The sequence below is a fragment of the Pomacea canaliculata genome, linkage group LG3 (genome assembly GCF_003073045.1).
Source record: "Pomacea canaliculata isolate SZHN2017 linkage group LG3, ASM307304v1, whole genome shotgun sequence".
Lineage (NCBI taxonomy): Eukaryota > Metazoa > Mollusca > Gastropoda > Architaenioglossa > Ampullariidae > Pomacea > Pomacea canaliculata.
In genome coordinates this window covers 6,453,083-6,719,679 of record NC_037592.1, presented here as the reverse complement: position 1 = coordinate 6,719,679, position 266,597 = coordinate 6,453,083, and the positions used below count along the sequence as shown (strand labels likewise).

Genomic DNA, 266,597 nt, shown 5'->3' with positions numbered 1-266,597 from the left:
GGAATCATGTATTTTATCACTGCATTTTCTGTGGGTTAGATTTTAGATCTGCGAGTGTAAGCAACGTCGACTGAGCTCGATGTTTGTGGCATCCGGTGACCTGTTCCGTGAGTTTTCGAAACGGCTATGATACTTTCTGATGTTTCCTTAGTGCCTGGAACTGATAACCTTTGCACCCAGGTCTTCACCGTGCTGTGCAACCCAGAATTTATTCAAAACACAACTTCGAACCAAGTACTCAAATTTACTTCTCTTCGTCTTCACCGCAAGATCTCGCAAAATCTCGCATCTGTACGTTATGCTGTGTTGTTGAATGCGTCTGTTGTTTGTTTAATTCTTTGGTCTGTGTATTCCTCCTGTGTTTATATTTCTTCCTTTTTGTGCATCTAAATCACTTTTGTCCTCTGCAGAGAATTGTGGTTACTTCGGAGTGTGGAAATGTGTCGTAAATTTTTTTTTTTTCATATTTGAGTGTCCGTACTGCGCGCGCACACCTACCCACACATTTAAACGCACAAAGAGGAAAGATAATAAACTCAGATCGAGATATTTTAATGATGTGATCTTCATGTTTTGCGTCAATTGCTTCCCTTAATGGAGTCTCCCGCCGTGCACTATGTCACTGGTCTCATCTGTAGAAGGTGTTTCTTTTTCTGTACGTCACAGGGAGGCGGAGATGAGTGCTCCCCATGGCCTTGGCATCCCATTCTGCAGACCAGTAGTTTTCTAGCAGAATATACAGCCGGATACATAGGAACTATAATTTTCACAGTCAATGGCCTTGATGGTCTGATCAAGCCCCTTTAGAGTAGTCCAATAACAAGGCTAAATTGCTCACCCATGCGTGAAGCTGACCTTGACAGGTGTCATCGATTGACTATAGCAACTGGATGTCATGTCGTCTGCCTGTAGAGGTGTGCCTTTTATTGCTGATGTGTCCACAATGCAATGTCAGCCCCCTCTCCTCCTTCTCCCATCTCGCGTTACAAACCTGATGATCGACACAAGGTGCGATGATAAGGACAGCGCGTGCGCCCAGGGTGATAAAAGCTAGCTCTTCTGCCTGGTTAACCCTCCTTCCCTCGTGCTTAAATTTCTCCCTCACCCCATTCCCCCGCTCCCTCTCTCACAGAAACCACATCCGCAACATCCTTGTAGAGCAGAAACACGATCCCGATCAGCCACAGGGCCGTCCAGACAGCACGGTGCCAGGCTTCGATTTGATTATAGCCGACAGAAGCTGATTGCTTCAGTCCATTGACTTGGATGATTTGTGAGGTACTGTCCACACCTTGTAGTGCACTTATGGGTGTCACGTGGTATGCAAATCTGTTGGTCAGTTTTGGTTAATTTTTTTTTTAATTTGCAACTGCCCTGCAGTCTCCACGCACCTGTTGCCGACAGCCCGCAATTAATATACAGCTGCTGCTTCAGGTAATAGAATTCGTAAGTGGAAATTATCCACATGATGATTGTACAGATCTCTCATCCTAGAATTACAAAAATACAACAGTCATGAATGTTTGATAAAATCCTCATTTTTACAGTTTTGCATCGATTACAAGAATGCTGATTGTTATTCACGGGCCAGGCTACCTGCCTGCTCTTGTTTTGAAACTACAAGTCTTCCACGTACAGAATGCTTAGAAGCGACTGTCTCCTCTGGGATTTGTATACTTTACAAAAAATGGATTGTCAAGAATTAAAAAAAAAAACTTTTGTTTTTGATGTTAATGATGGCGTTGCTTTTAAATTCCCGGTCTACCATCAATTTATTTTCTTTCTTTTCAGAGCGCACATATCTAATATTTCCATTTAACTTTCTGGCAAATGGTAGACTAGCTTTATACACTCCAGATGCACTTTACAGAGACCAACTTCACCAAAACTTTTAATGTATGCGTTACAGCAAAACACCAACTGATAAAAAAATAATACTTTAAGCTTTATTGGTGCATTGCTTTTTTTGGAAAAAAACAACAAACAAAAACTTTTTGTCACGCTTGGCGTCAAAGCCTCGCCATTACGCACCAGGTAGGGGCGATGTCCCTAAACATGTTTACCTGGCGGGACGTTTCAACTGCGCAGGTGTCGCCGTCGCAAGAACGTAGACTGAGGTGCAGTCGTGACCTCACTGGTCAAGAGGGGCTTGTGCTGACCGACTGAAGAAGCTCTAGCTGATTGGCTGAGATCGCATCCCGGTTCTCTCACCTGAGTGCCTAGGTCGTTGTGTGTGATGATCATAAAATATTTTTTTATTATTATTTTAAACGCATCACTTTAAAAAAAAAAAAAAAAAAAGAGGTTACTTGGGTCTGTTTTAAATTTTTTATTTGCTTTTTTTTTTGAATTATTTTAACATATGAAAACATGAACACAAAACATTGATATATTCGAAAAATGATTGTAGAACACAAGTTGTAATTGTATTGAGTTATTTGTTTTGAAGAAATAAGATTTTTTCTTAGTAGCTTTCTTACAGTACTGGCAATTGTTGTGTGTTGTCGTTGTTATGAGAGTCAAGTCTCTGTGTTATTGCCATTATTTAAGTGCACTAGTGTGTTATTGACTCTCAGCCTCGTTTACAAGCTTGCTGTCAGAATTATCGTCGGCGTTATCGGTCTGTCGGGTACACGAGTGTCCTCAGTTACCTGGTCCAAACATATTTTGGTGAGAACTGCCGGGTAAATAAATTGATGTTAGTGACGTTGACAGAGACATTAGAGTAATCTCCCCGCGGGCATGAGGAGGTGATGGTTGAGGTGGTGGCTGGGGGAGTACATGGGAGGTAGAGGTATGGGTGGAGCCACATTAAAAAAAAAAAAAACCAAGAAAATACTCCTCACGAATGAAATACCTGAACACTGCTCGCATCAGATGTCAGTCCATCCTTCTGGATTATATTTCTGCTTTTAAGTTCAAATTATTATCGTTTCTTCGCAAAGTAAGGAGTTAGTAAGGTGTTAGCCGTGACCGATAAACAGACTCAACCTTGTCCTTGTTGAGAGTCTTCGAACACAGACATACCTACAATTATACCCCCCCATTCTCTCCCACTAACACGCCCTCTCCCCCTGTCCCTGCTACTGTCACTCATGCGTAGCGCTGTTGACGGGCGACGCCTAGCAACGAACCGTGACCACAAGGGCAACGTGTCAGCCGCTAGGTGAAGTGCTTCACACCCAATGCGCACAGCTTTCATCCCGAAGTGTTTTCGAGCCCCCTTCCTCATATTGAGTAAATATTAGTATTCCATTCTCTGCCTGTCCTTCACTCACTTTCCCTTTCTCTCATCCGTCTCTGTGTTGTTTGTGTGTTTGATTATTTGCTTGCTCTGGGGGTGTGAGGCGTTTTGTGATGAGAATATGTGCTGACAGCTTTGTAATCTACACAGGTAACTCTACTGTTGTCTAGTCGGTCGGGTGGCGCAACGGTTAGAGGCCTGTCACCAGTACAGTGGGGGTTGGGTTGTTCGGGGTTCAGATCTCGTCTCAGGCACACTCTTCTTTCTCTACATGTGGCTTGTCATGATATAGCCTTAGTTGCTGGCTCCGTGGAAAACACCTTTTTTCCCATTTATCTTGAACAGCAGAAATCACATCGACATTTTTTTTAACCTGTAAGGGCCTAGTGGAATGAACAGGTCTTATAAGTTACCATAGAATCGCTCAGGTAGCCGACGAAAGAAAGAAAGCGGGTTAGGACTAAGAGGCATTATTCAAACACGCACACAATTGTTTGCTCACTGATTCCTCTGTATGCCTTCTATTATTATTTATTTATTATTATTATTATTATTATTATTATTATTATTATTATTATTATTATTATTATTTTGCATGGTTGTTTCTCCTTCCGTCTTTCGTAGTCTGTCCATGTCTGCAACTTGTCTTAAACGCTGAAGCATCCTTCTTCTTAAGAGAGATATAAATCACTTTTATTATTATTTAGTATATAGACAAACAGGAAACGAACGGACAAACAACAGACAGGCAGACAGACATGAGGTTTTCGGTTTTGTTTTTTTTTTTTCACTGTGCAACCTCAGACACTGTCAATGGCGACACCCGCCCTCTCGCTGTTGACATGGCGTCGATGTTTTTACATTTATTGCCCATTAACCTCGTGGCGAGAGGTGCACGCCAGGCGAAGACTTTGCCCAAGTCATGGGTCTCGAAGAAAACAGATTCAAGATTCTCACCAGTCACTTGCTTCAAGTCTCTCATGCATCGCATTTTCCGCTTCACGGCGCCTGAGGACCCGGTGCATGTGTACATGGGGGTGGGGTGGGAGAAGGAGGGTCGGGTGTAAGGAGGAGTATGTGCGATTGAAGAGACACTGGACTGAAACATCCCCTGTTTGTGTGCAGCAAACAAAATACTGTGTTGATAACCCAAAGTGGTGTTTTGGACGAAATACTACTATGACTGTTCTGCATTAATTTTTCTCCTCTCTCTCGTTTTGCTCTCTCAGAATGGTAAACGAAGGTGTGAATATTACAGTGATTATAAATTTTTTTAAAAAAAATTACATTCTTATGAGGGAATGATTAGTGTATGAAGACGTCAGTAAACAGCAGCTTAATGTTTGTTTATGTAAGTTTACTATAACTGGAAGAAGTGGATATTTACTAGAAAACATGGTGCTTTCGCCTTTTCTTAACACACAGCTATATCTTTTAGAAAACAGACTGCTGATTATTTTCTCATTGATGATGGCATAATGGGGGCATTTGATAAACGAAATTATACTCAGTACTTTCCAAAAGGTCGATAAAAGAAACAAAAAATAAAACAAAAAAAAAACAAACAAACAATTTGCCTTATCTTCTGTCCCTGGCTATCACTCACAAATGTGAGAGGAGGGTAGGTGTGTGTGTGGGTGGAGTGATCAGTTTCCTGTAACGAGATAGCTGTTACAATAGAATAATACAAATAATAAGAGGAAAGTATTGAGCTACGTGTGTTTGCGTGTGGGTGCGAGTACATGTTGTCCTGTATTTGGCTGCTGAGCCATTTGTCCACATGCATATATACAACATATTCGTGATGTTATTATCGATATATAAACACATGCTGCACATCTATATGGATTAGCTCTTCGTATGACAACTTCATTGTGTGTACTTTCATAGACCACAGTCACGAAAACTGTTGTGTTGGAGTGACTGTAATAAATGTATTCATACTGTTTGAGTATTCTTAGTTGCAACGGTGCCCGTGGGCGAGGAATCATCCATGCCTGCCTGCTCGCACTTGTGTTTTGGTAACTATGGTAACTGCACTGTGTGGGTCCTGTCCAGTCAACATGGACAGTGTCTGTGTATGTGCTAGAAAGGGAGAGTGGAAGAGAAAGCATGCTAGAAAGCGGGGTAGTGTGTATGCATGTGCATATGTAGGTGGGGGAGATTTGCGGGGGATGTATAACAAACTGTATTTGTCGAATACATGGCGACCATCATCACGTCAAATTCCTCGTGTACTATCACTTGGTCAATAAACAAATTATTATCATATTTTATTTTCTGCGATAGAAATATAAAAGTCTACGTTCACCAATAACTTGTAGCCCATGTTGACAGTTTATAAGGTAATTGAAACCCCCTGTCAAAAATTTTCAGGCATTTCAGTGATGCAACGGTTAGCGCCTGTCACCAATATAGTGAAAATCGACTGCCCTGGGTTCAGATCTCGTCTCGGGCAAACTTTTTTTCTCTGCATGTATCTGTTTACAGGGCTTGCAGCTTTGTCATGAAATAACCTCAGTTGCTGGCTTGGCGTAAAAAGATATTCTTCCCTTTCATTATCCTGTCAAAAATTATCGGCGAAACTGTCGCTTATCGTATTTCTATCCGAATATATCCCAGTAGGGGAGGACAGTTTTCGCTGTAGAATCCGCCATCTGCAAGTTTTTCGGACGGTAAGATGTCTCCCCCCGTTTTCTTTGATGCAAAGCTCGTTCTCTAGCCCTCGTGAATCTCTCACAAACTTGCAGTACACTGTAGGCAAGAAATGGGCTCCAACCTCTCCTCCTTGGAAGTATTTCTACACCACAAACAAGCATGCAGATCAACAAAGCCATTAAATTCACTCGCGCCTCTTAAAGCGGGTATACGTGTGTTTGAGAATTGTATTTACGGTTGTAAATATTACTGAACCCAGCTCTGTCACTTCAACACTTCACTTCAACCTGACATTGTTGTTGTTATTACTTCGCCTGCGGTCATATCAAGCACCACTTCTCCGGCACGAGACACTTGATCCCGAGGCAAATGTTTTGAAACGGTGAAAAGCAGCCACTTAGCAAGGCGAGAAAGCATTTAGGAAAAAATAAACTGTGAACTTTGCATTCCACCCTCCCGGCACCCGTGCAGCCAGTCAACATAACAACAAACACCCTGAGTAATCGCGTTAGGGAAGGCAAGGGCAAGTACCCAAAGCCCGACCCACGTGACAGGGGGTCGACAACACGTGATTATCTGAGGCTGCAGATACCGATATCATGTTCATCGAAAAGTAACAATTGTATAAGTGTTAATACCCGTAACGTTCTTGGCCATGTCGGATCACACAATAGAAAAAAAAAAGGTCGTCGACATTTTGTGCACCTTACAAGTTCAGGCCTACAAGTCCCCACATCATCCTTTCATGGATTTACAAAGGATGAACGATGAAATAGTGGATAGTTTGGGTTCATGAGTTTATTTGTACATATACAAACCTGTCTTTGTCTTTAGAAAGTGTATAGACACTTTGTAAATACCTCGAACTCCTCCATCAGGAGGAGGTGTGTGTGTACTAAATAGTCATGATTATGATTGTTGTTATTATTATTTTAATGTACTTTCACTTCACAACTACAAACAAGAAATTTGTGCATTAGGAAAAAAGGTATAAACATATTTTTACAGGCTCAAACAGTTGTTTTTCTATGCTTTTCACAGAATAAAGTTTTCATGCACCTAATTACTAAAAGGCGGATGGCGGTGACTCTGAGGACAGCAGTGCCAGGCATGCTGGGAGTGTACACCTGGCAAAAGGTGCTAACGGTCCGCCAATGATGTTATAAATATCAAAACAACCTTTGAAGGAAAAAAAGGTTCCCCACCTATGTTCTACACCCCAAAATCCCCCATTTCTGGTCCCTGGAGATGGGTGTGCTATCTCTTCAAAGCAAATTCTTATAACATGTCATGCAACAACATGTTAATAAACGTTCACATGGCAGAATATTGACATGGATGCTGATAGTGATATTAATCACCATGGTGAAGGTTAGGTTACCCAGTAAATATTCTGTAGTCAAAATGCACAAAAAGAGAGTTTATTACGTAGAATAGGTTGATGGAAGAGGATCAGGAAGGTGTCGACGATTTGAAGTCCGTCAAATTCTCTACCAGGTCCTGTCATCACATCCGAGTCTCAATCATGGTTGTATGCTGGTCTGTTTGGTGGAGTGGGTACAACTGTGTTATTATTGATTGCTGTTGTGCTTCTAATTAACAATGCCCTCTGGGATAAATAAAGTCATAACTTATTTTACAGTCCTTCGATTGGATTGAGCAAGCTGGGTGTAAATACGAACTTCATATCTATATGCATGTTCTGTTGTGTTATTATTATTTTGTCTGTGTGTTTGGACTTTTTTCGTCAAGGTTTCTGAGCTAATTTGGTAGGATTAAGTGCATATAAATTAGCAATAATTATTTATTCTGATGAATACTGGAGCAAAAGATGCACAACACATACCATGGTGACATCTATATATCATTGCGTAGTTACAGGGGAATGTGGTCAGCGAATAATATTTTTGAAGGAAAACAGGATCACTGAAAAGGTTAAAAAAGAAAGAGACACAGTAAAGAAAAATTTATTGAGAACTCGTAAGTAAAATACTCAAAAAACAAAAAAAAAATGTGCTAAGAAAACATGATTCAGTTTGTTCTTTGGGGTAGTTAACCGTATTTCTGTTTGGACGTCAAACTATTAAAAGAATAATAAACTCGGCATTAGCCGGAGGTGAAAACGGATGATTTTGTATGGTCCTTCTCTCACTCTCTCTCTCTGTCTGTTACTACCCCCAACCCCCTTCAACTCACCACTGACATCAAACACCCAAATGTGCGCACGCATACACACAGACGTACGCATAGACTACTCCCTCCCCTCCCAACACACACACATACAGACGTACGCATACCCTCACAGGTAGTCTCCTCCCTCCCCTCCCAACACACACCACCTTTTGCACCTCACACAGGAGAGCGTGACAGCCACAGCAACCACCTCCATGCCCATGGTTGACAGAAGTCATTGGTCTCTTGTCAACCTGTCTCCAACCACCAAGTAGCATCGTTTGTCTCCTCTCTCCAACGATTGCGTTTACACCCTTTGTTAATGTTTCTCGGAAAAAGCTGTTCCTGTTCTATTTTGTGAATCATCCTGACGCATTTAAATTTCATCAGCTGATGAACATTAATCTAAAAGTTTACTTCTTATTTTAAGAAAACATTCACATTGCATTATCACTGTTAAAGAAATGTCTAGGTATATATATGCTAGTATCATGTAATAGTTCTATATCTTTTACCATATTGTCACCATTTGTTGTGCTTCTCTCGTCCTTCGCTTGGTGACACAATGAACCACTCTAACCTACGCACTGACTGAAGTTCGTGGACAGGACAACAACCCTGTAGGCGACGACAGCTTTCGCAATGTCACCTGGGCTTGTCCTCTTTTTCGTCACTATTCTTTCACTCTCGTCTGAGGATTTAACCGATAAAATCATTGCCGTTTATAAAGTTAAGGACAGTCACACAATGAAACCTTTCTGTGACTAATTAATACTATGGACTATTTTAATTATAGTGTTTGTTTATTTTACTATGTAAAGTCAGTCTTTAGAGCGAGTGTTGTATATATGTCGTCTTTGATGTCAGCTTTTATTTATAATTACATACTTTACTCACCTTGGGGGACAGCCACATCTGCGGTTATTATTCTGGGTAATCAAAGGTGCGTGTGTAGCACACAATAATTTGCGATGGGTCATTAACCGCAGCTGCAAAAACATTAAAAGTTCCTTTGAAGTATTTTAGTTGTGATGATTGGTAGCTAATTGTAATGCTGACTGTGAGCAACAACAATATTTATACTGTAGCTGCGGTTATGTATTGTTCAGTACACCAACTGTAGTTACTACCTTCTCCTTTAGTTCAAAAATAATAGAACAGCAATCTGTTGTTACAGCAAATACAAACACTGCTGTACACTTATTAACATTAAATATTCATCTCATTGATGGTGACTGGGGTTGGGGTTACCTCGCCGCTGTGTGTGAGGGAAGGAACCAGGAAGATATGAAGGGCGGGGAACCCCAGATATCCGGAGAAAACCCCGACAGGTCAGTGGGACAACAGGCATCCCGAGTGTGTGCCCCGGGGGCGTCATGGCGACAAGCTTGTGGTCTACCTCTGCGCTAGCGGGCACCCCTGGCCGCCTGCGGATGCTTACTGCGCCATAGAGGGTGACCTGTTGACCCCCAGTGACGTCAGCCGACGCGACAAGAAAGAGAACACAAGACGGGAGCAATGAGCTGTTGTGATGAGGTGAGATGTCACCACAACGCCCCAAACTGCTACGTCAAGTCCGTTGTCGTTACCGCGGTAACCAATCGAAATGAGAAGAAACAGTTGTAAAAATGTGTGGATGATGACGATGGCGACAATGACAGCGACGATGATGATTGCAATGAGGATATGAGTCTATATTGTGTATGTCTGTCGGGGAGACAGGTGTGAGTAAAAGTTAGTATATAAGAAGGTTTTGTTAAGCCCTGTGAGTCTGATTTGGGATGGGGAATAGCGCTGTGTGTTCGACGACGACGACGATGATGACGATGATGATTGAACATGTGTGTGTCCGCTCGCACATACCCACGCACAAACATTCTTGAGGAGAGACCATTTTAACCGAGAAATTTCACAAATTGAGGAAGGCGCGTTCTATTGAGGTATGTAATAAAAAATGCACTATCGGACACCACCATCTTTCTCTCCTTTTATCTCTCGTCATGCAGCGCAATCGCCTCCAACTGTGCGTTTCCTTCACTCCGCCAATCAGCGCACGTCAAGGAAGTGGTGACGTTCAGCGTGACGTGCGAACTCACGTGACTGATTCGCATGATTTTCTTCTCCATCCCAACAAATCCGTCCACCGACTTGTCTTTTAAAGTCTTGTTTACCTTCTCACCCGGTGTCCGCAGGCCTTTCTGCGATGTCAGGTAGACACGTAAGACATTGGGGTGGCGGTGGGAGTTGGGGTGGGAAGAAGGTGCGTACAAAACGATGTACAAGCTCTTGTCTTTTTTTTTTTTTCTGTATGGAGGGTGAGGTGATGACGTCAATATTTAGCATAATATGTGTCAGGTGTCACAGGACACAACCGTCGCGGCGTCAGCCGAGCGTGAAGAGCGGGAGGCTAATGCCAAAGACCACCCACACGTTCCGGTTCAGGGATGTAAGCTGGGCCCATCGCGTTTAATATATTTCATCTGCTTTGATCGCAGGTACATCACACAGACCGCCAATACGATTGCCTCGGAAAAACAAGTAAACAGTAAACCCCTCGCCGCGAGTACGCCATGCGAGGAGCGCGAAAGCCTTGTCGCACGCACATCAATCACACACGTGCGTCACACGTGAGCACACGGGAGCTCGTGCACGTGTTTATGCACACGTATAAATTTATGATGGATTCTTCCGAGTCGCATTCTATTGAAGAGAGATGAAGGAGAGAGAGAAAAGCAGATGCAATAAAACGCTGCGTTCTAATCTCAGGTGTTCACGCGATTTACTTTTGTTAGTTTATTTTGCTTCTGAAATAAACATCAATCAAAAGTCTTGTCATCTAAGAATGATGCAGGCTCCAGTTCATCATCAGCAACATCATCGATGCAAACCTATAATACGTTCAAATACGAGCCCTGTACGAGGGATGCCCGATAGTGTAGTACCTTGTAACAGAGAGGCCATGGGTTCAGATCTTGCCTCAGGACATGTACGTAACATCTGTTCGCAATGCCGACCGTCGAATTTTTTTTTCTCTGGAGCGCGGGTGAGATACACATCTCATCTACACGTGGCACCCTGTCACAGGCCTACCCTGAATATCTAAATATTTTTTTCCTTGCTTTGCTTCGCTGCTGCTCATTAGGTATAGTCACACGCATGATTTATTTGGCATGGCGATGACATTGCGGAAAATTTAATGCTTTAATGCTTTTGTGTGCTTTAACAGAGGTAAAGGGTACGGACCACTGAACAGAGGATCTGGGTAGATTATAAAGGGGTGATGTGAGGGGTGGAACTGTGTGTTGTTAATGAACTGCTTTAATGAACCAGGTGATATGTTTTTGGTGTTGTTGTTGTTTTGCATCGGTTAAAAATAACCCTCAAATTATAAATACTCCAGGTACCCGGAAAAAACCACCGTTAGTTATTTTCAAGCTCCATTCCGGGTTGGTCCGTCACGTTCGAATGAAGAAAATTATAAACTGAAAACTGAGAGTAACAGACTCAACGATGCAAAACCTCAGATAAAACTAAACCAGCAGGCCTGAACGTTTTCAAGCCTTATCGACACTATCATCGAGGACGTTATCAGCAGCAACTAAATTACACCTGCAGGTTGGCATGCCGCCGTGTCTCATCGTGGAGACAAGAAAACAGGTTTGTAAAACCAATAACAACAACATATAAGTTGTTATCTCACATGCAGATTAGACTTCCCGCCAACCTACACCACTCCATCGTGTTCCCCCGCAGGGAAGATGAACGTTTGTGAAGATATTTGGATGAACTTGACTGTGATGACCTCTTTCTTTGTTTTCGCTGCAGGCAACTGTTGTCCGCATTTCATTGGTTCACCCGAGCGAGTCGGAAAATCAAGCTTGAAAGGTGCTGGGAGGTGGACGACAGTTTGGTGTAGAAATGCGCTGCGAGTTAAAGTTTTAAGTTCTAAAGACTTGTAGAGCACTGTTCCCATAAAAATAATTCCAGGCTCTGGGGGAGATTGTGAAAGTCGTTTGAAAGATTCGAGTCTTGATTAACCCCTTAGAGGCAGCGGCAGAACAACAATGATGATGTCTTCTTCCCTGGAGACGATTGACGGTTTCGTACCTCGCTATCTAAAGTCAGTTTGAAAAACTGTATGATGGGAATATCAGCAAGGAAATATAAAAAATAACAACCTGGACGATAAGACTGGAATCCCCCCTTTCCTCCCTCACGTCTGTCAGCAATGAACTAGACAGATGCAGGTGGAACAGGTCATTCCATAGACTAATGTGGTTCACTGGCTCTAGGGCAAAGTATGGACAGTGATGCTCTCTTTTCTCTTTCTTTGAAGGCATTTTTTTTTTTTTTTCGGTGGGGTGGTGGTAAGCGTGCACGTTTTTGTTTTTAAATCACAGACATATACGAGACTCCAACGGGTAACCAGGAAGTCCCTCGAATTCGAACGATATAATCACAAAGTTATTCAGCATCCCCTATCTGTCCCTCTTTATCACGAACTGTGATTTTTTTTAATAGCAATATCCTCCACCCACCTCCCTGACTCAAGTGATTGGCTACAGAAACAGCAACACCCAGCTGACCTTTGAGCCAGACCAGCGGGAATTTTGAAAATGCGGACAATCTATGTTCCGTAGAGGATGTGAAGCATGGAAACCCAGAAATGGTTCCACGTCCTTGGTGGTAAATTACACGAGCATCCCTAACAAAGCATGGTGCTCGTTAACTTCCATCAGAATTGTAGGGGAGGGAAGGGGAGGGGAAAATTCAGTTTGATGCGTGGCCTAGTATTCATCACATCGTATTCAAGGGCGCGTTTACGGTCCGCTGGCAGGGTGATGCACTGAGGGAGCAATAAAACGATGCAACGCGCCTCTTAAAGAGCGAATCAGAGCATGTCTGCTGAGTTACTTTCAAATTCTGAGGTTTCCGGGCATCCAGCTCTTTGATACTCAGATTTCCGTTCACGAAGGCTGTCAGGTGGCGCAACGGCTAGCGTCTGTGATGGTTGACTGACAGACGCCAGTGCATAAAGTTCGTGATGTTTAGAAGTATGACCCCGTTATATATATATTCATTAAAAACTGTTTCGATTCTCTTATTTGTTTGCTGGATTTTTTTTCACGAATAATGAAATATATTTAACTATTACATATTTGTGAAATGGTAGGTAAACGAAACGATGACGGAGAAAAAAGTAGTGGGGAAGAGATCGGAAACTTTCCTGTCGTCAAGGGAGACAATGCAGCTGGCAATGCCAGGTAGTCTCCCCTTTTCCTTATATATTGGGTATATTGCCAGGTTTGAGCAGGTTCTCACCTTTGCTGTAGCCAATGTGCTTAAAGAAATAAGAAGCTCTCTTATGTTTTCTCCTTTATGATGTAATGATTCTCCATATATGGTGTGGATATTTAGGATAATGGCGTCTGAGCAGTGTATGAGAGAGATATTCACAAATGTCGCATTTTGAAGTGCATATATATATATGTGTGTGTGTATAGAATTTCAGAATAACTAGTCTTGACATTGCTTATTAATGGATTGTATTACAGCAGTTTTAAGATGTGTAGTCATTTTCTTCAATGCTCCAACCCTTGCTGAAGCTATGTTCTTAAAGTAATAAAGAATCAAATACATACTGAAATACTTACATTGTAGATTTTCATTTGTTGAATTCTCCATTTTTTCATTTAATGTGGCCATGTGTACATAATCTCAATTACTATCCATGTGCAGATGTAAAGTAATGATGTTTCTGAATATCTTACAAAGCTGTAGTATCGAAAGTTAATTGCATATTTATTTTCCACACTACAGTTAATGAAAATGTTAATGGTGATGGCTGTTGTTGTTTCTCTTGAAATGGGCTCAGAACAACACAATAAAAATTGAAATCTTGGAATCTCTCTTTCTTACACACCCACACAGAGCGTGGAAAAAAACAAAGCAGCCTGAGAACACGAAAGACGACCAGCCTCACGAGCAGGTGTCAAATCAAGAAAGAGGTGTGTCGGACTTGAGATCCGAATGCACCACACCCGATTCTCACTGTGGTGGCAGGCGTTTTACCTAATATATAAGCCACCCACCTCATTGCCACCCTTACAAGGTTGACGTCATCACCTGTGAGTAATGTCCCTTGTAATGTCAGTTTCGTGAGAATTGAAAAAAATGAAAAAAAAAAAAAACTTTCACACAAACTATGCCGGGTAGCTCAGGACTGGAAGACAGTGAACGCAGAAGAAGGTGAGTTTGAGGCTGAGACCGTGGAATCAGCACAAAATACTAACTAGTGGTTCGCATGAGCCATGCAAGTGTGTGTTTGTCCTTTCCCCTCCTTCCTTCAGTCCATCTCGCTGTGTCGCAGCCCCAAGCTTCCTGTCCCAACATGTTAACTGTTTATGACTACTAGAGTTCTTCTCTCTCTTTTCATGCCCGCACAGTACTACTGCTATTGGAGTTGCTTCACTCTTTTGTTCCTCAGATAAAGCTCGGGTCTTTGTCACATCACGATCTCTTTTTGTCGATTTAATTCGCAGGAAAAAGAGAGCCAGTCAGGCCACAATAACGATTGTTTGCGAACTTTATGTGTGTGATGTGAGATTATTTATAGCGCGTAGAGAATTTCAGTCGGAGGGTGTCGGGTGGAGGTCGCTGGGTGGACACCGCTTGTTGAACCTTTCGTCTACCATGGCGGCAAAACTTTTATTTCGGTTTTAAGACTCTTCGCGTTGTTCCACGATAACCGTCAATTATTGTGAGATTATCGTTCAGTCATTGATGTGTTTTACAGGCTTTGTGTCTGCTGGAGTTAGCGAGTTGCCGAGCTTGATACCCCCGCTTTTGAACATTCTGTACTCTTTTTTTGGATTGAGATTTAAATGGCAAGCAAAAAGACTAATAAACAGACTGAGAGAATCAGACATGCAACGAAAGAGCGAACGAAAGAGATAGCGTGGGAGAGAAGGACAGACAATGTCCACATGGTGTGCACACCTGTTTACTGCTCTTCCCATATATAACAATGTCGATGACAGCTATCAAGTTATTCGGAGGATGGGCATGCAGAATTCAACTGGGCAACAAGGTGATACAATACTACGGCCTTGGAATATGGTAACGGAGACGAGGCTTAATGGACGTGGTGTGTTTACTTCATATAAAAATTATACAATAAATTATAGCCAGCATATTTTTCAACAACATATTTTTCTGTCTTTCACAGAGAATGTGTAGGTCTGCGCGGCTACTCACACTTACACTTACACTTACACCACCTCTCCAATGACTAGCAGTATGTGAGGTTGTTGTTGTGGTCTTGCCGGCTGCCGACACAAACACAAGCGATATACATTTCAGAGGAATGTCGACTCTCAAAACATTCTCGACTTTGTGAAGCAATCCCCATCCCTTGAAGTGACATGTTAATAAATATCTGTTACAGTGGAATACCCGAGGTAGTGTTGAACAGTGCGCCAATCGGACCTGACCAAAGAGGCGCCTTATCAAAAGTCTCTATCTCTGATCTGATCACATCTTTGTCTAATTATTGGCAATGTCCAAAATTTACATTCTCTACTTGGGAATCAGAAAAGGTAAAGGTAAGCTCCTATTGTCATTTGGGGGTGAGGTGGAAGAGACCCTCCCGCCCTTAGACTAATCCCGCGGCCAGAATTTTCGTGAGGATAGTAGCAATATTTTCTCCCTTGCTGCCTTGCCACCCGTAATCTTCGAGGACTAATAACTATGGTAAAAAACTAATTGAATTATGCAGAAACCTAAACCTTGCAATTGTCAATGGAAGAGCAGGTCCCGACAAAAACACAGGAAAGCTTACCTGTAAAAACTCAAGCATAGTAGATTACTTCATACTGTCTAGAGAACTCTTTAATATAATTGAAGACTTTAATGTCCTAGAATTTAATGAGTTATATTCTGATATTCACTGTCCACTAGAACTCCACCTCAAACTACCCTCCAAACAAAACCTTCAACCAAAGTACTCCCATTACTAAATGATGATAAAGTAAAGAAGACACAACACTAAAGAAACCCAAATGGAAAAGCAGAATGAAAGATGACTTTATTAGTTCCCTAGATTCTAACAAGATTAGCCACTTAACAAATGAAGTCAACGAGCTGTTACAAAGAAATCATGAAGTAGACTTACACACGATTGATGCAATAACCCAAGAGGTATGTAATATTATGCTGGATAGTGCTAGTAGATGTGGCCTACTCCCTTATGCCAGCAACCCAAAGAAACAGCAAGTCCCTAGTCAAAAACCTAAAACCAAACCATGGTTTAACCCCAGCTGTCGCAGGAAAAGACGCGAATTCTTTAAAGCACGGCGCCAAGCGAAAACGTGTAACAGCCCAGAATCCCAATCACGCATGAATAGAGCTGGACATGATTACAAGAGAGAAATAAGAAAGCAGTTTAAACTCTACCAGCAAAAAATGGTTTAGGAAAATCAGACACTTAAGAAGTAAGGACCCAAAGGTTTTCTGGAACATTCTGAACAAGAATAACAGTGATAAAATAAAGAAGGAAACCCCAACCTGTAATGAATTTTTACAGCACTTCATGGAGATAAACAATCCTGGCAATTACACACCTGAAACTGACCTACTTGTGAATACCACTGAAACTAGCAATAACTATCTCAACAGTGAAGTAACAGAGAGTGAGGTTGCTAATTGCCTAAAAAAGCTAAAAGGAAATAAAGCTTGTGGAAATGACAATATAATAAATGAATTCTTAAAATTTTCTCAACCAAAGACTCTGACCCTATTCACAGCCCTCTTTAACCTCATATTAGCAACAGGTCATGCCCCCACAGAATGGGCAACATTTTTAAAAACAAAGGAAAACAAAGTGATCCAAATAACTACCGTGGCATTACAATCCTTAGCTGTTTTGGTAAGCTATTCACAAGTGTCCTTAATGTACGCTTAAAACATTACCTAGAGGAAAATGATCTCATAGGGCAGGAACAAGCAGGCTTTCGGCAGGGGTTATCCACCCTTGACCACCTATTCACCATGCAAAGCATCCTTGAAATTTTACTAAGTAGAAAAAAACGAGTTTTCTGCGCGTTTATAGATTACCAGAAAGCATTCGACAAGATAGATAGAACTTACTTGTGGGAAAAATTGCTAGATCTTGGAGCCAAGGGAAGATTCATGAATATAATCAAGGATATATACAAAAAGGCAAAATCCTGTGTTAAGATTAATGGAAACCAGTCAGAGTTCTTTAAAAGTAGTCATGGTGTCAGACAAGGGGAGAACCTATCTCCTCTACTATTTGCAATTTTATCTTAATGATCTGAAAACTCATCTCTTAGCAGACTCTGTTAGTGGTCTCCCAGAACTAGCCAAACTGACACCAAATAACCTCACCCCCCAAGAAACTGATGTGCTTCTTAAATTATTCATACTCCTATATGCAGATGATACTGTCATTTTATCCGAAACACCAGAAAATCTACAGAATGCCTTAGACAGCATGAAAAAATACTGTGACAAGTGGAACCTGACAATTAACTCAGACAAAACAAAAATAGTTATTTTCTCTAGAGCAGGGGTCTCAAACTCATATTAGCATGTGGGCCGCAGTGGAAAGTAACAGCCAGTCAGCGGGCCGCACCACGAAAAGAAAATGTTTTTTCATTAAATTTTACGAACACTACTGTCACTGCAGTTAAATGCTAAAATAAAGTGTTTATAATTATTAATTACATTTAGTGTAGTTTATTACATGCACAGGCAGTTTAGTTTATTAAAATAAGTTGACGTTGTCTCTGTCACTAATAACGGGGGTAATTTTCACTGCGGGAGTTAATCACCAAGCACAACATACATATACACCGCGGACGTGGCCGAGGGCCGCACAAAAATGTTTCGCGGGCCGCATTCGGCCCGCGGGCCGCGTGTTTGAGACCCCTGCTCTAGAGGTAAAATAAGAAAGAAACCAACATTTGTTTATAACGGTGAGAAACTTGAAATAGTAGATTATTACTCCTATCTTGGCCTGAAACTAAACTACAATAACAAATTTCTAGTAGCACAAAAAGACCTATATGACAGAGCCTCAAGAGCCATGTTTGCTTTACTGAAAAAATGTAAAAAGTCACAGCTACCACTAGATATTCAACTTGACATGTTTGACAGAATTGTTCTTCCAGTACTTACCTATGGTTGTGAAATATGGGCATCAGGAATTAGTGACATTTGTGGTAAACTACAGCTAAGATTTTATAAAATGGTCCTCAAAATAAGAAAGTCCACCCCATCTTGTATAGTGCTTGGAGAGTGTGGTCGCTTCCCTGTTAGTCTTCTTATTAAAAGTAGGATGCTTAGCTTTTGGTTTAAATTGATTAGCAACAGTAATAAACTATCAAGCACTACATATAGAATGCTCTTAAATCTACACGAAACAAACATTCTTAAGTCTAGCTATATCAGTACTATCCAGACAACGCTGCAAGACCTTGGCCTAAGTGGAATATGGATAAACCAGAAAAGCATAAACATAACAGGTGATTGGTTCAAGAAGAAAGTAGATTGTGTCCTACAGGACCAGTATATCCAGAATTGGTTAGGGGAACTAGACTCCAAACAAATATACTCAAATTATAGAATGTTTAAAAGCAGCTTCTTACTAGAACCCTACTTAAAAATCCTACCCCCACATGATTACCTCCCTTTAATAAAATTTAGGTCATTGAATAACCACTTTCCAGTGAATAAAGGTAGGCAAACAGATATCCCTAGAAATGAAAGGTTCTGTAGACTCTGCAACACCAAGGACATAGGGGATGAATTCCATTATCTTTTTAATTGTAACAAATTTGATACCCAGCGCAAAAAATACTTACCAAGCTACTATACTCGTAACCCAAATGCTTACAAATTCCAATCCTTATTAGCCTCAAAAAATAAAAAGACCCTCAGTAGACTATCTCAATTTGTAAAGATATTACTAAGAACAGTAAATTAGTTAAATTGATAAAACGTGTGTGTGTGTGTGTGGGATATATTGTACACAGGGATGGATGGGAGTGCATTACCTCTGTGATAAAGAAATTGTAAAGAATACAGAACACCTGTGAAAGAGAGTGAGGGAGAACAAGAGAGTGGTTATCCTATGTTCTGATATGTCCAGATGCTTTAACCTACTCGATTACAATATCCAAGTTCACACGAAGTGACTGGAAAAAGGAAAGAATGAGTGGATGATTTTGAATATATGTGAATGAGAGACACCCTATATTTAATGATAAGAATGTGAATGTATATGCATTGATACTTCCTAATTTCTCAATACCCCCTGGAGGGCGACAGAATAAAAGAATCTTGAATCTTGAATCTTGAATCTTGACAAGGGTGGGGAACATCTAACCTGTTTAAGTTTCGCGAAATCATTTTGTCTGGTCCTGCCAAGGAAACGACAGGCAAGACTCGCAATCAAACAAATCTAGAAGGTTTTATTTATATATTTCATATATTTATATGAAGTAAATTATAATAATAACTTAAATTTCGATATAATAAAATAAGCCAATGGGTACACTCCATCATATTAGGGATGAGTTATTTAAATATTGAACTAAATATAGAAAGCTGTTTTTCAGTGATAATTGTTATGATGGTATAAATATCCAAATGGCCCTTGACAGAAAAAAGCTTTGCCCACCTGTGCTCTCGGGAGTCAGGTCCCATTCTTCCATCTGGGTTGAGTTGGGGATGGTACCCTGCCCGACACAGATGTCGAACACAGGTATTAAACATGCTTATATCCGGGTTCAAAAGCCATTTGCTATCCTCAGTGTATCCAATCAATTTCTCAATCTGATTCCCCTCAAACCATGCACTTTGCGCGTTACCTGTTACTTGGTTAGCCTGATAGATACTTGCCAGTGTTGGTTATGCGACAGTTACCAGTCTCCTGCCTTCCCGACCCCTACCCCACTTCGCCCGAATCGCACTCTGGCAGCAAAATTAACGGCTTTAGGTAAATGCACCCAGCAGACATCCTTTTCTTATGTCAGTCAGCGGCAATCTCGCAACATAATTGCCGACAAGTCTTTGATCCGTTGTCGAATGACGGCTGCAACACCTGCACACCTCTTCAAATAGCTGACCTTAGAGTTCATCCCGGCCTGGGACAAGCACTTCTGCTGCTGTGTTTCTTGGTTTTGGTTTTGTTCTTGTCTTTCTTTCTTCTTCTTGGTTAAATTTAAGTCCTCGTCCCTGTCTGCAGTAAAACATCCGTTAATGACCAAGTTTTGGCCACCTGCATTGCTATAGTACATCGAGAAGAGGAATTGTAAAAGGGACAGACTGTAAGTACTCAAAAATAAACTTATTGTGTCTTTTCTAACCGATTGCAGATGGCAAAGGCCTCAGAAACCTCTTTGTCTAGATCCTCTTACTCCATGAAAGTGCTGAAGAGTAAAACTGTCACACCGCTATCTTTGGTGCTTGTTTCTTGGTTTTCTTTGGCTGCCAAACTGTTTCTCACCTGACATTCTTTACCTGTTGTTGTGACTGGCACTGGTGGCTGGGATGGGGTCACACTACTCCACTACCTGAACGACTATCGTCAAGCAGTAAAACTCCTTTCAAATGTTAGTTTAACTACCTACTAGGCGTTAGCCATCCAGCTAGCAGCTAACTGTGGTCTGTGTATCCTTGGTCCCTCATCTGTATTTTGTCTACAGCAGAATAAATTAAACTGTTTTTCTTACAACTTCTCGTTATATTTGTTTTTTGTCATCATGATTATCGTTTTTCCTTCTTCGATAAAATTTGTTTTGTTAGTCAGGCGGGTTATTGTTGGAAAGCATCTGCTTGCTAAAATCTTGATGATACTGCATTTTTATTTTGATTAAATTTCTAGTAAGCTGATTTAATTTTCTCTGCATTCAGAAATAAATAAAGGTGCGTTGTACTGTAGTATATTGTTCTCTATTGTACTGAATTGTATGAACCTTCATACCTTCATCCATTGCTTTACCTTCTACTCTTGTACCTCATCTTAATGTTGTTCAGTGTGTCTATACATGCCTCACTGTCTACTGGCTGTTATCTTTCATTTATCATTACTGGTCTGCGCAGAGAGTGCGATCTGTCTTGGTCGTGATGCTGCTCGTTATAAGAACCCATTATTGTTATTATAATTATTATTATTTCCATACAGGATGCAAACCTGCAGTAGACAAAATCGAAACGTTCATTATTATTGAAGTTTTAAGGATCAGTTTTGTGAATAAAAGGGGGATAATTTTTTTTTAAGGATATGATAACCACGAGGTCACTGAGCAGCAGCTGAAAAAATTAATTTTCACACCTGGTGGAGTTTCGTTTGTTGTCAATAACAATAACGCGGTCAATGTTTATGGGCCGTAACATTGATTTCTCCAGGTTCTATTTGAACTTTAGCCCTTGCCCTATTCTGAGCTTCGAGACTAACGGTGTACATTGCAGTACACTTGAAATACAGTACTGTTTTCAGTATTTTTTTTATTATTATTTTTTTTTTTTGAAGCCTGTTTTTTGTTGAAGACCGCGTTAGTCCCTTTGATGGCGGGGGATGGTGAGATTTTAATCCTGTGAAATACGACTGTTACCTCGGTCGATATTTAACGAGCGCCGTGACGGACCAATCAACGCACAGCAGTACGTCACGCTCCACTGAAGTGTGTCGGACAGTTCTGCTCTCAGCGTCGTTGGGCAAGGACACGAGGTGTGCGCAGTGTGCGATGGGAAGAAGAAGGGGGCGCATCCCTGCAACAGAGGGTTTTTTGGGTTTTATGTATGTACTTGTTCAGTAGGTTAAATTCAATGGAGAGAGAGAAAGGAGGAGGTAGGGGGAAGGAGGGAGTGATTTCCACCTGCTGCCAAAAATAACCTTTTGTCAAACCTGTGTAGTGTAAGTGCTGTTGGGTGACTTTTATGTGGTGGTAATGCACTTGGTGGACTGTGAAGTTTCTAGCGATTTGTTGTTGTAGTTGTTATTGTTGTTCCTTCACCTGCCATCTTCTCCTCGATCTGTCTGTAAGTCTGTCTGCTGATCAGCTGTTTGCCTACCCGACTGTCTGATTGTGCTGCTTGACTAACTCTCTGACTACCTCTTTGCCTGCTTGAGTGTTTGCCTGAATGTTTAACTGCCTGACATCTTGAACGTTTAACTGACTGCCTGACTGACTCATGATTGACTGTCTGCCTTGACTACCTGACGGTTTGAGTGCAGTCTGCTTACCTGACTGCCTGATTGACTGATTTACTGCTTGCACTTCCGTTCGTCCACCTCCCTTCTCGCTGATTGGTAACCTCCCACTTCCGGGTTATTCAGCTTCGCAGTTGGAGACGCTTCCACAAAGACTGTGAAGCTCATCGTTAGTGTATCAACATCCCGTCGTGACCGTTGTTCACCATCCTACATGACCGTCCAACCTTAACGCATTCAAACCATTCAGCGTGTGACTAAAGTGTTGTCTCAGCCGTCCACGCCATCTACAGCAACGGTCCCTTTGTTGCCAAGCGGAAGGCATGACCTGTTCATTGCCCAGGGACGAACAGGTACAACAAAACACAGAAACTACGTCAAAAGACGGAAATCCGATGACGACGACGATGATGAAGGACAGAAAACAATTTGCAAATGAAGGTAAACATAAAAATAGATTATCACCTCTTCGACACAACGGGAATGTATTAAAATCGTCTGCTTGATTCCATTAACCATTAATGAAGTGGCAGTTCGTGGACGGATTCATGTCCATTGGTCTGTGGGATAGCTAGTGTGACAGAGTTTCGGTCTAAAAGTGTCATCCCAAGCGTGTCCCTTTTGTCAGCTCTGGTCGTCGATCTTTGGTGTCGTTGTCCCAAGAGTTGAGCTTTGAATGTCCTAGACCGTTGAGGTGAAAAAGGTCAAACACCCTATATACCCTCGCTAGCTCCAAGCTTCTTGGTCAATCTGTCAACCTTAGTATGAACCACATCTTCCAGTGAGCTTTTCTGTTTTCTGGCCTCAGTCAATCATCAAACAGCATGCTGCAAATTGTGTTCTTTGATAGCCTCAGTCAGCCGCCATTGAGTGCGTCTTTCTCGCAAACTTCGAGGGGAGATTACTCTCACTTAAGCGTTGTTTGATTTTGTCCCTTGCTCTCTTTAAGACAATTAAAAAAAAACTCATATCCTTTTAACAAAATATTTATGAATTTGGTGCGGTTAATATAAAGAAAAAAAAATGATGCTGAGATCTTGTGAATAAAAAGAATTTGAGAGCAATCTGATTGGTTGTTTGTTAGTGATGATGTCAGCAAGTTCAGACTAAAAATACCTGACACAGGCGAGATGGAAACCGAAGAACCGTGGTCGGTCGGTCGGTCTGTCTGTCTGTCTGTCTGACTGACTAAATGAAACCCTTGATGCGCTTTCCTTATAACTTGACAGCAGAAAGACATTCTTGACAGTTCTCAACGATTGTTCTAGAGCGCCCAGGTTGACCTTTTACTTCACCTGCTTTAACTTCTACTTCGTAAACTTTCGCCCAATATATTCCTCATCCGCTGCAGTTACAAATGTATCTTTAAGTCATAAAGACCACAGACTGTAAAAGGAATGGAGGAGTGCTGGGAGGCATTCTCGTATAATTATCCCCATGACTAATCGATGCATGCTTATCGTCCTTGGAAGTGAGAGGCTTCATGAAATGCACCCGCCATCGTTATCAGCTTCAAAACGCCAGTAATTTAACGGCGTGTATGCGCAGTGTTTGCATTATCATGCTTCACGACAACAGCGGAGCAAATGTATTATACACGATGACTTTTTTTAGCTGCTGCACTTTAACGAGAAATCAAGAGTCCAAACAAGAAAATGCACAAAGAGAAAGAGGGATGTGTGTGCGTGTGTGTGTGTGTGTGTATGCGTGTGTATGCGTGTGTGTGTGTGTGTGCAAGTGTATGCGATTAACATACTTGAAATAAAGATATATTCTGTGTGCAGTGTTCTTTCATCACCTACAGGACGAGCAGCAAATCTTCATGACCACCCAAACCCTGACTGGATGTCAGACTAAATCATGGCAGTGAACAGAAAGCTGAATACAGAAGTCTGTCTCCGACAGAGGACAGACAAGGTATGGCAGACCCAGCAACTCATTTGATGGAGACAGAGATGGAATGATTTGGTAATAATGAAGAAAACCTTGAGAACAAAGAGACACAGACATTACAATGGAGTATATCAGCCTGGATGATATTGTCAATCCGTATACAACAGAAAATATTACTTTGAAAACGAAATTTGAAGAGAAAGATATCCATACAGAAAATTATTACCAACAGAAATCAGATTCTAGACAGGGTCTGCAAGTATGGCTGTGCTCTTACCTTTGATCAACATGATTGGAAAAACCTGTCACTGCAGGTTATTTCATCTTTAATGAGATTTCGTCTCCATTTTCCTTTGATGAACTGTCAGACTTTTTTTTCGTTTCTCTAGTAGCCAGACAATTTTACACTGCTCTTGATTTTTAATGTGGTGTTACAGACATTAATGTTTCGACCAGACATAGAGAGCATCACACACCCACACAAAGTTCGAATTTGTTTCCGATAAATTGTTCTAAGACAGGTGAGTGTGGTCATTCATTACTTTGAGGTTCGATCATAAAAAAAATCATCAACTATTCAAGCCCTCAGCAAACAGGGAACCACCCTGAATTTCTCAATGGCATTGCACCCGAGAGCCTGGTCCCCGGTCACTTTCATTTTCAAGGCACAGGGAGGGAGGACCTACGACAGATATATAACAAAGGAGGGAACTATTTTGGGGGACAGTTTGCAAGCTGGCGACCTTGTTGAGTCTAATAAGGGGTTTAATATTCATGAAAGTGCAGGGTGTAGGTGTGCCGGAGTAAAACCCAGCCTTTACACATGTCAAGAAACTGTGAGTGCATCAAGTAGAATCAACAAGGAAGTCAGACAATGTTGGTATTCATGTCGAGCCTGTGATTGCTACAGTGAGGTGGACAGACTAGCACAGTGCAGTAAGGTGTAGTAAGATCTCGTTAAGACCAAGATGGTTGAGAGTCAACTCACGCACGCTGGCTATGAACTTTGACCTGTTATAATGTGTGCTATTACTGTAGGGCCAGGTTTTTCACATTGAGGACTATATCTAGTTACATTCCTGTACCCATAAAAGTTATTAAAATAATAGTTTCCTTTCCATTGAAATCACTAGCCTTTTTAAAGATGTGTGGCACAAATATAATAAACATTCAACTCATGAACAGAGTCCCACTTGTTCGTTCACCAAAGTCATACCCCTTTAATTGTGTACCACGTGATACGCACAGTGCCTGAGCTGTATAACTTTTACATAATATAGAAAGGCCCTATCGTGTCCTGCATCTTTTGGATCCTCATACTAACTCGGAGGTCCAGGTCATACCCGTTCAGTTCTCCTCACAGTAACTCAAGATCTGAGGCTCTTTACGAACACCTGCAGCTGGCGTGTTCTGAAAGTATTCTTTTAATTTCCTCATAAAGAACTTGAGACTTTTTAGCTCAAGCCTTTTATTTCCCAGCACGCTCTCGCCACCTCGTTGACACAGCACACTTGTTTTGATTACATAGAAGAGTGTGTAAATATATTCTTTATTTCATTTATATATAAAGTGATAATGTAATGCATTAAACATCACATGACCGCACACGTGATATGACATTCTTCCACGAAAGGCATGTATTTTAAACTCAGAATACTTTTTTCAAAAATCGAACCCGCCTAGTTGACAAAAAAGTGTTATAAACTAATAACACTTTGTGTTTTCTATGTTAGTCTTCTATTTCTCGTCTGCATAGCTGTTTCTCCTTCCGTCCTTCGTGTTCTGTCCATGTCTTCAGCGCTGAGAGTATGCTCCTTGGTGAGCTTGATTATGCGTTAATAAATCACACGTTGTCGTCGTCGTCATCATCATCATCTTCATCCTCCTCATCATCATCATCACCTGCGACATTGATTTCAACCATGAAGACTGGTATCCTGAATTCAGTCTCTCTCTCTCTGGATGTCACACCTGTTTACAGTGCCGACCAGCGGTGGTCTTTTCAATACCATTGTTTACCCTGTTGTTGCTGGCTGCTCTTGTAACAACATCTACTGCAGTTTCTGGCTCAGCTGCTGCCATCACCGCTGTCACAACATCCTCCCAGCATCCTTTAACTCATCCGTTATTTATTCTGTTTATCCGATCCTCTCACACACACACCTTTTTTGTTTTTTAAGTTACAAAGGTTTATTGACCTAAACAGTGGAGGGCCACTAAAAACATAAGCACACACCTTCACCTGCACTTTCGTGCACCCTCACAGGGAGACAGGCAGAGAGCATGCGTGCACGCGCTCGAGCAGTGTACCTGTATCACACCTGCCAAGAACGAGGAAGAGGTGACAAAGTTTGTGCTGACCTGGGGCCGTGTCACTGTGAGCGTTGTGGTCACGGACAGTCACATCGCCATGGCCAGGTGTGTGCGCGGACACTTGCAGGTGAATAATGCAAGTGTGCTTGGCTGTGAGGGAGCAGTAGGGAGCAGTGGTGGTGGTACCGTGGTGGTGGTGTCGGTGGTGGTGGTGGTGGTGAGGGTGGTTGTTAAGTATGTGAACAAACAGAACTAACAAGCGTGTGACAAAACAAGGTGCGTCAGCCAGGGGAGTGGAGGACTTACATACCGCACCCCGCTCCTCCATTATCACGGCACAACCGTTACCCTGCTCCCAACTGCCAGCTGGAGGGAGTGAGAAGTGGGTGCAGGAGGGGTTGCTGGGTAGGGGGAGGTGGACGAGGTGGTGGTGCTGAGTAAAGAAACATTCACTGCGTTTAAAAAAAAATCTTCTTTTGAATCTTGTTCAAACGGAGTGCAGGGGTGGGCAGAAGGGGGACATGGGTCGTAACCCACAGGGGAAGCTTTAGCGTCTGTTTTTCTTTCTTTTTTTTTTTTTTGTTCTCTTTTTGTCCGCATTGTTTGACAGCTCAAACAATTCAAACCTGTAAGATGTGGCAGTACAGTTTGCGTGGTGTCAATCACAGTTTACACTTTCAGTTACAGTTTGCGTGTGGTCAGCTGCAGTTTACACGTCAGTTACAGCTTACACTGTCAATGACAGTTTGTATTGTGTCCGTTAACTGTTACATTGTATCCATTGCACTTTACACTGTGTCAGTTACCGTCGTTTACAATGCGTCATTTACAGCGTGCATTGTATGAATGGCATTTTACATTGTGTCAGTTGCAGCTGACACTGTGCCAGTTACACTTTACACTCCGCCAGTTACACTTTACTCTCTGTCAATTACAATTGACACTGATTCAGTTGCAGTTTACTCTTGTCTGTTACAGGCTACACTGTTACACTCTGCCAATCACAGTTCACGGTGTGTCAATGAAGCTCACATTGTGTCAGGTACAGCCATGGTCACCTGTTCACAACTGGTCTCCCTGTCCCATGCAGTGATGTTTCATTTCCAGCACAAAGCCCAGTGCTTCTGTAACAAAGCAGGTATTTAAATCCACGACAGGTAAACTTTATATAAGCGACACCTCAAAAGCCCTGTTTGAGGAGAGAGACTCAGATTACGACCTCTGGGCATATAAGCACATATATCATTCCAAACATCTCGCTATTCTTCTCTATTTTTTTTTTTTCTTTTCACCTTCGTTCATTTATTTGTGTTTCTATTATATTTTAAAAGGACATGTGACCTGATATTTCTTTAAAACGTAGGTAAACTCAGCTTTTCATCCACACTGCAAGATGATGCACGGTCTGCACGTTTGCGGTCGAATCTGAGTCTGCGCCTTGAGTCTGCTCTTGTTTTGACAACAGAATAGACAACTGTCCTCCTCTCCCTACTTTAAAAACTAAAGCAAAACAAATAAGTTCACAAATGTTTATCTATATGATACACGTGTTGAAGACTTTCAAATATGTACCTCTCGTTCGGACAATGGACAAAGATTGATGAGAAAGGAGAAGGTGTGTTAGTGCTGTAGACGGACAGTCTCGGTAACACCCGAGGGCGGTCGGGTGGTGCAACGGTTAGCGCCTGTCACGAGTACAATCAGGGTTGGTTCAACTCTCGTCTTGGGCAAGTTGTTCTTTCTCTGCTTGTGGCATCTGTTTACAGGGCTGTCTGCCTTCCCGTGATTTAACCCTAGCTGCTGGCATCAATTCCCACCTCGGTAACACCCGGAACGTGTGGTGGCACAATATGGAACGAGTAAACAGTGAACAGTGAACGGTGAGGGGTAAGATGCAACCCTTAAAAGTAACCCTTGTGTCACTGACGTAGCGCTCTTCCTTTCTCTGTCGTCTCTGATTTTTTTTCTTTATTTATTCTTCCATTCTCTCGCTGTGCCCTACTCCAAATCTGTTTTCTCCTTCTTTCTCTCTCTACCCCTTCCCATACCCACGTTTCTTTTCTCGGGTCTACCCCAACCTATCGCCTCCGTGTGTGTGTGTTGGTGGAGAAAAGGTAGGCAACACTGTCATGCCCTGTGCAGCATGTCGGGTACGGGTGCGAGTCCTGTTGACACTTGGCCTCCTTGCTTTCACTATTTGTTCACGTGCATAAAACTGCGTCGGAGGACAGCAGAAATTTTAGGTCACAAAGAGACTGTCCAGTAACTCTAGTAACAGGGATATGCGTGTTCCCTTTCATTAAAGAATTTATAATTCAAAAATATCGTTCAGCCGTTTAAAGAAAATACCAAATGCTGCATGGGTTTGTTTCATCGGTTATGTTTTATCGTCTTATCGTCGGAAGGGGGTGAGTGTAACTTTGTAGGTGCCTTTAGTTTATTGGTTATGGGGGATTCCAACAAAGGAAAATTTGTTATCTCTGTTGTGGACAGGAGTGGACAATAAAGATGTAGTATATTGCTTTCTTCCGTTCCTCAGTATACTGCTCAGCTATAATTCAGTAATGCGCCGTATACTGTTCCAATAAAATTGTGCGGTTGTTAGTATTTGTGAAGATATTGTAACCGAGCTGGGTTTAGTTGTTCTTATGAACGCATATATCATTCACACACAAGCTATTTGCATTCTTTGCTTGATCTCCTGTGTTTCTCGCATGTTTAGTCTCTAGGTTCTGACTAGCACACCCGGGGTACCGAGCGCTGAAAGGGGTGTGTGTCATAATATCGTCTTTCGTGTTCGCTATATAACTCGTGTACTTGAGCAACAACTTCTTGCTCCCACCTGCTCATATATTTTTCGTATAGGTCGCTCACTTTTTTATTAACCTTCTCAAAGCCATTACTACAGCAGCCAAAAATAACTAACTGCAAACGCCATGTGACCTTTCCAAGACATTGTATGCTTGCCAACTGTCTTATGTCGGTATACCCACCAACCCAGTGCCACTGTCTCGAAGTTGTTATGTAGAGCAAAGTAAAATCTTATTCAGATGCAGAAAAACAATGTTGCGCCCAATATCTACTCTCTCACCCCCAATATCCTCCACCTCCTACCTCACCTGCTGTGTAGCAACTGTGATCGTCATAGTCTGTACTTATGGTCTTTCATGGATGTGTACAGGTGGACTGCTGTCTGGCCAAGACCAACTATTCGCCTCTTGCGCAGTTCTCCGCTGCTAGTCTCGGCGAGCCCAAACAATGAATGTGAATAAACCGGAAGTTTTGTCGTCTTATGCCTCGTTTTAGCAGTTTACTGGAAAAAAAATCGTCTGCCAGCAGTCCGGTAATACAAGTTCGTGGGTCTTTCTTACCCGGTTAAACTTCGTTTAATTCTTGACCAAGATTGGCAAAAGGATGTGAAGGTCTTCGCAAACCAATGGTTTTGGGGAAAACATTCTGGACGCTGACACTTGGTCAACATGTTGAGCTGAATTCCAAACCTGTTTGCCAGCACGTTTGTCGACACCGTGAGACATCACAGTACTTTGTGTGTTCGTGTGTTCGTGTGTTCGCCACTTTGCCCATTTAAGAACGACCTCCAGGCTAACTTCTCATAATAACAAGTCATGGAGCCACTGACTCTAATGGTCGACTTCAGGTTGTCACGTGACCTTTGACCACTGCCCATAGAGGCAAATAAATGTTGAGCATTACTCAGCAAATACCCCGGATATGCTGTTTCGGAAGTAGTATGACCAGCTGTTTGTGGATTCGTGTTTTACAGGAAAACATGCTCTGAGTGTTTTGGCCTTGACTCCAGTTTGCCTGAGGGGAGGGAGGGTACTCTGTTGACAACATTGACTTACTGCTGGTTCTTGTTGTAAGAGGCTTAACAGTTTCATGATAAAAGGAAAAATTTGAGGCAGTTACTCTGGAGTAGCACCAGTGAGTTTTGGGTTTCATATTATTTTCTTTTGTTTTGCTTTTATTTCAGTTAAAGTGGTCTTTAATGGACAGAAAAATTGTTATTTGTATTTTTTTGTTTGTTGACTGTTAGTTTTTTTAATTACTGTTCATCCAGCGTTACAGGATTCGTTTAAAAGCGTCTAGACAGGGCTTCCTGCAAACAGAAAACCGATCCTGAAGAGTACAAAGCTTGTTTGCGTGTTGTGATACCGCTCCACCTTTCTTTCAAGCATTTTCAATTTAGGGTGTTCCTCGATCGTGTAGTGTTTCACGAACTCCGCCCACCCACCCGTCCATCATTCCCGTGGTCCTTTGCTTGTATGTGGTTGTAAAGTGTGGGTGGGCTTTAAAATTCTAAACAAACATGTTAGCAGCTCTTCACTTCAAATCAAAATATTTTGTTGCTGCCAGAAACCACATTGCACACTTACAATCGGACAAACACGAACTTTGATTTTGGACTGTTCATTTTTAATACAAAAATATAGAAAGATATGTGTCAACATCATCATTTACAACGTTGGAAAAACGGACAAGTCATTGTAAAACAACAATTTTAAAATGTAATTTATAATATATACACCTCGCTATAATCCATTGGATAGTTTTCTTTGACATCAGACCATTGGACACAAAAGTTTAAAAGACACAGGTCATTAGGTCACAAGTCCAACCTTCATTAGGCTATTGCAGTGATAATGAGATTCCTAGGTCCTTGTTTACAGACCATGTTAGAGTTTATTGCATTTGGTAGTTTTTATTCCGTATAGAATATATATTTCTCTTTTCTTTCTATTTTGTTGAATTTTTTAATTCACTCCCCACCCAAAGATGATTATTTGAAGAAAATGAAAGTCAAGATGGTTAGCAAGATTATAGTTCGTGGTGTATCCACTAAACATTATTAAGGACAGCAGGATTCCAACTGATACTTCAAATACCCGACTTATAGACGGGTGCAGCAGAGGGAAGTGCATAAAGGGGTGCACCAGCCACCCCTAAACTAATAGTTACCTCCAGCCTGTCGCTGGGTCATGGCGTACTTGGTGACTCGTGACCCAGCACGAGCAAGGTGTACGCTAAGACATGAACAGTTGTCACGTGACAACTCCCAAGTTTCGGGTAGAGATTTGGGACAAAACACGAAGAGGATCACGTAAAGCATCAATCAACAAGAATCTCGGCACGCGCTCACGCGGGTTTAAAACTCAAAATAATTAACATACTGATTATCAGTACGTTTTCACCTTCTCGACCTGCAATTCTCTTCAACGGTCTTTGTACACAGATACATACATAAAAAAAAAAAAGCAGTTTACTATTGCGTAATTTCTGAAACTCTTCCGGGTACATAACAGATGGAGAGTTGCAGACATTTGAATCTCAAAAAAGTTTGTATTCAAAGTTCTTATCACGTTCTACAGATTTATATCCCATTGTAAATGATATTATCATGTGCCTCGACGCACGAGGTGAAAAAAGTCACACAGTTATCAAATTGGAACCGAACGGTTTAGCGGATATCGAAACAATGGCTTTCTCGAGCGGGAGTGTTGGGTTCCAAATTAAAACTGGTCATTTATTATGCATGGCATGAGTTGGGATTTTTGAAAGGAAGTGGGTGAACTTTTGAGTACTTGAAGAGTTTTTGTTGTTATTTAGTTTTCTTTGGGATTTTTGTTTTGGTCCTTTTCAGTTTGGTTATTGTTTATTTTTTATTTATTTGCTACTGTTAATGACCAGGCTAACAGTTTGTTATTTGTAGCTAGAAGTTTGAGCCTTAAAGAAGAAGGCAGTTCACTCCCTCCAGCACACCGGACAAGAGATCACGTGAGCCGATTAGTTGGGAAGTGAAGATATTTACAAAACACTTGACTTTGAACTCTGCATGTTTCTTACAATATGACCCATTCATAAGCTACAGCTGCTGTTACAACAAGTGATGTGATCACTCAAGCTCTGGACATTTGCTATACATGGCGGGTTTTAAGTTAAAAATTCCACCAAAGAAACGCGATACGATAGGTCAAAGTAGTGTAAACATGTCTTTATGGACCTGCAGTTTGCTGCCATTTACATATTGCACCCGTGTATGCTGACGACACATTCTTACACAGAGAATCTCAGTGTGCACTCAGATAAACTCTGACGGGTGTCACAGAACCCTTGTCTAAATACAGATCGAGCACACGACACTGTCATCGCATCATCTGTACACGCCATCAGTCTCTGGACATCTTGGAACCAGGGAGGCGAGGATTTGCAATGTCTCGGTCGTCCGAGTAAAAATCTTGGAGCGGACTCAGCTTGGACTGACAAACAACTTGAAGGATTCCATTTCTCTAGAGACAAGTGTTTTCGCCCCCCAGCACTCAAGACGGGATAGCCCCCCTGAACATACTGGAATCTCCGACAAACAAGTTATCCAGCTCAGCTGGACAAATTACCCTTCGAACGCCTTCAGAGAGCAAGTCCGACCTTCACCGGATGTGCTATATCACCGAGTGGCTCAAGCGACTGAAAGGGGGAAACGTCCATCGTTGCCAGACGGTTTCGCCGACCATCTCTGGTCCCTCCTGAGCTTTGTCAAACTGGCATTCGACTCCCTCTTCAGAGGCCAACAAAATAAGTCTTGAATTGAGACAGCGCAGACAACCTCCTGGGCATCTCCTCGAGAGAAAGAGTCTATAAGTATGGTGGACAGAACTGGTACACAAGCCGCTTGGAGTGTTCCGTTTTCTTGATGATGCCTTTCTTGTAGTACTGCCTCACTGAGCGACTCAGTTTGTCGTAGTTCATCGCGGGTCGATTCTTGCGGCGGCCCCATAGCCTGGCGACTCTCGATGAGTCCTCGATCTTGAAGATGCCGCGGGACCGATCGGTCCATTTGATGCACCCGTGGTAGTTGTCAGGGTCCTCTAGCAACTCCTTCAAGAACTGCCACAAGTGGATCGTCTGCTTTGGCTGTCTCTGACCAGCTGGGTGAGAATGGGGTCTGTTTCCGGCGGATGGCTGAAACGGTATCTGTGGCGCCGACTGTCGTCTGATTCCATTTCCTGCTGGAAATTAAACAGAAAAAAAGAGTTTTGGTTAGAGAAAGGCTGAGTCAACGTAACTCTCCACACAGGAAACAAAACATTTCAAAGACATGGTTTCTGCGAAGGGATTGGTATTTAAAATAATACGGACACATTTTAATTCCTTGTTCAACCCTCGCTGGAGTACGGAAACTTGGAAAGGATTACCAGCTGATGAGTGCATGCGAACGGAACAACAGTGAGACATAACTGATTCAGCCAGCAAGTGGTTGGCACGACCCAGCCGGCCTGCCGCGGAAGTTTACGAATTTGCAACAATGCATGGCTGATTCCACGAGCTGTGCTTGATGCTGCGTGATTAGGACGCCTCCTCTATCTCGGAGTTTTGCATAAAATGCCAGGCATTCGTTCACGGGTCACCCCAGGGTTAGAGTTGGGATACCTGTACATAGCTCCCGCGCTCAGGAGGTAAGTGCGTGGTTTTCTGTTGCAATAAGTTTTTTTCTCTGCATGCTCAGTCTGGATATGAACGTTAAATGGGGGCAAGATGGCGACCTGTTTCTAAACATGGCTTACAAATTTTAAAATTTATCTCTGTTTCCTACCTGCAGTTTCAGTGTAAGGGTGGTATTGCTTCGAAATTCGACTCTTATTTCTTTTTTGCATTTTTAAAAAAATATTTCCTTTGAAGCCTTCATGCACGTCCGTGATTCACTGGGCTCATTTGCATGCAGTCGTCTGAGCTATACTTCTCGCCTAATGCTAAGTCACATCACCTGGCGAGTGTGTTTGGATGGAGGGTGTGTCTGGATGGATGCGAGTGGGGCCGGGAGGTATCTTTAGAGGATGCGTGTACTGCTGTACATACCTGCTTGAGTAAAGACGTCGTCGTCGTTGGTGTCGTTCTGGTGGAAGCTGTTGCTGCTGGAGGAGCAGGAAGCAGTACTGCACGTGCTGCTGACGGATGGGGAGGGAGAGACACTGGGGTCGGGCTGACCTTGGAAACGTGAAGCGGGTGGAAAAGGTGTGTTCACTCTCGCCGTAGGGGGGACTTGGGTAGGAGCTGACGGGAGGCTCTGGGAAGGATTTGCAAGCTGCAAGAAACAAAATTTCATTTTTAAAAACATAGCCTTGGCAGTTATTCAGCGAAAAATAATAAATATAAAAAGAACAAGAACATGCAACATCAGATTCCGAAAAGATCTTAAGGGTCAAGCACAGTTTTAACGAATGATAAACGGCTTCACTAAAAATGTGTAAATTTTTATCAGATGCTATGTTTGGTTTCTTGTGTTACTTTCATTTTGTTGTGGCGTATAAACGCCAGTTGGCTGCACTGGTCTCGCGCCACGCAGGTCAGCCAATCGCCGTTCTCGTACGTGCGACGGTCGGCGTGCACCATCGAGGGCAAGGGAAAGGAGATTGTGTTTTACACCGTGCCAGCAACTCCGACTATATCATGGCAAGTGGGAAAGAGAGAAATAAAAGAGAAAGCTAGTTCCATAAAACGACAGACACTCTTCCTTCAAACTGTAAATGGAACTGTAGAAGATAAGAATAGAAGGGTCAGGAGTGTGTGGGGTAGAATGCACTCTGGTCTGACCATCGATAAATGTCCAAGAATGGCGGAGCTCGCTGGCTGGAGCTGTCAACAAGCTTTACGTGTCCGGACTATGATCGGATGAACAAAAGCATGGAAAGGCTCTCGTGTATGGAAAGCAAAACAATAGAGAAGTGTTGTTGGTCGGGTCACAACCCGGGTGGCTCGGATTGCGATAGGCTGAGAGATGTGGTGCTGAGGTTAAAAGCAACTGCGCGAGGTCGTCCTGTGAACATGCCAGAGGGCGGGGAAAATCAAGCGATGGAGCTTGTGTCACGCAGGCAACAGAGCCTGAGACAGGTGTTGCAGGTGCTAAAGTGCGCCTCGTCCTGCGAGGTGCAGGTATCTGTCCTTGGCTGGTGACTTAATAGCCGCCAGAGGATCGTTTTATTCGTTTAGTTTTGGATGACAGCACTCTATGAGCATCGTGAAACAAAAGCTGTATAGAAATGAAAACGCATTCAAAGTTATGATTTAATTGTGTTGCCATAAACCAGAGATTGCTTTTTCGTCTCTAGGGTCCTGGCTGATCACGTGATTTTATGCACCTGTATGCATTACTGTTCGAGAACCTAATTGAAAGTTGATTTACAAAACATTAAAAAAAATCTGAGTCAAAGACGTGAGCCAGCAAAGCAACTAAGTTATCGCATATCTTTTATAACATTCATTTATGCAGAGCGAAAAACCCTAAACCAAGAAATGCGAGACCACTTTAAAAAATATATAAAATAAATAATCTGGCTGTCAGCCTAGACAAGGTCAACATGAGTCACCACGCATGTCAGTCACGGTGCAGAAGATGCAAAGTACACGTTACAGTCACGTGACGAGTGCAGTGATCGAACCCGACTCTTATCCGACAACAGCGCTGTTTGTCAACAAAAATATGCGCTCAGAAAAAAATATTTAATGAATTCCCCCTCCCAACCTTTCCAAGCACACATCTCGGCTGTGGCTGACCTCCTGCTGTGCAGAGACAGCAATGTAATGCAAAGCAACGAAGTAAACATGGGGCAGCAAGATGGAGGTACGGATGGACTTAGAATGGGAGTGTCTGGGTTGGGAGGGTGGGTAGTGGGTATCGGAGGAGAAAGAGGCTTCGGTTTGTTTCAGTCCATTACTCATCTCTCTCTACAAAGACTTCCCATCCTGTCACACTCATTTTTCTCTTTCGTCTTTAATGTGAATATTTTTTTAAAAAAAAATTTTAAACGAGGTTGGCGTTAAGGTAGCTCGGCAATAAAGTGCACTTTAAATGTAATGGTAGGGTAATGAAGCGACTTGCTGGGTTGGGTTGGGTTGAGGGGAAGTGTAAAACTTCGTACAGGCTATGATTTGACAAAAGCCACTCGCAGGAATGACAAAAGCGTGAGTGTTCCTTGCTTTAGTGAAGGACACAAACGCTTAAACGTTAGGACAGTCTATAGAAAAGACTTCGGCTTGTGTTACCGTTGATGAAAAATGGCTGCGGTCGTTGCGGTGGTGGTAGCGATGACGAATAATGACGGTGACTATTATGTTTTATGTTTCCGATAGTGCAGGCGGCAGTATTATTCCTGTTATTATTTTTAATTTTTCATTATCTTTCTCGCAGTCGCCATTAAAGCTAACTTGAGACGTACAATAGAGGAAAGTGCAGGTTAAGGGTTCAAAGGGCAGAATAAGGTCTCCGCTTACGGTGGAGCTGTTGGAAAGAATGGGCGAATGGCATTCAAAAGAAAGTTGATGGGATAGAGAGACGAGGGGAGTGTTCAGAGAGCCTGGCGTTCAGCGTCCTGAGGTCAAGCACGCGACATAGGGAACCGCCTTCCTCACGACTGTCGCGGTCAGTCGCCGAGACACCATCGGGAACGATCACGATGACACATACAGTCGAGCTAAGCATGGGTGTTAAGGTATCTTCTCTGTCTAGATCCACCCGACAGACTGCTGATGTTACACCCTGGCGCGACAAGCCTGCACAGCACGACACAATCGGGGAAGTTTTCTCCTCTCATTTACTTGCACCCCTCTACCCTCTCTCTCTCCACCTAACCGGCTGGGAGGGGAGAGCAAGGACAAAAGGGTGGTGGGGGAATGGACGTGAGCACGGAGAATGCTCTCCCTTACCTTACCTTCGGCGATGGTTAAAAATGCAAAGCAGTGCACGTTACAGCAGATAATGTCGCGTTCCGAGGGCGTGGTGGCGGGAGTTGTAGTGGTGGTGGTGGTGATGGTGGTGCTGGGGTCAGAGCTATGTCTAGAGGAGTGTGCTTGCATACCTTTTGTCTACTCTTGTCAGGCTGGCTGATCATAGTTTTCGAATTAGTCTCTCGGTGTCGCGCGCGCCCAAAAGGACAAGCCTTGCAGGTGTGCGTCGTTTATGATAGAGAGAAAGAAAAAAAAAAGGTCCTGCTGCCAACCGACCGAGTGCTTGAATTTATTATACCCTCGCCGACGAATTGTTTTAGCTCTGAAATACCACTGGGTAGTTAACGACAGATGTTTCAGTGCAAATCTACATTGGAGCGAAACGTCCCTCCCTCTCTCCTCCACACTCTCTAGTCACCTCCCCCAGTATTGTCACAGTGTGCGCGTGCGTGCGTGACCCTGTGCGTACTTTAAGCGCGCGAGCGTGACATCGTCATCAGGAACAGATAACACATGTTCTCTCCTTTTAACGTGATTTCGCGAGAGCTGCGTACTCACCGAGTTTCCAGGCTTCCAGCTGATGGTAGAGGCAATTCCCGGCCTCCGGCGCGCGCCACCGGAAGTCGTCCTCGCTCATGCGGCACAGGATTTCGCCAGTGACGTTAAAGAGACTCCAACAGTCGTCCCTGTAGTTGTACTTTCTACAGGTCCATCTAACCCATCTCTGAACGTCGTCGAGACTCCACATCATGGGATCTGTGAGAGAATATTTCAAGAATGAAGAGCTTGCGGTTCTTGCGTGAATAATAGATGGTATTGGAAGAAGAGAATCAAAGAAAAAAATTTTTCTCTCACACACACACCCAATAACTGCTACATTATTAAGCAAAATGCCATTTTTAGACCAACAGATATTCAGTATACACAACATTCGACAATATATTTAGCAAAGTCCACTTACCCGGTGAAATGGCGAGCATTTTGCAGTCGGACTGGACGTCGTTGCGAAATAGCTGGTCTAGGACAGTTTCCATGGTAGACTCGTAGTTGTTATGGAGACCTATTCCGCTCGTCGCCAGCGCCCCCATGTGGCACGTCTGCGGGAGCTGCAGGTCCTCCGATGGTTCGGTCTTGATATACTTCTTGATGCAGTCGTCTAGGATGCACGCGGCTTGTCCAGGTCACAGAGCTGCGGGTCAGCGCCACCTTGGATGACCGTGCACCCTGACCCCGCCACCCTGGCCACGTAGGTGCAAGGGGCTGCTTCGGTTGTGCTGCTACCGTTGCTGTGGTCGCTGCTGTTGAGGCTGCTGCTGCTGTTGAGACTGGTTAGCGTGGTGAGGCTGCCGCTGCCGCTGAATATCTGCTCGGGCATCTGCGCCGATAGGATAGGCGGGGTCGTTGAGGTCGAAGTGAAATGGTTGGTGGAGTACATGTACGGGCGTCCGAGGTCTTCGAAGTAGGCGTCGTAAAGACCTGCTGAACTGTCCTCCACTTTAATGGCGGATTTCGGAGGGAAGGATGCTGAATACTCAGTCTGGGGAACCTGTCGCGAAAACAACCGCATCCATCATCATCATGTCTTCAGATTATAATAACTAAATTTGTTTTAGTTTTTCTGTCTATTCTCCCAATCCTACTTGCTAACTGTAAAGGTCGCCTCTTAAAGCATCCTGAGTTTGAAGGACCATGGTGTGACCAATGTCAATATATTTTTTCCCGCTAGGCACTGATTTTTTTTTTTTAAACCTTTAACATAGGTTAGTCTATGAGACTCGACCGAGTAATAATAATGTGGTGCATTTAAAGTCTGTGAGAGGATCATTTAAAAAAATGAGATGATTATCAGAGGGGCTAACCTTTTGATCGAGGTCGACTAGATCATATGTTCCAGTAATCTCCATTTGTTCTTTCAGGTTCAGATACTGATCAATAAACCCGAAGTCTGCAAATGATAAACAGGTAAACATCAAACACCGTTGCTGCACATAAACATCCAACACATTTTTACCGTCTGACAAACATTTCTATGCAACTGCAAAGGCACTGCAGTCTGTTTTTCACTTAAAGCGGGTATCAAGAAGCAGACTTAAAAAAAGTAATTAAAACAATGGCAGAAAAAACTTGAATATCTAAAGCGATAAGAGAATCAGTAGTCAGTTATCTGCCCCAAATTCCATCCATGCGCGCGCCTGCAAGTTGTAAGCCTCTCTTATATAAAAGTCCAAGTATTTTGTTTTCACTTTTTCTAAAGTAACTTTCTCAGCAATAAGAGTCACACCAAAATAATTTTTTTCCAAGCTGTAGTCTTTGTGATTTTGTCTTGAAATATTAGTCCACAATTATTTTGTATAAACATAAGATCGAGGGTGTCAACAGTTCCTCACCACCACTTGTTAAAGTGCACAAAGTATAAAAGCCGACAGAAATTATAAGTAAACTCGTCAACACTTGCAAAACAACAAACAAACAAAACTTCACGTGTTCAGAACAATGGCATCCAATTGGTGGTTACAACTTGTTAAAATAATTTCAATGTCTTCCTTACCGGCACAAGTAGGCATTGGTGAAAGTTTGGTTTCGATGAGCATAAAGTCTAAAGTACAATCCAATCACAGAGCGGGAATTTCACCGCGAACGACTGAGGACTGACTGAGCAGAATCAAACTGCCATTCAACTTTATACGCATGGGGCTGTTTTCTTCCCAGAAACCTTCATGTCACTGAGGCCCTGCAAGGGTTCTCATTTATTTATTTACTGTCATCATGGGCGTTTCCTTTGAAAAGTCCGAGACTTTTATGAATAATATGGTAATTGATATTGGGTTTTATACACTGATGGCATGCTGGATGTATGAAGTTAAAGAAAAATTAAAGTTTAATTTCTGTCAAAATAAACACCGCCTCCGTATAGAGCCTCAGAATAGGCAAGAAGCGTGTTATTTTTAGTCCTTGGGAATGCCTTCGGCGGTCGTACGATTGGTTGAGGCTGGGCCAATGGGGTACGCGTAAACAAAGTTATTTATCTGTGCCTGCGCGAAGCAGGTCAAGTCACAATGTCAGGTAGTACAACGCACATTGTGCAATCGCACTAGCAGCATGGACGATTCATTTGCATTTGATGTTTTGGTGGCTGAGAGTGTGGCGAGCGAGCGGCTGGTCTCGCGAGGAAAGCTGAGAGAGCGAGGCGGCGGGGTCAGGGGTTGGGGAGACACAGCGTGTGTGCATGGTGGCTCTGTGGTACTGACCTCGGGTGTGAAATAAACTTGTGTTTGAGTTGCTCTGTGCCCATCCATCTCCTCATCCTCCGTTATCTCCTCTGTTTGCTCGTCATCGTTAAATGCTTTGCAATAATTTACATATTTCTACATCAGTCATTTACTCAGTTTTTCTTAACGTGTTTCTTTTTAATTTTTTTTTCACTGTTTTTTTTCTGGTTTGAATTTTTTCTTGTGTGCTTTTTTTAATTTGTTGTTTGTCAACGTATCCTTTTCTATGACCATATATGTCCTTTCTCGTTTCTGTCTTCCTTTTTTGTCTGTTTTTTTTTTTCTTTTCCTTCGAAAGATTTAGAACAAGAAAATAAATCGTTCGCTTTCATACACAAGTTTTAGCTTATTTTTCCTGGACAAAAGACGAATTTGATTAGCAATGTTATATTGTTTTAGCTAAAATAATTAAAATTGACATTGTTAGTAAAGTCTAGAGGGAAGTTAAACATGTCAGCATATATCAATAGTTAATAACATAATCACTACAGAACTTAAAGGGATTGTAAAGGCAAAATAAAACTGCTTAGAATCTCGCAAAGAGTAGGATCGATTTGAATCTCGTCTGTTTTCATATGGGAAAAAGTTGAAGGTTTTGTAGCAATGTTCTGTTTAATAAGAGAAATTACATAGGACTCTTTCGTTTGCTTATGCAAAGTCTCGTTCTCCGTCAAGTGACCTTATGACATATGACCAAGACTGCTTACCAAGTGAGACAGACTGTTTTCTATAATTTTTAAAACTTTGAAAAGTTCACTTTAAAACCTAAATTAACTAACGAGACACCACTGATCACGAGTTCAAATCCTAGCAATGATCACCGACACTTGGTGTCTGTCTTGTCCTACGTCACACGCAGGTTCGTCTGCTTGACCATCTCGAGAAGATATCGTGGTTACTCGCCGATTTCATTCAATATTTTCGATTTTTTGTAAACATCAGTAACCGAAATAGTGCTAATAAGTGGTAATTAAGTGAGAAACGAATCATTTATTTCATTGTTCTCGTGCACTGCAATCGTAACTAAATATAATTTTTTACCGTTTTGACCGTCATCACAGCCTTCAGTATACCTTTAGAAAAGAAAATGTAATTCTGTCAGGTAATCTGCATATGCAGGCAGCTTGGTGGACTGAGACTGCGAAGGGCGGTGGCGGCAGCGGCAGCGGCAGAACTGAACAATTAAAATGTTGCCGCATGGGAGTGCCGCGCAGCAATGGAGATCTTCATATTTCTTCGCAAGTGTTTGCTGTTATTTTGCCGATTATTGAGGCAAAGCACTAGTTACCTAGCGATACCACTCCAGTTAACGAAAGAACAATAGAACGTTTCGAAAAGAAAACCTAACATCAAAAAGATACGAGAGACTTTGGTTGGTCAAGAATTGCAGTATGGCGATCACAACAAAAGTAATCTATTTCTTTTTTATTAGCGGGGGCTGGGGTTAGAGAAAAGAATGCGTAATATCTGTGTGTGTTGTAGAAGTAAGGTGTGTGCGAGAGAGAGGAGAGAGATGAGTCTTGCTAATAAAGAGTACAGGGATCATGAAATATATTTTTCAAAGACACCTATTTACGATAATTATAAAAACACAAACTATTAATTTAAAAAATAAGATTTTTTATATCTCTTGAAGTATTCAGGTTTTTGTTCATTTCAAAAGTACTGCTGGTATACTACACGTAAATGGATTTTACAGAGTGCATTTTGCTTCTTGACAGAAAGCTTTACATAAGAAAGGCAAATAACATGACAACGCGTTCGGACGCAGACCACAACATGTTGACAAAGAATCGGATAGAAACATCAACAACCATAAACACAAAACAGAAAAACCTGGACAGGAAGAATGCCGGGGCAGCATAAAAAACGAATAGCACCGATAAACAGTTCGAGCATTAGTGTTGCAAAGTTTTTGATAAACTATTTTGACTAAGCTATCTGACCAGAGCAAACTAGACAGTTACAAAGACGTGCACTGACTAGCTGAGAATTTTCTATTTTTTAACAATTGTGGGCACATAGCTCATAAGTAAGTGTAAAGTGGCATGCTTTGTCTTGTCTTGATGTTGACTGAACTTATCACCTTTCATTTAGAAGGCAGGGTAGGGAAAGCATTCTGCTAGTTTAACTCATCTAAAACGGCTACAAAATGACAGCGTGAGCGAGTAAACTTTATTTTACATGTATTACAAACAAATAATAACACTTATGGTGACAACATGTAAACAAGACGGTGCTGCTCTGTCAACATTTGTATCAGCATGAAACAGATTTTGAGGTTTGGGACAGCAATGAAACCTTATCTTTAGTTTTTACCTGCCTGACCTGACCTGACTCTGTGTGCTGTCTTTTCCGCCATTATTGATGGCTAAAACATGGTTACATTATGTGTTTTGCACGGGTACAGTAAAGAGTTTAATAATGGACATTATGAGGTCTAAAATATGCAGACACTGAGCTCTATTACAGTTCTAGTATATAGCATTATGCGGTCTAAGAGGATGTTTTAAGTCCAATACAGGGGTCTATTTTATGAACTATAATACCTGGATACATTATAAGATCGAATGTGGAGATACACCATCAGCTCTAATACTTGGAGACATCATAAGGTCTAATGATAAGACACACCTAATACTTGGATACAGGCTCGTTCTTAGCCCCCGCGGGGCCCGAGGCAAAGGGCATGTGCGGGGCCCTTACGCCACGATCACACGGTTTTAGTTGGGATCTCAAGTCACTTTTTTCCTCAGGGATATCTCGTCTTTTATCATTGACAGCACGCTGCATACACATTACAACATAAGCCTACGATTAATTTATTTGTAACGTTCGTCAATAGGTTACAATCAAAAGCGCGGGGCCCCTTGAAGAGCGGGGCCCTAGGCAGATGCCTCGTCCGACTGCCCCTAAGCACGGCCCTGCTTGGATACATTTTTAAAAGGTCTAATGCAAGATAAATTACTGCATTATGCACGGAAAAATAACTTAATTTTATTTGTGAGCGTGTTGGACTTTGTTCTCTTACTTTTTATGAGGAAACGGGTAGCCGGGTGGTTAGAGCTATGACACCCGAACCCGAAAACGAGCAGTTCGATACCCATGGGACGTAAAGTTCTTCTCCGAGTTGACCTCGCTATGAAATGGGTACCTGACTCCAAGAACGGGTGGGGAAGGAAGGCAATAGGCAGTTCTGGCCTCAAACATCTTGTTTCCTGTAACCCTTCTGGATTAATAGAGTTGCAGTTTTTTAATCTCCTCTTCCTTCCTGCTGTGCGTGTTCTTCCTTCTTAGCCTCCCCATGGCACCGACCCAGTGTTTCCTGTTATGGACACTCTAGCTTCAGGACACTTCGACGAACCTGACAAACGATTCTTAGAAGAGAAAGATCGATGAAAATCAACACCCGTTCCTATTATCCCATAGTAGTTGTCAGGGCGTTGTCTCTCTGTCAAAGTCAACAGTTAATATGATCCTGTCGTTAAAACACACACACACAATATGTTGATGTAGTCGTTGTGATAGCTGTTCCTAGAAAGGAAGTGCAGATCACAGGCACGAGATGGCTGATCAAACTCATCGCAGTCACACCACCCTGAGCATCGTGCAGGAAGCTGTTTGATGCCAAGGGTCAAGGTGAAGGCCGTGACTAGGCAACGAGGGAATCGCGTGCTGGAAGTCGAGGTGCCAAGATGTCCTTCCACCCCGACGGTGGCTTTCTGAACCTTCCGCCTTCCTGCTCCAGAACCTCTTCTGACCCTCCTCATCCGGTGACACAAAAGTTATTTGTCGCCATCAGCACCCCTGTGCTCACTTCTCTCTCATGTTTATCTCTACCCTAGGACAGACAACTGTCAATGGAAACTATCCCTAATGTTCCCATTATGTACACGACTGTTCACAAAACCCATTATTAGTGGGAAAAACACATTAAAAATGATGAATGGACAGAGTTTTTAAATCGTTCAGAAAGCAAAACAATTTCCAGGCCCTATGAAAGTCGGGCAATGATGGAGTCCACAGTGGAGAGCAGCTGTGGCAATGGTTGGTAAAATCCAATGTTTGGGTGTTGCTGCAAGGATTTTATTCCACGTCACAGGTGTGTTACAACCTGACACGTTGGCGAGTTTTAAAAAACAAATCCGCTATTGGTCTGCCATGACAATCCTCCTCATTTTTGTTATCTTTATCTATCTGTCAGACGACCCTGACCATCACTAAAGTGCACGTGAGCCTCCCCTTCTATCCAACCCCCGCTATTGCATCCTCCTCCCTCCCCCTACACACAAATAATCATAATGAAGCTTGTACAGAGCGACATCCCAACCCGTGACCAGGTCCTCCACACTGTACATTACAGCGAGAAAGAGAGACGAACGAAGAATTTTAGTTTTACATGAACATCATACCGACGAAGTGGTAGGAAAATGTTTTATTTTAAAACTTTAGTTACTTTGGAAGGTATGCCAATGTATTTTCTTACTTCAGTTAAATTAACTGTTGGCTGTGCTTTCGATATAAAATATTTGTTTTCATCCATTTTGAGGGCTGTTTGTTTGTTTATTTTTTTCGTGTCCTACCTAGTGTAGATGCGTCTAAGTGTTTTCTAAACTATAATATATAACTGTTATATGATGTTTACAGGGAATTGTTGTGATAGTTACCAAACATCTAAACGAGTGCATTCTTCTTTCACTCACAGACACTTTATTGTCTTTCGTTGTTTGACAGCGTGTTGTTGTTTCTCTTTCTGGGTGAATGGTTTGTACGGTTGTTGGTTGGATATTCTGTTCTGTTTGCATCTGGTGCTGCATTTTGTAACTGTCTGGGTTACTTTAATTATTTATTGCTGCTTGTATTCTATTCTAGATATCGAAATATCTGCTTATGACACGACAGATAAAGGAGGGGAGAGGGAAGGGAAGATTAGGGTCAGAGGGTGCTAGGAACCTTCTCAGGCACGTGATGGGAAGGTGGTGGGTGGTGGGTGTGTGAAAACATGACCGGAACTGGCGAGAGGAAGAAGAGAGAAAGCTGCACTCGTGATGAAAAGGACGAGTACAAGATCTTGGAGTCTGGGGTCGCCACAGGGAGAAGGATGCAGTGTCCGGTGATTGTCTGCTCGAGTTGTCAGCCCTAGCAACGCCACAGACGATGAGGAAGAAAATGCAAGCACGTGACCCGAGGAGTGAGGATAATAAAGACAAAACCATGGAGAGGAAGATGTGTGTCAGTGGGTGGAGGGGGTGTAAGCAAGAGGGAGGGGAGCGAAGGAGGCAGGGAGGGAGCATAGCACGCGCTCACGCACGCACTAACACAAAAATGAATTTCACGCGCGTTCACTAACTTTGCACGAGCTGTGAGATGGTTTCGAGTGAGAAGAAGGATTGGGGGGGGAGCAGACAACTGGTGGTGTAGGGTTGGAGGGTGGGGTGGAGGTGAAAGAAAAGCCGAGCAGGGTTTCTTTTATTTACTGGTAGAAGTTACAGCCGACGGCCTTCTCAACTTCCCTTCTCAAGGAGGAAAATGAGAGAAAAGGAGGAAAAGAGCTTGATCCATCATCAGCTATTTGAAACTTCATCACAATGAACATGCAACGAGGACGATAATCTGCTTTTGCCGAGGTGGTGAAATGAAAAATATCACAGGGAATGAACACATTTTTCTTAACATTTGAGAAATCTTTACATTTTTTATCTTCGAAGCAGTGTAGAGATGAGAAAGTGTACTGATGCTTCGATTATAAACTATATGAAGAATTTCTTTTCAGGAATAATTACTCTGCTCCCCACTTCGAAAAAAAAAATGTTTTTATATTTCCATTTATGATAGGCGAAGGCATTTAGTCTTGCTGCTTACGTGTGGATTTTTCTGGACTGTCCTTATAGAATCTACATACAGCTGTGTGTTTGTTGTGTACGGGTTGTGTCTTGTGTCATTCGATTCCAACGGCCATGTCAGGTAATTTCAACGGACGCACATGACAAATGATTAACATCTAACTAATGTTATCCTCTCACTTAAAGAAGACGGTCAGGCCATGTAAATAGGATTGGGTGGTTGTAGGAGAGAGTAGAGACAGGGTGAGAACCTTTCGGTGTCATTACCACAAACATGGATGACATTACTAGTCATTCACACGTAGATCATAAAACTGCCGTCTGCTTTCAGATATGGTGAAATTAAAGCTCACAGATCATACTTCACTGTTCACAGATATCATGTAAAAGTCTTACAAAGACCAAGCCATCGTTTGACAATGTCCACAGACTGGTGTCCGAGCGTGAATCCTCTTTATTTATCAGACACCAGGTGTGTCCCGCGTAGCTGGCAAGGTTCTTCGTTTAAAAGTAATTTTAGCTTACCTCATAAACAACAACATTACAGCCATTTGTTTTCTTTCTGGCTTTCTGTCAACATTATTACAATCTATGATGAAATATAAGTCTGTTTCTATCAGTTAACGTGTGTAAAGACCTGAAGTTTCTCCTCCACACACACGCGCGCAACAAAAACAGATTAAACTGTCAAACTACCTGTTTGAAAGTAAACGAAGAACACGGTTGTTAAGGATACCTTCCCTACCCGTACCTCACGTTCTGATTTCCATGTAAACAACAACTAAAACTTGCTAACTGCTATGTGAGAGAGGAGAGCTTTACAGACTAATTAATTTCGCTCTGTCGTCAGCCGAATTAACGGTCAGTTAAAGACACCAACCGACGGGTGATTCTCGAAATTACATAATTTTGTTGTCGCATTTTCCAAAGAAGCGGGATGTTTAACGACCGGAAGTCCTTTTTAAGAAATTCATCCTGCACTTAGCACATTCCTTTGTGTGTTAAATTTGGAATTTAAAGTTTTATAAGTTCTTCAACCACTTACAAAAGTACTCGAAGACCAAGAGACATTGCTTAAAGCCAGCATCTAGATCTTGGATGGGCAAAGTACGGTCCCGTGGAGGTCTTTGGACCGGCACGTCTCCAAAATGTGAAGTGCTTGTGTTTTGATTCTTTGTAATTCAGCATAGATTATTAATTTGAGCAAAATTTAATTTATCAAGTACAACAGCATTAGAAATTAAAAGTCTGCAACATTTTAACATAGACAAATTACAAAAATAACAAAGAACAGGACTGATATGTCTGATGGAGTCATTAGAGAGCATCGGGGCGGCTGCCTTCAAAGGAAAGGCTGGTTTTACAGTTTTATTGTGAGCAAATTCAAACAGCTTCATTTTACAAAATAACTTCAGTAAGTGAACATCTTTATGTACTCATTTGTTGTCCATTTCATTATCATTAGGTTTGTTGTGTAGTCACCTGACCTGGGTTTATGTTTTTTTACTTGTTGATTTTTAAATGTTGATGAAATTTTAACCTGTATCACATTTTTTTAAAGTTAATATTTATTCTGTCTCACAGATACATAACACTTAAAATACAATGTTTTACAAAATAAAACAAACATGCACATAAGGTAACAGTCATTTAAGGAGCACATCCATTATCAAAGCAAGCCATCCAAAAACAAAGTAAAATCCTACACAACTAAACATTGTTATTCTATAAGGTTTGAATGGGAATTGTGTAGAAAGTGTCTTTGTCTATTTAAAAAAATTTCATTTGTTCCCCCACTTGTTCAAATGTTTTACTTGTGCATTTTCTTCTTCTTTATTTTTTTTTGCCATAATGTTTATAATTTCGAGTTTAATTTGACATAATTCCTTGCACTACTATTTGGAATACATTTTTAATATTATTTAATCTCCCTGAAATATATTGATAATGTATATATTTTAATGCTAAATTATATGACAAATTTAGTCACTAAACAGATACAGCATATCGATGGCCGAATTTTTTAAAAAGTATTTACTTATTTTTTTAAATTTTTATCCTTAATATTTATGCATTGGGGTTTTATCTTTAAGTAAGAAGTCAAATAAATTAAAATACTTTTTAAAACAAATTTCAAGTGTGATATTCGCTGGCTAAAAATCATGATGGTTGTCGTGTAATTTTTCATAGCGCGGGCACAAGTATAAGTTTTCGGATTGTTATAAAATAGTCCGCAGTTTAAATAACAAATGACCACAAAAAGTTTTAACTTGATTTTGTGAAATAAAAGAATAAGGGGGATTGTTTGTGCATATTGTGAGCGAGGCAAATAAAATAACTGTAAGTGACTGTATATTTGCTTGTGTCTAGTATGATTCACTGTCGGTTTACTTCTGTGTCTAGAATGATTCACCATTCGTTCACTTGTGTGTCTAGTATGATTGTAGTTTCGCTTACATCTAGTATGATTGACTGTCTGTTCGACTGTGTGTCTTGTATGATTGACTGTACGTTTGATTGCGTGTTTAGCATGATAGGTTTACTTGTGTCTAGTATAACGGTCGGTAAATACCCTCCATAAATTCAATTATTATTAATCATGAGTACAAAGGGAGGAAAAGAGAAGAGGGAGATCGGAGTGGCTTTAGACAAAAAAAATTGAATGGGGAGATGTTGGAACGTGGTTGTGCTCGTGAGAAATAAAAAGCTCGGTTAGTTAGATGAGGTTTGAAATAACTAACTGTAGATACCTGTGTCTTGATGCGCAGGTGTGCCTTTTCTTATGAATGGGTAAATTGAAAGACTGGCTTTGTATTCGGTTTCTTTTATTGTGAGTCCACAGCTTATTACAGTTGGGGGTTGTCAGGTTATCACAATAAAGACACGCTTACAGTGGCGAGAAGAAAAAAAAAACGACATACAAGACATGAATGGAGGGACTGAGAGATTAAGTAGAGAAGATGCGTTGGGTGTGAGTGAGTCAGTGAGTCAGTGAGTCAAAGAGCACATTACAAGGTTATAATAAACAACATATAAACCACTGACAGACGACTTCTCTTACGTCACCAAACGTCTTCGTCCTAAAGCGGAACGAATAGAAATCAAGAAGCAACTAAACGAATCAATTCTTATTAATTTGAATTAATTAATTTTGATTTTTTTTTTAACATAAAGTTCTTACCTTTGTCCGGATATGTGTATGGTAACCTCCGTGTTCACTACTCACAGGCAATTAAAGTTTTCATGTTCAGTAACTGCGAGTTCAGTCTGCTCAGTGTGTGAGGCACCGTTCCTCAAGTCTAATACAGACAAGAAGAGTAACATTTTATTTTCTAATAAAAACGGAATAAACGTTTTGCTTTTTCGGTGAAACGAGAATTCTATATCCGCTATTTGACCCTCATCGTAATCTGATAATTGAATGGCTGCGCCTGCGCCAATCCTTGATTTCACAGGACTTCCTGTTGTTGCGTCAGACAGGAGTTTGTTCGAGTTCAAGCCAAACGACCTCTCATTGCAATCTGTTACATATCAAAATTTATATTTGTATATGGGACTATTAGAAGTATGGATTGGGGAGGGGTTGTGTGTGTTGGGAGGGGGAGCTGCCATCGTAACCTGCGTTGTGAAAGGTTTATAGTCCTGAAGACTTCTTTCTCCAGGCAAAATTTATGATGTTTGTCCTCTACCTTACGATACTTTGACAGAATTAAAGATGCTGAACTTTGTTGTCTTCTGTAAGCTGGCGATTGAAGATCCGCTTGTCCTCGGTGACCTGCAAGAGTCGCATTCGCATGAATAAAGTCATTGTTGCTTGCTTTGCAAACATTTCCATGGCGCAGTCCAGTGTAGAATCACTGAAAAATAGCAAAATTCTTGTAGTAAGATCGTCATCATCAGGTTAGTTTTACAATCATTCATTAGTGTATAACAACTTGCTAATTACGGCGGTTGTCTATATTTAAAAATTCAAACACAAAAGGGAAAAAGTGTTTAAAATGTGTACAAAGTGATAAAAACGTGTAGTTTTGGGGAAATAATCAAATAACAAATATTTCAGAAAAGAGAAAGGAAAAGATTTGGAAGGGTTCGTTGTGGAGAAGAACTAACAGAAAAAACGACAGGAGGGATATATATATAATCTACTCCTGGGTCACACACTGGAATGCAGATGGCCATACTGCTTAACCACTTTCCAAAATGTCCACATGTGAACTGATATTATACTGTAACTGATGTTTTCAGTGAGTGGTAAAATAAAAATTATAGCCTGTGGTAATGTTTATGTAAAGTGATGTTCTCGTGATACCGTTAGCAGAAAAAACAATGTCCTGAAATGAAGGGATTGACAAAAAGATTGCTAAAACTATTTTGTATGGCGAGGTCTGGGTAGAACCCGGCGTTCAAGAAGAAATATAACCGTATACAGGTGACAGAAGCGGGTGGGCGTTGGGAGGACTTTCGTACTGTACATACCCTTTGCGTACTTGGTTGTACTGCATGAGTGTTAGGTCTGTTCTCGGGTGACGACCCCTCGCCAGTGGGTGGTTACGGGGTTGATGACGTCACGCCGTGGGTGGGAGGCAATCTCAAATGTCTGAGGGCACGACCGGTGGGGCAACTGTATGATTGCGGGTCACACACTTGCTTGTCACCCCACACTACCCCTGCTGCAGTGATCGCCTCTGTTCAGATGTGTTTCTCTCGGGATATGGGGTCATAACCCTTCATGACGGGGCTTGCCGGCAGTTTTCTGCGAGTACTCCAGTTCCTCCCCTCCACCTCTCTCGTTTATTATCTCCTCCCCCATCCCATTCCATCCTAAGCGTCGTGAGAAATTGTGTAGGTGGCAGCACGACCTGCCAAATAAATCAGCCAATTATGGTGGTAACCGTACCCTAGAGTGGAAAACTCAAATGCGTGGTAGGGGATAAGACGAGAAGAGAGAAAAACAAATTTTGTAAGTGCTTTACCTAGCAACATGACAAATGTGCCCACATACTTTGATCTGATTGAATATTCAACAAATCTAGCTACTTGAAAGAGAAAGAGAAGTGGGTGTTATGTGTGGGTGTGAAATAATCTGTGGATATAGGTATGCTATTGCAAGTATATGGAATCAAAGTCTTTATTTTTATTTATTAAATACTAGATAAAGACATACAACTTTGAACCGCTAGCTCTTCCAACTCCATACTTTCAATCTCTCGCTCTGTTAGGGCCAAGCGTATTTCTGCACTGTCTCACTGTGTTTTTTGTGTCCCTTTCCTAACTTGACAGGTTGACACCTCATCTTTAGCAACAGGTCCGCGAAGTTAAAGCCGTCAAACGACATGTCACTCTTGCTTTTTTCTCCCTCTTTCCGTTCATTTCATTCTGTCTTTCTCTCTCTTGTGATATTGTCCAACTAGATGCTGTCTAGCACACGCTTTTAAAAATTCTGTGTGAGTGGTATTGCGAGGTTTATGTAAAGCCCCCCAGTGACATCTTAGAACGTGGAAAATAAAAATGAAAAATAAATATGGTCCCGACCAAACACAGTCCGTGACCCAACCATTGAAGACAGAAAAATATTCTTGACAAATTTGGTGAGTATTGGACAGTGCATGGTTTTGCATAATTGCCAATTTTCGCCCGCCCTCTCCCTCTATTTGATTTATTTTTATTGGCTTATACAGGGTTCATATTTTACAGAGATAACTGATATCATTTATATACGAAAAACTCAATGCCAATGAAAGGTGCAAGAATAAAATTATCCTGAATATTAGTGTCGTTAGCAAGTGTGTGATGCCGAGACTGTGTCCGACTAGGGCAGTTGATACAGATATCTGGTAAGCCAGAAGTGGCTCATGGCAATCATCACTGTTTCATTATAAGCGATTTTGCCACCAACGTTTCTCTCGAGACTCCAGACATCCGCCAGCGTCACTGTTGAACCCGGAAGTATTCCCATTCGAGATGGCGTCAACCTCTCCAGGGGTCGTATGCCATCACCATCACAGTGGCGTAGGAATCAGGGTGGCAAGGGAAGTGGGGGGAGGCAGCCGCCCTCTCAAAAAAATACTGAGGAGGAGTGGAGTTCGTATCAGACTGTGGAAAGGAGGGGTGTAACCAGGGTCAGTTACCATAAAGCTAACTAGGCAAGGGCAGGGGGACGCAAGATAATGGCCAACTGCTTTTTTTTTTTAAAGTGATGAATAATGACACCTTGCAGGACACCTTTCCTCTGTTTGTAGGTTAACTTGACCCCCGAGTTTCTCAGTCCATGTATTACAGGAAAACCCTATTATCCGAGGTCGTCATTGATGAACGGTCGGAGGACCCCTAGGGTGGACGGGACCACATGCCAGCCTCACCTTTTTTCATCTTTCCAATGTCGGAATAAGTTATGTACTATGCAAAAGAAAAACTGCAGCTGAGTTTAGGAACAGCAACGCTGGCTTAATTTTGCTACGTATGACAACTTTTTTACGCTCACTATTTTTAACACTTATGAACTTTGAACCCGAGGCATCTCACCTAATGTCACGATCGCATTCTCAGTTAATAAGACTATAAAAGCCTTTAAGAAACAAAGAGTCAATTTAAGTTAAATAGTATATGTATATAACTTTAAATTTAAAACCCATAGGACTTTGTAAAAAATCTCACTTTTCTGAGCGGCTCGTGAAAAAGTTAAAGATTTCGGCGATGATGGTCTGATGGTCAGTGTCCTCGTTTTTCGAACAAGGTTGCCAGTTGTTCTGTGACAATTTAACTCCTTCCCCAAAAAACAAATTTTTGCCATCGGATATTCTTCCGTATTAGGGTTTGTTTTCAAATACAACACATCGCCATTGTTGGACGTGAAACCTTTTTTTGTCTTGTAGCATGTGTTTTGTGGCAAAGGTATGAGCATCTGATAGTCCTGCCATTGATGGTGGTCGTAAATAACACGGGAAAATAGCACATCCACAATGCTCCTCCTCTTCAGGACACGCGTCGACCATAAAAAAATACAAGTCACAAGTGTCCAAATAATCTCCGAGCGGTCTCTCATTTCAGTGACAGCCTTGGAACTACTGATACAAAAGTAATTAGATATACTCTAGTTTCGGTGCACCTGGAGTCACTATCATTTTACCTGACTGGGTTCTGCATCTTTGTGTAAGAGTGCGTGCAACCAACGTTGACATCTAGGTGTCTTTTGTGCTTCTTCACGGGTGGTGAAGATGAATAACGACATGTAGAGGCTATAATTTACTTCGAAATATTAGCTAAAGGTGTCGGATAGTAGGGCGAAACAAAAAAAAAAAAAATAAAAAAATAAAAAAAAAAATAAATTAAAAAAAAAATAAAAAAAACAACGAAAAAACCCACCGTATGCGGATGAAATCTTGAGTTTAAAATATTTATTTTAACTGAAGAAGACGGAGGGCGTAAAAAAAAAAAGTTAGTGACGTAGAGAGAAGAGAAATAAAAGTCAGACATATCTTGTCTTATCTGACGCATGCGCCGGTCGTCCCCAGTTTATTTCAGGCTCCTAACCGACATACTTGTGAGTCACAGCCTAGTGACGCAATTAACCGCCGCTGACGACAATGTGGACCACGGGGTAATTAATGAGGGAGCGAGACTGCAGAGAGACGAGGAAGAGAGGACGCCCATACCCCTCCGAGTATTTTTAGGGAGGGAGACGAGGAAAAATGAAAATGTCTCCCCCTGTGCATCTTGCTCCCACCTTCACGCTTTCCTCATCAGACGACTGCTGAGATTCGGTGTTGTGGTGGTTTATGTTTCGTGGTGCTGGGGGTGAGAGGGCGACACCTGTCGTGGCTGGCGGCGATGTCGCACAGCCTCCCAGTGACGTCACAGGCTCACCTCATTTATCAACAACCCACCGTCGCATGTAAACACGCAGCGAACTGAGTGACATGTTAACACAAGTCAACGGATGTGACCATCTTGCACCAAAACTTAATTGCTTAATTAAGAAAAATTACTTGTCTCGCCGTGCGTGGAACGATCCTTGCAAGAAAGATTGATTGCGAATATATTAACATATTTACGGTTGATTGTTTGTCGTGTGTCGTCAACTTAACAACTTATTTGAATCTCTTCATGAAAATTTTATTTCTTTTTGTGACACATATATTCTTTTCCACACACACACACTTGCGCACAGACAGGTAGAGAAAGAAATTATTTTCTCTTACCGAAAACTAGAAATGATAAAATCAGATCAGTGGCTGTGTGTGTGTATTATATAAGTTTATGTGTTTATGTAGATCAGTGGTTTGAGGTACGGAACCCACCAGTTCCATATGCACATTCACCGAACCTTCTTTAGTGTCATCACGAATTAACATAATCAGTCGGGTGTGTCTTGACCTCCGTGGCGGAGGCTATGACAGACTTACCGAACCCCTAGGGTGCGATAGAACCCGGTTAAGAACCCTGATCTAGATATATGACTATCTGTGTGTCTGTGGAGGTGTGTTCTCGTGTCCAATTGTCTGTACATAAATATGCAGGCGATTAACTTTGTGCATGGACGATTTTATATAATAACCAGTTTACAATATCACATCATGATACAAGAAACCTTTATAGTCCCCACACAGGGGAAGCTGTTTTCAATATTGGATATCCCCAGAAAACCAAGTTCGTTGACAGTTCATCCCTGTTCACCGCCCTCTAATCACCTCTGTCTCTCGAAGTGATGCGCATAAGATTACTGTCTATCTTGTGTTACCTGCGGGCGTCCTGCTTCACTCAGAGGCACACCTGATGCTGAGCTGTGGTACACACACCTGTCCACGTGAATTTTACACCTGCACCTGCCTGTTGTAAGGTGGATTTCTTACCTAGGCCCTCTTCTTTTTCTTTTGTCGTGAAACATGAAACGTATCTCGTCCTCAGTGCAGATAAGTGACACCAGATTGACATATAATCTTGTCCTTCTCTGTTCGCATTTTCGGTGTAACCTAGTTATGAAATCAGGTGTGTACTAATATATACACAGATGTGTATGTATGAATAGAGCTGTATATGAATAAATGCATATATATGCGATACCTAGATATGCACGCACATAAAATCTGTAGTAACATAATATACGGTTTAAGTTAAGTAAGAATCAACTGTTGGGATACGGGGATGGTTTTGATTGCATCATGGGATGGCTTTGGTGGGTTGGTCCAGTTCTGATGGGTCGCATGCTGATTTAGCGAAGCATCTACTCATATAACCGAGACATTTCTAGACCTTTCAAGAAGTTTTGACAACAGTTTCTTCCCCAGCTACAGGTGATGGAGGAGCTGCCGACAGGAGCATGGAATGGCGGTTACGGGACGAGCACGTAACACGAGCCGAGGATAAAGTTTGTGCACGAGGCATGACGTAGAGGAAGGATGCACCGGCGACAGCTCGCATCAAGGTCCAGGGTCGTGGTAGGACAGCCTTGCATCAGAATTCCTTATGAATTGTTCCTTACCTTTCTAACCTTTGGAATCCTCTAGTGCAGTGATGCCCAACCTTTTTCGGCCTGCGGGCCATATCCATTTCGGACAGCCGTGTCGCGGGCCATATCCATTTCGGACAGCCGTGTCGCGGCCATAGGACAGCCGTGTCGCGGGCCACTTCACCGCAAAAATACAAAAAGGAAAAAAAAAGAGCAGATGCCATTTTTTATTAGAAACAAGTTGTACTTACATTAATTATGTACTAATTAGTGGGATATTTGAAGTTGTTTTCCCGAAACCAACTTCTGAATGTCCGGCTGCATCGTAGAGATACCAAGTCAGAGCACTGAATCGAAATGTTCGTCCATCGAAAAAAAGATTGAGAGACGCCCCTACGTGGGGATAAATACTTCTTCTTTCTTTTTTTTTTTTTGGGTTTTTTTTTTTTTAAGATCTTCTTTTATTACTAACGTGCCAATTTCCTGCACTGTGGGCAGAAGTTTCGCGGGCCGGATATGGCCCGCGGGCCGTAGGTTGTGCATCCCTGCTCTAGTGCCTTGACAATACTCTTGTTACATGGGTAAACTGACTTGCCTTACTAACTCGGGTACTGTTCTGTGAGTAATAAACAAGTTTTACCTTATAGAACACATGAGGACGTTGCTAAGATGAGCCTTAAAAACACATTTCGTGTGGGTAAAGACTGATCTCATCTTGTAATAATAATCCAGGTAATGTTTGAGGGAAAAAGTAACCCTTGCCTTGAAATTTGTATAATGCCGACTGATAATATAGAAAGCTCGCCTTGACTTATTAATGATAAAGAATAAATCTTTCATTTTAATAAAATTTATTTATAAATTGATTGATAACAAATTTTATTATTAAAATTCTTTGATCTTTGCAACCTTTTCTCACATACTTCTAAGGTTTTACCCTCCACCTCACTTCTATTTGTGTGTATGTGTCAGTTTGGAGCATACTTGTATAATTTATTACTATTTTGCGCAATGTCATCTTCTTTTCTTCTCTTCTTTCAGCAGTTTCTCTTCAACCACATTATCTTTTTTTCCCTCACACTCTCCCCACCTTTTCTCTCTCTCCTTTACGCACACACATCGCACCACACACATCGCACCACACACACATACACACATATTCCATTCACACGCACTCACAGACACCAGACGGAGTACGTCACGCAGTAAGAATGGCTCAGCAGATCCAATTTACTTCCTCATTGGTGGCGACCTCTAACGGCGACGACCGAAACATTCCGAGAAAGGCTTTGTGTCGATGATGAGCCCCTCACCGTCACTGCACCTCCCGTCCTTTTGATCTGTGACCTCCATTCTCATTGGCTGACAGCTTCGGCCAATCGCCGCTTGCCATGGCGTAGTAAGCATCAAAAGAAGCAGAATAACCTTTACCCTTTCTCTGGGATCAGAGGGTAATCAGTCACTGAATGCCAACGAGCCGAAACATTGGAAGTGTGGAACACTTTACACAAACGCTGAGCATAATCAATACACTACTATTTATTTATTCGTTGTTTGTTTGTTCGTTCATTCGTTTGTTCGTTTGTTTGTTTGTTTGGATTGTTTGTTCGTTTGTTTGTTTGTTCGTTTGTTTTCTTGTTTTCTTGTTTGTTTGTTTGTTTGTTTGTTTGTTTGTTTGTTTTACGTAACTCGATGAAATATATTGTTAAGTGAGTTCTGGAACGGAGGGGTCACTCTTCATGGTCATGGCATGAAACTAAAGTGGGATCAGATTATTTTCTCCAAGTTCGTAGAATTTATTAAAGGTAAAATAACCTGAGTGCGTGCATATATGGGATGCTGGCTCTGACTTCCTAGTGGCTACCTGGAAAGGAAGCTAACATTTTTTTTTTATTTCTTTTTTTTTTTTTTTTTTTTTTTGAAAGCGTGGGTCGGCGTGTATCAAGAGAAGACAATAGGAGGACACCGGGGAGTTCGTGTGCTGCCATTAATATTTGTTCTTCTAAGGTTTCGTTTTCAGGTAGGCGGTAGGCCAGGTATCCAGTGACACAGCCGACACATTTGTCAGACAGGCGACAAGACTTTACTCTCATGTACATCTACCCTCCCTCTGTGTATGTGTGTGTGCGCGTGTGTGTACCGTGGAATATTCAAACTAGATAGCAAGGTTGTCGGTTGTAAGATTATACGCGTGAGTGCGTGCATGTCAGTGCGAGCTCACACACGTGTCTGCAAAGAGAGAGAGGCAGTTAATGAAATACTGCCACGGGCAAAAACCACTTATACATAGCCCTGCATTTAAAAAAAAAATCAGCAATAATTATATGCATTCATGTCACATGCAACAGAAGAACAAAAAGCAATTCTCTTGTTCTCACCTACCACCATCTCTTTTCGCGGAAGCTAAATAAATAAATAAAGTCTGTTGTTGGTCAGCGTGATGCGTCGGGGCATGCGTGTAACTTAATGACACAGGTATGACCCCTCGTGACCTGGCTTTGACAAGTTCCTGTTATGGGTCAGTCGTCAGCTGACATGAGGTTTGACAAGCTGTGTTCCGCAGGCATTCAGGTTGAGGCTGAAGGTGCGAAGATCTGCACGATGGTACCCACCCGTGATTAGTAGGGTGGGACACACCTGTGCCACGCATACCGAGGTGACACTCGCCTCGTCACTTTGCCCCCGTTGCCAGGGACTTTGTACTGTTGTACATGCTTTCATTACGTGTCCTGGCAGCCAACATTTTTTAATAGCTGAATCTTTTATTATTATTTGTAGGTCATCCCATCAGAAGTTTGGGTTTATTTTATATTAAAATGGTGCACATGTACCATATTTGAGCGAAAGATTGTGTTCTGTGTGCGGGACGCATGCACACAGGGAGGACGTCCGGTGTCCATATGTGACTGTCTGTGGGAGGGAAGGACAGAATGGGGGAGTCTCATGAGGAGCGAAAGTTTCGGACAGGAGTGCGTACAGACAAGATTTCAGTAAAGTAGTAGGAGGGGAGCAGCCTTCTGTTTTTCTAAAACGTTTTTCTAACCCTAATCCATAAAATAGAGTTGACATTTGTAGTCTATTCCAGTTATAACTGGCAGCCAATGGAGAGAGTGAAGAAGTGGTGTGACAGGTTCACATTTGGGAGTCCGGAAAACGAGAAGAGCAGCTGATTTCTGGACATTTTGAAGTTTATCAATGAAGTATTGGGGACAGCCAGCAAGAAGAGAATTGCAGTAGACTAGTTTAGACAGAAAAAAATGAGCAGATGAGAATTTTTGTGGCTGAGATGGACAGAGTATGACGAATGGAGCTGATCTTCCGGAACTCATGGTATGCAGAACGACAGATGCGAAAAACATGCTTTTCTGCAAATCAACAGACATTATGTAAATTAAGTCACGTGTTGAAGTAACAAAAGGAACATCAGCATCATCCTACCCGAACAGAGACAGGCAGTGATGGGTAAACTTTACCTCTCCTCTTTGAGAAAAAATCTTTAGTGTTTTTGTAAGTTTTCGTAAAAAGAAAAATAATGAAAATTCAGCAAAACGTTAAACTGAAATGTAAATTATTTTCGTAGTGCAATGTACTAAACTACAGACCTACATGATATACGTATTCAATGACACATTCCTCTGTTCGTCCTTCACATTTATGTGCGGATCCAATTCTGAATAAAAGTAGAAGAGTGACTGAAGGAGGATGTAGCGAGCGTTGGGTCGTTGGTGAAACAGGAGGTTCCCCTGAATAGTTGCAATTAACTGTAGTTATCCTTTTTTGATTGCAGTTCAAATGGCTTTAATTTAATGTCATTTGTCAGCAAGCTCCGCATTCCTCTCTGACTAAGCTAATGGTGGTTTAGGTTGGTTTTTGCATTGCACATCAGTTTACGAGGCATTCATCTGTTAATATACAGCTTAAAAAATTCTTGTTTTCCTTTTCTTATCTCATGTTCTGATTTACCTGCGTGTTTCCATTTGATACACTTCACTGATTTGCTTTATCGTTAAAATGTTGGCACCGCTTTACTTCAACGACAAACCTTTTTTTTTTCTTCTCAATTTCGAGAAGCTTCTAATTGGTTAGATAAACACCCTGGGGGTTAAAGTTCTTAATGGGAAGGACTGTTGCAGGTAACTGATGGTCGGTCTCTGTGAGGCAACTGTTGAACATCTTGCATTGGTATGAGTTTTCGTTTAGGATTGGTTTCTTAATGCCCGGCGGAATATATAAACCTTATGTTACCACAAGAAAAAAAAAATAAATTTTTTAAATTTAAAATAAAACTCAGATTCTATAGTGAATGATCTCACTGCCAGTTAATACAGTTGTTTTTAATTCATTCTTTATACATTTTTTTTTTAATAACATTTTTTAAAATTACGAATCTCCGCCATATTTACTGCACATGTGAGAAAATTACTGGGGTCCGTGAACATGAAGTTTTAGCTGTTATCTGTAATGATTCACTCAGCTCAGCCAGGTAATAAAATGCTGGATAAGCGTCCTTCATGAATAAGAGCATTGTAGCCATGGAAACAAAAATTTAAAAAAAAAAAATCCCAAAGGATATCGAACAGGTGGGTCCCCACGTCTCCGGTTTTGAACCCGTGGCCTTAGTAGGATAAGAAGAACAGGGATAAGTACACCCACGCATGGTCAGTCAGCAGTCACCTGATGACAAGGACAAGGACACAAGGACGAGACACCTGGCGACCTGTGGGATGATGATGTCACTGCTGCAATCTGTTTGCCTTCCATTGATGATATGCGGAAACATGAGCTTGATGGATGGTGCGCACACACAGGTAAACACAGGTGCCAGGTGCTCGAACTCTGCCACCTAAGGTGCACACGGTGTGCACAGTGCTATCGTTCATTTTTCCTTCCTTCAGGGCGCACAGAGAGGGGAATATTTAAAATGTTCCCTCTCTAGCTGTACAACGCATTCTGTGGTTATACAATTGAATGATATAGAATGCATTCTAGAAGTGTACAATTTATTCAAACCCTTTCAGCTTTAATGATTTTAAAATCGTATCACACGCTAAGTTTCTATAAAACTATTTAAATAGAGTGAAGGGCTTAAGGTGTTTAAAATTAGAAATGTTCTGTGCAACTGGCTCTAGGTATTTAACGGTCAGGGTCATCCAGTGGCACATCCTCACTAACACAGTGTGAATCCGCTACTCTGTGTTCGATTCTCACTTCGGGTACACCATTCTTTCTCTTTATTGTGGCATCTGTTTGCAGAGATATAGCCTTAGTTGCCGACCCCCTTTCTCAGGTACATTGTCAGACAACCTGGCTGAAACTGTACCTCTTCTTTCTAAACTACGCCTACTCAGCAGAGATTCGATCTTAGACATCATCTTCTCTCAACGCCAGGGTCACACCAGTCAGTAACGGACTAACGGCTCTGACCTTTTCTGACTTTCCCATCACGATGGGATAGAGTTCCTCAGTCCTAATCTAAGAACCATCTCTCGCTACCCCTTCTCCACCCCTAAATGAAGAAGGTTCACAGCGAATGACCTAACAGGAAGTTTGCAGTTCAAGGACGAGCATTCCACTGACGTCACGCGCACATATGATGGAAGCTCTACCCCAGCAGAGACCTGTGTCAAGAATAGTAATCGGGTGCGGGCGGGTAGCTTGATATCCGTTTCATTCAGGAGTAGGAAGGTCAAAGGACTCGTATCTCTTTAATACGCCTACACCTGATTATACATTCGAGCTATTTTTAGCGTGCTCTCCAACTGAAAAAAAAAAAGAAAAAAAAAAAAAGAAAGCCTGCGGGTTATTTAGTCCCGTCACGCTTCATTGTACTTCCATACACGATCTCAACATTTCCTGTTGATTCAGGTATTGCGATTCAGCGCGTCCCAGGACTGACGAGAAACCAGTGTTTGTTTGAGCAAGTGCTAGAACCGATTGTTGTCATAATTGATGGAATCTAAGCTGTAAATAAATTATTTTCCAATTAAAGGAAAGTAAAGGTTGTCCCGTGATCAATCATGGTCATCTGCAGAATACAAGGATGCCCAAGATTAAACGAACTGTTTCTGCAGATGTATCTTTCCATAAAAGTTCAAAACTGCTTTTAATAAGGAAGTGTGTGGGGGAGGGCAGTGTTACTTGTTGAAGGAAAACTGTGGAACATTGTAACATGAATGATGGAGTGGGTGGATAGTTTAACAGAATTAGACATTTGGGTCTCTCCAGTTCGAGCCTCGTTTTGGTCTGCCCACCCGGCATAAGCGGATATGTGAATTATTAGGGACGGTAAAATGTGGATGAATGAGTGTTTTCTCCGCCTTTCACGCCTTTTCTTTTTTCTTTCATTTTTTTTCTTTCATTTTTTTTCGTTCATTTTTTTCGTTCATTTTTTTTTCTTTAATTTTTTTCTTTCTACGAATTAGAAAAAATACGGAGAAGAAACTATACTATACCTGTACAACATGGACGACGGAGACAATACCGGAGAGAGAGAAGGATATTGTCGGATAGAGAGTTGGAGGGAGGGGATCAAGTTTGTCGTACATCTGTTGCCGAACATTAAAAAAATGTGTGAAGACCAGAGGTAACACGTGGTGCACACGTTGCTTTGCGATATCTCGCTTCACTGACGCTGCACCTCGACAAGGTTCGCTCCAACAGAAGGGTATATCGACATTCGACAATAAATCACAGATACAAGTGGGGTCTGACAGGTACCACGGCTAATATATACACATAGATAAATAATGTACCTCAGTGAACACAAGCGCCCATACACGCATATGTATATAAACAATTATTTAACATATGACGAACACGAACAAACATGTATACACACCAGACACTCTCAATGTAAGGAATGTGATCTCAAGATTGCTTCTGGTGTCACGTGGTGTCCAAGATGGCTTCACGGACTGATAAGATTAAATTGAAGCAGTCAAGCACAAAATGTGCGCGGCACGATGAAACAGGATACCCACAGCTCACTGACGCCGGCAGAGAATTTTGCACTCTCTGCCTTTTTTTTTTAAGGTTCGAGACTCGCCCGGACCTGCCACTGAAACCCCCTCTGTGCCCTTAACACCCTCCCAACAGAAACCCGGTGACTAAAATTAATTAAAGGTGAAACACAAATAAATGAGGGCGTTTGACTCCGCAATCCACATGCCGCACTGTAGTTACAGTTAACCACTTTCATTTTACTTCCGTCTGTGATCCATGGAGGGGACGGGTATCAGCTTGGCGAGGACAGGAGGCAAAGTCGGGATCATGATGAGACAAAGGAGAATTACTAACATCACACCTGGGATTGCCAACGATTGCTCAATCCTGTCTGGTACACTTCAGGAAGGGGAGAGTGAAGAGTGTGCCAATGGATCCATGAAGTCGTCAAGAACCTCCGTCAAGAACCTTCATCGGTACCTGGAATGTCCACACATTACATCAACGAGAAGACATTTTACACCGCAAATAAAACAAAAACTTCAACAAAAGCATCCACCACCAGGAAACGTTTCACGGCGTGCGTACTCTGGCAATAATGAGCAGTCATCGTACAAGTAAATAAAAAGTTTGATGGTCGACGAGGACAGAAACGACACGCCACTCCATCTCCGCCATGTTCAAAGCAAGGGAGGTAACCACAAACGACATTAGTGACGTTATTTCCGATACAGTTCCCGCAAAGGCACGTGCGTCCATCCGGTTTCCGGAGGCTGAAGCCTTGACCTCTTGACCTGTCCCCCAGTCTCACGAAGACCAAATTACATCGTTGATTGCTAAACGTGTTTTATGGTATATCTGCAAATAATAACATCATAATAAAACGTAATGTCACGTGGCTCCTGATTCGCCATTTTTTGTTCTATTTTTCATGTTTTACCCTGAGGCTTCTGGAGGAAAGTGGCGGTTGGGGGCATCCTTGCTGTCCTTGACACTCGGGTGGTTGTCGGCGTCTTTTCCTGCGTTGTCACAGATTTATGACTGAGGTCACAGAGGTTAAAAAGAGATGTCGGTTTTCTTCCGCGCATGATGCTTGGTGAAGGCTGTGGTGGTGTGTGTGAGGAGCGGGTCGCGACGATGAGAGCGATCGCTCACAGACCTGACGAGGGTGGACCAATCAGAATCGCGATTAGTTAGGAGAGCTCTTCGGCTCTGATGTAGAGAGGATGGACTGAGGCGGACGTGGGGTAGGGTGGCGAGTGTACGTACCCGCGGGCAAGCGATCGGATGGGTCTTCTGGCAGAGTTTTCTCGTGATGGACCCGGCAGAGGGCGTGGCGAGCGGGGAGGACATGGCCATTCACGTGGCTGTCCTTCTGGTAATGATTCGTCCTCCTATGATGCAGACTGGATGCCAGAACCCTCCCCCTTTCCATGACCTCTTCATGGCCACAGCATGCAGAAAAATCATTCCCCTCCACCTTGCCAAGGACAGAGTAATGGAATGGACACCAGCCGACTGAGACTTTTCAAATGAACTTTCGGTTTTACTATCAACACAAAGAGGAAGAACTTTTTGCAAAGGGAGATGCAAAATCGCAAAATTTCTGGATTGTTATGTTTTACTCTTTCTGGCTGTAAGCTGAAGGAACGGAGGAGAACTAGATGATGATAACATTTGTAGAATGCATTTCCATGCGTGAAGGCGAGCTCAATGCATTGTACATTATTAAAAAAATATATATATAATAATCAGTAAACTTGTGTTACATATGCCTTTGACATTAACAATTTCAGCACGAGTAATCCATAGCTGCATATACTTGCGGATGCTGTAAAGGTTAGACCTGACATTTGGCCATTTCTTTCTTTCTTTTTTCTTTTTATTTCCTCTTGCCAACGGTGCAGTTTATGTATAGGGCGTAATCATACATGCGCTGTAGTGTGTGTGAGAGAGAGACAGAGCGAAAGAGAAGTCAGAGAGAGGTAATAGATTCATAGTATGTTTTTCCTATTATATACGTTCGGCAATTTAAGGAAAGTAACAACAATTTAACAATGAAACCACAGAAATAAACTATATTTTATAGATTTTTGTTCTGGCTTTTTTTTCTGAAAAATATAGAGTGAGAAAAATGATGGAGAGAAAGTATCAGGGCTGTTGGAGGTGCGGAGGGTAACGTGTCTGACAACTGACAATCATGGGTTCCAATTTTGGCTTTGAAATGCTTCTTTCTGGGTGTGGTATGTGTGACATCTATGTATTGATGATATTGCTCTGTATAAATACACCGTATCATCATCTTTACATTCAAATGCACCGTCAGCAACCAGTCCTTCCTTTGGGAGTGGGAGAAGGCGGAGGGAGAGAAGAGCGTTGCTCTTCCCACAGTTTTCTGCCCCTGTCTACAAAGCGATTCATCTCCACCACCATCACCATCCGCCAGCACGAAATAATCGTCGAACTGCCATCCAATCCCACAGGGTTTTTACCCCATCCCCCTCCACTCCATGATCTTCTACAACCGTCCTTGGGTGTTGTGTCGATTGCTGCAAGGCCGCTGCAATGATGACGGTGGTGATGAGGTGGTGGTCGTGGTGGTGATGGTGGTGGAGAAGAGGAGGAAGTTGTTGCGCTGTAATTGTAATGGAATCGACAAGAGTGACTCACGGCAAAGCATCATGGGAGATGGTGAGGCTTTGATAAATGAACACAGCTCACATCGGTCTGCGAGCGAACACCAATCATTTATGTTTCATTTTTGCCGCGGGCCTCCTACCCTCTCTACACCATGGCTAGAGTCTAGTATTTGTCTCTTCGTCCTTCTACTATGACAGTTGTGTTGCATCCTTTTCCCGCCGTCTCTCTCTCTGCTAGAACATGGGAGGGAATGTGAGACTTTTTGGAGTCTGAGCTAAAAGGAGTGGTAGAAAGTGGAAACTACATTTTTGACATTTTAATTCTACACCAAAAGTGTGCCTCTCCTGAACACCTGTCTCCAAAGCAAAACATAATTTATCTTTGCATGACTAAATTTGTGTTAGAGCCTCCACATGGATCCTGTCCTACAGTGGTCCAAAGATTGAATTTTTGTTGTTCGACATGAAAATGTATTCTAAGAATGTACTTCGAGTACGTTGATTACATTTCAACACTTTACAACTCATTCAGGCAAGTTAAAGTCACCCGCCATTTTGGTCACAAAAATTAACGGTAATAGTAAAGGATGTAACGGCGGCGATAAGGCTGTGACGTGCTGTGTGACGTCAGCAAAGGACAGGAAGTGTTAGGGTTTGAACTTAAATGATCGGTGGTGTGTGGTTAGTAGGATTAGTGATAACAATCAAGATGGCTACGAGCAATGTCCAATCATATCATGTCATCAGTTGACACCGGGATCGAGTTGACATCATCGGAGGACGAAGAGTCCGGTGTGATTTCTCTTATTAAACACAACATCCTGTAAAACATTCAACTTTTTCCACATGAACAGACAAGAAAATAGACAAGAATCAAACTGACCCTACTCTTTACAAGATTATAAGCAGTTTTATTTTGCCATTACAATCCCTTTAAACATTTTGGTTTAGTGAGATCTGCAGCCCCTAGCCTCTCTCTGTCGTCTTACAAGATTGAAGGATGCAGTTCCCAGCATCGGAATTTCTATTAAACCTCTTCAGGACGTTCGTGAAGTAGATTGGACACGACGTGGAAAGGGGAAAGGGGTAATTGGTGTTTTAGGGTGAGCCAGCAACTAAGACTACATCACGGCAAGGCAGCCAGATGCAGAGAAAGAAGAGAAAGAAGAATGTCCCGAGACGAGAACTGAACCCGGAACTCTACGTGGAAAAGCCAGATGACAAACTTACAATGTTTCGACGGCTGCCATGAATGCCACATAAATTGTTTGCCAAATAATTCCATTGACAGTGGAGTAGGTGATCAACTATCAACATTAGTCGTCTACAGAGGAAATTGTTATGACATAGTTATACAGTTTCTTCTGTACAATGCGTTGTGTAGTTGTCTCTCTGAGACTTACATGGGGAAGCTCGTGCAACTTCTCGCGACTTAAATTCAGATATGTGTTGTGAGTTAAAGCAGAATTATTGGTATTACACTACATCTGCAGCCTCGGGAAAGTCATGTGACCATGTGACACATGATGACAATCACAGGAATTCAAACTCTCCGTGTCTTTGGAGGAAGTACAACCCACAGGTAAGTGGCAGTAGACACGAGAGTGCTTTCTGGTTCAAATCTCTACCCACGGAACACTTGTCATAGATCCCTTGGACCATCATCCCCATCTTCATCTATCAGTTCAGTAATTAGGTTCTTAATTCGTAATAAATGTTGAGGAACTAATTTTGTTGAAAAAGAACCGGGTGTTAATCGTCAGCTTTGTCAGGCATCAATGCCAGCGTGCGAACTGCAGACAAGTATTTGAACACCCACCTACCCCTTCTCTAAAACATTCCAGTTCATACTGTCAGACGATTGTGTACCGCGGTGTATCTCACTACAACATTAGGTTAAGGGAAAACAATTTTTTTAAATTTTTCTTTGAATTGTTGTTCAGGGTGTTGTCGCTATGTTTATGCAGGTTTACTTGGGGGGCAAAAACAAACTATTTTTCTCTCGTTGCCTTATCTCAAGATATCTCTGGTATCTCAGCCTGTGATCAAATTAACAAACAACCAACAAACAAACTCCCCCTCACCCTCTCATTGTTCAAAATACTTAATACGGACACCCACCTCTTCCTGTCTCCCTCTTGTTTATTATCAGACCCTCCATACCACGGTAGTCATTCTAACGAGAGCTTTTTAACTCCTCCTAATGTGTGCACACAGAGTCATAAACCCCTTTTTTTTCTCTCTGTCTTCCTGCCTATATTTTGTTGCTCTTGGTTCATTTCTCAGATGTACCGTTGGTCGTCTTCTATTCATACATCCCCCCTGCTTTTATTTTTATTTCTTTATTGTCTTCTTGTGTTTCGTTTCTCTTTTATCTGTCTTCCTTCTGTGATTTGATAGTCATTCTGGGTACATTTTTTTGCCTACGACGACGACGGCTTTTTTGTGATTCTCCCTGCTGTCTTTTTTTTTTTTCACTTGACACTGAAGGCCTGCTTCTTTCTTTTTCTTTTTTGTCCAATTTTCATGCCGCCTGTGAATAAGCCCGCAGGTCGTCTCGAGTGTGGCGGACTGTAATAGTAAATTAAATTTATCTGGATCCACTTCAGATTTTGTTCCTGTCCTTTTCAACTCTTTGTGGTTCGGCGCGTGTTCCGTGGGCAACCTTTCTTGCCCAGCCGCAGCTCCTTTCCCACAACAAAGACGACGCCATCCACCCGTGTTGAGCAAATACAAGAGAGAGGACTCCTCCTTTCGGGAGCAGGTGAGGTCAGGGTTGAGGTCGCCTTATGCCTAGTTTTTGTCTCTCTGCGAGGCATGCGCAGTCGACAGATAAAGCACGTGACATCGCTCGCTGAGCGGGTAGACGATGTCGGGTAAAGGGTGGGAAGATTATAGATATAAAAAAAAAACTATCAAAATGTTGTGTCTAAGGTCCCGACATACAAATTATTTCTTAATTGAGCCATCTCACAAGGTTGTCTGAACCTAGAAGTACTGTTCTGGGCAACGCCAAGCATTCCCTCCCTTTCTTGCAGGCGAGTGGCCTCCACCCCAACAACCACCCGCCTTGCAAAAGCCAAGACGATTTTTCGTGCTTTCTTCCACCTCGTAAACCACGCGCTTGGGTTGTAACAAAGGTCTGTAAATTAGTGAGTGGCCTGCGACTCCCCCACACACACATAACGACGGCGGGTGGCTGGCACACAACATCTGCCCGCCCACTCGCGACTGGCCACCCCGACATGCCGACGACAGCGACATCCGCTCTGTTGTCCGGGAATAGACCGCACAACGTTTGGGTCTCATTACAGACAGAGATCCTTGACCTCAGGGTCAGAAATATACATACTTGACGAAGAGACAATATTATCATGTCAGTCAAGACAGAATAATCGGAAGGAGTCCTAAAAAAATTGCCGGTTGATGATATAATAAAACAGAAGGGTGGGTCAAGATGGGGTAGGGAGAGAGGGGTTCAAGTGTCGCTCTCCCTCTCTCTCTCTTTTCCCGTTCTTACCTTTCTTCTTCTGCGAGGGTTGCTTGGCAGGTAAGAGACTGCATTGTGTTATCTCCTATCAAAAATACAACAACTCACTCCGAGTGTGGAAGTCAGGGTCGAGGTCGGGGTCACGGTCTGTCATTTCTCTCTTCAAACACTGTGGAGGATGCACCTGCGGTCCCTCAAGGCACGGCCCCTAGTGACTTCGTCTAGCCGCAAGACCAGCATAAATTCTTCAGATCTCTTATGTTTCATGCTCTTGTCTTCAAAAAGACAGGATTGTGTGCACGCGGGGACCCTACCCCTCCGACCTTGGCCTGTCTTCGCGGCTCCTCCCAGACACCCACGGGAGGGCGTCCTCCAAAGGCTTAGCGGTTGACGGATGAAGGGGAAAGAAAGAGAAAAAAAAAATGACGATCGTGAGATAAGAACCTGAACCTTATATCAGCTTGCGCACTGGAGCTTAGAGCATCTGGATCTCATTGAAGGTTAATGAATAAGTGGAAGGAAAAGAATCGAGGTGCGAACAGCAAACACACAGAACACAGACATTGCTCTTCTTTGTCGCCATCTTCTTCTTTAGTGCTGTTATCTGTGTCCTGTATTTTTTCTTTTTTGTCGTCTTGTTTGTCTTCTTTTTCATTATTCTTGTCGTTTTCGTGGTCGTCATACTATTTTTTTTTTTTTTTTTTGCCGTCATCATATTTTTTGGTATATTATCTTTTTCGCCGTCTTCATGATGATGATGATGATGAGGAGGAGCAGGAGGAGGATAAGCGACTGTCTTTATAAGAGAAATGGACAGAATGCCAGAGTCGAATGAAGAACAGAGGTTTCAAGGAGGAGTGCAGACAGACAAGAGACCAGGAGTGTAGATGGATACAAGAAAAATACACAAGGGAAAAACCATTAAGTAACAGACAGGTGAGGGGTTATAGTCAATTGTTGGTTTGGTTGGTAGGTAGCAAACAGGATGCATACGTGGTGTGGCAGTCAGATCCGCGAGCTTGTAGAGACAGGCACCCGCCTTCTAGACTTCTTAAGGATTGTTAATGAGGTACTGTGGACAAAGAAGAGAGCTTGAATATTCAGTCTTATTTGAATAGAACTAAAGAACAAACGAAAAATAGCAGTTTGGCTCGAATGACTATGGCTAATGGAGCTGATCTGACGGAGTTAGTAATGAGCAACCTTCAGAAGGTTTAAACATGTTTGTCCAGAGACTTATCTGATCTCATTATAAAATTCAAATTTCTTTCTGAAGATACAATAAAAATGTAAGCATTGCCATTCCAAAAACCTGCAGGCAGATCAGGGACGATATTGGCAAGGTTCACACTTTTCTTATTATGGGCAGAACACGAACACGCCTACGTCAGTTAGAAAAACCCGCGAGAAAGAATAAACTCTTTTGCTGCCAAGACTCCCGGATCTTCTAAGTCTGGCAAGTTTTATTTTCCCATTCCATTTTTAAAATCCTCGTCACCCTTCTAGCTGTCGTCTCTTTTACCATAATCACTATCATCATCGTCATTATCGCCACGCTGGCATCTAACGGTGGACCATTTCTCCCACACCTTCCTGTCTGACTAAAGGAACGTTTAGTTCCTCGGCTACACAACGCTCGATTTTACTCTCTCAGGCGTTAACGACCTTCAACCCGCCATGAAATCCGGTTTCGATATGAAAGAGAGAGAGAGCGAGAGGCAGAAGGAGGTGGTGAGAGAGAAAGAGATGCCACTTAAGGTTCAAGAAGACATATTAAAGGCATCGCGTGCCTAATACACAGAGGAAAAGATTGTCAAAGCAAAAGCACTCGAGTGGAGAAATCGACCTTGTAACCCATTTTGTCCAGGCAAAAATTATGATCGCAGAGGAAACCGCATCTTCCTGGGGTGCAAGGCCAGGGTCAAGAGCGTTTCAATCATGGCGAAAAACAAATTAACCCACCCCAGTCCTGAGGTTAGAGCAGGTTGTGTGTTTTTTTTTTGTTTTTTTTTTTTTTTTTTTTTTTGGCGAGCACGTTCACGAGTGTGAAAGAGGCGGACAAACGCTCATGCAACCAGGACAGGAAATTCTAATAAATTATGAAATTGTCTGAATGAATGGAGCGTTTTCAAGGAAAAAGTATGTGGAATTTGCAATATTAACATCTCTGAGGCAAAATTAGTGGAATTTCAATATTAGTGCGTCTGCATATTCCAAGGTAAAAATTACGTGAACTTTACGCTCTTACTACGTGGTGTACTTTCCGACGTGATATACCGAGGTGTTTGTAATACTCGTATTCTTGCTCACTAAACCTTAACTGTGTGTCAACTCCTCTTTTTCGAACGTTTGACCCTGCTTGCCAAGATTTTATCTGACAATGCTGTCACTGGCAAACCCGATCAAACGTTCCTCCATATTTACCCGGTTAACGAAGCTTGCAAATCTTGATGTCGAATCCGAGAAGGGGAAGGGGTGGATGAATCAATCATGCAAATTTTTGCAGGCAAATGGTGGTGTGTGTGGGTGGAAGGGATGGGAGAGACTCCCTGCAGAATTACAAGAATTTTTATTAATTTTATTCTGCCTGTACCTTGTCTTCCATTGTCGGCAGGATGTCGTCTGATGACAGGCGTGTTACATGAGCACCGAGGCTGGAGTGCATTGAAGGATGAAGTTGAAGCTGAGGCTGGTGATAGTAGAAGGATTAAGACGGCTCAGGTAGCCGCAGTCACATTGTATTTTAACAACTTTTTGTGTCTCGGTGTCCCGCTTTCGTTCGAGGTTCAGTCTTTGGAGGTCAGAGGGTCACGATCTCGACAAGCACTGACCCACTTTCCATCTCTAAATAGGTCAACATTACAAAATGCGAGGAGATTCTTGACGAAGTATATGCTTTATTCTCCAGAGTGGCTAACCTACTCGCTAAGATTGTCAAAGATCACTCACCTCTCCAAGTCAGTGAAAATCACAGTGTTCTGTCGAGCAGATGAGGTTTCTTTCTATCTGACCTGGATATATTCTGTCATGGGAACATTTTATGTCAGTATCCGAAGGTTCGAATGTTCTAGCGGGAGCTTATAAATACAGTTTTTGTACACTGAACAAGCAATCATAATGTCTGGTCCCTCTGTCGGTCGAGTCATCTGGTCCCTGCCCCACATGTAGCTAGTCACGTGGGCTTGCTGACACTCCTCCGCTTCTCCGTTATCACTGATGAATAGCAGATTCTTCTGTAACTATTCTCCACAAGCTAACTGGGGCCATTCTCCATAGACTAATAGACTATTCTCAATAGACTATTATCCATAGAAAAACTTTGACTATTCTTTGTTGACTAACTGTTCTCCATTGGCTAATCGTTTTGATTCTGCCCTCGTAGTCTGCATCTGTCCCATCACAAAGTGGTGAGAGGAATGGTGTACACACTCACCAAATATTTCTCTCAATAGTTCTCCCACCATGCCCCACTCATATCTCAGGTATATAGTAATAAAAGGGAAATTTGATCGTTCTGCCTGTAATGGTCAAGAAAACAAGAAATGATTATAGCTTTAAGGAAGGACAGAGATCTTTGATGACATGCTCATTAAAGATGAGGTCGTGAAAAGAAAAGGCAATTACAGATATTTAGGTATAACTATCGACGATAAACTCACCTGCAAAGCTCATGTTGATAAAGTTGGAAAGAAAATTCATAACCGCCTTTGCTGTTTGCGAAAACCCAGATCTATTTATGTCCTCCATGAACTCCTGCAACTATTCTACACTTTCGTAATATGCAGCACCGTGACCTTTGACCTAGCGGGTGGGAGCATAGCAACACAGGAGAGGGACAAGCGGAACAAAAATATTTTAAAAAAGCAGGAGGGGTGATTAGGAATGGACAGAATGAATTAGAGACACTATGTCACAACAAACTGACTACATTTTCAGCTAATGGCTCTCAGCCACTCCTACAGGAATGTGACAACAGACACATAGACAGAAGTAGGTTTTTTAGTTCCTCGAGCCAGAACCACACGATATCTGCATTCTTTCATTTTTGTGGCAATCCGGGTATGCAACCAAATCATGGTAGGACACGGCTTGAAGTGAAGGTTCTCACACCTCTGGCTCCCGTCCCCCCTTTTTTTTTATAAATGTTTTATTCACATGACAGATTTACTGAATTTCCTGAGAGGAATTAAGAAAGATTTTTTGTATTTGTACCTCACGTGTAGGTGTGTGTGTGCCCAGTGAGAAAGTTTTTTTCTGAAAGAACAAGCAAACAAACGAATGAACGAAAGACAGGAAGGAAGAAGAAAAGAACAGCTGATATAGTCAGACAATCTGGCGGACGAGGACGACGTCTGTATAACACTTAACCCTTTACTTGCTGACACGATGCGCATTCCACTGAAGCCCACTAGCTGTCGCCACCTCCCGGAGCACGCATGCGCACTGGCACGCTCAGGTCTCCCGCCATTGACCAGGTGCGCTGATGACGTCACACGCCGTTGGCTGCAGGAAGGCACCCTAGCGGAAAACAGACATTTGCACCAACGGCAGTGCTGAAAGGTTATGCCGAGAGAAAGATTAAAAAAAAAGTAATAATAAAAAGAAGAAGCATCATGATTCCGACAGAGATGAAAAAAACAGCATGCCGCTTTAGTCGTGACCAACTTCCACTCGTCTCCGATTACCTGTCGAGAGATGGAGCGGGGTTTGGTCGGAACCGCTGAGCAGATCCTCGTCTTTTGATCCCAGGTTAATGATCAGACTGCGGGGTAAGATGCTTTCTTTCAACGCCAACACCTGTATGCAAGACAACATCCTACCTAGCTGTCCCCTGGGTGCTGTAGAGTTACCGCAGACAATCTCGCAATCCTTTGACAATCTTGCACCCTTCAGACCCGTACAAAGGGAAGATGTGGGAGGATGGAGAAACTGAAAGAAGAAGACGCAGAGGTAGGAAGGCGCCAGGTAAATCACTTCTTCCCTTTTATCTCACACAACCTTGAGTCCGTTGGATCCGATTCCTTTGAAGACTGCGGCGGTGATGTATTTGCTGGTTGAGGTTGACTATAACCTTCCAGTGCCAGCATCCTTGAAATATTACCTCCTCACATTTCCTTTCTTCTGAGGAAACGTTACAGGGGACTGTGACGGGAGGGTTGCGAGCGACTGTCAGCTCGGGAAAATAGGAGCACACTTGATTTGTGAACTTGGTGTTCACTGGAGTAAAAACAGAAAAAATGGAAGCGATTCAATGAAGATGGATTGTTGTGGTGTTAGAATGTCGAAGTCTCGGCTTGCAAGAGGTCTGTCGGCAGATGGCCGGTTAACCGTTTCCTCCTGTCTACCACTCCTCCACTTTGACCTGGATAAATTTCAAAGGCTCTTGTACTTTTACAACCGATTATTCAAGACGTCAGTTGCAAAAAAAAAAAAAAAAAAAAAAAATGTGTAAATCCTTTCATGGTTTAACAAAGCTGTAACTCTAGAGAGTGTGCATGCGAGGTGTCCACGTATCCCCCACCCGACTCTTCTCCATTCAAAAGGGAGGCGGGGGAGGTGCAGGTAATTAGCGGCAATGAACTGTTGTCGGGTAGAAAATCGGAGGAGGGTGCTAGCGACCTTGCCACGTGCCAACTGCAGTAACATAAAGAGTGGTTATGTTGGGGCTGACTAGCGATAAGAATTTTTTAACATAAACACAATGAGGACACCGAGCAGGGGGATAAACACGTGAAGCTGTTTACTTGTTGTTTGAATGCACCGGCGTGTGGGAGTTCCCGTCACGGACACGTCAAAAACTCTCTTCAGTGTCTCGGAGTTGTTGTGTCCTTATCGCCACACTGACTGGGTTGATCGGGGTGTGTTACGGGTGGCTGGTGGCGGACCCTGGCAAGGTCCTTTGCCTCTTATGATCTTTATCTTAAAATTATAGTCCCGAGCAATCATCATCATCATCATCATCATCATTTTAGAGACGAAACCGGGTACAATGGCTAGTAAGAATAATTGTGACACATATGCACCCCGATTCCTTGCGTTTATACAGTATACTTCACATACGCACGCACGAACTCTCATTCTCTCACGCACGGAACACACAAACACATATACAAACTCATTACATATAAACTCCTCTGTCCAGCTGATCAACTAACCTAAAGCACATCTACAGTCCAACATAAACAGAACACAAAGTACACAAGAGTGTCGTCAAGAGATACCTGAACAGATTTTTAAAACCGGTTTTTCGTATGTGAAAGTCCCAGATACTTCATTTTACAACGATGATTTTTTTTTTTAAAAAAAAGATCCCAGAATCAAATGAAGACAGAAAATAACATGAACAGAATAAAAAGGCAGTCTGTAGCACCCGAAACACGACCCACATGAAAGCTGACGGAGAAGAAAAATCAAAGCATCTCGCATACTTGGGTCGAGCAGTCGTGGCGTGACCCTGACCTTATCTAGCGAGTGGCGCTGCGGCGGAAGCTGATGACAAACATCTTGTTGTCAGCCTCCCCCTCCCCTCCATCTCTGTCGGTACCAGCGCAAGCTCTCGGCCTGTCACCGCGTAGTACAGCCGCCAGCTTCCTGTGTGGTCAACGAGGTGATAACGATAAAGTCCCGCTTTGTTCGGTCGGCAAGTCGACTGCGAGGGCTGCACTCACTGGGAGATGCTGATGCTGGTACGGAAACCTCTGCCACATGCATGCACGATGCTTCTGCCCTCACCACCTTACAACAACAACAAACAAACAAAACAAACAAACACCACCACCACTTTGAATGTTCGATACAGTCTACCTCCGCAATTAACTTTGCTTGCAACACCGTGAAACGTTTTGTGGACGGTTTTTAAACTCTTGTCAACTGTACAAATATGGACGAACCAGGATGGCGAACTTTGTCAAGGTTTTGTAAAACTAGACGACTTGCTCAAACTTCCATCCATATTTGTTAAGAAAGGCTTTGTGAGAATAAATGACTAGTCTAAATTTTGCTGACAAAAATAGGAAATGGAGAAGTTTCGCTGGGAGTGTTCTCTGGTCCGAGGAAAAGAAAGAAGTATGAAAAAGTTAAGACGAGTGAGAAGAGGCTATGAGAGACAGGGAGGTGTGACAGTTTTGGAATAGAAATCCTTAACACATCCCGACGAAAGTATTCGGTAAAGATTAAAACCTTCCAAGGTTTCACATTTAGCAAATAAATGATGCTGCCACCTCAGTTTGGGAGGAAGGGGAAGATTTGTGTTTTACGCCGTACCAGCAACTAAGGCTACATCAGGGCAAGGTAGCCACCCCTGTAAACAGATGCGTAAACAGAGAACGAACAGCGTGCCCGAGACGAGAGCTGAACCCGGACATCAACTCTCACCATGGTGACAGCCGCTACCAGCTGAGCCACCGGGGCGCCCCGCTGACCGTGTTACGAAAGTTTATACACTCACGTACCCATCAGTTAAACAAACAAAAAAAAATAAAAAATAAAAATAAACACGAAATGTAAGTAAAAAATACTATGATAATTAGCAAGGTATACGCGGATATTTCTCGTTTTGTTTTCTTCATCTTTCCGTAGTTTTTCCCCACAGCTTTATCGTGATGACGCCCCCGTGTCGAGCCTGGGAGCGTCCCCCCAAAAAAAGACAGACTAGACAATGGAAGTAAACTGACAGAAAAACTTTATTGTTATGTTGACATTAAAGGCATTAGACTCTTTTCCTTTCCTGTGTAGTCTTTCTTTTCTTTTTCAAGGAAAACTTGATCAAGACAACAGAGTGAAGCTGTGTGCAGCTAATTTTCCTGATGTATAAACCCGACAGGATGTGTGGAGATAATTATAGACATTTTGTGGCAACGTGCTAAACATTTTCTCCTGTTATTGCTTTCCTTTCTTCACGTCTTTCTTTCTCAATTCTTTTGGCTTTCTTTTGTTGACTGATGCAAATTTCTTTTCACATTTTCTTTCTTTGAAATTTCTTACTCAGCATCAGAATAGTATTAAATTTATGAGGACTGAGTACTTACAATCTATGTCTTACTATTTTACATTTTTTTAAACAGATGATCAGAGCTAGGTCGAATAAGTTGTGAAGTTACAGGAAACAAGATGCGAAATAAAGATAAGCGAATAAAAAAATGAAGCAGGGATATATATTTAGTGGATGGGGAAAAACAGTGAGTGCTAATAACAAATCCATTCATCGTTCAAAATAAAATAAAATTCCAAAATCGCAAATTGAGAATGTCCGGTGTCAAGAAGTGAACCACAAGGTCTCATCAGTCATCACGCCTACAATTGCCTCCTGCGTGAAGTGGCTCAGCGGTCCCAGCCTGCCATAGGAAACAGGCGACCGCGGGAATTCCATCCATGCCCTCTCTCACGCAATGGTGTGCTGCATCCCTTCATCCAGCTACAGAGCCTTTTTGTTGTCTCTTTCTACCTCAAGTGATGCCTTGTCTTCTGATGAAACTGTGTCCGACCTTCTAACGTGTCACTTAGCACCTGGCGATACCTGAGAGCGCCGGGTGTTAAATTGCAAAGCATCCAATATCGCCACACCTTTAACCGTATCTCTTTTGTTCGAGGGTCCGTAATCTGTTTTCTGAAAAGTAAGAAGATATTAAGAATACACCGGCAACAAATTTGTCGAGACTTTTTATTGTTAGTAGCTTTGGCAGACGTCTGTCGTAGCCACACGCATGCGCAGTAGCTCGTGTTTCTCGAGCCACGTGGAAGCGGAAACACGATCACAAAGCGCGCGCGCAAATAAATAAATGAAAATAAAGGAATTTGTTATCGGCTTTGTTTTATATTTGGAATCTCGTATAAGACTGTTAAGTTAATGGACAAGGGTTTCCATGGTACCGATGGAATAATACAAATAATAATAATACATTGTGCATTACACATACAGCGCTCTACCACGTGACTAACAACACCTACATTATAAATTCCGCAAAATTTACTCAAAACTTATTGTAGGATTTGCAGTTGCAGTAGTCTTCGTACTATGGCAGTATGAATAGTCGTACCAGGGTCACGTGTTCTATGCACTGCTGCTATTTTTTATTTTATTTTATTATTATTTTTTTTATTTCTTTGCTCCAGTTCCCTCCCTATCCCTCGCCTTCGTCAACCTCGATTATTTTCCGCGAGAAGGTGGGTTGAGGGCCTTGTCCGGTCTTTGTCCTTGCTTCCTGTCCCTCCTTCCTTTTCTTCCCTTTCGAGTTTCCTTGTAGGACGCGAGGGCATGCACGTGTCTGGATGTGCATGCAGTTTTCGTCCGTATGCACGCGCACGTGTGTGTGAGAGAAGAAAAGTGAATTGGATGCACGTTAAGGACGGATCGGTGCTCGAGGTTGGAAGCTAGGTCAGGTCTGTGAACAGGTGAATGCTCACGCCAGTCCTGAGCGAATAGGTTCCTCATTTATCGGGGATGATGACCAGGTTACATAAAGATGCGGGGCTCTGCCTTCCTAGACATGGTGAGCCACTCACAGCTCATTGTATCTGGATCACCGTGTGGATCAGCATATATCCATATCATTGATCATCTAAAAAGTTATTTTTATTTGTTCGTATTTTTGTCAAGACAATACGATGCAATCCTCCTGTTCCCGAGGAACCGGTCTTACGCCACCCGCGCGAGAAGGTCCCCCAGTGGACAACTTGTCCACCCCTTCACGCTCACCCTTTTATAGATTCTCTCTTGTCTATCCAGACTCATTGATACATTGACACTAGGCTCATAGTTCGTTAACCTCACCCTGACCTTAGTCACACCAAACGAGGGTAGATCGCTGCCCCGGAACAACAGAAATGAAAGACAAGAGTCTTGTCTCCGTAATTGTAAAAGCGGTCGGTGTCCGGACCCACGGGGATGCTGCTTTACCCCTGGAGCTGTAGAAATGAAACAGTGGCAAAGATAATAAATGTAAAAAGATATCTGCGGGATCTGATAACCTCTTCCGTAACCACCGAGACAAAACGCTGGCCTTGTAACCGCGGGGTAACGTTTGACCCTCGCTTCAAAGCTACGGCTCCTAGAGGTGTGCGCACGCGCAAACTTAACGTTCTCATAATTGTCACTAAGCATGAACTTTGTCAAACTTACTGCTAAGTCAGCAATGTAAGTAAGAACTTTAACATCGATCACTGATGCTGAGGGTGGTGGTGAAGCAGGGGGACATACCCTCCCTTCCCAAGGAAAGTCAGAGGTACGACGACAGCAGGTGGCGGGAAGCAGCTGTTGTCGCAAGGTGACGAGGAGGAAGCGATGTACACCCGGCGTATCGCAGTTTTGGGCAGCTGCCAGGACCTGAATCGTGCGATACGTATCGCACAGCCGTTAGAGTTGGATCCCTGTCAAGAAGACAAACGTTGATGCATCATTACTGAGAACTCTTCTGGTACCGAGAAACGGAGGGCGTGAAGAAGCGGAGAATCACCAAGGGTGTTTCGATTCTCTCCTCCTTCTCCCGGACTTCCTACTTCTGATGCGTACAGACACACGCTCCATCTCCCTCCGCCTTTTCTTTCTCTCTCACACGTACACATATATGATTACATAAACAAGTACACACAAACACATGTCTTCACATATACACACAAATAAACACACACATATGATTACATAATAAGAAACACGTCTGCACACAGGTCTGGATTCATTCACACACACATATGAAGACACGATACACACGCATGCGAGCGCCTGAACACATACATATAGAAACCAAATAACAACAGACATACTCGTACACACTTGTAAGCATTTATAAAATGGGAGCAACACCTCAAGCAGGAAAGGTGAGAGCTGCTATAAACAGCTTCGTCATTCGTCACGGCTGAAAAAATAAAAATTAAAGCCACCCGCATTCAGATGACTGTACGATTCACCAGCCATCATCGTGATCAAGCTGTTTATTTCTGGGTTTTGAAAACAAGGAAGGGGGAGAGCGAGAGAGAGAGGTGTCGGTGGAGGTCACACGAAGTTTTATTGCGGGTGGAGTAATGAACCACCCGAAATTACTGTCACGTTCAGTCCACGCCCTTTGACCCCTCGATCACGGGCTCAGCTCCACCCGCGTTTGCAGGGTTTGACTGCTTTGAACCCAGGAGTTGCTCAAGGACGAGACGAATCTTTTAAATTGAGTCGACATCTGATCGCATGTTCATTGCATTCACTCATCCCATCTGTCTTTTCCTCCTTTCCTCCCTGAACATGACCTTCGCCCCCAGTCACGAATGTTCTTTACTGTGGACATCTTTCGGCACACGTTGCCTGAAGTGTTGTGACAAAACTATTTTTATAGTCATCTGTGTGTCGATGAGCATGTATTTCATTGCCAGAGAAAATAATGGCCAGTCTTCCTTGTTGACTTCATTTGTGTTTTTTCCTCTTCTTTATCATCCTTAGCGAAAATACTTTTAGTCATGCCACTTGATCGTACTCTGCTCATCATAAACATTTGTGTCCACTTGCAGTCTTGTTTGTTCACTCCTTTGTTCGTTCATTCATTTACTTGCTTGTTTGTTCATTTATTTATTTGATTATAAGTTCATTCGCTTATTTTGCTGTTTTTTTTATTTCTTCCTTGATTATTCTTTTTTTTTGTTCATTTTTTTTTTTGCTGGTTTGTTTGTTGGTTTATTTATTTGTTTACTCGTTTCATTTATTTATTTTTTGCTTGCTCGTTTGTTTCCTTGTTTGCTGTTCACTTATTTATTGAATTTTTCGTTTGTTTGTTCGTTTATTTTTTTTGGTCTTTTATTTATTTGTAGTTTTTACCATTTATTCACTTTTTTATTTGTTCTTCCACCAATTCTTTTGTTATTTATTTGCTTATTTGTTTATTTGCTTTCTTGTCGTTTGTTTATTGGATTGTTTGTTTATTCGTTTGCTTTTTCGCCTAATTATTAACTTGTTCGTTCTTTTGTTTGTTCATGTATTCGCCTGTTCGTTTATTCGTTCGCTCTTTACTTGTTCGTCCGTCGTTCGCTTCTGCACCCGTTGATAAATCGAACTATCTCATGACGAACACGTGTTTATTCAGACAGTACTGTGAGTGGACAGTATGACCAGGCTCGAACCTCTTACTAGAAGGTTATCTAGTGTGACAGGTGCTAATCTCTCCCACCGCTATTTTAAAGTGTGCTCAGACTCTAATCTCTGACTGGAGAGGGTTAAAATGAAGAGATGTACACCACTTCTTCAACAAAATGCACCCACTCACCTTCCTAAGTGTGGCCAAGTTGGCGAGTTTTGCTCAGCCTCTGAGCATTCTTATCAAAAACCGCCCTGTTTCAAGTTTTTCTTGATAAGCCTCGTGGTGTGGTGCAGCGGTTACTGGTGACACGACTGTCATCAGAGATCGTGACAGGACCCTCCCCACATTTAGTCACAGGCGTGAGGTCTTCAGGAACTGGTGCAACGCCAGCCCCACAGTGCCACGCGTTCTAGGGTCTCAGTCCCAGAAATCGGAGACAACCGGATAACAGCCGAGCCCTTAGGTGCTGCTTACTCACCCTCTTCGTGGCCTGAGAATAAACGAAGGATGTGACAGGCACTTAATCGTCTGATGTTTTTTGGTCTCTCTTTTTAAACTTCCATGTGCAGTGGTTAGAACACCGGAGTCGGAGTTCTGAACGCGGTTCGATACCCGTGTGGCGCAACTTTAATTTTTTTCCCCTCCCAACATACACATACACTCAGCTGACCCAATTGTCGAATGTCGGACCTCTTTTTAAAAAAAATGGTTAAAGGTTGAAAATGCAGGGAGGACATACAGTCTTAAAAACCTCATTAGCCAAAGACCGAAGGGTGTTATGACAGCATACAATTAAAAAATAATAATCAGGAATTATCTGAAGATTATCGCCAAAGAGGAAGGTGGGTCACCAATAACATTTTTGGTTAAGTGGGTTGAACTACATTAGTAGACCTTTAACCTTTCTTGAGCTTAAGAAAAAGAGAAATGTTAAGGAACAGGAACTTTATTTTCTTAAGGCTTCCATCCTTTATAAAAATAAATTAAAAAAAAACAATGTAGGAGTGGCGTCTGTCGTCATGTCTTTCTGGCCTAACCTTCAATGCACAAAAAAATGTACTCTCCACAGACATAAAAAAAAAAACAATTTTGCTGATTATTATTTCACTAAAGGAAACCATGACACTCGCCACAATTGTTCTAGAGGAAGCGAATGATGATAGCGATGGGGGAGGGCTGTTTCCATGACGACAGTCTACCATGCACTGTAGGCGGAACTGGGAGAAACCGAAATGTGAGTCTGTGAAGTTGAGATAATGCTAAAAGGTGTCGGGCGCGAACACACACACACACGGACACACACACACACACGCACGCACACACACACACGCACACACACGCACACACACACTCACACACACTCACAAATTACAGAACTACAGTGTGTGGAGCTCCAGAGGTGGAATGACTCAGCAGGAATGTACAAACAAGAAATGATATCCTTGACCTGGACAGAACCACCGCCTGTAGGAGTGCCCTCGGCTAAGTCGGTAGGTCACCCCACGAAGTGAATCAGTACACAAACGACTCTGAACACCGAAGTGAACAGTCACAAAAGGAAGTCCATCACAGCGCCAGGTTACTCGGTGCAACACGTTGGACAGTCCGTACGCCGAGTCATAAAACACGTTTGTCACCTCAGTGCACCAATCTATGTTGAGGTATGCAGCGTTCGTATCCTGTTGTAGGTATCTCGGTGTTTGCGATAAAGATTTATTTTTTTTTAAAAGGGTGTTATCGACAGAGATAGCGAGAATGACAGACATTAAGTAAAGCTTTTTCATGCTCGTTGTTCGTCGTCCAATCATCGCCAAGACAGAGACCCTCCAAAGCCTTCCTTGTTTGTTTGGGGAAGAGGAGAGGAGGTCGCCACCCCAACCACTTCTTTATCTTTTGAAACGGAGATGATGTGTACGATCAGGGTTGCTGTTGCTGTTGTTTGGGAGGAAGGGTCAGAGGGAAACAATTGTTTGCTAGGTGGGGTGGTCGCCGTGGTTGTGTCGGAGGAGGGTGCACCTTGGTGCAGTTGCGGCGGAGGTCAAAGTTGTGAGGTCGGGTGTGCGAAGGGTTGCTGAAGTTCTTTGGGGTGCTTGGCTGATAGTCTGCTGGCGTCAGCGATGTAACACTGATGTAGAAGGTTAAAGTTCGTCGACTGAGGAGATTGTAGTGGTGATGACAAAAGCCTTTTTGGGGCTACAAGGTTTTTCCCTTGCAGTTATCGCTTCTGTCATTCCGTAACTACTCCAACTGGACATACACACGAGAACTCTGTTAATTGTTATGCCCCTCAGCTATAATCTGTAGGTAGAACTATGTTAGCAATCTATCCTGGGAGTGGGTGAAGTCGGTCTTTGTCTTGCAAACAGGTGCAGACTTATTATGTAAGTCAGAAGATAACCTATAAGCTCAAGTTTTGAGATAAGTTCTCGGTTGCTGTTGCTATTTTCTGGGTCTGTGGTTGGAAACTCAAAATATCTACACACCACTGGCGCCGGCCCTAGAATATGAGACGCTGCACGCTACGAGAAAGAAAACAGGATCAGACCACGTGACCCACAGCTCTGTAGGGTTCCTGGACCCAATGACAATGTCCAGGATGCGCGTAGCTCGCTCCTTTTGACTACAAACGTCCGTAACGGTAGCTGTGGCTGCGGCGATAACGCCATCAGTGACGGTGACTATACTTCAACCTCGTCTGCTAGTGATGGTGATGATGATAGTGGTGGTGACAGTGATAGAAATAATGGCTAATGTGGTAGCTGAGGATGTTAGAAGCTGCGGTCTCTCTTGAAGATGGGCGTTACCAAGTGTAGAAGCTCAGAGAAAGGACTATGATAAGAGAAAACACCATACCAGGTTGGTTGACACCCGGCAAAACAACGACCGCGCACCCTATCGGTTCCCATCGCCCTTCAGGGTGAAAAAGTTTGCTGTTGGAGCCAAATTCCTAGTAAAGCTGAAAGAATAGACTCCATTGGAACGTGGAACGCCCGCATACGACACCAGTTCGAAGGTGAACGAGCTCACCCATGGGCGAGGAAGACTATTGTACGAGTGTCGGAGGTCAAAAGGCAGGTTTGTGGGGGGAAGAGGGACAGAAAGTGACAAAGGAAAGGAGGTCTGCTACTGGGGAGGAAAATAAACACAAACACAGCTTCCTCGTACGTAGGGAAGTGGTCGGAGCCGTCGTTTGCTGTACATCCATTTCCGTTAAACTGATCTTTGTTGGTATTTCGCGGTGTCACCATTGTCCATGCTGACGCTTCTCGAGTTTGAATAGAGCCATGCCCTTCATTCCAGCAAGAAATCTGGGACGGCAACAAACTTTAAATTGTTTGGTCCATAACTAAATTGACTTCATCTTACTGTCAACACAATGTTGTTTGTTGGTTACTTACAATGTTGTTTGTTGGTGTCCCCTGAGCAGGAAGACAACAGCGAGGGTGGTGGAGGTGACCGCGAGGTCGGGGAGAACACTCTACTGACTCATGTGCAAATGTTCCGTCCAGGTACGGCCGGGACTGGTTGCATAAATAAGTCTGAAAATGAGTCTTAAATCCTAAATCTTAAACTAAGTCCACACCGCTACTTCACTTGTTTCGGCAGCGACCTCGAGCTTCATTGAATAAAGTGACGATCACCCTTTCGTAGTTTCATAAGATAACATTTTTCATATTCTCAAGATTTCTCAATATCTTTTCAATATTCTGATGTCACAAACCATTCTTGGAGTCGTTACCGTTACATCTACAGTTATCGTCCTTTACTTCCGGAACGCAGCGAGTCCTCGCATTGTTCTTCGTTCTACATCTTCGTGACTATTTTGTGATTTTGTTCAGCGCAGTGTTCACGTCTTTAGCTGAGATGTTGGTGTATATAAATTCTCAATTGTTATTGTTATTAAATCGTACGTTTCAAGTTCAAGGCTACTTTGTGGGGATAGGTCTGAATAGTCGACTTGCCGGTGTAGACTGATAACAAGACATATTTTCAAACCTTACTTGTCTACCAACCAAAGACGATTTTCGGTAAAGCTATGTCGTAAACATTGGGCTTAACTCAAAAGTGACATAACCCTCACATCCAGCCTACCCCTGAAGCACTTTTGTACATTTGCATGGTTGTGTGTGTTTCTGGAGAACAGTTATTTGCGCCATTTTAAATAACTACATTGTTTCTCCACCACCCAAGTCTCCTCCTGGCAAGACTTCATCACTGCTTTCTCTCTCTCCCTCACTCTTCCCCATTACTCTCTCTCCCTCAGTGATGCAAGTATTTATCACCAAACTTATCTCCAACATCAGCCGACGTGCCAGGTGACCCTGATGACCCTTAAAAGCAACAGTCCCGAAGACACCTGTTGGGTTGGGAGTGGGAGGAAAGGTTGACTGTAAACCTCAATCAACTAGTTGGTCTAGGCGGGAGATTGTGACGTCACAGTGAGTACTCACGACTACAAACTACTCACACGCTGGCATCAGCAGCAGTAGCCTCATCACGAGGGTTTAATGACTCGTACTAACAGTCCCGGTTGCTTGCATCAGTCAGGTTGGTCTGGTTTGCCCATCTGACCCAGCATGACACATTGTCAAACACTGTCCTTCAAGGCACGTTGGAGGATGGTCGACACCGTGGCCAGACCTGAACTGGTCATCCTGTACACCACCTGCTGACTATGGCTCAAAACAGGCAAGTGTGGCGGGCCCTGTCAGCTGCCACGTCTATCCATGTCCTCCCCCATCCACTACTCAACGACAGGTATGAATGAATGACCGTAACCAAGGAGATTGAAAAAAGGGGAGCACGGCTCAACATCCTCGAACAATCGCCAGCCGAAGAAAAAAAAAAAACTTACTCAAATAATCCGTTAAATAAATAAATCCCTTGGAGCAGAGATAGCAGGTGGGTATTTCTGAAGGCTTGGCTCGGTCCAGAAGACTGCTGGCTCGACATTTAAACTCCCTTCACACACGTGTTTGTCTCAGAGGCCATACTTTAGTCTGCATGTTGTCCCCGGTACTTTTTAAGTTTTTCAAAATCGTTATCTCTGTCTATAAACTATATAGGTAGTTTACAGCTTACAGTTTTACAGCGGGATTGAGCAAGCTGGGAGCAACTAAGGGCTTCATATCTGTCATCATCCCATTTGTCATTCTATAAACATGAAGTCTGCATGTTATGTTGCGTGTGTCTGTGTGTGTGTTCTTATTATTCTGTCTGTATTTAGGTTTTTGTCAAGAGCTTTGAGTTAGCTTTTGATAGTTGGATACAGTTCTATATTAAATTAACTTCTTCTTCTTATTATTATTATTCTATATAGTATATACTAAATATACGTAGGACTGCCTACATTATAATCATGTCCATGACCCTTTCAAGACGGCCTTCGCTATCCTGATCATACAAGTCAGGGAGTGAGGTCAGGAAGTTCGTTTGCTGATAAGCGAAGTGTGTACCCGGCTGTAGTCGCGCACCCAAAGACCTTTCAACGGCAAGGGGATTGTAGAATGAAAAAAAAAAGGGAACAAAAGATATTTACGATTATTGTTTTTGAATTAGCCTTATCGATTGACCAACCGTAGAGTACGTTTGTGACGTAAACGGAATATCAAACCGCGTGTAAGATGTCATCAAGAATGTCCCCAACTTCCGGTTTAAACAGATGACGCAAGTGGTGTTGACACTTGTAAACAAGAGAGGGGAGGTGCTGATGTTATTATGTCACATGTTTTGATGGATAGAAAGCTTCTTGGAACGAATAAAATTTGTAGATAAGAAGCTTACCAGGGCTTATAAGGGCTTATTGGAATAGTAGTGAGCAGCGGGAAAGTTTCAATAAGTAGCAACAACAACAACCCCATAATAGTACACTCAGTCACCTTTCTCTTGCCATCAAGATAATCTTAAAAATCCGACTTAACCCACAGTGATGTAAGCTAGTGGAGGAGGAGACAGAGGAAGTCCCGTGTACTTGGTCAACTCGTGAAAACCGTAAATAGAAACAGAAATGTTTACACGAATGTTTCCAATTAATCTCGGTTATGTTTATTAAAGTAACCGGAATATTTGGAGGATCAGCAGAGAGAGATTTCGTGTTTTTTTCCAGTTTGAAACAAAACCTGCCGTTGTCTGTTGAAGTCTGGCGGCGAGTGATGCCAGATGGCGGCTGCAGATGAAGACTCGTGAGGAGGCGGGACAACACCAAAGGGCGTAGGATGTTGTAACGGTTATACCTCGTGTCTGGGGCCACGTTTGTATTGAAACATGTTTTGTATTAAATCCTCTCGCGTGGGTGTGTGTAAGCATGTACATGTTAGCGTGCATCTGGGAATATGTGAGAGAGAGAGGGAGGGAGATAGAAACAAGGCGAATACCAACAGAAGAGATGTAAAAGTACACGAGGTCCTTTCTCTTTCACACACACATACACACGTTCCTGAAATATAAGTTTTAATTGGATGTAAACATGGCAAACAAGCCGCCTTTGACCATACTCGTGGCGTGGGTGTATCAGGAGACCTTGGCCTCTCTATCATGACAAAGTGGTTTATAACTCCAACGGAAGGAAATTGCATGCGTCTTTTGAGGGGGCAGCATCACTAGATCTTTGAGTGACAACAGTTATTATTATTATTATCACAGGCACGTATGTATATTTGGACTTTTAACTAACCACATGACCTTCCAAACATGGCAGACAACGCTGCTGCTGCTGTGATCCTTTCAGAGTAACTCAGAGAGAGAAAGTCGCTACCAAGTGTTTGAGCCCAGAGACAGGCCTATGGATATTCTCCATAAAAGAAACTTGGTGGAAGATCGGTCGAAGCCCGGAAGAACAAGGACCGCACACCCATTTTTCCAGGCTCCAGGTCGGAGATACCAAGCATGAGCTACTGGAACCAAAAGACATCTCAAAGAGAGAAGTAACATTCATTGCTATTGAGTATGAAATCGCCTTGAGGTGGAAGCACAAAGGTCATGCACTCTGGTTCAGTGTGGAGGATGCCAGACACGAGCATAGCGTGGGTGTCCTCGTACTTAGGGAATGGGTGAGAGCCATCAGCTCTACTCTCCTGTCCAGCAGGCTGGTCTCCATCTGGGTCTCCCCCATCCCTCACAATGTCTCCATTGTCCGAGTATATGCTCCGACTTCTACTTTTATAACCTTTAATACTATTTTGGTAAAACTCCCCCACTTTGTCTTCGTGTGGAAGTCGGACCATATACTCGGACATGTGCACTTGTCAAATGTGCCTACAGATTTTGGTTGAAGGACACACTGATACTAGTAATTGAAAATTGAAAAAGAGGATGATGACAGACATCCGGTCCAAAAGTGGAATTTATTTTAGAAATAGGAAATGAGTAAATATACTTAACTTACAGTGTTTTCTTTCTCTTCTACACAAATCATCAAATGATTATATTGATAAACATTTGTCTGAAGCACAAAATATTTTAAAGCTATTTATGTCAGGAATAAATACTACACAAATATAAATAAATAATAAACTTTATCCTTAAACTTCCTTTCATTCCCACTGTAACTACACGTTTTATTTTGGGGTGGGGATGGAGCCTGTGGTACGAATAAAATAATGATGGCCGGAGCGCTGGAACGTACTGCACATGCGTAAAGAGAAACCGGAAAGGGTGACTGCCTGGTTTTATTCAGCGCGCATGCGCGCGGCATGTTATCTGTTCCCGTTCCTGTTTATTGTCTATGCGCAACCTTTCATTGTCCTTACAAAACGGGTTTTCCAAGTCGGACCTCGGGAGCTCGTCTTCACAAGCATGGTCTTCCTGTGAGCACACAATGAGGGTGACGTCCCTCTACTTGGGAGCTTCCGGTCTGCGCAAAAGCAGGAAACCGCACAACACTGTAAGGAAGGAAACCCTAAGAAATACTCACCTTGGGTGTCCTTGTAGCAGATTCAGATCTTTCCAAACCCCTTAAAAATGTTGTTGATGATGATGATGATGATGATGATGATGATGATGATGATGATGATGATGATGACGACGACGACGACGAGAAGAAGAAGAAATAGTAATAATGGCTGGATGACACAATAGCAACAATAATGAGAAAGGCTGGATGAATAGATGGCTTCGGATTTCTAGTCGATATAGGGGCTTCAGGTAGGACCTCAAGGGTAGAAGCTAGTGGGATGTATAATAATTTAAGGCTTTTATAAAATTATTATTGTTTGATTGGGTTTTCCTATTTCCAACCTCCTTTTTCTTTTCTTTTTTTCTCCTTGAAGAGTAAGAGGCTGCATTCCACGATTTTCTTTCAGTCCTTAATTTGCGAAATTTAGTTTTTCTTCCTGTCAGCTAGAGTACAGTGCACTGCTCTGACCGAAACTCCTTTTGTTCAGCGCCTGGAGTGTTAACTTTTATTATGGCTTGGATGAACGTGATTTTTTTTTAGGGGCATTTAGAGGCGTGACTGTCTTGTTCTCTAAATGCTGCATTCTCAACACCTGTAAATCTTGCGTTCGACATTTTTTTTCGAATTTAGTTTCATTTTCGCTCAGCACACGTGATCCATATCTGTCCTTGGCCCTTCGCTGCACACCTCTCCCCTTTGTCACCCTCGCTCTCCTTCTCACCTCTCTCTCTCACGTGTGCACACACACACACACTCACGCACACACGCACGCGTACACACATGCTCACGCACACACGTGTACACTCACGCTCTCTCTTTCTCACATAAGACATAAGGCTACACAAATCGATATATAATCAATATCGTTGGGGGGATCACATGGATAAACGTGGCAGCTGACAGGGCCCGCTATTGTCTATTGTGGGCGGTAGTCAGCAGGTCCTGTACAGGACGACCATCTGGTCTCTGACGTTCATAATCCAGTTCTTTCTGTGGCCACTGCGACATCGACTATCCTCCAAGGACAGTCTTCGACAGGGTGTCATGCCATGTCACGTGGCCAAAGAAGACCATCTTACATGTCCTGACTGTTGAAACTAAAGGTTTATAGTGTCCTACGAGTCTGGCAATCTTCTTTCGTACAAAAGTCGTTGGTTCTGTGTTCTTTGATCTGGAGCAGCTTCCTCGGGCACTTGTTTTCGATTGCCTGAATTCTCCTGGAGCATCCATAGAGCAGGATCGGCACTACCCAGGATTTGTACAGCTTGTACCTGGTAGTGAACATTATCTTATGGCTATACCAGATCATATTCACTCTAGACATTGCCGCTGTTGCTGTCGTGATTCCGCATCTGGTGTGGAGCTGCCGTTTTGGAGAGGGTGGCTCCCAAGTATTTGAAGCTGTACCCCGTTCATGTGGATCTCTGCTTTAAGATTGATCACAACTTTGTTCTTTTAAGTTCTTCTCTTCATTCCATATGTTTCCGAACTGTCTGTCAGTCTGTTAGTGAGGTCTTGCAGTTATTTTGCTAGTGCCTGCTAACAGATGTTGTCTGCAAAGCGTAGGCTGCAGGTCGGTCTTCCACCAATGAAAATGAAAGTCTGATTGTCGTGGAGAGCTTCGGTCGTGAAACGTAAACATATTTGTTTGTCAATCTCTCGTCACCAACCGTACTAGAAAAAAAATACTCAAAGCTTTCCATTGGCTTCAGTCTGTACTGACTTCACAATTATGACCGGATACTTTTCTTTAGAAAATAATTTACTTTTCTAAGAAACTAATGGGCGTTGTATGTATGTTTCTTTTAATCTGTGGGCAACGTTTGGGGTAATTTTATCTGACATTGGGTTCGAATTCAAGTTGTCGTTCCAGAACTGAAAGGCACAGGAAAGGGAATTCCTTTAGTCGTTATGTAATTTTTTTTTTCTTTTCCCCGCTCAAGACACGCGGAGATTAATTCTCATCCACTCTGGGTGCACAAAGAACAAGCTGTCACACGCCACCAAAGTCCTCCTTCATCATGCTTGGCCTCGACTCACCCGATTTCACCCTCTCCCTCACCCTTCCCCTGACGAGGCTTCTTTAGCCACTTTGTCCTCCTTCCCATCTCTGACTAGCAGGTGCCAAGCTGCTTAAATCACCGACATTGTCAAAGCTTTTGTGCCTTGCGCGCATGTCCAAGCGATGACGTAACAAATGTGTTGCGCTGTTGCTGCTGGCGTTAACCGTTGCTGACCTGAATACCGTTTTTTTTCCCCACATCTTTCTTCAAAGGGGATTCCCCGCGCTTTCCTTGCCTTTGTCAACACGAAGGAGAGATGCGAACTTTTGTACTGCATCTTAATTACCTGTGATTACCTGTGCTGTCAGAGTAGAGAGGAAGAGAAAGGGAGAGAGAGAAATAAATTGAAGTCGGAGAAACAAGCACCGAGTTTGTTTTTTTAAATCCTCTATATTAGTATATACACTAAGGTATGCACGCTTGTGGGAACGCACACACAGACGCACGAACCGCGAGGATGTGGGAAGAGGTCAAGTGTGATTGAAGTGTGTGGTTCGTATCCCGACAGTCACCTCACGCCGCTGCCTCCTCTTTACACGTTTGTGATGCAAGGACCGGTGAAACTGCTTGTTGTTGCCTTGCTCTTCAATCTCATTACCTTTCTCCCTCCAGTCCTGTCATCTATTCTCCCCATCTCCTCCTCCTCCCCCTCTACACACCCACACTTCCTCTTTGAGTGTGCATCTTCTTCCTGGTAACCTCTCACAGCTTGAAGCAGATCTGTCAACCTGTCTCCATCGCGTGTTTATGGCTCTCACCTGCAGCCGTTTGCAGCCAAACCCTCCATCCTCTGTTTGACTGTCAACCTTTGTTTATTTCCTTTTCTTCTTCTAGGAAAATGTGTTTAAAGAGGAGAGCCAAGAGTGGGTGAAGGGGTAGGAGGGTCAAGGGTAGCCTTTTCCATCAAGAGAGGACGGTCTTTGTCCTCCAAAAATTTTTATTTCATAATAACTGGACCTGACAGTGCAGAAATAAACCCGCAGAGTGAGATGTGTCTTTGTTTCTAAGGATATTATCTCTCTTGTTACCTGTCTCTTCCACCTTCCTCTCGATAAATTTCTCCAAAGACATTGTTATAAAGTAGTCTCTACTTTCTTTAGTTTTCACTTTTGACTGGAAATACTTTGACAATTGTTGTTTGTATGTTTTGTTGATTTATTTGTACTTGCTTAACAGAGATTTAGAAATGTCGCTTTTTCTTAGCAGTCGTCATCTTAAAGGTATAGTAACGGGTGTAACGGCGGTGATAAGGCTGTGACGTGCTGCGTGACGTCAGTGAGGGGTGGGAAGTGTCGGCCATTGTTAGGATTTGAACTCAGGTGATATGGTGTGTCGTTAGTTGGATTAGTGATATATTACTGATAACAGTCAAGATGTCCAATCATATCATTGCATCAGCTCACACTGGGGTCGAGCTGATGTCATCGGAGGACGAGACTTTGTTGAAGCAAACGAGAGTCCAATGTTCTGTTATTAAACACAACATCCTATAAAACATTTTCCCACATAAACAGACACGAAAACAGACGAGATTCAAACTGACCCTACCCTTAACGAGATTCTAAGCAGTTTTATTTTTGCCTTTACAATCCGTTTAAGAAAACGATCTCTTGAATAACTGATGTTCTCCCTTTTATCCGGGTATCTATCACATGATGAAATTAATTAATTATTGGAAAAGAAAGTGAAGAGGAAATACTTAGAGCTTTGATGTTCACGATTTTAATTCTAAAAAGTGAGCACAACAGTCTGAAAATGGGAGATGTTTTGGGAGCAGCACAAGTCTCATTCTCTCTCTCTCTCACCCACCCAGACACAACACAGTCTCACACCCACCCACAGCCTCACATTAATGGAAGAATGTCGTAAGTCTGATAAACAGACAACCTGTATGTTGAAAAATTTTATGCAGGGCTCTCACAGCTAGGATCTCATTCTCATGCACCCTGCCTTACCTTCCACAACATCGCGACTAGACTCTGAATAACACCCGGCTACCCGTGGCCAGAATGTGGACCTGGTCCCAGTACACCTGCACGTAAGTCAGGTGTGTTTGCCGTGAGGATTCTGTCAATGTTGACATGATGTTCCAATTGGCCGACTGGAATCTGCAATGAGCAGAGTGGAGCTTAACGATGGCAACTGAGTTGTGTGCGAACGTTGTTGTGGACAAAAGAACTGCGAACATAGATGAGTCCGTGTGTGCAGACCTTGAAGACATGGCATTGCCAACAACCTGTTTTGAAAGAGGACGAAAACGGACGTTTCTCGTGAGTATCAGTTTAAAAACAAATTTCGTTACAGCGTCCTTGCAACGGTTTGAAACAGCTTTCTATTCCTTCCTTCGCTGGATGATTGCGGGTGGGGCGGGTGTAGGGTGGGTGAGGGGAGGACGTGTTTGTGGTGTTGGTACAAGCGAACAAGAGAGCTCCGGGGCCGGGTGGTCTGTGTTCACACCTACACTATTAATACACTGTATTTCATAAGGATTCGAGTTGATTGCTAAGTATTATTAACCAACTAAAGCTACAGGCCACCCTCTTCCAGGTTATTTTTTTAATTAAACATTGATTAAAGGTGTAAAAGAAGCAAAAAGCAGATTAGGTTTGATTTAGGTATTTAGTAATTGTCAATTATCTAATTTCCAAGTCATTTCCTGTTTCTTGAGTGCAAAATTTTGCAACGGTCCATCTTGGGTGCAGGTTAAAAAAAAGTATGTCTTTGAAGTCAGGGTGTCTATTCAGGTAACTGTTATTTCTTTACAACAATGGGCTCTTGTGGGGTAAAGGAGGTTGTTACTGCTAATGTATGTTAGTTCATGCAAATCATTGTCGAGAAACGTGTTAGTTCATGCAAATCATTACATGTTGGTTCATGCAGATCATTGCAGAGAAAATGTTACTCGGTAATATTGTGAGGATTGAAAGCTTTGTGCATTTTCTGAATGAAGAAAGAAGGGAGGTGACTGCACGGACATACAGTACAAGACAAAGAACATCAGCCTCATGGTTTTGTTTAAACTGTGAACTTTTAGACGTCTCTACTTCTTAATTGTGTAAAAAACCACACACACCAAAGACAAATGAAATTTTTGATTTCAATATTCATTTTTATTTTAGAAGATATATTTACAAATATTTTTTTCAGCAGACAATTACTACTCATTACATGGATTATTACTGTTGTTGGGCTTGGATTAGTGTAAGACTGTCTTCAGAAGAACAAAAAGAAAAAGAACAGGAAGGAAACGTAAAGAGTTTTGTAAAGCATTCTGTCTGATGTGTCACAGACTATTCAATTCAAATATCCACATCACACAGGACTTTCCATTGTGTCTTTCGCGTGATAAAGAACGCGTGACAGTGATGTGACAGTGATGAAACGAGGTCTAATCACTAACGGGTTTCAGGGTAGCAGCTATGTGCACTCTTCTTCCTTTCCACCCCGTACTCTAACTGGTTCATCGCCACGCAAACACGTGGACGACATGAAGTGCAAACGTTATCTTCTCGATAAGAGAGTCTCTTCGGTAATTTCCGTTAAGGGTTATCGTAGGGTGGACGTTGGGGAAAATTAATTTTGTATTATTATCTGTAATCATTTTGGTGATTCGTAAAAGTTCATGCTATTGGGAGCGAACTAAAACTTCGACGGTTTATTTGAAAGGGAGTGTTATATGTGTGTGTGTGCGCGTGCACTCAATCTTGTTTGCCAGCATATGCAAGAGAGAGAGAGAGATGCATATACCTGTCTTTCGTCCGAGAGAGAGAAGGATAGATGGAAGAACCCTGTGTTTGATGCCTTCACTCCCATCTCCGTGTACACAGACTATCCAGTTTCTGTATTGTGTATCCGGAGTCACGGTCGAATGTTACAGGTGAATGCAGTTCACAAAAACGCATTTATCTCTTGGATTACAGGTGCTTTAAATTTTACCAAGTGCTCTTCCTTTGTCTCATGCTCTCTCTCTCACTCACGCACACACACAAGCGCATACGTAGAAGTGTCAACCGTAAGGTGATAGTACGAAGGAAATATTCGGGATGAGAGGAAGGAACACTGTCAAGGAAGTTGCTACGGTGCAGTGTGGACAGTCTGCGATAGCAAGCATCAAACGGAGTTGAGTGGACTTCTGGTGTCGACCCCTGGGACCTGAGGTTAGTCCCCTCGCCACAGTCGCCGCCATCTCGCGCATTTGGCGCCATTACGTAGTCAGTCAGCTTCCGCTACGTCACGTCACGTAGAAGCTGCTGTCCCAGAACGTGACAGACCTCTCATTCCACACCTCGTCTGTCATACAATCGTCAGGCACATCGCAATTTCATCTACGTCGTAATATTATTCTGTTTTCTTATTTATTAAATACATGGCAGATTTTTTCAAGTACAATTTTGTCTTTGTCAGATACAATATGGCTTCCCTGTTTAGAATATATTCTACTTTTTTTCTAGTGATACAATGCATTACAGCTTGAAATTTTCAAATAAATTACAACATTGTGTCAGATACATTTAAGTTTGCTTCTTTCAGATAATTACAGTTTATGTGTCCAATGCATTAAGTCAAATACTTCTGTCTTAATCAGACAGTTTAATTTTGCCTGTGTCAACTACATTGCAACTCATCAACACATCAGCACAAACAATTCCGCCCTCTTCCCTGTACCCTCGCCCTCTCGTGACGTAAGACAGCTCGTCCCTCTTAGCTTGTAGCCGGCACTTGACTTGTGAAGAGTGGCCTGTGAACCCTCTTCACTCTCTCTCCGCCCATACCTTCCGCACCATCTTCCATCTGACCGCATGTCAAGTCTGACATCCAGCGGCGGTATCGCGCGCCACACTGCCTCTCTCTTGACTTATTGGTGAAGTTTGAAACAAACCTACAATGCCACAAACACACGTTTTAGTCAGTTTGTCCTACGCTAATTATAGAGTTCCTCATTGTCAAATTAATTGATCATGGTCACTAATAGACCAGTGAACGGTTTTGTAAAAACACGAAAACTTATGGCATCTTGATTGGTCATCGCGATCTATGACGGGAAGAGGAAGATTTTTTTTTAATTTTTTATTTTATTTATTTATTTTTTTGTTAGGAGAGGTTTACCTTGATAATATTTACAAGAACTAACCGTAAGTTCTTTGCCTTGTTTTCGTGATAATTGATGTTTACCTCTTGTTGTTTCTTTGGATTTTTAACGGGCAGCACGAGCGCTCTGGAAACAGAGCCTAAAGTTTCACAAAAACATATTTCTGTGGGATTTTATGACAAAAGGACACGAGAAATATTATATTACTGTTTTTCTCTTAATCACACCTGGATTTGTCAAGAAAACAGGAAATGACGAAATAGTAGTGTTTCTAAAAATAGCGTGGTCTGCGTGAGTTGAATCAGAAAAGGAAAGATGCAATCCTCGGTGAAAGAAAACAAACAGGACACAATGTGTGGTTGCTGAAAGCTCTCTGTGACACACAGGTGGAGTTTGTTTGTAGTCATTGTCATTGCCTAAAGATAATGACAACAAACCATGAACTTTGTTCAGAGATCTGTTTTTACCTTTCAATAAAAGGAAGACATCTTACTGCAGGACCAACTGTGCAAAAGCACGAATGTTAAAACCAACTACGATTGATAGTTAAAAGCGTAAACAAAGATCAAACGCCAGATATCCAACATCTGGTCTACACGTCACGTCGTGTGACAGTGACAAACACATCGTCAGTCGTATCCTCATCCACCACAGTGCCACAAACAACTGACGGTGTCAGGGTATCATCGATGTGACGAACGTATGAGGAACGTAAACAGGAACACGTGCGAGAAATTTTGCGTGCAGCTAAATGAAGGAGAAATATAAGTTTTACGCGATGAATACATATCAAATTTTTATAATGTTTTGTTATATTTTAATGGTAAGACAATCATTATAAGCGGTCGGTTGTAACTATAAAATAAAAATGGATTGCTGGAAGTTAATTATCTATCCAATAAAAAATACAGCCGTTTATCTTAGACAAACGCATATTTGATATGTTTTATGTTTTATTTTATTAATAATACATGGAAAAATTACTCAAACACACTCACTTAGTAACAGAAAATGAATGATAGGACGCAGAAGGCAATGTCCGTGATTATTGTCAATTAAATCTGACGGGCTGTATTTTAAATCAGATGTTTTATTTTGAGCCCCAGAAAATAACTTCTTGAACACGACAACCTGAGCAATGTTTCTTCATCTGACACGAAGACGTGCATGCATTTGGTGCAGTGAGCCACACTCACTGTTGCAAATACGACTTGCGCAACTGACCTCTCTAGTATAAGAGAGTAATTGTCGTCTGCTTACCTAGTGGAATGTGAGAATCCCGATGTTTGAAGGCTTATATCTTAAAAATTAATAATAATTATGTATTCATATTTAGGGAATTATTATTTTAAAATGAACTTATTAGGACCATAAAAATAATGCTGCGCTCGTGTTGCCCTTTAAAAATGGGATTTCGACGTCACAGGCGTGCGTAATATTCCGTCAAGTGACGTTATTTTGTATAAAGATTTTCGTCAGGTGAGTCTTACGTAAGCTTGAACTACCTGGATGTCGTCATTCCTTTCATAGCTTCCGCAGCTCTCGTGCGAATATTAAAGATGGTGGACTTGTCTACAAGATATAGAACCATTCCCTCTCGCACTATACGAGCAGGTTAGGATACGAACAGACGTCCCAACATTTTAGTGCAAGCTTTTCCCCGATTTCGAGTTCGCACGAACGTTAATCTGCTCATCAGCTGATGTAGACATCGCAGACAGCGCGCACTAACTTCCCCTTCGGGAGACAGAGCCATTGACATGCTCATTGACTGTCGGAGGCGCTGAAGAGGAGGACGGCGCCGACAAGCACGATGATGGTGGCCAATCATCACCATACAGCGTTTTTGTTGTCGCCTGCTGGGGTGGTGACGCAGGACATATGTATGTTATGTGTCATCAGGGTGCAGTCATTGCAGTCAGAATAGCTCAGGGGAAAACATCCTGAGAAGTTTTCGATAAATGGAGAAATGTGGCCTTGGCAGACAGATTTTAGTTGCACTGTCCAGACAAGATGACAGACAAAAAATTTTGGGAGGGAGGGATGGGGAGAGCAGACAGATGCGGCAGAGGATGATAACGAGGACGAAACAAAACAAAACTGATGTCAACACAATCTGGGACACCATAGATAAGAATATATGTATGTGTATATTTTGAATATCTCAGTGAGGGTGACAGTTATTAAAGAATCTTGAATCTTGTCAGGGAAGCAAATGAAGCCTGCAACGGATGTCTTAAGTCAAGAGTCGCAGCGCACGAAGCAGAAGGCGAAGGTCAAGTGGGTGTGCGCATGACCGGGACAGCGGACAGCTTTGTCTGGCAGATTAGGAAGTCTGTGCTTCCCGTTTAGCGCCTGGCAGTGTCTGGCAGTGAGTTGGTCGTGCACACCCACTTGTTGTCAGCTCCCCGTCGTCGTCACACCGTGGCTTCAACGACGAAGTGTCCACCGGCCAATCAAAAACGTCCCGCGCGGCCAATCAGGATCGCCGACTTGGGAGGGAGGGGATCCTTCCTTTGTTATTGTTCCGAGTTTCCGAGTGGTTGTCCCGTTATCCCTGTTATCGAGAAACAGATCGACCTGGTTTCGTGGCTGCTGAGGAAAGGAAGGAAGGAAGGGAGGGAGGGGAACAGTGTAAGAAAGTGGGATGGGGGTTATAAGGTGAAGCAGCATCCGTGGAAACAGCGATTGGTCTGGTTATCGTCGACGTCACACGTCCATAGAGTGCGTTGATGTCGACCGTACTCAGCACTCGCTTGTCGCCACTGACGTCAGAGGCTCAGCGACGCTCTCGGTGCGTGACAGCGATACGCACGGCTGACAGTCGGGGGTTTTCTCCGGGTACTCTGATTTCCTCCCGCCTCCCCTCATAGTTCGAAATCACATCCAAGAAAAAGCACTTCCCCACCAAACCACCCAGCCAAGCTTTCGCAGGTGGTTTTGCAGGTAGGAAGATGACGACGACGGGGTTACAACCTCAAACAACGAGGCTGACATCATCAAGTTTGGCGTTACGTGGTTCCGACACGTGATGTCACTTTTGTCATTCTTTTAGAGTGCACATGCCTTGCCGTTATACTCTCCAACCCTTTTGCATCCACCCTGATATGCACCCGACCATCTGTACAAGCTTCTGTCGTGTTTAAATGCTAACTTGACATATGTTTGTATACTTGACAGGTTTTTTTCACCTTTTTGGGGGGGTAGGGGCTGTGGGGTCATGTTCGTGCTGTGCATGTGGTTATTGCACCCACTGTTCACTCTCTCGTGTTGCTGTCATGTTCACTGTGCAGATGTCTTCATGAGTTCATTATTCACTTTCCAGATTTCCTCATGCACTCCTTCTCTATGACTCGTGTGTCCTCTCACTCGATTGGCTGGCTTAATTCGGTCCCGACGAACAGAAACGTTCGTTTCATAAGGGCATGAGCATCTGTTGCTGAGTAGTTTTCTGCTCAAGAATAATCAACCTAGGAAACGAAATGATCAACAAGAATTCATTTCTGACCAAGTGATAGAACAAGAGGAATTTGTCGATGGTTTTTCGTTGATATACGTGCACGAAGATGACCTGACCCGTGACTGATTGCTGCTGATTGTTTCTTGCTGCCACACATCTCATGTAGTGTCCTCTTGTTCCCACACCCGACTGTTTCCTTTCTGCATCATCATCACTTTCAAGGTCGCTATTATCTAGCTTTGTCGTTTCTTATCCATCCTAGGTCACCTACTTCTGGAGCTCTCTGTCGCGTACCACTCACCCCATCAACACGTGCTGAGACTTTGTCCATGAACCGTTTGAATTGTTTTCATGTTATGACTAATCAGGCACGAGGACGCTCAACTGGTTCTACAAGATTTATGAATGGTGCTGGTTTTTAAAAAAATTAATTATTTGCTTGTTGATCCAGTTTCCGTCACAGCTAAACTGCTCATTCATCTAGCTGTTTATGACACAGTAGTAATACTGGGAACCCGAATTTCAAAGAAAAAAAAACTTAATGACATATTTATGTTATATGCACAAAATTAAAAAAAAAGTTTTTTCAGTATTGTATACGAGGAAGCTCCAATGATTTGGAGGAACATAAATGAAATAAATTTACAGGTGAAATAGACAGGTGTACAATGAGAGCGTATTTTTATACACATTTAAAACATTTTTAACTTGTAACAGCAACAACAAAAATAATAATAAAAGCCAGTCACCTGTTCCTCTCTTATGTTTATCCTCTTCCTGTCAACAAAGTAAATAGTATACTATAGTAAAGCACTTATCTAAAGTTTCCCCCTCTCAATGAGTCAGTCCATTTGAAGAAATGGTATTAGTCACGTTTGATAGTAGGACACGCATCGTAAACTATCTGTCGCCGCGATGCGCGATAATTACGGGTCAAATCCTGGTAACGGAAATAAATGACGTCAACTGACGCCAGCCAATGGGACGCCTTCAAACTCGGCCTCGCTGTGACCTGATTTCCCTTAAACGCCAGCACCGGACAGGACCGAGGCGGAAACGGCAGACGCTGTAACTGGGTCTAGTAGGGGAGTTGAAAGGGAAAGAGAGGGAAAGGGTGATGGGGGGAGCATTATCATGCCGAGAATATGTGTTTATTTTTATCTGAAAGCTTTTCGGTGCTTTCCCAGCATCGCTGTGACGTTGGGTGGATTTCCAACCTCCGTGGCTGAGCACGCTCTTCCCAGAACATTCAGTGGCGTGATCCGAGAGCTGATCTTGGATTATTCTGATTGTTGCAGTAGATAGCACAGGGATTGATTGAAGAGCTTAGTTCCAACATGTCTGTTAGACTCATTTTACAACAGAATCACTGTAAACAATACAAAAATAAATACACGCGCAAAAAATTAAATCTTGAAAGAAAAAATCAGGTAGAGAAAAAAATAAATGTCGTGTGGGCAGATAAACAGATATAATGGCTTCAAATGTCACATAACAACAACAACAGCAAAAACAACAACACACACACAGGTTAACCGCAGACTACACGAGTCACAGTCCGTGCGCCAGACCACAACACCAAGCATCCGCTTGCGCTTCTTCATAATCTCCCCTCACCATGCCTTTAAAACCGGAAAGACGTCACAGCTCACCAAGCCGGGCAGTGTGACGATTTCCGAGTTGTACACAGTCACGTGACCTGCACTGTAAGCCGTTCTTCCCAAGACGCTGTTAAACAAAATCGTTGTTTGTACCCGTGACTGTACATCTGTTCAATAACGTGACAAGATTATATTATAATTGTGAAGTTGATAATTTGGACTTTAATATATCTTATCTTGTATCTTGCATTGGTAAGAGTTGTGCAGTATTTGATATTCGTGATTATAGTTGAATAATTATGCTGGTTAGATCATAGTTGTACAGGGCTGCATGGTGTTGCGCAGTGTCTTATATTCGTAGTTGTAAGTATACAGTATGTTACGTTCGTTAATCTGATAGTATCTTATATCCGTGATTATAATTGTACAAATTCTTCATTTGGGTCTTATCTTAATATATATATAAATTGTGTATCGTATATATGTTTAGTATCTTGTATTGATAGTTGTAAGTGCGCAGATATATAGCTGTTCATCATCTTGCAAAAGATAGCGATAAATGTATTGTAATATATCATGACTATAACATATTCGTGACTGTATTTCTTCCATGACCTCTTGTGACTGTATACTTGTTGAATATCTTGAGTTCGATATTTGTGCATTATGTGATGTTTGAAATGTGTTCCTATTAAGCTAATTGTGTTGTATTCGTCTGTTGTTCAGTATTAGACAATTTGTGATGCAACAGGGAATCAACTTTTGGAGAATAAGTTCAGCTTTGTGAACTCACCCTTGTTTTGAAAATTCCGTCAAATTTGCACGGGGAATGTTTATGAAATTCCCCCAACTGTAATCTGACCATGTAGGATAGCTTTAATATGAAGTCAGGGTGATGACAGTATGGGAGAAAAATAAACAGTCTGAGATGTATTTGCTGCCTATATATATATACAGAGAGAGAGAGAAAAAAAAACGCTATCAACGAGGGAAATAAAGTATTTATATTCGCTTGAGTTTGTTTTCAATTATTCCTCACCCTGACAAGGTCGGACACAGCTAAAAATAAAGTCAGAGAGAGAGAGATGGGCAGAGGAGGAGGAGAATTCTGGGGGAAGGGGGATTAGGAGATGGGAGGAGTAATCGGTTCACATGCACCCAGCAAAACACGTTATCTTTCCTCCCTTCTTTTGCTCCGACGCCACTGCCAAGCACAAACACCTTTCCTTTATTGCCATGCACCCGTTGAACAACGTGCGACGTGGTCAACACATTGGCGCCTGCCTCAAGCCTGCCCTAGATACCCCTTATTTACACAGCTTTGTTTTCCACTCTCCGCGCGCTTAACATCGCTGTTTTGATCGTTAGAGGGCGACTCGGCAGGCCTGTCAACGCAGGGGAATTTTGCATACAAAGAAGAGAGCCCTTATTTACTTACACTTACTAAGAGGCCGAGTAGGGTTGTTAGCAGCGTCAGAGAAAGGATAGAAGTGGGGTGGAGGTGTTGCGAAAAGGGGTGGTGGAGGGAGATGTGAGTGTTGTGTTTATTTTCTTCTTTGTTGTTGTGTTGATAAACGCTGTCACCGAACGCGGCCGAGGATGGCAACGACGATAGTAAGAAAATAAAGGGTCCGGGTGGGATGCCTGAACCGTCCGACCAATCCAGTTGTGTTATTATTATTTACTTGCTACTTGCTGCCATCTGTGCATGATGCGAGCGGTCATGCCAACTCTCGTTCTCCTCCAACCCTCCTCCCTATCAATGATTTTTTTTTTCTCTCGTCAGTACCCGCTCTCTAGATGTCGCTTGCTGTCATCACGACCCCGGATCGCCGAACTTCGTGACCTCGCTACGCTTAGTTGATCGATTCCCGCCGCTGGCTTCCGCGAACCTTGCCGCGCGTCAACATCCTAGCGCCGTTAAAAAAAAAATAGTTTAAAAAAGTAAATAAATAAACGCCCACGAGCACTGCGCCCTGCACTCAAGGGAAGAGAAAAAGTTTCATGCGCGACCCTCGCGAGAGACTTATCTCCCCTCCCCGCGGCTGTCGAGAAGTGAGTGAAATGTCAACGTCACTTCCGCTTAGCAGTGCGGCGGTCACGTGACTCGACGTGACTGCACGTGCACATGGCCGATGGAGTAAGGAAGGCAGACCTTGAAAGAAACTTTTGAGTATAAAAGAGTAATTAGCGTGAGGCGGAGTGGGTTCAGAAGGTGCTAAGCTCTCTCTGACGTCATAGGCACGTGTAAGTTAGCAGGCGCAGGCACCTTTCATCCCAACCGCAAGCAGGTGGCATCCAGTACTTCGCCATGAGCAGTTACGGGGCAGGGGAACAAGCATGATAAATCAAGCTTGTAAACATGGTCTCAGCAAGCTATCCACGATTACGATCAGGTTTATCATCCACCATCATCTTCACGAGTGAATACTTTTCCCTCTTACTCTCACTCATTCATCTCACTTACTCTCTCTGCACTTTTTTTATTTTGGGGTTAATTATATCAAGGAGGTCACAACTTCTGACAGTCTAGTTCGTAATCGTCAATTTTTTTCTTTCTCTCAATCTCTCGTTTATCTGGATGTCTAAACAACCGGAAACTGCACACGTGAGCGTGGGCGTCAAAGATGCAGTGGACTGACGCCATTCATTCAACACGTGGCCTTCAGTCTGCGACATGCTGCGCGGTGACAGGTGCGTGCAGTGGAGAGGCTGGCAGGAGAGGTTTGATAACTTCACTCCAGCGCAACCCAGGGTAACAAGCGTCACCTACGCCATGGCATCACTCAAGAAGATACTCGAGGTCATGTGAGGGGAGTGGAGAGAGAGAGAAGGAGGGAGGAGAATAAATTGATTTTCTCACCACCACCACAACCACCACCACCACCTTGCACTCTTCTCTCCACCGCAAATGACCAGTGCGCATGATTAGTCACGAAACAGCCACGAGCAGTCGCGAACTCTTGCTCGCGCATTTGTTCATTTCGCCCTTCACCCCTGACCCTTGAAATAATAAATCACACGAACATGGAGTTAGGGGAAAGGGTTTCAAGGCCTCGCCAACTGTATGCCCAGGGACCTTGACTTTGGCCCCCTTGACGTAAGCTGCTGTCACAGGCTTTACCTCCAGCACCGGGCAGCAGTGGTCCGTGACATCCCGGGGGGGCTGGGATCGTGTCGGTGATGAAGCTAACTGCTTGGGGTGGGGTGGGTGTTTAGCCTGCGCCTCTGACGATCGACTCAATTTTCTTTTTTATTCTCTCTAACCTTGGACAGCTGCATGGAAATTTAAAAAAAACAAAAAACAAAAACCAAAAAAAAAAAAAAAAACCAAAAAAAAACACACACACAAATGAGTCGACGTTCTCCATGTTCTCCACTCCCCGAAGTCGCACCGAGCGCTTGTGACCGCCATCTAGAGCCTATCCTACCTGCACAGGTGTGCGTGGCGATGGTGGGGGTCAGACGACAACCGATATGCATCAACCGTTGCTGCTGCTGACTTGCACCTGTTGCTGTTGAGTACTTGAGGGTTCGAGTGTCACCATTTGTTGTTGTTGTTGCTTTTAGCTCGTTCGTTCGTCATATTTTTACTAACAAATATTTCAAAGCAGTTCGGTGCGTGGAAAGGGGGAAATTAGTGTTTTACGCCGAGCCAGCATTTGTCTATATCACTGCAAGGCAGCCAGCCCTGTAAACAGATGCCATATGCAGAGAAAAAAGCAGCGTGTGCCCGAAACGAGATCTGAACCCAGGACAGCCAATCCTGACTCACAGGTGACAGACGAGAGTTCTAGGGAGATGGGCGGTGGTGGTGTGGGATGGGGTCCAAAGCGTAGAGTGCAGTCTCGACATCTAGAGGTTAGTTTACTGATGAAACGACACGGGACAGGTGAGAATCCTAGTATGTTCTGTTGTGATTTGGTTTTCTGGGTGGGAAGGGAGTGTATGGACAGCTGCCGCTTTAATCAATTAGTGAAAAGTCGGATCAAATCACACCTGCTTCAACATCACATCCGCCCCCGCTTCCCACACATACACGCAATCACGTGCACTAACACACAAACACACACACACATAACACAAACAACACACACTGATTACCCCCACACACACACACAAAACACCCCAAATATACACACACTTAAATACACACACATATAAATAAATATACTCAAAGACAAACAACATATAACATACACACAACAGAGCATACAGAAAAACACCACAAACAAACACACATCCTCTCTCCCTCTCTCTCACACACACACGCACGCGCACCGTTCACGCTCATTTGCAAAGACTCTAAATAACGAGTGCTCCAAGCCCTCCTGTCAGCTCCAATTCATTCAGTAATTGGCAGACGACAAACCATACTCAGTATTGACGTCACTGCCTGGCGGTTTCTCAGAAGCCTGCCCCCACACAGCGAAGTGAGAATCCCTACTTCCGTCTGTCTATCACGCTCTGTAGAGAAAAACTGACACAGAACTGCCGGAAGGAGGGAGGTACAAGGATGGGAAGGGGGGATGCACACCATTAACATACCGCGCCGCCCACCTGCCACCGTTTGGGTCACGTGATGTTTCTACCTGAAAACTGGGAAGTAAGGAAGCGATGAGCAAAATTGCTGATAAGACTTGTGGTGCTGGTGCTGGCGACAGACAATTGTGAGGACAGATACATCGACAGCATATTGGTGCTGCAGGGCTAAAACGCCTCTCATCACGACATGAAGAATCGGGTGTCCGGGGGTCGGTTCTCGGCTCCGACACTCCTTTTTTTTTGGGGGGGGGGGATGTCATATCTGGTAGCAGGGCTGACTGTCAGTGTGGTTTTTATTCTAGTTTTTACCTCCTCCTCCTCCTCCTCTTCTTCTTCCTCCTCCGCCTCCTCCTCCTCCTCCCTAAGTGAATAGCTCAGTGATTGGAGCGCTGGCGTTCAAACCGAGTGGTGTCACGATTCAATCCCCGTGTGGCGCAGCAAACTTCCCCCAGTGAAATCAGCTGTCGAGAATAGGTACCCGACTCTATAGAGGGTTGGGGAAGGTAGGTAAGGTGACGAGAGAAACAATCAAAGTCAGCCCTACCCTCACATAAAGCTAACGCCGATAGAAGTACATTACACTTCACTCCCTTACGACCTGAAAAGGTTAGGGGATGACCTTTACTCTCTTTCTCTCTCTCACACACACACACATGCGTTTGTGCGTTCGTATACGCGTGCTTGCATCTTAACGTCCTGTGATGTGTTGAAGTGACAAGTGTCAAGTGTTCTGCAGTCTAAGAGCCTGGTGTGACATCAGTTAACGATAAGCGGCTTACGGTCCCTGACGATGACCGGTGAGTTTCGGCGGCTGACAGGAAAGTCGGTGCTGATATCATTCGTCAACAGTTGCTCACAGGAGTGCTGTTCCCCGTGCTTACATATCCATGCCCCTACTCTAAGCCCTCATCTTCCGCTACAGAGAAGCTGCCAGACTTAGGGATACTTTTCTCGGAAACTCGCGTGAATGCCACGAGATTAAACGACAGAGAGAAAGAGACTAGAGTCGAAAAAGAGATTTGACAAACAGCCAAAAAAATATTCCAGTAGAAATAGGCGACATAAGATAACAGTGTAACAATACCTTGCAGTAAGAAAAGAAATTATTTCTTTGGGAAGAAAAAAAATCAGGAATCACAAGATGAAGAACTGTTTATTTAAGATGCTTAGTCCAGATTTCCATTAATTTCTGTTTTATCAATAATTAAATTGATGTTTATACCTCGCTTATCCCTTGAATAACAGTCATAAATTGTTGTACCTTCCTCTGAAAAATCCCAGATAAAGTGCAAACAAATATTACAATCAGATTGGCTTGATGACAGAGCATCCTTTAAACATTGATGAAACATTTCCCAGCTGCCAACCTGGCGAGTGGGTGAGTGAGTGTGTGTCAAGGGGGATGAGGGGCAGAGAAGCGAAAAAAAAGGGGCTAAGGTTAGGTGATGGAGGATACAAGTGAAGTATTAACCATAAACGTGTAGGTGTTTTCGGGAAAGATGCGTTATAATTAAAAATGTCCACATCCTGATTTTAATGGTGTAGTAAACAGAGCACAGGCGCCGAGTTTGAAACATCTTTTATTTGACATGAAACTGTTTGTGTCAAGATCGTGAATCGAGTGCTCTAGATAAGGGCGGGTGAGAATGACAGACCGACGTACGCGTGGCCTGACGGGAGTTCACGCCAGGGAGTGCTGGCCCCGCGCGCCGACCAATACAGTTGAGCGGCTCGAACGGCGGGGAATCCCCTTCCGTAGAGGTGGGGCTCAAACTAGGTCAGGTCATGGCAAGGCCGCAGACATGCATACGTCACCGAAAGGTCAAAGCCCGCTGGCGGGTCGCCGACTGCGATAGCGGCTCTCTCTCTCACTTCCCTCCCCCCTTCTCTCTCTCTCACACACATGTACAGACACACGTACAAACACCCACGCACGCGTCTAACAGGTAAACTCATGCGTTCACAGTTTTCTCTCCTTTTCCTCCCTCTCTCTCTCTCACAGACACGTGCAAGTGTGCACACACACATACACATGGAGCTCGCGCAGCTGTACACAACGTGATTTTATTCGTCTGTGAGATTATTCTTTCTGTTTATCAAAACATGTGGTGCGGAGGCGGCTCGTAAATCACCAGCTCGTTGACACTGATATTAAGGCAATTAAATGTCCTGCACTTGGAAGTGGGGTGAAGAGAGTCGTCGGGCAATATATCATGATTATGTACGTGGTTGTTATCGTCTTCATTATCATTGTCGTATTCATCGTCGTCGTCAGTATTGTAATTCTTCCACCACCACCACCACACCACCACCAACACATCTAACTGTAGTAGTTACGTGTGCGTGTTTTAGATGGAGTTGCTGGTCAGTGTGTTTGTTGTTGGTCAGTGTGTTTGTACACAACAACATTTACTAAACTGTTCCTGTGCTTACTGTAGTATATCTACAACAACATCCACCCCTTACTGTTGGCTGACTCTATTTCTGGATTGCTATTGAAAAACGAGATGAACGAGGGGCTACAACCTCTGTCATCACTCTGTCTATTATAGTGCATGTTCGAATTTTTTTTTTTTTCTCTGCCGTGGCTGCTTTTCTTGCTTTGTAGCTACAATTGTTATTACTAATATATACTAACTCTAAGTACAATATAGTAGGACATAGCTTCCCTTTAAAGAAAATTTTAAAGAGGTTAAATAGTTCGTACTTCATACACTTTTATTTTAGACATTTTTTTTTTTCATCTTAGCTGCATAAGGACAGCATGAAGGACGCACGTGAAAAGAAAAACAAATGAATAAAAAAGGAATAAAAAGTTAGAGCAGACGTCAGACTTCCATGAGGTGACGCTCATCTTGTCATCATTCACAGGTGAAGTCTGTTGCACTTTTTGTTTTTAATAGGTTGGGGTTGGGGCCCTCCACCGCATTTTATGGCTGGCAAGATGCTCCGGGGAAGGGGAAAGAAAATTATGGGAGAATGGTACAGCGCTGGAATTTCCCCGCGCACCGCGTGCGTCACAGTGCTCGTGATGTCACGCGGTTCAAGGTCGTCGCAGAAATACGAGCAAGATGGATGTCTTTGGTTGTGGAATGTGTAGCGCGGGTCTTGGCGCCTGATCAAGAACATGTTCGCGCGTGACTCAGCAGCGAGACTGGATTTTATCCTGTGATCTCTTTTCCACGAACAATTTATCTCTAACCCGCTTTTGTCACGAAATAAAGCTGTGGGATGCTTGCAGCCTTCCCACCATCTTCTTGAGACGGCTTAGGGATGTCAAATGATGGCAGGTAAAATGATCTTCTGGAGGTATAACATTGTAATCCACTCGACCCACAAGTCATTACTCATCCTCTTTCTGTCATGCACGTAAGTAGATATTAAAACACATGTGCACGTACACACCAGAAAAACAAGTTTCAAACATGCGTACATCTCTCTTACACAAGATGCAAACCTACTCCCCTTTCTCTCACACACTTTGTAAGCTCACGTACAAATCACGTACATATCACGTACATATCACGTAAGCACGCATATACGCACCAACAGGTGCAAACACACGTAAGCACATAAAAAGATCAACAGAAAAACAAATCAATGAATCACCGATGAAATCGACAAACACTCCTGATTTCAGAACCCTCCACCTTTTCTCTCCACCCCCTTCCAGTCACGCAGCGGATCACGTGACCAGACACGCATTGTTCTGGCCAACTCATGTTGTCAACATTGACCTATGTCGGCGTTAGTGAGAGGACAACAAGTCCTTTGTGCGTGTTTAGCTTTCTCCACGCCCCGTCACACTGGAAACCCCCGCTACCTCCTGTCAAAGGCGACGACGCCCGGTGTACCTGCGAAATGTTTGTACCACGTTTAAAGATAGCATAATGAGGCTAAGATTAGAACTTGGCAGCCAGCCTCGTCACGTCGTAACGGGGTCTCCCACCCCCCTGGCCACCAGACTGGCATGCCGGGGGTCTGAGATGCTTACATCTATACTCAGTCCCTGACCCCTTTCCCATTTTCCCGAAATGAAAGCCCAACTCGTTTTTTCCACATCAACCGTCGCATGATGCGGGCCTTTGTTTATACGGGTGACATCACTGCGTACCAGAAAACCCCACTCGGTGACCTCATGGGTCAAGTATTGACCTACGGAATTCAGTGGTGACAGTTTTCTTGAATGAAGTAATGTGGTGAATAACAGCACTGCGAACATGACGAGTTTGTGTGTATCTACCTTTTGCGTATATATATATTAAAACAAACAAGAAGGGAAGAGGAGGAGAAATAGTTTGAAAGTGAGAATATTACTATTAACGGTACTAACAATAGCAGTGTTAGTGTTAGAGACAGTAATGAACTTTGTAATTGTAATTATTCATGCAGTTGAATACAACCTAAAGTCACCTCACCTGATAAGCTCAAATCAGTGAAAAAAATCTTTGCAGTCACTGCCAGGCTACCTGAGTATATGACGACAGACCAACCTCAGTTGCTTCCTGGCTCATACATAAATCTACCGACATTTGTAAACATAACTTACCGACCTACATTTATAAACGTCACCTACCTACATTAGTAAACGTCACCTATACCTACATTTATAAACGTCACCTACCTACATTTGTAAATATAACCTATACCTACATTTATAAGCGTACTATACCTATTATTGTAAACGCAACCTATACCTACATTTGTAAACGTCACCTACCGACATTTGTGCACGTAACCTATACCTACTTGCTCTCTAGCTCCGCTTCCTGTTTCTCGTGCCTTTTGTTCCCTCCCCCTTCCTGTGTGTTGAGTTTTATTTTCGGATATCAGCTTTCTTCTTCCGTGTCCTTCTTTCATTTTTAACCCTGTCCCGCTGTACCGATACAGAAGTACATGTATTACAGAATGTTTCTGTTCATGGCAAGTTAATACTCTTGTTACTGGCTTGTATCCTGTAATAAATACATCATCTTTCTTTCGTTGCCCCATGCTAGCAGCTGTTACATTATTCAGCACTGAACATACCAGAACAATAAGCTTGATCACCCACACAAACAAAGTCATGTTGAAAGTAATACAGAATGGCACCAGCACTACTGTTGAGAAATTCCTAGCAGGACAAACTGTCTTCAGACCAGGTAGGAGCTCAGTTGAGCAGATCGTCAACTGTCGCATCCTGAGAGAGAAGTATGTTCTGTATCAGTGGGACCTCTAGTAAAACTTCATAGATTTTAAGAAAGCTTTTGACAGAGTCTGGAACGAAGGACTGTGGCATGTGATGCGAAAATTCAGCATCAAAGGTCTCGTCCAAGTTATCAAAGAGCTGTATAAGAGTCTGAAGAGGCTGCTCCGCTCGTTGGACACCAGGAACCTCTAACTGTAACAATCAAGTGGAATAAGTTACTTCTAGCTTGGCTTTGTGACCGGTCGCGACACTTTGTCGAAATCAGTCCTTCAAGATAGCTAGGAGGGAGGTTAGAAGACGGTTGCCAGAGGAAGAACTGGCTTACGAACGCGAAGGATTGTACTTTGTTCTGTGCAGGACCACTTGCGCCCACTACATGCGGGTGGCGGGCCTGATGAGTCTGTTCATGTACTACCCCGCCACGACCAAAACCAGTCAAAGGACTGAATGAAGTATGCTGTCGAGATGTTCTGTGCTCATCAGTACTGTGGCTCCTACAAACAGTCAAGCATAAACAGCAAGGATAATTCAATGTGCATCATTTGTCCACCACAATGTAGGTGCCACACCGTACCCGTTTTGCTGTGAATCTGGGTTTCTATAATGTAGAAAACGTTTTTTCTACTTTTGGTTAAGTTGCTAAGACCACCAACAGTATCACTTTCCCACCAAGACCCAGGAAAATGCAAATGGGCCTCGAGAGAGAATTTATCACCTTCTGTCGAGGACTCAACCTAATCTCAAAGGGGTGACCAGGGACACGTACCCCACATGCAAGAAGAGGCAACAGCCTCGGACAAACAGAAACTCGCCACTTTCCCAATCTGCGTGCTGGCGACTGGAAGTCCGTCTCGAGGAGAAGTAAGAAAGTGTTGTTTGGTGGACTCATTGTATATATATATAGTCGATGGGAAGTCTACACCAGCGCCAGGTTGTATTGCTGTCATGAGAAAAGAACTGTGAATTGTGGACTGTGAACTGTGAACATTGCGTGAGGCGAGCGACGTCGCAGAAAGATAAGTTATAAAAGTGCAAGTCTGGACCTAGATGTAAACGATTACTTTTATATGTACTGTTCTGTTGCATCTTTCTTCTGAATTACATTCTTTTATTGTACAATTATATATATTTAGAGATTTATTCTATTGATTTTGTGAATGAAGATAGGACAGATGTACTCCTACGTGTACATTACATACCAGATGTATCTACTGTAGGGGGTTCTTGTTTTCACCAATTCATCAGAAGGGGAGTGGGGAGGTTAATTCAGATGGCACGTATAGAAAAACATTTGTCTTAAAGGCAAAATCCGAATGTTAGCAATCATCGCTGCCTTGCCGACAAATGCTCTACTGTTGCGCCACCAGGCCTTCCAACGCATGAGAATGTCTGTAAGAATTTATGTTTTGTATTTGTTAATGCACGAGCCTTACAAATTACAAACATCCCTGAAAACGCCTTGGTCTTTAACTCAAACGGATTCTCATTGCGATTTTTTTCTACAGGGGTACAGACTGTGTTTTTCAAAATTTATTCCATCTTTTATCAGGAGAAAACTTTAAGGAAAACAGAAGAAAAAATAAAAAAAACAACAACAACAAACAAAACATGTGAAGCATTGAAATTGGGGATGCACGACTGCTTTACGGCGCATGCGTAATGAGACTAATTTGGTGTAATCAGACCGATTCAAAGCGCATGGCAATTATGGACGCCTCCAAACCTGGTAAGTGGTTGATTATGCAATGTTAATTATGCTCCTCGTTAATGGCTCCCTATGCCTGTCCTTGAGGTAGGCACAGTCGTTATTTGAGAACACTCAAACTTCCGTGAATAATTAATTCTTCACTCACAGGTCAGACTGCCATCAGTTCTGCTATTTTGCTTTGTCAGCCCAGTCTTGTGTGCCCAACGGTGGAATGCCTGGTGACAGGACATAATGGAGGACTGGGTGCTAATAATCTGCATTCACGGTTTGTGTGAGTCTACAATCGAAAGAAAACGACAGGTAAGGATTGAAAGAGGAAGTAAGAAAAAAAAAAAAAAGAAGTAAGGCAGATTCGAAGCCTCGAAGTCGAGACAAAGACTAAGCATGAAATACAAAACTGGTAAATGAACCGTGGAATAAGAGAAAGAATGCCAAAAGTATTCATAATGAGAAATAGCAAACTGAACACAATAAAAGTGAAAAATAAACAGTAAATTGTTAATTAACGGCTAGATAGAATCTGATTAAGACAAAAAAGAAATGAAAGAATAAATAAAAGAACAACCTTTACTCGGAATAAGAAAAAGATGGTATCCAAATCAAAGTTTCGTGATCAGGGCTTCTGCTAAGGCTAAATTCTTTGGGGTCCCTTCTTCTGATTTGTAAGGGGTCCCTGTTCTTCTCCCACACTTGAAGGGGACCCCATTGACGAAAATTGAAGGGGTCCTCCGAACTTTTAATGCGTACTGTACGCAATTTTTTGCGTAAGCAGAAGCCCTGAGTGATAAAAGAAAATCAACCCTACCTGTTTTCTTTCGTGCGGAACCAATCTCTGGGTCCCCCCAAGAAAAAAAATTTGGCAGCAGTGATTCTTTATTCTTTTCCCCAGAGAAGAGCCTCTTGAAAGGAGACTACAATTAAGCAGCAGACGATACTGGTAGGGAGTGCGGCTACGTAATGGAGAAGTCCAGGTGACAGGCCTTGAAGAGACAGGTAGATAAACAGAGGTAAGAAAAGCTGAGTGAGGAAGAGACTAGACATGCAGGTACGCGCGCGCCCGCACACATGTACAGTGAGTTTAAAGGTAGGGGAAGGTGAAATTGTTTACTGATGGCTGAATAAAGTGGACAATACTATTTCCCACAATCTCGGTTAATACTCATTGGCGTTTTCGAGATAGAACAAACATTATAATGCACAGAAAGAGGTAAAATGTGAAATCCCGTTTGTCACATAAGTATATGCATAATTTATAGTCAGCGCTCCCTAGACATTGTAACCATATCCATGCACAATCTTCATGTCATGAGTTGTAGACCTTTTTCTGTACTTTGTGAAGTTTGTAGGTGTGTATCTTGAGAATCCAAGATATTTACACAGATTTTGGTAAACAACAGTTTATATTAACCTTTAAAACAAATAATGTACTCTAGTAAACCTTTAAAAAAGAGATCGGAAAGAAAAGAAAGCTGGGACAAAACAGTCCTCACAGCTTTTCAAGAGCTTTTGTTGTGGTTCGGACAGACTAGAGCTTTGCTGAGGACTAGAGATACCCCTTTCTGCCGAAACCTGTCAGAGATGACACCCGGAGGTATAGCGGGGTTCAGCGGTCATGGTACGGTCGCAGTCGCTTTACCTGGGAAGCAGCGCAGCAAGACGCACCTGTCGTATAAAAACAGACTGAATTAATGACACGTATCTGTTTAACAACCGTAGCTGATCAAGCACGGAGAAATAAACCAAATTTACCGTCGCTGTTTGCTTGGTTGGTGACAGCAAATGTTGTCATAGCAGGTGTGTTTGTGTGACAGAGAGAAAAAAGTCCGCTTTCTTAATGTTGACTTTGCTGCAAATGAAACAAAAGCAATGCTATTAACTAAAATGATGTAACAGTTTTTTTAATGATGTTTTGCCAATTTACATTCCTGGAACTAGTTGCTCGACATATTTCTGATTTAAAATTTTTTATACCATACGTATCGTGATATAATCAGTTGTACAGAAAAAAAGTATTTCTGTATCAAAATATAAAATATAAAATGACGCATTTATCATAATCATGCACAAATACTTTAATAAAAGGGATTTTTTTCAGAAACTGTAAGCAGACTTTTTTCTCTTATAGTTAAGACAATAGAGGTTTGTGTTTCAGCAGGAAGTAACATGTTTGTTGTACTTCGACATGTGTTATCAATCTGTAAGTTTTCTGTCCCCTCATCGACAGAAGGTTGTTCCCCAGGGATGTATATTAGTAGCTAAAGGATCAAAGAAGTCATAAATATGTAACAGAGTCTTTTAAAAATGTAAATTACAGTGCACACAAGAGGTGGGTGATCATTGTAGTGACAAGGGACAGATACACATTTAACCAACAGCAGACATTGTCCAAGGGCATCCAATCGTCAACCGTTTTTCTTTTAAAGGAAGAATAGAAAAAGCGTTTGTGGTTGAAAAGAAGAAAGGTTTTCCTTACAATATTCAAATGACAAATTGATCACTTCGATACAGGAGATAGAAAAAGTTGTACCGCAGAAGGAAACGACAGAGAACAACGTCACTTCCGGCTGCTACACACCTTTTACAAGGAGGATGAGCACTCCGTATCATCCACTCCTCAAAATAGAAATTATAATAGAGTTCAGACTTACTTGCACGCACGCACACAGACACACACTCGTACACGTCGTATACGAGGCATTCAAGTAATATTATATATGAAATACATTAAAATGAAAAAAATAAAATAAAATATGAAATATATGAACATTACAGGCTTAGTGCTTATATTACAAGGATGACTGACATATCTGACTGCGACCCAAAAATTAGAAAAACAAAACGAACCTTTGGTGACGCCAGAAGCGATTGAAAAAAAAAACGGGTAGATGTAAGAAAAAAATCGAAATAAAGAAGAAAAGAAAATTCGATAGTGTTAAAGATGAAGAGGTTGAAAGTGATGATCTTTATTTAAGAGGGTAATTTAGTCAGCATATACGTTTGTCTTTTGTTTTTACATATAGCGTTCGCTCAACTACAATAACAAGACAAAAGAGAGAGAAAAAAGAAAAGTGACGAATAAAGAAGAGAAAAAAAATTACCAAAGTTAAAACGTCGAAAGAAAAGGTTACCCCTCTAACCTCCATCCCCCTTCACTCCATTGTTCGTCCGTCTCCAAGTTAAATGAATATCGATAGATTAAAGGCTTCAGATAAAACTCTATCTCTATAGTTAGACCTACACTCCACCATCATTCAAAAAAAGTTGAATTAAGCAAAGAAATCGTTGTGAATAAACAAAGCATGATAATCCCTTATGGAAGCAAGCTGATTACAGGTAAGTAGTGTAACTTCCAGCGCACCTGTTGATTGCCACGTATCATGGCTTACATCTGGAGTCCTTTTGTAGTTTCTAAGCTGTTTGGAAAGCTGTGGGTTTACTAAAGAACAGTCAGGTAAAGAGAAAGAAAAGGGGGGATGGGGTTGTAGGGTAGATGGTGACAGAAGAAGAAAGAGATGAAATTTAGATTGATTTGTTTTCAGTGTTTGTAAAACGATTGTCCTATTGCATGGGTGTGAGCTGGACTTTCTGCCTGTCTTGAGGTGTTAGACTGGCGATTAAACACTCGCCATTGTTCAGATAATGGAGGCGTCGCCTCGGTGCTTTTACCGTCAGAGAAACAATGCGAGGTGTGAAGAGGCAGTCCGTGCGTGCATTCGCCACAGAAATATAAATCCATAACAATACATGTGGACATGTCCGAATGTAACACCGTCTTCCTGGGTAATACTTGTGTCAAAATTATAAACAAGTATAACATCAACAAAGTGAGTTATACCAGACTCCATAATGATGAACAGTTATATTCGGACAAGAAAAATTCATACGCACCAGCTTACCATTAGAAATTAAATTAAAAGTAGTGGTGTAAGAAGGTTCTAGGTTTTTTTTGGGGGGAGGAGGGAACACTCCATGCTGACAGTGAACGGCGTTCACATTCTTGCTCCCTCAGTATTTTTTTTTTCTTTCTTTGAGAGGGCGGCTGACCCCAACCCCCACCGCCCTTGGTTCCTAAGTTATAGAATTCAGGTACTAAGTACACGGGAACATTGACAATAAGGTAGCAAGAAAATTTTAAGACCTTGTTGCGAAAAGCGTAGACCACTATATATATATACACTTAAATTTATATTTAGAAATGGGGGGGGGGTCTATCTTTGCTCTTCTCCAACTCCTCTCCCATCAAGTCTTCCATTGAACATCCCTTCCTCTTACTCTCCCCCTTTCATTTTTTTCAGGGATTTTCGCTGGGACGCAGCCCTCAGCCAATCATGTTCACCTGTGACACACGCATCCTGATTGTGCGCTAAGGTGTGACCAGTCATCGGCGACAGACATAACACGGTGTGTATCACAAGTATCTTAACACGATCCAGGTAAAGCGATAGCTGCTTAAGTGATTTAGGTAAACAGCATATTGACTCGCCAAGGCTTTCCCAGCCAGCCACACCCCGCCATGGCTTGGTCACGTGACCATGTTGATACTTGCTGTCAGGAGCCGCCCAGTGAGAGTGGCTCTGTCTATCGAGAATAATCAAGTCGTGACTCCAGATATTTTGTGTGTACACTGTAGAGATGACATCGCTGGAAGAAGAATGTTGTTGTCTTCCTGTTGTCCGATTTTCTCTTACCCAGTTCATCCCCCTCTCCCTCCCGTCCCAGCCGGGTGCGAGTATTTTTTTTTTTTTTTATCAAAGTAAGCAAGCCAATAACCGATTTAGTCAACTGTTAGGTGATTTGGTGTCGAAGTGACATGGGTGCTTTGTTACAGGTATTTAATTTTGAAAATAAAACTTGTCGTCAGTAACAGTAGATTTATTGAAACACACATACTGCCTCAAAGACCCCAAATCTCAAAATATTATAATTTTAAAAAATTTAAAATTTTGCCAAAAATTAGAAAAAAATTATTTAAAGATTTTTTAGGTAAAATATACCCCACAATGGATAATACAGGAAAATATCTACAGTCTAAATAAGACTGGGGAAGAATTGCGTGGTGGAGGCTTGAGAAGGGGGTTGATGGCCTTCACCCTCATCTGCTGCGCTTTTTAATTGCCTCCTCCTCCTCGCCCTCTCTCTCTCTCTTCTGTCCACACCAGTCGACTGCGGCACACCGAGTAAATAGCGCACAAGTGCCCATTCCCTGTCCAGTGTTTCCGAGAAAGAGAAGCCAAGAATCCAGGAAGAAGACAGGTGTAGCTGAAAACAGCTTAATTTGCCTCGCTCCTATTCCTCCCAACTTCCCTCCCTTCCCGTGCTGGGTATGCCCAGTCCTGACAAATCACCTTGTCCAACTGGGACAAGCACTTCACAGCTGACGTCACGTCCTGGATGAGGACGTTCAGCTTCACCTCTCTCTCTCTCACAGAGACAGAGAAAGGCGAGAAAACGTTAACATAAAACGCACCCAAATGAGTGAAATGTAAAATATTGTGACAACCCCTCCGTTGTAAGGGCATTATGCTTTTATTTTCATTGCGGTTTGCATACACCCCTGCCCTTCCCTTCTCTCTCTCTCACATTCACACGCACCTCCTTGCTCCCATTCAGTCGCCCCCGAGCATGCACTGTCAAAATTCACTAGTCCAAAAAGTTTGGGGCACCATTTCACGAATTCTACTGAAAAATAAAACCATTCAAACTGTTTCTGTGCGATTTCGTTTTTTTTTTTTTTTATAAAATACTTTATCACTAACATAATTATAGGCTGCCTGCAGATATAAAATGCGGGTATGACACACTGTATCCATAGTAAAAGCAGCTCAACAAAGAAACAAATTATAGCAGCCAACATTATCAATCAGATAATAGATTAGAAGTACATCATCATGGCGACTGAATATGATAATGGGCATTCTTGAACGGAGTTTTATCGCTACGGTAATCCGAGCAATTTTATTTCTAGTACTACATAAATACCTGATCACACATTTCTGAGAGGTGACCTTAGTCAAACGGTAATTAGTTGTGGTCCCATCCTCAAGTGTCAAGCTAGGGCATTGACTTTTGACTTGATTTTAATATGAATGTTGTTGTAGTCCGTCGGCACAATGGCCTTGACCGTTTATCTTTGTCGGTAGGTACACACCTTGACAACGGTTTGTATGGCTGTGAGGAGCGGTGCGCGTATGTTCATTTGGAAAATTGTAAAGAACTGCAATAAAATGTGTCACCAGTTACCGAGGCCGCGTGAAAAAAAGTGTTTCGTTATTCCTCTTGGAACTTCCTCTTGCGTCTCTACATTCTTCAGCATTTGTCTGTACAGTCTGAAAATGTCATTTTAAGCAGTTCTTTTACCTCGTGGGCAGAATCATATCCAGTCTAGTTTACCCAGCCCTCAATAGGGGTCCGGCAAGCCCGTCACATCAAAAACGATGTGGTCACAGCTAAGGGGGAAGGGGATATTGTTCTGCCTCCGCTTAACATGTTATCGAAGGAAGGATTAGAGAGACAATACAGAAACGTCTCAGTCTTGACCTAAAGCCACATAGCTCAAGGTTTTGGGGGAACTGGCAAAGGGAACATCGATGTCTTCTGAATGAGGCATAGCAGAAATTGAAGGCAGACTTTCTGTGACAAAACCCCAGAAGCAAATGGCACTCACAGCTACTGTCAACAACCAATGTGGACTTCTACAAGGTCAAGTGGTTAGCAGCGTCAGCTGACGACCCTACTGGAATGTCATCTGCCTGAACACCGTTGATAGGGACGGCAGAGAAGACTTTTAAAGATGACGGGTAACTCTAGTATCTGTCAGGTGTAAGCTATCCAACATGACCTCCCCGCTAGCTAAAGAAATTGGTAAAAGCTTCTTGAATAACTTTCTCCAAAACAGATACATGACTTAATTTTCTCATAAAGCCAGTTATGCAAGGTGTAGGTTGACATTTGACTACACAAAGGATTCATGAACCAAGCTGTACTGTACAGCAGCAATAAAACTCACAGACATTATATGCACCATCTGAGAACTGTGCTTGGAGTAGAAACATGACAATGAAGACAACCTCATTGAAAATTTTATATTTTATAAAATTTTATAACAATATAAAGAAACTGCCACCTAAAATTTTACAAATTAAGAAAAATAGAGCTGATGTTATAACAAGTTTTGGATTTTCCAAATTGGAAGAATTTTTTTAAAATTTTGATATCAAAGTTTGTGCATGGAAGAACTACTGCAGACAGTACCATAATATTGATTATACAATGGAAGACAAAACATTTATGAAATATAAAGAAATTCATTAATGATTAAAATCGAAATACTTCAAAATATTTACAAAGTTTTTGAATTTTAACAAATGTGAATGAATTCAAGCACCCTGCATTTCACTGTATTCCTATTTATACTGTCTACACCTGCACATAAAACGAAAATGTGATAGTCAGTGACACATGTCATCAAACGAATCAGGCTAAATATCTAAATCAACGATCTTTGGCACGAAGGTGGATAACAGGGGTTGGCAGCAAAGACAGTACAAACAGGTGCAAAGAACCTAGGAAATGTGTGGTCAGAAGGGAGACAACCTGATTATTCCCATCTATAGCTCAGCCATCTCTCCTGGCACAAAGCTGATGAACATGCAAATAAAATATAATGAAAATGTAAATACTATTAAATGCTTTGCATTTTCTTTGTTGTAGGGAATCATTACAAATATGTGCTGTTTCACTTGTCAGTGTAACATTGTCTTCTGCCATTAAAAATTGCACAGATCTTGGAAAATTTATGATCGCTAGTCGTACTTATGTCTTACGGAAATGTTAAATACAGAGGGACTGTTTAGCTTACGTCTACACAATATAAAAACCAACAATTCACCACAAGTGATTTTAGTGGAACTAAGTCAAACCGTCTGTGAAGAGCTTAGTCCCAGTGTCACACTGTGGAGGAAATCTTTCTTTACCAAAATTGAAAGAAATATTTGAGGCAAAAACCACTGAAAGAGTGATAAAAATCTACTCAGCAGATTATCTTTTAAGTAAAAAAAAAAAATCACTGTTACATCTGCAACAGAACATCTACTTTCAAAAAGTTGACAGAAAACAATTTAACACAGCTGTTAGTTTGTAAGTGCTGCTATGCTCAGATACATAATTATAAGATACTAAAGATTAGCTATTTACAAGAACAAAAATTAAAATGCTCTTCACAATCAATTAATAAATGTATGGTTATGTAAAGAGTATGATGCCACCACTCCCACCAACTTTCACAACCATTATCTGTTTCGCCTGAAACACCTTGGTTATTTCCTTCCTTAGGAACAGCTGGATAACATCTTATACCTCAAGTTCCATGCATTTTTCATTATGGCATCATGTAAATGGCCTTAAAATATTTTACCATCACCTATGGATTTTTCGCATTACAGATTTCTTCCTTGTCCAAAAAAAAGTAAAACCATTCTTGCAAATGTTACAGTTTTGGTGATTGATTTTTGTTAAGGTGTTTGAATCTTTCTTATGGTTTCTTACTAACATTTAAAAAAAAGTTCTACAACAAGAGCACCAAAGTATGACATGTAGTTTCGAAGATTGCATCTGATAAGCTAAACAAGTGAAAGCAAGGCTGACAATTAAAAATCCAGACTATGGGAGATAATTAGAGAAAGCATTTGTGACCTTAGGTAACGTTTACTGCACCCTGATAACTTTTCACTAGATCATGCAGGCCTCTGAGCAAAACTTTTTTAAGTCATATGTATTTGCACATGTTGCTTACATTATTAGTGCACATCTCATATGGTCTACATCTGATGATTGAGCTGTTAGCTACCCACTCTCTGGTGTGTGTGTATGTGCACACACACCCACATAAAAGAGCATAACATAAGAATCAGCATAATTAACCACAATTTTACATAGCAATTACATATGAGTTAGCATAATAGTTATCCACAAATAAAAACATAATAATTTTATTTATATCAAAGAATACATAGATTTTCAATAAAACCACAACCATCAATGAACAGAGGGAAAAAGTTAAACTGAAGAAAGATTTGAATGATTTATGTTATGAATCCCAACCAATTCACGAAATAAGACATGCAAACAAACAAAAACAAAATATTATCTATTCAGTTTCTCAGGTATAGGTTTCTTTGGTAAGAAATGCTGTTGCTTGTTAACAAATTTCTCCAATTGCTGTAAAAATATAGAGCCTACTTTCCCACATGGGGTGGTACTTGTTGACTGCAAGTTTTTCTTCAAATTTTCCAGCAGTTGAGTCTCTATATTGTCACCCAGCTGATGCTGCAAAATAATTTTTAAAATAAAAATGAGAAAAGCTGAAAAATTATAATATTCTTTTTTTCCAAAAAAATACAGTATGAGAATAAACTAAAAAGTTTTCAAAGGGGGAAGTGAGAGGATGTTGCAGCTGTTTATGTGAAGAAATTTGAGAATGCAATTGTTCAAGTCAATAAAAGATGATGAAACAAAAACAAAATTTACAGACATCAGATATATTTCAAACACAGTGTTTACACATGAAAATTTATCAAAGGATTTGGCCTGATTCCTTTTTATTTTTGGTTAGAACAGGAAGTATATATCTGTGATTGTTAGAAACTGTGCCCAAAGGCATAATGGTGAACAGCTTATACAAAACACTATTTGCATTGACTCACCTGTTTGAATGTGTCATAAATAGCTTTGAAGGCAGGCTGCTTGTCATTGTGCATTACTCTTCGGCAGCCATGTACAACATATGCTCCATTTTTTTCAGCAGTTTTGCAAACACTCATATACATGCAATGGTCTGGTCTGTAGTTCCATTCACAGCTATATTCATAAAGCTGATCTGAAAATAACAAATATGAGACACCTCATTTTCACACTATTTCATAATGAAAAAGATTGAAAAAGAGCACACAAAATAAAACAAACAATAAGCTCTAGTATCAGCATGCTGTTAGGTTATATGGTTAATAATAAATTACTCAATTATGTCCCAAAAGCCTAAAAGAGATTGTCATCAAGCATCTGAAAAGAATGAATCTAAAATTTGCAAGCTTGATAGGCTATTCAATTAATTTTCAATCAAATGTTTGAAAAGAAAATAGATAAAAAAAATTATATCTTTCAACACAATAAAGATAGCAGCTCAAGTGCAACATCTACAGGTCACGCTACATCAATCTGCCTTCTGACCATTATAATAGGAGCCAAAACCCAACAAGAGACAAGTCAGTAGGCAGCAAGTCATTTATTGCTTATTAGTTGCCCACATAATGCTTTATGAACACATCTCACAGATAAGCTTGCATCAGCAACAGATAAACCCTACCTTTTAAAATGATTTCGACTGAAGTGACAAAATAACTTGACACCAATAAAGAAATTTCTAGAAGCATGTTAATCCTGCCAGCCTGTAAATTCCTACAAATCCCTAAGAATCTAGGAGACAAACTCAATATAAATAATTTTGAAAGCATGTATATTAATTAACTGTAAAGTTTCATAATTTACATTCTATTTTTGAATAGGCTTATGCATTCCTAAAAATACACACAAATTTACAAGACAAGATATATATATATAAAAAATGAAAGTCACAGTTTATGTCAAGGACATCCAACCTGGATGATAATGAAAATAAATGTTGATAAGATCTTGGTCCCCCCAGGTGATTTTGAGACGGTATTCTTTGTAGTATTTAAGAATGGATGACATCCATGTGGTTTCTCGAAGACGTGTCAAGTTCATCAGCATAACACCTGAGTTGACACCTGTGCAATTAAGGGCAGATTAGAAACTTGGACAGACAACGCTAAATAGCAGCAACCAACTTGTCACAAAAGCAAAGATTTCTGATAACCCTATGCAAAATGTCACACAGTTTAATAAGATATTGCATCATCAAGCTGTTCAATTCCATCTTTTTAATTCTACACTGATAGCATCATTGATAAAATTCCTCATAGACAGAAAGAGGAAAATTAAAGTTTACTCTAAAATAGACAACAACAAAAAAATGCAGAAAAAATTATTGTATGATGCTTAACTCTATGCTTGTAAATGTATGCAAGAGCCAAAATAAAAACAAATTACGTATAACGCAATCTTCATTTACTCCAATTATTATATTTGGAAACTAATCCCTGCATTACAAGTAGGAATAGCTTTGTCAAGAGTGACAACTAAAGATATTCTTCTTTTATGGCGCATATTTCCTTGTATGGAAGCTCAATGTACTATGGTTTGCTACACCAAATGACACAATATTTACCCAAGGGACCATAGTAGGGATGGCGTGCAAATCTATTATACCAGCCTACATTTGCATCTTCATGTTCAGGAGCCAGTGCGACAAGTTGTGTACCATTGAAATGTGCAAAGAAACTCCACAATTCTTCCAGGGGACTAAGGAATATGATGTCAGTGTCAACATAGATGAGGGAATCAATGTGCATGAGCAGAGACTGAAAACAGTCAAGAACAAAGTGGTAAGAAGTAAACAAGAATAGATACATTGATATTAAACCTTTTACTCTTGCAATATAGACTTTCTTGTTTTACAATGATTTAACTTATGTGTGATTGTTAACAAATATCTTAATTTTATTGCTAAGCACATCTGTGCTTAAAGGATGATCATAGTATTATGAGGGGGCAACACATAAACATGCATTTATTACTATTATTACTATTAAAGAAGCTGTACATTTACTTTAATAGTTTTGAACAATGTAGAAAAGCATGGGCATCAAATTTCTATAGAAACAATAATTAAAAATAGAGTACAGCTGTTAAAATGTGACTCTGATAATATTTCTAGAATGAGCAATCAGTTAAATATATGCTGAATAAATCAAAGAAGCCTTTTCAGTTAGATACATACTGGTAAGAATAATCTCTGTGAAGCACAGAGCTTAAAAAGTTTTTTCCATTCATCTGCATTCTCTTCTGATGGAAATGTGATGTCATATATGTTATACTCAATTTTTTCCAGAAAATCCTTTGGCCACAAATCCAGCTGGAACAGAACTATCATGTCAGTGAAAGGTAAAAAAAATAAGTTCTAAAAAATGATAACAATTTTGCAAAAAAGACTTCAGCAGAGAAATCGGCAAAACATATTTCATTTTGGAGATTGTGGTTGGCAGTTCAATAATTGGAGATGCTTTCTATTGAACGTAAAATATTTATAAATATGGTAGCATTCAGTAGTTTTGCATCCATCTGTACAGTGTACATGTCTATTTACATTTCAGTGTGACACAGAATGAGTAACAGCTGAAGCAGAGGGATAGAAATACTATTCTCTAATCCAACTGACCTTCAACTGAAAAAAATTCTGTAACTCCTTTTCTGAAAATATGTGAAAAACAAGTGGAGAGGTTGTAAAAAGCACAGCAGATTTGAGAAGTACAAGAGTTTCTTCTCCACGATCTCCACAGGCAACGACAGAAACATGTAATGCTTGTTTAGGATTGCTTCTGACAAGGTTTCCAACCCTGAAAATAGATAATTTACAATACAAATATTTCAGACTGGAACAGACTGAATATGTTTACTTTTAATGCTTTTATAGCACAAAATGAATTCATTACAACTTTTTCCAAAACCTGCTAATAGTAAAACACCTGAAGAAAAAGGCCAGTTTTTTTGTGTTCACAGAAACTACGCACTCTCGCTTTGCTTAGTCCACAGACCTTAGCTTTGTGATTAATGGGATAGTAGTCTGCAAATTTGTAACAGCATAAAATGGTTAAAACCAATATTAAAATATGACCCTAGACATTTCTAACACACATACTCATGCATATAAAACCAGACACTTGCTATCATAGCACACTCATATATGCTCTCACACATGATGTACATACAAACACAACTATTAAAAAAAAATGTGATCAGAAATGTCATAATAATAATTCTTCAAGATATCTTGAGAAATTTCGAGATCCCTTTCACTTCCATTTAAAGGGAAGAGTCTGCAATCTCAATTTACCACTCAAGGTACATACTAAATTTTACAGTATTGTTGATATAGCCTCTACTGCTAGTATAGAATTATAGGCTAAACTTCTACATTATGGCAAGAGAGAATGGTTCAACTTAGAGGTAAGGGTACTTGTCATGCCAAATGGAAGCAGTGAGAGAAGAATGACTAGTAGGATAGCCAGCACTTTATGTGCTCCTCATCTCCATCCCCTGGGTCAAACCCCTTCTTCCTGCTGTAATGTATATGTTTGGCCTTTCAACACCAAAAACCAGTCAACAGCATGGTGTTATAATTCACACAGCCTCTACAGGACTAAATGCTTTTCCATAATCATATATAAGTATTCCCTATCTGAACAATCAACACTAAAAACAATCAACCGAACAAAACATTTTAAAAACTTGACACAATGCACAGGCACTTTCACACAAAATAGACGCTGCTTTTCTTTGCGAACATAACATGCTCAGATTAGCAAGAAATTTACCTTTGTATCACAGGTCTCAATCCTGGTGTGCTACTGTGAAGTATCTTCGAATGTTCATGTGGTTTTTCGTCTTTCTTCAAAACTGTTTTTTCTTCAACCCCAACATCTTTTTCAAGTCTATCTTCATCTTCAGTTTCACCATTAAGTGGCTTGGATTCATCTACTGGGTTACTACCTTTTTGACCTGTATCATTCTCTTTATATTTTGCTATTAAACCATCAATTTGTTCTACTGACTCATACTGCTCACCAATCTTTAACTTCTTCAATTTATTCTGATCCCTAATGTTGTTATAATAAAATAATAATACTGACACAAAAATGACTACAGACAGTCCAATTCGAAATAACATCTTTCGCCTCATTGGGAAATGAATCCTAGATAACTCTTAAGATTAATGAAAATCTGATTACATTTTTACATTTATTTAAATTCCAAGGGAAGCTTCATGTCAGATCTGAAAAAAAGAGCTGAATTTAAGAAAGAATAACAGACTTGTGTTATTGCCACAAAAGGAAATCAGATTGCAATATGTTGTTGCCCACCCAATATAATCACAAAACACTGCCTTGTCAAAGGAATTAAGTTTCTCTTAAGGACAACCTCTGAAACTAGCTGTCAAACGTCACGAGTCGGGACAAAGTTTGTAGGTGTATAATCTATTGGACTAAATGTCCGAATGATAAACCAGTGATTTTAACTTTTAGAAGTGCAAAGTGTCAGCAAAAAGTACTTTATTAATCCCACAAGACATACGTTAGGCGAATTTTTAGCGGTGAGTGACAGTATAAACGTAAAGCAAATTTTGATTCAAAACATCAAGAAAGGTCTGGATGCTAATAATGGCAGTGTTCTCCCATACAGCTATAGGGACTCAATACTACGCCTCACGATACAAGCAAAATGATTCGATCCAAGAACTTTACCTAAACTTTAGCAAGCTAAAGAAAGGCATATAATTACATTAGAATAGATGCAAAAGGTCAGTATATAGCAAGTAAACTTTGTCATAAATGGTGTACAGAAGTTGATAAATAATGCTACCTGTTTTGAAGGTTCATCGTCTACAGGGGTCCAAAGCTTTCAAAATTTTTTTTTTTTTTCGCGTCGTCTGCCAGTTTGGTGTTTGCTTTGGCTGGAGACAAAAGAACTCCCACAAGGGAGACTACTAGGAAACTCTAATCTTCCTTAACGCGGGTTGCTTCACTGCCAATGGATTTTGGAGACATTAGTAATACACTTCCATTTATCTAAAATGGGTAAAAGAAAAGGTATTTCGCTTTGAAATAGTGACTACCGCAGATTGTGTCAATAGGAAAACCCGCTGTTTCGAATCACAACCCCCAAAAGTGAGAATTATCTGAGGGTTAATCCACGATGCACTATATGGCATATATAGAAATGCCATAGAATATATATATTTTTTCATGAAGCTGAGATATAACCCAGATTGTGGTGAAAGAGAGCGAGAGAAAAACTAGCATGACACATCAATCGAGCAACTCTATAGTTATGACCGGAGTCTGTGGTAACCGTTTTCTCTGGTCAGAGAAACGCTTATACATCTTGTTCCAACAACTGTCCGTGATTGAGCACTAATTAATGTGATGACTATTGTATAAAGTTATTTTAGCAGCTAATGCAATTTTACATCTTCGGGTTGATGCATCTGATTAAAAATAACATTTCAGTAAATGTGTTCCTCCCCCCTATCACTACCACGAAGTGTGCATCTATATATACTGCGTTTATAGCTGACTTAATTCATTTCTATCCGCATCTCCTCGGCCTCACCTATTACCGTCATCACGACTTAATCGCTCAAACTTCGTAATAAAGACGAATAAGAGGTTGAAGAATTCTACAGTCAGCTAGAAAGCACCATATAGCAACAAAACCAACTATACATGTATAGTCATTGATCTGGATTGGCCTAGATGCCTGTCATATACAGGTAGTCCTCGACTTACGATCGACGTTGATCCGTTCTTACGAGGCGTCGTAAACCGAATTTCGACGTAAGTCGGATCATACGTTCACACAGTACTGTACCATAATAAGAGTACAATACTGCAAACACTTAGCCTATCCAAACATCTATCCTAACACAGTACCCTACATAATTATCAATTACAGTAAAATATTGTGCCGCACGTGGTAGCCAAGAAAATCTGAAATGAAATTCAGTGTCGCCAGGTAGAAGGTGAAATGGCCCTAAAAAATTCAAATAGAAGGTTACAAGGCATTTTAGCACCAAGCTTGAGTCATCGAAAACGCCAGTCGAAAACTATATGGACTAAAGGCTGTAAAAATCTGTACAATTTCCAACTTAAGATACAATCACCTGACAAACACCAGATCGACTGACCGAAGGTATTACAATTAAGAGGAGGCCGATATGACGATGTAAGTAAATTCTGAATAGAGGAAAATCACAATATGTCGCTGACAATTGTCCAGACTATATAGACTGCTCATTCTGGATTGAAAAAAAAACCCCATAGTAATGATCTCGATCAGTTCTCAGCGCCACAAGGTTTAAAAGAAAAGAAAAAAAAAAGGCCCAAAGGGTGGGTCACTTGCAGTCAACGATAGCACTTTATAAAGCCTCAAACTGTGCCAGAATTACAAAACTTTGCATCTGCCTAATTAGCCACTCAATCTTCCACCTCTGGACCAACTGCTGGCTGGGACACCAAGCAGAAAAAAAAATCACCCCAAGCTGTTGTAGCGTGATAAAAAGCATATACAATCAATTAAGGCATTAAATGTAACAATTAATTTGCCTGTGGCATGTCATGCGAGAAGATTTAGCAGAATGCAGTTTCTTCGCTTAAATTTTGTGCGACAACCTGCCTGTATGCGTTAGGATAAGCAAAGCAAACATATCATAATAGCTTCCACCTGTCGCCGTTAGATAGTTTGGCACAACTTCAAATCTCGCAGACTGCAAGTATCCCCCCCCCCTCCCTTAATGACTTTCTGGAAGATTCTAGAAAAATTGATATATGGCTTCAAAATTCTATCAGTATGGAGTACGCGTTGCACAGACGAAGAGTTTCCTTCACAAACCTGCAAACACAGCCAGTCAAGTACGTAGTCAAGCACCAATGCTCCACTGCCACCATCCCTACCCCCTCAATCTCAGCAGGCCCTTGAGGCAGAGGCTTTGACCTATTTAGAATCTCATGGCCATTCCAGACAAGGAGCAAGATGGCCGACCATCCATGCCATGATCCAGTGTAAGTTTCTGATTTGTTTCCAGAGTTTTTTCTGTGATTTATTTTGACTAAATTCGTACTGATGGGCGTCGCCTGCTGCAGTTCATTGCCCTGTTTCATTTTCTGTGCACAAGACGATTATTTGTGTAAATATACTAATACCAGAAAACTTTCTCCAATATCATTTATAGTGTGATGTCGCAGAGATTTAAAAGGTTGAAATTTTTTCCGCTCTATTTGCAATAAATGGCAAGTCTTTCATTTTATAACGTTTTACTCCAAATAAAATATATAAATTGTAAAAAGAAAAGTACTAGTAACAAAGTTTTGTAAGTGTATTGTCTGGTTTAAGTGATCTTCAGTTTAAAAATGGTGTTCATAGCGATGTTATGGTCCATGTCATGAAGATGTTATGATCCACGCCATGAAGATAAATATTTAGTAACAACAAATCCCATCAAGTCAAAGGTCCACTGCTTAATGTGAAGAGAACTCTTGTAGGACATTAAATGTCGCCCATTCATCGGTTGCGTCCCTTACACTATTACTGTCAAATAAACAATATGGCGGAAGAGCAATAGGGTTTCTCTTGCGTGAATTTTGTAAGTATCATAAGTAATTTGAATTCATTTTGCTTTTTAAAACGTTGGAAATTTCTTTAGATTTTTACATCTTCGTTTATGCACAGGTGCAGATGGCGAGAACTATTTTAGTTAGCCGATAGCAAGTTACTACCGCTAGAATTGACATGATACTAACTAAACTCTGTTTCATCGCGAGTCCTGTGAATCAAGAATTCTATAAAAATACCAAATAGTGTGAATCAAAGGATTGTCAATGATAAAACATGAATGGAATGCAATAGTTGAAGTGACCACAGAACGGATGGGGTTGCTGCATTTTCTTAGGCAAATACAAGTTCCCAGGCTTTGGTGAAGCTATGATACATCCTGCTGGTCACATTGGCATTTTAACTGGCCTTCCTATGTACTTTTGTCACCCAGGACATGTCATTGTTGATATTTTTTTGTGTGGCAGGTCGTTCTTTCACAGCGCCTTGAGTTCCAAAAGAAATAAACTTTACAAATTCAATTATTATTATTTACAACATTTAAAATTAAAACAGTCACGAAATACCTAATTACTAGAAGACGCTTAGAGTATGCTTGAGTGCAGATACTTGAGATAAGATCTTGTAACAGTTTGCATCGAGTCGAATATTTTCTGGAGAAAAGCATGTATGACTAATAACGGATGTTCCTTGCAGTCACTGATGTGGTTGCACTAGACCCAATACATGCGAAAGATTTTTGTGTGTGAATAAGGTCTTATTGCTAGATGAATCAGTGCTCTATACAAACTGGCCTGTAAAGGCTTTTGCTGGAGCACTTAGAACAAGCCTGTATAAGCCCTTTTTCTGTTGATGTTAACCAGAAGAACATCCAATAGCCATGAGACCCCACTGCCCATGGAATATTTTCAACAGTTAAGGAATGGAGAAAAGTCAGTGGTTTGTACTCATTTATGAGCAAAATTAGTAAACATTCATTTTACTTTCAAATTTATTGGAAAGGTGAAGCATTCATCATGGATAGTTTTTATTCGTAAATTTTTTTTTTACTTTGACCTATCAGGTGGACTTGATTTTTTAATATTTATTTAGTTTTCTTTTTTGAATGTCTTTATTTCAGATCAAATTATGAAAATAATAGATTGTTTTTTTTTTATATCATCCAGAAATAAATGCACAAGATTGGAATGTGGGAAGTCTTCATTAACTTTTCTTGTCATAAAATTCTTAAATGTTGGGGTTTGGGAAAGCACAGTATAATTTCAGATTGGACTATTGCCAACAAGAGGAAAGTTTCTGTCAACAAAACTATCCAGAAATAAAGGAGGGTGGGAAAGCTGTTCCTGCACAAGAGCTGCCGGCAGTTCACTGTTCCAATATTGAGCAGGAAAAAGCCACTTGCACCATTACTGTACTGGGGCACTCAGAACAGGTGCTGAGGGGAAGCCAAACTGTCTGTGATCCGAATTCACTCCCTGGATATGTTGGTTTGTGCTTCTTGAGTAGCTTGCAGAGGAGCAGGTTTAGACAACTGTCCTCAAATTAGTCAATTTGTGGAGCAAACTAGATTCCCTATGGGGAAAGGAAATGTTTGCTGTCTGTACGGATATTGAAACAGAAACGGCAAAGATGACAGTGCATTCAGAGATGGTGGTGGGATGCACAACAAATGCAGGCTTCATTAAAAGAGCCGATTAAACTGAGTGTCTGTAGTATTACAGCTGAGGCTTGATGAAAGAGGGAGAATTAGAACACAGTGTAATATTCTATTAAAGCTTTCAGTTTTATCTCTGAAGCTTAGTGCACTCTGGGTTGAAGACATTTTGGAGCTCATTTGTGTTCATTTTGCTGAACAGGCTTATCTTGAGATTCCATGAACTACTTTTGCTAAAAACTTTAAGCAATTTGTGACTCCCAGTTTTGAAAAGAGCAGCTTAAATTTGGGGACCAGAGATTTCAAATTGTGTACATTCAAGCCTATTTGATTTTTAAACAGCACTGGCAAGAAAGATCAAAGAGTTTTGTGATAGTAAGCTACACATATAACATTCATAGAGACTTTCTAATTTAAGTCTTTCTTTAGTGGTGGCTTCATTATAGAATGGATTTGTGTGGAATTTCTAGTGTTGATGTTCACAGGTGAGTGTTTTATTTGTCTCTGGCTTTTCACTAATGTTTATATTTGTCAGTGGATGGGGGCAGAGCATTTTAAAACCCTTTTGTCTGAAGGAAGCCATAAGCTGCTTTCCATTTTTCACTGTTTAAAGCATTGGAACCTGTTGTCCTTTCATGCTGTAAAAGGACCATTTTGTTGCTGTATTTGCTTCATTCTTGAATGTCATATTAAGTATCGTTTATGTTTATTTTCAGACCATTATGCTAACCTTTTTGAGTATTCTGTACTTTGTTTTTCAGATGTAGCAGGCATCTCTCTAAACAACCAGAAATGAAAGAAAAAACAAGTTTCAGTGTTGTAAAGTACATCTTTTTTGGATTTAATGTCTTTATTTGGGTAAGGAACACATTTTTTTCTCTTTTTAAATTAATGCAGCCTAACTGTTAAATATATAAAAATGAAAGTGTTCATTTTAATAACTTCTGTACTGTGAGAGAGAATATAATATAACGAGAGAAAAATAAACAAAAGGTAATGAAGTTAGGGTCCTAGAACTGTAGGGGAATGATACAATTAGCAACACTCCTCAGCAGGGACAACCAGAAACTGGAAGAGGGTAAAAGTAAAACAAGGTTTCTTGTAGGGTTACTTGTAACTGGTCATCATTCTCAGTGAAAGATAAAAAGTTTTTCATTTGCAGTAAACTTAAAAGATAAATAGCATGAAAATAATTTTATTTTGAGCCATGCTGCATCGTGCAACATGAATTTTCTAAGCTACTAATACATTGGTCCTTGCTGATGTTTACTCAGGGTCGATACCATTATATTCTGTTCATCATGTTGCTGTCCAACAAAGTTTATTCAAAACACATTTTTCAATCTCGTGCTCAGACTAACCTTTATCCATTTCATCTTGACTGCGAGATCTCATACTTTTATGCATTTGTGTTGTTGTGCCCATGTCTGTTTGTTTGTTGATATGTTTTGATTTGTACGGGTCTTCTTTTTAAGTTCATATTTATGTGTTTTACTTTGTTTTTGTGCCTGTATAGGGCATTGTGTCTAGTTTAAAGTGGGAGAAATGCACTCTCTATTATGTTGAAAATTTCATCTATTTTTATCTTTGTATTTACTGCAACTGAAAACATTGTTTATCCTTGCAAATAACATGTTTTAAATAAATGCATAAAGAAAAGATTAAGCAATTTTACTTAGATAAAGAATTTTCTTTACTTTTCCTCTGTATTATGGATTGTTTTATATAGTATTTGCTCAGCTTAATTTGTTATTATACCATTTTTTTGAACCATACTGTCCGCAGCTTTTAGGCTGTGGTATGCTGTCGCTGGGTGTCTGGCTACAGCTTAACCGCACCCCACATGTCTCCCTCATGCCCACACATGCCTTTCTGAGTGCTTCTGCTCTTTGCATCACTGCTGGCGCCATTGTTTTGGTCGTGGGATTTCTTGGTTGCTGTGGTGCATTTCTTGAAAATCAGTGTATGCTGGTAGGGGTAAGTACAGAGAGATTATTTGATGTAAACTGCCATAATTTATTATAGGAATGTTTTTTGATATAACTTGTATATGGAACTTTAGATCGATTTGCTGCAAATCTGTAGTTTTGATGGAGACTAAAAGGCAGGTTGACTCTATTGTTTAAATATCCCTTATTTTTGGTACGATATCAGTAAAGGATCAAAATCCATAAAAATACAGTGTTTGCTGCACTTAATTTTTAAATTATTAATTTTTTAATTACCTAAAATCTTATATTGTAGTAGAATATATGATGTATGTAGAAATGATTGGCTAGAAAGATCAAAGATTTTGTGCATGTAAAAAATATATATCCTACAATAAATTCATTACTGTTAGTCTATAAATTCTTTCCTTATGAGCAAATCACTTTCTGCCATTTTTTTTTCTCACTCACTACTTGTACGGGATATGGTGGTGTGTGCTCGTACATGAAAGAAAGCTAGTGTGCATGAATAAATTACGTACAGCTTAAAATATATATTTTCTAGAATAAGCCTTAAAAATACTGTGCAAAACATTACTGTTATCATTTATAAAATTGTAGAGCTTAATAGAATCGTTAAAATATAGATGGTCTTTCTGATATTGTAACTATGATGTTTATGTTACAGTATTTTGTGATGGTATTACTCATATTTACCATGGAGGTTACAGCAGGCTGCCTTGGATTTCTCAAAAAAGATGAGGTGGGTGTTGTTGATAGCATTGCTTTCTGAATTTTAGAAAATGTTAATCATTATTAAGGTGACATGTCAAATTGGCAAGTGTACATGCATGTATATGAGCACATACATATTAATATATGCATACACCGAACGTAAAAGTAAAGGTCATCCCATGACCTATTTCAGATCATTAGGGAATGAAATGTTAAAAACCGCACTTTTCGGGGGCCAACTTTACATGAGAGCGGTGTCCATCTCCTCTCTCTTTTGCTGCCTTACCTTCCCAAGTGCTCTGTGGAGTTAGGTATCTATTCCTGCCAGCTGGGTTCGCCCTGGGAAGTGAGCAGCACTACATGGGTATCGAACTGCTCTCCTCTCAGTTCGGACGCCGGCACTCTAACCACTCAGCTTTCCACTGTCCCTTCTGGCAAATAGTGATAAAATATTTTCAACTCCTCTTACCCCACCAGACGATATGTCTGGTTGGAGTTTTCTTACCATGGAACTATAATGTTTTGCATTTTTGTGTTTTATAGCTGAGGAATGTCATCCATCAGGAGCTTTTGCTGAGCATTCAGCAAAACTATCAGAGTGATGAAACAGTGGAGAAGGAGTCCGTCTATCATTCTACTTCAGATAAAAATAAGCCAGATGATTGGTTTCGAGTAATTGACGGCTTGCAATCTGAGGTAAGGTTAATGCAAATTAATTCTTGAATTGATCTTAGCAGCTATGTCTAAAGCAGGGGTGGGCAATTAATTTTCCCAAGGGGCCGCATGAGAAATTGGGATGGTTTTAGAGGGCCGGACTAATATAGTTAACTCAGTTTTACCCAATACTGTATATATAGTATATATACTGGCAGGCGGGCCGGTCAGAGACAGGAGGCGGGCTGGATCCGGCCCGCGGGCCGACCTTTGCCCAGGTCTGGTCTAAAGTAATGAAATGTATATGTTTGTTATGATGAATTCTAGAAATTGTTATAAAGGGATGCTGAGGATCATCAGAAAGAAGCAAGCATTTCGGTTTTAGCCATTAAAAGTGTTATTTTGTTCTTTCGTTAAATGAGCAGCATTATCTAAATACTGCACTGTTTAGCGTGTTTAAAATACTTCAAAGTTCTGTTGTTTTGTTTATGTACTTATTTTTTGCTGCTCAGTCGTTGCATAAATAATGTTGGCATAAGCCCACCCCTGGTTCCTGTTTACAGTTACTATTTTTTTGCTTGTTTTGCTTAAAATAACAGCTACAGTGCTGCGGAGTGAATAATTTCACTGATTGGTACAACATCAAGGCGTGGCCAAATGAGCAGAAGGTCCCAGACTCCTGCTGCAAGCAGCCAGAGGAGGGCTGTGGTCAGTTGGAGCCAAGGTTTTGGTTCAAGGATGTAAGTACATGTTTATAATTTTGCGTAAATGTAATAGTGAACACTTCTTTCCCAAAACTCTCAAATCACATGTCCTTTGTTTGCATCAGCAGGTGCAAACTCATCTGCTTCCCTTCATGACAACTGCAGTAATTGCTTGCAAATGCTAGAGACTGCAAAAGATGCATAAAAAATTTACAATAAAAACAACCGTAATTCTTACACCATTTTAAAGAGCATTAGGTTAAACTATAAAATTTTTTGTTCGGCAGGAAATGTTCTTAGAGTAGGTCTGAGCAACAGAAATGGAGTCTGTAGGCACAAATTAAAAAAACAAATGTATTCATTATGCACAACTGGAATATAAAATATAGTGGAGTGCTTTTCTTAGGTGTTCAGTCTCTAGGCACACATTTTACAAAAATTTACTTACTAAGCACAACGGAATGTATAATATAATTTTGTATTATATTAAAACATTTAGAATTCAAATAAAACTTAGCTTGTGTTCTCATTTTAGCTTTTCATAGTGTAAATCCATGTCAAAATAAGCAATCAATAGTCATCTGTAACATGGAAGTCCTTGTATATTCAAATACAACAAAAGATCTGATCAAGTGGATAATTTCATTGTTAAAGGGGAAAACATGACAAATTAATCACGAAGGTGACCAAGACTTTTTTCATTTAATTTTTCACAATGTGACTCACTTTTCAATGCATGTATTAGTAATAAAAGATGTGTGAATTTGTTACAATGCAGTATCAGCATCGTAAATGAATTGTAGTGATTGTAATCATATTAAATGGTAATATGTTAAAATGTTCTGTTTTATACCATAATTGTTGCCAGCAGAATAATTTCCAGCATGTTATATGAAATTATTATTGAGAGTTATTAGCAGACATTGTGAGATCCATCATACTTTTTTTCTAGGGCTGCATGGGAGAGATAGACTACTTTTTTTCAAGGAACATGTACATTCTTGGTGTTGTGGGGATTACAGTTGCTGTAGTACAGGTAAGGCATTTAGGCCTAGTGAGTGTTATGTATGTTTGCAAACCCTTGTGAGCAGTAAATTAAGAAATGAAGCACGTTTATAAAATTTACTTATGTAGTGTAAATACCTTTGAGACATACTAGCTGTTATCAAAGTTGTTTACAAGAAGAAAAATCATAGCTGAGGATTTAGGATTTGACTAGTTAAGAACAAGGTGCACAGTATATTGTTAGTCACTTGCTGTATGGCTGATGCATAACTGTCAACTAAAGTGCTGATAAAATATTAAGTCTGGCTACTGAAGCATTTGCCCACCTCTAGAGCAGTGGTTCTTTAAGTGTGGTCAGCAGGCCACTTGTGAGCCGCATGCATAAGTCAGGTAGTCCGTAGCTGACAGTCATCATATGTTGCAAAGTGGTGTTAAAATTGCCAGATATACTAATTAGTCCAGTATTGATTTCACATGAGTTTTAATTTCATCAATGCTCAACTGCTCTTTCACATAAAATGCTCACTTACCAATCATTTAATCACCTCATCCATTACCCTTAGTAACACAGGGCACTTCCTTATTTTTAATTTTTATGTGTACTTTGCAAAGCATGTAATTTTATGTAAACTTATTACTATACTACTGTCACAAAAGTACATTTAGTTTTGAATTGTAATGAAACAATTGTGGCAATTTAAATTTGAAATTCATGGTAAAAACCCTTTTTTTTTAGGCCTTGGTGGTCCACCATAATTTTTACTTTAGTAAAGTGGTCTGCGGTCTGAAATATTTTAGGAACCACTTCTCTAGAGGCCTACGAGGTAGTGTGCACCTATCCCAGGATGCCATGCTCTGTAGTGCTGATATTCAATGCTATAAAGCGTTAATTAGGTGAGAGACATTTTTGAAAGTGCAACAGTAATGAGTCATGTTGAAAATAATACCAGGTTGGTTGATGGATGTCTGGTTAATTGATTATGCTCTTAGCAAGTGCTTTGTTTTTGTGCAATATTCAATTCTCAGGACCCATTGATACCATGTAGAAAAAGGCGATTATTACCACTGTGAATCAAGTGAATTATTGTGTTTTTATGTCTTATGTAAATGGATTTAAGATCATTTTACTTTTCTATCCTTCACTAATCTGATAAATTGAGAACATTGTCATGAATGCCATTACTTTCACAAGTAAATGGATGCACTGGGTATCTGTATATCTTTCTTGATAAAAGCAGTTTCCTTTTGGAGTGTGGAAAAGGTTTGCTTGTGATATGGGGTATCCAAGTCAAGATGTGGATGACGGGGACAGTTTGCATTGTTCTGTGCAAAACTTTGTTCTGATGTTGCAGTCCCAGTTCGGAGAATGCTAAAATTGTGCTACATTTCCTGTTAGTCATATCTGAATAGGATGGGGCATAGATCTTAACCCTTTTCCTGTTGTTTGATGCCTTAAACCCCAGACCCCTCATCATCAGTCCTGTGACTTGTCTGATTGTTGTAAAAAGGGCGGGCACCAAATTTTTTTTTGTAAAGCAAACTTATATATTGTCTCCACATACCCCTCAGTTTCTGATTCTGCTAATATCTACATCATTTTCTTTTTTCCTTAGAGTTAATCTCTTCTCTTGCCTCCCATGTTCTTTTTGTTGTCAGTCCAGGAAGTTAATGTGGCATGCATCAACCGGATGTCATGAGCTTCATTGTATGTTCATCCCATAGAAATGCTTTTGTGCATTTTAGCGCATCTGTATCTTGCCTGTATGTGTGGAATGTACATACTTGTATGTGAGAGTGATTTTGATAACATACCCCTTACATAGATTTAGTTAAGAAACTTTAATGGAACACTTAATAGTTCTCTAGAATTGTTTTTTCAGCTAAACGTAGTTTTTGTTTTAAACCAAAATAGTGAGTTTGAAAATGCTTTTAATGTTCTTTCATATCTGTTTCAGATTTTGGGCATGGTTGCTGCTGTGGTCCTGTTCTGTTACATTCGGAGCAATAGATTCTTTCTGTAAAAGTTTCTATCATGTTTTCTCGTCCTGTGGATAAGGAACTGACACCAGGTATTCTATGTGAAATCGGTGATCAAGAGACAATCAAAACAGGCTGAGCTCTGCATTTATAGAATTTTCTCACAGAAGTATTTCAAGAAGAAATCATCATGTGTGAATGACCCATCCTTCATGTGTTTGCTGTTGTCTTCAAAAGGCTCGTAGCTTACATCACTTTCTTCTTGTCTTTGAGGCAGCTGTTGGCATTGTGTCCTTATTTTATTAAAAGTATATGAATACCCTTCAGCTTGCTTGAATGCGAGGAAGGTGTCACTGATCAGTATATTGTGAAGTGTGTGAGGTTGCCTATTGTGCTGCCTCAGCTGCTGATTCTTACTGCTGTTTTGAGGTTCTCAGTGAACACAAGGCTGATAAATCAGTGTCATTTTTTAAAATTTATTTAAATTTTTTTATTTTTAAAAATACTTACATAGTTGACAGAATTTTCAGATCTTTATTGCATTAGGTGCTTGATCAGATATATTTGAATATATGTGAAAATTCGTTGACCTACCAAAATGTTGCATTGTTGTGGGAATGTTTGCCAATTTGAAGTGTGACATAGACGTAGCGATAAGGTGTGAAAGCTCTCTCTAACAACACTAGAAAATGCTTGTTAAGTGCTATTTTCAAAATGCAGAAAGTTCGCAGTGGGACAACAATGGTGACCATGCTGATTTCTTTCATTCTTAACTCTTGTGTGCATTTTATAGGCACATTTTTTAGCACAAAGCATATGTAAAAGGTATTTGTTCCCAAAATTTGAGTTATGCATATATAACTTACAAGTTAGAAAATCATCCTTTTTATAACTGTATGCAACTTTTCTGCTCACAGTAACCACAAGAGGAATCTGTGTCTCTCACTCAATTCTAAACAATTACAGTTTATCTTAATTTCTTCCACCTTCACTTTGTCTAATATGTCTTATTCACCTTCCTTCACTCATTATTCATTTTCAAAACTTGCTGCCACCCCTAAACTGGTTTTACATAATCCAGCACTACCTCGTGTTTAGTCCCCTCTTTATGCGAGGCATGGCTGTCAAGCATAATTATGTAAAGGTAATTACATGATCATCCTGCTAAAATAAAACTTTCAAGAGAAAAGATTAGGACTAGGTAGTGCCTTACATTACAACTGTTAATAGTTGCTTAAGCCGTTTCTTCTGAGAAGTTTTTGTCATAGGATTCTTTAATGGTGATTATAATTTCATTATTACTTTCTTTTCTGAATCCATGCTAAAGATTATTAAAAATGTGCAATATATTTAATATTCTTCAAATTTTTGCAAATTTTATTTTTATGTGTATGTTAAAGCCAACAGGTCACTGAGATTTGCATTTCCATACAGGGTTCATATTGTCTTTGCAGTTTTTGCAACATGTTTAGGTGTATTTTATCTTCAGTGGTTGCTTGATAGATACTGATGGTTGGGTCAGTTTGATTTCTTTATGAATAAAAAGAAAAATTACATGCATTACTAATACTCTTTGTCAGTGGAGACTAAAGCTAGTCACAATCAGCCAACTGTGCCACTGATTTGTTATGTTTAGTTATATGATGCACCTCATATTCTAGAATTATAATCTGTGCTAGTCAAATTGACGGTTTCTTTAGCTGACATAAACTCATGGCTTAGTCTTCACTTCTATGGATAGCATCACACGTAGCAACGAATGATTAACTTGCTGTAATGCCACATATGTAATTGGTCTTTGAAGACATGAAGAAACCCCATAATAAATAAGAAAAAGACCAAACATATCTGAATAAGGCCTTATCAGACTACTCATCAATGTTATTAAGCGAAAAATACTATCGTCTGAAAAAAATTGTTTAGTGCAAATATTCATTGAAAGAAATGTTTTGTTCTACTTGCAGTAAACAGTAAATTTGACCACCAGCTTTGCTCAATATACTTTTCAGGATATGAACATTTATTACAACTGAATCTTTCAGTGAGGCATGACTTTATTATGTTAAAAAATCTCTTTGGTCATCAGAACATGAGTCATGCTCCCCTTCATAAATCAGGCTGTAGTTGTGTTAATGTGTCATGGACTTTGTACTTTTTATCTAGTACTGTAACATGAATCTGTGCTTTGTATGATGACCCTGTTTTATCATTGATGCTGGGTCATGAGAGCCAGCATTCTTATTTGCAGTTGATTTTACTGTTTTGTTATGTTTAGTCCCCCACCCTTCATGGCATGGAGACCCTCTTTCACAATTTATACTTTTGTTGCACATTAGATCAGTAGTTCAGTCTTAGTAGCAGTGAATGTTTAATAACTGGTCACCAAAATATTAAAGAACAGAAAATAAGCATTATTGTTAGAGAACGCATTTAACAAGACTGCATACTTGCCAGCAACAGTTATAATGTTCTAGGGCAATGACAGTTTTTATTCCATCCTCCACCCCCCTTCCCACCAGCTGCCATCAGAAATTGTCTTCAAACTTTATTGAACTGAAAAGAAAATGTGAGATATGGAAATTGATTACTACTTGCTGATGATTTTTTCTGGGGGGGGGGGGTGTTGTCATGTGAGTGCTATGTGGCTGTTTTTGAACACATGTTTGCACAATAGAGGTCTGTTTCCTGTGTAATCATTACTTTTGCATGTATCATTTTCTGGAGATAATATGATCAAATTAAAAAAAAAACAAGTTCTGTAGCCAGTGTTGTAATAAAATGTTTTATCTCCCGGCCAAAGAAGTATTAACTAACAGCTTTATTTTTGCACGGTCCATGTGAACTTGAAGTTTGTTACTGGTGAAGGCATTTCGCAGATGGTTACTTACATAAATCTCTACATCTGTGCTTAAGTACATGGACATAAATACATGAAAACCTCTTCTATATAGAGAGGCAGCAGGGATTTCTTCTAATAAACAGCTGCTGCTTGGAAATGTGTAGTACCAATCCTGTAATTTTTTATGGGTGGGAGTTGTCGTTGGTAATGATGTACACTGTTTAGTATCCATCATCCTTGAAAGAGATATTTTGTAATGATTATCATCATTGCTAATTGCTAGTTTCACAGTTTATAGGACATAACTATTGTACTGCTATGTAAAAATTTGAACGTTTGTATGTACACCGTATGACCTGCTCTTGATGTATTATAATCAAAGTAAAAAGTTATGAAACCCATGAAATTCCTGTCACTTGTCAATAAACATGATTCAAACCATAGTTTGTAAACACGATGCTGTTGGTGAGCTGTGTGAAGGTGTGGGGATGTGAGGGTGGGAGGATAGTTAAGTGGTAGCTTTTCAAACAGTATCGGGTACCAAAATCAGTGGATCAATGTTTAATGACAACACCTTATAGTTTGTACAGAGATCATATAGAACAGTTCTGTAGTGGAGACCTCAGACTGTAGAATTAAAAGCAATATGCAAGCAGATTAGAAAGTATACAACTTAATTAGGGCTGAAAATGAGCTGGAATAAAAGAAAATATAAGCTAGTCAGCCTTACAGAGATGACAACAATTATCACAGTTCTGTACCGACCACCACACTGAGCTATCATCAACAGTCAAGACCAGATGGCTATTTTCCCTCAGGATAATGTACCACACACACAAAAATGCGCTTTCGTGCCGTCCATGATTTAACCATGAACTAATATCCCTGGACTGCTGGCAGACGATTTTTTTTTTTTCAGTTAACTGCTAAAACGAGGCATTAGACGAGATAGCTTCCGGTTTATTCACATTCTTCGTTACGGCTACCCGAGACTAACAGCGGATCACCTTCGCAAGAGGCTGAAACCGTTGGTCTTGGCAGACAGACAGCAATCCACCTTTATACGTCCATGATTTAACCTAACCCTGCTTTGAGACAAGTATATATTTACAAAATGCGGGCTAGATTGAAAATACTTTTTACGAGGTAATTGAGGTGGCATGATCCTCCGCCACAAAGTCTGAACAGGAAGAAAACCATACTCCAGACGATCCACGGTCAAACAGCTGATCAACAAACACGTGCACGTGACCTGTAAACTGGCCACAATGAGAGTCATGTGACAAGGTCATTCGAAGCATGTGACCGGGAATATGTATATTTATAAATTTATGCCTCGCAATAACGGTCAAACTTTGATTATACATATTAGCAGGCCCTCAGTCATCGTATCTTGCTATAAGAGACAGAGATCGCCGATTCGAACAGTCGTCGTTGGGAGTATACTGATCGACAGTCTGTGAAAGTCAAAGATGAAGCTAATTATTTTTGCTGTCTTACTGTGGGCAGCCAGCAATGAAGCAAAGCTGCAAAGGTATGCTAGATTATCCTGTGAATAAATGATGACTGTCCTTTCCTATTTAGTCTGCGCACTAACGAAAGTAAAACGTAAACACGCACATTCGATCATTGTCTCTGTGATAATCGTTAATTAAAAATCTAAGTAAAATAATTTATTAGTGGAGTTTTTTTTAACGTTTTAAGCATCAGGGAGAGGTATGCATAGTTAATTGTTAGCGCGGGAAGTTTGATGTCTGACAAACCGAAATTTAAAAGAAGATATATATATAATCAGTGTTGATAAAAGAAAAAGCATGCCCCTTCGCCGGCTGAAGTTGATTCAGCACAGATTGATAATCTATTATGGCTATATGTCAGGAATTTTGCCATTTTAAAAACAAAGCAAAACATCTTATCAGTGTAAGTTTTCTGTTCCAGGATAAAACTTCATCGCATGAAGTCAACACGCGAAACACTTCTCGACCATGGCAACACCCTTGAAGCACTACGTCTCAAGTACCAGTTGCAGAGTTTGAATAGAATAAAGAGTCCCACCCCAGAACCACTGTCAAACTACCTAGATGTAAGTTACTGTGAAATAAAACCCTTAGATAATCTTACAAATAAAGCAGACTGTCTGGATATTGAGTATGGTGGGAGCTGGTGGTTGAAACCTATGCAAAATAACAGTACGTACCGTTATCCTGTCGCCCTACGTTCGTAAGACAGAGTGGCACTCGATCATGATTCGCATTTAAACACAAGGTTAAGAATTCTTATCAAATAGTTTGCTTGATTATAAAGTTGGTAACATAAAGGTTGGTTTGGCATACCTATCACAGTAACATAAATATTTGGGCATATTTTTTAGAGTGGAAAATAAATAATATAAATAACATTTTGAAGCTGTACGTCATCTCTTCATCTTTTCTCTCTTCTTTAGGCCCAGTATTATGGAGTGATTGATCTTGGTACACCACCACAGAGTTTTAAAGTGGTTTTTGATACGGGTTCAGCCAATCTATGGATACCGTCAAAGAAGTGTGATCTTCTGGACATTGCTTGTTGTATGTAACTCTTTTCTTCTGTCGTACTCTTAGAAGTATAGTATGTCCTCTGCTTATGAATAAGTTCCATTCCAGGAGGCTGTTCATATGTTTGTTTGTTTGTAAGTAGGTACTGGGATGGATGTGAGTTGTGATTACAGTATGGTACATGTACAACCAGCTCTACTGTCTGAGGTACCGATATAAACAATAGTTTTCACTTGTTTTTAATGTGCTTGAACAACCTTCAAGTACATGAAATAAAGTTTATAACCGTTTATAATCACATGCAAACTATCCTTATACCCTAACTTTAAACTTGAAGACAATCCTTACGAACTATTTTTGAGTTGGTGAAAAACTTTGTTCATATGTACCAAAGTTTATAACTCAAATGTTTGTAAGCAGGGGACTAACTGTAATCTTCAAATGGTTATCATTTCTGTGACTTGGTTATTGCATTCTTAATTAGATTTGAATGGAACAGAAAATCAGAATCACTTTCCTTTCTCCTGAAAATTATTTGTGAAAAATGCCATAGAAAAGTTGGTGATTTGCTTATAGCAACTTCAGCTAAATGCCTGCAGTGTGAAAAAGGAACTGTAAACATTCGAATTGTAAGTTACGTTCGCAGCTTGGTGCACTTTGAAATTTTGTGTGAATGGGGGCCGGTCATTTTGCCCTACAGCAAAAGCCAGTGGGTCCAAGGTATGTTCATTTATCCCAGGTAAGACTATTTTGTCCCAAGACCAAAAAGTCAGGTTGCCCAGGCCCAAAAGACAAGCCCATAACACAAGTAGCTATTAATATCAGATATTAATTACCAAAAGAGCCACAAGTTCGAGCTATATAGATATGCAAGCTCAACTGCTTACTTTAACCAGAGCCATTGGAATAAATTTAGCCACCATTTACTAACAACAGAAATGGCTCCTTGGCAATACACATGCAGAGAATGCATCTTACAATAGTGAATAAATGTGATTTTTCTCTTTAAATTCTCTTTACAGATTATTTTAAAAGTGTTTATGAAAAACAGTAATACACTTTAACTTTCTGTAAATTATTAACTGAGGTGCAGACAGATGGAATGTAAAATTTTGTGTATGGACCCCATTTGGATTGATTTTATTGGTTATATAGAACAGGAAGCTCACATTTATATGCCTTTTATGGAGAAATTATGGAGAGGAGAAATAGCATGAGTATTTTGATAGCATTTGTAAGCCATGATTATTATTCTGTTGAAAGTATGAAAGTACTGCTCACAGTGGGCTGTTGCTTAAAGGAGAAAACACATTTTATTAAAGACTTTGACAACATAGGGTTTTTCTTTTCTAAATCCACATGGAAATTGTTAAGAAATGGTTGCCAATGGCTATTTCTTTTCTGTTGATGCAAATAATATATTAACTTTCGTATCCCGGACATTGGCTTTCATAATTATATTTTTGTTTATTCTTCTTCGTCTTCATGCATCATGTTTTATGTTAGTAGAGTCTTTTAACTGTTTTTTTAACCTGTTTCTTTGGGAAAGGGTGGGGGGAGGTGAATTATTAAGAGTTATTGCAATGCTTAACATTTATAGCAAAAAGTGCCATATTGTAGCAAAACACATAACATATGAACATAAATGTCAACAACTGCTCTGGTTATATTTGTTTTGTTGAGAAAATGATGTAAATGTACATTTTAAAATTAAAACTCGTTTTGATGAGAGGGAATATTAGGAGAACTCATCGAAAGATTTCAGTAGACGTGGCCTGTTCTTTTGCAGTGCTTCACAACAAGTATGACAGCACAAAGTCCAGCACCTATTTACCTAATGGAACAGCATTTGCTATTGAGTATGGCACTGGTAGTTTGAAAGGGTTTCTCAGCACGGATACACTGACAGTAAGCTTGCTTCTTTGAATCACTGAAGGGTAAAATCATGTCATTAGTGCTGACTTCATCCACATCTTTGCTGAACTTGACATTAGTTGGGAGCAGTTTTATATATATATACAGTGTGGAACCTCGATTATCCAGTTAAATGACCGGCACCAGTCATCCAGATAATCAAAACTCATGGATAATAGAAAATAATTCTAAAAATTTGCAAGCTAGAGTAGGTGCTGTACAGCGAAATTCTTACCTTACTTGTGTTGTTTACAAGTTTTCTTGTACAGGAGAGGCTGCTTTTTGCTCTTGCAGCTCTTCATTTTTATCAATGTATGAAGTTTGCGAAGTGTTAAGATGTCACTAAAATTTGGATCCACTTCCTGCTTAAGAAAGTCTAGCAATGTTTCAGCACAATTTAGTTCTTCTGCAAGCGAAGCTCTCTTTTCTGAAGGTTTATCTTCAACTGCATCAACGTCGCTTTCTTCTGCCAATCTCGCACTTGACTTTGCTTGGCGGTCTTGTGATGTCTAGCAGTTTGTTGGGTTTTTCTTTTTTTTATAGGCTGTCCTGGATAATTAAATTCATATTTAATTGAAGAACGGATAATCAAAGTTCCACTGTATATTAAAAAAAATAAATAAAACTGCCATTTTTGTATCATGAGGGAGAGGTGGCAGTCTGATTTGGAAGAACCAAGGAAGAGGCTATTCTTTAGATGCTGACCTTTACTGCTTTTAATGATTGAAAATAATAAAAATTTTTGCTGACACTTGTAGTTTATAGTTTCTTGTATGTATTGCTTTGCAAAATTTGTTTATCCCAAGCAAGGGATAAAATAGTGGTTGGCATTTAGTCTTTCTACATGTTTAGATGATTTTGGTTTGGTTTCCATCCCACCCCCGAATAGGCATTCATCTATATAGAGTTTGCTTTAATCAGCTTGAAAATGTGCATTGCTTGCAGATAGGTTCACTCATCATTAAAAACCAGACTTTTGCGGAGGCAACCTCACAGCCTGGCATGACTTTTGTTGCGGCCAAATTTGATGGCATTCTGGGCATGGGATACAAGACCATAGCAGTTGATGGTGTCACTCCACCTTTTTATAATGCTGTAAATCAGGGTGGTGTTAAAAGTGCAGTGTTTTCATTCTACCTGGATAGGTTGGTTTCACACAGGATTGTTTATTGTTCCTTTTTTTTTCTTTTAATTTTGCCATCTTCTGATTGCTTGCTTCATTGCTTTCTTTGGGCATACATTCATTTGGTGCAATCTGCAGTTACTGAGTTGATTTTATAAGTTTTACAATATTTTATAAAAATTTCTCAAATTTTAACTACTTATGACTTGCTTCAGAATAATGTCAGTAAAAAATAATATAGATCTAAATATAACATTATTTTTTTAAATGTGATATTTTTTGTTGTTTTTTTGTTTTTGCAAGCATTCTCAAGCCTTTCTTTCAGTTAGAATTTAAATTTAATTCAACAAGTTAACCATCAGTCATATGACCATCAATATCCTTGCAATGCTGCTGTTCTGTATGCAGAGATCCTAAGGCCAAGGAAGGAGGTGAGCTGATCCTTGGAGGTAGTGATCCTGCACACTATACTGGTAACTTCACTTACCTCTCTGTTACCAAAGAAGGATACTGGCAGTTCAAGATGGATGGGTGAGAATTAGATTTTTGTTAGGTTTTTATGAGATGGCTGTGACAGGATTATTTATATTTGAAAATATTTAGAGGATTTTTTTTCTTTTTTACTATAAGAATGAGAAATATATTTAGTTTTGCAGTTCATTGTTAATGCATGAAAGGAGAAAAAGTGAATGCAAGAAATGAATTGAATGTATTTGAAAAGGGTTAGAAAAAAAGAGTAAAATGGAGAACAGAACAAGAAATGGTTTTAACTTTTAAATAAAGGATATGCATTGTTTACAGTGTGACAGTAGGCCCTTCAACTCCATTCTGCAAAGGTGGCTGTTCGGCTATTGCCGACACAGGCACGTCACTGATTGCTGGCCCATCATCAGAAATAACTCAGCTGAACACAGCAATTGGGGCCACTCCTTTGCCAGGTGGTGAGGTTCGTATCCAGAACTGTTAGCACAGCTTTTCGTTTATAATTTTCTGATGGATCATAAGCTGCTTTTATCATCATCTGAAGGTGCTCTTGACAAAAAGAAAGTGTAAAACACCTCTCTCCAGGCACTTGCTGCCATTGTGCCATAAGGCTTTATTTATAAATTGGAACCACTATTGTAATATTAGTTTTAAAAGACAAATATACTATCATTATTATTATTGTTGTTTTTGTCATCTTTGCTGCTTTTATGGAGAAATACAGCATGGTTGTAAAGCATAAATTTTATTCTTATAAATGACAGTTGTTGTTGCTAACTTGTTCTGTTTTTGTGAAGAATATGTGTGTGTATACATATGCATGTCAAATGATGTATGCTGGCTGGGTTTTATTTTGCATTGCTTCATTACATTTATTTCAGTACATCGTGGACTGCAGCAAGATCCCCACTCTGCCTGCTATTACCTTCACACTTGGGGGCAAGGCTTTCACACTTGATGCAACTCAGTACATTCTTACTGTAAGAAATAATTATTGGTTATTTTATTTTAATTTATTTATTTATTTTTTTGCCTTTATCTCATCGTCATCCAGTTTTCATCTTGTAAAACATTTAATAAAATGGGGTGGTTGTTTGCACTTTGGATAAAGTACCTGTCGCTGAAAAAAGGAGTATTGGGTCATGAGTTTGTATCTCGGCTTTAACATGCCTCTCTCTGACTATGACGCCTGTTTACAGGGTTGACCATCAGTGGTTTTTTCTAGGTACTAGGTTTCTTCCACCACGTGTGTGAGAAACTGAATAGTTATGATTTGAGTGAGGGTGAATGATTTGATGCCTACTGGTAAGTGTGTGTTCATGTGACTGCATTATGTAAACACTTTGAGTCCATTTTTGTTAGTGGCACTTTATAAACAAACATTATTATTATTGTATATTGTGTAATCCCCTGCCTCTTTTTCGGATGCTTTTTACAAAATAAATTATCTGATAATGAAATGTGTTAAAAAAAATTACTGCGGTTTAAGTTTTCCTTCCAAAAAATTTCATTAAACTATAGTTTAAAAAACATAAGTCTATTGAATAATCTAAATATTTTAGGAAAATATAAAAAAAGATGTTATTTGCCACTTGATCTCACCATTCTGCACCTTTTTATCCAAAAATAGCCAATTTTGATAAGTTTAGACTTTTTTAGAGGAGTTTTATTTTGGCCTCTGATACTTATCTATCTTTGCATTTGTTGCCACCAGATTTTTATTATTAACACCTGCTGTTGGTGCTGTGAAAAAAAAGGAATCCCTTAACAACTGGGCAGATTTTGTTTAGAAATGGTTGTATTTCTTGGTATTATTTATTTTCAGGTATCTCAGTTTGGCCAGACGCTTTGTTTGAGCGGATTTATGGGCCTTGATGTACCACCACCAATGGGTCCGTTGTGGATTTTGGGAGATGTGTTTATTGGTCCCTTTTACACAGAGTTTGATATGGGCAACAACCGTGTTGGATTTGCGGAGACATCTGGCACCTCAGCACAGTCACTGAAGTTTAAGCCTGAAGCACATTAATGGACCAGCTGTTTGTGAGATAATGAAACCTTTAGAATAACAAGTTCTTGAGGCTATATGAAATTAAATAATTCAAGAAATTAGGTTTAGGATACCATAATGCTAGGACAAATATATGTTAAAATAAGTTTTAAAATTGGTGAAATGAAAAAAGACATTGGGAGTTGTGATGTCAAGTTAATTAATAGTTAAACAAATTTTCTGCAGTCACAAAATTAGGTTTTCTTTTCATTTGTGAATGCATTTTGGCTTTGAACAGTACTGACTCCAGTCAGTCTTTATACAATTACAGCTCAGTTGAGAGTTGATAGTTCTGAGTCCAGATAACAGCTAGTTGTTGCACAATCCTATACTTCAGATTTTGCCTTAAGTGTTCTATTCTCCAGTTTGATCGTTGTCCTATTGGTATCTGCTGTGTATGCTCTGCAAGCAGTGAGCTCTCTTAAAAAAAAAAATTTATTCATTGTAATTGGATTATTTTTTTTTGGTTGTTGTTTTGGTAAAGATACTTGAAAAAGCATACTAGTGAAATTTGATTGACAAAGTTGTTTTTGGTTGGAAAAAGAGATTAGAAACACCACTAATGAGAGCACCATTAATTCATGTTATGCATTATAATTAACCAGTACTTTTTCATGCTTTGGGAAATGTAGAAATAAATGTGTGTAAAAATGATTGTCAGGTATGTTATGTTTGGCTTTTGTGGAAATGTTTAAGTGTCAAAGAAGAGAGCATTTATTGATCTATTACTCATTTGGGGACATATGCAGCATGTTGTTCCTGTTAGGCTTGCTAGCTTGTTTGCTCATATTATGTTGTGTTCTGTGAAATACAGCTCTCTTTCATTGCATTCATACATACAGTGAGTTCTTTGACAAACTTCAAATAATTTTTGATCAAGTCCCTTGAAAAAGCTATGATTGAAACATTGTATCTTTTGGGGGTCAACAACTTTTTACAAATGCCTTGTCCATAGAGCAGATCATAGTTAAGCTAGGATCTTCACGCCCGCTCACTCAAGGTAAATGCAAATCAGATCTCGACTCTGATATACATAATTTATTTCTGTTTGGATGTGGCACCAGTTTACCAGGACATGATGACTAGTCCGTTCTGTTGCTGATGGCATTAAGCATTACTATCAGTCTACAGCCCAGTAAAGTGGGTTACATTATGTAGTCATTCCAGCAATGTCTTCGTGTTGCAATAGAGTTGTAATTTTTATTCAGCATAAATATGTATTTCTTTGCCTCTTAATTTCTGCTGTTGAAAATGATGCTGAAGTGTGGAGGAAAGTGTTTTGATGTATGCGTAAGAGCCCATTGCTGAATGCAGAAGAATAGGCTCTTGCAGCAGAGTGATTCATGCCATCGTGGATAACGTGAGATACAGAAAATAGAAACATTTCGAAAAAGTGCACATCATCATATGGCAAAATACTGCTGCTTATCAAACAAGGAAAGGAACCTCTTTAAAAAAAAATTGCATTTTGGATAGAAGACAGTATTTCCTGTTCTGCAAATGAATTTTGGTGGCTTTATCTGAAAATGTATTGTTAGTGCCTATTTGACTACTTAAAGACAAACCTGAATGTTTTTTTGCAGCTATCAGTAGATATAGGCGATATAAACCTTAGCTGTAAATTTCAGCCTCCAAAATTCATCCATTAATTATCCGCTATGATTTGCACCTGCGATCAACAAGCGCCGATAACAATATACTATGTCTCGCTAGTGCACCATTCACAAGGTTGCCAACAGTCAACACCAGTCACAGGAAGAATGAGCGACAGTTTGAATTATTCAGATGCTGGAAAGTCGGCATTTCTTGTGCTTCTGAAAAATTGCTACTTTAGCACGAGAAATGCAGACTTGCAATGTTTGAATAACCTGAACTAGTGCTCTGTTTGGTGTTGACGGCTGGCAGTGTTGTGAGTGGGGTACCAACGTGACGTAGTACACCATTACTGGCGTTTGTTGATCGCAGGTGCAAATCACATACTTTGCTAGCCGATAACAGATGGGTTTTGGAGGCTGAAATTTACAGGTTAGGTTTATAATGTCCATATCTACCGATATCTGCAAAAAAATGCAAATCATTCAGGTTGGTCTTCAACATACAAAAGCAATCCAATGTTTTATAGGGTTCTGTATAAAAGAAAGCTTACTGTTCCTACCTTTCAACAGTCGGCATGATTACTTTACCATTTTCATCAGGAAATAAGCTACATAGAACATATTTTTTTCTATAGCTTTATTAATCTGCAAGAGTATTCTGGTGGCTGCACATAATGTTGCCATGCGAAATTGATGTGGAAAATTGTTGAATGTACAGGACTTAGCATTGTTGCAGACATTTATATAATTTGATATCACTGAGTCTTAGACTGGTTATTTTTTTTCTTCCAAATTTCTTGGTCAGAAAAAAAAGTTATGCATTCTGTTTTCATGTTGTTGGATGTTGCTAGCACTTTTTGAATTACCCCACTCCACACACCAGTTTTGTTCTTTTGCTTAAAATAAAGAATTTCAGCGTTCGGTCGTATGGTTTTTTTTTTTTTTTTCTTCTGTTGGTCTATGTTAGGGCTATGGCTTCAAGCATGTGGTCACATATTTTTTTGTGTGGTTGTTTCTTATCTTTTTTGTTTCCGTATTCATAACTAAAAGCTTGAAGTCTGACAGGAACGCGAAAAAAGTACAGTGGTACCTCGACATACGAGTGCCCTGACATACGAGTGTTTTGAGATACGAGCCGCCGAGCGAGCGATATTTTGCTTTGAGATAAGAGCAAGATTTGAGATACGAGGAATCGCACACTACACCGCTGCACACGACCCCAACATGCGGGGCGGATGTTGGGGTCGTGTGCAGCGTCTAACAGTTTCTCCCACCTCAGACTAGACCTCAGTCTGTGTGCTTGTTTCACTCGTTTTCGAAGCATTTTTGATAAGTTGGGTTCGCGTTTTTTGCTTTTTGTACATTTACAAAACATTATCACATTTATTTTTGTAACCATGGGTCCGAAGAAGAAGATGATGTCTATTGAATTAAAGCGCAAAATCGTAGAAAAACATGAGCAAGGTGTGCAAGTAACTGACTTGGCGAGGATGTACGGGTGTAGCACATCAATGATATGTTCTGAGCTTAAACAGGAGTTGATAAAGGGTACAACGCCAGCTAGGGGCGTTACAATAATTTATAAGCTCCGGACTTCTCTCCATGAAAAGATGGAGAAACTACTGATTGTGTGGGTGACAGAGAAGCAGCTTCAAGGAGGAACCTTAACACAAAGCATCATGTGTGAGAGGCACGAGCGATTTACGGTGATTTGCTGAAGCAGATCCCACACACTTCCACAAACAAAGAATTTAATATGTTTTTATAGAAAATGTATTTGTTATTCATAAATAAATGTTTCTTCTTGTAAATACACTTTTTCTTATTCAAAAACACTTAAAAAAACATCTGAGGTGGTGTTTTGGGAGCTGGAACGGATTAATGGCATTTCAATGAATTTCAATGGGGAAAATTGCTTTGAGATACGAGCAATTTGACATACGAGCAAGGTTACGGAACGAATTAAACTCGTATGTCGAGGTACCACTGTATACAAGTCACGTCAGAAGTATACAGGGCATGGGGGATAACAAGAACAGTTTGTCACCAGTTCTCTCCCCTAAATTACTGCAGCGTGAGTAACTATGGCTGCTCGGGGTGACTTGGAGCGTCGACAGAGATACTACGCCAGCAGTTTTCACAATCATACTTTACAATCATCGTCAACATGATTTCTTAAAATAATCTAATCAAAGAAAAATGTTAAGGTGGATGACTAAAATGGCAGCAACGTTAAATCCTAAGGGTAAGCTTATTTTTCACCCTTGCTGCAAGTTAGAGAGTTGGTATGTCGGACTTTCATTAGTTTAATCACTTTAATGTTTTGTTTGGTTTTTTTTTTTTGGGGGGGGGGGGGCAGGAATTAATAGAAACTTTGTAAAATCGAACATTTATTGTTACCATTTAGATGCTTGTGATCAGACATAGCTTTATTGCTCTTTTTGGTTGTGAATCATTTTGATATAGATTATTATTTTGTAAATGCTAACTTTCATGACTTTTGAAGCATTTTGAAATGAAGGATCGCTTCTAGCTTAAGTCTTTTTCTCCGTTATTTATAAATTCTAAACCAAACCAATAATATATAATTGGCGAATGTGCAGAATTGATTATCAAGGCAATAAGGTTTTTGTATAATCAATAATGTTTAGGAAGGAATAGTTTGAAGTTTTCACTATAGTACATTCACTACCATGGTCAGTCAATGATCAGTTTAGGAACAAAATTCAAGAGAACGCAATTTTAGCATTAGAATTATGATAAATCAGAAAAATACCAAATACGACACACTTGAGTACCAAGAAAGATGCAAAAATTCTAATTGTCATCTGGGATAAATAAGGTCATATCTCAAAACAATATCAGTTTTGGGTTGTAATTAAAAACAAAATTGATTGAACTCAGAACTAGACATATTTTGAAAGGAGTTGGGTAATCATGATGTCATCTGCTTTTTGTAATTTTGTGCAATGGCAGGTTCTCGTAGACATACTGATTAATGTTGTCAACTGGTCTACCATTATCCAAGTTTTTTTTCGTTCTTTCTTTTGAAAATTAAAATTTGTGCTGAAAAGAAAATAACACAATAAACCCATATCATTATTTTGAGATAAAAGAAAATTTTATAATGAGAAAGTGTATGGTTACAGTGTATCTAGGTTACGTAGTCTTGTAAACTTATTATTATAACTGGCCATAAATTGGATAATGTAAACAGGTCATCAGGACAAAGATAAAAACTTTATACATACAAAACTGGATGGATTAAAACTTCCATCATAAAAAGATGCATTTTTGAAACAGATGATATGGCAGTAAAACCACTGGTTTTAGCTACAGAGGTTACTAGTTCAGCATAGATACCCCATTTTTTATGCCTAGACTGTACTGCATTGTGTTGACACTCTGCAGGGCGTATTCTAAAAGGGAGCAGGACTACACCTGTACCAAAAGTAAATAGAGCTCCAAACCAGCAGAACAACGCCAACATTTCTACTTATATTCCTGAAGGAAGGCTAATTAACTCATCTCGTTCAGAAACATGGCTTCATGGTGGACCCCAAATCCTTAGAAACAACAGCAGAAGTGGTAGAGCAGTCAGGTATGAATCTCACATTAAAACATTATCCCTGTCATGAAACTGAAATGACTGGCATTGAAATAGATATGACAATATTTTCCTTAGCTCTATTAATAAAGCAAAGCTAAAGAGAAAAAATGAATAGATAGATGATTGGCTGGCTGGCTGGTTGGCTGGCTGGTTGGTTGGTGGTCGGCAGTCGATGTTTTATTCACGCAGAGAGTGTTGTGTGTTGTAGGTTCCTCAATGAACTTTCTTCACTGTCTAGTGATAAGCTTTACGAATGTCCTGCCAGACTTTGTTCCTAACATCAACAAAAGCATAAAAAGTTCATAATTGTGTTTTTGTAATTTTAACCTTTAGCATAAAAATATTACTTGTAATTTGTTTTTACATCAAACAGTCGCCCCTATTCATCTAACGACCGCCCTATCAACATCAAGTGTTTTGAAGATGTTGCTGCCTACCTTAAAGCAGAGCAGGCTAAGAGAGTGGTCATTGTTGCAGGTGCTGGCATCAGCACACCTAGTGGAATACCTGATTTTAGGTTTGTTGATTAATCTCTATTATTTGTTATGATACTATTTTTATTCAGAAGAAAGGTTATGCCACACAATTTACTTCAGAAAAGTTAAGGCACATCTTTTCTACTGTATTTCTTTCATTTTTTTCCCCCACTCCCCCTTCCTCACTCCCAAACACAAACGCAAGATCTGTTAATTAAAGGGAGATTTTTAAATTGTTGGTCTATGGTTATTTTGGTCTTTGGGTATGTCTGTTTAGTATGGAGTCACTTTGTAAAATAAAACACTATGGTCAAAAGGTCTAGGGTGTTAAGCGACATTCATGAATGTCAAAGCTAGATGCCCTATCAGTGCCAGTACTGATGTGTTTTCAAAAATATAAAATCTCCAAGATGAAACATAGAAGAAAAAAAGATAAATTGGGGCAAGGATAGGAGGTGGCAAAGTAGTTGGTCCTGTTGGGAGAGCAAAACAAGAAACATTCCTAATACATGTAATATATTTAGCTACAAAGTGTTATTTTTGAATATTCTTGTTCATGGCAATAATTTTGGAGTATGTAATTTTTACAGGATACATCTTTGATTTGAATGGCGAGTCATTAATTTTTGAATTAATTTGTTCATTTATCAAATTATAATAATGGAAATATATTTTCTGTGTAATTATACAAATTTTAAAATTGTCAGATTTTTTGCTGATTCAAATTCAATATTACAAATTCTTTAATGACACAGTTATTAATTGTACCTGTTTTAAATGATGTGTCACCTTCCATTTCTTTTTTAAGTTTAAAATTCTTATAATGGCAAAATTATTGATGTTTTGGAATGAAGCACCACCATGTAACTGCTGAATGTTTTTATATTACAAAGGTCACCTGGAACTGGCCTTTATGACAATCTCCAGCAGTATAATATCCCTTATCCAGAAGCCATATTTGACATTGACTATTTCAACTATAATCCACGACCATTTTTCACCCTTGCCAAAGAGTTGTACCCATTGGGCACATACCGACCAAATTACATCCATTACTTTGCACGATTGCTGAACGACCGGGGAATTCTCCTTCGGATGTATACACAAAACATTGATGGCCTTGAACGGAGTAAGTCTTATGCGAGAGAAATTTTTTAATAATTAACAAAAAGTTCATCCAGAGCAATGTTTTCTTTCTCGTGCTCTCCACCCTTCCATCCTTTTCCTTTTTTTCTCCCATCCTCTCCCTTCTGCCATGCTTTGCTGTTAAAGAACATTTTGATTGGCTTGCAGATGTCATAAACTAATGAACTAAGTAGTTAATAAATGCCTTCTTAGTTAATAAATGCCTTTGGTCAAATGGTCCATGATTTAAATTATAACATGACCTCTTTAATACCAGCTTCTTATTGCTTATTTTTCATATACATTTTTTTGGTTCAGAGGTGTCCTGTATTATTGTGTTCACCTGCTATTTTATTTTAAAGCAAGTTTTACTAAAGTATCTGGCGGTACTTGATCTATAAACTCTGAAGCTCTAGTTTCTTGCCAGTATTATCAGTGTTTCAGCCCTCAGTGTATGCCAAAAGTTGCACAGTAAATTTCGGGGAATAGGGGGCAAAGGGAGATAGCTCCTTCGACAGAATGGTGCAACCATGAGGGTTTTTGCTTGCTTCTTTTGATATTGTTCACATTTATTTCAAAGTCCCTTTGTCCTGATGCAAGTAGAAAATGTCAGATTTGTCAAAAAATACTCTAATGTGTATTCAGTATTCTGGGATGCTAGGGCTCTGCCTCCATGCGCTTTGTGACCAGATGTACCTGTGGCTGTCTATCATAATTAGCTCTCAGCTAAGCTAGACCAGATCTTATATGGTTTCAACATTTTTAAGGTTTCAGAGCAACTAAAGTGCAGTTTTGCAGTTTGTTTTTTTTAAATCAGCAATGCACAAGGATGACCCTGTTTAGCTTTGATAGAACAGCTGTTAGCAAGGGTCTTTTAATTACCCTTTGCTTCATTTTCTGTTGTTTCTTGCTTAAAAAAAAACAAAAACCCATGTAATATCTAGAAGATGCATGCTGAAGTATTCACTAATTCAATACCTAGTATACAGAATTTTTTACAAGTTCATATTGCATACAGTGATGTAAACAAAATAGAGGTCCATAACAGTCACACCATCCTTTAGAAATATTTAAGGCTTACAGCTCTGTGAAAAACACTCATAACCCCAATGTGTTGGCGAGTGAGTTCTCACTTCTGCGGTCTGGTCGCAGATGCGCTGTACAGGTATGTCGAACGAACCGTTACCGTAACTCGTTCATTCCGCGTGCAATTCACTTCTTCAATTCCAATAGCTGTGATGATGTGTCAGCCTGAGGTGACCTTGTGCGGGGTGCCCACTGAACCTCCTGTTGCTGTGTTACTATATGAGTGGGTGTGTGTGCACATGTGTGTGTATGTCGCCAGAATCTATTCCTTTTAATCTCCTACATAGTCTTCCCTCTAGTTTGCTGGCGTGTCATCATACCTGTAATTGCCCTTGTGGATTAATAAAGTTGTATTGTATTGTATGATAGGCAAAATAGATGTTGTCAAGCACTTAAAACTGAAAGCTAAAGGGAGGTAACTGTTTAGTTGCAGGCTTGCCTCCAGACAAACTTGTAGAGGCACATGGAACCTTTGCTACAGCCACCTGTATCTCATGTCGGAGAAGATATAATGGCGATGACATTAAGGTATGTCTCCTCAGAATCTGTACAGTATTTTCAAAGCTGATGGGATGTTCAAAATATGACAGTATATCAGACTATAAATATGTATTAGTTTAGTTTTAGTTTATTCTTTGTTACTCCTCGAGGAGCATAGGGTCGCAACAACACCTCACCAGCAGACCCATAAAAATGTATAACTTTAACACTTTGATGTTCTATTGGCTTACGTTAACTTCTTTTGAACTTATCTTGAATTACATTAACAACTCTTAAGAATCATCTGTTTGATGTACTGTTTGCAGAAATGTTATGATTTTTATATCAACCTCTGTTTCTTTGCTGGTAATATGTTTATAATATGTGAACAAGTTTGTAAATGTGTTCAGGACAGTATTTTGGCAAACAAGCTCCCAATTTGTAAGACTTCATCATGCAAAGTAAGTACTGAAATTTCACCTGCTACAAGATTCATATTTTGACTTGTACACCTGTGTGCAGATGTGCATTCAGATAGCAAAGTGATATGGTTTGATTAAATATGATTGGAAATTTATCAGATTCTTTTCAGTAGGCATATGATGTTGTTGTGGTGTTGTAGTTGGGAATTTCTCGCCAGAGATGTCTTTGCATTCACTGATTTTTTTTTTTTTTTTTTTTGGTAGCAAATTTTAGAAAATTATAATTTGTTATTGTATTGTGCAGTATTGATACATTTCTGAGGAAAATATAGATTGAAACAGCAATGAAAAAAAATGTTTGTTTGTGCAGATATCATAGTGATAGGTAGAATCGGTCCTCATTCTCATGCTGTCATTTTTTTAGGGTGTCATCAAGCCTGACATCATCTTCTTCGGAGAGGAACTGCCAAAACGTTTCTATCTTTACCTAAAGGATATGCTGCAAACAGACCTAGTTCTCATCATGGGTACTTCCTTGGAGGTAAAACATTTGCTGTTGGACAGGTTAACATTGAGCAGTTACATTTTCAGAATGAGAGCTTGAAAATGGATGGGGAAAAAATTGTTCACATTTTAGTTACTTGTATTAAAAAAAAAATGAAAGAAACTTCATTTAATATTGTATTTGTTTGATCTAAAGGTTCAGCCGTTTGCTGGGATCATTGATACTGTTCGTTTCACTGTCCCCCGAGTCCTTTTCAATCGCGATGCTGTTGGACCTTTTTGTAAACATAGAAGACCAAAAGACTTCGTTTCTGAAGGTAACATTTCTTATATGTGCAAGTTGATGGAGGTTGAAAATGTTTTATTTACCATCTTTCTTTGACTGCTACAATTTTGATTTAGATGAATCTTTCTGAGAAATAGTGAAAATGCTTTGACAGTGTTGAAAATACATGAATTGTCTAGTAGACGCTGCATCTTGCCTTTTTAAATTTTCTATATAGGCTCTCCATGATCTCTTTCTGGCGAATTAGTTTCACATTTAACAGCTGAAAGAAAGCAAGATAGTAGAAGCAGCGAGACTTCAGCAAACTGTGAAGGAAGCAGACTGTGAAGTGCTAGTCAACTCCCACATTGTTATCCCAGATCACTTTATCAGCATAGTATAAGGAGTTTCTCAAACTATCAGTCACATAATCAGGCAAACAATTTACTTAGCCATATCCTTTAAATGAAAATGGGTTAAAAAGTTGCACACAGTTTTATATTGATGGTGATTTCAGGTGACCTCATTGAAAAGATGCAAGAGTTTGTTGACATGTCAGGGTGGAAAGATGATATGATTGCTCTTGTCACTTGTATGGAGGGAGTTTTCAAGACAGTAAGTCTTTGTTAACATGGAGGACATTGTCTTATGCTAAATAGAAACATCATTAATTTCTACTTTCTACTATGTTGCCTACTTTTAAAATTTATTTTAGCTTTTAAAGACTTAAATGTATCTTTTAAATGGTGGTTGCATCCCTCCATTGTTTTTATCACAAAGTTTGTTTGGACAGTTAATAGCTTTTATGTTTGCTTCTAGGCTTTCCCTCCACCAGTTTCTGCATCCAAAATTAAAGGCAAACAAAAGGCTTCTAATGCAAGACCAAATCAGTTGGCAGCTATGTGGCGACAAAATGCTCCAATGAATGAATACTCAGAGTCAGATGACTCCAGTGACACAGAGTCAGTATCAGAATCCTCTGAGGACTCAGACACCTCCACAAGTGAGGAAGAAATTAAAGCAAAGATTCCTGGTGGTAAGAATAAGAATTCTCAGGAAAGCAGTGTCCATCTGAGAAGCAAAGATGCAAAGGCTTCAAAATTAAGCAACAGCAACATCTCTGTCCCTGACATGGGTCTGCACAAGTCAAAAGAAGCTGAAAAGAAGCACATTAAGGAAAATACTGGTATTAGCTGTGGTGATGGTGCTCATGGAAAATTGCTGATTTCTAAGACTGTCAGTCATAATTTAAAAATCAATGGTGGTCTAGATTGGGGTGTTTCTAGAGACAGTAAAGGGCAAAGGCATTACTCCCAACATGCAGAATCTCGCATTGGTACAGACTTGCACAGAAAACTCAGTTTGCTTAGTCTGAGAGCGAGAAAAGATAAACAGGATGAAAGGACCAAAAGCAATGTCATCGCCAAACAACTGGCAGCCAATAACAGAAAGCCTCCTATAGCGCCCAGAAAACCTTTACAGCAGAAGAATGAAGCCACTCAAAGCACTCCTTCAGGCAAACCCAGATCCAAAAGCGTGAACAGAGTGGCACCGGGGAAAGCCAGCTGCAGTGCAACAGCAGACTTCAAGTTTACCCATCCACGAATAAAGTCAGCAGTGCCAGGCCTTGCTTACCATCCTACCCATGGGAGTAAGCCTGCCCCATTCAGTACCCGGATGCTTGCTGCAACTGAAACGCTTACAGATTCCAGTAGTTCAGATGATGATGATGGTGATGGCAGTGACAGGTATAGCGATGACTCAAGTGATGATTCTCGATGATTATGTTTTGCTATGGTTGTTCAAGCAGTAATTGCAGTGCGTGTCATCCTCCCTTCTTCCTAACATCCCTTCCCTGTTTCCAGCTTTTGATATGTACTAGATGGATGTCTCTTGTCATGTGATCTAATGTCTCAATATTGCCAAGAAAATGGGCAAATCCATTTTTATTTGTTCGATAGTAATGGCTTATCAGTCCAATTGCAATAGAATTCTAGATGCAAAGGCTCTCATTTTATACGCGTAATTTTTCATAAATTTGTGTCGGGGGGAAGGGGAGAGTGGGTATTTATGATTAGATCAACTTTGAACAGACTTGTTTTGTATATGCATATTCTATTGTTTACCAACCATTTTACTTTCTTGGGTCTGCTTAATAGGGATAAAGAGCAAGTTCAGAAGCAACTATGTAGTGGAAATGCAAAGCCATGGTTTAAGAATAAAATTCCTTACCAGTTCTCTTCCCAGCTTAACCCACATAAATGCTTTTGTAAAACAATGACTTTAATGAAAATTTTCATGGGTTTTTTGCTTTGAAAAAAGAAAAAATTTGTAGGATCAACTTTCAGATGACAATATCCTGACCAACGTAAAGTGCTGGCATTCAAACACAGTATAGGTATTTTTCATTCCCTCAAATTAAATTTATGTGCTCGCAGATTTTTCACCAACACAGTTAAATTTTAACTTATTTTTTTTTGTGTCCATACTTTCTGATGCTGCCTTTATTTTCTACTTTACAAACACTCATAAATAATAATAATATTATTATTGTTATTAATATAACTTATTATTTCATAAGAATCTGTTAAGATTCTGATTAGATGCAAATCCAGTGTCAAAGAATTGGTGCCCTGTAAAAAAAATGACTTTTTCATCTGTAGCAGTTGTTTTCTGTTTTGAAAGTCCTCATCTGCCACTTTAGCGGATTTATTGGGGGCATTAACCCTGCTTGTTTTCTGGAAATGCTGCCATTTTTACCTGAAAACTGAAAGCAGCATGAAGTTGAAAAAAGGCCTTATGTCAGGAGCTAACAAGGAATTGTGAAAGAAGTTGTAATCAGTCTCTGACATTTGTTATGCATTTGGCTTTATCTTCTTTACAGCATTAAGATTTTATAGCCAATTGCTTGCTTGTCAGAATAATTTTTAATAATGTTGGGATCCAGTAGTCTCTAAACTCCATTGTTGGCGTATCTCTTGCATATTTTTATACTTTATGATTACGACAGATTTGTACTGCTGGTGGTAGGAGCGACATGAAAACTGGATGCTTTGATCGATAGTGTGTATTTCTTAATTTATATGGCATGCATGTGATCAGTGAAGTGAATCATTATCTGCAGTCCATTTTGTTTGATTTTTGATGGCATATTTTCTTAACTCTTAAATAACATCCTATATACAAATTATAAAGAGTTTCTAAAGCTCACAATTCATTTATTTCATTCTATTTTCTGAGTGTAGATTTACAACCTCCATCCCTCTTGGGGTTTTTACCCCCTCAGAGGTGTTAATACCTTTTTTTTAAATATCTGACCTTAAGAAGGTTTGCTTTAGATGTCTGGTGCTGATGTGTCCTTTTTGTGGCCTGGCATGCTCCTTTTACTTAATCGTCCCTTGACAGTTTCTTTTGCATGTCAGCAGATAGACATAATAAGGTGTCGCATTTTTAATAAGTGTTTGCATTTTCCCAGTGTGTGAGATGACCTATTAAACACCCACCACCATGCCTACCTGACTCTATAATTTAAAATATAAATTAGGACTGGGGCAGTTTTTTGTTTTTGCTGGCACACTTTTTAAGCAAATTTGGCCTTTTTTTCACATAAAGGATTAATCCAATGGCACTTCTACATGCCAAATTTGTCAAACTATAATTTTAGAGCAAAATTAATCTAATTATTTTTTTAAGTAGCCAAGATCTCTTAGAACTTTTAGAAATTTTTGGAGGTGGATGTCACATGTCTACAAAGAGTTGATTGTCGAGATTTGTCATGGTATACACTACAGATTACGTTCTATTTGTGATGGTACTGATATCAGTAGACATAGATACTTATGACAAATTCTCTGTCTTGCAGCTTTAGATACATCTTGTTTTTACAGAAGAAAACACTTTACAACTGGGATTTGTTAACCAAGTACCTTTAAAGCACAAGCTTTAATCAGTATTGAAGAGTGTGATTTGGGGTTGGGTTGTATTCTTAACTGTTGAAATGGGTAAACCTCCTGTTATATTGTTGAAAAACTTGTGCAGATATTTTTTATATTTGTGGTTTTGCTTTAATATCACTGTTTAAAGATGTGATCTGTAAATGATGGTGGAAGTCTAGTAGAAAGCTTGTATTTGTCTTTTGACAATGGGTAGTGAGCATAAGACCCAATGAGTTGCCTTAAGACTGTTGACAGTAATCTGTGGAATGAGTGAACCATTGGTTTATTGCGAATTCCATAGGGAGAAGTTATTATTGCAGTGATTAAAACTACAATGGATTTAGTAGTTTTGTCACAATTGATGTGAAAATAAAGAACATTTTATGTTCTTAGTTGTATCTTTATTTGAAATCAATAGTACACATGTTTAAAGATCGCCATTACTATTTGAACATCACAATAATCCATTTAATGGTGAAAAATAGCTACAAGACCTTATGTAGTTTTATTCGTCTCTTTGTCTTTCAGCATTCAGTGTCACAAAAAAACTGTAAAATGTATCTAAAGAGTAGTAATGTTTAAAGCACAAAGTTTTTACTCATCACTTATTGATAGCACCAGTTGCTTAACACAAAAATATGCAGTATTTTGATATAATTAAAAAGATATGTCTTGCACTCAGGTTAACTGCCTTTAGAAAAGCTTAAAAGCTGAGATTTCTTTTTTCATTTTCTTGTGGACAAAAATGTGAATTTGGGATTTGGATAATCTAAAATTGTTAGGAATCTTGAGGTTTTTTTTTCAACAATTTGAAAATTGTGATATTGGTATTGTAAATATTTTTTTTTCTAAGCAGAAACCATGTCATTTAATATTTATGCAATATTGTTAAGATATACAGTGTTAAAATGCCCTAACATGCTGAAGTTGCTACCTTTGCAAAGACACTCGTTTTTAAAAATCATGTCATTTCCTGCTTGACTGTTTCTATCAAGTCTTATTACTATGTCTGACAAGATTGTATACACCATTTCTTATATCATAATGAAGACATTTGGGCGTTTTATTTTATTTTTTTGTTGGTGGTGGTTATATAGTGAACCAGCTGCTTGTGAGAACTGGCTAATGCACATTTTTATATGGTTTTCTCTGCAATCAAACCAGAGCAGAAAGCATGAATATGATTTGTACTCTGCTGAAGGACACTCTATCTCTCAGACATCAAATCGCATTTCTAGAATATTATGCCGACAGTGCTGTTCCAAAATTAATATATCAAAAAAAATTTAATGCAGAAAATACTTTTCTGAAAGAAAAAAAGTTATCATTAGTGTGTTAATTTTTGGAGATGTTATGCATGTGTTTAGCATAAGCCAGGCTGGAGACAATCGGCATTTATCAGCACAGCCATGCTAACTCTGTAACTGCTGTGACTGATTTTTGATTATTGGAATGACTGCAGGGGTTTAGATGAAAATGGTAATCTACTCCCAACACAACTTTTGCTCGTTTACCTTTTAAAGTTGCTCATTTGTTTTCCAGTAATCTTAGATGGCCTCAGAAGTACATCCAACTGGGTAACAGTTTATTGTTTACAGCAACAGGGAATGAATTTGCAGTTTTAAGCAGAGATGTCAAAAACTAATGCAGCCATCAAAATAAAGTGGTTTATCTTTACATTTGTTCAGCACCATTGAACTTGCAGTAAAATGGAATGTTACCTAAACTGAGCATCTCTTAAATGATCATGAACAGTTACCCTGCGTATGCACAATTCCTTCAGATCTTCTTTAGATGCAACTAAAATACAGAAAATTACTCGAAGAAGTTGGATGTTGAAGGTGGCATGGTGGGTCTACATATCTGTAAATGCCCATCCCCTGGTTCGTGGATTAGCGTGTTTGCATGAAGTAGGTAAATATTTAAAAGCGTGCATGTGAAGTGTTTTACTTTGTATAAAATGTGAATTGTTATCTGTGTTTCCCCATTCATACATAGACTGAATGTTTGCATAAACTGAATGTTTGCATTTTTTACAGAGTGCCTACCCTGTCAGTAATACAGCATCCTTTACTGTTTTGCTCTTCTTTCGTTCTACAGACACATTTTGAAAATAGATGATAAAAGTACAAATAAAACTTAATATAATGATTTTTATTTCACATCAAAAATGTACTATTCTTTTTTGAGCTTGTAGCAAAGATGCACCACCTTTTGAGTTTTCACCTTGTCACAATCTCGACAACTGACCTGAAAAATTAAAACTTTTTAAAAAGGAGAACATTTATATCTTACAACAGTTTTTAAAAAAATTATGCAACTATCCATATGCTCTTAAAATTTGAATGATTGTGAGACAATAATATCATTTGTTTTGAATTAAAAGTATTTGCTCTGCAATGCCACATCTGTAGAAAAATATAACCACTGGGGGAACTGACATCCTTGTAACAAGGTATAAAAATAAAATAAAATAAAATGGAAAGTCAGGCTTATTACTTAAAAAATACAGACTTTCAATGAAAGCATTATCTACATGACTAAAACAGTATTATCGCATTCTGCTACATGAAGAGACAATAGGTACCCTAAGCTGATTTTTTTTTAATCACAGGCGAAAAATAAATAGACATTTTTTCATCGCAATTTCAACTACAAGATGTTTTTATAGCTCAAATAGCTTCCAAGTTATGGATTTTTCAAAATACTTTAATTTCTGAGGAATGACAACTACTACTATAATAGTTTTGTTTTGGTATTTTAGCATGGCCACCAGAAAAAAACTTGTTTCTCTCAAGAAACTGGACAGCTGCAGAATTTGGCAATAAAATGTTCACAAGCTGCCCATTGTAGTACATGTGTTATGATGGGCAGCTTGTGTATATTTTATTGCCAAATTGTGGTTGTAGTAGATGGTCAGTTACTAGCTGTGCCTGCTCAAGATGAGCAGCATAGCTGCTAGTGATATGTCATCAGTTGTTTCACCTTCAGCTACCAGAACTACAAGTTCAGTGGGAGGGACCTGTAGGTGGTAGACAGTCCCAGAAAATGTCAAGGCTCCTTTCTGGTTCAAGACAAGTTTGTGATTACTGAGTGGATGTAATCCAACTGAGCTAACCCAAATATGGAGCACGAAATTCATTTAGAATGCATCTTCTGAATCGGCCTTGAGACTTTTACAGTCCGGTAAGGCCTGCCATGTGCTTCTTTTTAAAAAATTGAAATCTGTACAAATCCCCTGTAGTATAGATCCTGCTCTATGGATGTGAAATGAGGACACTGCTTGCAGACATTTGAGAACAAGTGCCTAAGGAGACTGCTCAGGATCTGTCACAAGAAACATAAAGCCTGTGACTTCGTACAAAGCATGGTTGCCACACTCATAGGACACAGGAACCTCTACTTGCAACAGTGAAACAACATAAGCCGGTCTGGTTTGGCCATGTCACTTGGCATGACATGCTCAGTACTGTCTTTTAAGGTATCCTAGAGGGTGGTAGATGCCATAATGGGCAGAGGAAGAACTGGCTTAAAAATATCAAAGACTGGACTGGTCATCTTGAGCAGGATCTGGTAATGCCCAAAACAGGCATAAGTGGTGAGTCTTGTCACCTGATGAATCTATCCATGTGCTCCCCACAATGACTGGTAACAGTCAAGAGGAACGACTGATTACTACCTGAAGCTTCAGAATTTTCATGTCATAATGCTTACTGTGAAAACTAGCAGCTGTTTCTCCCAGAGACCACAGACTGTCCAATAGTTTGTTTTTAACAATCAGTGCTTGCAGGCACTCAGAATCTGCAACCATACAAAAAATCCAAATAGTCCCTCACCCAAGAATGAAAATTGGGTGATCTGCTTTGTACATTTTAGGCCAAAAAGATAAATATATCAATTACCTAAACAAGACATTGTTTTTGCTTTTTAAAGACCTGGAACATTCCAGACACATGACAGTGAAATAAAACTGCAAGTTACAGCATGACTTTCCATTACCTCCTGTTACTAGGAACTTGCTGATAATAGGCCACACAGTGCACACTGGGATGCTCATATTGATATGTGGAAAACTAGCTCCAGATGAGTTATCCCTGTCGAACACAAAAGAAAATTTCAGCCAATGAAAGTAAACCTGCATTACAAGGTTTTCGATGATGGTGTAAAATAACAGTTTAAATAGGCTATTGGGAATAGTGCAAATCGGATAATTTTTACAGAGGTTTACGCTTTAGAGGTGGATATCAAACATGAATGGCTTGTCTTCACCAAGTTCAGCAAAAGCAACTTTTGTCTTAAAGACCTCCTCACATAATTTGCTGAACTCAATGAAATCGCTCACCATGCAAATGATATTGAAATATGCCTCAGCAAGAGTTAGTCCATGATGGCTCCATCAGAAGACAAACACTTTTTATAAATTATGTGTTGTACACAGGCTAAGAGAAACAAATGCATATTAACTAGCTAAACTGTTCGGCTTTATTTAACCATGTTAAAAGAACTATTTTCTATGATATTTTGCATACCATGAAATACTTGCAAGAGGGAACATGTGGTGGTGATATATTTCAAAGAATGTGAAGCATTTTAAGTTTACATCTTACACTGACTTTACTTATTGTGAATAATCCCAAGTGTTTATAAATACTTAAAGTTGTGTTTAAGTGATCTGACAATATGACCTGTTATTGCGTGCAATTTGCCCGAGCAATTTTCTTCATCCCTTCAATATGAAACAGCATAAAAAAGAAAAGCTAAGGCTTAATTAAGGTAAGGATAAATTTTTTCATAAGAGATATTTTTGAGAAGGTATGTAATAAACCACTGTATCATTTGTGATTATTTACAATCTAAATTCATATTTACAAGCTATACCTTTAAGTTCATGAGAATTCATGTGTTCGCAAAATAGGGATGGCCTTTAGGGGCAGAGAAGTTAACAACACATGGCTCAAAAATTAAACGTTGAAGGTTTACACGCTACCTTGTATAATTTGTTCTCTCTTTGAAACTTACAAAACTGTGGATTTTTACAAGCTATCGGTTGCCATGGAAATGATTCAAGATTGTGCCCAAACAAACAATTTTAAAAGCTTGCTTTTTTTTTCGGTCATAACTCACTCAAAATTCTTTTGGAAATGGTTAACCTACAAAACTACTATTTTTATTTAGCCAACTTTAAAATGTTTAGATACATATAAAAAAGACTCAATCAAATTTTAGAATTGAATCACATGTCAATGTCAGGTTACAAGGCTTTGAAAAGAACAAACTGTAACTTAGCAAGAAATTGAGAAAACAAGCAAAAATATGTTGATAGTCAAGTAATTTTGTTTGATGTAAGCCTATCTGTTAATTTAGGTATTTAATGAGAAATATAACCATCGTTTTAAAGTATTCCCACCTATAACTTCAACTAATAAAGATGGATTTGTTTCCCTTTTAGAAAAGTAAACATGGACGTTGTTGTGTGTCCAAATGTTGACAAGGATGCAAAGAAATAAGTCCTTAAAAAAAATATGGCTTGATTAGTTATCTAAAGGTTTAGCATCCACCAGCCTAATAAGTATTGCAATTTCTTGACTCTTCTTGTCTAACATTTGCCTCGCATATCCTTTGCGGTTTGCAAGCATCAGCCACTAAGACTCTGTTATCACCTTTCTTACTCAGCAGTGGCAAGCTGACATATCAAAATGCAGCTCCTTAATCAAGGAAATCAATCCTTTCATTAAAATTTGATTTTAATAAAATCACCAACTGCATAAGTAGTTGAGCCCTCACGAGAAAGGTCTTGGAGCCACGTGACCTATTCATGGACTTTATATTTACATTATGGAGTGTACCAGTCTTTTATCAGCTGCTCATCTGCCATTCCTTTGCTACTATTACATTTTGTAAAATCTTTTTCTACCATTTCTTGATAACAATACAAAATAAGCACCTCGTATTGCAGACAATGATACCCAGCAAACGCCCCAAACCATCAACCAGAGCGCCCCCACTAGCTCCTGGATGTACAGCGCATGTAGTCTGCAGACACATGTATCTTGGCTAGTGAATCTAGACATAAAATACTGCATGGCTGTAATATAGCTAGAACATACCATAAGAGCATGAGATCTGTGCAAGGCTTAAGGAATGCAGAACAACATGCACTTCAAGAAACTCAATAAATGCAACCTTGAAAAAAATGCTTTATGGGATAGTGTTTAAAAAAAATGCCAAAAATGTGTTTTAATCATATAAATATATGCTGACAGTCCTAGTATGTACTGACACTTATGGCTGTTTCCAATGCCAATGAGAAACAAATAGGCCTTTTCATTCTTTATCTGGGCTGGAGAAAATCATTAGATGACAGTCATTTTGATGGCAGGAATGGCTGTCAATGGTAAACACAGGTACAGGCAGCATCACAGATTCACAAATCAAGGTGATGGCAACGGTGACTACAGGAAGACTGATAAGTAAAAGTTGATTTTTGTTAAAAGAACACAAACCCTCCCTGTAGAGCTTGAGGCAACAAATGACTATCATTAAGGTGCACCATTCCTACTATTAAATTTTTACTTCTGTATTCATTGTTTAAAATAAATGAGGAAGAAAGTACATAAAATAAAAATGGAAAAATTCTGTATTAAGAAAAATATTCTCTCGTGCCTACCTGAACCATCACTGGAATGTGTTTAAAATGCAATACTTTTGAGATGACCCCTGAGGTCACAGAGGGTGCAAGATTGTGCTCAGCGCCAAAAACACCATAGCCAACTGCAAAAACTTTCATTCCTGCAACAAATGCCATCTGCATGTTCAAAATTTGTGTGTTTGGTGAATGAGAGATGTCTATGTTCACTTGATTACACACCATCTAAATATCTAAGTGTTGGATTTTATCTAAAAGATCATCCATAAACTACTTTTGTACTTTGTGAACTATATAATACTATTTTAGAAGCAGCCAAATTAAACAATTTGCTCCAACCAGCTTGTTCAGGATGACCAAAAAAAAAATAATAAGTAAATTAAGTTACTCTTGGCCCTCACCCACCCTCTCACTCTCTTACCAACAGTAGGCTTGGCACATTCTACAACATCTTTCTGCATGCCAAGCTGTTGTTCTCCACAAGAAAGTCTGACAAGGCCTAGATCAAATTGATGGTGCAAAGGATGCTGTCGATGTATAACCTCTGTCTTGATAAGCCTGTCATCAGAACCAATCTTTGCCTCAACTGCAAAAGTCAAAAACAATGGAGAATACTAGCATCACTTGTCTGACACAGTAACTCTCCCATAGCAGCAAAATTTCAGATGGTGTGGTAAACGAAAAGATAGTTTCAAAAATGCATCATAAGCATCTAATATTAGAATTATGTCCACCCAAATGGCTTAATGTAAAATAAACATCTTAAACATGTTAGTTGCCAAAAATCCCACAGTGGGAGGGAATCCACTGTAAGACGACTGTGCAGTCTCCGCATAAGGAGGAGAGAGCAGTGGACAGGTCGTTCAGTTTCTTGTCTCTGGCAGTCTGTAAGGCCTGCAGGACAGACAGTGCGTCCGTAAAGAAGACGACGTTGTTGGAGGTGTCTGGACTGTTTTCAACGTGGGTGGCACCGGTCTGAATGGCAACTGCTTCAGCCTTGAAGCCGCAGACACTCTTGCCAAGGAAGGATCCAAAAAAGAGCAGCAAGACAGGTCCACCACCTACAGCGAAGTCAAATCCATCATAAAGGCCAAACAGCACAACCAGTGGCTGCAGCAGCACCCACGTTTCAACCGAAACGACCCATACTACCTGCTTACAAGAGCTGAGCAGGTCATTATTTTCAGGCTGAGGACAGGCCACAACCGTCTCAATTACCACCTTTACACCAAGCTCCGAATCGGCCAGACAGACCAGTGCCCGTGCCAGACAGGCAGTCAGACAACAGCACATCTACTGCAAGAATGTCCTATGCACGAAGAACTCAGGCACCGCATTTGGACTGATGAGACGCCAGTATTGAGGAAGCTACACGGCAGCCTGGAGGACCTGCGGCGCACAGCATCATTTGTGCAGGAGGCAGGCGTGTCCATTTGAGTGAACGACGAAGAAGAAGAAGAAACATGTTAGTCTGTAAGAGAAACTCAACTGGAAGAGCTAGCTGCATGATCACAAATTAAAAATAAAATGTGGACAGAGACAACATTTATCTATATTATGTAAGGTATTCTGAAAAGTGCTGTTGTTTAATTCCACCTCACCCCAAGGTTTTCATAAATGTTTCAAATTTTTCACATCAAATGCTAAAAATTATAACTCCATACCTTTGCCAGCAGCCACAGATTCTCTGATAATGCAACAAAATGGTAGGGAAATGGATACATGAATTAATTAAAAAACAGTATTTTGAACACAAAAAAGATGTCATCTCTGTACCTGGGAACAAGTTAGCATCCTTTATAACATGACTGCATGTCAGAACCAGCCGTTCCTTCTTGCCTATTATCACCCCTGAGCCCCACGTCTTTCCAACTTGCAGCAGCACAGTGACAGGAAATAAGGGCATATACCCTGCATGTAACAAATCATAAAGCTAAATCAGATAAAATATATATTCACAGCTTAAGCAAATGTTCACAAGTCATACTGTTCCTACTATCATCCACATCTTCCACTTCACTATAGTCTTTAGTTTATCAATTTCAATTAGCACACTAGAAGTTTCTCAATAAAGAATAAGCAAATGAAATTTACCCCAAAAGCATGCCTCAATCATACATTTTACAAACATGATGATTTAAAATAACTGGGGTAATCAACTGACTTGCTGGCAGGTAAGAACACAGTATGGGCAGAGCATATGTAAACTGTTATAGTGCTGTCATACATTTTACGCAATCATAAAAAATGGTTAAAATAACAGCATTACTGTTATGCTTCCACTAGAATGCTACGCCCGACAGGTGCCTCATCAACTCTTTAACAGTTGCCATTCCCACATACAAGCATGTCAATATTTCCAATTTTATTTACCTAATAAAGATCTCTCTCCACCATCAGAAGGTGGAACTCCCCTGATGTAACGGTGAATACAACTCATTTTATCAGTTGGCAGACTGTCTAAAATTTTATCAATGGCACATGAGATGCAAAAGCCAATCCATTCATCATTCTTCCAGCACAGAGATGCTACAACAATACCTGTCAGATATCTGAAGAATGGAGAAACAAATCCAATGACAAACAAATCTGCTTAAATGTAATCAAACCAGCAAACAACAAAATGGTTTTTTTTTGTCTGCTGAGACATCTATTTAACCCTTTCCCTGCATGTCGCCACTTATCTGTGTAAATGAGTTAACATGCAGACTAGCTGTCAATGATGAAAACTTAAAAATTGCAACCACAATAGCAAAGCTTGTTAAGATAATAATGTGCTATTATTATAGTGTTACCTTTTGGAATGGATTATGGTGTAGAGTGGGGCTCCTTCTCCACCAGGAATGCATCTTGCATCAGATAAAATGAGGCAATTGTCCCTTCCTGCTAAGTTACTGATTATTCCATGACTATAAGAGTTGAGGAATGCTTCTGGTTTAAAACCACCAAACGGAGTAGAACATATTTCTACCTGTTCACCAATCTGACAGTACTCTGCAGGACGAACTACCTCTTTACTTTTGTATGGAGTCCAGTTATGTAGCTTCAACAAAACAAAATAACTCAATAAGCTGTGCATGTCCTGGTTCTGAGTGTCATCCAGAACTGCATCATCTGAATTTTGTTTTTCACCCTTCCTATCCACCAGTTCCCAGGAGGAATCTGGCATCAGCCGTTCCAAAGCACTTTGGAATGCTGAACACTTAAAAATGTCTACAATGCTAGCAGAAAAACTGACAAAAGAGTGCACGTCACTTCTCCACTTGATGTGTTGCAGGTCTTTTGAAATCTGATTGTCAGTTGAAACACTTGTTACTGCAGTTTCAATAGACGGAGTTTCATGCAAGTTTCCAGTCTGGTTAGAATTCCACAAGTCTGGAGATTCCTCAGCAAGAACTTCACACATCAGGTTCTTATTATTAATGAAAGTGTTTAACGTATGTTCTCCCTGATTTAACCTCAATCCTTTTAGAAGACAAGAAGCAAGAATGGAGCCATGAGAAAGAACATACCCAATGGATGTATCAATCAGAATTCCACAGCAAGAACCTTTGTTTGCATGAATATCCCCATGGGTAATTGTCACAACACAGGCTGGTTTAAACATTGTTTTTCTTTTGTTAGTTGCCATTTCTGCAAGTGAAAAACAGGGGAGCAATAATTCTTTCTTCTGTAAAATTGTAACCTGCTTGAACTCAAGATATCACAAAGACTAATCGAGAAGCATTTAATTTACATATAACATACAGAAGACTATCAAAGTGGAGAGAAAGTAATTTGTTTTTAAGTTAATAATATGTGAAAATTTAACCTTTAAGTGCATAAATAATTCATCATGGACATGAAATAATTATCCAATGAACCTGAAGGAACTAACACGTATCATGCAATAACACCAAATTGAAAAAAGTGCACTAAGGGCAGTTTTTCTGTTACATCATCATGACTATCATTCTTGCATACTGAACACTAATTCTTGATTCCTCTGAAACTGTTGTTGTCAAATTTAAAAAAAGCGAATGCAACAATTTAAACACTACAATTAAATTGGCACAGTGCATTCAAATGTTCATTTTTTAAAGTGTGTAAAACGTCCCCGGCGGGTGGTTTCCAAAGGGTGTAATTAGATATCATACAATCCAACTGTTGTATAACTTGAAACGATCTTTACCTTTGATATTTAAAATCCGTTTGATGTTTTCTTTCTATGATTTTAAACATCATGGAAGAAACCATGTTTCCACATAAATGTTGACATTCATAAAACGAATGAAAACACATCATCCTATCGCTTTCAGTTATTTACATTTACTGAAAAATCTACCCTGGTGTACCCTTCTATTGCGAAAACGTTCTATAGTTACTATTCGTGGCTACTACGATTAGTGTTAAGATGAGCGCATCGATCTCCGATAGATGTAAACATTATCGTTGGAACACTAAGTTTACAAACCTGATTTATTTTCGACACCATGCAGTATATAGCTCGCTAGGATCTCACTTCTTCGTAACTCTCCCCTTTTTAATCGCAAGTTTTCGACTGATGACTACAATCGACATTTTTGTTTGTGCGTACTCCAAAGGAAATATGCATCACGAAGTTTACTTATTTACACATCCGTGAGATACGTATTATCGATTTACAAGTACACAGATCGTTCTTTAATTTACGAGAGAGGATTGCTGTCACCTCTGAATTTGATCTTCAAAACTCCGCGTTATGTAAAATTTAGGTTCAGTTCCGCAACAAAGGCTGGCGTATTGAGAGTGGGCGGGCCATCAAGCTTGCACCGTAAAGCCCCTCTGCGCGCACTACCACCCTCTCGCCTTGTTGCCATTCTCTGTTACCAACACCCGGCTATAAATGGCTGCTTTGTGTGTCACTGTCGCCACTGCCAGTCACGCGCTCTGACGTCATCACTTTTTGAGTAGACGAAATGCATCTGGCCGAGGAGGAATTTGGCTGTGTTACGGAATCTGGTCGTCTTCTGATGGCCTTAGATATACGCCCCTTAACTTCACAGTCAACATTTTACTAGTCGTACTTAAGACTCTTTGGCTATTGTACCAGGAAAGTCATTCAAGAACATTTCAAGCGAAAGGTCAAAGGTTAATACCGCCCCTGCAATGCAAATTGTGAACCCCGTTAATCATTGGCACGCTTACATGACGGTGAGTGAACGTAGAATATTATTTTAGATAAAATTCGCAGGGAAGGCACGCGTACATAGACGTAATCGTGCAGTGGAGCAGTTTAGGGGCTTACAAATGCAAAAACCACGCATCCTATCTTACTATAACTGGTACCAAACAAATCATCTCTGTTTGTACTTCTCCGTGCACTAATGCATTCTCTTGTATGAGGTCATCTGAGAGACGGCGAGCGCAAACTGCGACGTTGGTTGGCGGCAGAAAGCCAGCAAGCTCGTCGCAACTCCATGGCTCGCACAAGCTTTGAACTCGAGCAAATTCAGGGGTTGGCATCCCGCTTTGCGTTTGCCACAGATTTCCTATTTCTTTTCCCTGTTGATGTGCATGTTTAGGCGTTGTCGTCAAACGTATAAGCCTAGAAACTTTCGTCAGGGCTTATCGTTCAGTTCTGAACTACCACAATCCAAGCGAAGGAAGACTGTACGAGTAGCGCGTTCATTACATTAGCTTGTGTGTGTTTGTGTTTTGTTTTTTGTCTCACCCATAGTGCCGAATCCATACCTACTATATGATATACTAAAATCTTTCTATGAAACTTATTTAGGTCACCGTGTTCAATATTTCGTATTGCTAACAATTTATACAAAATCAAACGCTGGCTATTTCCGAAGGGTACGCGGGAATCCACACACCTGTCAGTTGTTTTAGAAGACTGAATAAAAGGACCTATATGTAACAAGTTTATTACATACCATTTCACCTGGTAGCTTGCAGTATCGAAAATGTCAAGATCTTTATGCAAGGCTAAGTGACCCTGATGTCAACTTGTTTAAACTGAAATCAGCTAGGTAAGGGAATATAACGACACGAACCAAAAAGAAAAATCCTCAAACTTTTGACTTGAGCATGGAAACATTAATGTTACTACCAAAATGAACTGAATACAGTAATAGTATTAAGCTAAATTGCAGGTATTGTTTACTGAGACTCTTGAATGTGTTCACAGTTTTGTTTAACACCATGGCTTGAATTTGTCCTATACCCAAAAAAAGTGCAGTTGGAAAAGCCAGTTCACATATGATAAATACCCTTTGGATTAATATGTCATAGTATAGTTATAAAAATTGATGTGTCTATACTTTATCAGATTAAACTGATTTAGGGTACATCAGATACATGGGCTAGTGTTTAGAACTTCATTCTGAATAAGATGTATTTATGCAGTAAAAATGTCATTATGTGCTTGATCTGATTAAATTTTAAACATTGAACTGGATACAGTAAAAAACTGTTAACAAAAATAACATGGTGATGTAGGAGGAGACCAATATGTCTGTTATTTTGCCATTTTTAGCTTTTTGACGTGGAAAATACTGCATCAACATTAAATGGTCATTGACTAGCAAATTATGTTTAAATTTGAAACACAAGAAGTTGTGTTATGTTTCAGACAACTATTTTTACAAGTTTTAAATGTGTAAACATGTTCACCTCCAAAGTGCTCAAGATAAACTACATATCTTCTTACATGCAACACACTACCAACTTTGGTAAGAAGAGGTAGCGTTAATTAAACATAGACTCATTTAAGTGAAAGTATCCAGTATAAGCAATTCCTTGCACCGGCTTTTATAGACAAAACCATTCGGCATCTGTAGGGATGAGAGGGAAGAGGATAGTGTATACTGAAATAGCCCTTGGGACTTATGCTGATTTTGTTATCCTGTACTGGTTTACAAGAGCAATGTTTCTTTGGAAGCATCACAGATGATGTTTCATTTATTTTCCAGATCTGGTTTCTTATTATAGAATTTGAAAAGTTTGTTTTTGCTTTCTTCTCCAATACTAAAATCATGTTCATGGGCAGTATGCCACTACACCTTACCATAACATTGGTCATTAGGTTCATGATGCTTCATAACAAAATGTCATGAGATTGACTAAAGGCATTAAGGAAGTGCCCCTGTAGTCCCAGTCAATCTGAGTTAGCCTCATGCTGCCAGTCAGAAAAGAATGCTTAAATGCCTTAATGCCTTCTCCACTTGGCTGTCACCACTTGTCAACATTTTAGCTATGGAGTTCAGTTATCATTGGTGTGGCATTCCTCAAAACATTCCTTTGTCTCAACAGTACTAATACCATGCACAGTTGTAATCTGTTGGGGGAATTGTAGTTCTGAGAGTTTCATCTGTAAAAATAAAAAAAGGAATGCTTTTAATTACTGAGAAAACAAAAGTTTAGGTGATGTTTAAGTGGAGACCACTAACTTTTCTTCAGAAGTTGAGAATGCAGAGAGAGCCCTTTGATGAAGGAGGAAGAAGGAGGGGTACCTGTGTAACTACAATTCTGCTTAGAATTTAGATTGTTTAGATTAAAGGCAAATAATTTTAGAAAAATTTTATGATACTGAAGATGGGAAGGGAGTTAATGTGGGTTATAATTCATACATTTGATCTCCTTTCCACCTAGTTTGTGTGTTTTATATTCGGATTGCTTGCGCCAGCTTAGCAGTATGTTTCATTGGTGCTTGTGAGCCTCAGCTTTTTTTTTTTCTTGTTGATAGAAATTTTGAATTAGATTTGAGAAGATAAGCCTTTTATCACAACATGTATCTGGGGATGTAGGAAATGCAGATTAAGATTAAAACAATAATAATGACAACAGTCAAACCCTTGGACTATAATGCGATAGCTTTTTGCTATTTATTGTAAACATATCAAAATGTTGAGTAGTATGTGTGTGAGAGAGAAAGAACACATTTTCATATTAATAATTCTGAGTTTTTCTCCTACTTATTTTTGTTAAACCCTATCTTCAGATAGATACTTCAGATGTCTTTTGTGTCTGAAGTATGTATACTTTTAATAGCTGAAGTGTGAAACATTCAAACCATTTTTTTTTTCTTTTCTAGTATCACAGGAAAAGATGAAGAAAAAGAGAGCAAAGCTCAAGTCCCTGTCAGTGTGTAATGTGTAAGTGCACATTTTCTGTCTGTGTATAATGAGTAAGAGTGCATTCTCAGTTTTTCCTCATTATGTGAGAGAATATATTTTAATGTGTATTAAAGTGAAAAATACTACTTACAAAGGACAGACTATCCTCCCCATCGCCACTTTGAAGCTTTTGGATAGTTTTGTGGAAAATAAAATGCTTTTGTACACCACCATTCTTTCATATGCAGTATGTTTGCTGTAAATAATGCAATTGTTGATTTTTCCATCTTCCCCAGTACCTTCTGCTGAGATGGATCAAAATGTACTTGGAACTGTGGATGATAGCATGTAAGAACTTTTGTTATGAGCTGTAGATGAAAGTATCTGGAAATAGGGCATGAATGCACAAACACAACTAACCTTGTATGCTGAAATTATAAATTGATGTTTGGATGTATATCAGTTTTGAAAGAATGCTATGGTTTTATAAACCTTTGGATGGATGAATGGTTAAATTTTTAAGCAAGTGTGTAATGAAAACGGCATATTTCTGTTAAACTATTTTATCAAACTATTAAAAAAAAAAAACAGGAATCAGTTTTATAATACAAGCACTCCATGTTTTAGCATTTGTTCTTGCAACCATGTATACTTTTCATCTTTACTTTTTTTTTAAATCTGTATTTCAGAGATCCAAACATCTTCAATTTCATAGATGTTGGAAACTCTGCTGTAAGTGTGATTGACTCTACCAGTTTTTGTAGTTTTGGGGAGGGGATTATTACCCTAAAGAAAATCTGTAGTAACTATTAAACAAAGAACAGGCATAATGCCTTGTACAACAAAACTAGAGTTGTTGTTTTTTTGTTTTTTTTAAAGAGGTTTGAATTTCGAAAAGAGTACTTCAGTTACAGTTATTTTGAGCGAAATAACTATACACCACTTTGAATTTCACTGTAAAAGGCATAAATATTTTGGCGAGTAAACAGTTTGTTTTTTGCTTTTGGGTGTGTTTTTTTTTGTTTTGTTTTTGCTGCTTTTAATCTGTCCCCGCCCCCCCCCCCCCCACCAGGCCTTTATTAGTTCTCAAGTAGTCCTTTAAGTGCACATTAATAATCAGTGTTGAACAGATTAGTATCCTTATTTATAGGTCTCACCAAATTTAGAAGATGCAGTGGGGTTCACATGGGCTGATGACCTCATTTCATCAGCTGAACTTGACCCTTCAAACAATTCTGACAATTCTGGCCAGTCAATTTCACAGGCTGCTGCAGCTCAGCAACATGTCGCAACAGCAGTGCAGCAGCATGTCCTACAAAATGCAGTTTTACAGCAACAGCAGAACATGGGGGGACTGCAGTTGTTGGCCATGGGGCAGCAGCAGCCAACACAACAAATTGTGTCCGCCTCTGATGCAGTGGGAATCTCTGCTCATCAGGTCTTGCAAAATCAAACCATACTTCAAGGGTGAGAGAGATTATTACATGATATAATGCTATTTCAATTTTTAGTTAATACTGCTGTTGAATTGGGAGAGTAATTTTGGTCATCATTTTCATGGTCAGGGAAATGTGTGTCCTCAACCTCTGTATGGGTTAGAAATTTCAGTCCATTGACCAGGTGCTATAGGCTCATTAATTCATGACTAAAGATGTTTCTGTACTTTTTTAATGTTTGACCTATGTTTACATATTTCTTCCACATTTAACTTGCCATTAAAAAAAAAAATTTTTTTTCAGGTTGGGACAACAGCAGATTGGGTCCCAGTTTATTCTCAAAACAACTCCTGGCACAGCTACATCTATACATCTGACTCAGGGTCAAGGCCATCTTACGCAGACCTCTGCTGGCAGCACCACTATAAATGGTGCCCCAAGCCAGTTCATGTCTTCATCTTCACCTGTTGTCAGTGGACCATGCACACCTAGCCAGAGTCCAGGACCACATTTGAGCCGTACACTGACCCCTAATCAGGCTTTATCAGCAGCATCAGGGCAGCCCCAGATAACAACGATCAGTCATCCTTCTAGTCAGCAGCACATTACTGGTGCAACTGTAACTGCTGCAGCTCCATCAAGCATTAACTTTTTGCAGTTGCCTCAATCTCAGATCTCCCAGCAGGTAGTTATGCTGTAGACATAGCTTAAATAAGTGATATTGTATGTTACATAGTAGTAGCATTACATAGTTTAAAAATTTTAAACATCGATTGTCATTAACACCAGAAATTTTCATTGGTTATGTGTGATGCACAGCTGATAAATAACTCATAAGGCTACTTTGTGAATGTTCTTGGCAGACATGTCAGTTCATTCTACAGTTTCTTTAAATAGTTAAGCTCATTACATTGAAGAAACAGGATCAGTCCGATATCGTGGGTTCCAGAGTTAAAGGGTCTCTTAAAGTGTTTTTTTCCTGTCTCTTTTTTAGATGCCTTTACAAGGATTTGTCACAAACCAGACAGCACAACAAAACAACTTGCTGCAGGGCCATGCAGTTCTGGCATCGCACGGATCTAATATTGTCCACACGCAAAATGCACTCATTCAGAACCCTAATGTGGTGAACGTCAATGTGGCTCACGTTTTACCCAACCAGCTAAATCTTCAGGTAACTGAAGAAAATGTGTTTGGATGGGAGGTGGGAGAGGAGGGTACAAACATCACATGCTGATTCTGGTGCACAAAATGACGAAATGTCTGCGGGGAGTTTTATCTTGATCAGTACACATTCAAGCTAAGCATGTGTCTAAGTGTGAAAATGTTCTGATATACCTATTTGTGGCTTATATTTTTTGTAGCCTGAAAATCCAATGAATTCCTTCCCTGCAGTGCAAAATGTTTTTGAATATCGTCTAAGTTGTCATATGAGAAGGCTCTAAATTTTACTGTAGTTAGTTTTACTAGATATGTGGCAGCATACTTAGCAGTTTCTTTGTGGTATGATTTTGTGCAGGGAGCTTTAATTCAGACGGCGCAAGGAAAATTTCTCATCCAGGCGCCAGCAGGGGGACAGCAGCTTCCTGGTCAGCTCAACTTGAGCTCCCTCTCCAGTCTCGGCCTGGGGCAGTCTTTGGGCCAGGCATCAGGAAATGTTGCATTAGGTAGGGATAGGTTGTGTGGGTGGATGGTCTGGTTGGTAAGGACATGAAATTCTGATGCTCACATTTATAGTATAACACCAGTCAGCAAGAAAGACATGCATGTGTTTCAGGTGTAGATCTTATGATGACCTGCCTTCTGATCACCCCTTTGGTTGCCCATATAAATAAAATTTTTTTTAATGACATTTGTATGATACCTCAAGGAACGCCTTAGTGTAAATTTTAGAAACTTAAAATGAGAAAGTATCGTCTTTTCATGTTGTATGTTATAGGCTTGTTATTTGCAGGTAGTGGAAGTGTGAGTGGGCAGCAACCAAATTTCAGTCTGGTCAACTTGGGGGGACCGCAGGGGCAGCAAATTCTCATACAGCGTGCAGCAGTCAGCGGCACAAACATACAGGCGGGACCGGGACAGACCAATCTTATTTTGCGGACAGTCACACCATCACCTCTTCTACAGCAGTCTGCACAGCATCTTCAGACAACTGCTTCTACAGCTCAGACAGTGAATATGACCTCAGCCCAGGCATGTTGTTTTTTTAAAAATATTCTTCACATCTCCATTTTGATTATTTTTTAAAAAGTAACCAGGTAGGATCTGAGGGGGAGAAATAAGTGCAAGAGCATTGGATGTCATTTTGAGAATGTATGACAGCCTCTGATGTGTGAAACCTACATTGCAGGTCCCTCAGCAGCTTGTAGCACAAACAAGCGCAGCACAGAACCTGCAGCTGCAGCAGCTCATTGCTGGGGGTGGGACACAATCTCTTCGACTTGTCAGTCAACCAACCACAGGTGCACCCCAGCAGGGTCAGATGCAGACTCCTGTCAGTAGTGGAGTCTTGCTTGGACAAGTGATGAGTGGCAATCAGAGTGTGCAACAGGTTCGTCTCATTGGACAGCAAGCTGCTCAGGTGGAGCCTAATTTTTTTTTCCCCCACGGTCTCTCTGCAGCTCTCTTTCTTTGATTGAAACTGGCCGGCTGTTAGGATTGCTTTCTTCATCAACTTAACCAGACAAAGAGTATTTGTTGACTCTAAACCTCTAATTATGAGGTCATCTGATGGGTATCACAGAATAAGACTTGGACAAATTTTATTTTTCTAACTTTATCTTGAACTTGGTGGGGGTATCTTTATAAAATTATGCAGAAAATTCATTAGACAGGGTCATCCATGCTCTACAGTAAACTTACTGTTCTTTAGTACATTATTGAAATTTCAACAGACAGGATTCATCTTCTCATTTTTTCCTTTCCCCTCTCTCCGCAATCTGTGGTGGAAGATTTGCAAATTTGTTCTGCAGTATACTGAAATAACTATATTTGTATTAGCAAGCAGGCTGCACTAATGCAGACCAAAAGCATGGAATTAAGAACTTTGGCTTTAAGTTTTGCTTTTGCTTTTCAGGCAAGCAGCAAGCCCAATACAGTAACTCTTAACTTGCCCAGTCAGAATCTGAACCTCCAGCAGCTACAAAGCTTGCAGAGGTTTCAGCTTTCACAGGCCTTCACTTCACCACAGCAACAGTTTGTCATCCAGCAGCAACAACAGCAGCAGCTGCAGCCCCAGTCTCAAATGATGTCATCTTCACCTGTTGTGACTGGGAGTACAGTTGCCAGCAGTCTGCCCACCTCTGTTCAGGCAGCAAATGCAATAAGTAGCAATCAGAGCAAGAAATCAAAGAAACTAAACTCATCAGTGACTTCGTCCAATTCCCAACCTGGTGTCTTTGATAATATATTATCACAGGCTTTGATCACCAGTGGCATTGAGCCTGATGACAGCTACATGGACATGTTTGGCGGCGTGACGTTAGATCATAGTGCAACTCCACAACTGCAGTCCACTCCTTCACCACCGCCACAACTTCCACCACCACCTCAACAGCCAACAAAAAAGAAAAAGAAGAAGAAAAAGGAAGCTTCAAGAGATCAAGAACCTGCGTTGCCTGTTGTACTGAGCAGCACCAAAGATTTATCCAAGTTAGGCATGACAACTGCATCTTCTACCCCAGTCACTGTCACTATTTCCCAGTCAGGAATCTCTCTCCAGGGTACAGCTTTGCAGGCAGGCTTGCTTAACTCTACTTATCTTGCCTCCAGCCAGACTAACACTGCCACAGTTGGTCTTCCAGCTGTGGCAACTACCACTACTATAGGATTTGTGCAGAAAGGAGCAATCACATCAAATGCAGGGGTAGGGACAGGAACCACTACAAGTGTGCATAGTAGAGGAGGTAAACAGGGTCCACCAAATGTGTCTGTCAAGCCCTTGGTGCCCAATCCTCAACTGAGCTTGGAAGAGAAACGCACTCTTCTGAACATCCAGACAGAGATAACTCGTCTGCAAAAAAAACCCCCAAGCTCCCTTACAGAGGCAGAGCGTATACAGCTTCAGCAATTGGATATGCAGCGAAGAAAGTTAGTGTGTCAGGCACAAAACCAGCTACGGAATGCCATAAACTCTCAGAAACAGCAGCAACAGAGTGTTGCCGTTGGCCAGCAGACTCCCTTCAGAATTTCACCTAACATGGTTGGGCAGCCATTGGTTGCCCCAGCACAGTTGACCAGCTTTCAGTCAGTACAGCAGCAGGATTTGCATGGGGCAGACGTCAAACCTTTGTCAACTTCTACTCTGCAAATCCAGCCTAAAGGCAGTTCTGGTGTGTCTGGCAAGCTAAGATTGCTGCCAGCTAAGACAGAACCTGGTCTGAAGATGATACAGGGTGGCATGACATCAGAGACCAAGCCAGTGCTTGTGGCAGGGTCTGTACAGACCAGTGTCAGTGGACCACTTGGTGCAGCTGGCTGCCAGATGGGTGGACAGACATCTACAGCTGGTTTGGTGATGACAGTTTCAGGACAACAGCCTTCAGTAGAAGCATCGGGGAGCATGGTTGCAGGTCAGCCTGGAGTTGTGCATGTTCATTTTGGGCAGTCTTCTTCAGGCATGACAGGGCCAGCAGGTGCTACCCCTCAACAGGTGCTGCTGCAGTCACCACACAAGGTGAGATCTTGATAAAATACCTTTGTTTTGATACAGTTCTTAGCAGTTGTTAAAAATACACAAGTAACAACAGAAGTAATAGATTAAAGCATTCTGTTTATGGTGTTTGTTAAGTTTGGTGTAGTTTTAAATTTTTAAACATAAGGAAAGCCAGTGAAGTGTAATATCCATCTTAAAAGTGTATGAATCTGTTTAAAACTTACACTATGCATGCTGTGACTAACAGACAAGGGTTATTGAAAGTGTCTGTATTACAATAATCAGGTTACAGTCGTGAGCAAAGGGACAGCTACTGCAGTGATGACTACTGCTAAAGTTGGTGCTATAGCACCCCAGTCATCACCCTCCGTGCAGCATGTGATGGCAGTCACAAGTCTGCCACCCAGTGAACCAAGGCCTGTGCAGATAAAGGTGTGTTCTTTGGGTGTTCTGACAAAGTCTGTTTTGTATGGAGTTTACTCAGCTGCAGAGCTAAAGGTCGATATTTCTAGGCCTTCTCTTAGCAGGTACTGGCATACAAGGTTAGGTTTTCAAAAATGTTTATTTTTATGGGCTCAGCTGATGGGGTGGGGTGGTGGGGCTACCCAAAACCGGGTCCGCTGGAGAGGTGATGTTGCGGCCTTATGCACCTCGAGGAGTAACAAGGAATAAACTAAAGTATTTTTATGTTGACATGAAATTATCAGAACAACAAAAGAAAAATTAAACAAAACCTTAGTATTTATCTCTGTTAGTTTTTCAGATATTGCTGTTCTAAGTTTGTGATTTGCATCACAGCCGTAACTATTTGGACCATGATTAAACTTCTCGTATACAACATCCTGAAATCCTAGAAGTCACCTAGAACTTTATGTGAGAAGTTATCAATACTGACTTTCTACTCAAGTGACTGAAAATTTAGTTTGCAGAAAGAAATACTGAAGAAAACACATCAAAATTTGGAGGGAGGAGGGGAGTTTTCTTGATCATTTTGTGTGAAAACATTTTTCAAGCACTCCATTTCAAAGATAATGTTTACTAAATACGCCATAAACATCATTTACTTCAACCAATAAAGTACTCTCCTGATTTTTTCTACAGACTTGCGAGTTCTCCTATAAGGACTCGAAATATCACAAATTCGTCAATCTTTCAAATGGAAAAAGTAGCAAGCTTAAAACAGCTGTGATTTCTTATCTAGACATTGGCTCATATTTGAAACATTAATAAAAACACCTGTCTAGCAATAGTAACATTTTGGGGTGGGGGATGAAGGTTGTGGTTTTTGGCTACGCTCCAGATATGACCATTATTGGATACTTGAGGAATACTGAAATCATATACAGATACATATATATTTTTTTTTACAGTTTTGAGTTTTGGTCAAAAATTGTTTTGCTTTGTGTCATGTTCATTTATAAATACAAAATGTTCCCGAAGTGGAAAGTGTTATAATAAACTGCAGCAATCTGTCCTTATGTAAATGTAAACAACAGGATATGATATTGAATCAGGATTAGCCACCATTGCTTCAAGACAGGCAGAAATTCACCACATTCTGAGTCGGTGCTAGCACTGCTTTGTTGCATACCACTGCATCCAACATTTGGGAAGGGATAGACTTTCTCCATCCTCTGACAACGGTTTAGACAGTTTAGACAGTTTAAGGTGTTCAGGCTGGAAGCTGAGAACAGTCCTTAGGTAGTGCACATTTTCCTTGATGGCAGGAATTTCTTTTTTGGAAAAGGTGCCAAAGCACGTGCTTTGCAAGGTGTGCTGTTATTTCAGCCTTTAATCTGCATTATTTCTTTTTGGTTCATTTTCAATTTTCAGACTCTATTGTTCAAGACACCACCTCTTAAAAGTGATAACATTATGATCTTGATCTTGATGGTGCTGCCTGAGACCTGGTGCATTCTGCGTTGCCAGATGTAAGAGGGGCCTCTATTCATCAGCAGATATTTTTTTCACAGACCAGTCTGTAATTGCTTTATTCCACTTAAGCATGTTGAGTACACTGTGGTGATGTATCATAGAATGTCTTGGTGTAAAGATAGATATGTCCGTGTTGCCAAGAAGATTATGAAGCTTGGAATGCTGGAGGTTTGCAATGACAGTCTGGTCTGTTAAAGCGTGAAAACACCCATCTGGCAAAAGATACGCTGTTGGTTGTTGAACAACAGCCTCCTAAACTCTTGTCCTGAGTACTTAACTCCAAAAGTTTTTCCAGAGCTATCAGTAGGAGAAAAGCTGAACATTAGAGGCAGATTTTGCATAAAGATGGATGCCACACTGTTATTTCTCCCTTCTTTCTGCTGTTATGCATCTGAACAACAGTATTATACAATCTTACCAGAACAGAAAAGATAAGAGTATCCTTTCCAACCTGCAGCACTTTTTCCAACCTTTTTATTTTTTCTTGACCAGCAAGATTGCAAGAAATCAATGGCATGTTGTCTAAAATAAACAGACTGGCAGCTGTAAGAACAAAGCATTGAATCTCTTGGATTTAAAGCTTGGAATGGTCAGTTTTATTTCTGTCATACCACAACAGCCAGTTCATTCATCCTCTTATCTGCTTTGTTGGTCACTGACTGATATTGTGCATCACCAGTTCTCTCAGTTTCAGCCTCTCTACCCTACAGATGTTTAGATGCTTTTGTAGAACAACTAGAAGTTGTTAAATAATGCTGTATCACAAGGAGTTCAACGGAAGATCACCATCCCAGCTTTTTGCAGCTGTAATTCCTTCAAAAGATCTAGCTGCAGAAGCAGTCCGTTTTAAATGTTAAAGGAGTGCCCTTTTTCTGCCATGTCCTTTGACAGTTCAAAGTTGTACATCACCTGATTGAGCAGAAAATGCTTTCTTAAAGCAAACTTGGGTATCTGCTGGGTATTTTGCACATGGTTCAAGCTACATCACTTTAAAGTTGATGAATTTTTTCCATCATCTTTTATTACACTTTAAATCTGTTAAATTTTATTTTTTTAAATATTAAAGTATTTTCATTATATATACAGTCAAATCTCTCTACTATGCCACTCTCGGTATTATGCCACTTTTGCTCGGTCCCGACTATAAATTCAATGTAAAAAAAAATTTACTATGCCACCCCTACTCTCGCTACTATGCCACTTTTGTGTGATTGTTAAAAGGCACAAGTTGTGAAATTCCACGCAGTGCTCGATTATTATACTCTATGGTAGTGTGGGACATTGCAGTTAGGTGGATGGAACATAGCACGCACACAGGGAGGGTGGAGGGTGGCGATGGGGGTAGGTCGCTGGCCGGGTGACAGTCACATGACAGAGGGAGAGCAGGAGGGGGTCGACTAGCGACAGGATGCAGGTGTGCGGATGTGGTTGGGAGGGGTGGAGGATGAAGAGGTGAGGGGGAGAATGAGAGGAGACAGCTAGCGCCAGCCGACTATTCTTGAGAGCTTTGGACTGACGGGTAACTTGAGCAAATAAAGCCGTATTTACGAACCCTCCGTATTATGCCACTCTCGCTACTATGCCACTTTTGCTCGGTCCCGGTAGGTGGCATAGTAAGGAGATTTGACTGTATACAAACACACATATATCAATAGTAATGTAAATGCTTGCAAATAAGAGCACAAATATTGTCCCAACCATCAAAATACATTATGATACACATGGAAAATAGCCACTGCAATGCTGGCAGTTTTTAGTCGGTACCACTTATTTACACAAATGTATTCTAATGGAAAAGTTTTTTTTTTAAATTCTGATTTAAAATTGGCTTCTATTGGTCCATAAAATTCTTTGAGTTGAAAACAAGCAATTTTTATGTGATCACATACTCTGCACCAGTGGAATACATGCGTCCAAATACATGTGAGCCAAATAAAAATTTCTCCTGGACTATGCCTTGTACAAACAATTTTTAATTTGATTTGGATTTGATTAATACCTCTTGATGTCATTGTGATTTATATTTACATGGAGGTGGTGACCTCACCTCCTACAGCTTTTTTTAATCTTTATATAATTCGATTCATGTTCATCTCCAGATTGCCAATCAGGTGATGATGCTGCAGTTGACACCCAGTCAGCAGGAAAAGCTGGAGCTCCACTTGTCACGGATGTCACTAGAACAACAGCAGGCTTTTTTGCAGTCTCAGCAGCACATCTTGGCCAAACTGCAACGTGGGACTGAAAATGCCTTGCAGACACAAACTCAGGTACCAAACTCAAATTCAGCATGTTATGTCTAGAAATGATTTCAAAGTTGTCAGAATTTTTTATTGTTGAGACTTATAACATCCAAGTAAACAGAATCTCCCTTTTGTTTCCTGTTACAGGCCGCAGCTGTGCATTCTGCATCAGGAACCAGCATCAGTGCAGCAGCAGTCGCAGCACCCACAGTTGTTGCAGCAGTGTCCAGTGATGCAGGGAAGAAATTGCAGGTTGTGACTGCCTCTTCAGCAGCTGCAGTCATGCCAAAGCAACTGGAGAATTTACCATTGACTGTGCAGGTAAAAACTCTGAAGAGAAACTGGTGATGTATGGTTTTGATGGCAGTTTCTCCATAATATTGTCTCCCTGTTGATTTTCTTTTCTTTTTTTTTTTTAGTTTTGCCCATTTGGTTCTAATCATTTCTTTCTCAAAAGAAAGGTTCATTAACTGTTCTCATTTTTTTGGGGTTTTTTTTTTTTTGTTTTTGTCTAGTGGGCATGTTATTTAAAACATCATCCTTTATACATCATGCTGACATGTGAATATATGACTTTGGTGTCTATTTCCAGCAAGCATTGGAAAATAGTCACATAAAAGCAGAACCCTGCCAGTCAACACAAAATTCAAGCCCTTGCAAAAGAGTCGAAATTCCCAAAGTTTCATTGTGAGTATCGCGCCATTGCTCCATAGCTTATTGTCTCTGTTATCAAGGTGTTACTAGATATTTAGATAAACACGGTATCAGTCTATTTGGAGTAGTGCCATATTCAGATCTGCCTACCTCTGAAATTCCTTTAAGCAGTATTATCATTGAAAAATTTTAGTTTTCCTGAACATTTATTCCTTTATCAGTTGGAGCATGGTTTGTGACATTTTCTCATTTTACTGTTAAAGGTTTTCAGTATATTGTCAGAAATTTGATCCGGTCTTGCTATCATGATTACACCCTCTTCTTGGATAACTTCAGATCTTTTATAAACTCAGTGTAATGACATTCCTGTCATGTGACAGTCACAAGTACTAAGCCTCTGGTTTAAGTGGCATGGGAGGTCTTCAGAGTAAGTCTTGTTGCCAGTGTTCTGAATAGTTGGCTTGAATGGTGACTTAAGACTCATTGTCAAGAATTCGCATGCACACTAGGCAGTGGCTTTTTTTGGAAATCAACTCCTGTACAGATGAAAAGCTGTGCGGTTGAATGATAGCGATGTTGCAAAGTATTATGTGCTCCAATATTGATGCCTTTTAACCTACATTAAAAACATCTATCATTGACACCCCATTTCAAAGTCCTTTTTTTAAATAAAAAAAGTTTAAACAATAAGATTAGCAAGAAATATAGTTTGTTTTTTTTGAACTAATTCAAATGAAAGATGGTAACTGTATGAAATGGAGAGAGCTCCTGTCAGGAAAGTAGGCTTTGAGGCAGAAATTTGAAAAAAAATTATTTGCACAATATATACAAACGTAAAGAGCCAAAGAATAAAATATTTTATTAGAATATACATTATACTTCAAATATTACTCATTTTTGGCTGTTTACGTACAAATGCATGTTAATTCAATTAACTGGCAGTTGTCTCAATCATGGCTCTTGACTAGCTGACTCGTTGCCGACTTTCAGATATTTCAATACCTGATTGGTTGTCTCTTTTATCTCCTTAAGGGAAGTAATTCTTAGTAAAATAATTTTTGAAGAAGCCAACACTTTGTCACAACCCTAACCACTCAAGCTTGTGACATTCAAGCATTTTTTTAATCAGGATTTTTCACATGAAAAGTAGCTTTTATGTAAACTTTGTAATGCCTATTAAATGTTGCTTTTATTTAATACCAGAATCCATCAGCAGCTGAGCAGAGACCAGGCAAATGCCTTGGCACCAGACACGAAAAGTGGATTCCACACTAGCCGTGAGGCTTGCCGTCGTCTCCTGCGTTATCATGTATTTCAGTTCTCAGGCCCTTCTCCTGAAGAATTTGAACAAGGTGAGCATGTAAACATGCAGTGAGGACAGCGATCATTTCAATGTGCAGTAACTCATACATTAATTAGGGCATCTAATGAGTTTCGTTTCTCTTTCTGACAGCTGATGATGACTTTGAGAGTATATCTGAGGAGCTCATAGAAAAGAAAGATACAATGTTAGCCAAGTATCGCCTGCTACTACTGCAGGAGAGCACGGTAAGGAATGATTTTCAGGCTCAATTTTTTAAGTGTTTTGCTCAGCCTCTGAGAAATGTTTTTTTTTTCCTGTATTTGAAATATTTGACGAAGCTTTAAAGAGTGAAATAATTGCCATAGCAGTTTTGTATTGTAAATGTCCTTGTGGTATAGATAGTACACGAGCACCATAGTTTCTTTCTCATTTACTTGATTATAGTCCTCCAGATTTGTACTGTTAACATGCTACATCATTTTGTTTTTGTTTGGTGAGTAGGCATTTTTCCCACCCAACAGTTGGAAATGATAAGGTTTGTCTTCTTTTGCACAGCGAGGGTTTCCATCGTCCGAAATGGTATTCATTCAGCGAATGATGAACCAAGATATGCATAATGTACTTAAAGACGAAAAAAGAATTATTGAGAAGGACCCAGGTAAGATTTAAATCTTATATGTAGAAGCTGTGTGCGTGCGTGTGCATTCGCATGCATAGGTGAGTTTGTGTGTGCTCATGAACAAGAGCACAACAGTGCATAACTTAGAGGGGACAGAGTTATTTAGCACAAAATAATTTCATTTTTTGCTTATTGTTTGGAGATATAAAGTAAGCAACAAACTTTGGTTAGAAGCTGCTTTGTTTTAGAATTCTCATTTCGTGTAATACACTTGCTCAAAGTATGAACTCTCTGAGAGAGATCAGGGTTAACATAAGTAGTTCTTAAAAATATATAATGCCAGTCTGTTAATTATGAATACAGGGCTTGCGAGTATTAATATTTGATTTCTTGATGAAACTGTTTGCAAACATCTATTACAGATGTTTTTGTGCCGATGCCAACGAAATACCTCCTGAAGAAGGACCCCCAGGAGGAGGAAGAGGAGGAGGAAGTAGAAGAGGAGGAAGTAGAAGAGGAGTATGATCAAGATGAAGAGATTGATGATGAGAGTGATGCAGGGGAAGAGGAGGAGGAGGAAGAGCATGGGAACAAGAGCGGAAACACAGGTGACGATGTTGATAGCGATCATAGACATCATGATGATGATGATGATGATGATGATGGTGCTGATGATGAAAACTGTGCTACGTATGACAGCTTTGAAATGGAAGACAGAGATGATGCTGGCGCACCATCTGAGCAAAGTGATGAGCAGGTCAGTTCTGCTAACACAAGCCATGATGATTCATTTGAAGCTCCGTCATCAGGTGGGAAAAGCGGACTTCCATCTCCTGTGGCTCCATCTCCATCTCCATCTGCACCATCCCGGGGACTGGTCAAACTGGTCATTCGCAATGATGGGAAGGGTTTTACAAGCAGGCTGGCATTAGAACGACAAAAATCATCAGAATCTGACCATCGTAAATTGCGAACTCGATCAAGAGAGGGTTCCAAGGAGAGTAGCAAGGACACAAAAATCACCTCTCCTGCCTTGGACTTAAAGATATCTGAAATCAAAAGGGAGATAAAAAAAGAAGGGATAGATGATTCTATGTATGGTTCAGTGGTCAATAAAGAGTTCAAGGTGGAAGAAAAGGACAAATTCAGCAGGACTTCTTTAAGTGTAAAATTGGAGAGGCTGAGTGAGAAGACCTCACAGGAGTATGGCATTGGTGTGGTAAACAGAGCCTCAGCTGGTGGCAGTTCTCGCAAGAGAAAACATGGAAACTTGCATGAAAGTGCAGACACAAGTAGGCACAAATACCACCAACATGCATCTTGTGATAGTGGTGATTCTGGTGCTCGTGACCATTCAGCTGCTAAAAGAGAGTTGATAGATTGTTCAGGGGATAACAACGGTGATGTTTCAGGCTGTGGTGCATCCAGTTCAGATATTGGTATAGTGCCAGACCGAGTACGAGATATGGCCTCTGAATCTAGACACGATGGAACAGTCGTGGAATGCAAGGATGTTCAAAAATGCAACCAGCAAGAAGGTAATGAAGGACTGTTAAATCAGAAACATTACAAGTCCATAGGCAGCAATAGCCAAAGACAAGCTTTTATTAGTCACTCGGAAGATGCAAGCAGGCTGCACAGACGATCTAACTCCTCTAGCTCAGGGAGCAGCTCTGTCTCCAGAGCACACGTTTCAGTAAGCTCTGCTTCGGAGATGGAGTCTGCCATAGACAGCATAATAGATATGGAATTGGACCATCAGCAGCTGCAACAACAGGCTGGTCACCACCACTCCGATAGTGTTGATCTTAGTGACTTTGGCGTTCATAGTCCTCTTCCAGTAGATATAAACAGTATGCAACCACCAGCTTTCCCAGGCCACATCCCCTCAAACCTGATTGAGACAGAGAGGATGTTTAATATTGGATCTGACAATGAAATGGAAGGGTCCTTTGAATCTGATGGCACAGACCCCCAAGGCAGCATGATGAATGCCCAGATGCGACATGCCATCAACAGCATTTTGAACAGCAGTGGGGGGTCTGGGGAAAATGGAGAGGGGTATGGTCATTGTCAGGCTGAACCGTTTGGATCGCTTGAAGGGATCACGGGAGAATATGAAGGTACAGTGACAAACAGTGACATACCAGACAGCCAGGAGGAGTGCGATGATAGTGACGATGCTGGCGAAGGGTGTAGTGCCGAGGAAGAAAGGGTGAGGAACCTTGCTAGTGGCACAGAGGGAATGGACGATGATCTTGATGCAGCTGTGCAAAGTATTTTAATGTGACCAAGCTGCCCTTGTTGCATGATCATGCATTTATTTAATTGTTCAGCAGAGTGCGTTTACCTAAACAGGAAGTGCCTGGGAGAGAGGAAAAACAGTTTTTTTCAGGCCCTGAAGTTCAGCAGACTGCTAAGCTGTCAGTACAACAGGGTTTAGATATTGAGCAAAGCTGCATCTCTTGTTTGGCATAGTCTGATATTTTGTGACAGTTATTGTTTTAAAAAAACTTATTGCGGGATGATTGAACTCTCCAATCATTTATAGAACTTTTTTCCCTCCTTTTCATGATTTTAAGAGGCAGTATTCACATAAAATTGCTGTGGATCTCATGATATCAAGGTATACATGGTTTGGAAGGACAGACCTAACAATAAGTTAGGTTACAGAAACTGAACAAAGGTTCAGATTACATATAAGCTAAAATTTAAAAATCATGTTTTGCAAGTTAGGTTCATGTAAGACATTTTAACCACATTGTTCATGCTTTGGCTGGCCTTTGCATGTTTGTAAGACATTGAGAAGCTCCCCTCCTCCTCCCCCCTACATACACACCTCATTAGACTTATTCGTCTCAAATCTTTTAAATACCCTAGTGCCAGAGTTTTATTTAATTTGGAGGTGTCTGAGCTCAAAGCAATATTTGTCAGGCAAGTCCTGTTTTCCTTGCTTGCCTTTTGTCATCTGTATTATCTTCACACTGCTCTTTCTGTTTCTGTGAATGAATGAGCATGCACACATTAAGGTGGAAGTTGCTGGCTCTGGAATCTCTCGACATTCTCCACTTGCTCTGTACCTGTGTCTTGTGTAGTTATAAAAGATATTTTTACAGGCAACTGTTGCCTTGGTGTGGTCTTTCACAGCAGGATTCCAGAGTTAAAACCAATGAACAAGTTAACTGGGGTTATTGGTCAGCAATGTCCAGGTTCTTTTTGTCCCAGATAAGGCCTTTTTAGTGGCAACTGTAAGTAATAGATTTGTACATTTTTAGATGCTGTACGGATTTTTCAGATCTCTGTTTTTAAGCCCACATTAAAAACTTCCTTTTTTTCTGCAAGTTTCCTGTCCACCCTTCCCTGAAATTGTTAGATAGTAAGGTACAAGTAGATACAACAGGTCCACAAGACCTCAAGGCAGTGAAGCTTTTTTAACTTGCAGCATTTCACCATCTGAGATTAAATGTGCTCAAACTGATCAGAATAAATTTGGTGTTCATTGTGTGACAGTTTTAAATATTGGAAACTGTTCATAGTATCTTTTGGACCTGAAGCCTTCTAATCTTTGCGGGCAGTATTCACTCTGTTATCTTAAAGAAAAGAGCACAATATTTTGGGTACTTTCTGCTTAGGATTGGATTTCTGTCTGGCAAAAGTAAGAAATGTTTCCATCTTTCATGGTAAAAGTTTCTGTAGTTTGTTACCATTACCAAGGAAAGAGAAGGCATCATATTGTAGTAAAAAGAAATGTGTGCAGGGTTTACCATATGCATCCCAAGACAGCCTTTCTTCTTAAGTTAAAAACTAGGATTTGTCCTGTTTCATCTGTCCGGTTTGTCAACTTCTAGCATTCTACTGCTTTTTGTCTTGCTTTTTCATCCCATCTCTTCTTTTCATCAGTTACATTGGCAAATTCTTAAATGTCAGCGTTTTATGAGGAGAATATAAGATGCTGACAAGTAAAGCATTTGAAAAGCAATGTGCAATACGATTGAATTTTCAGGCAGGTTTTTTTTTTAATTTTATTTTTAGGAAGAGCATGTGTAGCACCTTCAATATGTTGCTTGCATGGTAACTGGTTACTTAAGTTTTTTTGGCTCAATAAATCAATATTTATAAAATTGTATATCGTTTTAAATTTCCCTCCACCAGTCTTAAATCAAAAGGTAAAATAATTACTTGCCATTCAACTTCATGCAATGTCTCCTTTATATTCATTTTCATTCCCACCACATTTACTCACTAACCCCCACTTCCCCCCCCCCCCCCCAGATAAAAAATTAAAAACCAGGCATTGTATTTCCAAGCATGGTCAGTCAAAAGAATTTGTATTTAAATTAAATTTACCTATAAAAAGCTGTTAAGTAACATACTTCCCTGACATGGATCTGGATTTCTGAGTGGCTGATATGCATCACCATTTTTGCAAGGTGCATAGTCTTAGCGTACTGTCAGGGTTCTGGTAAGACGAGCTATTTTATATATGTGTATACAATTTCCCTAAAGAGTAGACTGAGGACTGTTTTTGTGTCTGAACATTCATTCAATGATTGGTTAAAAGAAGTTTATGATCCAGGTTTGTTTTGTTTGTTTTTTTTAATTTCATTGGTTTAAGGTCATAAGCAGTTTGGGGGGAAGGGCAAGGCACATTTAGGTTGGATGTACTTTGTATTGGTATTGCGTAGAATCACCTTGCTTCTCTCACTGCTGTAGTATTGATGCAACACAGTGTCAGACTCTGATGGCTTATAGTTTGGGATTCAGTCTACAAAATGATATAAAATTCTGGGTTTGTCATGCCTTATTGGTCTGTCTGTCTTTAGGGGCCTTGATATTCTTATAACTCCATTTTGTTTTTTCTCATTTTGTTTTCCGTTTGTATACCCAGTGAATGTGGTATGATGCACAAAACAGTATATCATTTTCCGTAAACAATAAGTCATATTCTAGCATTTTGTCTACAGCAACCAAAGTAAAATGAAGTAATTATAATAACCCTTAGCATGCTTTTGTGGGACATTATCATTATTTCTGCTTGAAACTGGGATTTAGACATGGAGAAATAATGTTATTTACACAAAACATCAATATTAAGATGCATTATAGAAAGACAGATTGTTCTTTAGACAAATGTGGAAACTATTGTCTGCACTAAATAACTTTTAAGACTCTGAATTGGGTCTAATTACAGATTATGAAAGAGCAATATTACAATGTTGTCCACAGTTTATAGAGTTGTGTAAAATGTCATCCTTTACTTAACAGTTTGACTTTATTTCATATTTTCCTTTCTCTAACTAAAAAAATTCCCTTCTAGGATGCTAAATTACAGAATTAAAACTGAAAAATGTGATCTATAGTGGAGTATTGAACCCATGAGTTTCTTAATTGGGCTTGATCTTCCCATACTTCACAGTCTACAAATCAGCCAAAATTTTTTTTTTGGGGGGGGGGGGGGAGGAATTAGAGATTTTAAAACACAGTGTGTATCATCTGGTGATTAAACTTCAATTCTGTTCTTGAATTAAGAGATGCATAATTGTTACCTACAGTATTAATATATTGAAATGTTCTAATCTGTGTGCAAGGAAGCTTACTGATGATGCAGCTATTTGTCGATTCTGCAACAAATCTCCATAGACGTTTACAGCTTTATGTTAGCGACAATCATCACTTGCACTGTCCTCGGGTGAATTAAGAATAAGCTATAGCTTGCTTTCTAGTTTTACTTGGTTAAAGTTTTGCTTATCTGCTCTGGGATGTTTGGTGCCATTTCTAAAAATATGTGCCTCTACCATCTCCCTCCCAAAAAAGAAAAAACCCCAAAAAACTTGGTCTTAAGTGTAGATGTGAAGTGCTGCTTAGTATGTCTACAAATAAACGAAAGCTGTGTCAAAGGGCTCAGTGGGAGGTGCAACAGATAATGGTTCACCAGGGCTTGAAAGTGCCATGCCACCTCTTGTTGTATTCTTACTTTCATAAAGTTGCACAGTCTCTGTCGCATCCTTTTTATTTACCTCTTTATGTCCATGCCTTGTGTTTCAGTACTCTTTCATTCCTTTTCTCAGACTTTTTCTTTTTAATGTCTTTGTACTGGTTGCCTCAGACTTTTTTTTAAAAAAAATTGGTCCAGAAAAAGTTCAACAGTGGTTACTGAGAAAAATCATGCAGAGATTTTCATAATCTTCAAGGGAAAAATATTTTAGCATGTTGGTATACTGTTGCAAGTTGTTCAGTTTTAATGTGTTAGAATATGTATGGATTTAAACATTTATTGTGCACCTGTCATTCAATTTTGAAATAGCTTATTTGTTTTCCTTTTTATTGATGATTTGGGGATTATTTTAGTACTTTATTATACTCTGTTAGTGGATCAAAACTTTTCCAAAAAAATAATTGGTGAGTATTCCCTTTGTTTTGGTCTTTTGTAGTAGTGGTTAAAGTCAAAAAACAAGTTTAAAGTAACTTGGGGACTGGGTAAGCCAAGCCCCTGATACTTGTTATTCAAGAAAGGATAATTTTAGTGGCAATAGTACTAGATTTGTAGAATTTAAGAGTAGATATATGTCCTTTTCCAAGGTCTTTCTGCAGCATAGCACAAGATGGTTTAATTGTATGCAGCAAAACAACATGGCTGTAATGACAGATTATTTATAAATGCTGTCCAGAGCATGGATGCACACTGTCTGATACAGCTTCTGTATTATTGCCTAATGGATTAGAAGGCAAAAATTTTTCAGATCGTGCATCTGGGGGTGTATGTTTTTTTAATATCAGCAACAAACCAGTTAATCTTTTATTTGCTTAGTCATTGTCAAAGCTTCCAATTGTTTAAATTTGGGTGGTATGGATAGTCATGTCGCCAATATTTTCTGGAAGGTTCCCTAAATCAAGGAATGTGCAAAGCAGTGGGGGGATAAAAAGAGGCTTGGATCCTTTTTTTCACATCATGACCAACACAAGTTTAATCACTTACAGTACACTGCAGGGGGTGTAGGGGGCACAAGCCTATTGAACGCTTAAATCGCCACCTCCTTTTTTTAAAAAAAACCACTCTTGTAGCTTCATCTGTTTCTTATTGATTGCAACTAAGAGAAGTTAGATGATTCTTCAGTGTATATAAGTTCACATTATACATTCTTACGAGATCTTTCCTTGTCATATGTCGATGAATTGTTACATTTTAAAGAAATGCTACTGGGTAGTAATATTTATTTTTCCTTATTTGAGAGGCTTGGGAGGAACTAAGTTTTGCTTTTACAGAGTTATGCATATATAAAACAAAATCGAATATAAAAACATCCTCACAATTCTGTGATACCTTGTACAGTTGTTAGAATCGGCTTTACTTAAAAGGGTCAAAGGATAGGTTTGGGAGTGGGTGGTTGAAAATTTAGATAACTGCCAGTGAAAAATGGGAACAGAAGAAAATTGGCATTATCAAGTAGTAGTTGTTTTAGTATGTAAGACACAAAATATTTTGTATTTATTAATACAGTTGTAGTTTATTTTAAAATTGTCTTCATTTTTTGGTCCCAAGAAACCATGACAACATATGGTCTCACATAGTTCAAGCCATATGACATATCACTGAAGAGTGTGTATATTTAAGAAGGGGAAAACTTCAGAACATGTCAATTAATCTGCCTGTTCATATTGTTTGACGTCCAGTTTTAACTCTTACTTGCCCAGGAAAGGTTATCCCTTTTTTTAAATCATGTGCTGTTTTATTGCATCCCTTGCTTATTTGGCAAGAAAATGCCAGACGACTTAAAGTGTTTGACCAAGATGACTTGTCACCTGGTTGCAGACTTCAAAGTGCAAGTGAATGTACACTTTCTTCATTTATACCATATCATGAATTGCCATGTGCAGTTTTGATGATTACCAGAAATAGGAGTGTGAGGGTTAACTTATTATGAATGCCAAAGGGATGATGGTATGGATGTGTGAATAATGTATATTGTGAACACATGTTCACTTCTAATAATATTTATCTGTGTAAATGTAAACGTGATAAATATTTGTACCAAACACAATACAGAGACTTTCATAAATACATGTAACCAATGGTGGTCATGTTTTTTATTATTACTTTGGCGTGAGAGAGCTAATGTGTGAAGTTACCTAGTAAGTGTCAATCTAAGCCAAATCTCGGTAAATACTTTTTTTTTAAACTTGCTTTTCCAGGTGATGACAAGTAGATTAAGACTGATAGGTGTGTGAGTTTTATGCAGCAGATTTTATAACGCGACACAAGTTTTGAATAGTCTACCGAAATAAATGAATATTTTAAGCCCATGATTACTTGAGCATTATATATCATTAATACTAAACAATGTGCATCAAAAAACAGCAATGAGAAAAAACTTTTCTGTCGCTGGCTCGGAGAAAATCAACAAAGGGAGGCTACTGCACGTAACGGCATGAAAGACAAAGCGAATGGCAGGAGCTGCCTCCCCTTCAGCAGTCGAACAAACGTGGAGGGCGGAGGGGAGCGCTGTTCCACGGCTGTCCGTCTGAAAAGCTTGGTTCATGGATCGCTTTCAAAATGTCGATCCGACAAGCATCTCCATGTTGATGATACTGGAGGAAAGTTCGACGTTTTGAGTTTGTTCGATACTGCACCATCTTCTCAGATCGACTTCGCCCCGCGCAGTTGCTGTTAGGCACGCAAACTGGTAGCTGTCGTCTGCTTTACAAATTGAAACACGGCCCGAGTTCAAAGGACTATCGTGGCGTATTTGGATAATTTTGCGCCAGCGGACGAAAGTGGTGGATATAGGAAGAGCCGACACGGTCGAGTACGTTTGTATATGTCTCTTGTTATTTACTTTTTGTTTTGTTTGTTTCCTTCAAATAGATTTTTCCCACTTGGGTGGTAAAATGGCCTTCCCTTTGCCGTTTTCCTTTTCAGTAAAATTGTGGCTTTAAAGTTAAGACGTACAGGGTCCGAAGGGCCTTTTTAATAACCGACAACATACTGTCAAGCTTAACACTGTGATAAAATTCTACATGATGGCCATATGTTGCCTAGAGTGAAAGTCATAAAGGAGGGCGTTCAAAGAAAATGCCCTTTCATTTACAGCTCGATTTGCATAGGTTACTTGGAATTAAAATCTGATACCTATACAGTTGTCCGTGAACAAATCACTTTTCATCTCGATTATCTTCATTATCAATGTTTTCTCTGCACATGTGTGCGCGCGTGTATGTGTGCGTGATTGCGCGCGTGTTTGCGTTTGTCAGTGGATCACATACTTCATTAGTCATATACACAAACGATAAATATTTCCAAATGTTTTTGTTTGAATACTCCAATCTTTTTACAACTCGCCATTTTTTATAAACCACCTTTAGATCGCAAAGAGCTTGTTTGCCGTAAATTAAAGGAAAACCTAAAATATTCTATTTTAAGCATGCCATAAATGTTTTGAAAGTATTGCAGAAATATAACACACATATTACACAGGTAAAATAAAAATATAACCTGAAATATGCATATTACACAAGTGATATGAAACGCTGCAAAAATTCTCACGAATACTACACAAAAAAACATTTCCATTCGTGTTACTTGTAGAATACTAACGAAAAAAAAAAAAGATTGAAGACAGCAAACAAGGAACATAAATACCCGAACTTGAAATTACACTACATTTTAATTATTCCGTCATTTGATAGTCTGATAATAACCAGAGTGTTCAAATATTTTGTCATATTTATCAGCCTGTAGGTGGAATTTAAAACACTCATGCTCACCTCCTCTGCGCCCCAAAAAATTCTTATCATTTGCCTTTCTGTCCACTGAAAACATAACAAAACACTTAAGTAGTGTACTAAGTATCGTCATCACAATTTGTTCAACGGAATATATATTTAGATATTTTATTTGTGTCCGAAAATTTTACATTTATGGTTATTTCCGTCTTGAGATATCGAGTATTGATACTGAGTATCAAACTTCTACCAATGTGCTCAGTGTTGGTCTACAAAGTTTAGTTCCAATGTTACAACACGCATTTTATAAAATTAAAAAAAAATAGTCTTAGCCTGACCTGTAAGCTGTTATCAAATTCATGCCTTAGAAAATGTTTCCATCGATTTATTTTATTATTTTAATAGTATTTTTCGTCAAAGAGAAGGGTTTCTGCATAGTCTGTTCACTTTTGTCTTCGAATGTTTCCATTTGCATTCTCTCTCTCTCGCACTCCGTCTCTCGTTTACTTATACACTTCGCTCTTTCTTGTTATTAACAACAGATTTTTGCACATTTATTGTTCGTCGGTCGAACTGCACTTTGATTCTTTTCTTTGAATTAGTTTTTTTTTATATCCAAGATGTGTGCAGGCACTGGGTCTGACACGTGGACGGCTTTTCACAAGCTGTCGCCTCCTTTACTACAGAATTTTTTTGAAAAGAATATACATCGTTTGAAACCGAGCCGCCATTTGCATGTTTATCCTGCTCGGTCTACTTGCTGGCTGTTACTAATGAGCTGGCTACTTCAAAAACTTAACGAAAACATTTGTTTGCTGAAACTTGTCCCCTCTGTCTGTAATGAAGATATTTGTTAACTGTTTTATCGCCTAACAACTTCTTCTAGAGACTTAACACAGACTACATTAAAATGAAGTCGACTTTCGAATCATGAAATCAGACACAAGTGATTTTATTCGCGAGATAAACATTATTTGGAGTAGCTTGTTTACCTAATATACCGTAGTTTTCTTTATCAAAACTCAATCTCTTTGTTCACAGAAGATAGATTGGGGGAAAAATTCAAAAGAAAGAATTAAGAAGGAAAAAAACACATTTCTTACAAATTGTAAAGTCTCGAGGAAAGTTTTTTTTAATGATAAGCAGTTACACATGGCCACACACGAACAAACATAGAGAGAAGGGGTGGGTGTTGGAGGGAGAGCGATTTATCAACACCTTGTCATTTCGGGAAACAAGCTTAACTTTTATATGTAGACTTCAGAATCTACGAGTCGTTCATTTTGCTGTGTATTTTCCTGCGCACCACATACACTTACAGACCCTTCAGAAAATTTCACCGCATTCACATTGCAAGAGAGTGTAGGTTGTCGAAACAGAAGAGAAAATTGTGGTGGGTGCAAGGGAGGTAAGGCAGCAGACGGCGAGTGCGCGGGGCTGGGGTGGGATGAGGTGGGACGGGTGGGTGCGAGAGACAGTGGTGCTTGTTACCGCGATGGGTGGCGGGTGGGAGGGTGTGTTTCTGAGATGAAGTGACTGAAAAATCGAAGATAAGCAAGCCCGGGCCTCGCTTGTTCGATATTTAGGGACGCCGAGGACAGGAAAAGTGACATGCGCGTCGGGAGAATAAAAAAAAAAAAAATCTGGTAATGTGTGAGAGAGAGAGAACGAGCAAGAAAGAGAGAAATAGAGAGATGCCCCATATGTGTTAAAAAAAAAAGTTCTGGAAGAAAGAGGCGTTTTCGAAAAGTTTTAGAGGAAGAAATGAAGCTATGAGAGTAGTTTTATATAAAGCAAGGTTCTTCTCCGTTGTAATTTTGCTGCGGTGCTTTTGAGGTGGATGGTAAAGGAAGGGAAGGGAAATTGCAGACCACGTGCTCGCACTCCGAAATGAAGGCACTGTCCGCTGCTAATGAGAAAGCCTCGACATTGGGTAGTTGGGGTGGCGGGAAAAACGCAGGCCGTTAGAAGAGCAGGCGGTGAGCTGTTAGCGGGGGCAAAATAACTGGTTGTTCCTGGGAACAGGTGTGTGGTCTTCGATTTTACTTGATTTGATAACACCTTGATAAATACATCATTTTCAGAGGGCTTTTCAAAGACCAATCTTAAAATATTCAGATATACTTCAGAATTACTACAAAATGCAAATCTCTGATGTAACATACTCATAAAAAAGACAGATGAACGACAAAAAAAAAAAAAAGAAAAAAAAAAAAGAAAAGGGCAAATCAGTTACCAAAGGGAACTGCAAGGGGTATGAGTGATCTGGTCTACATATTGCAACCTGTGTTGTTGATGCTGTTGTGTAATTGATGTTGTGTAGTTGTGATTTTATTTTCATTTTTTTAGGCTTTGCCACAATGTTTTGAAATAGTTTTAGATGAAGCTTTGTTGTATAAATTATTGTAATGACTCGTCTTCATAATTATCATCAGGTTAACCATTATCAACATCGGCAACATTGTCGACATTAAAATCCTCGTTCATATACACGGACACGTACACGTACACACTGGTGCGCACGGGTGGAGTCATTCCAGTTATTTTAAAACCACATTTTGCGATTTGTGCAGCAAACGAGAGCTGCCAGCCTTGTGCGCGTGTGTGTGCACGCCCAAGATGGATTTTTGGCGACAGATGGCACCATGTGTCACTTTTTACGGCAGCAGTGCTCTCCTTAAGCACCCGGCAGTAAATTAAAGATGTATCCCAGTGTAACCTATCAACCTTCTCTTTTTAAAAGCTTGTTCGGTCGCGTGTTCATTTGTTTCAGTCACCTTGGGTTTTTTTTTTACCCTCATATTCATGGTAATTACACTTTCTGTTTCCATTAATATCATTGAATTCTTTTTTCTGCTTTCATTAATTTTCATGTTGGTGTTTTCTAAGTCATTATTTTCTCTTTCATTGTGTGTGTGTGTGGCTGAATATAGTCTGGATAGTTGTTTCTACCTTTCTAAATTCTTATATTCCATTGATGTAATTATTAAGATATCTTTTCCAGCACACAAACTTAATCCAACTTCATAGCTATTTATGAGAGATCTATGATCTGACCTTTAAAAAATATTGAACATCAAATATTTAGTGTCACAGGGTATTCTCACCATCAGGTCTTATTTTAGTGCGCAAACGGTGAAATTCGGAGTATATTTATTTATGATAATCGCCGTATATTATATCTTAAAATAACTTAGCATCTAGCTTAACAAAGGAAGCTGCATTTTTAAGAATCTATTTGATAACCAATTATGTGTAAAACGGTTTGTCAGAATGACTTAGCTCCAGTCTATCCGAAGAACTTACGAGGTTTACTTTCCAATTTGTTTCTTTATAAACGTTCAAATGTTAACAACTAAAAAAAAGTTAGGGAATGATAGTTTTCAGAAGTAAACAACAACAACAACAACTACAACAAGTAAACAATAATAAGGTTGGAGACAAGAGAACACATTGTAGAATCTTCTGATACAAGAAAAAGACAATTACATTTACACATGTATATATTTATGTAGAAATCAGCCACGATAAAATAAATCCAAATATGCACATAAGTATTATCTACAAGTCAACTAGAGGTAACATTAAGTGGCAGAGAAAAATAATGGAACATTATGATATAATAACAAGTATTATATATAGCGGCCTCCAGCGCACTCCCCCATTTCTCTCCTCTGCTTCTCCCACCCTTCTATCTCTGCTCCCTTTTTTCTCTCTATTTCTTTCCGTTCCCTTTCCTTGCCCTTTATCTCTCTATTTCTCTTTCTTTGTGTTTGTGCTCGCTTTCTCTCCAGCTTATCACCCTTTGGCTAATTGTCCCCTGCCTGAAACTAAGAAAATGCCTCGAACACACCTTATCAAATAGCTTCTTCCCTCCCTCGCTGCTTTTCTTAGACCTCGTCCGCATCGTCTGTACATAGGCCATGTTACGATGGAATGCATGATTTTCTATGCAAATACACCGAAGGACTGTCGCAAAATCTTGCATCGTTTACTTTTCGCAAGGATTGACATCTGTTACAGTGGGTAACATGTTGACACAGGAGAGCTCACCTCTCCATCGGCATGCCCTCCGTTCTCTAGCTCCTTCGATTTTTCATCCTTTTTATTTCGGATTCTCAAGTTTCAAAGGACGCTCTGTCAGAATACAGCGAATATTGTTTCTGAAAATCATATCGGATTTCCTAGAGAAAGTTTGTGAATAATATTGACCTTTCCCTCCAGGCGGAAACTTAACAGTAAAAGATTTCGCGTCTCGTTGAGCTGAAGGTAGAAAGATCACAGAGTTGTAGGATGTTCTGATAGCAACTGACAGAAAGAACTTACAAGGACGTGTGTATGGTGGAGAAACAAAAAGCCATTGTATATTAGTAGGGTGTTTTTATTTTATTTTCTCCTCTCAGATCAAAGCTACAAAAAGGGTGGGGTGGGGTTGGATTCTGCCACCTGAAGTGTCACAGAATTCATCGGGATCATCGTGATGATCATCCTCCTCTTTGTCTTTCTTCCTTCTTCACCATTACATTCTTCTTTCCCGTCAGATGGTACATACTTTTGCAGGACAACTAGCAATGCTGCTCCCGTCTTTTTCCGAGCGCGAAATAAATAAATGCGAAAATGCGCGTGCGTCTGTACGCGACAGAGAGGCAAACTGACAGACCCGATCGTTACAAATGTGTTTACTGTAACATCTGATGTAAAACTATACATCTCATTCTGGAAAGGGGGAAAAAATCCAAAAAGCATTGTGTATAAGCGTATAAAAATGATCAGGTTTTTTTAATTCATCTGTTTGTCGGTCCTTCCATCTGTCATTCGGTCTGAGAAGAGTGTTTCTCAGCTAGTATTATGTAGAGATGCCAATACGCCATAAGATGTTAGGAAGGAGGTATGTACCATAGAAGGAAACATTGCAAGCAGCAAGACCAGTTCACAGTCTCGTCCCTCACACTTGACAAATCATTGTCGGCGTTGGCCGAGTGTCGTGGTCAGCCCCGACTCCTTCTCCAATCAGGCCGGGAAGCTAACAGGGGATCGTTTGAAGATTACCCCCTGATGGATGCACCAGGGTTTTTAATAAGGTGTGCTGCTTTGTTATACTTTGGATTTTGATGTGGAAGCAGACAGAATTTCGTTATTTGGACCTCAATTGCTGGCGACGCCCCAGCGGTGAGGTACTCAATAGGAGCTTGGAATTAAATCGTATTTTGTCAAGAGAGAGCAAAGTTCACTTTTGTCATTCTTTGTCCTGACTCTGTATAGTTCGGACTCTATCTTTTCCAATTAAGAGCTCGATTTTTTGATTGCTCTAAAGATGCTTTATAAATGGTGATATCAATGCGTATTATAGAGCCGGAGGAACAAATGACGGTTTTGTCGATTATATGCCACTGCCAACTGCCATGGTTATATCTTTAGTCTGCAGAACAACACCTTTTGTGACAATAACAGTTTTGACAAAATCCATGCCATTCCTAAGACATTTAGAGACAGTTTTATTGGACATTTGTTAAAATGTTGCTCATAGCAAAGTACACGGAATCAGCTGTTTCATGCTCTGTTTTTAATTGTTATTATGATTAGTAGTAGTCGTCGCATCATTGCTTTAAATTGACAGTTATCATATTCTGAATAATTTCCTGTCATATAATCACACTTTCACTTTGTGTTATATCTTCTTTCCCTCATGTTCGTTACTATAGAAATGAGAGCGCAGAACAAAGGCATCTTCAAACTGATGTATGCAACATACACAATAAAAACATTTACAGAGAAAGAAAGAGAGAAAGAAAGAAGAAGTGAAAGATACAAAGAGTGAATACAATAACTCATTTTATTTGCATATATTTTATGTATATATGTAGGACATGCAATGTAAAATTTGTTTTTGTCCATAAAATATATAATACAAAATATGTTTATACAAATTTCTATATGTATAAATTAAACAAGCAATATAAAATATATTTCTGAGTATAGAAAAGTTGAAATAGTTAAATATATTTCTTTCTACAAAATATGCGATGTAAATATATTTCTGTCTTTAAAATATGCAATATAAATAAACACATCTTTAGAGACGAAATTTCAGCTAAAATAATAGAGCAAAACCACAAACCCTTTTTATTTACTATATTATTATTATTATTATTATTATTATTATTATTATTATTATTTAATTTTTTTGTTATTAATATTGACTCACTACCAATGTCACGAAGGTTATAACTGCTGTTTAAGATTAGCTTTCTCATTTAAATGCCTACAAGAATGCGAAAAAAATAACTCCAGCTTCTGGAAGATACCTGAAAGATAAAACAATTGTAAGGAAGGAGACCACTGCATGCCTTCTGTAGTGTCAACACTCATGTGGAAAAGGTGAATCAGAACAGGTTATCGTTGTTAATATTCACTCATGGATGTGTAATACACTTTTGTGATTCACTATGGTGATCGCCCACTGGCTTTTCACTAAAACGATCTACTTTCTTCTTTCTTTTATATTATTATTATTATTATTATTATTATTATTATTATTATTATTATTATTCATTCTGAAAATTATCTTAGTGTGCATGTATGGGCAGACAACAGTGCACACACTCGCACATGCACAGTCTCATGCTGGGCGGTGGTAGTAGTGGTAGTGGGGAACACACACGCATCACTCATTACATCGCCAATTCTTTCTGTCTCTTTAGAAAATACCACAACTGTTGTCATCAAAGGTCAGTCCTTAGGAAGATAACAGATAGTACAGGTCATGCGTGTTGTGGCCATCTATTTTATTTTGCCTTGTAGAGGGCCATTCCTGCTATCTGAACACCTTTCACAACAAGGTGGGGTGGAGGGGGAATCACTTTAAATGTGGTAGCCAGGAAGCTAGGGTTGGAGAGGCCGGGGGGAAAAAAATAAATAAATGAACGAATGACTACTAACATTTGAATAAAATGTTTAGCAAAAAAACTGTACACAGTTTTTTATATTTAAATATACATACAGCTAAGTCTAAAGCAAAAATTAAAAGGTGTATCTATGCAACATTCTATATGTATTGTAAGAAGTATTGATGTTTTGATATCACTTCATTTGTTAAAATTGTATTTTCCGTTATTGTATTATCCGTATCTCGGATATAAAATTATCCCCATATCTAAACTGGGAATAGTACATCGTAATAAGAAGAAGTAGAAATAGTCTGTATGGTCAGGTATTTTTCCTCCAAATAATGTTATGTCCAACAGCTGACTTTTTGTCAGTTACAGTACATTTTTTTTTTTCTTTTCGGATACAGCATTCCTTTTGACTCAGAGTAAGCAGGTTTAGCTTTTTTCCCTCCTTAAGTGTACCTGATCTTGAAAAGTGTTAAGAATCCGACATGTTGGATAATTTGTTCAACTCCTCGCCCATCAGCAAACTGAATATCTGTTAGCCGAAGTGTGTTCGGACAATAAATGTGTTTCATGTTAGAATAATAGTTGACTTTATAAAGCACTTTTCTTTGTGTAAATACGAGCTCATTGCGATGCACACCAAAGACTACAAACTACCGACAATCAACCACACAAGTAACATGAGCATCAGCAAAGATAAACTTCTGGCAAAAACATGAACTAAGAGCATGGAGAACGAACTGAGGAGTGAGCGGAACAGCACTCTTGATTATACCAGATATTTCTTGAAGAGATGGGTTTGGAGGCGGGATTGGAAGGCTTCGAACATGGCCACCACTGGAAGAGTAAGAGGCAGAGAGCTCAAACATCGGGGCTGAGAAGAACAAGGAACCTCTTCCAAATTTCTTCCGTCTGATGCCAGACACTAATAGCAAGAAGTTATGTCTTCCAGCCTATAGTCTTCTTTTTTATTTTGCCTTCTAACGACTGATCCTAATTAACTAATGTAAATTATGTGCTCGATATACCAGGAGATGTATTACGATAGTGAATGTGTTTGATGACGGTGGACAGTAAATATGTTTTATCAAGTAATATATATATATGTTGTACAGTGTTTGATGTTCACTTCTACGTGTTCGGCAGTAACTGTGTATAGCTGCCAATAGTTATTATTAGTTAACTTCTGACTGTGACTATTCTTTTAACTCTGTATTTAGCCAGCAGTCACAATCAGTTCTGGCTACCAAAACAAAACAAATTTGATTGACTCGACCTCCACAATTTTATTTATGTTTATCGCATATGACACTAGGATTTTTTTTTTTTATTTCAAGACAGAAATGGCGGTAATACACGAAATTAATACTATTTATTGGTTTATTAAAACCTTTTTATGGTGATGTTTAAAAGAACATGTAGTTTTTGACACAATAATGTACATTCTTCAAGTAAGAGTCGTGTCTTTCGCGATTTTTTTTTCTTTGAGAATCGTCATTTTGAAAAATGGAGAGGAAGCATCAAGCAGTCTCCTCCAATCCGCCATTTTTCGGGTGGTGGGCGAAGCAAACCTTTTTAAACAGACCTCTTCTCGACCATATTGAGTCCAGCGTTGGAGGTTGCCCCCCTTCTGTCGATGAGGACGGGCCAGGCCGGGTAGTGATCGAAGACCAGAAGGCGCTTGTCGTCCAGCTTCCTGCAGGCCAGTGCGGGGTCGCCTACAAATCCCCCATCGGCCCCTCCGGCCCGCTCTGTTTTGCTTTCATTCCCGACGAGAACAAACCACCGCTTAATTAACTGCTCCCGCCGCAATTTTCCACAACTCGCCAAACAGACCTGATGTTTACATTTAGAATTAACTCTCCTCAATCGGAAGATGTCCTGCCGGTGGTGGCGGGGCCCGGGTCAGGCGGAGCTGGCTGTATGACTTTCACCAGTCGTCCCCGCAGTTTCGTAAAAATCCCCACAGCGCACTGCCGAGTTCGTGTCAACATGAAAGCCACCAAAAACTTTTAATTTAACTCGGGCTGTTTGTTTGAAAAGATGCGGAGGGCAGCCAGCCCCCACTGGCTTTGATCTCTCACTGCGATCGTGCTGCGCGTCCTGTCTTCCCACAGCTGTTGGTCGAGGATGACGATGTCGCAGGACACTGTGTGCCGGGGTGTGTACCCTGCGTTGGCCGTTTTGTGTGTGCATGTGGAGATGGTGGGGATGCTTGCGGGGATGTAGACGTAGTAGAGGTAGTCGTGGTGGTGGTGGTGGTGGTGGTGGTGGTGGTGATGGCGGTAGGGGAAGACGACGAAGGCAAGGATGAGAATGATGAAAGCAGATGAATGTTTTTGTCCTTATTCAAGATTCTGACTTTTTAAAAATTTTAAAGACACTTTAAAAAAAATAGAAAATTAACTCAGTCTTCTTCTCTTGCCTGATAAATTACCTAAGCGTTTCTTCTGGGTGGACAGGTGTTCGCAAGGTGTTGTACTTATGTATGTATGAACTGAACAGTATAATTCTGCTTTGAACAGAGCTCATCTTTTTCCTGAAAGAAAAATTTCTAATCATAATGAAAGTGGCAAGATTTAATATGTAATTCAAAATAAAGATGGAGATGTTACCGTTAAAGTTAGACTCGGTGGTAAACTGTAGTTGTTCTCACATTAATGGTCGTCACAAAATTTATGTAACGGTGAACTGTCGATTGTCGTGCGTGGCACAAGCTATCTGCAACTGCCATTAATGCCAGGTCAATATTGCCGACTTTGAAAGCGAAGGAGCAGAATAATTTAAACAAATACTGTGAGGAACAGTAAAGGAATTTATCTAACAAACACTGTCCCTAAAGCTGTTGTTGGGAAAGGGGAGTATGGAGTCCCTATCGATCCCAGAAGTACATACCTCCCTCAGCCACGTGCACACACGTGCGTCACAACATCCAGTGACAGGGGGGAGCACTGCCAAGACAAATGTCAAGCATGCCTGTCGCCGCGATTGTCGCTATCGATGGGGGGGATAATTAGTGTCTGGCAGGATGGGTTGTGTATTTTCAGGGTGTGAGTACACGGCTTGTCCTCCTCATCGTCGTCGTCTTCGCCGATGACGAATTCTTTCTATGCTGTTGCTAATGTACGAGTGGCTAATACCTGCGGAGACAATTAAAATGGTTTTTGTTACCTGTAAGTTACCTGGACATTGGACCAAGATATGTGATCACACCCAGTTCTTAATCATCATTGTCATCGTCGTTGATCCTCGTCCTTTTCATCGAATGTTGTCATCATCATTTTCTACCTCATCCTAATTATCATCATCGTCGTTACCACCAGCTTACGATGATTGTAGGAATTTTGCAGGAACAAAGATGTTTGAGAAAATTTGAATGTTCAGACACAGGAATACACTGCGGGACGCGGGGTTCAGTCAGTCTTGGACAGGTTGACACTTTCAGGCTGAATACATGATGTCTTCGTAGGGAAACAACTCTCACTGGCATTCGCTTGTCTGTAAAGTGGTGAATGACTGGCCCTGACTCAATCCAACTCAAGCTTGCCTCACCAGTCGACTTAATTAATCAAGAATCAAAATACTTCAGCCTAGTGAGGCTAGTAAGTAGCTTTAAAGTAGCCTCACATCGTTTTTCTACACACTTCTACAGTCTATTTATTTATTAAATTTTTCCTTTGTTTATTTGGTTTCTTAACTGAGACTCATTAGGTCCATGCAATAAAGTTCGTCGGAAATGACCTTTTTAGTTGCAATAATGAGCGCATGTCACCAAAGGACATGTCTTGTCAACTGTACTCTCACCTTGTTACAGGTAAGACTACGACACACACGCCACCGTTAACAACGACAATCCAGTGCCCTTTCCGCCGATATTTTAGAAGCAGATAAATTATCCAATCGTTAAAAGAATAAAGAAGAGAGGGCAGAGAACTCTGGCATGGTTTCCTCGTATATGTCAAGCCAATTTTGTGGAAGGAGTGCTAGGAATTTGATCGGAAAGATAAAGATAACGGCGGCGGAGGCTGATTATGACTTGTCGACTTAAAAGCTCGGCTGTTCAAATGAACGCCGAGTGAAAAGAAAATGCTTTTTCAATTTTCTTCCCAATTTGAGCATCGACATCAGCATGAAAAATTGCAGCGGAGGCCATGTGATCATCGTTTTGTCAATCGATCATCGTCGCCGGCCGTCTGTGCCAAATTGTATTCTAAATATATTGGAATGATAATCTGTAGTAATGCGAATTGAAGGTGACTGGGCATCAGGCATTTCCTACGGGTCTCGTGGGATGACGTGGTACACATGGACAGAACCTCTTCTCGAGAGTTGATCGTGTTTATTCTCTATTGTAACAACGTACGTTGATGATGTTTGAACACACCGAGATGGTAAACTAGAGAGGTTCGACCGATTCTTGTGTTTTGAAAGTGAAATCCTGGGAAGGCGGTGTCTATTATTAACATAAGTTCAATTAATGTAAGAAAAATAATTTTATGATAAAATAGACAAAAAGATGATATTTTCTAGCATGAACCCATTGTTACAAGGTCCAGGGCTGGATAGCTTCATCTGTGTGTATGTGTGTGTTGTCATGTCCATTATGAACTGAACTACTTTCAAGCAGAGGACATCAGGTCTAAAATAATGGAGTGAGAGAAAGAAACATTTCAGACAGAATATCCGGTTTAAATGACAAAAGAAATGTGTTTGTCAAAACTAAAGAACCCTGACAATGATAAAGGTGTGCGCACAGAATATCTTGCACCAGGTGTAACAAGATAAGACAACATTAACACGATCTGGTACGGAAGCGATGAAAGAGATCGGCTGGCGATGACATTTTTATGTTTGATGTTTTGCGCCCGCAGCTTTGCTGTGAAACTATCTAAGATGCAGGAAACAGGGGTCCTTACAAAGGAAATACATTGATAGTCATCTTGTCTCTATGCTGTTATGTCTCCACCTTCACCACGTGGACCTTTTTGTGCAGGCAGAGATGGAGTTGCCGGCAGGGGGCGCAGGTGACAGCTGCGGAGGGAGTGGACTGGAGTCTCATGGCAACACCACGGCCAGCAGTCACTGTGTGCGGATCTGGTCACCAACTGTCGCTGGGACCTTGAGAGCTGTCGAAAAATTCAGATAATAAATCGAACCGAGTAGACTACATTTTTCCTTTTTTCTTCCTTTTCCTGCGCGGCTGTTTGCTTAGAAACAGCCTTTCCTTTCCTCTATTTTTTTTTTTCGTTTGTTCGTTGTGGTGGATTATTCACAGTTACAATACAGACAAGAAGAACAAATTCAATATAATGACCTGAAGGTTTTGACATTTTATACATGTGTGAGGATGCCGATGCATAAAGGATTTTATCATTTTATCGTTCCTCTCCTTTATTTTCTTTACCGTCAATATATCATTTAAAAGAAATTTGTTGCTTACTTCAGTTCTCTTGTGTGTTTCTTTCCTTTTCCTTATCTCAGTCGTATTGTCTAATAGTCCTTTTACTTAAAAACACTAATAAATATCCACAACAACAAAACCAATGATTATCTTTAAAGAATTGCTTATTATGTGTTAAATAATTATGTTAGCTAAACAAAAAATAAAGTGAGAAGTATTCTAGATTTACAACAGTGTAACCACAGGAGTGGTACAAATCCTCCCTCCAGTCTTTTCATGTTCTTTTTCCTTCCCCACCCCTACCCCCACACATTTCCCCCCTATCCCCAGCAGGGAGCCGCTGTCATGTAGACCAGGAGAAATGCCCCCCAGTGTTTGGTGAAGCGTGCGGTGGGTAACCTGCGCCAGGGACTATATGATGGGGTGCAGCACCAGGCAGCGGTTTGCGCGGGAAATAACAGCTTTTACCCGGTGCCACCCGTGCTTGATGTCCCCAACCCTGACGTCTATGAAGGGGAGGGTGGACGGGAAAGGCTGTCGCAACGGTGTCCTTGTTGACATCTTGAGCGCCCGCAAGCTTTGTTCCTTTTCGGTCTGATTTCACAGCTTGTGCCGCAATTTGTGACACTCCGCTCCACGGCGGCCCCCCCCCCTTTGATTTGCTCCCTTCAAGGCTGGCGGCAGCACCCGAAAGACCCCCCCACAACACCCCACTTCGTGACAGCCGCAATCTAATCGCTTTATTTCTAGTCGCCATACCAATCTGTGGCTCCAAATTAAAGGCCGACTCGGCGACACGCGCAGGGGACAAAAAGTTAATCGCCGTGCACGCGCTGCGCACAGCGCCCACCCATCGCTGGATGTTGACGTGTCACTTTTGGTTTCTGCTGGCGGCCTCTGGCGGCACGCGAAGGGAACTCCACGGGGAGGAAACTCCGCTAAACGTGACGAACGAGGTTCGGTGGGACAGACGAGCGAAAAGGTAGACAAGCTAAAGTACCCAGGTGAGTGGTGTGACCACGTCCAATCGAAGGAGAGATGGAGACTCCGAAGACGCCCTGGTCCAGAAATGAGGCAGAAGGGGTGTAAGCTTGCAAAAACAACAAAATGTGAGAAATTTCTAGATTAAGAGCAGACCCGGAGACGGCTGGGAGGCAAGGCAGTCGGGAAATGGCGATATGCCCGACCAAATTGCCTGCATTAGCTTCCTGTTGTGTGCTTTAGCGATCATGTGACCTCAAAGAATGCCCACGTCGCCCCGTCCTGCGTGCCGCCATGAAATTACATCATTTTCCCATTTAGCGCCACCTCCCGTATTTTCTCTCTTAATCTGCTTTTCCCCGAGAACACCAGTCGCACGTAACGAGTAACTATTTTTACGGTGAGTTCGTCACAACCGTCGTCGGGGGAGAAACTGTGAGGCCGACTGTTCCATAGAGAAACTTCTGGAAAAGATTCTTTTTTCCCTTTCGAATACTTGGTCTAGTTTTTGTTCATTTTGTTTTATTTTGTTGTAAGGTTTTTGTTTTGGATGGGGTGATTTATCGTATTTCTTCGTCGTCGTCGTCATCATCATTTTGTGGGATTTATTTTTTCAAGTTAAATTATGACACAACCTTCATCCAACATCGTTGGCTGGTTGTTACTATCATCTAGTGATAACTTTGGCCAATGGGTGATAAAGAGCAAAGAGGCTTGAAAACATAACCGACAACATTCAGGTGTCGCATTCAAAGAGAGCAACAATCCCTACCTCCAGGGTCGACTAACCAAAGCACAAGTCGCCAACATCACGAAAATGGAGACTGGACTTCACATCCTCTATTTCTACGAACTTCATCCTCGTGCACTTTCCCCCTCTTCTTTCCACTTTCCCGTCCAGGTGCAAAATTACCAACCAGGTGAAAACACTGATTCTATTAAATCAAGTAAACAACCTAGTACTTCTGCTGTCAACTTTTGTAAACACCTGGAAATATTTTTGCCTTTAACTTTTGTATGCTCCCTCATTGCTTACTCAAGGGCTGCATGCTGCTCGAGTAGTGAGAGGATCATGTTGATCGGTTTCTTTTTGGTTCACCTCAGAACCACCCGTTATTGCAGTTTGTATTAACCCAATATAAATATAAACGTGTGTGTGTGTTTGTTTACTGCAGTTACCAAGTTTTTTATACATCTGGACGACTGTCTTAGTTGGTAGATGACTATCTCTGCAGTGGATGTAGTAATCAGACACCCAGGGACACAGGATCGCCTGCCTTTCCTTTGTCTACTCGGGTAGAATTTTTTTAAACAACTGGATAAAGCTTGGTACACGATACTATTTAGAAAAGTCTGGGTCAATACTCCGGTTTCGTTCTTAAGATACACTCACACAAACACCAGTATTCCACACCGAGCTTTACCCGTTCATCAGAAAAACAACAACAATGCAGGCCACTAGACTTTTAAGCTTTTTTGTTATTTGTCGACTTGTGTACTTCTTTGTCTTACTGCTTTTCTTTATTCCCTTTCCCTGAGAACGCAAGCTGCTTTTTTCCCCCTTCTTCATCCTTGGTGTTGTTACGACTTATTTTGGCTGTTTGTTTATTTTTAATCACATTTCTACAGTCTGCAGCGATGCAGAAGAGCGATTCCTGTTGGTTATCAAGAAACAGCGGGTGCTACTATCGAAATGTCATTTTTCGCCAGAATGTCTCGTGCCACCATCTGTAACAACATCTGAGATGAAGGGAACATCTTGTGGGAAACAGACGGTGTCTTATCGAACTTTCACTCACTTCCTACCTTCCCAACCCTCCTCACCCTTTTTTTAAAGTCTTCAAGTGTCGCAAGTCGATTGAAAAATAAGTACACACGGGCCTGTGGCAACATGTGTTTGAGTGCAAGAAGAAGGAAGAAGCCGAGTCAACTGCTACTAAAGTCACTTGTAAAATCATCATTGGGACTTTGGTACTCTACGAACCTCGGCGAAATATGTTCTCAGAGTCAAGCATCAGACGATCATTATTTCCCATCCCAAAGAGTCGTTTGTGAGTGAGTGAGTGAGCAGGCATGGATGAGAAAAAAAAAAAAAAACAAAAACCCAAAAGCAAAACAAAACCAAAAATCTTCCCCTTTTATATTTGATTTCATAGCGAAATCTTTCAACATTCGATATTTGGTAAATTTATGTTTCTTTCTTTCTGTATCTTCGTCTTTGTCAAGATACAGTTATTTTAATCTTTTTTCCCCCTTTTTTTCCATCCATTGGCACGACATCTATTTTAAAGTATTGTGAATATCACGGGTTTTGGTTACCCACCCACGCCCACACCCACCCACTGTCCCCCCGTCTGGTCACGTGCTCCAACAGACAGGGAGGCAGGCGCTGTGTCGCGTGAATGACGTTATCAGATCCTGCTTATCCATAATAAAAACTGCCACTAACGAATGTCAAAGGTCACTAGCGGTTTGCTTATGATTTATTTATTTTTTACTTATTGGTCCACACTATCTACTGTCTCCACCAACCTGCTCCATTTTTTTCTCGTTTATTTTTAGGCAATGCTTGTACTAGAGTTTGTTCCACACATCAGATACAAAAGATTTAGAATTTTTTTAATTTATGGAAAAGATGGAACATCGCTTGCGTCATTGGCACAGTTTGCTCGGTCCTGCCCGAGTCTTGTGCTGGAAATAGGCAACACCTCCAGACGAGCAGCTGGTCCTGTTGAGAACTCTTTGTCTTAGACACAGTCGTCAGTGATGCTTCAGCAATGTTTCACCTGTAAAACTACCAACGTTTTATCAATTTTGTAGGAGGAGAAAATTTTTAACAATAATTTTTATGCTTATTCGCTGTATAAGCGAGGGTTAAAAGCATAAGCTCATAGTGGGTGATGACCCCAAAGGAGCATTTTCCCCAAGTGTCGTTAGCAAAATAATTTGATATTTTTCGGCAAAAATATCATCAGTTTATCAGTAAAAATATCACCAGTATCAATCACATATAAAAGAAGACCTAAAGCAGAGCCCTAAGGGACACCTGCAGACACTTTATTCTTTGTGGACTTTTCACGCTTGAGCTGTACAGTGGTTTGATAAGTAGCTCCAGTGAAAATTCAGTAAACATCATTTACCAAAGGTTTCTCGTTCAAGTAGCTGCACTCTCTGCCAAACTCTCATCTGGAAACATAACAAAATTAATCCTGTAAAGTAATTATTTATCATGGAAGGAAACAAAATCATTACAAATTAAAGATTGGAAATAATAGTCATAGAATGAAACCTGACTCGGTGAGAGAATATTGTTTTCAGCAATAAAATATATAAATGTATGAGCAAAATCATTCTACACAACATTTTCTGAAATATTTCAGTAAGGAAATTGAGTTTTGAAATTCTTTGAACACAGCAGACGACACTCATCTGATCTTCTACACAATTTAATCACAGTTCTCAGTATAGGGTCACGTGGTTTCATTGTCCATCCCTCGTCCGACCTCACCCTCTTCCATCCCCGTGTTCACTTTACACACACTGCAGCCGATATACAGAAAAACACAGGCAGAAAGAGAGACAGAAAGATTGACTAACAAACAGATGGATGAATGGATGAAATGACGGACAGCACACGCGAATTTTTTCCTCCCACAGAGCAGAAGTTTCTTGAGGAGGAGAAAAGTGTAACATCCTCTTGACATCACAAATATCATTGGAAGATGATTCGATAAAACGTGGGCAGAAAATTCATGGTTTTGCTCGGAGGTCTTTTCACGATTTTTTTGCTTTTATTATTTTTTGCGATTCGCGGGGTGGCGCACCTTTGACAGGTGGGCATGGTAGTGAGTGCGGAGGTCGCGTCAAACAAGGTGTTTACTCAAAGATGTCTCACAAAATAGGATAAATAGCATGGTTTGAACGATTTTGTCGAACTAGTGGAACATGGAATAGAGTGAGCGAGCAAGAGAAAGAAAGAGAGAAAGTATCAAACCCAAAGAACTTCTTCACTTTATCATTTTCAGTCTGCATCAGATGTTTGCACTTACTCGCAAGTTGACATTTTTCTGAGAAAAAATTTTGTAGCTAACTCGTTCACTTTCATCTTATTTTATGAACAACTCTTCTCAGTCTCTTTACTTGTTTAACTTTCTTTCTCTTTCGTTCTCTCTCTCTCTCTCCACGTCATGGCTGTCACCTCCATTTTATTTTCTTTGCCTAATTTTTTTCCTTCCGATACATCTCTCTTTTCTGTCACACCTTTCTCCTTTTTTCTTCTCTCCACCCCTCACTTCCTGTAGACCTCTCCATTCCCTTTCTCAAATCTGTCGATAATCCTGTTCAGGGATCGATGATTCTGTGGCAAAAAGCGTGTATCGCTCGTCTTTTGTAATTGTCACCTTTTTATGTAATCCACCCCAGGTAAAACTTTTTTTCTATCCAGTCAGGTAGGCTTTGCCTGTAATGATCCGACGCATTTTCTTTTTTCTTTTTTTTTCATTGTACTTTGTTTCATTTTTATTCTGAGAACGACGGTGATGGTTTTTGTTTCGCAGTTTGCGTGTGTTTTGTCCCGGTTTCTCACTGCTCCTTTGCAGTGTGTTAAGGTGAGCACCTTTCTCTGCCTCCAATCGAAGCACCTGCAAGCGGCTGGTGGGTTTTGCAAGGATTCCTGTCGGAGGTTTATTGTGAGGATTGTACAGTCTCCGATTTCTTGAACATTTTCAATCTTTGCTCTTTCCACATGCTCTTTTGCCGGCGACCTCCTTCTACATCATCCACAGACACACGATGCTTTCACTTCTCGTCCACTGACAACAGAAAAACGAAGAATCTTCGTGTTACCGGTCGAGTACGAAAGACAATACATTGATTAGTATATGTATACTTGAAGAGGTCATAGAGAGTTTTTCCACTGTTTGACATTCATTTACACGGAATGAGTTTACTAAGGAGGGAAGCCCTGCACAGCTGCTGTTATTTTAACTTATTCACTAATACTTCCTTTCATCTTTCAACGGTTACTGCTGCTGATACAGAAAATACTTCGGTTATTCCAGAGTTGTTACGATTGCAGCATCTGCAGTGACAAATATCCGTGAAAGAAAGAAAGAAAGAAAGAAAGAAAGAAAGAAAAAAAGAAAGAAAGAATTGTAGCAGCAGCGCTGTGGGGCCCAGTTCCTGTCAATGCAACAGGATGACCCCTGACCTCCCCGGTACCCATCACCTGACAGCGCGTGCGCGTGCTTCTCACCTGAGAACACCTGCTCCCCCACTTCAAACACGTGAACCCGGAAAGCGCACCTGGGAGATGAAAGATCTAATTGCGCAGGTTAACAAGGTGGTGTTGCCCGGATGTTGTACTCGCGCGCAGTTTCGCAAATTACCGCAATTGTTGTGGTGATGGAGAGAAATGGATTTCCTCTTTGCATTTCCTTTCTACCCCCCGTTCTTCGCTCTGTGGTCACGTGGTACCTATCATCACCGTCCACTGAGACTTCCGCACAATATTCCAGACAAACGGCTTGTGTCTTCTGCATTCACTCACAGAAAAAACATCGTCTTGGGGCCTGAATGTTTTAATTGCTATAACATCACAGTTGCTGTGTGTAGGTGTGAGTACACGCTCAAACTAACGGACAAACAACAGTTCGAAGGTTTCTAGAACAAGAGCTTGCTTTTGGTAATAGCATTGCCTTTACAATCTATAAATGTTTTATAGCATCTTACAAATGTTTTATGACTCCTTGTAAATGTTTGACAACATCTTATAAATGCTTTGCAACAAGTGAAAGTAAAATAGTTTGAGAAAGCCCTTTAAAAGTTTATCCAAGATGATCTAAAGAAATTTTTGATTGCTGTGCATAAAAGGGTTTCTGAAGCCAAGAAAAGCAACATAAAGTATATCAAAAACAGTGTAACTTCACAAAATGCTTAATTTGTTTACTTATTTTGTTTGTTTGGTTGTTGTTTTTTGTTTTGCTTTGCTTTGTTTTGTTTTGTTTTGTTTTGTTTTGTTTTGTTTTGAGGGATGCAACATTTAAAATATCACCCAGTCCTTTTTATTAATTTGGAAAAGAAGAGGAGATACATGGAGTTCCCACAGGTTCTTCCAGATGTACTCATTATATACACTGTTGTACTTATGCTGCAGATATAATTATAACATAGACGATGAGTACTTAAACCTCGTGTACTTAAAGTTATATTCATTATATATATATATAGTGTACTTATGGTGTAGCTATATTTATTATATATACGATATGTATTTTAACACAATATGCACTTAAAACTAAATTTATTATATTGAATGTGCTTTTAATTAAAATGATAGGTACTTGTACAACATGTACTTGTCGCTTAGCTAATTATATAGATGATATGTTCTTACAATTGCTTATAATTATTTATGTTCATATTAGAAATACCACAGAATGGGTTTGGAAGATATAGACATATAGATTATATCCTCAATGCCCTTCTCACACAATCACTAATCTTAATTAGGATTAATAATCATAGGATTAGTAATCTTATGATGGCTCAATTGATTTATTAAAAAAAAGCATTAAGTTACCAGGAATTTAAATTTTGAATTAAAATAACTCGAAAGTAAACTGATTAATAAAGTGGTCCTACTGTTCACACTGTCAACCACGAGAAGGAATTGCGAGTTAAATAAGAAACATCAGCAACTGAGAAGACGATAAGTCACTATTATCACCACAATCTTCTCCACACTGCACTGGGTTAACTTCTGGAACATTCATATCTTTCTCTGTCCTTCTGCATGAAAGCCGCATTCAGGAGGCTTGTGCTCGGCCCCACCCCATGTCTTCAAAGAAATAAATTTTTAATAACACTGTCGCTTGATTAGAGAGCGAGTAACACACAGGCAGCGCCCGCCCGCACCCGACATCACACCCAGCGCATCCACCCTCTTCTGCCATATGGTTTCCTCCCTCTCTCCCTCCCATTTTCATCCTCCCTCCATCCCATACACACTTGTACGCTGCACATTTTTCTCTCCGGACTACATCGCCTGAAGAAGAAAAGGAAAGAACCATATTTCTTTTGTAGAGTTTCTACCCTCTCTGTCGCTCCCATCCTGGCGAAGGTGTTCGAGAGACAAAAGACCATTCACAACGGTCCTCGTTCCTCACAGAGAAGACTGTAATTTCATCGACGCGAGTTGCGGGACTTCATTGAAACTCGGGTACAAAGGGGAAGTAAACACGAGGAAACCAGTGCCAGGACGGTTCTTGTCCCGCCTGCATCTCGTCATCCGTTGAGACTCAACGACAGCGACAACCCCGTCATGGCCGGACGGACGTGCACGGTCGGATTGCGGCGGTTAGTTGCGGCATTGTCCTCCCTTCAAGGAACGGAGTCTTCTCAAGATGTGGGTAGATGTCAGTGGCTCCTCCCCTTCACTCTCGTCAGGGTCGGGTGGGTGCAGGAAACCACTGATGGAGGTGTAAACGGGGTGTAGCTCCAGAAACCGCAGGTTGGAAAGGAAAGAAAGAAATGCGACAGTTACATTGGGGCTTGCGCAAAAATAATCTCACCGGCGTATAGTTTTCGCATTTTCAGACCTCATCGTGTGTATACGTGCTGGATATGCGTGTTAATGCGTTTTATGCGTATTCTTCATTGTATGCGTGTTGTGCGTGTACTATGCATGAGATTTATTATGCGATTAATGCCTTCTATAGTTTGTAAGTTCATGAATGGAAAAAAAAAGGAAAAAAGTTATTCGCGGATGTGGTTGTTGTAACTAAATTGTCCTGTAACTCAAGTCGACAATATATAAATATGTACATGCATTAGTAAGAACAAGGAGACAGCAGCAACTGCCAGGAGGGGACAGGGAGGTGACGGGGTGGTCGGTGAAGTAGGAAATGTTTCATCGCCAGCAACGCGTTTCTCGCCGAGTTGAAGCATCTCACTGAATTACTATTTTACCTATTATTATTATTCCCTACCAGCCTGCACAACTGTAATTCATCGTCGCAGTCCTGCAACACCCTGAATTAAAAGGGTGTGTCTACCCAGGATGTGTCGATTCGATCGATAACACGGTTTCACCCACCCACCTACCCACCCACTCCCCACTACCACCACCATGCCTACCCTTTGGGTGACGTACTGTAACTCAGGGTAGAGCAGAAATTAACCGGGTGCATATATTGAGTTTTTGCTTATCACACGGATATATTTGCATATAAAGTGAGAGAAAATCTCTGCGCTTTGATGTTTGCAAGAAGCAAAATCACAGCGAATCCAATTAAATCCTTAGAAATCTTTTAAAAAAGATTTTTCCACGACTAATATGAATTAATCCGTCAATATGTACCCTGATGGTTGATTGGTCGAGAGCTTCTACTCCAACTGAGTAGTTTACCTAACACTAGTACTCAATGGTGAGGGTTGAGGGTTCGAATCTTCTCAAGTCCCATGAGAGTAAAGCCAGGCATAAATAAGCAGGTTGTATTTTCTGCAAATCACCGTGTGTATCGATGGATGTGTTGTCTAGAAATATGGGTGGACGGAGGAAGAAATAGCTGACATGCATTAAGGAATGGACTGTTTGTCCCTCCAGAACCTGCTCATCACCTCTCGAGACAGTCCTCAGTAGCAAGTCTTATTAGCCGCTGCATCCTCCAGTTGTCATCCCCCTGTCCCCTCCGACGACCAACATAACCGTTCGTCAACTGCTACAAATCAAGGGATGAACGAATGAATGAATGAATCCGTGAGTTCTTCAGACGGAGTGCTCGTCATATATCACATGTTCTTTAATGTACTTCATCACTGTCTTTCATACTTCTCTCAACTACACTTATTCCTTCCCTTTTTCCACCCTCTCCATCCACATTTTGAACTTTTCGGAAGCTTGCGATTCCGTGTTTTTTCACACATTTTCCCAAGTCTCTGCATGAAGCCATCAATCATTCTTCACTCGGTCTGGCTCTGTAACCAAGAGACCGTGTAAAGCTGTTGTGGACTTCTCTCGAGCTTAAACCTCGGAGAAAGTAAGAAATATGAAAAGCTGGAGTGACCGGCTTTTGCCCCGAAGAATTTAGATACCAGATCGTGTTTATCTTACAGAGAGAGGAGGGTGGTCAGGTCACATGGGGATCAGCAACGAGGAGGCAGGCAAGCATGTTTGAAATAAAAATCCATTTTAAAATGAAAGACTCGCTTTCCTTTTTTATGAGTTTGTGTCAGACACAACAGATTCAGGAGAACAAGATTCATGAGTTTTTCAAGGACAGAAAAATAGGCAACAACACCATCAATAACCATGACAACTTTCTCGTGTAAGAGATGTTGGTGCTTGAAAGACCGCCTGATCTTCGGTGTAGTGTCCCCCAGTGTGGCAATGTTGTTGTTTGTTGTTTATATATATATATCACGTGCTGTTCAGGTAAACGTCAACATGAAACCCAGCTTTGATTCCTCTACACTGGGAAAATTTCCAAGAATACTTTCTAATCGCTGAGCTACACTTCTTAAAAGTAAATAATTTGTTCTTTAATATTGAGATGGTTTCAGACAGGAACATACGCACATCACTCCATTGTCGACATCAGCAACAGCACTCCACAGTCGACATCAGCAACATCACTCCATCGCAGTCTCAGTTGCTCTTACCCGCAACACTTGCAGCTGTTGGGACAGTTTAAAGCTGTTCCCACCCTCAAAACAAGAATTGGAGAAGTGTTTCACGAAAGAAATACTTCCCTAAACAAGTTTAAGGCCCCTATAAAATTATTTCCCTGCCAACACTGTGCCCTGGTCGGTCGATGGAGGTTCAAAATGTTTTTTTGTCTATCTTTTTTTTTTTTTAGGAGATCGTTCAATGACCGAAAATGGCTGCGTGATCAGAAATAAACAAACAAAACTGAATCCAAGAGGGTAATGAAGCTCATGCATATGAATGCGAGATGCGAGGTCTGTATTGAGCAGATGCTCTCTGATCACGTGAGCGACAGGTGAATGGTTTCCTCGGGTCTGGCTACAGCGCTCACTCATTCCCTGCCTGCACCACACACACACACACGTGCACTCGCTACACTCGATATACACCATTTAAATGTTTAAACAGAAACACGATCTCATGGAAACACTCAATACAGTGTGGTTTACAGCAATAAAATACAAGTAGACTGGCAACATGTACTGTCTTGTACGGATGCTGTTTTTATGGGTTATTTATATTCAAGACTGTATAGAAAGGTTAAAAAAACAAGAGATTAAAAAAAATAACAAGAAGAACAAAAATGAAGGACACCCCCAAAAAGAGAAACAAATGCACAAACAAACAAGCGGAAAAAAACACAAAAGGACACATTGCAAAACAAATGAGCAGACAAATAAATAGAAAGAAAAGAGAAACGTAAACAAACAAAACCAAATAATAATAAATAAATCAAAAGAAAAACTAAGAAGGAAAGAATTTAAGCCACAAAAAGAGAGAAGGAAAAAAAACCAAAGAAAGCAAAGAAAACAAATAAACAGAAAAAAACCCGGAAAACGAGGGTAAAAAAACAACAAAAGGTGGGGAGAAGAAAGAAAATAAAAGAACACACCCCCATAAAAATAAAAAAACCGAACAAATAAGCAAGGAACAAAAAGGAAAAAAAAATAAAAACAAATAAAAGAGAGAAAAGACAAGGAAATGAAAGAAAGAAAATTTCAAAAAAACGAAATAGAACGTAAAAAAGAAAAAAAAAATACAACCACAAAAAAGTAAATCAGCGAATAGACGGAAAGAAAAAAATCAAAGGTAAAATAAAAATGTAAGCAAAAAAGTGAAGGCAGCTAAAATGGAGACAAGTAAGATTTTTAATCGAAAAATAATAAGTCGAACGTAGAGTAAGTAATTTCTCTCACAGAAGAAAATGTCAAATGTAGACTCAATACTTAACCGTAGAAGACTATCTCAATGAAAAGGGAAGTGAGTGGTTCAACGTACCTAGCTCATCGTAGTGGCCAAAGGCTTTCCTTTTGTTGCCTTTGGTGCTTTTTTCTGACCAACCAAGTACTCGTCAACGATGGATGAAGTTGTCTGTCCACTTGGCCGGGCCAAACTTGGACCTGGAGACTTGTTGTTTATAGTGGACTGCATGAGCCACCAGGCCACCAAACCACATTCCTCCATTCTACACAATACTAGTATGAAAATAAATTCCATAAGAGACTGGAACACTCTAGCCACTTCATACAAATTTCCCCTGTCTGTGCTGTCAATAAAGGTAGAGTAAGTAGGTATACAGCTTACGATTAAAGATCCAGGAATTTCTATTTTTAAAGCAAGGAATGAAAAATGTTCCTCGTTGTTATATACTTAACATATCAGGAGTCTATAAGATGTTGCCTCAAAGAAGCTCTTATTATGTTGCCAATGTGGGTTTTTCTTAATCATCTCATCTTTGATAAACACCAATATGTCTTGATGGATCGAAATAATTATGACAATAATTGAAAGCGTGTAACACTAATAACTTTAGAGAGGCTCACGTGGTGTCGGACATCTTCTCTTTCTATTGTAGTCGAGGCTGGCCGACATTACCTGAACCATTTCTGTACTTCAGGTTTGTTCTTCCTTCCCCTCCCCCCTTGACACATCAAATGATTTATTCCTAGACAATGACAGTCATTTCAAAGCTGCAATAATTTTGTGTCGCAACATTTTTTGTGACAGAGCCTGTCTTAAAACTATTCACTGTGATAAGTATAATCTGGAAAATTGTACATTGATTGCACTTAATTCCTCGGCAAAATGTTGTCCTTTGACTACACTTGTTTCTCAACAGCTTCTATTTTCTGCCTTTTTTTTCTGATATACAATGGAATCGTCTCTACCTTGGAAAATTTATCCACTCAACATTGTATTTGTTTTACGTTCTTTTGCCTACTTTTATATGAGCTTGTTTTACGTGCTTTTTACGTGATACATACGTTGAATGATGTGTTTTTGAACCTTGCTTCCTGTACATTTGTAATATTCAGGTTATAATAAGATGAGAACAATGCAAGTATTACTTTAATCCAGCACACACTTCAACCCTAAAGTTCTTGCTTCCACAATCAGTAACTCTAATGGTTTCCTAGCTTCACGTGCTGATAAGGAATAGCTAAAAATAAAAAATAGACTACTTCCGAGACTGGAAAGCACAACCTAATTGTTTAAGGACATTTTTAATGTCTACTTAATATGTTTCCCTGTTTGACTTCCTGGTGGAAAAATTGAGGCATTCTACTTCTCTTCTCCTCTGGATGCCTCTAAGTCGTAAAACCTCGTTTTAATGTCATCGAGAATGTTGTTCGTGTTGTGATGACCTTTGTATTTTAAGTTCCCATGACCTTTAATAACAGAGAGTAAATGTGTATAACGGATTTTTAAACTATTTTGATTAATTTTCCTTTTCTGCATCATGGTGATGGCAAGACGTGCAAGTCCTCGTCGGTCAGTCCACCTGACAACCCCGCTTTCCTTGCTCCCACGGTCCATGCATAAATAATCTTGAACAAACAACAGAAATTGTATTTATTTTCCAACACCTTCATTTGGCCGAAGAGACTGCAATACACGTTTACAAAGCTCTTTGGAAGAGAACAAACGAAGAACGACAGGGTCAAGCAGTCTCTCGCTTCCGAAGATTTCCGATGATCCTTTCCGACTTGCTTCCGGTTCTGTTAGCAGAGGACCTTACTGGTCCCTGTATTACTGCTGTTTATAAAACTGACCTTTAGACATGTTCCACTGTTATTTTCTTGCCTGGCATTTCTTCCTGTCTGGGGCGAAAGAAAAGGCTTTATGTTTATTTTATCGTGCTGTTCGACTATTTAGTTAATAATTTCATCGATATTTGTTCCTCGTAGAGATATAATTTCCAGCTACTCGAAGACTGTGATCAAAGAAAATTGCCGTGTAGAGAGGGAACTTAAGGGGTCTAAAGAAACAGCTAGCACAAGTCCCTTCCAATTCGTCTCTCCTATTCTCATGCAAGCTCTCTGGGATATTCATCTTCATGGTCTTCGTCCGTTTGGTCTCAATTATTTCAGGGACCAATTACTTTGACATTTCTCCTTCCTGCAGCATTGTCTGACAAGAACATTTTCGTGCGATATTCTTTGTAACAATCCCTACATAAGGAATGTTAGCATCCAATGAGAAGGCTTCTTCGAACGGGTAGGAGTGGGGATGGGGTTACCGGCAAAGACTATTTTTTTAGGGGAAAGGTTGTCAAGTATGAACTCCTCCCACTAAGCTATAAATAGTTGACATCCTCAGCTGTCCCATGTTTGTCAACAACAAAAAAATAAAAATAAAAAAAACAAAAAACAATACCACCCGTAAACTCTTCCCCTTTCCACGAAAAATCACTTAATTACAAGCGAATCTCAACTGACGAAAATTAAGATAAAAAAAAAAAAAGAAATTTTTCGTTTTCGGTTTGTGAGTTATGCTTACAGACTACAAGTCGGTCGCATTAACTTTTTCTAGAAAGTTGTCTGTTGAAGCTCGGGACTGGCGTGAATGTAAGAAACTGAAATCATGCCCAGCAGACATGATAGAAATTTCGAGAACAAACGCTCTTGCACGAGCATTTATACACACAGGCACGCGCGCATACAGACACACATACACACTGTCCCCACAAAACATCAAGTTCAGCCGCTCGCCCTTCCAAAGCCGTTAAGCTGTTATAGAGAACATAAAACTAAGCTAGACAAGGGCTTTAAGCGGAAGAGGAGAAAGGTTGGGTAGGGCAGAGGAAGCGGAATCAAATTCCCTCCCCTTGGTTTTTATACATCTTTCTTCTTTCACTACAGTCACTAGGAAGCCATGGACCTGATGTCTGTCTTACGAACGGCTTTCATGCTCCCGAACCGAGAATTGTCAGGTGGAGAAGATTCGACACTAAAAAAGGTGTTCAGCCTGCTAACGGGCTTTGCCGGCAACCGCGGTAACTCTCGTCCAGTCTCGGACCCAACGAGAGCGAAGGGGAAATAAATCCAGCGTTTTGATGACAGTCGCTCGTTGGAGAACCGTTAGACACGGACCGAGATGACTGCCAGCTAAGTACGCTAACTGCACACGGCTGAGTACCTCAGAGTTGTCTCCTCCATTGATGGCATATAACCCGAGCTGCTGATGTTTGGGTCCTGATGGCCGTCGGTGGAAGTGTCCTGCAGCTAACCCGAGTCGTTTAATGTCGGCATCTGTATCAAGTTGTCCCAATAGTAGGTTCTGACAGTGGTTTTTTTTTCTTCTGGAAAGTTTCATACCTTTCAAGTGGTGAAGTTGGATTTTATGTTTCTTGGAGGTAGGAAGTAAAGTAAAAGGTTTCGTAGCTTTGTGGGAATGAGAAACTTGAAAAACTTTACCGTTCTTTTTGAAACATGGAAGTGGTGATGCAATAATTTCGTTTAGATACTAATTTCTGATATTTGATAGACTAACTCCATTCCGTTCGACATCAATATTCTCACCTGCGACAAGAAAGAGGTTAAGCCATGATCGTTATTGAACGACAACAGTTGCCATAGATATGCGTCATCAACATAGGAATCTCTGTTTCTTATTGGTTGGAGCCCTGATTTCTGTGAAAAGGACACTGCTGGGGGTGTGTTTATTTTTCATACAAATAATTATTATCTCCACAATTTTGTGGTAAAGGCAATTAAAATTTACTCCCATAAATAATCTAGGAATCGTGTCAAACGTTGATAAACCGGTCTGCACATGATGAGTGTTGGTATACGTGTGTTTCCTTTTTCTTGCAATAGTTTGCGATCACGCAGACTCTGTAACCATGGCGACCAGTATCGCGGAGAGATATCACAAGCCGTGTCGACGTCGTATAGTTTGACCCCAACATTCAAAGGTGCATGCAGTTCAGTCAACACTTCCTCCCTATACCCCACCCGCCAACACCCTCCTCCTCTTCCACTCCCTCCCAGCCTTACTCCCCGGCCAGCCATCGCCAGCTACCCGTGTATTCAGAGCCCCCTTTTATGCTGCACCCGTGTTCCTAATTCCAAACGCCTGCCACCCAGAATAGCCCTGTCCGTCCAATCCTACCCGCCAGCGGAAGAACGCTTGCAGTGAGCCATTTCTGCCACCCAACAAAAGCCGAGCCCTGAACCATTTCAGCCTCGATTTCATGTTCACCTCGCCCGCGCTGCCGCTGATCTCATCATCCACGCGACCCCGGGTGGAGGTCCGGGTAGAGCTCGAGCGCCGGACAAGTCGTGGGAGACTCGAGCTCATTCCGTGTGCAGCTCCTACCCGAAAGAGAAACTGATGTGGCGGGTTGTCACCTTGATGGCTTGGCTGTGTTCAGTACCCTAAAACCTTCTTTTAACGGCCGCCGGCCACGCTTGGTTTGTTTTCACGGCACGCCGAGCGCGTGCCACCCTGGAAACGCCTGACAGCCTCTTACTGCAAAAGATCCCAGAAGTCGGTTCTTGTAAACCCCTCTCCTCCTCCTCCTCTACTCTCTCCCCCGTCCTCACTCTAAAGAACTAGTACAAGGTGACTCAGTTCTTAATTTTCGGTTTTGTTGGGACGAATTTTTTTTTTTTTTTGTAGATTATTTCATCAAGCAGCACGCTGACTCACAGCATATGCAGCTTCAATCTTATCCCACTTTGCATCAACTCAATTTATTAAACCCATAATCAAGTTATCATCAACTATATCGTTTAAAAGACCATCATCCTGAATATTATTGTCTTGGTTGCAGAGTTTGTTGTTGGTCAGCTCACCTGGCCTGAATGTCTCCATCTGCTGGGTGAGGGGCTGCTGCCAACTTCTGGTCCCTTCTCTGGCTGGTGTCGGCTCGATTGTTCCTGAGTAGCTGCGCCTGCTTGTGCTTTGGCAGCCTTGGATAGAAATACCTTTGTGAATGTGAATGTGAATGTAACTCAAGCGATATGGGTGGCGAGAAGGGAGGAACCTGTTCAAGGGACTAAAGTTTTTCTAGTCTCAAGCCACGAAACTGTCACTAGCCATGAGCCTGTCACTAAACAATAAAAATTTCTTCGCGAATATAAAGAATGCAACATAGAGGAAGGGTGCGGGAGAGAGAGAGAGAAGGCTAGGAAGAGTCTAATCAGAGAAGTATTCATGACAGATTAATATAAACGGGTGGCAGCCAGTCATTATAACTGACACAAGAGTTGGATTCCTAGGTTCCAATCCGACATGGCGCAGCAAGAAAAATATCGCCTCTGTACCTGTCTTTGTCTGCTCGCGGTACCTGCCAACACCAGTCGTGCAGTTGCTGAAATCCGACAACCACCCCACGATTACCCAGTCGACCAAACAAGGGTAGAGCCGGGTGCATGACGTGGAGACGACCGCAGTAGCGACTGAGGATATTTCACTACAGCTGCCACAAACAGGAAGTAGGGGTCCATGCACATCTTGATAGTAAACAATCCAACCCCTTGAATAATCTTTTGCTCTGTGTGTGTGTGTGTGCATGCTTTGCCTGTATTTGTTTGCCTGTGTGTGTGGTTTTCTTGGATTTGGTGGGGAAAGGCCCTTTAAATCTTTCGTGGAGCAATCACCCCGCCGATACCGTCTTCTCCCTTCTGGCATTCAAGACCCGAGGGTACAGTCCCCTAAGGGCTTTAGTACACCTGTACTCACGCTGTGATGGATGAGAGCTGACGTGGAGTCTCGGGGCGAGCACAAAATCTCGCACGAGCTCAGTGACGAGGGATTTTCTTTGTACTGTTCCTCTTCCCTCGCGCAGTTGCATCCGAGCACTAGAAACACTTCCCCTCGGAGGATACAAAGCAATCTCGTTCGGTCAGACAATGCCTCCTATCGGGTGCTTACTCCCCCACCCCGACTACACCCACCTCTAGACAGCTTGCTGCTTGTTTCCAAGCTGCAGATGGGTGTTGGGACTGGGGGAGGTTCGGAGGAAAAAAAAGGCATGATGGACGGGGGAAGACAAGGTATTCAGGTGTACAGTCAGATGACACTCCAAACCCTGAATGCAAATTATAGATCCTTGGAGTCCTTTCATGTCAAAGAACATTGTTGGTTAAGTTCAAAGACGTTTGGTGGATTGCAGGGTGTGAGGTGTTCTTGCTTTGGGTGCCTGTACCCATTGAGCAAGACGGTGTTGCGGCTGAACATGAAAGCAAGGGGGAGGGAAGGCGTGGCTGTGCATCTTACCTTCTGGTCTGTGCGGATGCCAAGCATATGGCTTGTCAAGAGAAGACAAAAGAAAGACGGCAAACACGAATGAACAGGGAGAAATAAGGAGCTGGGGAGAGATAAGCAGACAGTATAAACATGTATATCTTATATATATATAACCTGTACCTGTATACCTGAGTCTGCATGTATACCAATGTTAGTTCCATGTTTCGAACAGGCGTCAACAGTTTTCTTGTTTCGAAAATATCTCTTTCAATAAAATCTTCGCCAATATAGTTCAAAATTATCCATACTTACGATGTGTTTGTTTGTGTATATATATATATCAAATATACTGTAAGAAAAAAAGAAGAGTACTTAATTAATTTTTCCAAGAATTTTCCATCAACTTTTAAGTGTGTTCCTTATACTGAGCTTGTCCAGACACTGGTAATCCACACTAAACATGCATTATTGTTGTTATTATTTTTTTTTTATAATAATAATTCTGCATATTTTTTTATAAGTGAGGGAATTATTCGCTTGGTAATAATGATGATGACGACGACAATGACAGTTTTCTTTACAAGCGTTGTCGTCGGGCGGACGAAGATGTGACAAGCCATGAAGACAGTACACGAGGGTTTTGTATAATAAATGGCAACCGTTTCTAATGACCCTATAAGAAGCATGAAACAGGGGTTAGGATGTGCCGCGTGATCAAAGGACTGTGGAGATGCAACATCAAAGGATTATGTGGTCCCGTTTCCTGCCTTCGGACAACATGATTAGGCTTTAAAAGGGTTTTGCTTTTTATGCACGAGGACATTTTTCCCGCGCTCCCTATCCTTCTATTTGCGGCAGTTTGAGAGAAATATTTTTCAAACTTGGTTTGGTGCAGCAGTGTCTTCACCATGGGCCTGTGTTTGCTGGATGAGTTTTGAGTTTTGGTCTGTACATTTTATTTTCTGTATAATCACCTGTAGAGCTAGTGTTGGGATAGTAGTGTCCAGTACAGTTTGGAGACACAGGACATGAGCCCGAATTCTTCTGGAAGTGATTCACTCACAAGTTGTAAAAATACTGACAGTCTCTTTATATGATCCAGCAACATGTTCCGGTAGTCTACGTAGAGTGTCAGTATTAAATCTGTATTACATGTTTATTTTTAAAGCTTTTGAATATTTGTCAAGAAGTAGGCTTTTGCAATCGTTTGCCTCTAAAGACCCCAAAATTAATGTCTTTGACATGGACAAGATAAAAAATGTTTCTTTTACTTAGCCATACAATATTTGCAATAAATAATGTATATTTATGATTAATTACAATTTAAAATTAAGTTTTGACTGAAAAAGCACAGGAAGTTTTCGTAAATTAGTAAATGTTGTGTGGAATCGTCAAGAACATAATATAAAACTATAGTCATGGGGTATATTTACGGCCACAATAGTCGCATCAATCAGATGTGGACGTGGCCAGTTCTATCAATTCTTGAATTAGACATTTTCGAAGACTTTGAAACTGTCTTTATTCTTTGAATTTAATGAATAAGAACAATGTTCTGTTGCTGGATGTCCTCTTGGACAGTCAGATGAAGTTAGTTTCCTACAGATGTTTACAAACGCCAGTGGATTCACTTTGTTCAGAGATGTTTATAAACAGATCGTATCTCAGCTTTGTTCACACGAGCCGTGGATTCAGTTTGGACCTATTTATTTATTTATTTTTGTTTTGCTTCAGTCAAAGCTTGGACTTGATCATCATCGACTTCTAAATAAAGTTCAAATATGTAGGGCTGTATTCCAAAATCATCTGTTTCATTTTCGAGGAAAAATTCGCTTCTTAAACACGACACCTGAGCGACGTTTCTTCACCTGACTCTACACATCCATAGATGTGGTGGTGAGCCACTCACTGTTAGAAATACCGCTTACACGCAACGGTCTTCTCTGGTGTAGTGGATAATTTTCTTTTGTTTATCTAGTGGCAGGTGAGAATATCGATGTGGAATTATTATTTTAAAATGAACTTAACCCCATCATAAGGAAACAATGTTCGGGTTAATGTTTAATTCATAATGCTGTCTGTTGCTGCCGGTGCCATGTCGCCATTGCTCTCCTGGGGCCGTAGTCATGAAGCAATAGTAAGTCTTTCCCTCAGGACAAAATGGGAAACTTAAGGAAAAGTATTTTATTTCCAAGTTTATAAAACCTTGTTAAAACCATTCGGACACCATTTGATGCTACTTGACTCCAGGACATCTTTGCCACCCGCATTATTGCTACAGTTCCAGGGGTAAACCAACATCCCCGGGGTCTGAACATCCGTTTATAACTTTGGAAACAAGACGGTTATCCTCGAGTTCTGCAGGCTGCCCCAGGACAGCGACTTAACCTCGCTTTGTAACCACGGCCCCTGACTATGTCACACAATTTATTATTTTATGTTTGTCGGTAAGCGCAGTCGCCAATCCCATAATACACCAGTAACATATCTTGCTACAGTGTGTAAGTCTTCTGTATGGACAGACCAGATGGCTGACCTTTGTCCTTTTTCCACAGATTGTCCACTATCTCTATCTTCTATAAAAGTTTACGGTGAAATATAAACGGGATACTTTGAGCTGCACACATAAGTTGGGACAAAAGTTTCTGTCGGGACCAACAAGCAGCACGTGCACGTGTGGGCATAATAGTGCATGTAAGTAAATGAAAGAAGCTTAGAGTTCCAATCTGGCTTGAGTATAGCACTAATAATCCTTATTACTATTAAAACTAAGAACTTAATCATAATAAAATATTATAAATATAATTTTAAAAAATAATAAAAAATATTAAATTCTACTTCAGTAACCTCCTGAGTGTTTGCAAACCACCCTCACATTATTTTATTTAAAAATGTTTAAGCCCGTGGAATTTAGAACAAATGAAAAATTAGACCGGCATGATGGAGAATCATCTTCTGGAAGGGTGAGAGAGAGAGGGGGGAGATCCGTCTGCAAAAAATGTGTGGGAAGTGGGAGTACAATCCACCCAGAACAAGTGAACATGTAAACGTCCTTCGGAGCCTGAACCAGATCCGCCAGTCGTCCTGCAAGACGCGTGACGCAGGTCCATCCCGTCATGCCCCGCGTGCACGCGCTGTACAGGACAACACTCAGCTCGCATGAACGTGCATGCAGTGACGACAGCAAAAGTGCACAACCGTGCAAAGTGTGCGCTGGGCCACATCCGTCGGTTTCTCACGCGCGCGCGCGTTGAAAGACTCGGAGAAAGAGAGAAAGAGAGAGAAAGGGAGGAGGTAGTGGAGTTCCCCCATTACCCCCTCCCCCGGCCGCACAGTCGCGTCCCCTTGGCCGGTGCGTCACCATAGCAACAAGCAAACATTTTCAACCCCTCCCCTGCTCCCCCCTCTCATGTAGTTTGCCACTCCAGTTCACCCGCCAGGCAACGCAACGGTGACGCTCGAGTGAATAGGACAAGGACGGCCATTTTTTTTTAACTCTTGGGCTTCTTTTGTTTCAGCCAGTCCTCGCTCTGGCTAACCACCATCCAGAATGCACTGCGCAAAGATGTGTATGAAATGCTGTAAACGACCCCCTCTTTTCTCTCCTTCTTTCTCTCCATCCCAAATTCATATTTTTATCACCTCCTGTCTTTATTTCCCCTCCTCCCCTCTTCCCCACAAACTCCAGAATTCCCCCACCCTACCCCAGCTTTCCTCTCCACTTTTCTCTCGACCGATTTTCCCTTCCCTTCCCCATCCACCCCGACTGCTCCCACTCGAGTCTGCGATTCCCCCACCCCATTCCCCTTTCTCCATACTCTTGTTCCTGGCCTCTCATTCACTCGGGCCAGCCTGTTACGTAGCTGACAAGAACACAGAGCAAATATTTGAGGAGAAAATGGAGAGAGAGTGAGAGAAAAACCCGGGCCAGCGCCAACGAAGGACGACGATGGGCTGGAAGTTAACACCACAGTTGTCGTATTGGGTGGGACAAAAAGGCCATCGGGTGCCGGCTTGTGTCCTGCCCGTGTCGCGCATAAAAAGCGCCTTCTGCGCAGTTCTCTGGAATCCCCAGGTACCCAGGCTCGTGCCAGGTTGTTCTTGAAGTGGCCTCTGGGCGGATCGCGGGGCGACAGTGTATGCAAGAGGCCAGGGGACCCGGGGTTGGAAGTGGGTGGGAAGGATGGGCACGTTGCGGTGGAGAGTGAATGGATGTGTGCACAAGCGACGAGAGGGGGGACCAGGGGGTTTTGAGAAAAAAAAAATGGAGAAAGAAACGATATGGATGGGGAGGGGTTAGCAGTGGTGTGAGAGTGTGTGTGTATGAGAGAGAGATGACTGGCGTGTTCCTCAAACCAACTTACAAGATGGCCGTCCGCGCTGAAAGAGAGAAAAGGCGCGGGTGTGGTCGAGTTGGGGGGTCTCAAATAGTTGGATTCTTGAACGCATTTCGATCCGACTACCAAAAAAAACAACAACAACAACAAAAATACAGAACAAAAAAAAAAAAAAACAACAACAAGAAAAACACCCACACCAACAAAAAAACCCGTAGAACAAAAATTATAAAATAAATAAATACATAAATAAGGACATAAATGTTTTGTGAGTTCTCTTCTGAGGGAAGGGTTATCTTTCAAAAAAAAAAAACTGTCCGTGGTCAGATGTTCGTCAGGTGGTGCAGCCATGCGCAGAAATCCTTATTGAACGCTCGTTCATGCCCCTGTGAATCAGAATAGAAAAAAAAGGGTAATCATGGAGCAGTCTTCTGTCCACGTGGTTCTTGGCCTGCGACGTTTACGTGACGTTCATATCAACACGACGATGGCGAGTCCTGCAAAGTTAACTCGACAAAGCTCAGCTGCAGGAACATAGACATCAAGGATTCGAACTAAAACTTTTCGTCAAACCGACACTTAGAATACTTAGCACGTTGCTAAGGCAACACAGTCACATGTAGTGTGGTGACAGACTCATCATCACTGACACAGACACTAGTTACAACAGTCGTAATGAGAAGCAGCCCACCTCGTTCAGTGTTCACACACACAGACACGCTTCGTTGCCGAGTTTTGTTCTCTAGTCTTTGAAGAAAGGACATTTTTTTGAAATCCCTGACAATAGTGTAGAGGGCCTGTGGTTGAATGAATTAAACGTGACAAGAATTGCGATGTTCTGGTGAAAAATACTTTCATTTTTATTATGAATGTTTGAAGCGTGCATTGATTGGTTCCAAGCTGTAAGGGAAGTGAAAACGCAGATTAATTTTGATTTTGGTTGTTAGCAATTGTTAATGTTCTCTATTTTCAAGGTAGTTTCCGGTTTCTCATGGGCATTTTTTTTTATTTATTTTTTTTTTTTGTAAGCAGTCCATCCTTTTGAAAGCAGTTGACTGAAGTCCACAAGTAAGAAGCAGAAGATGTGGCACAGGATGCTATCTAGATGCTATCTGTTAGGGAGACGAGGAAAGCATCAGTGTTCACAAAACATTCTTTATGTGAGAGAACATAGGTTAAGAAATAATATATAAATAGAGACTTAACTTGTATTACGCAAACTCAGTAACTGAGAGAAGATGAGGATCTTGTAACAGGGAAGCTTGGTCATTATACCAATCAAGCCGACCAGACATAATACTGGTCCGTAACAGGGAGATCTCTTGAAAAAAAAACCTCAAATAAGTACGAAACTAAATGAAGACAGATAATGAACTGATTGATAAATATCAGTGGATGGAAGCAGAAATAGAAATAAGGTCATGAGAACAGAAAGTAAAAAAAACTGAATAGAAAAAAACAAATAAAGGAGGTGGAAAAAAAAGAAAACAGAAAAAAAATCGGAGAAAAAAATGTCCAAAGAGTAGAACAAAAAAAGTGGGAAGTCGGCATTAGCATCATCATTAAACATGGATTGACCTAAATTCGTCTTCTGATGTAATGAATGCCGAAGCTAATTCTTTGAGCGCATGCCAGTGAAGTGTATTTTGGATGTTATATACTGTCTCCATCTCACCAACAAAACATTTCTTATCCTACAATGGTTACAGGGCTACAACAGTCCTACAATGCAGCAATGTCAGCTGGACAAACAAGCTGGACAGACAGCAAGCAAGCTACGAACTGCTTGCCAGACTAGATTTGTTAGAGAAAACTAGTCAATAATACTTTCCAACGCGTATGTGAGTGTGTTTGTATGCGTGTGTGTGTGTCTGAGTGTTTGTCTACATATACACGAAACAAAAACGTCCCCTTGTCTCTGCCAGCGTGTCCACCATCGAGCAAATGAACAAGACCGGAAGTACGTAACGGCCAGAGCCCTGACACTCGAACAGATGTCGGGTTCTCTCCCTTTGCCCGAGGTGCCCCGTCGGACTCTTTTGTTTCGAGAAATGTCGAGAGCACCAGTTTTGTCACGGTGCTTGAGCAAGCAAGGCTGCGCCGACTGAACCTGTTGTAGGAGACACAAGCCTGAGGAGATCAAAGGAGCGAGTGGCGCTGAAGAGTTCTGTGGCCGGTCGCCATTTTGTCCCGACTGCCGCTGATTCAGATGGTGGGGGTTGGGGGTTGGGGGGTAGGAAGTAAAGGGGACATTGGATTGTATGTCAGGTCACTAGGTTGTCCTTGTCATGTCACATGTCAGTGTCGTGGTGATGTCATTGCCATTCCACATTGTCACTCCTAACTTATTACTATGTCACAGGAAACGTCACTGCAACGTTACTCTTACCCTCGTTACTCTTATCGATCCTTTCGTTACGTGACATTCACGCCAACCCTTGTAGTCCTCCTCCTCGTCCTCATTATCTTTATTATAGTCGAGGTAGTAGTAGCCGTCAATCATCATGTCCTTCAACAGGATACCATCCCCGCTGTCGTCCCAATTGTCGTTGTGGTCGACATGGACGCAGTCATCGTCGTCGACGTAAATTTGTCATTAGTGTACCGTTTGGAATGGTCAGGGGCGAGGTACCGTGTGCAAGAAACTCAGACAAGCAGGAATCACTCTCTAATGGATTCTCATAAACATCTCCAGGTAAGGGAAAAAAATTACGGGTAGGTGGGGTTGGGGTAGGAAGGTAGAAAGGGAAATGTGGAACACAGTTCTGACAGCAAATGACTGTTTAGTGGTTTCTCGAATTAAAAAAAAAAAAAGAAGAAGAGGGGGACAAGAAAAAAATCGACCTAACAGCCAGAGTGTGTTTGCTGTCTACTCACGCTGGACTGTCCAAGAGGTTCAAGAACACGCATCGGTCCCTGAAGAGGCCTGAGGTGCGGACCGCCGGAGACAAAACAGCCGGTGGGGAAGCACCCGCTCTTGGACCAAACACCGCAATCGTCCTTTCAATCGTTTTGGGCGTCGATGAAAACCCCCGCCTGCCTTCGCCGCCAGCGGGACCGATGGTAAATGGTCGTCCACGGAGCTTGAGCCAAAAGAAAAAAAATACGAAGGCAAACCTGTTGTGTTTTCCGAGCTCATCTTTTGTTCCCCGTAAAGAGGTGAGTGACTCCTGACTATGACCGAGGAGCAAGAAGGTTCGGAAATCAATTTGACGCTTGAACGCTGGTCTGCAATGTCCCTCCCCAACCCCCAGCTCCCTCCTCTGTGTGTGTGTGTGACGGATCGACCTCAAGGGCTTGAAGAGCAAATGTGTAAACTACATGTGGACTCTCATCGGATTGATTGGTGCCACGGTACTCTCTCGGTGGCGTAAGTGGCTATTGTTGCCATTTTCAAAGCTCTTGTTCACGCTCGGTAAACAGCGTTTGTTATCGTGGCAACTGACACGAGCGGCGATGATGACGACGACAACGACGATGAGGCCCGCTGTCTGTGCTTCTTCCTGCTGTTCCTGGATGTACAAGTATGAACACGTGGACGTGGGTATCTTTGGACGAGTCACGTGTAGTCAGAAATGTTCAGAGAATGTTTCATATTTACAAGTCTTTTGTTAGGAAAAAAATATTGTCAGACACCAGTAAGTGGAAAGAAAATAAATAAATAAATAAATAATTAAAAAATATTTGCACGTTCGAGTCATTAGACAGCTCCGTGAATCTCGAAAATAAAAAACTAGGGCTGGACGTGGGTCAAGAATCTTCTTATTTTCTATTTATAAAGTTTCCGTTAATTTAAAACTTTTAAAATATATGTTTACTTTTACATACAGAAAGGAATTTAAAAGTCTCCACCTTTGATATTCACAGCAAGGAAACAGAGGGAAAAAATGGATCAAAGAAACTGCATGAGTTTTCCTAGAGGAATTTATATTCACTCAGTCTTTTTTTCTTCTTTCTCAAAACACGAGAAAACAGACAGACAGACAGACAGACAGACAGACAGACAGACAGACAGACAGACAGACAGACAGACAGAAGGAGAGAGTTGCTAGTGTCGTGAGAGGTGACAACTCATTGCTTTCATCATGACAACACTAATCTTCTCACAAAGAAGCCGAAGGATTACAGGAGAAGGAATGAAAGGAGGAGGAGGAGAGACCCGACAGCATCCTTTGTCCACGAGAGAGCAGCAGCTGCAGCTTGTAAAGGTAAACTGTCCAAAGCCCAGACACCTTATTAGTAACTCGTCTGTGCACCGTCTGCACCGTCACGGTTGTCCTGGGCGCACTGCCGCCACCTAGCGAGCTCATCACCAGGGGAGGCTACACAGGCACTCCGCCTTACAAACTACTAAAGTACGATCCTCAACAAGGTGGCAATGGCGTTTTTGTCTATTTCTGCAACGTGTCCTTGTCATTTAAGGAGCTTTAATCAATCATTAACATTACAGGTGTTCCAACAGCGGGAACAGCGCGCTGCGAGCAGCGGGAAGCGAACCGCCGAGCTCTTCCTCCTCCCCGCCGGACGATGCCGCCTATAGACTTCGCTTATCTGAGATATTCGCGAATCTCAGAGACATACGCCGGCCATTAGAGCTGCACATCTGTCGTTTATCGAAAGGAGAGGATTATTTTGTCATCGTTGGCTGCCACGATAGCTGCTGGGTCCGCGGATCTGCGGTAATAGAAGACGATGGAGCCGATGGTGGTGGGCGCATCCCGGGTGTGTGGGCTGCGGGAGCAGGGGAGAGCATCCAGACAGAGAGGTCAGGCTTTGGTATGCTACAAAAAGTACTGCATAATCAAAATGTTTTTTTTTTCTTGGTCATTATGTGAATACTACTGTGGACCAGACAACGGTACCCTCAGACTTGGACCTGCTGGCCGCCGCCTCACAATTCATGGATTGTTGATTTTCTTTGCCTGCCAACGGAAAACCTGATAATGATATTAATTCTCATCTTTTTGAAATGCTCGTGGTATCTGCTTTAAAAAATAGTTGGAAGCTTATGAACAGTAATTACTATATATGGAACACGTATGTGTGGGGGGATGTTTTTTTTAGGGGGTGGAGGCTGGTGATGGGAGACAACCTCCGACTGTCGCAATGAAGGAGCACACCCACATCTTTTGGCTTTCTTGTTCTTAAAAGTTTTGATGTAAATAAAATACTTTTATAACAGTTTTCTCTTTTTTTTAATCTTCTAAAATATTATATTTTCTTTCTATTTTCAAAATGAAACAGCGATGACTGGTTTAATCCACCCTGATTTAACTTGTGAGAAATGCGCAAATATTTTGAATAATTAGAAATACAGAAGAATCATGAAGAGGGAAGAGGTGAAGACATCTTGCTTCCCTTGCGCCGTAAGAATGCTACTGACCAACAAATTTATTCTAGACTGTTCGGTATTGTTAATGAGCACTTCGTGAAGGGAGGTGTTCAATATCCAAAATACCAAATACCACATACTTCTATTACATTTTTATTAGTCACAAGATACAACACTACCTGCAAAGACTTAGTCCTAAAACACTCGGAGTCACTCAAGCGTGAAGGAATGAAGAAAATGTTTTGCGCAGGTGCGTTTGAGGGTGGAGGGAGCTACTCTCTGCTGTCATTTGTTCAGACGATTATAATCCGCTGTCACTAAACCCTCCACCATTTCCGTGTTAATCACACGCTCTGCCCTCGCTTCCTTTTGTTTCAGCAATTCAAATTGGACCATTTCCCCGAATGTTTGTCACTGGTCGGCAGCCAGAAGGAACGAAGGAACAAGCAGGATACACAGAGCGAGTGCACGGACCAGTGGTTGGGTAAATTGCACCCGCAGTCACCCCGCTGACCCTACAATTGACTCGCACGCTGTCCGCTGTCAAACTAAATTATGAACCTGTTCATTCAAAAGTTGGAAACACGAGTGTCGAGGGAGTTCTCGGCGAGCAGGTCGTGTAGCCCTGTAATCATGTGACATGACCAGAGAGGCATTGGAGGAGAGTCGGTGAGGCCCAACCTCCCCGCCCACCCACCTCTCCTCGTGCAAAGTCAGGTAAACAGTTACAAATGTTGGAAACATCCGAGGATTGTGGGACATGGACAATATCTGATCAGAGACTGTATTTGTGTGTCCGAGAAAATGAAAGCAGGAGTTGTAGGAGTTTATATGCTTGTGCTTGTCTTGGGAAGAGGATAAAGGACTGGGGTTCAAACCTCGAGACATCTCAGTTCGATACCCAGCACCTCACGACTAGTCACCTCTGTCATCGATTTAAAAGGAAACATGAAATATGTCATGACTGACATTTGAACTTAGAAGTCAAGCAAGGGATTGGTCCATGACAAGACTGGTGCAAGGATTTCGGACGACGAAACCGCAAAGAAAATTAAAAAAAAACCCGACTCATTTAAATAAAATAAAATAAAATAAAATAAAAATAAAGCACTTTAAACAGATGTGAAACAAATAACTAGTCATCGTTTTTCATAGAATAAAGATGGTGGAAATAGAACGACTTTTATTTTCTTGTCTCGAAAAATGAGTTGACATCTTTCTCATCATGTTATAAGAAATTGTTTTATTAATAAAAACTGATTGGAAGACTGGGTGACCCTTCTATCAACCTGGGGTTTTTTTAATACAAAAGAATCTTTATCTCACCTTCACAAAACCATATTGGCAATCTACATTCTTTGATCCCACATCAGGATGCGTTGAGGTGTGGTAACGAAAGAATATGTTTCTTACAAACCATAAGATATATATATACACACAAAATTCCGGAAGGTGCAAGAATACCCAATGGGCATCACCCACCACCCAAATAATCCCCCTTCCACACACACATCAGATGGATCGCACCAAAGCCCTTGTCAAGCTCTAAGAAACAAGATGGCGGCGCGCGCCACAAGAAGTGATGGCGATGGCGGACTGGGGGGCAGGAGACAGTGATTGCAGGGTGTGGTCACATGGAGGGGGCCGGCCCTGTCCGCGCGGTGAGACTGGCACATTCATTACCTCCCCTAATTAGACCCGCCTGGTGGCGCAGCCAGTACTCCGTGCACGAGCTTTATTAAAGGACGATAACTTTCAGCGGTCTTTGAGGATTACCGCTCAGTTCCCGTTCCTGATCGCCCTGACCAGAAGTACCGACGAAAATCAATCGTTAGTGAGGAATGGAAGCGTTTCTCTTGGGTTCGAACTGGAAGTGAAGCGAGGCAGAAGACATGTACCCGGCTGGCATAAATCACACCTACAAGGACCACAATCTGACTTTTTAGTCGAAAAATAAGCTGCTATCGCCATTTTCTAGACCCTACAAGGTTTTCTAAATCCCACAGACATTTTCTTTTTCTTTCTCTCTCAGATAGACATGCAGACAGACTGCTAGAGCCTACAATATCTACCTGACCTCTGTACGCACGCTGACCAGTTAACACGCCCGATGTCTTAATGAAGATGAGAATATTGCATGTACAGCATCTCCTTTAGATTGGGGGACATGATGAAGGCGGGGCTGTACCCCGTGTCGCACCAATAAGAGGTTTTATTAGACAGACAGACAGACAGACAGACAGACAGACAGACAGACAGACAGACAGACAGCAGTGAGTAAAAGGCAAGAGAAAGTTAGACATTGATGCTGAACTATCTTTCATTCCTTTTCTCAGTTTCTGCGAGTGCCCGCCAGGGTGGCTGGAGCGAGGAGCGCAGTCTGCATGCTTCGGCACCTGTCACCTCCTGCAGGAAGGTGAATCATGGACTTACCTGGGCGTGTGAGCGGCAAACGGAGGCTGAATCCCTGACCCCCTCGCTTAACGATTTAATAATCAGCGACGTCGACGGCAAATGTCACAGCGTCGCTCCCTGCGACACCAGATGGCGTCTTTGGCGCAAATAGATCAAAGCGCCGACTTACCTGCAAGTGAGCCGAAACACAGCAGCCAGGTGGTGGGGGGAGGCAGGCTCATGCTGCTGCTGCTGCTGGTGACACGCACGTGCTCGTCAGCAAATATCAGCGAGTCACCGACAGTCACAGGAAGAGTTGAGGCTCGTCAAGCATCTGGAGCATGCGCTCAAAAGCCATCTTCTCCGCCAGCGCCTTTCCCAACCTCGTGTTTTATAATTGTTATTTGCAGTTTGGCCAATCATGTAGTTCCCATATCCTCCATCCCTGGGTGAAGGGACAACATCTTCCATATCCTCTATTCGGCAGATTCATTCCCAAATATGTTTTGCAGACAGAAGGCTGCATGAAAAGGTTCTTTCGTCTCGCAAGTCCTGTTTCACGGGACTTTCACTATTTTTTTCGTGTCGTATTCCATTTCTAGTGTTGTCTGCTCTTTTTATACTTCGTTATTTCTCGTGTTTTGTTCTCCTTTTCCGGTGTTTTGTGCTTCGTTTTTTGTTCTTCCTTACCCTATTTCTAGTGTCTTGTGTCGTATGCAGAGTGACGACCAGGGTTGCGAAAAAAATGCAGGAGTGCGAATTCTTTGCAGCAGAGAAAGAGAAAGTGCAAACAGAAATAATGAAGGGAAAAGAATTTCGATTTTACACCAAGTCATCAACTAAGGCTTTATAAAGCAACAGCAATCAGCTCTGTAAATAGATGCCATGTGCATTGAAAAAAAAACAACATGCCCGAAACGAGATCTGAACCCAGGACACCCAATCGTCACTGTATTTGTGACAGGCGCTAACCGTTGCGACACCGGACCGCCCTTAGAGAGTAATAAAATCCAAGAGGAGATAAAAAGAAATAAGAACATTCCTTCCTTCCTCAGCATGTGCGTTTAAAAATATATAAAATGTTAATAATAAATGAATACATGCATATATAAACAGACATGGATATAAACACACATACAAAGAAATATATATATAGAAGCGCATATAAACATACTCATAAAAATGCAAGTTGAGGATAGACGTGAAAGTATGGACACTAATCCCTGGACTTCGCTGACCCTTTTATGTCTGAGACCAATAAATATTTTAAATGACCGGCAAGTCTGTGATTTGTATGAGTAAACGAAGAAAATGTGAAAGAGGCGGGAGAGAGGGAGGAGGAGGAGAGGCAGAGCTACGACTGACATATTGCAACGTCACAATTGTACTAACGAGAGGATTGGTCCGTCCTGGAAACTGAGAAGCTACGGGGGATAATCTCCCGCCACCCATTATCACGTTTTGTTCTAACGGCGGTAATTTTCTAAACTCGCGCTGGCTGTAGCCAGTAATTTAATGGTCACGGTTCGATGATCTTGCTTGTCCCCAACAAATGTCAAACTCCTTTCTTTCCTGAGATTTACCCTTTCTCTCTCCTTTGATCAATGCCAGTCTGCGCCGCTGTCAGTCTTGGGTTCCTCCCCTTACACCCACCCACCCGTCCTTCCCCACCCCACCCCGCGTACCAACCCCTGACGCATGGTAGAGGGTGGATGGTAGGGTGGGTCGGGGGACAGAAAGGTGGAAGAGACAAGTTAGAAGAATTTCTGGTTCAGGAAAGAAAAAAACAAGAGGGTGGTGAAGAAGTGAGATAAGTCTGCGGGCCTGCGTAAGAAAGGCGAAATCGATACAAAAAGGAGGGGCTATAAATGAACGAGTACAAAAAAAAGAAAAAAATAGACAGAAGGGTGGAGAGGGGCGGGGGAGAGAAGGAGTGGGATGTTCAGAAACAAAAAGGAGATAGGAAAACCAACCTGGTGCGGAAAACAGATTAACCAGCAGGCAGACACACCGACAGACAGACAGAAGGGAGACAAAGAAGCTAATGAGACAAAGACCAGAAGATAGAGCGAAAGAAAAACAATCAGATACAATTTTTTAAAAGTATTTATTGACTAAATAATAATAAAAAGGAAGAAATTGTCCTAGGGCTGTACAGAATATAAAATTATTAAGAAGCCGTGTTTCATTTTAACTGAAGACTTTGAGCTAGCTGCAAATCATGCGAAAGACAAGTAAAGAAAAAAAAAATCAGAAATACTTTTAAAATATGAGGAAAAGTTAGAAAAAGAAAGAAAGAAGAGAGAAAGTAAGATGAAAAAGCAAGAAAGAAACAAGAAAAATAAAAGAGAAGAGAGAAAGAGAGACAAAGCTTATGTGTGAAACGGAGGCAAAGAGAAAGAGAGAAGAGTGGGGAAAGAATCAGTCATCTGCCAGACCTTACTGCAATTTGAAACAGTTTGCAGATTCACACAACTAAGATGCAGCACTGAGTCCATTATGTCCATTATGACCATTAAACACACACACACAAGCACACACACACACACACACACACAGACCATATTAATGTATTTTAAACTTCTCCATCTCTGTACATCCCACGACTCCATTATGTAAGACCGTTGGAGATTAGTACCGCATTTTTTAAAATAATAATTTTATTACATAATTGCTTGATTTCTAATGCATCCTCAGACGCTTCTGTTAATTAAATTTTCTCGACAGGTTTGTTACAAATCTCGACAACATCGAGTTTCTGATGATGTGAGAGATGAAAGCGTCGATGTAGCTAACTACACGAAACATCGACAGAATAATATTGTTTATATTTGATTTCAGTACAATAAACATCACAAGGTAATGCTAATTATCAACAGGAGGATACGAAATATTAAAAGCATTTTAACGATTTTTGGATTTGTTATTTTTTTCCTTGAATACTTTTCTGACTGACTCCGGGACCTCGCTCACTCTTGAGTCAGGATGTTTTTTTTTTTCAAACTCTTCGTTGGATTTTATTTGTTAATTTTAAAATTGTTATTTACATGCCAAGCTGCTTTCAGTCATTTTCCTGAACTCAAAAGGAATTGTGAGGGACACACACGTTGAAATTATTATCATTTTATCATCATAATTATGTGGATCTTTCCTTCTCTCCTTATTTCTTTTTTCTGTCTTTCTTCTTCTTTTTTTCGTATTTCTCGCAGACGAAGAAACTGTGTTTCTTGTGACGGGTGGAGGGACGCGACCCAGTGGTTAATGAAGCTAATTGCTGTCAAGAGGAGGACTGGTTTATGGATTTTTATGTTCTTCCACGCCTTTACTCCGCTAAAATGACGCGATCCAAGTTGAAAACACGCCCTCGACAGTCCGTCCCCTCGCTCCACCTCCCACCCCGGACTTCTTTCCCCGAACCCTCCCAGTTCATTCTTTCTCTCTTTCCATCTTCTTCTATCTTACTTTCTTTTTCCTTCCTCTCTCCTTTTTTCTATCTTTCTCTCACTCTTTCTGTGGCTAGAAAAGAAACAAAACTGCGATGTGCTCGTATTTTATCTGATCAATGGGGGAACATCTCCAACAAAGACAATAGTGGCAGTTAACTGCTCTTACCAGGTGGAACGGATGTCTCAATGGCTGTAATTTGTCATCATCGGGAAGTAAACGCTAGACCAACCAAGCGGCCAGCAAAAGGAAAGAGAGAAAAAAGAAAGAAAGAAGGAACGACACAAGTAAAAGGTGTCAAATGACAGAAAGAAAACGCCGCATGAACCTGAAAAATAATAAAATGGAGTGAATGAGAAAAGAAACAAATCAGTTGTTGGACATCCAGCTAGTGTAACATATTTTTGTACATACTGACTAGCTCACGTATATAAGTAACTTTTTTTTTTAGTAGTAGTAGTAAATCTTTTCACGTGACGTAGCGGTTCACGTCTCTACTGACCGGAAGTGTACGTCATCACGTACACAAATGTAGTTTTCTGTGAGATGTCTGTCAAGTCCACAATATTGTATAGTCTTCGCTGACCCTAATCTTACAAAGTTCACGAGGCTTTTTGGCGGTTGAGAACCTTCACAAGAGTCGACGTTGAGAGGATTACGTCATCACGTCCACAGATTACAACGAATTCTGTCAAGTCCTCCCCAAACCCCCGCGAGTTGCCGTAAAAAATTATCTAAAATTGCAGGAAGGAAAGGTTTGCTGAATGAAAATCAAATTACCTGCCCCTAGCGGTGCGGAACCACGAGGAACACGCGTGGAGCTTGGCTAGTGACGTCAGAACTCCTGTCAGCAACGATGTCGTTGACGTCACAGGTTAGTCGTCACGTGTCTCTGCTGAACTCACCTGAGTATTTAAAGTCAAAGTTCAGTATAAAAGAAATTGGAAAGTTTCTGAACCATTATCAGATCGCTGGGGTTACTGTCTTTACGATGTGGATTTGTTACAACAACAACAACAACAACAACAACAACAACAACAACAACAACAACAACAACAACAAAACGCTACCTCGATTGCTCACAGTTCTAACCACCGTCGCTGAAGGCTGCATCCTATGGAAGAACTTGGGGGATGTGATAAAAGACAAATATTAAAGGTGTTTATCAAGGTGTAGCAACATTCTTTTCATATCAGTGTTTACAGAAAAACCTCGTCAGAAGTTTTTTTAATTTTTGATCTTTTTAATTTTTTCTCATTTATTAACGGATGTTAGACCATCTATCATAGAGCTGACTTTTTTCAAATGTGGCAAGAAATGACCTTTTTACAAAGAGGAACTACAATGTTTTAAATGCTCACCAGTGGAGCAAAGCTTCCCCTTCAGATATCAGGATCTGAGAAATTAAGTCAAGCGCTTCATGTGATCAGAAGACAATTCACCCACTGGGGATGAACACATTACAATCGTTTCCCATGTAGATAGCAACTGTCGCATATTAAGCTAACAGCCAAGTGGAAAGACCAACACAAAAAGGTGAAAGAAGAAAAAAGGCTTCAGTAAAAAAAAAAAAACCCAATCATTTGTTTGTTTATGATTGTTGTTTTAAGACTTTGTAAAGCATGCGTGGGCGAGAGATACCCTGGGTGCAGTCAAGAAGCTGAGGGCATGAAATGTCGGCCGTAAAGAACACATCCAGCAGAATTTGATTTCACAGATCCTCAGGGAATCACCAGCAGCAAGAAAAACAAGGCATTTGTGTTCCGAGAGTTCACCGCGTTCCTCCGATATTTGGGATCGTAGGCGAGGATCGGAAACCAACCTGTAAGTAACTGAAAAATATGTCAGGATTTTTTTTGTGGGAGTGTTAAAATGATGTCTGTGGGAGAGAGAGAGAAGAGTGAAGGGGGGTTGGGGGTGTGACGATGAGGCTGATGATGACGCGATGTCCCCAGCACTCGACGCCCGCCTCGGTGGCGGCTGCAGGATGGGTGTGACGACCCGCCTGGCGACGACTCCAGCCATCTGACGAAGAACTGTTTTTAATCGAACGGCGAAGCGAGGAGAAAAAAAGACAAATTAGACTAAAGGTCGTAGAAATTAATGAGCGAGTCTAGGAGAAGGAACGGAATTGAAAAAAAAAAAGCTGGGAAGGGTGGAAGTGGGGGATGAAGAAGTGGTGAGGCAGGACCGGAAGGTGCCAGAAGGATAAGAACGGCAACTGGTGTGAGGCAAACACGCGGGGAAGGTTGGGATGGAGAAAAGAGAGTGGGTGGCTTGAAGGAAAAACGCTTTACAATTGACAAAAGGTGTTTTTGGGTAAGAAATGTCAAAGCGACAAATCAAATTATAGCCCTGTCGAGGCGATAGGATACGACAGGTTGCCGATATCTGAGGATCATTACACAACAAATATAGGAAACCCGGCCAGGGAGGGAGGAGAAAAACCTGCCCAGACACATACAAACAGACAGAAGAATGCTTGAAGTGCTAGCGGAGATGAAAAAAAAAGAAACTGGTAGGAAAAAAATTAAAAAGTATACACAGAACAAATCTGGGAACAAACCTTTGCTCTAACGTAGACAATCAATCCTGTACAGGTAAGCAGCCACCAGGTAGGTAGGAAGGTAGGTAGGGTGGGGTAGGGTGAAGAGAGAGAGAGGAATGGGAGGATGTATACTGTCTGCTCTTAACAGACGTAGCGTGCGGGAGCTGGGGTCGATCCCCCTGAATGCCAGTCTTTTCGTGTGCGGGTGATGGGCAAAGTGGAGGGCGTGTCGCCGGTTGCGTCCCCCTCCCTACCTCGTCCATGGCGGCAATCGGGATGCTGGCAACACGGAAAACGCAGGTACCTCAATTAGGCTCGTTTGTTTTAGCCTTCACTGCTCCCTCCCTTTTCTCCCCCACACCCCACACCCCACCCTACCCCACAACACACCCCAACCTGCTTGTCGTCTCCGCCATTCTTGCGCATGCGCACGACGCTGACTTTTGTTTGTTTGGTAATTACGACAGTGCGATTTCTTTTCTGCCCTTTCTGATCGCTGACAGCCGAGAGATTGCCTTTTTAAAAATGTCTTGTTTGTTTGTTTGTTATTTTTTTTAAAAAATTTGGTCTTTCCAAGCGCACACCCCAAAACCCCAGTCCACCCCGCAACGGATTTAGAAGTTTTCCGGCAAGACAAACAGTTGTTGTCCATTAGTCAGCCACATCGTTGAAGTACCCGAGGTTATCCAGTCAGCCTGGTGGCCAGCGGTAACCTGTTGAAAAATTAGTCACTGTGTTGAATATATCCACACGACAGTAGGCGTCCATCCAGGGTGCATCTGTCATCTGTATTATTAAAATTTTCCTGGAGAACACCATTGTTTATAAACACATGGGAAAACAATACCCCCTGGGCTGTTGTTATGAACGAGAAGTTATTTTATACCCCCGGGGTTTGCTTTAAAGGTAGCAACAGGTGTAACCGTTCATAAGATGGAACCTTTAGATTAGCAGTCGACCTCCTAGGCTCCGCCATTGCAACCAGGTGAGGAATGATCCAGGTAACAGTTAAAAAAGAATCGAAATTTACTTTCTTTGTTTGTTTGTTTAATTAATCCTTTAATCTATTTAATTTTGTGACGGTTGTGATTGTTTTAAGCAAATATTTGTAATGCTTTATCATAAGGGAATAAACTGGAATTTCAAATATTAATTCTTGTGTTACTTAAAATATAGAAAGAGGATTCGTCTGTGTTGATGTCTTTTTGTTCTAGTCTCTCGTCCTGTGGTGCTAAAGGACACATAAAAACACGGACACACTTGCACAAATATACACACAAACACGCAGACACGCGTACACATACACAAACAAGTGCGCTAAGAAAAAAAGTGTGAATAGACGCTTAGACACATCCCGCTTCCTTCTTCATATTTTTTAAACAAAAAAGTTGTAAGAGAAGAAGAACAAAAAACGTGTAAAGCCGGAGTCCTTAAACGCCAGGCTGGCCTTATCAAGCTTGTTTGTAAAGAGCCTGTGTGACTGGGGTCAAGACGGGGGAGCAGGCCCGGCACCAGCATCTCTCACTGTCGAGTCGCCCACTACAACATGACGACGAGGCCCAAACGAGCGCTAAATGTCTGATCCTGCGGCCTGGGGTCCCCCCAGCCATCTTGCAAGGGGACACAACAAAGCCAATTTGTCTTCCCTTGCTTTTCAAGTCTCGCATCCTCCTGACGCGGGGGTAGGGGTTGGGGTGGACATTGCGAGTATGGGATGGAAAGGGGGGTAACGGAGGGAAGTTCACACTAATGACAGAAGATTTTATTCTTTATTTTGTCTTCAGGAGGAATTTCAGGTGAAGTCTTAGCTAAAATCTGCGACAGGATCCCGTGTTGTCACGTCTCAAGACACTAATGTGTCATCATGGATGTGTATAGATGGACTGCTGTCTGTCTGCCGAGACCAACGCTTAGCCTCTCCACTGCTAGTCTCGGCGATCCTAAACAATGAATGTGACTAAACCGGAAGCTTTGTACACACCTGCCTCGTTTTAGTAGTTAACTGGGAAAAAAATCGTCTTTTTGAATGACGAAAGTTCGGCAGTAGAAACGAAGGAAGGATCAAAAGAAAGAAGAAACTTCAAATCCTCGCAGACGATGAAGGAGGGGAAGAAGAGTGAAAAAAGAAAGGAGAGACAGGGTGGGAGTGAGGATGAATGAAGACAAGCGGTGGGAAAGAAAGAGAAGACAAGAGCCGCGCGCTCCCGTGTGTAACGTCACCGGCCTGTGTACTCACAGATCGATCGCACGTCGCCGATCAGACCTGGAATCCAGGGGGCAGCACGTGGGCGCGAGACAGGTCGAAGGCGACGGCGCGTGCGCACTGCGGCGTGGACATGATGCATCCGCAGCGCCATTCTTGGCGCGCCTGGAGATGTGCGCGCACGCGCGTGCATGCGGTCTGAGAACGGGACGGGTGTGTGTGGGGATGGGGAAGGCGAAGGTGGATCTTGGAGGGGGAGACAGAGAGAGAGAGGATCAGATGTTGTGGGAGTCACGTGACCTGCTGATGGTGTACGGACGGGGTGTAGCAAGGGAGACCATTGGAAACTTGTTGAACAAAATGATATCTGTGGCACGTGGGTGCAGACATTTTCTGTTTACATGAAAGGAAAACACGAAAAACATCTTTGGAGCCCGGAACTTGTACACGTTCTGAATCTCCCCGGAGTATCCCATGATCCTTCATCTTCTTTTCATCTTCATCTACTTTTCCTTCTTTCATCTTACCTTTTCATTTTCTCTAGCCATTATCGTTGTTATCATCACCATCATCTTTTTCTTCACTTTTTTGAAATTTTAAGTTTGATTTAACAGACGAATAACTACAGCTGTATTATGTTGATGCTGGTCTTCTACCAGAATTGTTGAAGTTCCCGATGTGATCCTCTTCTAACAGTCATTCAATAAATAAAATATTTTCCATTTCTTTTTTAAGATACCCTCCGTTAAATCCACTGCACACTGCGCAATGTGCGTGCACTGTGCATCTTTTTCTCTATTCATGCACTTTATCACTTTGTCTGCATCTCGTCCTGCATTTGCATGCACTCCATTATCTCCCCTGTACGATTATCTCCCTGCCCAGGCTTAGAACCACTCTCCCTCCTCCCTGGTCTCCACTCATCGTCCACCAGGATCCACGACAGCTCACATGTGGTCACCAAGCCGCGGGGGTGGGGAGGAGGAGACTGCAGACGCCGGCGCGAGAAGCCATGCACCTGCTCTGCAAATTTGTCCAGTGACGATTTGGGGGTTCTCTCTCATCCGCTGCGCCCCTGTCCTAAGCCGGCGGTAGCTTCAGAAATCCCAACGACAAATGTAAGCAGCGCGGCAAACGGCGAGGTGAAAGCACGCGAGGAAAAGGGCACAGAGGATGAGGAGGAGAAGGAGGAGGAGCAGATGGAAAAAGGTGGGAAAAAAACTCACAAGAAAGTCGGAGACTGTCGGTTTGACGCCGAAGAGCGAGCTGGTGGTGGCTGAGGAGGTCTGTGAAGTTGCAGAGTGTGAGAGCTTCAGCCTCCCACTGGTTGACTGTCATGGGACACAAAACAGTCAGTTGAATGTCAGAGGCCAAAGCTGTTGAAGATAGTTGGTGCGTGTGGAGATTGGGGAGGGAAGTAACTCTTTGGGTAAGGGGTGAGGGTTCATTGATAGATACTTGATTAATTATTATTTAAGTAGCTTTGAGGCTGTAAGAGCAGTAAATGTATAGAGACAGAAGGTGGAAGGGGGAGACCAGCCGTTTCCTTCTATTGTCATTACCTCCCCTGATAAATCACGCAGCCATTTTGAGCGGGCGTCAGATGAGACCTTCTGCTCTGAACCTAAGCACATCACCCATCAGTCTATTGTCGTTTTACATTCTTTAGACCCATTGAGAACCTCCTGTATATATTTCTTTCCCCAAGAGCCCCACCTTCTTGAAAATCATGTAGCACAGCACAACGACAATGACCACAACCACCACCACCACCACCACCACCACCACCACCACCACCACCACCACCACCACCAACAACAACAACAATTTCTGCTCAGTGTTTGATCCTACCTCTATTCTCTTTTCTGCAGCCATGGAAGATGACAACGACCCACTCCACCCCTACCCTATCATCACGCACGTCAGATCACGTCATGGCCACCTACCCACCCGTCCTCGCGTGTCGCCTGTCCACCACAGACATACACGTCAGCGCCGCTCAAGCGCGCGAGAGGGAAAAAAAATAAACAAAAGAGAGGAAAGAAGGGGATGGGACGGGAGGAGGCAGCCGATGATCGGTGAAGGAGGAGTCGCCAACGATTGTGAGGTGGTCACCGTTTGTACCTTTCTTTCCCCCCCAAGATCCCCATCCCCTACCAACCAACTCTCCTGGGCGGCATGTTTGCGCGTGTGTGTGTACCTCCCGCTGGGAGGAAGTGACCGGCCAGGCCGACGTGTTGCCACAAGAGTCCGGCTGCAAACTGCGAGGCCGTTTGTCGTCTGTGCTCTCTGGTGCTTGCCCAGGGGCTTGTCTTTGACGAGTCCTGTGGGCACAAGTCTCGATGTGGTTATTATTCTGCCAGGGAGTTAGGTGGGAGGGGAAGAGCGCGGCAACACGGACCTAACGCTCGTGAAGAGGAGTTAAAACCGGTACGACAACACCACAGAGAGGGGGGCTGGGTGGCGGAAGCCATGAGAAAGCAAGGGGCAGGTTAAAGGCAACGAGAGGGCGCGCAGAACTCATGGCGCCGACCAGCGAAATTCGGTGAGCGATTGCGAATTCACGAACCGCCATGACGGAAGTCAGTTGGATCTCAAGACTCATTTCTTTAAAGGCAAGCAAGAACATTAAAGACATGAAAAGCATGGCAAGGGAAGACAACAAGAAGAAGGCATGAAAGTACATTACAGGAAGACAGGAAGCAACCAACTTCATATAAAACAGGAAACGAGAATCATAAATGTGAATTACAAGTAAGGCATAAAATGTACATACCAGGCATTACTGGTAGCGAAGTACGGTACAGAAAAACAAATAAGTTAATTGATATATTACAAACAGGACTGTTAAGGTAATGGAGTATATTACAGAAATTACAAGTCAGGCAAAAGATTAAATATACAGGTATTTCATTTAAGGTAGTAGAGTAATTACAGACAGGATAATAAAGGCAAACAATGACATTACAGAAAGGAGAATGAATACTCAAGGAAAACCAGTCCGATACAGATAGGACAATAAACAAGTACATTACAGGACAATAAACAATGCTGATAATTATCTTACAGACAAAAGAATGCCTAAGGTAAACAAGCAAACCTTATAGGAAGAAGACTACGAAAAAATAAACCTGTCGAACTGGCATACTGCAGACCGAAGAATAGAGAGAAAAAACAATTATGACACAGATACATAAACAAGGCAAACGAGGGCCTGAAAGAAGGGACAATACAAAAGTAAGCAGAACAAACAATCACATTAAAGACCGGATAATAAACAAGACAAACACAAAAACACTGCAGACTGAACAATTAACAAATCAAGCCAACAGACATTACAGACAAACACATACAGAAATAAATAATTACATTGAAGACAGGATAACAGAAGACAAACAAACACACTACAGACAGAACAATGAACAACAACGTGGATTCGTGTGCACGTGCTCACATGTGCACATGAAAACATGTACGCACCCGAAATAAGAAAATAAAAAAGCAAGTAAATATACTATATACATTTTAATAAACAATTACAGACAGGACAATAGACAAGTACAACACACTATAATAAATAACCAAAAACCAGTGTATCATTACATGAAACCTTTCTCTAAAGGTACAGACAGTGTCATTTGCATGGAGGCTGACAGGAAGGTGACTGGAGCATCAGACCGTGAATGAACCAACCGGCAGACAGGATGACCGGCACAACAGTCGGCGGTGGCATCGTGACGAGGACGTGAACCCCAAGAGGTCACACCTCCACTGAGCAGTTGAGAGTTCAAAAACAATGTTCCTGAGAGACGATGTTGACGGTTTGTGTGTATTCAGATAACATCAACTCCCGACTGACGACATCGAGACCTGGGCACACGAGTGACAAGTCGTTCTGCTGCATGCTCCGTGGATTCCAACAACTTTTTTTGCCATCGGAGGGTTGCATTCCGGCAGAAAGCGATAGTCAAACAAGAATTAAAGTGTTGGAAAGGATCAATAGTGTGTGTTTGTGTGTGTGTGTGTGTGTGTGTGTTGTTTTGTTTTGTGTTATGTTGTGTTGTTTGTGTTGTGTTGTTTTGTGTTGCTTGGGGTTGTGTTGTTTTGTGTTGTGTTGTTTTTTGTTTTGTGTTGTTTCGTGTTGTGCTGTTTTTTGTTTTGTGTTATTTTGTGTTGCACTGTGTTGTTTTGTTTGTGTTGTTTTGTGTTGCTTGGGGTTGTGTTTTTTTTGTTTTGTGTTGTTTTTATTTTGTGTTATTTTGTGTTGCATTGTGTTGTTTTGTTTGTGCTGAGTTGTTTTGTGTTGTATTGTGTTGTTTTGTGTTTTATTGCTTTGTTTTGTGTTGTGTTTTGTTGTGTTGTTTTGCTTTGTTTTATGTTGTTTTGTTTGTGCTGTGTTGGTTTGTGCTGCTTGGGGTTGTGTTGTTTTGTGTTGTTTTGCTTTGTGTTGTTTTGTATTGTGATGTGTTGTTTTGCTTTGTTTTGTGTTGGGTTGTTTTGCTTTGTTTTTATTTTGTTTTGTTTCTTATTTGATTTATCTATTTTGCACACGGTTGGATTTGTAGGACGTTCATTCAAAATAAAAATTTGTCTCGTTAGGACATACAAAGGACAGTGTATGTAAAGTTTGCTGGTAAACAAGTGATTTTTTTCTTGTTTTATGTATTAAAGTAGAAAGGACCTACCGAGGCAGGTGACAATTTCAAACTATTTGTGTAGTTAAGAGGAGACGGGGGGGGGAGAGCTGTGACATATTGCTGTAGTCGCTAGAAGACCTGCTACTTTCAAGATCGTTGTTCACCTTAAGCGATGTCTCTAAGCGGCAACAAATTCATCTCCAGAAGGAAAAAAAAAAAACCTCCCGTTTGTCCACAGCAAACACACGGATGGGCCGGCGACAAAAGTATGCAGCGGTCGGTCAGTGGAGTTCATCAAACAGTCGTATCGGGGAAATCAGTCGAAACGAGCCTGAAACAAAATCGGAATATGGCTGGAAAGACAACAATTGTCGCGTTTAAACAGACGGACATCAACATTGAAACCATTAACTATTTATTGGCTGCTCGAGGACAAACGCCAGAATGTGAGGTCTGGCACAGGATCTAGTCTTTCATGTCGCAGGGTGTAAAAATGTGCCGAGTTATTGCGAGATGCGACTCCTTCTGGTCTGGAATCATACACGCTAACATACATCAGCTATTTGTTGGTCTAGAGCTGCTACCCGCTTCCTTGTGTTGACACATGACGATGCCTTGTATGTCTATAGGTTGTCTACCCGAATGGTAGAAAAAAAAAAGAGCAAAAAATGAGGAAGAAAGAAAGGAAAAGGAGAAATAAAAAAATCAGAGACGAAAGGAGAAAGAGCGAAAGAAAGAAAAAAGACAAAGGGGTAGGATGGGTAGAGATGCGGGCAGCCCTGTGTCCTTGGCTACCGAGGGAGGAAAGAAAGTGGGGCGGGGGGGCGGGGAAAGGAAGGTGGGAGGCGGCGACGCAAGGTGATGATGGAGGAGGAGGGGGAGAAGCAGAAGGTTGAGTGAGTCACTGAAGTGAGTGGCAGTCGCCGGTTTTGACCACGCAAGCTTTTGATGCCATGGTCGACTTGCTCCGACAAGAGGGCGATCTCACAACACCTGAGTCTCTCTCAGACGCCGCCATGCTCGAGAGTTGTTTGCCCTTGTCTTCCACAGCCGCTACTCTTCACCCCTTCCTTCTCCCTCTTCCTACCCCACCTACCCGCCTGCAACTACCACTGTAACCACCCACCCTGTTTTTTCTATAACTTCCTTTTTTCTTTCTGTTTCTTTTAACACTTTTTTCTGAACATTATTTCTTTTCTTTTCTTTTTTTTTCAACGGGAAAAGAAGGGTCGAAAAAATCAGGGAGGGATAGCCATCAAGGAAAGGATTGAGGAGAAAAATTAGAGTCTACTTGTATTTTTGTGGAGCTGTGTTTGAGAGCGAATGTGTGTTTTAGATGCCAGTGTGTTTGTGCACGTGTTCGTTCGTCAGTCTATCAGTACCACAACGATAACGGTAACACTGGTGTATATTAGAAGCTGAGATAAAGTGAAGACCAGTGTTTACTGAATGTAAAGATGAATTGTGAAATGGTTGTTGTTGTTGTTGTTGTTTGTGTCTGTTTGCCTTTACTTCAGTTGATCTCTTTGACCTTATCATTTCGCTTTGTTGTCTTTGTTTTCCTTCTCATAGAGTTTTAGTTTCAAGATGGTGACTGAGGCTTCTACCCTTTCCAAACCGAAATGATTTAGTGGCTTACATTACCTGTGTGCAAGTTTGTGGAGAACGTTTCTGGAAACACAAGCTTACACCGATGTACATCCGTAGTTCAATGGGCAACAAAAGACAAAATATTGCATTGATAATCAACAACTAAAAGAGAAAACCGTTATGTCTTCAGCACCAGTTGGATTACAATGGCACTTCCTTTTCCAACGTCTAGTTCATTGTTTTTTCGTAAACCATTTTGAGAAGGATTATACAGATGTGGCGCAAGTTGGAGGAAACAACATCTACAACGACAGATACTTTGATCTGTCTTCTCTAAGGTTAAATATATCCCAGTAACAGTGATGAGGGAGGTGGTAGAGCCCTCACCTAACACTCGGAACCAGCTTTATTGGCCATCTTGGCTTCAGCATCCCAAGTCCTTCATGATGTCAGGGTTAGCTATTCTACTGTTAACATCACTACCCCACGGGTATCAAATCGTCGTGTGCGTGTGTGTAGGCAAATATTTATTTTTTTGTTTGTTTAGTTTCCTGTATGTGGCCGTGCATCACGTCCTTTACTTGCTTATTGACTTCTTGAAAGACAACACAAACTTAGCGTTTGGCTTGATGAGACTAGTTTATTCTTTCATTTTTCGCTTTTTTTTCTTCCTGTTTTATGCCCTTTTCTGTTTTTCATTCTAATTTGTCTATTTAGCCAATGAATACTGTTACACTCTGTTTATGCAAATGTCTTTGTATTTATATATATGAGAGCGAGAGAGAGATGAGCGAGTCTCTTTCGGATTGTGTGAGTGTATTTATATTCCAAAAACATTTGTCAAGCATCTCACGAAGAAGCCACCATCCTGCTTGCTCACTTCCCACGCCTCCCCAGTTCTCCCCTCCTGGAACTGACAGTTGGAGGCGAGAACCTCAGTTCAAACGTTTCCCTCATTTCGAAAAATTAAAAAGGATTATCCTTGGTACTCTGTCTTCGCCATCATGCTTGTTGTTCATACTGCACACCTTGCTGTTCCTCCCTTCTGGAAGGCCGGCCTGCCACACACAAAGGTGAGCGGAGAGATAAAATATTCCGCTCCACTGGGCGCCATTGTGTGTTGCAGAGAACGAGTCTCAGTTATTATACGCTGGGGGAGTCGTGTGGGGGTGAAAGGTGTTCTGAGGGAGGGGGAGACAGGCGCGGCCATTACGACAGGAAACGTCACATTTTACCCAGAATGCAACGCGTGCGGACTTGTTGCGATGCACGCGCGGAGTAATTGAAGGTGACTGCAACGCGGAAGGCGAAAGCGGTGAATAGGCTTTGAAGGTGGGAGGAGGGGAAAATGTAGGGTGGGGTGTGTGTGTGTGGGGGGGAGGGCGATAGCGGGGGGTAGACTAAGGAGGGTGTCGGTGGTTAGAGAATGAAGAGAAGGACGATGGGACTAGACATTACACAAACATACATTACACAAATAATAATAATATTTATGCCAGCAGTAAACAACGAGTTTTGATAGAAACAATTGACACATACATCCACACCCAAACATACATAGAAAAACACACAAACAATGAGAGAGATGGGGGGACATCAGGTGAGATATACAGAGCCTGACAGAGAGATTACCTGTGTGTAGAGGCCAAACAAGATGTGAGGAGAGAACTGGGGTGACACCAGGTGCCGGAAGCAGGTGTTAAAAGCCAGAGTGTGATAAGGGGGTCGGTGTTGATAAGTGGACTGTCGTAGAGGCTGTCAGGCCGGCAGCTGACCCACCGTCACGTGACCATTGATCGGCTTCGCGGAGCAACTCACCTGAAGACCTCATGGCGCCGACCTGGACTAAAGACCGCTAAACCTACACAAAACTCAAATGGATCCCTGAGGTCAAAGGTAACTCGTACATTGCGAATTGTCCTGCACCTGATTACACTTTTTTCTGTGATAGATATCTAATTCTCTCACTCACACACTCAGTACTTACTCTAAACAAAGATATGGGAAAAGCGTCCGGGATTCTGTTTACCCAAGGATCGACAGGTGAGAGTAAGAGAGAGGTGTGTGAGAGAGAGAGAGAAAAGAGAGAAACAGGTAATCAAGTGACTTTTCTCTCTCTCCGTTGTCTATCTCACCAACTAGCACACCTGAACACACCTGAACACACCTGACGTGCCAGGCATCCTGTCATCGCGACTGTCAGCGGCCACCCTTTCGCTTCCACCCGTGGGTGGAGTCAGACGTGCCTCGGGGGTCGGTGCCAGACATGGCTGCCGCAGCCTGGAGTTTGTTTGCTTTCAATTACGACGAGGCTGCCACCACCTGACTAGGCCCCGTCAGCGGCAAGGGCCAGAACTGTCTGCAAAAGGGAGGCAAACTAAGAAAGGTGCTGGAGCCAGGTCTTTGACAGTGCCAGGCATCTTGGCAGATGAACGGATGCCTCACCTGAGACTGTTTGACTAGCGCATAATGCTGGCTAATTTCATTTTCTTTAGGTTTTCTGTTGAAAGGGTTTGCATGAGAAATGTATGCCTACGAAAAGCTGGTCAGATGGACCGGCAACAAAGAAATAAAATATTGCTTTCTTTTAGGTTTTTTTTTTCTTTTTCTGTTCTCCTCTTTCTTTTATTGTTTTATTTTTTTAGATACGCACTACTTTCATTATTTTCCACCATATCTTTTATTTTATTTTCACTGCAAGAGTTATCTGTTATCTTCTGCACATCGTTTTCAGTCTTCTAAAATTCTTGTCACAAAAGTTTCCTTGAGGATTTCTCTTGCAGTTCATATAAATTAAGATGTCTAACCGTCCTTTCATTTATCTGTGTGTGTGTGTATGTGTGTGTGTGTGTGTGTGTGTGTGTGTGTGTGTTCCATATTTCATTGTTTCAAACAATGATTTCCTCTTTGACAAAATTGCCATAATAATTGGGAAGAGTACATTTGAATGAAACCTTATATAATATTCAAAACTGTCATTCTCAAACCCTGACTTATTCATTTACATTTTTTTGTTTGTTAATATTTTTCTTCCAATTTTCCGTTCTTTCCGTTTTCTTCTCTTCGTTTTTTATTCCATCATGCCTTTCTTCGTTTATCTGAATACATAATTTTTCAGCAGCCACAAACCATTTCACATTAATTTCCGTTTTCATGAAATTATTGTTGTAAATGATGTGATTACATTGTTACAGCAGCATCCACATCGGGTACACAGCCTGCGCTTGTAGAGAGTTAGTACACGTGACCATCCCTGCTGTTTGTATTAAACTTTTATTTTTCTTCGCGTCATCTACCCCAGACGTGGCTTCTACCCGTTCAAGAAGTTCTTTAAAGCATTAACTATACATTGACAGCGGGCGGTGGGTTCCTGAGAACGACAGGGATGAAAAGGGTGACAGCGATAAGATCGCGCCATTGTGTTCACACGACACCGCCCGCCTGCAACTGAACAGCCCGGCACCGGAGGGAGGAGTACGGGGGTAAGGGAGGAGACTTGACGAGGGTTGAGTTCCGACTGCACGTGCGTGCGTGGAAAGAACATGCGAACTTGCCAGTCTTGTCGTGCCTCGCATCATGTGTTGCGTGCGTGCGCAGCTCGGCACGCACGGGAGGGAAGTGACGGCACGTGCGCATGCGCATGCACGAGGCGGTTGGGGAGGGGCACGAGAGCGGTGGGGTGCTGCAACGGAAAGAGATAAGGCGTGCAGCGAGTTTGATGACGACGTCAACGATGATGGCGACAAGCCGGCAGTAACTAGAGGAAGGATTCGTGTGAGGTTGGTGAGGTTCTGGGTAAAGCGTCTGTTATCACGACGATGAGAATCGGGGGTCGTGGGTTCATATCTTGGCTTAGACACACCTCTTTACGACTGTGACACGTCGGTGGTTTTCTTCTGCCTCTCTGGTTTCCTCCATACTGCGTGTGTGTGAGAGAAAGAGAGAAAGGGAGAGAAAGAGCATGAAATTATTGATCTGAATGATGGTCTCTGTATTTTTAAGATGCATTCATATTAATAAGTATGTTCTTGTGATATTTATGTATATAAAGCGCTCTATAAATTACATCATCATCATCATCATCATCAAATCTTTTCCCCACAGACCATTAGACATCCACACCCCACATATACACACAGACGAACACACACACACATATTTCCAGTCGCCTCGTTAGAACACAGATGACACGTAAAAAAAAACCCAAAAAACAAAGATTAGTTCAAACTCAATGTTTCTGTTCAGAATTGTTAAATGTTTGAGTCTGCTGTTTACTGGCATCGACGATGACAATGACGATGTCTTTAATAAGGGACACGACAATAATCGACGATAACCACAAGCACCTTTTTCTAATATCCGACGGGTACAAGGTGTGTCGGGAAAATTCATATTTAATAGTTTAACAGGACAAAAGAAAAATGAATTCTCTGTAATCTTTTAGTGAAGTTTAGTTTAATCAGCAGTTAATTCTAGTGTAGTCTATTATTTTCTGCCGCAAAGTGTTGTTAAATCTTAATTGAATTTTAATGTAGTCTATTCTTTAGTCTATTGTGTGTGTGTTGGTGCGTGAGTGCGTGCCACACAAAATGCAATCAAAACGAGCGACATTAGCTTAAGTTTGTAAGAGCATGAACCTCTGCTACCATTAACCTCGCCAAGCAGTCAGCTAGTCTTTCATTCCCTGTGTTTATGTCCTCCTTCCTCACAATCAAATTAATCGCCTTTTCGTTTTTATCAACCGCATCTTCCTTCGCTCCCTTCCAGCCCCTTTTATCTAGATCACTCCTGTTCGGCCTCCTCTCTCGAGCCTATCATCTCCTTTCCCGGCTCCTTAACTTTTGATCATTATTTATCAGCTGTGTCTCATCTTTAATAGGCTCGTCTTGCGAGGGTTCGTTGAAGACATTCCCAGCTTGTCCCCGTCCTTTCTGCTACGCGCGGGTCGTGAGGGTCAAGGACGTTGCTAGTCTTTAACTTCCGGCCATTTTTCTCCACCGGAAACTGTCTGGTGACGTCAGCATCTCTTATGCATCCTCTTCGCCCCCCGAGGGCGGCCTCGTCTGCAGAGACTGGGGCAGCGGGAGTACGTCCCCTCGATCCAATTTACTCCTCCCAGAGCGTGCTGCCGCATACAGGGTCAGGGGGAGGCCCTGGGAGGCGGCGGGGCCTCGTGACACGCGGAGTTCCGAGCTGATGCCGGAGAGAATGCTGGGATGCGGTCACAGCCAGCTCCACAGCGAGACTCTCGATGACGACTGAAGGTTTCTTACTTTCCGCCATCCCCACCCCCTTCCGCTTGTTTGTACCCCTTCCTCTGAGACAAACGTTGCAAATGGCGTAAATAAAAACCATAGCAAAGTAGAAGCACTTTCCCTGTTAAACCAACTCATACACAAGGAATAGAGGATGAATGGACGAAAAAAGGAAGAACTAGAAAGTGGGAAGGAGATAAAGGGAGGGAAGTAGAAAGGGGGGAGGGTGATAAAGGGAGGGAAGGAGCAAAGGGAGCAGATGGAGAAGAAAAGGAAGCAGACCTGAGTAAACAAGACGGCAACAGGAGGACAAAACAACTCTGGTGACGTGTGGTCCTTGCGGCAGACGCTCCTGCAACTGCAGCCTGTACTCTACAGGGGATGTGAAAGGACATTTCAGTATCATTCAGATAACAGAATAAATGTTTGCTGATCGATACTTTTTCTGCCCAAGCATTCTTCCTGCCACGTAAAGGAAACAAAAAGTATGCACTGAACCAGTTAACGAACATTTATTGTCAGCGAGACGGCGTACATTATGTTATCACCAAAAGAACACATGCAAGCAGTAAAAAAATAATTTAAATCTTGTCGTAAACAGACATGAAAGGACACCGAGATAGTTATAGTGTAAATATCTCTGGAACAAAGTAGAAAAAGTGTAAATGAATGAACGAACGAACAAAAGACATTTTCCTTAGAAGCTGAGAAAGACCGAGAACTCTACTGACTTGTTGTCTTTACTTTGTCTCAACAAAAATCTCTGGCTACCGAAAGTTTGTGTTTTATACAGACTTTTGTGGAGACTTTGAGGATATTCCATGGACAACAGAAGCTTGTATATCCTGAGCATACATACAAGCAAGCGCACATACATACAACCAACACTCATATAAACTCATTACACCCTAACACCATATACCTATGTCCAATCCATCAAACGACTAAAAGCAGATCTCACGTCGTCAAACGTTAACAGCAATGACAAGATGTCCAAGGGTGTTATTGTCGAGGCTGGTCTATAGACTGGAGAAGACTTGTAGACATTTGTAGGTAGTCAGCGGTATGTGAATGATGGACAGATAAGATAAGTCCGGATAAGAACGCGGTCTCCAAAATTTCATTTTTGCGACGAAAAATAATAAAATAGTGTGAGAATCGGATGAAGAGTGCAGAGATATGACAACAACCAACCATCCAAACAAACAAACACACAACCAACCAACCAACCAACCAACCAACCAACCAAGCAACCGAGCAACCAACCAACCAACCAACCAACCAACCAACCAACCAACCAACCAAACAAACAAACAAACAAACAAACAAACAAACACACACACACCATCGCTATAAAGTAAAGTAAGACACGTGATCACAAGTATGCTGGCATCCACGTGATGTCACACAGCGTGTGAGTTATTGCCATCCGTGATGCGACTTAATAAGATTGTGCATCTAAACATTTTGTGGACGTCACCTAACGGACCCTGACGGAAATACCCCCCCCCAACCCCTAACTACCCCGGCTTCCCCCACCCCCCACACTAAGCCTCCATTAGCGCGGGAGAGAAAATTCTACCTGCACTTCTAATAACACATCTGACAAAAATTCGAGGTCTCAGGTGTTAGAATGATAAACATTCCTTGTTGCTGATTAGCTCATGCGGTTGCCATGGTTACATCACATTTGTCAGTAGTTCTCCTAGTAGTAGCATCAAAAATTTCTGTCCTTAATGTCGCGAGACTAGATTTTTTCTTCTCTCTCTCTTACCCTGCCTCCACACACCCTTCATTGTCAATTCAACTGACGGACACATGCACGAACACCTAGACTGACAGGTGGATTGGTGGATGGACGGATGAATGAATAAAATCAAGTTTGTGAACTATACTTTGGTCTGTGATTTTTTAATTGTTTGGAAGTCTAGGTGTCTTCCATTCATCGGCCAGCCAGAGAACAACCCAGCTAGTCAACCGACCAGTCAATCGTCTTTTAAACCAGATTTCTCTTTTCTCTCTTCGTCTTTTCCACTGACACATGTGACTCCATTGATTATTGGTAGATGGATGAAGAAAATCAAGTTTGTGAACGACACTTTGGTCCGAGTTGTTTTAAATTGTTTGGAAGTCTATCTGTCTACTTCCATCTAGCGGCCAGCCAGTCAGCCGTCCAGTCCATCGTCTTTTAAACCAGATTTATCTTTTTTCTCCTTCTCTTTTCCACTGACACATGTGACTCCATTGTCTTTTCCACTCACACATATGACTCCATCGACTAAAGAATATAATAATAAGTATAAGTATTTTCTCGACAACCTTCCCCCAACCCACTGTCCCAGAAAGCTCCATCCAGTAAGTGTAACGTTTCCTTGTCAACCTTCCCTCCCAAACCTCTTACTCACCCTCTCCCCCACCACACCCTCCTTTGTTGTTACAGACATTACAAACAGGGAGGGGGAGGCGAGGTTGCTGGGAGGGTTGTTGAAGGGAACAGCGGAAGACGCGGCGTGGAAGTGTGGTCATCTCGTGCCTCAACTACTCCCCCTCCTACTCCCCCTCCTTTGTTTCCTGCCTCAGCAGCGTCTGCTGTCTCTCCTCCAGCAACTCCAACAGTTTTCCCAGCCAACGGTTGTTTCCCCATAACACGTTTGCCGTCGACTTGTCTGCCTACCCCTGATCCACTTGCCAGGGTTGGCAAACAGTCGAGTTTTTACCCCAGAAACAGATTTATGGTTTGGCCAGCTTTTAAGGTGATTTTTTTTTTTTTTGGTCCTCGGACGAAACTATTTCGATCTTCAACAGTTCTAATGATTCCTTGAAACTCTTTGTTTTATCTAGGTTGATCAGTCTGTCTGGCTGTTTGACAGTCCATCTGTTTGGATATGTAGTTGTCCTTCTGATCATTCTCACTCTTCTTTGATATCTTATGTTTACTACTAATTATTTTTTATTTATAATATTTTTTTATTTTATTTTATTTTATTTATAGTACTTAATTACTTAATTTAGTCTTTCCCCATAAAGGGCGAGGGCTAAATGGAGAAAAAAAAAATTATTTTACCTCTCGTTAATAAAGAATTGTCATTGTCTATCCCTCCTCGCTTTCTTTCAATTTGGTCTTATCAGTATTTCACAGGTTTATTTTTTATGTGTTTATTGATAAGAACAACAACTGTGTAAATTGAAATATGTAAGAAATCCTGGATAAATATTAAAAACAAGGTTGGTGAATACGTACACAGTCCAAATCCCCGACAACAATCACGGGAATAACTGAATGTTTTTACGAGTGATTGGTAGAATTAAAGCCGCTTCCTTACTTGAAGGAGAGAAGGATGGTTGTGTAAATGGTGGAGCTCTTGTCTGAATCCTAGAACCTCGGTAGTCCCTCCGTTTCCCCTCTAAATCCCCCCCTTTACAGGGAGATCAATACATTTGGGCAAATCTGGCCGTTGTATCCACATCCTCGTCCTCTCCTTTTCTCCTCTCTTCGGTGATTTTCTTCATTGCTGCTATCCATTGCTGAATACCGGCCGGTGGGACGTAAAGTGCTTCAAGCTAAACACGGCTTCAAATGTTGTCTGTTCCCTTACTGCTTGTCTTTTCTCAGTTTCCCGCCGGAAGACCTGGGCTGGAACTAAAAAAACACAAAAAATGCCGTTGTTCACACCGTCGGTTCCGTGATAAACGAGATGCCGATCCCCCATCGTCTTTATTTTATTTTGGTTTTCATTCTTTCAGGTGGGTTTTTTTTCCTCCCTTTTCTTCTTTTCTGATTTCTTCAGAGATAGAGTCGTTTAGTCGTTCGTCTTCTCTCGTTCTGCAGGCGAGCAGCAACACGTTTGAAAATTGTCAAAGCCGCGTGAATGACGAACGCGTAGTGCAATGAGTCCTGCGTGAGGCCCGGATGATAAAAATGAACCATGCGTGAAGTTGTGTTTTGTTTGTGCGTGAGTGTGTTTGTGTGTTTGTTTGTGCATCTGTTTGGCTGTCTGTATGCGCGTTGTGATGTGATGTGTGAGAGAGAGAAGAGAGAGAGGGATTGTTTTTGTTTTGTGTACAGAAGCGATGTCACCAGGCGTTGATGTGTCCATTGGATATTTTTTTTCTCTACCCAGAATCCTTTTCGTCTCCACACCACGGCTGTGTTTACTTTAACTGTAACTGCATACAGGGCTGAGGAATAGTCACAGTTGTCTGATATGGACACTCACAAACG

The 266,597-nt window shown here is 40.8% G+C and overlaps 7 protein-coding genes and 3 long non-coding RNA genes across 23 annotated transcripts; 6 read left to right on the top strand and 4 right to left on the bottom strand.

Moving 5' to 3' along the window:
• Window positions 1-30,934: 30,934 nt before the first annotated feature.
• On the bottom strand, window positions 30,935-39,961 carry LOC112558733 (SAM pointed domain-containing Ets transcription factor-like). Its single transcript, XM_025229360.1, has 7 exons — window positions 39,805-39,961; window positions 39,116-39,201; window positions 38,218-38,802; window positions 37,815-38,012; window positions 36,997-37,082; window positions 34,392-34,617; window positions 30,935-33,544 (listed from the first exon to the last, which is right to left on the bottom strand). The coding sequence occupies exons 3-7, from the start codon at window positions 38,342-38,344 to the stop codon at window positions 33,171-33,173; spliced, it is 1,011 nt and encodes a 336-aa protein (XP_025085145.1). The 5' UTR covers window positions 38,345-38,802; window positions 39,116-39,201; window positions 39,805-39,961; the 3' UTR covers window positions 30,935-33,170.
• A 54,070-nt stretch (window positions 39,962-94,031) lies between these two features.
• On the bottom strand, window positions 94,032-105,197 carry LOC112559038. Its single transcript, XR_003098270.1, has 2 exons — window positions 100,193-105,197; window positions 94,032-95,773 (listed from the first exon to the last, which is right to left on the bottom strand). It is a non-coding gene; the product is annotated as an uncharacterized LOC112559038 (long non-coding RNA).
• A 51-nt stretch (window positions 105,198-105,248) lies between these two features.
• LOC112559037 lies at window positions 105,249-124,912 on the top strand. Of its 3 annotated transcripts, XR_003098268.1 has the most exons (8): window positions 105,250-108,460; window positions 112,327-112,503; window positions 112,671-112,785; window positions 113,375-113,492; window positions 116,781-116,886; window positions 123,857-124,004; window positions 124,511-124,563; window positions 124,773-124,912. It is a non-coding gene; the product is annotated as an uncharacterized LOC112559037 (long non-coding RNA). The 3 variants fall into 3 exon arrangements; XR_003098269.1 differs by having other exon boundaries at window positions 105,249-112,503; window positions 112,633-112,785; XR_003098267.1 differs by having other exon boundaries at window positions 105,251-112,503.
• LOC112559034 (glucoside xylosyltransferase 1-like) lies at window positions 119,554-127,682 on the bottom strand. Of its 2 annotated transcripts, none has more exons than XM_025229880.1 (8): window positions 127,039-127,682; window positions 125,994-126,464; window positions 124,838-125,015; window positions 124,400-124,534; window positions 123,788-123,980; window positions 123,138-123,287; window positions 122,187-122,359; window positions 119,554-121,809 (listed from the first exon to the last, which is right to left on the bottom strand). In XM_025229880.1, the coding sequence occupies exons 2-8, from the start codon at window positions 126,356-126,358 to the stop codon at window positions 121,627-121,629; spliced, it is 1,377 nt and encodes a 458-aa protein (XP_025085665.1). In that variant the 5' UTR covers window positions 126,359-126,464; window positions 127,039-127,682; the 3' UTR covers window positions 119,554-121,626. The 2 variants fall into 2 exon arrangements, with proteins under 2 accessions (XP_025085665.1, XP_025085664.1); XM_025229879.1 differs by having other exon boundaries at window positions 125,994-126,451; window positions 127,039-127,681.
• A 1,364-nt stretch (window positions 127,683-129,046) lies between these two features.
• On the top strand, window positions 129,047-141,725 carry LOC112559036 (tetraspanin-4-like). Of its 5 annotated transcripts, none has more exons than XM_025229883.1 (9): window positions 129,193-129,236; window positions 130,650-130,718; window positions 132,202-132,298; window positions 133,226-133,417; window positions 134,057-134,131; window positions 134,647-134,799; window positions 135,357-135,497; window positions 136,414-136,497; window positions 138,422-141,725. In XM_025229883.1, the coding sequence occupies exons 1-9, from the start codon at window positions 129,208-129,210 to the stop codon at window positions 138,485-138,487; spliced, it is 906 nt and encodes a 301-aa protein (XP_025085668.1). In that variant the 5' UTR covers window positions 129,193-129,207; the 3' UTR covers window positions 138,488-141,725. The 5 variants fall into 5 exon arrangements, with proteins under 5 accessions (XP_025085671.1, XP_025085668.1, XP_025085672.1 ...); XM_025229885.1 differs by lacking the exon at window positions 129,193-129,236 and adding an exon at window positions 129,782-129,817; XM_025229886.1 differs by lacking the exon at window positions 130,650-130,718 and having other exon boundaries at window positions 129,047-129,236.
• Window positions 141,726-142,659: 934 nt separating this feature from the next.
• On the top strand, window positions 142,660-151,902 carry LOC112559035 (lysosomal aspartic protease-like). Its single transcript, XM_025229882.1, has 9 exons — window positions 142,660-142,816; window positions 143,221-143,365; window positions 143,726-143,849; window positions 145,606-145,724; window positions 146,676-146,875; window positions 147,262-147,384; window positions 147,655-147,799; window positions 148,218-148,316; window positions 149,162-151,902. Exons 1-9 carry the CDS (start codon window positions 142,755-142,757, stop codon window positions 149,363-149,365), a joined length of 1,221 nt encoding a protein of 406 aa, XP_025085667.1. The 5' UTR covers window positions 142,660-142,754; the 3' UTR covers window positions 149,366-151,902.
• Window positions 151,903-153,034: 1,132 nt separating this feature from the next.
• On the top strand, window positions 153,035-164,857 carry LOC112559032. The gene is made up of 10 exons (XM_025229873.1): window positions 153,035-153,226; window positions 154,393-154,582; window positions 154,965-155,108; window positions 155,961-156,196; window positions 157,706-157,806; window positions 158,169-158,219; window positions 158,605-158,721; window positions 158,881-159,001; window positions 159,467-159,564; window positions 159,769-164,857. The coding sequence occupies exons 1-10, from the start codon at window positions 153,181-153,183 to the stop codon at window positions 160,729-160,731; spliced, it is 2,067 nt and encodes a 688-aa protein (XP_025085658.1). The 5' UTR covers window positions 153,035-153,180; the 3' UTR covers window positions 160,732-164,857.
• A 160-nt stretch (window positions 164,858-165,017) lies between these two features.
• LOC112559033 (peroxisomal leader peptide-processing protease-like) lies at window positions 165,018-174,549 on the bottom strand. Of its 4 annotated transcripts, XM_025229878.1 has the most exons (10): window positions 173,984-174,543; window positions 172,326-173,163; window positions 171,904-172,082; window positions 171,307-171,441; window positions 169,952-170,116; window positions 169,552-169,673; window positions 168,829-168,917; window positions 166,884-166,978; window positions 166,599-166,685; window positions 165,018-165,134 (listed from the first exon to the last, which is right to left on the bottom strand). In XM_025229878.1, the coding sequence occupies exons 2-10, from the start codon at window positions 173,159-173,161 to the stop codon at window positions 165,115-165,117; spliced, it is 1,728 nt and encodes a 575-aa protein (XP_025085663.1). In that variant the 5' UTR covers window positions 173,162-173,163; window positions 173,984-174,543; the 3' UTR covers window positions 165,018-165,114. The 4 variants fall into 4 exon arrangements, 3 of the variants coding, with proteins under 3 accessions (XP_025085663.1, XP_025085659.1, XP_025085662.1); XM_025229874.1 differs by lacking the exon at window positions 165,018-165,134 and having other exon boundaries at window positions 165,972-166,685; window positions 173,984-174,549; XM_025229877.1 differs by lacking the exon at window positions 165,018-165,134 and having other exon boundaries at window positions 165,972-166,685; window positions 174,221-174,549.
• A 16-nt stretch (window positions 174,550-174,565) lies between these two features.
• LOC112559031 lies at window positions 174,566-198,532 on the top strand. 4 transcript variants are annotated; one of them, XM_025229871.1, is made up of 19 exons: window positions 174,566-174,702; window positions 177,593-177,653; window positions 177,911-177,962; window positions 178,304-178,346; window positions 178,765-179,081; window positions 179,354-179,735; window positions 180,045-180,224; window positions 180,570-180,717; window positions 181,005-181,243; window positions 181,401-181,631; window positions 182,127-183,725; window positions 183,990-184,136; window positions 187,739-187,909; window positions 188,030-188,203; window positions 188,475-188,569; window positions 189,740-189,888; window positions 189,990-190,084; window positions 190,395-190,497; window positions 190,881-198,532. In XM_025229871.1, the coding sequence occupies exons 2-19, from the start codon at window positions 177,650-177,652 to the stop codon at window positions 192,746-192,748; spliced, it is 5,997 nt and encodes a 1,998-aa protein (XP_025085656.1). In that variant the 5' UTR covers window positions 174,566-174,702; window positions 177,593-177,649; the 3' UTR covers window positions 192,749-198,532. The 4 variants fall into 4 exon arrangements, with proteins under 4 accessions (XP_025085656.1, XP_025085657.1, XP_025085653.1 ...); XM_025229872.1 differs by having other exon boundaries at window positions 180,990-181,243; window positions 181,401-181,601; XM_025229868.1 differs by having other exon boundaries at window positions 180,990-181,243.
• Window positions 198,533-198,932: 400 nt separating this feature from the next.
• LOC112560814 lies at window positions 198,933-212,449 on the top strand. The gene is made up of 2 exons (XR_003098603.1): window positions 198,933-199,262; window positions 212,065-212,449. It is a non-coding gene; the product is annotated as an uncharacterized LOC112560814 (long non-coding RNA).
• Window positions 212,450-266,597: the final 54,148 nt, after the last annotated feature.

What these genes read in the sequence shown, in the direction of transcription:
- LOC112559031 (XM_025229868.1), top strand. An exon ending in CCAACCAGCTAAATCTTCAG is followed by an intron (nt 180,225 to 180,569) that starts GTAACTGAAGAA and finishes GATTTTGTGCAG; the next exon opens with GGAGCTTTAATTCAGACGGC. An exon ending in TCCTGAAGAATTTGAACAAG is followed by an intron (nt 189,889 to 189,989) that starts GTGAGCATGTAA and finishes TCTTTCTGACAG; the next exon opens with CTGATGATGACTTTGAGAGT.
- LOC112559035 (XM_025229882.1), top strand. Translation starts at nt 142,755, where the DNA reads ATGAAGCTAATTATTTTTGCTGTCTTACTGTGGGCAGCCAGCAATGAA. An exon ending in CTCCTTTGCCAGGTGGTGAG is followed by an intron (nt 147,800 to 148,217) that starts GTTCGTATCCAG and finishes CATTTATTTCAG; the next exon opens with TACATCGTGGACTGCAGCAA. An exon ending in CAACTCAGTACATTCTTACT is followed by an intron (nt 148,317 to 149,161) that starts GTAAGAAATAAT and finishes ATTTATTTTCAG; the next exon opens with GTATCTCAGTTTGGCCAGAC.
- LOC112559032 (XM_025229873.1), top strand. Translation starts at nt 153,181, where the DNA reads ATGTTAAGGTGGATGACTAAAATGGCAGCAACGTTAAATCCTAAGG. An exon ending in ATAATGGCGATGACATTAAG is followed by an intron (nt 157,807 to 158,168) that starts GTATGTCTCCTC and finishes AAATGTGTTCAG; the next exon opens with GACAGTATTTTGGCAAACAA. An exon ending in TCATGGGTACTTCCTTGGAG is followed by an intron (nt 158,722 to 158,880) that starts GTAAAACATTTG and finishes TTTGATCTAAAG; the next exon opens with GTTCAGCCGTTTGCTGGGAT.
- LOC112559033 (XM_025229874.1), bottom strand. Translation starts at nt 173,161, where the DNA reads ATGGCAACTAACAAAAGAAAAACAATGTTTAAACCAGCCTGTGTTGTG. An exon ending in ACCATAATCCATTCCAAAAG is followed by an intron (nt 172,083 to 172,325) that starts GTAACACTATAA and finishes TCCATTCTTCAG; the next exon opens with ATATCTGACAGGTATTGTTG. An exon ending in GGATGCTAACTTGTTCCCAG is followed by an intron (nt 170,117 to 171,306) that starts GTACAGAGATGA and finishes TGACTTTTGCAG; the next exon opens with TTGAGGCAAAGATTGGTTCT.
- LOC112559034 (XM_025229880.1), bottom strand. Translation starts at nt 126,358, where the DNA reads ATGAGGCGAAAGATGTTATTTCGAATTGGACTGTCTGTAGTCATTTTT. An exon ending in TCCCTACTATGGTCCCTTGG is followed by an intron (nt 123,288 to 123,787) that starts GTAAATATTGTG and finishes TTAATTGCACAG; the next exon opens with GTGTCAACTCAGGTGTTATG. An exon ending in TTTATGACACATTCAAACAG is followed by an intron (nt 121,810 to 122,186) that starts GTGAGTCAATGC and finishes ATTATTTTGCAG; the next exon opens with CATCAGCTGGGTGACAATAT.
- LOC112559036 (XM_025229883.1), top strand. Translation starts at nt 129,208, where the DNA reads ATGGCCGACCATCCATGCCATGATCCAGT. An exon ending in CAGTTAAGGAATGGAGAAAA is followed by an intron (nt 130,719 to 132,201) that starts GTCAGTGGTTTG and finishes TTTGTTTTTCAG; the next exon opens with ATGTAGCAGGCATCTCTCTA. An exon ending in GATTTCTCAAAAAAGATGAG is followed by an intron (nt 134,132 to 134,646) that starts GTGGGTGTTGTT and finishes TGTGTTTTATAG; the next exon opens with CTGAGGAATGTCATCCATCA.
- LOC112558733 (XM_025229360.1), bottom strand. Translation starts at nt 38,344, where the DNA reads ATGGGGGCGCTGGCGACGAGCGGAATAGGTCTCCATAACAACTACGAG. An exon ending in AATGCTCGCCATTTCACCGG is followed by an intron (nt 38,013 to 38,217) that starts GTAAGTGGACTT and finishes ATTCTCTCACAG; the next exon opens with ATCCCATGATGTGGAGTCTC. An exon ending in GCTGGAAGCCTGGAAACTCG is followed by an intron (nt 37,083 to 37,814) that starts GTGAGTACGCAG and finishes CGTGCTGTGCAG; the next exon opens with GCTTGTCGCGCCAGGGTGTA.